A 288,358-nucleotide genomic window follows, 5' to 3' on the forward strand; every position below is an offset into this window, starting at 1 on the left:
TTGATCCTATCTAATCTGCATAAATCCATATTGGTGTCAAAAACAATCCTATTAGGTTTTTTTTTGGTTGAAATGTTTTTGGTAGATTTGAGGTATGATGATCCAAATTAAGGAAAAAATAGATTCTGGATAAGAAATCACAAAAATCACAAAACTGTGATCACAGTGAAAATGGAATTGTTTTTCTCATTTTTAATGAGTTTTAAAAATGTGTTTTTTTTTTTTTTAATTAAAAATAAAATAGCTTGAATGCTGAAAATATACCTCCCCTTAACTTCTATTCAAGCTCGCCAGGTCTTAGTTTGTCATTTGAATCTTTAAGATTACACGTTTTGAAAAACTTTTGCTCCAATTTTCTCAAAGTCAAATTTTGAATCCTTTGCCCCAATGTGCTGATACTTGAAATAAGTATAACTGTATTATCTTGTTAAAGTAGTTGTTCACCCTAAAAATTACATTTTAGTATGATGTAGAGCTTGATATTCTGAGATAATTTGCAGTTGGTCTTGACTTTTTATTTTCTGTGCGCTTTGAATAATTTAGCTTTTTGTTCAGCACATCTCCAAAATGGAATTTCTGGTATCTGGTTGCTAGGGCCCAAATTACCCAAGCACCTAGGCAGTGGTTTGAATAAGAGGCTGGAATATGAATAGCAGAGGGGCTAAATAAAAATATAAGTAATAAAAAGTGATAATAAGAATATAATTGTAGCCTTGCAGAGCAATAGTTTTTGTTTCCTGGGGTCAGCAACCCCCATTTGACATATGAAAAGAGAAAGAAGAAAAAAGTAAATCATTCAAAAACTATAAGAAATAAAAAATGAACATCAACTGAAGAGTCGCTATGAATCAGCCATTCTAGAACATACTAAAAGTTAACTTACAGTAAAGTTGAACCACCCTTTAACCTTTTCGTTATGTAAACTGAGAGGTATTAAATAAGATCGTATTACCAAACATATTGCTTTCAATGAGTATCTGCTTGTTGCAAATCCCGTACAAGAATAACATAATTCTGTAACCCAGCAATCCAAAACTATTTAAGTAACTATTTTGTAAGGTACAGTTATTTTGATCGACCTTATTGGATAGTGATGAGCGAATTTTTTCAACAGGCATTTCGCAGCAAATTTACACATTTCGCCATTTTTGAATTGTTTCCCAAAACTTCCGCAAAAATTTGGTGCATAAAAATTAGTTGCTTATCAAAAAAAGTAATGGTCGCATCATTAGGAGGACGTTTGCCCATAATTCTGCTCAAGTGATTACATTTGTTTTAAATATATTATTTTTACTTTCTTTGGTTATTATCTTTCAATATCTGATTTTTTTTGCCAGTATAGCTGTTTCAAAATGTAACAATTTAATGCCAAAGTAAAGGACATTAATTCTTCTGTTCTCAATGGATGCTTCTTTGCCCTCTGGAAAGAACTACAGATGAAAAAGAAACCAAGAAGTATCTGTATAGTGCCCCATATATTTTCTTTATATTAATCACATCCCCCGTTCTGTCCATAACCGAAATCTTCCATACCCTTTATTAGCATAATTGCTTTTTTCTGAACTCTCTCTTTTATAGTAATGCCTTTTATGAATGAATACTGGAGACCAATACTGCACTAAATATTCTATATAGGGCCTTACTAGTCCTTTGTAAAGGGAAAGAATTAACCTCTCCAGATATCACTTTTTTTTTTTATAAAGGACAGTATGTTGCCAGCCCTTTCTGCTTTTGACTGGCCTAGATCTGTCTCATAAGACTTTATAGCTTGTGCTGATTTCCGTGCAAAGATGCAATATATATAATTATTCTGTATAGTTTTGAGGCAATAGCACTATTCTCCTCAAAGTCATTAATAAATAGACGTGATAAAACAGACCCAATACAGAACACAATGCCACACCATTTAGAACCCTAGTTCTAGACATAAGCAGGATCCAACAGTGAAAATCAAAGTAAGAATCGATAGATTAAATGGCATGGCATTATCATTGGGGTAGACTACAGACAATACAGCACTGGTTCTCAAACAAGATTTTCTGGTATATCCAGTGCATGTTCTGAAATGGCCAAGTCAAAGTCCTGACCTTAATCAAATTGAAATGTTGTGAAAAGACCTAAAGCAAGCGGTTCATGTGAGGAAACCCACCAACACCCAAGAGCTGCAGCTGTTCTATATGGAGGAATGAGATGAAATTCCTCCAAGGCGATGTGCAGGACTGATCAATGGTTACCGCAAATGTTTAGTTGCAGTTATTGCTGCACAAGGGGGTCACATTAAATACTGAGAGCATGATTCACTTACTTGTGCCACACGCAGATATGTTATTGGATCATTTTTTTAAAATAAATTCATGACCAAATATAATAATATTTTTTATATTTGTTTAACTAGGTCTTCTTTGTCTACTTTTAGGACTTGTTTAAAAGTCAGATGATGTTTTAGGTCACATTCATATAAAAATATAGAAAAAAAATTGTGTGTTTAGGATCATTGTCTTCCTACATGACCCACTGAATATTGAGTTCATGGACAGATGTCTTGACATTTTCCTTTAGAATTCTCTCGTATAGTTCAGAATTCATTGTTCAATTCATTGTTCCATCAATGATTGTAAGCTGTCAAGGCCCAAATACAGCAAAACAGGCTCAAACCAGAACACTCTCGGACTGTTAGACACCTAACAGTTGAAGTTATCTTTGATAGTCCACCACTTCTTCTCTATTTGTACACAATCTGTCTGTCTGATGATTGGTGGAGTCCAAGCTCTTTAGAGATAGTCTTGTAACATTTTCCAGTTATATGGGCACCTCCTTTATTCAAGTCATGATACACATCCACAAATGTGTGTGGATCCCTGTTCTTTAAATAAAACAGGGGTCTCTCACTCACACCTGATTGTCATCCCATTGACTGAAAACCGCTTACCTTTTACCCTGGGCTGGTGCTCATGTTAGAAGAAAATTGCACCAGTCCAGGGTAGCTGTGGCGAGTGGCTGCAGCTACCCCGGGCTGATGTGGTTTTTTCCTAATAGGAGCACCAGCCTAGGGTAAAAGGTAAGCGATTAAAGTCACTGTGGGCGCCTAACATTTGGCACCCCTCAGTGATTTTTACCTTTCCTTTTCCTTAAAACAAGCTCAGTATAACAATCCTCTGTAGCATAGCAACCAGCAAAATAAATGCTTATAAAACTGAGAGAAGTGGATGTGCATTTATCAGTTTGGGAAGGTAAAAAGGAAAGGGTATATTTTCCCTTGGGTTTCAGCCTAATTGGCTGGGGTCAGGGACAACAAGTATTTCATTACGGGGGAAACTATTCTCATTTTTGAACAGAGGGTGCATTATTTTCTCAGTGAGTCAAGTGACACAAATTACATTACTGAGCACTGATTATAGGTATGGGACCTGTTATCCAGAGTGCTCGGTACCTGAGGGTTTCTGAACAAGTGGTCTTTCCGTAATTTGGATTAAATAAAAAAAGTATTAAAATAAAAATGTATTTAAACATTAAAAAATAACAATAGGATTGTTTTACCTTCAATAAGGATTAATTACATCTTAGTTGGATGAAGTACACAGTACTCTTTTATATACTTTTATTATTACAAAAAAATTATTAAAAGAAAATAAAATTAAATGCTTAAAATGAAGTCTGTGGGTCATGGCCTTCCTGTAATTTAGAGCTTTCTCAATTGTGGGTTTCTGGATAACGGATCCCATACTCATAACGAATACTTTACAGTAAATAATTATAGCTTTTGTATATTATATATACAGTTAGTATATATTTATATACCACACGCACACACAATATATATATATATATATATATATATATATATATATATTGTAAGAAATAAAAACACTGTTTGGTGTATTTTCCACCAGTGTTAGAGGTGGGAAACAAGTAGCACCAGGTAAAATGCCTGGTTTTGCACTAGTTAATGCTGTTTTTATGCTAGTGCTTATGAAAAGCCAGATAAGTGAGTCCTGGAGTAAATGGAGGGTTAGTAGGATAGGACATTCCGTACTCCGGTTACTATTTTTATTTGACCAACTGTAGGTAGCTGCCTGATTAGGCTGCAGGTGAGCAGCAAATAAAAGAGCTGTGGGATTACACAGAGTGATTCACAGAGAGGATTCACTCTCAGAGCTGGGGGAGCCATAATCAAGTGAGGAGTCAAGTGTTGAATACACAAATGAAGGGTCACCCAGAGAAAGGTCTCTCAGAGCAGGAAGGTTGCCTGGGGGTGCTGCCTGCCACTGCAAGGAGCAGAGGGAGCCGAGACCATGTGTATGAGTGCTGGAATGTCAAGGCTTGTTGAGAAGCCAAAGTGTGCCAGAGCTGGTGAGCTGGTATCCCAGGAGGGGAGAGACAGCAGGGCTGAGTGAGTAGCCCAAGTGGTCATAAGTGTAAGAGTCACTTAGGATGTGTGATGGTCATTAGGGATGGTGAGAAGCCCCGGAAAAAGGTTCCAGAGTGTGAGAGGTAAGAATCCCAAAGAAGAGAAAAATCATGAACTGCTGATGAACTGTTTGTGAAGTTTATTTTGGGAGGAGTGTGCCCCAAATAAACCTGTGTGTTTTTTTGTCAAAAGAAATGGTGTCCCTGTCTCATGATCCTCTGCTACCTGCCTACAATAGTTAATTTCCCCACAAAATTATGTGTACAGGCAGAGAGCATGTCACAATATATATATCCCTTTCATGTCCTTAACTTCAGTCCGCTTCTTTTCCCCTCATAATCCTTGATATAGGGTACCGTGTATTATTTAGGGGAGTAAGTATGGTTGTAAGGATAGTACAAGCTTTCCACATCCTAACATAAAGGTTCACACAGGCTGCATGTTGCAGCCTGGCTCATAGCATTGTAATTTGTCAAATGTCAGCTGCAAATTACATCTTCTAAAAAGAGAAGGCGGGAGAGATAGGGAAAGAGAAAGCAGATTTTGTCAGCTAATATGATACAGAGCGATAGAAATAGCAGCTGATTCCTTGGATTATTGAACCCTGTACTTGATTTGGTGCAAAACAACAGACAAAATCTAGCAAACCCAATCAAAGGGAAAAAGAACTAATGTAAGCATTTGTTAGAGAAGAAAATACCTCTTGTTAAACATAATTTATATGTATTTATATATTGCTATAGTTTAAAGAGAAGACTCGCCCAGCACTATGTTAAAGGAGAAGGAAAGTCATTTTGGCATTTTACTGGCAATAGATTTGCCACATTAGTGCTAGTGCTAGAATGCTAAATGTATTCTGCAGTAAGCTTTACCATACATAAGTAAAGAGCCCTAGAAGTTCCCTCTGTTTGTTTAAGATAGCAGCTGCCATTTTAGCTTGGTCTCAGTAGCTTCCTGCTGCAGCTCTAGTTGTTGGTAGCATAGATCACACATTCTGATGGGAGGAGGACTGGGTTTTATGAATTCTTGTGGGAGGAGAGAGCTGCAAAGAGTCTGAACGATTGAAGGATTTTCTGAGAGAGAAAGTCTCAGAACATATTTACAAAAAAGGAGACAAGAAATCCAGTCGGTGCAGCTTTTCTGTGAGTGGTTATGACTGTATTTACATAGAACTTTCTGATAAAGCTTAATTTTTACCTTTGCTTCTCCTTTAAGGATCCTATTATCCTTAACTTCTGTCAGGTGATCCCTGTGATGCCTTGAAATAGAACAACTATTTGCAAGTTTTAACCTTAGAAATTCAAGTTGTGGGTAAAACTTAGCCCTTTTGAAAAATGTATGATAACGCAGAAGAATCCTTAATGATTAAGATGAGAGTGAGTGTAACACCACTCTTATCAGGCCAGGGATGATTTATGTAGTTAGCCAGCTTGATTGTATTGCAGTATATGAATGGCTATTTTTTAATTAGCTTTATGCACAAAATGTAAAAAATGTCCTAGACTGTAAACTCTCATGAGTTTCTATTGTCTCAATAATATACAACTGTAACTGTAATTCAGTTGTGGCGAAATGTTTGTCTTTATATGTAAACTGTTATGTTTCGTATGTTTTGTATTAATGTTCTTAGGGCTCATACTCACAAGCATTTTTCTGTGTTTCTACCTGCGTTCTCCTGTCTTCCACCACAGGGGAGTGCAGGAAGGGATGCATTTCATACTTCGTATGTGCCTGTACTCACACAGGCACATGTAAGCACCGAATGCAGGTGTAAAGCAACATGCTACATCTCATGCAGTGGAATGCAAGAGAACACCAGTGCAGGGGAACAGAGAAACAAACAATCCTGGTTTTCTGTATGGTTTAGTGAGTGTTTAGTTGGTCTGTGTCTCGTTTGTAACCTTGAGAAAGGTAAAGACTAAAACCTTTGTTATTAAATTTTTTTTTTTAAAAAAGACCTATGAGTGCTTTGCCTTCTATGTTTTATACAGCAAGGCTCCACTTTGTAGCTCCCACCATTCCCAGCTACATTCAGGTGATCATAATGGTCCCCAATATAAAGAGCATTTTAACCTCGAAAGCAAGTTGCAAGTAAAACTTGCATTGTGAAAAATGTATACTGAAGTAGTAAAATTCTCAATGAATCAGATGAAAATGAGTAGAAGACCAGGGACCTAAGTTGCCCTGAAAGCTTGCATTGTATCTGACAAGTTGTTCAATTAACAGTATCACCTAACCTATATTTTCTGTAGTTTTGATCTATGCCTAGCACAACCCCATTCATATAAACTAGGTAACTAAATGCAGACATTTTTCCTTTTATGTGACATATTTATCAAAGAATGTGGTGAGCTCTAGTTTCCTTCCCATTAAAATATGATAAATATGCCCCAATGTGTATCGGATTAGCATCTACTTTTCATTTAAAGCTATATAGTGGAGTGCTAAGGAAATATATAATATAAAATACAAGTTATAACTATTTGTACCCAACAGAATACTGTCTAGGTGTTTATTGCATTCTACTCTGTTTCCCGGTACAGTAGACATTACGTGGTAAAAGATAATGAATTTGTAGAAAATTATTCCTCATGGTAAACAGTGGTATGCAACACTCCTCCTCCAGCTTTTAAATCCTAATGCACTGACGTAGCAAAGCGATTGTTTTGAAATGTCAGTGAGAGGAACCCTTGAACTATGACTTATCTTACACAAGAAGTCAGCACTCTAAATAGATGAAAAGAGAAAAACATTAAAGCATGAGATGCTAAAGCTCAAAACAAAACAAGTTGGATGAAGACATTATCTTAGCAAAGGAAAGTTGCCAACAATTATTATGCTAGTAAGTGATTATACACTAATGGAAATTGTTTGCCAAAGTGCTCTTAGCCATTACATTTTACACCCCAGCAGCAAAGATGTTATTTGCAAAGATGGATTAAGATATAAAAAGATGGACTTCTTTGCTTGGAGTAATGACATTTGTAAAAAAAACAGAAAGCACCTAGCCAGCTTAAGTTCAAGTGCTGGAAATATCATAAGAATGAATGGTCAGATCCTAATAAAGAGGTAAGAAGGTCTATTATCAGTTAAATATAAATTTTAGTTGTGCGCACTTTAAGAATTATTACTCTCCTAAGAGATAGAAGCACCAAAAAGGTTCAGTGAATTATAAATTCAGAGATAACGTGACAGGAGGTGATTTTGTAATGGCAGATTCTGTTAATGCCTATAAGAGGGGCTTGGATGATTTCTTGAACAAGCATAATATCCAAGGCTTTTGTGATACTAAAATCTACAGTTAGTATTGATGTTGGTATTTGTGGTTTATGTATGTGAGTGTATAAATAGGTCTGTATAGGTTTGTGTGTGCTGGGTTTACTTAAAAAGGGTTGACTCTGGTCTTTTTTAAACCCTATGTAACTATATACATTTATCTAAGAAAAATGATGGCAATAAAATAATGGGGCATTCCATATACAGAAAGGCAGCTTCCCAATTTATCTTAAAGGAGTCCTTAAAACATCAGGGCTCATGTACTTCTGCAAGTGCAGTTGCGGTCCCCACTTGTACTTGGTGAAGCCCAGTCTTTCCTGCATTTTGCTCCAAAACTGGTTATTGCCACCTTTGGAATTCCAAAAATGCGCTGGCACAACGTGGCAATTCCAAGCAGGAACCCCCCCCCCCGCGTGTTTATTAGTGCAAATACAAAAAGAAACGTGTTGGGGCACGCCCCCTGTTTGAGGGGGTGCCAATCCCTTTTATCAACATTGACCACCGGGATTTTTGGAAAGGCCAGGGAGTGCGAGTGAATGCTTTCTCATATACTGCCACCTCTGAACCAGGCGGCAGTTCCATACCCCGTGTCAATTGTCAGGAGGTACATGCTGCTCACTGATGAAAAATTGTCGACATGGCTTGTTACAAGGACTCTGTGAAATAACTGGGTAAGTACACAAAGCTGCTGATGCCACTGGGTACTGATTGTTCATGCACCCAAGACTTTTCATGGAGAAGAATGCTCACACAGTTTTAAATTACACAAGGAAATATTAAAAACCGGATTGCCCTACAGTGATGGAAGGCTAGGAGGTGAGTGTCTAAAATTTGTAACGGGACAACTGGGGGAGTTGACAGCACTGATGTATGGCTACTTAAAGATTTCCACTTTTGGGTCAACTGCAAGAATGATCGAATCAGTGCAAAGTAACATGCCAGGATCACTGAATTATCTGGATTAACATACCCCCAATTCTCCACACATGTCCAAATGGTTATTAAATATTGACAAAATTGACCACAATGCCAACTAAATCTGAACAAGAATGCCTGGCTTAACTGCTAGTGGGTGCAGAGGAAGGTTAAATATAACATCTGAAGTTGTCTTCCTTGACAGCAAAAGAGCAATTGGACCAATCGTCAACTTTAAGCTAAGAGTTAATTTGAGCAATATTGTTTTTTTCTTATATGCTAAAAAGGCATCCAACCTTTTCTTGAAACCTTTTAATGTACCTGCTTCTGGGAGAGAATTCCCATTTTTTGTAATCTCAAGGGATGCCCATGTCTCCTCTGAAAGTGCACAAAACATACAGGTGAACAAAGCACAGGGTTGGACTGGGTGGTGCAGGGCCCACCGGGGCTGACGCCCCAGGGGCCCTGCAGGTGCCTCTGCTGGCCGCGTCCCCTACACCCCCCAGCCCCCCCCCCTCCTCCCTGCAGGGGCCCCTGCTGAGCCTTCATTAACCCCCCCACATGGCCCCACACCCAACGTCCTTCCCGATCGTTTATTGCAGTACTGGGGTCAATTTCAGCCAGGGTACTGCGTCCAAAGAGTTTTTATGTTTTCCCTGTGCCTTTATGAGTTTTCTCTGGGTACTTATAAGCTCTCCTGGGACTAATGTAAATTATGTATCTCTAAAACACCACTGCATGGTCCTCTTGTTTATCTATATCTTGTATATCCAACATGGACAGGCTTGCTTCATAAATGTGACTTTACATAACCTTTCTCATCTTATTGGAATTTCTCTGTACTTTTTTTTATTTCTAATGTCCCTTTTGAGCACCAGAAACCTAACTGAATTACAAATTCTAAATAGAGCCTTATCAGTGCTTTGTAAAGGGGTTAACTACCCTCTTCTTCTGTAAAGCTTCAGCCCTTTTACTAAAGGACAAAAAATTGCTGGCCCTTCCTACTAATGTCTGGCACTGCTTGCTACAGATAACACTGGTGTTCACAAATACCCCTAGGTCCACCTTTATCAAGGACATTGTCTAATTAAAGTAACAAGTGTCTGGCATATTTAACCTAAAACATTCAATTCCATCTGCCATTTCATTACCCAACTTGACAGTTCTTCTACATCCTTTTAAAAGGATGACACATATTGGACGGATCTCATTGTCATGCATATTTTTGTCTTGGCAAACACATATTCATAGCTTACAATGCAATTCCCCAAGTCAGAAAATATTTAATGACAATAAAGGACAGGGTAATTATCCTTGACAAAGCTATTGTATGGTCCAATCAAGGATATGCAGTGGAGTTTTGGTCTTGTGTGCTCAAAAGGGATATTACCAAAACAATAAAGGAGAAGGAAAGGTAAAAACTAAGTAAGCTTTATCAGAAAGGTCTATGTAAATACAGCCATAAGCACTCACAGAAATGCTGCCCTGAGTTCCCTGTCAAAAGATTAGTTGTCTCTGTTTTCCTCTGCCAGAGACATGCAGCTTTTTGCTTTCTGCTCTTTCCTGCTCCCCCCTCCCTCAAGAATGCTAAGAACTCACTCCTCTCCTTAGGAATGTGGATCTGAGCCAATCAGCAGGAAGCTGACTCATAGTCTTACTAACTGAGCATGTTCACTTGGTCTGGGTGTCTGTGCAGGAGTGAGGCATTATGGGAACTTTCTTTACACAGCTCAGCGTTTTTCTTCCTGTTTGGCTTCTGATCATCTGAACAGGAGAAATATGGGGAGACTTAAGGGCATATTGAGACAACTGAAGTTATGCCTGCAGCTTGAGATTAACTCTTTATTAGCCTTTCCTTCTCCTTTAAGACTAAAGAAGAGTTACTATGCTCTATGGAAGCTTGGTTATGAAGAAAATATAATTTTTAATATAATTTTTTAATATACAGTGGAGAAAAAGCACTTTAAGGGGTAATATTATTACTGCTTGCATCTCTCACAATACATAATAATAACACTGTTTGTTGTATTTTCCACCTTTGTTAACGATGGGATAGCACCAGGTAAAATGCCTGGTTGTGCAGCACCTAATTCTGCTAATCATGAAAGCAGCTTAGGACAAACCAGATAGGTGAGTCCTAGGGGCTGATTTACTAACCCACGAATCCGACCCGAATTGGAAAAGTTCCGACTTGAAAACGAACATTTTGCGACTTTTTCGTATGTTTTGCGATTTTTTCGGATTCTTTACGAATTTTTCGTTACCAATACGATTTTTGCGTAAAAACGCGAGTTTTTCGTATCCATTACGAAAGTTGCGTAAAAAGTTGCACATTTTTCGTAGCGTTAAGTTTTAACGCTACGAAAAATGCGCAACTTTTCGCGTAAGTTTTAACGCTACGAAAAATGTGCAACTTTTTACGCAACTTTCGTAATGGATACGAAAACTCGCGTTTTTACGCAAAAATCGTATTGGTAACGAAAAATTCGTAAAGAATCCGAAAAAATCGCAAAATACCGATCATTACGAAAAAAACGCAATCGGACTCCATTCGACCCGTTCGTGGGTAAGTAAATCAGCCCCCTAGTGTAAATGGAGGGTTAGTGGCTCAGGTCCTCCATTCCGTACTCCAGTTTAGTTTTTTTTATTTGGCCAGCTGTAAGTAGATGCCTGATGAAATAAAAGGGTGTTGAGTTAGTTGGGGGTTGGTGTTGACTCAGAGAGAGTGGTTTCTCTCCGAGCGGGGCACAGGGCAGGAAGTCTGCCTGCCTGTGTGAGGAACTCCCAGAGGAGCTGGGGGTGCTGCCTGCCACTGCAAGGAGCATAAGAAGTGGTAACCAAGGAATCACCCAGAGAAGTGTTGAAGTCACAAAAAAAGGTTTCTCAGAGCAGGGCACAGGACAGGAAGGTTTTCTGACTGTGTGAGAAACTCCCAGAGGGGCTGGGGGTGCTGCCTGCCACTGCAAGGGCTAGAGGGAGCCGAGACCACTTGTTTGTGGATGTGTGTCCCTAACTGATTTTAGTATCACAATAGCCTTGGATATTATGCTTGCTCAAGAGATCACCCAAGCCCCTCTTAAAGGCATTAACAGAATCTGCCATCACAACATCACTAGGAAGGGCATTGCACAACCTTACTGCCCTCACTGTGAAAAACCACCTACACCGCTTCAAATGGAAGCTCTATTCCTCTAATCTAATGGGCTGGTCTCTGGTGCATTGATCATTTTTATCGGAAAAAAGAACATTCCCTATCTGCCTATAATCCCCTCTAATGTACTTGTACAGAGTAATCATGTCCCCTTGGAAGCGCCTTTTTTTCAGAGAAAAAAACCCCAACCTTGACAGGTGTATGTGTGTATTGTTTCTGTATCACGTTTGGTGTATGCCTAACATTCCTGGTTCAAACATTGTTTGAAGTGCCTGCCATCCTCTAACAGCATGTCTGGCATCTGGAGGCAAAATTTAGCCTCTGGAATGCATGAAAGAGTGGCCAGCAAGGCAGGGTGGGCATTTCAAGGAAAAAGCAGGAAGTTTGCTGATTTGCTTAGTAACCATTTGGCAGCTAATTGCTGGGGATCTAGGCAGACAGGTCCCTAGGGGTTAGCTGTTGAGTGGTCAGGGGGTTGACTTTTTGAAGACTTGGGGTCACATTCATGAATCCCAAATGGGATAAATTCGGATTGGATACGATAATTTCTGAAGATTGCAAATATCACGAATATGCATACGAAACGATCGTAAAATGCAGGAAAACCTTTCCTGATCCTTCTGTGCATGATTTTGGAAGCCTCCCATAGGAATCAATGGCACTGTGCAGCTCCAACCTGGCCCAAGGAAAGTCACGATACCGAAGCTTGAATGAATCCAAAACTTTCGTACTCGGCGCGACAGTACGATTTTGTTGCACAAATTTTGTCGCAAAGTATGAAAAAGTTGTGAAAAATATGAAAAAGTCGCCGAAAATACGCCGATCGAACGCTCGGAGTGTTCTTCGATTAGTGAATGTGCCCCTTTGTGTCAGGACCAGCTGTTGTGATCACACGGTGGAAAATGTGGGTATAAATACTTGTGGCATACAAATGTCAGCAGCAGCAGTGACAGAGAGGGTGTTCTCAGCCCCATCCACAATGATATAGCAGTATGTATTAAAAAAAAAAAAAAAAAATAGTTTTACAGAGGCAAATATATATATACCTGTAAATATATGGAGGTAAATATTGGTGCTAATTACGATTCTGATGTTAAGAGTAAGAGTATAAATAAAGCTGCAGCCGTTTCTTCAAAAAAGCACAAGCGCCTGTATGTGATTATTTCTGGAAATTCATTAAATAACAGTTTGGCCTATGCATGCCACTCCTCAACATGGGTGTTCCTGTCTCCCCTTGGGGCACTGTTACATTGTGGGAGGTGCAGGAGAGGCTTATCCTTGAGTATCCTGACAAACTGGAAGGGGAATATGCATGATGAACATTGGAGTGTTTACTGTTCTACAAAGTTCTGTAATATCTAAGGAAGCAAAGCAGTATAGCACCCCATGTGTATCAAGTTGTCAAAAAAATATCTGCTATGTACTTTCATTATTTCAAGCATGTGGTAAAGAAAATGGTCTGCAAGCCTCACAGGGGTCAAATGTGAATGATGAACAATCTTGGTAAAAGGCTGCACAATATATAAAAATAATATTTGTCCACTCTGTCCTTGCCAGGCCCTGTTTGTCATGCTGTCATATTGTTTTCTGTGCCCCCTTTTCCTGCAGGCATGCCTTTGCATTTGTGTTTGTCACTTTGTACCTATGCTGCCCTCTGGAATCTTTCTCTGGCCACCTGTTCATGTTCTTCATCTGCAAGAGAAGTAAAATCACACTACTTTTCTATTTGTGAGGTAATGCATCTGCCTTGCTCCTTCTTACTGTCTTTATTTTCTGTTGTGACAAATAACTTGTTGCTGTAGTCACTTTGTTTATATTCTGCTGTCATGCAATTGTCTCTTATTCTTATCACTCATTTAATTTCTTTCAAGCTGTGACGTGACAGGTTGCACTCTATTCTTTCAGTACAGGAACTGTCTCTGGCCATGTCGCCTGCTGTCTTTTGCTCAAGGTCCTTTTTTTGCTGTCATAGCAACCTTGTTGTGTCATCATTCAGAATATATATTTTCACCTCGGATTCTCAGAAGCACAGGATTCTTAGAAGCAGAGGACTATGAGTGGTTGCTCACATGGAAGATCATGTGGTCTATTTACCTAATTGCTATTATTATTAACTTATATGTATGGTGACCCTTTCATACACTTTCATACACTTTGAGGTTAGACTGTCGAGGTTGGGGTTGTTTTCTCTGGAAAAGAGGCGCTTGCGAGGGGACATGATTACTCTGTACAAGTACATTAGAGGGGATTATAGGCAGTTGGGGGATGTTCTTTTTTCCCATAAAAACAATCAACGCACCAGAGGTCACCCCTTTAGATTAGAGGAACGGAGCTTCCATTTGAAGCAGCGTAGGTGGTTTTTCACGGTGAGGGCAGTGAGGTTATGGAATGCCCTTCCTAGTGATGTGGTAATGGCAGATTCTGTTAATGCCTTTAAGAGGGGCCTGGATGAGTTCTTGATCAATCAGAATATCCAAGGCTATTGTGATACTAATATCTACAGTTAGTACTAGTGGTTGTATTTATAGTTTATGTATGTGAGTATAGATTGGTAGGTGTGGGTTAGGTGTGCTGGGTTTACTTGGATGGGTTGAACTTGATGGACACAGGTCTTTTTTCAACCCTATGTAACTATGTAACTATGTAACTATGTAACTATGTAACTATGTAACTATGTAACTATGTAACTTTCATAACAGATCTTATAAAAAAAACTCATAGTAAAACTCATGCTTAAATAAAACCATTTTTTAGACATTTCGGGACAGATTTATTAAAGTAAGAATCCGAATCATGAAATTCGATAGTTTCTGATGTTTGCAAAAGATTTCGTATTTAATTTTTGTATTGAAATGATCGTTTGCGAATGGCGATCCGATAGGCACGAAATTTTTGTACCTGAACGATCATAACCGGCACAAAAACCTTTCTGATTTTGAACCTTCACTGCATGATTTTGGAAGCCTCCCATAGGATTCAAATGTTGCCCTGGAGCAGTTTTGGGATGGGGACGGGGTGCAGCAACTCTGTTCTAAATAGATACATTTGTTATCTCAGCCCTACTGAGCCTAATCCATGAGTTTTATTGACAGCTGAATACTAATTTTATGTCCTGTATTTCACGTTTTCCTGGAATTGACCATTTTTTGCGGTCACGTACAAGCAAGCAGCATGTTTTTCTACTGGATTGTATGGGTTCCCCAGAATCTGCGCCATTTTGATGCTGCCCCGTTGGAAACATTAAATCAGGTTTCTGCTGTATTAATTCAGCTGTTAGAACTGATACAATTCTTGCTAACATTTTACATTGTAGCTGTATCAACTAATGTAGCAAATTGTAACAGTTTGCCTGAATTACTGAGCTGTGTGATTGAAACACCAGAGAGAGGTGTCAGAGAGAAACCATTTTATTTAAGTCAATCTATGTCCCTTAGTTTCCATTTGTGTCTGTTCCTATTAATGTTGCAGGACTTGTAGCAAACCAAAAGGCTGAATTTGATGGACATGTATCTTTCTTCAACCTTGTGCTATATTCCTATGTTACTCTATACTATTCCTGTTCCAGATCACTTATATTCCTAAAATCACCCTATTCCTAGAATCAATGTTAAACACTACCCAAATTACCACTCACATACACATGGGGTCACATAACAATACAACTAGTTAATAGTTACAAGAGCTGTCTATACATCTAATTGCCATAAAGCTCCACAGGGCCCTCTTGTCATGACATTAGGAAGGTTAAGAACCACTGATCTAGGGCAATGGTTCCTTAACTTTGGACTGGGCCACTTTGGGGGCATAGATCAGTGGCTGGGGGTCCAGCCTAACACTACTTCAGAGTAAGATATGTAAATAATTAGAATTTGCTCTGCTAATACTCATAGAAGGCAAAGAAATGACAAAGGTAATTTTGTGAAATTTCTACTGAATACTTATATTCTAGATACTCTTGGAATTATAATTAACTGGCAAAGTTTTTATATACTGTGGGCCTCATTTAACAATGAACCCGCCACAAGTGCATAAGTGGCCATTAAAATTGCTCTTGGGGCAGATATACTAAACTGGAGAGCTGATTAACAAAAAGTTCAAATAATTAAAATACATAACTTAATAGAATTTGCAGCTGTTATAGCTCTTTTACAAAGCAAGTGCTAATTGCACAATTTTAATGCAAATCACGTGACCAAAATGCAGTGTTTCAATGTATCAATGAAACTGAATTTTAATAGTTAACTTTTAGTATGATGTAGAGAGTAATATTCTGAGACAATTTGCAAGTGGTCTTTAGTTTTATTATTTGTGGGTTTTTTTTATTATTACTTTACTTTTTCTTCAGCAACTCTCCAGTTTGGAATTTCAGCAGTTATCTGTTTGCTAGGGTTCAAACTACATTTGCAACCAGGCAGTAGTTTGAAAAAAAGACAGGAATATGAATACATGAAGGCCTAAAAAAACATATAAAATTGTAGCCTCACAGAGAAATACCATTTTTGGTAATTAGGGTCAGTGACCCCCATTTAAAAGCTGGAAACAGTCAGAAGAAGAAGGCACATAATTCAAATACAATAAAAAATAAATAATAAAGACAAATGAAAAGCTGGTCATTCTATAACATGCTAAAAGTTAACTTAATGGTCAACCACCTCTTTAAAGGAGAACGAAAGGCTAATAAATAGTTAATCTCAAGCTGCAGGCATACCTTCAGTTGTCTCAATATGCCCTTAAGTCTCCCCATATTTCTCCCGTTCAGATGATCAGAAGCCAAACACGAAGAAAAAACACTGAGCTGTGTAAAGAAAGTTCCCATAATGCCTCACTCCTGCACCAAAACCCGTGTACATGCTCAGTTAGTTAGACTATGAGTCAGCTTCCTGCTGATTGGCTCAGATCCACATTCCTAAGGGGGGGGTGAGTCCTTAGCATTCTTGATGGAGGGGGGAGCAGGAGAGAGCAGGGAGCTGCGTGTCTGGCAGAGGAAAACAGACACAAGTAATCTTTTGACAGAGAAGTCTCTGAGAAGTTTCTGTGAGTGCTTATGGCTGTATTTATATAGACCTTTCTGATAAAGCTTACTTAGTTTTTATCTTTCTTTTTCCTTTAAGACCTCGAGTCTGAGATCTCGGAAAAAGCTATAACAAAACTTTCACTGATCTTCTCACATTCACAATAGATTTTATGGTATAGGTAGCTCCTAGTAATTGAGCTAGATCGGTGACAGTAAAAGTATACACAGTAAAGCACAAGATAGTCAATACTTGGCTGTTGCCCCCGAGAATGTGCTGTTTAAGGCTGTTTTTTTCAGTCTTAGTGATGACTGAGTTCAACTACAACTCTCGTCACATTTCATATGTGTTTTAATCAGTTTCATGCGTGCATATGTTTATAGTACAGTTTTAAATAAAAAAAAATAAATAAAAGTTAAGGAAGGGTAGTCATTAGCAAGTATCAATACAGGTAGATAGGAGAAATTGGATTTGCCAATAACTGTTTTTTTTCTCTTGCAAATATCATATAACAAAATAAATCAAGAGGGAAAAAATATGTTTAGCATAAGTTATACATATACATACCAGTACATTTAGCCCTTTAGCCACCATATTGTGATGTTCTGTGTACTCCGACACGGAACATATGGCAGGAATAAAATAAAGGATATAACAAGCAGGAAGAAGTGTGGGAGGCACAGCTCTTCCATTCAATGGCTGATAACATAGCATTTATGCATGCCCTTGGTTTGTGTATACTAGACAGAGGAGCAGACTTTAGTACATGAAATGACCTTGATTCAATATGGCTTTTAATATTAGATAATATTTTTTTCAATTTGAATCCAAATTTGCAAATACAAATTCAGTGATCAAGTGGCTAAAAAGAACTGCATGCACAGCGCGTGGTGAATAATTTTCAACTTCCAAGTTTTTTGTGACAAAAAGTCACATGATTTTAAGCATTCAGATTCAATTCAGCCAGGACCATGGATTCAGCCAAATCTGAATCCTGCTGAAAAAGGCCAAATCGTGGCCGAATCCCGGACTGAATCCTGGATTCGGTGCATCCCTAGTTTTTACAGTGGGCTGTCTTGTGTTATACATGTTATTATATGTTCAGGAGTTTATTTTCCCTACAGAGTGTGGGTTACTTAAAAGTTTCCTGAATTGTGATAGGAAGGGTAGCAAACAAAAAAGCTGAGGAATGTTTCAGTATAACTTTGAAAAATAATTAAATATATATTCGGAAACCCATTATCCAGAAAGCCCTAAATTACAGGAAGGTCTTCTCCCATAGACTCCATTTTAAACAAATAATTTTTACAAATGGTTTATTTTTTCTCTGTAGTAATAATAAACAGTACCTTGTACTTGATCATGAATCCATATTGGAGGTAAAATAATCCTATTGGGTTTATTTAATGTTTAAATTATTTTTGTAGACTTAATGCATAGTGATCCAAATTAAAGGAAGATCCCTTATGTGGGAAACCCCAGATTTCTTCCTGTAGTATGGAAGACTGAAAATACCTTCTGTGACTTCTAGCACCCAACCCACACTGAGGTAATAAATGCAGTGCTGCCCAACTCATTAGAAGTAGTGGGCCATTTATATCTCATACAGCATGGTGGAGGGCCAGATTGAGTTAAAATGATAATGTCAAATAGTGAAGTCTATAAAGCTTCTGGATGGCCACATATTTCTCATACTTGTTAATCAGAAGATAAAGGTGGTGTTTTCATGGCCTGTTTACTGTGGATATTATAAAATATAGCACTAAGAGTAAGAAAGGAAGATTGGAGTCACAATAACCTTTAAGCTTATTTGACCATCAACCATTATACAGCAAAGGAATGAGACTTGCGCTCAAAGGGAGGGACTTGGCGTCAAAGGAATAAATGGTACAAAAGGTCAAAAGGGTCAAGAAAGGAGGAACATTATAGATAAACATTGTAGCTCTGGAGTACTCTGGATATGAGGTTTTTTTTCCACAACGGAATTATCTGTATAGAGAATGTATTTTCTTCCAGTAGTAATCTTCCTAGGATTAAATATTCCTGTTTTGTGACGTGTGCATATTCTTATACAATATAATTCTAATGCATACAGAGGGACAATCCTATTCTGTAGGTGTTCAGTGAATAAAGGTGCTCCTTTGCTGTCTCTAGGTGCTACATAGTCATTTTGTCTTTAAAGTCACACAGGCTGTAACAATCTGCAAGACTAAGAAAATGATTCATTTCAAAACCTAAGTCACCATTTCTGCTTATAGCATCTGCTATGTTCTCACACATGAATATGATACTTGCTACCTTGATCTCTATGGTTGGCTACATTAGAGTCCTTCACAAGGGCATTTTTCCATCATTATACAACTGTCAGAGAGCGGAACAGCAGCTATGCTCCGCACCATCTATTGCACAGCTCTGCAGTGAGCAAACAAGAAGGCACATCAAGTATTTTTTAAAGAGATCCTTATTTATTATCTGTTATAATATAACCTCACAACCTCACAGCCCTCACTGTTAAAAAAACACCTACTAATCCCCTCTAATGTGCTTGTACAGAGTAATCATGTCCACTTGCAGGCACCTTTTTCTAGAAAAAAAAAACCCAAACCGTGACAGTCTAACCTCATAGTTAAAACTTCCATCCCCTTTACCAGTTTAGTTGCACGTCTCTGCACTCTCTCCAGCTCATTAATATCCTTCTTAAGGACTGGAGCCCAAAACTACACTGCATACTCAAGGTGAGGCCTTACCAGGGACCTATAAAGGGGTAAAATTATATTTTCATCCCTTTTCATCCATAAGGCCCTTTTTTATACAAGACAGCACTTTATTTGCTTTAGTAGCCACAGAATGACACTGCCTAGAATTAGACAACTTGTTATCTACAAAAATCCATAGGTCCTTCTCAATTAAGGATCCCCCCAACACACTACCATTTAGTTTACAATTCACATTTATATTATTTCTACCAAATTGCATAACTTTGCACTTGTCAACATTAAACCTCATTTTCCATTTTGCTGCCCAGTTTTCCAATTTTGTCAAATCGCTCTAGAAAGTGGCAACATCCTCCAAGGAACTATAGTTTTGCATAATTTAGCAACATCTGCAAAAATAGAACCATTACTTTTAATGTCCACCTACAGGTCATTGATAAACAAGTTAAAAAGCAAAGGACCAAAGATTAACCCCTGCAGTACTCCACTAACAACACTGGTCCAAATATTGTGTTCCAGGCCAATATCCCTCAATTTCATCATTACATTTTTGTGTGGTACTGTGTAAAATGCTTTAGCAAAGTCCAAGTAACTGACATGCATTGCCTTTCCAGAGTCGAGGCTCCTGCTCCCCTGTTCATAAAAGGTAATTAAATTAGTCTGTTACGCATAAAACCATGCTGGCACAAACTTATAGTATTGTGATTTGTAATGTATTCATGTAACCTATCCCTTATTACAACTTGTTTCATGACTGATGGTCTGTCTGTCAGGATCAGCCAGGATTCGAACACCACTTGGGGTGTTCCTGGCAGCCTGCATTTGCCTCTGTAGCCACTGGAGGCATTTTGGGCTGTCTCTGTTTGATTCTTCTCTTGTCTGTCTTCTACTTTCTGTCTGCTCCCTTTCCTCCGCCCACCTCATTAACCTCATGCGTTTCCCATCTCCTAATCTTCACCCTTTATAAGCCTTTCCCTGACCACTGACCCTTGCTTGGTCATTAATTGTGCCTCCGTGTTCCTGGTTCCTGTGACTTTTCTTGTTTTTGTGCTGGTTCCAAGCTCCAGTTTTCCCATGTCCTGTTCCTGCTTTCTACCTTGTTCCTGTTCTCTGGTGCCCTTCCTAGTTCTGCATTGATCTCCCGGTTTTGACCTTGGCCTGTCCTCGCCTTCGCTTCTTTGCCGCTTGCCCAGACCTTTTGCCTGTTTTTGGATTCTGCCTCTGCCTGCCGTTCTTTATTCAGTGTGTATTACCATTGTGTGCACTGTTAAGCTTCTAGTTGTTTAAGTTCTTCATTATCATCATGGCCTCTGACACCAGTTCTGTGATCTATGGTTACACTCCGGGTTACCCAGTCTTCAGGCTCCCACCTTCCTGGTACTCCACGGCGTCTCCTCAGGGAGATCGTGACAGAATGACCAAGCCATACAAAATGGAGCCTGTTGGTAACTCCTCCATGTCCTGTGATGTTGAACTACAACTCTCTGCTGCTCCTTGGCTCTCTATCCTCAAGAAATACAAAGGTGAGGAAGATTCTTTTTCTGCCTTTCTGCTATCATGTAAAGACTTAAGTTCTGCTCCATTTTTTGTACAAGCCACTAATTCTTTAAGCAGTAGACTTATAGCCCGATATCTCCTAGAGGGGGATGCTCGTGTATGGGCGGAATGGTGCATTGCAGAAAAGGCCAGTTTTTTGGAGAATCCCTGTGCTTTTTTGTCCTATCTGAAAGCTACTTTTACTGGGGATTTATTCCCAGTTTCCTCTGACTCATTTTATTCAAGTGCCACTGTGACTGCTGGTTCTGTAAAACCTTTCCTGTTTACCCCTCCAGTCCCAAGATATTCACAGCTTGTTAAGTTAAATATATTGAATATCCACCAGCCTACTGTTCCTTTTATGATTTTTGTGATGAGGAACCAGACTGTGAAGATGACTATCCTGATTTTTCTGATTATGAAGATTGGGTAGATTTGGATTCCGATGAGGATGAGATTCAAACTGCCATTAAGCCCATGTCTGTTCATTTACCTTCAGTTCAGTCTGTATCTGTCCCTCTGTCAGCTTTGGCTGTTCCGCAGTCTGACATCAAGCCTGTGACAGTTTTCAAGTCTCTCAGACCTGAACCCCAGTTCGTGAGTCTGTCTATTAAAAAACAGTTTCTTGCTCAAGTTCCTGCAGCCAAGCTTCCAGTCTCTGCTCCAGTGCCAGCTATCTCCCTGTCTGCTCCAGTGCCAGCTATCTCCCTGTCTGCTCCGGTGCCAGCTGCCCAGCTTCCAGTGTCTGCTCCAGTGACGGCTATCTCGCTGTCTGCTCCAAAGCTGGCTATCTCCATGCCTCCTGCTCCAGGACTTGTTCCCCGATGGCTGCCCACTCTTGTGCCGGCTCCCCGAAAGCTCTCCGCTCCTGTGCCAGCTCCCCGAAAGCTGCTGCTGCCTGCTCTAGCACCTGCTGTTAGCCTGCCGGTTCCTGTACCCGCAGTCCAGTCTCCGGTTCCTGTACCCGCAGTCCAGTCTCCGGTTCCTGTACCCGCAGTCCAGTCTCCAGTTCCTGTACCCGCAGTCCAGTCTCAGGTTCCTGTCCCCGCAGTCCAGTCTCCGGTGTCTGCTTTCCAGCCAGTGCCTGCTCCGGTGTCTGCTTTCCAGCCAGTGCCTGCTCCGGTGTCTGCTTTCCAGCCAGTGCCTGCTCCGGTGTCTGCTTTCCAGCCAGTGCCTGCTCCGGTGTCTGCTTTCCAGCCAGTGCCTGCTCCGGTGTCTGCTACCCAGCCAGTGCCTGCTCCGGTGTCTGCTACCCAGCCAGTGCCTGCTCCGGTGCCTGCTACCCAGCCAGTGCCTGCTCCGGTGTCTGCTACCCAGCCAGTGCCTGCTCCGGTGTCTGCTACCCAGCCAGTGCCTGCTCCGGTGTCTGCTACCCAGCCAGTGCCTGCTCCGGTGTCTGCTACCCAGCCAGTGCCTGCTCCGGTGCCTGCTACCCAGCCAGTGCCTGCTCTGGTGTCTGCTACCCAGCCAGTGCCTGCTCTGGTGTCTGCTACCCAACCAGTGCCTGCTCCGGTGTCTGCTACCCAGCCAGTGCCTGCACCCCGATGGCTACCTCCTCCTGTGCCTGCACCCCGACGGCTGCCTCCTCCCGTACCAGCAGTCATGTCTGTACCAGCTCCTTTCCTTGTGCCAGTTCTCCAGCCATCAGTTCCAGCTCCTGTGCCAGCGGTCCTGTCCGTGACAGCTCCTGTGCCAGCGGTCCTGCCCGTGACAGCTCCTGTGCCAGAGGTCCTGCCAGCTCCCGTGCCAGCAATTGTGGATGTTCTCGCTTCAGTGCCAGTGCTTCTGCCACCTGCCTCTGAGGACAAAATTGCTTCCGGGCCTACCTTCCCTGCTACTGGATCTGGTGGTTCTGTTGTCGCAGACTCTGCCAGTCCTGTTGCAGTGAGTGGTGGTCTTGTTGCTTCCCTGGGCATTTCTCTTCCACCTGTAGTGGGTGTGTATGATGGTGCTTCACCTGTAATGGGTGTCTATGATGGTCCTCCACCTGTAATGGGTGTTTTGTGTGGCGTCTCATCTGCTGTGGCTCCCGACCCTGGCATCTCATCCGCTGTGGCTCCCAACCCTGGCATCTCATCCGCTGTGGCTCCTGACCCTGGCGTCTCATCCGCTGTGGCTCCCGACCCTGGCGTCTCATCCGCTGTGGCTCCCGACCCTGGCGTCTCATCCGCTGTGGCTCCCGACCCTGGCGTCTCATCCGCTGTGGCTCTCGATTCTGGCAACCTCTCTGTTCTAAATACTGACCTTGGTGGCCTACCTTGTATTAATGATCCTCTGGCTTTGGCTCCTGACTCTGGCGGCACTCCTGTTCTGGCTCCTGACTCTGGTGACACTCTTGTTCTGACTCCTGGCTTTGGCGACCCTCTAGTTTCGGCTTCTGTTCCTGGCGATCCTCTGGCTTTGGCTTCTGACTCTGGCGACACTCCTGTTCTGGCTCCTGGCTTTGGCGACTCTCTGGCTTCGGCTTCTGTTCCTGGCGACTCTCTGGCTTCGGCTTCTGTTCCTGGCGACCCTTTGGCTTCGGCTTCTGTTCCTGGCGACCCTTTGGCTTCGGCTTCTGTTCCTGACGACCCTCTGGCTTCGACTTCTGACGACCCTCTGATTCCAGCTTCTCATGCTGACGACCCTCTGGCTTTGGCTTCTGTTCCTGACGATCCTCTGGCTTTGGCTTCTAATCCTGGTGACTCCTTTGTTCTGGCTCCACTGATGTCCCAGATGTGGTTCCTAGACTTGATTTTTCTACTATTCTGGCCTCTGTTTTTGATGAACCACCTGAACTGGCGTACACTTTGTTTGGGATTTTTTCTAGTAGTTTTTTCCTTTGGTCCAATTTATGTTTTTCTTTCTGTATTTATGTTATTTTCCAATGTGGTTTTGGGCCAGTATTTTAAATTTTTTGCAAATTTTCTCTTTTTGGTCTCTCTGGACTCTGGACATTTTTTGGACTGCAAGCCTTAAAGACATTTTTTTGTAGGAAAATGTTTAAAATATGTCCACCCGATCCTGGGATCGCCCAGTGGTCGATCCTCAAGGGGGGGGTAATGTCAGGATCAGCCAGGATTCGAACACCACTTGGGGTGTTCCTGGAGGCGTGCATTTGCCTCTGTATTCACTGGAGGCATTTTGGGCTGTCTCTGTTTGATTCTTCTCTTGTCTGTCTTCTATTTTCTGTCTGCTCCCTTTCCTCCGCCCACCTCATTAACCTCATGTGTTTCCCATCTCCTAATCTTCACCCTTTATAAGCCTTTCCCTGACCATTGCCCCTTGCTTGGTCATTAATTGTTTCTTGTGACCCTGCCTCCGTGTTCCTGGTTCCTGTGACTTTTCTTGTTTTCGTGCTGTTTCCAAGCTCCAGTTTTCCCGTGTCCTGTTCCTGCTTTCTACCTTGTTCCTGTTCTCTGGTGCCCTTCCTAGTTCTGCATTGATCTCCCGGTTTTGACCTTGGCCTGTCCTTGACTTCGCTTCTTTGCCGCTTGCCCTGACCTTTTGTCTGTTTTTGGATTCTGCCTCTGCCTGCCGTTCTTTATTCAGTGTGTATTACCATTGTGTGCACTGTTAAGCTTCTAGTTATTTAAGTTCTTCATTATCCTCATGGCCTCTGACACCAGTTCTGTGATCTATGGTTACACTCCGGGTTACCCAGTCTTCAGGCTCCCACCTTCCTCAGGGAGATCGTGACACTGTCCCAGCTTATTAGTCTAAATGGCAAGTGCCTTGCATTCTGCTTCCGTGGTGATGAACAGCTTCTTTAATGATAGCTCTATCTGTTTCACTATTGGGTGCCTAAGAGTTAAAGAATCATCAATGTGTAAAGCAGTCCTCTTAGACAGCCTATCCACAGAAGCATACACTCCTGGGGGATTATTCCAAACATCCTGAAATTTAGGTGGAAATGGATAAAGCCTTTGGAACTTGGCTTTAATGGGCACCCTTCTAAAAATATTTTGCCAGCATTAATAAAATCTTGAGCTTACTTAGAAAATGTGACCTTCTTCTTATTATTAAAAAATACTGAAGGGCTAACTCTCATCCTCTAACACTAAATTTTGCCTTACTACTTTAATCAAGACAGGCCCCTGGATTCTGAAGATAAGTCAGAGAATAAAGCTCTTTCCATCTTCCTAGATTTAAAAGGGACTGCATTATCCCTAGTTGAAGCTTCTCTGCTTCAAAAACTGCCGAGGTAATCCAACGAAGAACATCTGACTCAGGGGACCCCAATCTTTCTTACTCGTGAGCCACAGTCAAATGTAAGAAGACTTGGAGAGCAACAATAGCATCGTAAGAGTTCATGAAGGTGCTACATATGGGCTAAGATTGGCTATTTGGTAGCCTCTATGCACACTATAATCTTACATGAGGGTTTATTTGGTAGCAAATCTTGTTTTTATTCAACCAAAACTTGGCACCAAGTCAGAATTCAAAAAATAACTACCTGCTTTGGGGACACTGAGATCGACTGGATGAGGTCACTGATCTGACTGCTCTGTCTTGGGTCGAGGCATAATTCACTCCTGATCAGAAACTGTGATATAAATGGTCTGAATCCTCTGAGACGTTTCCAAATTTCTATCCAACAGCTATGCTATGCATCCCAGACTTTTACTCTTACTCCTAGCTGTCGGATTGCTGCATTCTTTGCAAGATAGAGGTTAACCAGAAATGAAGCTCACAGGACCTGCTCTGTTTTCTGGGGAGGTCCTCCACAGGGCAGAGTAACTGGAAATAAATATAATTAACCAACTTCCTACATCCAAGGTTCTTTGTGCAGTGCAGCAATACACAAAAACTTGCATGCACCTGCATGTACATTCATCCTAAGGCCCTACAATAAGCCAGATGAACTACAATGCCCAGATATCCAAATTACTCCAGCTTCCATAAGTGGTTCCAGACTGAAAGGGTGCAAGGACTTAGCCGAGAGAACTATAGCCGGCTATTGGTCATAGACCCAGTAAGTAAACAAAAGGGAGGGTTATAGATTTGCTTTCTTCTGTCTACAGCCAGCAGGAATACTTAACCCATTTGTTTCATGCTGCCTGGGATGGCCATGAAAAGCAGATTAACTGCTTTCTTCCTTGATTTTGGGTCAGTTTATTATTTGTCAAAAATGCACTTTTGAAGAGAGTAATATCAAGTACAGTAATGCTCATGTTCCCTAATGTCTAAATATGAAGGGGGTTATCACCAGGGCTACCTTCAGAAATCATTGGGCGCTTAATCCTACCTATGTATGCTCCAGTTATGCCCCAATTTGCCTGTTCTCTGTCCGTTGTTCAGTCAGAACACATGGCTAGAATTGGGCCCCTAAAAGGGCTTCTGCCTGTCCCACCAATGTGTATCAACAACTTAATACCAATAACTTAATAAATTACAATTGCCCTCACACACAGCTAAAGTCTGTGAGTTAATAATGTGAACTAAAACATACAGCAGGAGGCAGCAGAATCATATTACCCTCAACCAGCTATGTACAGCTGCAGTCTTATCTGCAAAAGAAATGCTAATACCAGACCCACCAACACACAAAGTGGGCATTGCAATTTGCACAAGATATCCCTGCTCCATCAACCTTTTATCCACCAATTGTTATTCAATTGTTTACAATGTTTGTCATGAGCTGAAATACAACAGCTTGAGAACTGCAACCTTTTTAATCTCTTATACTAACCTATTATTTATAATATTTCAGACAGCTTTTGATATAACGGAAATATAGCAGCAGGTTCTACTGCTCCCCTTTCTGATTTATTTTTCTGTATACTCACTTTACTTAATTGGCCTTTTTAGTTTCACCTTCATCTGACTGCTTACATTGCTGACCTCTAACACTGCATCGGCTGTTGTAGTTTTTTTAGTACTTAATGGTGAAAGACTATAAGTAAGGAATACATAATTTTAGTGATTTTTAACAGAAATAGTTGTCTGTGTAGGGTCTGTGCTCAAGTAATGTGGATCAGCCTCTTACAGTGGAAAATGGGATTTCTACTTTTTTTTTTAGACATGACCAATTCATAATACAGTAGCATTGCATTTTGAGAAATACAGTGGCACTTATAAGGGATAACAACTGCTGCCATCCTTTAATAAAGATCCTACAGTGCATGATGGGGGCTGCAGCCTTTCTGTACATACATGTCTCAAGATCTATGATGAGTATACAGCAATTAATTAGCAATGTGTCATCAAACACTTAGATAAAAAAAAAACCTATATTTTCTATACCTATCGCATCTATATATTACCAGTGAGTAATGAGCAAAAATAACTTCCTGTGGAAAAAATGATTTTACTTATATACGTATACAATAGAACAGCTATCCGTCTATCACTCATTCTATCTCACATATTATGAACATTTGACATTCACAGTGCGGAGTATTAAAATGTCTACATACAGTGTAAAATGGCCAGCTATACTTATAAATAAATAATGATAATGACACTTAATGGGCTCTGCAGCCTCCCGGTGAACAGTCTCCCATAGTCCTCTGCTTCTTAGAACGTGAGGCGCTCATGAATATTCAGAATGGTCACATGACCACGTTGCTATGACACAAGGACCCAAAAATACACTCGTTAAAAAACTGAACAGCAACAAAGGACCTTGAGAGACAGCAGGACACAGAGACATGGCCAGAGACAGTTTTTGTGCTGAGAGAAAGGAGTGCAGACTGCCATGTCACAGCTTGACATAGCTGAAGTGATGTGGACAGATGTAATACAAAATATAGAGAGTAAATTAAACCAGAGGCAGTCTAATGAAAGCTGAAGATAAACAGTGTGACAAAGGCAAATAATCTTTGTCATAACAGAATATAAAGAGATTAACAAGGAGTAAGGTAAATGTTTAAGAGCACAAACAGAGCAGCAGTAAGATTTGACTGCTCTCATGTGAGAAACAGGTGGTCAGAAAGGAGGGAGAAAAATTGTGTGACAAATGAATGGGATGACAGCAGGAGATGGGGAGAGACCCAGACAACTGTGTGACAGCAGGACAAACAGAGCCTGGCAAAGACCCAGCAAAAAACAAAATGGACAGAATCAAATGGGTATCAGTATTCGTGCCTTACATGTCCGTGCATTTCAAGATGCGTCCGGTTGGACGCTGTATAATATACCATAAATGCATGGAAAACACTTGTGTTTACATACTACAGCTGGGTAAAGTCAACCCAAAGTGTTAAGAAATAGGCTGAATTAATATAACTATACTAACATTGTATTAGTATTTTTTCCTAATAAAAAGTATTTATAAAAAGCCAATATATTCTGCACATTCTTAAAAAATACAGTATAGTATAGTATTTATATGGGAAATTTCTTTTAAAATAATTAGGCAAACTTTAGCACACTGTTGGCTTAAGAACTACAACTCCCAGCATCCCCCAAGGTAGCTAAGCTGGCAAAAGCTGCAACGACTGTAGGCTCACGGGTTGCCTATGCATAAAGTACACTGAGATCTAGTCACAATTTTGCCACAAAATTATTTTCCATTAATAGAAAAAATGATGACATTGCCCAATGTTTACAGTAGCCACATTTGTACCCATGTACCAACAAATGTCCTTTTTTATTTGTGAGTATATTTGTGGAGAGTCTACCATACCTTTCTTCTATTATTTGCTTTTTTAAATATACATAGCGCAGAATCCCTCATTAGCTTTGCCCAGACTAAAAATGGATATGTGTGTATGTGTGTGTAAATCTGAGTGATTATAGGACCCTGTTCCTGCTGGTTCCATCACTGCAGTGCTGTGCGATAGATGCTGGGGGGCTGAGCTGCCGCTCTGCTCTCCTGCTCTCTGGCTGGCAGGTGTATGGGGATGAAGGAGAAAAGCTGACCGTAGATTCCTAACTATTCTGGAAGGGTCTCATGCAGATCACCTTGGAGAAAAATCTAGTAAGTATAAGTCTTTATAATTGGGTATATAATCACAACCTAAAAATAATAGAGATACAGATGTTAACAAGGGGAATTATATAGCAGCTAACGGGGTATATACATATGGAGGTATTTAAACAGGAGTTATGGTGGCAGCATTAATACTATAGACACACACACAGACGCCCACATTTTTATATTAGAGACACAGTTTCACATATAGGTAAAGCTACTAGACTAAGAGGCAATGTAATGCAACCATTTACTTCCAGAAGATGGCTTGTTTCTTAGACTCAACATGGTATGTAAAAAGGGCCCCTTACCATACTATGTTTAACCCCTTTAACCTGTTTCATGTAGGTTGTGTGCATCTGATGACCATTGCTGAGCAGCCGGTATGACACAAATGCTCTTCTATACATCACTAAGCACCTAGAAACTGTGCCATACGCTGCCTCCCTGGATACAGACTGGGAGTGCCTTTACCAACTGTACTGATACTCGGACATCTAGAGGAGTGTCCTTCTGTATGCAGAAGAAGATGTAAGGAATGACAGAAATGATTTCAGATTTCTGAATGGCGTTTTGCAGAATACAAGCAGAAAGGATATTCTGCTACCCACAGTGACATAGTGTGGGCAGGAATGGTCTACACAACAGAGAAATGCTCTGTAGGATATTATAATACTCTTCAGAAAGAAATAACACCCTTTAGGAAAGAATACCTAAAGGGGCAACACTCTGACTTGGCAATACTGTCTCTAATATAGGAGTAATGCTTTGTGGGCCAGACAAACCACTTACTGCAGACCATTGCAGAAGACATAGCTGTTTGTGACAAATATTTGTCCGAAATGTGACCTTTTTCTGGGACAATATCCCCTTTCTCTCCCCTTTATCCCTTTGACCTCCAGTCCATTCCTTTATTCTGTCTATTTTGACCCAAAGTAACCCTTAGCCTACTATCTTAACATTTTTCTTGTCTCACCCTTTTTTTTTATTTGCTCTTTTACATTTTTTTGCAGTTTCATGCAGATTTTCCATTGTTTGCTGTTCCCAATGCCTGTCCTTTTTATTCTCCTGTAATTCTTTCAGGACCCTCCTTTCTTTTTGATGTATGATGGGTGATGGTCCTGTAAGCAGAAGGGTGATGGTGACCTTTAATCCAAATCATCCCCATGGATACCTCCCTTCCCTCTCACACTTGGAACCTTTCCTTCAATTTTTCAGGGGCCTCCTCTCCCACAAACCCCCAGTATGGGGCCCTCTTCCTCATGCTTCTCATGGACCTTCTAGCAGTGGCTGGGAATGTGGCAGTCATGGGGGTCATCATGAAAACTCCATCCCTCAGGAAGTTTGTTCTGGTCTTCCACTTATGTGTGGTGGATCTTCTGGCTGCACTAACCCTTATGCCATTGGCCATGTTGTCAGGGGGTGGGGGCACCTATCTGTATGAAGGCCAAGGTTTGGGGCAGATGGCCTGCCGTGCCTACCTCTTCCTAAGTGTTTGTCTGACCAGCACAGGTATCTTGTCTATTTCTGCCATCAACATAGAGAGATACTACTATGTGGTACATCCAATGAGATACCAAGTCAAAATGACAATGGGATTGGTCAGCTGGGTTTTGGCTGGGGTTTGGGTCAAGGCCCTTCTGACTTCACTTGTCCCTGTACTGGGCTGGAACCCCCCAGCCCCTGGACACTGCAGTCTGCAGGGAGGGGGCAACAGTGTCTTCCGTGCTGGATTTCTTCTGTTTTACTCCTCATTCTATTTTCTATTGCCTCTTACCATCATCATTGTTGTATACTGCAGCATGTTCAAGGTGGCACGGGTGGCTGCCCTGCACCATGGGCCTCTGCCCACCTGGATGGACACATCTCCTCAGCGGCGGCGTTCAGAATCTCTTAGCAGCCGTTCCACTATGGTGACTGGTTCAGGTGGTACTCGTGGGACACCACAGCAGCGTCTACCAGGTGGGGGAGGAGGAGGGAAGGCTGCAGCTGTCTTGGCTGCAGTAGGAGGTCAGTTTTTGCTATGCTGGTTGCCCTATTTTGGCTTTCATCTGTATGCTGCACTGCGCTCTCCCCCTCCACCACCTGGATCGCGTGCAGAGTGGGTTGTCACCTGGATGGGATTCCTTTGCTTTGCATCAAACCCTATTTTCTATGGATGTCTCAACAGGCAAATTCGTTTGGAACTGGGGAGGTGGGTAGGTTGCTTCTTTAAAAGAGGTGGTGCTGGAGAAGATGAACTACGACTGCCCAGCAGGGAAGGCTCCATTGAGGAAAACTTCTTGCAGTTTCTACAAGGGACTGGTTGCCCTCCTGAACCTAGAGCCCCCACCCACAACATCCCTAAAGGGGGACATCCAGCTGTGGACTTTCGGATTCCAGGTCAGATAGCAGAAGAAACCTCTGAGTTCCTAGAGCAACCATGGGATGTGACAGCTGTAAACAGAGATTATATCAGTACTGGTCCATCTCCGAAAACATAAACCATTGCACCTCTTGCCAACTGCTCATGACAATCTCCTGGACAAATGTGTGGAATAATGTAGACCCCCTTCCAATTTTAAGTGTCCTTCCTAATTTTAGAGGACACCAAAATAAATTTTCTACCACTTGCATTGGCTAATAATACTCCCCAACTATATTACAGATTATTGCTTATCACACAAGAGCAATATTCTGTGACACTTTTCAGTCCTATGGGGCTTTATCAATCATTTTTTTTAATGCCAGAGCATGTCATTTAAATAGTGTTGTGTTAAACAAGGTAATTTATGGGTTAATTTAAAGGCAATCTATCACAGGACTTGTATTTACAATGTACCTTTAAATGTCATGCAGTGAAGCATAATAGTAGTCAGTGCCAATGCTATGTCAATTTGTAGAGGGATAAAAGGCTAGTTTACACATGTGGCTTCTTGTGATGCTATTTTGTTACTATAGTATGGTGCTACAGATATGCCACATCAGTGTTTTAATTTGTTTACAATATTCAGTGACTGAATAAAAATAGGATGCCCCTGCTGAGGTTTTGGGTATCTATCCCACTGACTGGTTGTTTTAATTGCCATGTGGCATCCAAAGTATACAAAAATGGTTCTAGCATCAGTCAAGGGAAGGCCCTTCATTTGTATGAACCAGCAATTGTAGCAACAATATATAAATGCTCAGGTAAACTGCTCTTTAAATGAATCAAGCTGCCATAGTTAGTGTCATTTGGTGTTATTTAATGCATTATTTAGTTGTAATATGGTCACCTATGTAAACTAGCTCTTTCACTAACCAGTAAACCCCTCCCTGCAGAGATACAGACCGTGCCTCAGGAAAGTTTCACATTAAATGTTATTGGTCAGCTGCAGATAGATAAAATGACTTTGGGTATGCCACCTGCTCTGCAGGACATTCAGAAATATTTTGACAAACACAAATGCAGTTATAGAAATAACAGGGTCACTACATAACTGATTGTATAAAAAGATACATTGGTGGGTACAACAACAGCTTATAAACAAACAAAAAAGATAAAACAAAACTAGGAAAAATTAAGCTATACCTATTCAAGGTAAGTGGATTGTACCATTTTATAATGATAGATTTCCTTTAACACTCCCATATAACTGGTTCCCTTTTCATTATGCAGGTTTTTTTTTAACTTATCTCAGTGCAATTTGATACAGAATGGACATCATATCTCCATATTAATTTCTTGACTATATGGTGGTGAAGACAAGTGAGCTCCACAAACTTATGATCCCTGTTGCAGCCATAATTAATTAAGAAGTATCACCAAATAAGGTTCATATAATTTAACATTATAACAAAAATATTGCTTTACTGTAACTGCTTATGTTTTTAAGTCTCAGAGTTTTGGCTACTGTCAGATGTGTTTTTACCAAGACAAGCTATTGTACAAATATCCTAAGAAATATCTTCAAAATATTTTGGTAAGATCCATACAATGCAACAAGCATGTTGCATTGCCATATAACCTTTTAGGAAGACAATCACCTATAAACATGCATCTTTACCTCATGGTTTTCTGGTAGGCAATTTCTTGTCATGCATGTGGCAAACAGATTTGGTCTAGTAGACCTTATTGCCCAACCATATGTAACAAGCTATTTTTGACAGAAAATGCAGTTGATTTGTCTGGAATGTAATCAGCCAATACCTCAGGTTGACACATGGGTGAGGTTGCAGCTCTGTCTCCTTTATATAGGTTTGGATGTGGCATTCCAGAACATTTATGAAGACACCTGCAGTCTCATGCTTTTGGCTGCTGAAATGTTCAGTGATTTATATGTGACAGAAAAATATGCACAAATGCACCACCCCACGGTCTTGGGGGGGGCCAGGGAGGGCCCGAACCGGAGTGTCTGCTGTACCTTAGTTCCCCCTCCCCGGGACCCTCTCTTACCTGGGGGAAGTGGGACGGGGAGGAGGCACTGGTCGTGCCGGACCCTCTCAAAATATTTTTCTGCAGGGCGGCCTAGCACAACCAAGTTATGCCACTGCATTCATCCTTATTAAAGGGACACTAACAGCAGAGAAGGAACACCCATTTTAAAATCATTTTCAAAATAACAATGTTACAGTTAACAATGATATTTTGGCACTTTATGTCTGCAGCTCTGTGGATATATAGCTGCAGCTACTGCCATATATGAGCAGCAAGAAATATGTTGGGGTCATTCCAGAATTGCAAGTGCCTCACAGTTAGAAAACTTATCCATTGTTAAGTATAATAATTTAGTATAGGTTTACATGTTGTATTAGTTAAAAACTCTATCTCTTAGTCTGTTTGCTAACTTCACTAAACTTTTGAGAGTGAAAGAGATTAAAAAGCTGCCGTTAAAGTTATTTTCATTTGTATAAAACACAATAAAAATAATTATACAAAAAAAAAAGAAAACTTATCTAGTGATAAACTGAACATTAAAGCCCACCAGGTAGGATAAACATCTCTCTAAAAACTAGAACAAACACAATGCAGTAATAACTGGGGCTTGTGATTTATTATCATTTATTTATATACAGTAGAGCCAACACAATTCTGCAGCAATTAACAGACATTATTTAGCAGTGCCAAACCCAGTTGGTTTTACAATATACAATTTCTACCATGCGCACACACACTCTATAAGGTCTTTTAATTAATATTGCCTGTTTCCTGTGCCATGAGCATTCCTATAGTGGAAATGCTTTACTCATCCACATTCATGGTTGCAATATGCAATTTGCATGTACTGTGTGGCACAGGAAGGCTGTAGCACCCATAATTGTACTGAAATTTTGGGGGGGGGTATAATGTGGCTCTGTGGGTAAAAAACATAGTAATTTTGCACATTGCACAAACTCCAGCCTTCTGCAGTGTTTAGGGGGCTAATCAACAGCAGGGACGATTAGAATTAGCCCCAACTCACGAGGCACTCACGAGGAAACAAAACAAATAAGAAAAAGTAAAAAGCGATAATACATAGAACTTCCTTATATATCAATTATGCTTTGTTTGGTGATACTTCTTTGACTAGGCAGGTATTTCAGGGTGAGGTGAACACCTTATGAATCACCTCAAATCCAACCCCCCCAAAAAGAAACATAATAAAGTAACTAAGATATGTTTTCCTATGGGTTTTTTTCTGTAACTTCCTAGCTTCCCATTTATTTGAGATGAATGTTACCCCATTTTGTATTTTTCCCTATGTCATTTCCTTTCAGTGATTTTCTTGTCTGTTTCAACATCTCTCCATCGTGCCTCTTACAGTTATCTGTAAGATTCCTACCCATTGTGCCTCCCCTCGCCTCTTCTTTCCTTCTTTCTGTGCCTCCTTGGCCTTCCCATGGCCTTTTTGCTTCCTCGACAGGATTTGATGGGAAATTTCAAAGAAATAATTTTTATGTGTAAAGTTGAAACCTGGAGTGAAAATAAATTATTTATTACCTAAACATCTGCATGTCTCCTGTTTCTCCTAAATCATGAATACAAGGTACAGGATAGTTCTAGTCCAATGACAGCATTACTACAGCTTTGACATATGCTATACTCCATAGGCCAGATAGAATACTATCTAGGACAGATAGAAATGTGTAAGTAAGATATTTATCTGTATTAGTATTTTATAATTAGTATAAACATACTGGTTGGTGTATGTGATACAAAAGTTAAATGTAAAAAGAGAAATAAACTATGCATCTGTTTGGAGCCCATGGAACCTTTTAGCAACACACAAAAATATGTATAGCACACCTTTAAACAGACCACATCCAGTGGTGATGGGGTTATAACATTTAACAGATATCACATAGCCATGCTCTTGGGGTGGCACTTGCCTTGTTGGGCAACACCCCAAATTATTCTACTGTACCAGTGTATACTTTACTCTACATTTTAGTAACCCGTAGGAACCAGTTGCAGAATACACAGCAACAAGCTGTTAGAAGAATATGCTCAATTTAACCCTTTAGGTGTTGTAGAATCTACAGAGCTGAGATAGTATCAGCCGTGCCAGCACTGTATATTCTGTGTTACATGTAACTGTATAGGAAACACATTGCCTTACAATGCTTGGTAACACTAGCAGCAAACTCAGCACAGCTCCTTCAAAGCTTTTTTAATAAGTGTTCTACATTGGCCGCTAGTGTACATATGATGTTCAACTTTATCGTATTTACAACATGTAAAGAATCTTGCTGAAACTGAAGTTCTGATTTTATTGTAGCAATGCCATGCTGCCCCCCCCCCCAACAAAAAATTTTTTAAGATGGGGCCTGACACACAACTCCCTGGCCCTTCCTTCATCCGCCTGCCCGCTTGTGTAAACCACTTTGCCATCTAAAAGCCAATGGGAGTGTCCTAGGCAATTTTTTTTAAAAAGATCAATTCTGATCTTTTAATAAATGACCTCTAAATCGACAAAATTACAATGTTAATAAATGGACCTCCCCTTGTCACAGCTATTGCTTGAAAAGTTGTTTTACATAATAAGCATTTATAATATAAAAGAGGTATAATAGGAATGCATATTATATGTTTGGATTCTGGCCTTGTCCTTGCTTTAGATACCTCAAACTTTCTCTCAGCCTCAGCAGTCAGTCTGCACAGATGCAACTCTCCCAGTACAGCACAGTACAGTGAGGTGGCCCCTCACTGCAGTAATAGAGGAAGGGTTTTCACATTGACTTCTCACACATCACAGATCTAGCAATAATTTGGGTTCTATTGGTTCTTAAAACACTTTAATTGTTTATTTGATGAAACGCCACAACATATTTTTGTAAACCTCATATCTGTTACTTTAGGATGGTATTGGTACACATTACAGTCACTTCACATTACTAATATGTTTTCTTGCTTAATGACATGGGCACAGAAAGAATTGTAGTTACAGCCATCATAGTAGTGCTCCTCTTAATATCTCTCTATTCCTAAGTCACTCTTTTGGCAGGTAGCTATGAGCGAATTTTTTTTTGATTACTGACTTTTGTTATATTACTTCAAGAGTAACAACCAGAGAACAAAAAAGATAAACAAATACTTCTTTCAATTTAATTATATTTACATTTACTTGAACCACGGGAATTTTGCAATTAATACATATTGTAAAGTTTTTTATTACATTTTCTGTCGCTGTGCAAAAATATAGTTTTTTGGTGATTAGTGATGAGCGAATCTGTCCTGTTTTGCAAAAGAAAGAAAAATTTGCGTAAACCGAAAAAATATGCATGTAAAAAAATTGTTGAGTGTCAAAACAAAATTGTTGCTTATGTCAGAAAATTATGCACACAACTCTTTTTGTCACACAGCAAATTTTTTATATACTATATTTTTATTTATAAATTTTTGCAGGCGTTTTGCAAAAAAAACCCGCCAATGGTGAAATGTGGAAATTCGTTGCAATAGGATACACCCTGTGGATCACGCCTGTTGGGCAGGGATGTTTTGTTCAATACATATAGGTCTTCAGATCAAAGTGGTATACCCTAACTCACTAACACTGGCAAACTGCTGATAGTGAACTTAAGGATTTTTGTTATGTTCTCGTCAAAATATTGTGCAACAAAAAAACATCTATGTCATAATTTTATCTGTGAACAACACAGATGTCTTACAGATAATTTTCTGATGGCCAAATTCTCAATATCAAAAGCTTATTTAGTTTTCACTTTTCCTTCTCCTTTAATCTGTATGTTCAATGTATACAGCCATTATTATATATCGCTTCGGAATATGTTGGCAATTGAGAAATATGTATTGATAATATCTAGTTTAGGATCTAGCCTTACCCAGTGTTGGACTGAGATAGCAGGGGCCCACCAGAAAACCATGAACCCACTCTGAAAACTTTAATTCATCCTCTCCTCCCTCATACTCTTTATTATCCTAGTCTCTTTTCTCTACATTCTGTACTCTATTCTTCCATCTATCAAGCTTCCTTATTCCCATACAGAAATAGGGAATGACCATGAAATAAGCTAAATAGTTAGAAGCAAAAGGGCCCACTGACATCTGGGCCCACCGGGAGTTTTCCCTGGTATCCTGGTGGGCCAGTCCGACACTGGGCTTACCTCTACTCAGGGTCGGACTGGGGGGGTGAAGGGCTGCCACCCCAGGGGCACTGCAGGTGCTCCCACCGGCCCGTACCCTGCACCCCCTAGGGCCCCTGCTGCACCCACTAACCCCCCCCCCACAGAGCCTCCCTAACCCACCGTAGGAGCCCCCACCAAAGGCCTCTCCTGAGCGCGCCCAAGTTTAACATGTCAGGGGAGGAACACCGTCAACCAGGGGAGCGCCAGCAAGGGTCGGGTCTGGGCTGCCGGGCCCATCAAGGTTTTTCCCAGCAGCCCAGTCTGACCCTGCCTCTACTAAATTGAAAAAAAGCATTTGAACAACTCAACAGAGCTGTTTTGCCATTAACACAGACCGGGTCAGACTGGGCCATCGGGACACTGCCAACCCAGACCCAATCCCTGCCTGCCTTCCCCCTGTTGCTCCCCTGCTGCCCCCCTCCCCTGATTGTGGCAGAATTAGCTATATTGGAGAGGCTGGTGGTGGGGGAGCAGCCATGAAAGACCCAGAGGTGATATGTGGGTGCCTGGGGTAGTAGCCCCAGTGGGCCTTGCACACCACAGTCCGACCCTGAACATGGATTTATGATAACTTAGATAACAGTAAACAAGTAAACAGTTATTTATTATGATAGTAGTAAAACAGCAAATCAATCTATAAACTGAAGGCTGTTTTTTTAATCAGGAGATTTCTGAATAATGGGTTTCTGGATAACAATAGGATTTGTTCCTTTTGCCTCACTAATTATTTTTTCACTGTGGTCTGAATTCTCTTAAATACAGATAGCTAGTTTATTCGCTAAAACACATGTCACAACTGTGAACATACAAAAGTAAGTATATCTTCTTGAAAATTGTTTTACATAGTTTGCAGCCACAAATACAAATTAGTGACCCTTTAAAAACCCTGTAAATAGTTTTGTTGTGCTACAGTTCACATCATGACTGACAGGTGGCACTCTAAACCCAAAACATTTAGTCTGGTTTGCTCACATTCAGCCTAATATAGAGTTTTCTTTTATTAATCAATTATAATTACAGGCATAGACCCAATTGGGGGCATTTACTAACATTTTGCTTTTTTCTGCACTTGTTTTTTCACATATAAACATGATTTTTTCACCATGTATTTTGCATCAAAATTATATTATGCGAAAAATCCAAAAAAATCCAACATCTAAAAGATGTTGCGGTCATGTAAAATTCAATGGCAGCTGTCGGTTTTTGCAGATGCAATTTTTTAAAAATTTTTTTAACCACTTACCTAATATACTAAAAAACATTTAATAAACCCAATTGGATTATTTTGCCATCAATATGGATTAATGCAGCTTAGTTAGGATCAAGTACAATATTATTACAGAGGAAAAGGGAAATCATTTTTAAAAATTAGAATTATAGTATAGTGTAGTGTAGTATATGTGAGATGGCTTTCCTGTACATCAGAGCTTTCATACCTGTACTAATTATAAGACGTATAAAGTATGTATATGAGCAAGCATCACACAGTTGTGATGGTAAACATTATACATGCACATTTAAAATGTATGGAGTGAATACAGTTAGGTCCATAAATATTTGGACAGAGACAATTTTTTTCTAATTTTGGTTCTGTATATTACCACAATGAATTTTAAATGAAACAACTCTGATGCAGTTGAAGTGCAGACTTTCAGCTTTAATTCAGTGTTGTGAACAAAACGATTGCATAAAAATGTGAGGCCACTAAAGAATTTTTTTCTAACACAGATGAAAAAAAAAGTAATTGGACAATTGACTCAAAGGCTATATCATGGGCAGGTGTTGGCAAGTCCGTCATTATGTCATTATCAATTAAGCAGATAAAAGGCCTGGAGTTGATTTGAGGTGTGGTGCTTGCATGTGGAAGATTTTGCTGTGAAGAGACAACATGCGGTCAAAGGAGCTCTCCGTGCAAGCTGCAAAAACAGAAAAAAACCCATCCGCGAAATTGCTACAATATTAGGAGTGGCAAAATCTACAGTTTGGTACATCCTAAGAAAGAAAGCAAGCACTGGTGAACCCTGGACGTCCACGGAAAACAACATTGGTGGATGATCGTAGAATAATTTCCATGGTGAAGAGAAACCCCTTCACAACAGCCAACCAAGTGAACAACTGTCTCCAGGGGGTAGGTGTATGGATATCCAAGTCTACCATAAAGAGAAGACAACATTAAAGTAAATACAGAGGGTGCACTGCAAGATGCAAGCCTTTCATAAGCCTCAAGAATAGAAAGGCTAGCTTGGACTTTGCTAAAGAACATCTAAAAAAGCCAGCACAGTTCTGGAAAAACATTCTTTGGACAGATGAAACCAAGATCAACTTATTGATTTATTTGTTTATTGTTTATTGATGATGCGACACAGGACAGAAGCAGCCTAATGAATTCTGAGGTGTTCAGAGACATACTTTCTGCTCAAATCCAGCTAAATGCAGTCAAATTGATTGGGCCGCGTTTCATGATACAGATGGACAATGACCCAAAACACACAGCCAAAGCAACCCAGGAGTTTAATAAAGCAAAGAAGTGGACAATTCTTTAATGAGCAAGTCAGTCATCTGATCTTAAAGGAGAAGGAAAGGCTAATAAAGAGTTAATCTCAAGCTGCAGGCATACCTTCAGTTGTCTCAATAGTGCCCTTAAGTCGCCACATATTTCACCTGAAGATCAGAAGCCAAACAGGAAAAAAAAATACTGAGCTGGGTAGAGAAGATTCCCATAATACATCGCTCCTGCACTGAGACTACGACCAGATCCATAGCTTACACAAGCGCAAACAGCAGGAGCGTATGGTTGCCATGGCGACACAGCCGACAGGAGACATAACAGCGAGTAGCGGCAGAGGTGACATACAGAGCTAGAACGCTAGAGGTCCACTGAACAGTGTGATGCCCAATATGCATAGATATAGTATGTGGTATGTATGGACCCCAAACCAAAATAGTGCATATGAATTGTCTCGTCAGCCAACTCAGTTTCTGCAAACAAAACCCCCTACTTGCATATTATGTGTTGTAATACCCCCTAACTGTACAGAAACCCCTGAAAACCACATATTTTGGGAAAGTACACATTCTGACAAATCAACATGGGTAAAGACACCTTTCTATACAAAACTACCTAACAACAAAGCTTTCCTAAACTTAGTGAGTTTTGATGAAACTTCTGAAAATCACCTTAAAATGTTGCAATTTGCCATGTTTATCTCACACAATTTTTTACATACAATGGCAAATTACCCCAGACTGTGTATAATGTGTCACAAGACCCCCTAACTGTAGAGACACCCAGAAAACCATATATTTTTGGAAAGTACACATTCTGACAAATCAAACATGGGTAAAGACACCATTCTACACCAAATTACCAAACAAAGCTTTCCTAACCTTAGCTGTTTGATGCCTAATATGCATAGATATACCATGTATGTACCAGTATGTGCTTATGTACTGACCAAATGAAAGTGCATATGAATGTTCCCACTCTGCTGACAGAGCCCCGGACTGCATATTATATGCCGTAACACCCTGTAACTGTACAGACATCCCCAGAAAACCATATATTTTTGAAAAGCACACATTCTGACAAAAATCGAAACAGGTGAAGACATCTTTCTACACCAAACTACCTAACGGCAAAGCTATTCTAAAAGAAAAGCAACAAACAAAAATGCAAGTGTAAAACTGCAATAAAAATCAATTAAATAACAAAATTAATTATTTTACAGTGTGGTTAGTGGTCAGAATACCTGACCCAATGGTCACATAGTGAAATAAATAATTTTTAGAGGAAAAACACAATTATACAATAAGGAACCAAAAAAAATACAAAAAAAGTATGTGTGTCTGTTTGTGTATACTTGTGTGCACACCTCTAAAAAGTGTGTGAATGTGTGCATATGTGTATGGAAGTATAGTAAAGCACCTATCACATATGTACTTGCCAGGAAAAGCGTTAAAGGGCACCTTTTACCCTAAATTTGCTTTCCCCACCAGAGGTGTGACCTAAAAGAGCCTGCACTCCGGCTGCGGGAAACTATACTTTTTAAGAAAAAAAAAAACAGTCCCCAATGATGCCAGGCTGCCTGCAATGGAAGCCCCCCGTGCTGGTGGCCATGTTATTTAGAGCACATGCTCATAATAAGAGAATCCCTGCTGGCTCATTATGTGCATGCAAGTGATGTAGGAGCAGTGGATGCGCCTGACCCGCCGACGTGATATGTACACACATAATGAGCTAACAAGCATAAGTTGTTGCACTTGCTCGTTATGTGCAGGCAAGTACCACAACATGGCTGCCCAAACAGGGAGCTCCCTCCCGGTACGGGCAGCCTAACACCGTAAGGTTTTTATTTCTCAAAACGACTATTGTTTCCCCCAACTGGAGTGCAAGCTCTATTAGCAATTTTAGGGTGATAGGTCTAAAATAAAATAGCTCATTAAGCCAAGTGAGGGCAGTCAGACTCTGTTTCCTGATCCTCTCTGAATAAAGCATGTGCCAAGCATATGAACTGCTGGTTACACACAAACACACTTTCAGTAGTATGTGACTAAGAAACAAACCTCTTAAAGCAGAACAATTTACAGGAACAAAAACACAACAGCATCAACAAACCAATTTTAGAAGTTGCTTACTCTTTTGCAAGTAAACTGACAGCAGACATACTGAACTGCAGATTTGATATAACTATATAACTGTGTGCATATATTTATTTTTTTAGTGCTATAAATTATTATAATAAAGTTACAAACAAACATTGCAATAAATAAAAAAAAAATATATATACCGTTAGAACATTTAAGCCTCATAAAGCTTATATTTTTTGCATGATCCTGGGTTTTGGGGATTTGCAAATCAGGTTCTTTTTGACTTGGGATTTCGCTATGGATTCAGTATTTACCGTATATACTCAAGTATAAGCCGAGTTTTTCAGCACCAAAAATGTGCTAAAAAATGCAGTCTCGGCTTATACTCGCGTATATACGGTACTGAAGATGTCATTCATTCATTGTAGCCACCCCCACCCATGGCCGTACGTTTGTGCGCTGATTGGTTCCTATCCTACAGTGCAGTGCCACCAGGTCCCCTGCACATCCAGAGAATTCAGCCAGCAGGAAGTGGAACAGGTAGACGGGATTAGTAGGGTTTTGGGGAAATTTCTTGATAAATAAATTCACACGTCACTAGCGACAAACTTTATTGGCCAGTTCTCCTAATCACTACACCCTATTATCTTTCACATCTACCTTAGTACTGTAAACTGTACCCTTTGTCATGCAACAGTACAGTAAAATCTCTTAAAATCTTTCAGGTAAGCTTTACCCCAAACTCAGCACTTTCCACTGGGTTTCAGTCCATCACACCTCAATTACAGCAAAAATGTCTGAAGACCTGGTCCCCACTAGTTCTGAAATATTTTAATAAATGTTTAGTGTGCCATTCATATAACCTCTAAACTGTCCCCTTCAATAACTTCAGTGGCAAAATGTATTGGTATAAAATAGCTCTGAAGAGGTGAGCTAAGAGTGCATCCCTACATATTTGAGTGTTATGTGTCTGTTTCCTATTTTCTTTGAATGGAGGAAGATTTGCAGGAAGATTTATTCCCCCTCCCTCTGAGCCATAAATCATTATAGAGGCAGAATATTTCTTTTCTCCAACTGTGCCATTATTCTAACAATTAAGTTAGAGGTTTAATTTTTTTAAATAACTATTACTACTAGTATGCTGCGTGAATGGAGAGATGGGAATGGTGATTACACAAGCAGCAGTAAAGGTTGATAATAATAATGTCCGAAGACTCTTCGGGTCTCACCGCTGGCACGGACCCTGCTTGCACATGTGTAGTTGAAGCGGATTTCTTGCTACCTCCAACCAGGGCCAGATTTGTTGGCCGGGCGCCCCGAGGCCGCCCCCTCTCTGTCGCGCCCCCCTGCGCATGCGCGAATGGCGAACGCCCCCCCCCCTGCGCATGCGCGAACGGCGAACCTCCCCCCGCGCATGCGCGAACTCGCGATTGCGCATGCGCGGCCCTTTTCGATCGCATACGGAGCAGTGGGGGAGAGGTCCCATTGCTCCGTATGGGCAATAAACTTTAATATTTTGGTGCGGCGGCAATTTTTGCCGCCCTAGGCCCGGGCCTTTGTGGCCTTTCCACAAATCCGGGCCTGCATCCAACTGCACATGCGTAAGCAGGTTCATATCGGCAGAGAGAACCGAAGAGTCTTCAGTTGGTAAAAAGATGTCGGCCAGGTACGCTGCTGCGCTACACTGCATTTTTAGCTAGGAAATAGCGATAGGGACAGCGTTTAAACTTAAAAACTTAGTTCTCCTTTAAATTAACAGTGTAAAAAGTGTAAAAATGAAACTGGGTATTTCATAAAATAAAAAATATTTCTTTTTTTTGTAACATATTTTTATTGAATTTTAACAGTGTTGATTGTACAATAACAGTAATAGGAAATAAACATAAATATAATAACAGTGCAGCATGGTAAAGTTATTAAAGATATATGTAAGTTTTCACAGTGGTGTATTCCATGGTCTCAGTTCAAAAAAAGATAAGGAAAAGGTAAGTAGTAAAACACATATTAGGTAATTATATTTCAAAGGTATAATAGGGTTTCAGCCTTCGTTGGCGTACAGTTCCCAGGGTGTCCAAATTTTGAAAAAATGGGGGGTTCTGTTAGTTAGTCTGGCAATACCAGCTTCAAACACCTTATTTGACTCCACTCTTCGTTTGACCTCAGCTAGGGTGGGGGGGCTGGGGTTTTCCAGCATGCGGCTATCGAAATTCGAGCAGCTGTTAAGACATGATTGATCAATGCTTGGTATGATTTGTTGGTTTTTGGGAAGGGTTTGCCTAGCAAAAAGGTTGTTATATCAAGTGGTACGGGGTTTCGTAATAGTTTGCTTAATAGACTTGAGATTTCTGACCATAATGGGGTTATCATTGGGCAAAACCAGAAAATATGCGGGAAAGTACCAATATCCCCACAGTTACTCCAGCACATTGGGGAATGGTCAGGGAACAAGGTATGTAGTTTGGCTGGGGTATGGTACCACAGCATAAGAATCTTATAAATATGCTCTTTTTGTCTTGAGCAAGTTATCATTTTTTTAGCATTTCCCCAGATGAGAGACCAGTCTTCCTCCTATAGAGGTTGAGGAAGGTAGGAGTCCCATTTATTCATATATGGGTGTCTTATAGGTGTGCCAGCCTTGGGTTCAGAGAGAATCTGATAAATTTTGGAAATGAATCCCTTCTGTGGGAGGCCCTTCTTGGCAATTGACTCAAATGGGGTGTTCAGTTTAGCTTTCTCGCTGTAGGGTTTGGCAAAATGTCTCAGTTGGAGATATTCATAAAATTTAAAGGCATTCTGGTTAGATTTTTGCTTGAGTTCTTCATGTGTTTTGACCTCTTTTGTTGAAGGGTTTAGTAGGTCAGCTACGGTCTGGAGTCCTGAGTCGGACCGTTTATTAATAAAATGAGAATGCATTCCAGGCTGGAAATCGGTTGCTTAAAAATAATGTTACAAGTGATTTAGCTGAGATAAAATCATGCTTTTGTCTAAGTCTATACCAGATTGATAACGTGTGTTTAATGGAGGATAAAAGAGTGGCTTTTTCTGTTGTACTATGAGGAATTGCCCAGATGAGATGGTTTAAATGGCCTGTTTCTAGTTGGGTGCTCTCAATGTGACCCCATATTGAGTTAGGTAACCTATCAGTCCATGCTAATAATTGTCTAAGATAAGCCGCTTCATAGTATCTGCTGAATGATGGGACTCCCAATCCTCCCAGCTTGCAGGGCATGGTCAAACTGTTTTTTGAGAGTCTGTGTTTGCGGTGGCCCCAAATAAAGTCATGACATAGAGTTTGCAGGTGTTTGAGAGTTTTGGAATTTTTACAGGGTAACCCTTTTGAAATAAAAAATAACAAAAGTGGTATAAAGGTGATACCCTTATTGGCTAACTAAGATAATCATAGCAATCTTTCAGAACATTTTAATTCCTTTTTCAAGCTGATTACCTTAGAGTTTTGGAAGGAATTGGTATTGGGAGGGTCTCAAAGAGGTATAAGAATTTCGGTAGGATAGTCATTTTTATGGCCGAGATTCTGCCGAACCAGGATAAAGAATATTTGGACCATTTTTGTAATAATGATTTAACCTGTTGTAACAGTGGAATAAAATTATGTCTAAATAAATCTGCATAAATTGGCGTGATGTGTGTCCCTAGGTAAGTAATCGATGCTGATTGCCAGTTATAGTGATAGGAGTTCTGTAAGTGTTGCAGTTGATGTTGCGGGATGTTTAATGGTAGTGCGTGTGTCTTGCTGACATTGACTTTGTAGTTAGAAAATTTACTGTAGGTGTCTAAAATTCTATGTAGGTTTGGAAAGGAGATCAGTGGGTTTATCAATGTCAGCATGACATCATCTGCGAAAAGAGAAATTTTGTAATTTGAGTTTTGGAGATTAACCCCTGAGATATCTGGAGAGTTTCTAATCACTGTTGCAAGGGGCTCTATGCTTAATGCATATAAGAGAGGAGACAGGGGGCAACCTTGTCTGGTGCCATTGGTTATGGTGATGTGTTTGTGGGATTGACCAGGTAGTTTTAACTGGGTGGTTGGGTTTTTATACAACACCTTCAGGGTCTCTAGAAAGGGGCCTGAGAATTGAAGGTGAGACATTAGCGAGAATATGTAGGGCCAACTGAGACGATCAAACGCCTTTTCTGCGTCTAGGCTTAAAAGTACCGCTGGGATTTGTTTTTTTATGTAATATTTCTAGTAAGTTAATAGTTTGCCTAGTATTGTCCCCAGCTTGTCGTCCCTGAATGAACCCTACTTGATCTCTGTTGACTAATTTTGGGAGGATGGGTGCGTGTCTGTTTGCTAGAATCTTGGAGAACAGTTTAAGGTCTGAGTTTAACAATGCAATAGGTCTATAGTTAGAGCATATGCTGGGGTCCTTCCCTTCTTTGGGTATCAGAGTAATATAGGAGCTCAGGGTTGGGCCTGGGATTGGGGTTCCCTGTAGAAATTTGTTGAAAAGTCTGACTAAATATGGGCCAAGGATATGGGAGAAGGCTTTGTAGTATTTATAGAGGAAGCCATCGGGGCCCGGGATTTGCCATTTGGCATATGCTTGAGTACTGTAAGGAGTTCCTCTATTGTGATATTTGCATTCAGGGTTTCGTTATCTTTGTCTGTTAGTTTAGGTTATTTAGCTTCCATAAAGAATTCTATATTTTGTGGGGAATATGTGTTGTTCAGGTGCGTAGTGTGCAAGTTGTAGAGTTGTGTATAGTATTTATGAAAGGTGTCCCCTATCAAGTCCTGACTGTAGGTTAATTGCCCTTTTGGTGTTTTAATTGATGTGATTCTAGATTGTATAGTTTGATCTTTAAATTTCCTAGCCAAAAGGGTGTGTTGTTTGTCCCCTTGTTCATAGAACTTCTGTTTAGTCCATAGAATCGCCTTCTCTATGTGCTGGTGTTTGAGAGAGGATAGTTGTTCTCTAATGTCTAGTATTTGGGTTAGGTGTTGTTATATTGGGATTCTATTGTGTGGAGCTGGGATTGTAGGATGTTATGCTTATTATTGAGGTCTTTTTTCCGGCTAGTTGCCAGGGCTATCAATTGTCCCCTTGCCTTGCCTTGTGAGCTTCCCATAGGGTTGCTAAAGATTGGACTGATCCCTCATTAAGCTGGAAGTAATCTTTAAAGGAGAAGGAAAGACTAATAAAGAGTTAATCCCAAACTGCAGGCATACCTTCAGTTCTCTCAATAGTGCCCTTAAGTCTCCCCATACTTCACCCGTTCAGAAGATCAGAAGCCAAACAGAGAAAAAAAACGCTGGGATGGGTAGAGAAGATTCCCATAATGCATCGTTCCTTCAAGACTTAGCGACTTGTTACTGCAGGCGGCGCATGCACAGAGGGCAGCAGCGTCCGGTTGCCATGGCGACGCAGCATCGCCGAGCTCTGTGACAAGCAGGAGGGGGAAGCGGGGGGGCGGGCAGGTGCTGCAATCGGCGAGGGTTTGTGGCAGGAGCGGGGGTTTGTGGAGCTTGGGGGGGTTTGTGGCAGGAGCGGGGAGGAGCGGGGGGGTTTGTGGAGCTGCAGAATTGTTGTGACAGGAGCAGGGAGCTGGCTTGTGCTTTTCAGCCCATACAGACACACTGGACAAGATGGCGGTGCCGTTCACTGAAACAAGTATGTAAGTTTCAGTATGTGTATCTCTGTAATTCTTTCATTAGGCAAGCCAGGAATATAGAGTTTTTACACAGCAATAGTAGTACTATTGCCTTTCCTTCTCCTTTAAGAGCTTGTTCTATCTGCTGAAAGGTATTGGGTCGTGTTTCGTTAAGACGCCAGTGTGGTTCTCTAGGGGGCAATTTGGCTAAATCTAATCTAAAGCATAGGTGAGAGACAAAAAAATAGTCTATTCTGGAGTGCGTCTTATAGACAGGCAAATAAAAGGTGTATTGGCTAGAGTTTGAGTGGTTAATCCTCCATGTATCAAAAAAGGCTGCCTGTCTGGTAGATTAACTAAATTCTTTAGATAAAGCATGTGCTGATTTATCTAAAGAAGGGGAGGTAGGATCCTTTAGTTGCAAGAAGACTAAATTAAAGTCTCCTCCTATAACCTGAGAGACTGGAGTCTGACCTAGACATTTGTTAAGGATTACTCGTAGAAACCTGAGTTGCCGTTTGCTAGCTGAATAAATATTGCATAGAGCTATTGGGGTATCCATGTATTTCCCCACTAACAGAATATATCTCCCGTTGGGGTCACAATGAGTCTGGTCAACTGTTAAAGGGCAGTCTTTATGGATTAATGTTGCAACTCCAGCTGTTTTGGAAGAAGCTGAAGCGTAGTAGGCCCTTGTATAGTGTTTGGATTGTAGTTTATACGGTTTTTCTTTTTGGAAATGGGTTTCTTGGATAAAGGCTATGTCTGCCTTTAGGTTTCTTATTTCTTTAAGCACCAGATACCATTAAGTAATGGTATTTAAGTCTTTGGCGTTAATTGAAATTATCTTAGCCATGATTTAGTACTGGGATATGAAGCTTTATATGGCGTGGTATATTGGGATTTCGCTATTGGTTTTGAAAGCTTGTGACCAGACACCTTGTGCCCAACCCAGGGGTCAAGATTGAGACCCAGAGATATTAAACAGTATGGTACCATTGTATCACCGTAAAAACAAAGCATAATATATATTATAAAAGTAGATAGCATCAAAAGTAAAACATAGTATATAACGTATCAAAAAATCAACAGGTATTTTACTGTATACAGCCTTCGATATATCTTGAGGGTTGGCTTAAGGAAAACCCTCTTATTAAGTAAATGCAAGGTTGTGAAGGTAAGAAAAAACAAAAACTGAATCCAGTCGCGACAGCCGTCTTTGCGAGTGGGTTCTGAGGGAGACTCCAAACTCCCTTCATGAGGGGTTCTGTGGCAAAACATGGATGGAGTCCAATCCTAAGATAAAAGTCAAAGTTATCAATTTGGGGTTACATTGTGAAGCTCCGCTTCGGCTTCAGTGTGGAGGTTGTAGCAAAATCATGTATCATTCATGGTGGTTGATCTTGGTGGAGAAAGAGAGAGTGCTAGGCCTGGTATTCGGGGGGAACCCGAAATTCTAGACTATTGTGGGCTTAAAGGAGAATGCAAGTCAAAATTGTTTAGTGAAAACGCCAGACTTTTGGCTCACCTAATCAAATATTTACTCAGTCACACTTACTTCACATTTTCTAGAACAGGCAGCCATCTCTAAAAAGGTATTCTCCCTTCCTTTCCCTCCTTGCTTCATACTGCACATGTGTTTCATTCCCACTCCCCCTCCCCTCTGCCAGAACCGCTTCTTATTGGCCTGTGTGCATGTGTAGCTCAGAACAGGAGACAGGATCAAGTTACACACATGCTCAGAGAATAGGAAGGCTGCCACTGGCAGCCTACAGGAAGGACAGAGATATTTCAGTGATGTCACTTTAGTCTTCACACTGCTGTAGGCTGCCAGCACCATATCTCGGAGAAGCAAGCAGGGATCTGGGAATTTAGATATGCAGTAAGTACTTAAAAAGAATGCCTTTAGACTTAATATTAACCTTTCATTGTCCTTTAAGGCAGTCGGTGGTTAATGATCAGCTTGAAGGGAAATCCCCATCTATATGGTATTTTACAGTCTCTCAAGAACTGGGTTACTGGCTTCAGTTCCCTTCTTTTGGCCAGTGTAACTGGGGATACGTCAGAGTAACTTTGTATCCTATGGTTGCGGAACTCTAGAGAGTTTATGGAGCGAGTTTTATAGTTAGTATAGTTTCTTTGCTTTCATAATAGTGGAAACGGACTATAATGTCCCTTGGTGGTTTCGTGGGTGGGGGCCTTGAGGCCAGTGATCTATGTGCCCTGTCCATTTTCCATTGTCAGGGCAAATATGCATAAACAGTTCCATCAGGTATTTAGGGATTTCTGAGACAGTGTCCTCTTCTGGGATTCCCCTGAGACGTAAGTTTTGCCTACGGGATCTGTTCTCTAGATCCTCACATGAGTCTTTAAGCTGCGCTATTTCCTCTCTAAGGCCTGCATTCTCGTGTTCTAGATTTGTTAGCCTCTGGACCATATCATCAGTATATGTTTCCAGCTTGTCGGTACATTCTCCTAGGTCTATTAAATCTCTTTGGATTTCTCTCATGGCAGCTGATATTGCTGTTGTGATTGATTGAGAGATAGTGGTATTCAACTGTGCATGGAATTGTGCCAGTTGCTGTTGTAACATTCGGCTTGTTACTGGGGCCTCGTCTGTAAGGCTTTGTGTGTTAATAATGTGAGAGATATTCTGACCTGAGGAGTCTGATGTCCGCTGGTGTTGTGTCCTCGGGCTGTGGAGAAGGAGCAGATCTCATCTGAGGATAAGCCGAAGACGCGCTAGATTGAGATGCGCCATCTTGGATTTCATCGCGGGCCTCCGTACCGCCGGATTTATGCAGGTAAGGTGAGAAAGTGGTTTTCTGCTCTCAGAGCTTTTTTTCCCCATGGCAGGCGTACCGCGAGTTTCCTCTGTTGTGGGGTGACCCGATGCCTCGATTTTAAGCTTCTGTGTGCTTATTTTTCGGGCGCTTATGGAGTCTGTGGTACGGAGCTCCTATGTTGTGCGTGTGCTCGGCTCCATGACTAGCCTTGCCCCCCAAAAATAGTTAGTTAGGCAAAAATGTAATCTATAAAGCCTGGAGTAGGCAGATGTCTTATATAATATCCAGAACACTACTTCCTGCTTTCAACTCTCTAACCTCTTAAAGTCCCCATACTCTGGCGACGTCGCCAAGCTAGCGGATCTTCTCCCGATATCCCCACCTACAGATGGGCGAAATTGGGAGAATCCAGGGTAATTCGATCGTTTGGCCCCAGGGCATAGGTAAAGTCGGTCCGGGAACCGCATCAACGAGCTGATGCGGTCCCCGATCCGACTAGATTTTCTAACATGCCCGATCGAGATCTGCCCAATTTCAGGCCAGATATCGCACAGGCAGGCCCTTCGGAAGTGGGGGACCTTTAGTCGTGACTTTAGGGGGGCCCCCTGTGATATAACTGTTTGTGAGCAAGCAGGTCAGATTCAAAAGAAAACTGACTGAACTGTTGTTTGCCATATGCCCCCCCCTCAAGTCACTGATTGGTTACTGACTGCTAACAGCTTACAGACATAAGGCAGGTAGCCTCCTTGCCTTTATCCTTCTCAGGGAAGCCTTCCTAAAATTTTCACTACAATGAAATACCTTCTTGTGAAATGTCTGCTCCAATATTTGAGATGGACCACACTACGTTTAGCAGCACATTACTAGAAGCTTACATTTCCCTACTATGGAAAACGGGAAATCTCACCTTTTGACATATGTCTTTGGTCACTCTCAAAGCATTTAAGTTATCTGTACCTCCATACTGCAGTAATGTTACTAGACATGACCTCCTATTAAAATGTTTCCCTTTAGAACACTACCTTCTACATCAAACTCATAATTAAAATCAGTGTCAACCACACTTTATAGGCAAGTAGAACAAAGATCTACAGTACAGTTAAGCCAGGAACAATCACATTTTTCTTCTTGCCCACTGCCATGAAGGGCCCAGCCAACTGACTGCTGCCCTGCTGACCACCCCATGCCCACCCAAAACAGTTTGATTTCTTGAAAATCATAATTACCATACATTCCACTGAGTAATGCATGGCCATCTATACTTTTTTTTTTTAAGGAGTTTCAGTTATGTAGGTGGCAGAGTGAAGCAAGCAGCATTGTGAGGACTGTGAGCAAAGAAAAGATTGTTATATTCTGTTAGTGTAACCATGGGTCAGGTAATGCTTTTATTTAGCTTTTTTCTGTTGTGATCTTACATCTAGCATGTCTGGGGTTAATGTGCTCATTGTTCATTTTCCACAGGGTTCTAACAGGCATGTCTGGGGTTTATATGGTTATTATCAATTGTCTGCAGTGATCTTACTGATATAACTGGGGTTAATATGATTATTATCCATCTTCTACCATCCACCATTTTTAGCACCATATTTTGTTGAGACACCTCTACCTATTCATGTATAGTAACAGGTGGGAGGAAGCAAAAGCTTGGTGGCAGTTGTGCTTTTGTATTTGGTGGGTTCTCTGTGTGGCCCAACGTTCCCCAGTCTAAAACTGATATTTATTATGTGCTTTGGGTAGGGTTGTCTCCCAGTATTATACTGGGCTAGCTAGTAAAAATGATTGGTTGTTATTGATAGGTAAGAAAGATAGATCTATATGGCCAGTATTTTATTTACAGATAATACTGGTGTTAATACCTTGAGTTTAATTGCTTGCTGTCTCTCACTGTATATGTTTTTTTTATCTCACTAACATATCTGTTAATGCAAAATTAAACTATTTTCTAATGTGACTATTTTCTAGGGTTAATGTCACACTAATTATGGTAATTATTGAAAACTGGAGCATTAAATGAACACTAAAAGGCTTGTTGCCCAATCAGTTTTAAATGACATGACAATTTTTGGACCCCAAGTTTTACATTAGCCTTAGGCCCCATATATTGTTAAGACAAACCAGAATAAAAAAAACAAGCGAACTTTTATATTGCAGGAACAAATCAACATAAAACATTGTAATTCTTCGAATATGCTGTTCAGTTTTGGTCTCCAGTGCTCAAACGGGACATTATTGAGTTAGAGAGGGTCCAGAGAAGGGCAACTAAGCTGGTAAAGGGTATGGAAAGTCTCAGTTATGAAGAAAGACTGGCCAAGTTGGGTCTGTTTACACTGGAGAAGAGGCGCTTAAGAGGTGACATGATAACTATGTATAAATATATAAGGGGATCATATAATAACCTTTCTAATGTTTTATTTACCAGTAGGTCCTTCCAATGGACACGAGGGCACCCACTCCGTTTAGAATTAGGGAGGTTCCATTTAAATATTCGGAAAGGATTTTTTAGTGTGAGAGCTGTGAAGTTGTGGAATTCCCTCCCTGAATCAGTTGTACTGGCTGATACATTATATAACTTTAAGAAGGGGCTGGATGGATTCTTAGCAAGTGAGGGAATACAGGGTTATGGGAGATAGCTCTTAGTACAAGTTGATCCAGGGACTGCTCCGATTGCCATCTTGGGAGTCAGGAAGGAATTTTTTCCCCTCTGAGGCAAATTAGAGAGGCTTCAGATGGGGTTTTTTGCCTTCCTCTGGATCAACTAGAAGTTAGGCAGGTTATATATAGGCATTATGGTTGAACGTGATGAACGTATGTCTTTTTTCAACCCAACTTACTATGTTACTATGTAACCGCAGCACTGCGGGTTAAATAAAAAAGCCGATTTGTGCGCACGGCAATTGTGCATTACAGGCTGCTAAGCCTTTCCAGTGTCATTTTTAAGCATATACGTACAATATGCAGAACAAAAGTATATCACCAAACACAAAGAGAGCCGGCTAGGTAGCCTTGTCACTGATAACCAGGCTGAATGCAGCATTGCCTGTTGAGCCAAATAGCTGAAAGGACTAATTCCCCCCCAACACCAATACAGTGACTTGAATCTAGATACATTCCAGACATGTCGTTTGACAAGCAATGTTGTGGAGACTGAACCACCTCCACTTCCTTCTACTGACAGGAAGTGACGCGCAGCTTTGGTCGCCGGCAAAGGAAGTGGGGTGAGGCAGTGGACAAGGGAGAGAATCAGACAGTTTGGTGGGGAGAGGGGGAGATTCTGTGCCGGCTCCACCATGGGCTGCACATTGAGTGCCGAGGATAAGGCGGCTGCCGAGAGAAGTAAAATGATCGACCGGAACCTTCGGGAGGACGGGGAGAAGGCATCCAAGGAGGTGAAACTGCTGCTGCTCGGTGAGGATTGGGAAATAGGTTATGAGTGTCCGGGCGGTAAGACGTAGGGGTGTCCAAGGCAACTAATGGAAAATTATTGAGAGGTGAATCCGCTCTTAGCGGTGTAAATAGGGTCATTGCGCACAGTTAAGAGCCCCTCTTCCAAAGACTTGGACGTCGAATTTAACAGGAAATCGTCTCATCATTAATGTCTAACTTGCCCTGTACTTTATTTGCGTTTGAATGAGAAACTCATGAACTGTATGCTGAGAATCAGAGTTTTCCGGTAGATCGGTAAAGGTTTCCTATTCTCGGTCTGCTATTTTAGTCACTTTAAGCTTTGTTTTAAACGATCTGTCGCCTGAAATAGGAGTTGTCGTCCAGGGGTTTTGCCCACAGTGTTATGAGAGCGGATCCATCTAATGAAACTTGCTCTGTGTAGGAGAGGAGTTATTCCGTAAAGCAGGTAGCTGGGGCTTGTGCAGCTCCTCCCATTTGGTTCCCAAAACATTTCTGGCTACTAAACTTTTTCCTTTGTATAATGGTTTGCCTGTGAGCACTAAGCCTTATTGTATTCTAGTGTATGACAGAATTGTTCCAGTCAGTTCACTTTAATTGTTGATTGTCATGGCCACAGTAGCAGTTTCGTTTATTTTGCCTATTTTTACAAATTTCAATTTTAGAAGGTCCACTATCGCCATGCCATAGGAGTATCCCCCACTGTACTTGTGTAAAGCATTATTAACGTCCTATTATTGTTTATCTAGTTTTCCCATTGCACATAAAGGTAAAATCATAGTTGTAGTCCATCGTCATCTGGGGGCTCTAATAGCCAATTTAATACCATTGCTGTTAACCCAAACTCGGTTTCTTGTTTCTTTACAATGCGTGAACAATTGTATTCTGGGACATCTGGCCAAAGACATCAAAGGTGCCATAAGAGAAAATCCCATCCTTTGTATTGTCAGATATTTGAAGTAAACACTTTTGAGGAACTATATTTAAAAAATTTCTAAGGGTGGCATAGCAAGTTCTGTAGAATTCATAGTTTTGTTATGGATTTTGCTGGTCGCTAGGTTGTAGATACATGTTAGTGTTGTATATTAGCTGTTTCAAAAGATAACATTCCCTGTAATTTTTCCTGTAATCTTTTTGAAACCTCAGCATTTGTCAGCCTATAACGGTGATTGCTATATTACTTGTGCTCACATAGTAATGTAAATTAGGAAGGTGCAGCATGTAGAAATTTCGTTGGGTCTGTCATTCTCACTATTGCTGGGTTACTTAATCTATTTGGACAGATATGTGGCTGATGATAATTTGCCAAAGTCCTTGAAGGGACACACTCATGATTTTTATGTAGGGATTCACTGATTTGGTGCATCCATATTTTTATGGTGTACTTTTTATCTCTAAATTATACTGTTTACATAGCAAATAATTCACTCTACCATTTACAATTTTATTCTTGAACCAACAAATGTATTTTGTTTAGTTGTAATATTGGTGTGTAGGCAGCCATCTCATTGCATTGTGCCTGTGTCTGAGCTTTCAGAATGAGCCAGTGCTACAAATTAGAACGGCTTTCAGGTAACCTATTGTTTCTCCTACTCCCACATAACTGGAGGAATCACTATTCTGTGCTATTCTGATATCTACTGGGAGCTGCTATCTTGCTACCTTCCCATTGTTCTGCTTATCGCCTTCTGTGAGGGGGAAGTGATATCACTTCAACTTGCAGCTCAGCAGTAAAGTGTAACTGAAGTTTAGCAGAGCACAGGTCACATGGTTCTGGCACCATGGAAAATGAAGAACATGGCTGCCCCAGGGGAAATTTCAAAACTGAATTTAAAAAAAAATCAAAAAAAATCTGTGTTTTTGAAAAACAGATTTCAGTGCAGGATTCTGCTAGAGAAGCTCTATTAACTGATGCATTTTGAAAAAAACATGTTTTCCCATGACAGTATTCCTTTATTAAGGGCTAGCCTCCTAAATATGTATACATGCATACATTTTTTATGCAGTATTTGTAAAGGGAAGTATCCTGTAAGAGGAAGTAAGGTTTGCTTAAAAGTGGTCAAGAGTTTAGAAATTGTGTTCTTAGATGCAGATTTGTTGCTAGCAGTTTGTTTTGTTTACAAAAAGTGTTACATGAGGGTTCAACTACAAGTAAAGCATAAATACAATACTTATAACTGGTAACAATTAGACTCCAGTTTTCCTTTGAGCAAGATACCTCTCTAATTTTCCTAAACATTGTTCAGTTCTCTAAACTTTTTTTTTGTGTTCAATCCTTTAACACATTTTAATTGCAGGCCCTATCATTTTAGGCAAAAACTAATATAGTGTTGCAATGCATAGAGGACATTTAGCAGTCCTGCATCGCAAGTGGATATTAGTTGGAAACTTGACAGTTTGCAGATTGCTCTGAAAATAATATATTCTAATATATAGATATATATTCTGTGTTTCATTTATGTTTCCTTTGTTTTTCATGGGAACGCCTACACATTGCTTTGGTTTTCCAAAGTTGCACAAAGTTTCCTCCAGCAGGCAACTTGGAGCGACTTCGGAAAACCAAAGCGTTGCTTAGCTGATTACTGAATCAGTCAATGATAGTCCTGTAATGTTCTAAAACAGTGGTCTCCAACCTTTTTTGCACCACGGACTGGTTTCAAGCAAGACAATTTTTCCGAGGACCAGGGGTGGTGGGTATAATACAGCTCATCATAATACAAAATCAGCAACTAGATGCGCCCAGCCCCTTCTTACTCCCACCTAAGTGGCGACATCCTCTGACACTTAATATGGAGCTTTAAGTACTTTGGTCCTTTTTGCAATCAGTAGAAATCTTCCTGGGTTTCGCATAGTAGTTGTCATGGAGTTGGGATCAAAGGTAATTGGGACCAGTGGTGGCCCAGTTCAGCACAGCCCACGGCCCGGCACTGGTCCCCGGCCCGGTGGTTGGGGACCCCTGTTCTAAAAGAACTCAGCTCTCTGCAATCCTATTTATTCATCTTGAAAATGCCATATACTGATGCCATGTCAACCAATGTGTGGTGCATAAGTAGATGAGGAAATGAAAAGGAGCTGCAGCTGCTGCTGTTTAAAAAATATACTTATTAAAATATATACAAATTAAGTTTATCAATCAAATTCTTTCAGGTTGGTTTATGTGTTGGTCCCTCAGTGAGCATTTCAAATGATGACCCTTACTTAAATAGAAGATGGCTTTGTAATAAAAATCATTAAGTTTGCCCTGGAGCAGTAACCCATAGCAACCAGTCAGAAGGTATCATTTACTGGTCACCTGTTCAAAAGCAAATATCGTATTGGTTGGTTGGTTGAATCCTTAGGGCTGTGACAGACGGGGAGATTAGTCGTCCGTGACAAATCTCCCTTGTCGCGGGCGACTAATCTCCCCGAAATGCCATCGCACCGGCTAGAATGTAAATTGCTGGTGGGATGGCATACTGATTTCCCGAAATTGCGGAAGTTTCCTGTCAAGGCAACTTCAGCGATTTTGGGAAAATTGCGGCACCGCACATGCCATCCCACCAGCGATTTACCTTCAAGCCGGTGGGATAGCATACCGGGGAGATCTCCCGTTTGCCACGGCCCTTAGTCATACAATAGTTAGGTTCAGTCAACTTATCTGTATGCCTTGATTGTCTTAAAATCCAGGGCTGTGGAGTTGGTAGATAAATTCTCTGACTCCGACTCCTCAGTTTTTGATACTTCCGACTCCGACTTCACGACTCCGACTCCTCTGTTTTTAATATGCTAATGTATTTTATACATTCATACAGTCAATGAAAAGCATGCTTCATGGTCACTCACCGTGTTCGCTTATGCACTGCGTGCATTGGGCTTTATTCTTATAGCAGAGAAGTAATTAATTATGATTGTTTGTGAATTGGGACATTTAAACTTGCTTTATTTTTTTTTTTTTTTTTTTTTATTCCCATTTAAATTTAGTAGGAGTCGGTTCATTTTTTGCCGACTCCGACTCTAGGTACCCAAAATTTCATCCGACTCCACAGCCCTGTTAAAATCAGTCTGCATAACCATCATAGATTCTTTTGTATGCCTCAGAAAAGTTACTTCCCAGGAAACTAAGAAATTAAATGGGCAGTGTACTCGCTTGCTCAGCAACTTGTTCTAAATGTACGTTTTTCTATCATTTTAATCCAAGCAATACTGTCTTTATTTATTGGCTTCTTGGAATATTCACATTGCAAAAAATTGTCTGTCATATTTGCGCATTACACACCCATAGTATGCTGCATTAAAATTTCTTTATGCCAAGTTCCTAGCTTATATATTCTGTTGAGACTGCTTTGTCATATAAAACTTTTTAACTTGCTAAGTTTTTAAGTTTTAGTAGAGCTATTGGAGTAATGTAAACTGTATAAATATTTGGCAGGAGAAATGCCTGTAAAATTTCATGCTGAACTATATCTCCCTGTAGCCGTTTCAGCATCATGGAAGAGCCTTTTGCTCAGTACCTTTTTATTCATGATGCTTATGTTAAACGTGCAGTGTAATCATTTTACCAGATAAGCACAAAGGCAGTACATTTTATAACAGAGGTAAACCATCTGAAATATGGGCATGTTTAAAAATTTTAGTCGTTTAACGATAAAATCTGACAGTTGGTGTGACATTTGTCTTTGAACGATTGTTCTCTGCACATGTCATGATTGCCAGCAGCGGAAGTCAACGAACATAAATAAATACCGCTTCCGCCACAACATTGGATCGTACGTAGATGTACGATCGTACGTATTTTACGATAATGATACGATGAAATCTTTTGCAAATTATCGTTGCCCGTGGATGGCATATCGTATGGAAACTTGATCGCCATACGATCGTTTGTCGATATAATCGTTCGTCGCACAACGAGTGAAATCGCCTTGTGTATGGGGACCTTTACCCTCCCATATAGATTGTAAGCTCTACGGGGCAGGGACCTCCATACTCTTGTGTCTTTGACTCTTAACTTATTGCAACTGTATCTTGTATTTATTGTTATATTTTGTATTTATCTATTGTCTTAATAACCCCCTGCTTGTTTTAATGTATTCTACTGTACAGTGCTGCGTACATAAGTAGCGCTTTAGGGCTCTGGCACACAAAGATTAGTCGCCCCGCGACAAATCTCCCTGTTCGCAGGCGACTAATCTCCCCGAAATGCCATCCCACCAGCGCGTATGCCATCCCACCAGTGATTTACATTTTCGCCGGTGGGATGGCATTTTGGGGAGATTGTCGCGGGCGACTAATCTCCCCGTGTGCCAGAGCCCTTATAAGTAAAGATATACATACATGTGCTAAACTAAAATACAAACCAAAAAGCAAAGGGATCACAAGGCTTATTTATTCCTATAAGCGTTAAACCTTTGTACTCTCAATTTTTTTTTTTTTTTTTTTGCATTTTCCCACAGTTTACAGATCTGCCTAAGACTCTTGAAAAATATTCAATTGCTGTATATGTTTGTGCCATTTTGTTTAAATGTGAAATTATCTTGGTATTACAACCAGTCAGTCTTTTTCAAACTATCAGAAATAAGAAGTATATGTTAGAGCACCTAATTATCTGTCCCAAAGGGGAACGCTGTAAGATATTTTTTGTGTGTCACATTGATTTACATTCATCCTGATGAACTATACTATGATGAGGATAGTTCATGCTTGGTTTCCTCCACCCTCTTGCTTGAAGGCCTGAATTTGCTTCTGTGTAATAATGTATATTGGAATTTTTACTCTTGCCCTTTATGTGTTTAACCCAGAAAGCTTCCCTACATGTTTTTCTCAGCCAGTTAAGCAAAATGAAAAGTATGAGCATTTTAATCTCTGCTAACTGGAGCAGAAATGAGCAATAATGGTATTTTAAAATATCTTGCTTGGTCCACCCGTCTCTTGATACATTCATCTATGCCTTATTCTTCACCGTCTTCATGATATGGTGTCATGAACCCAACATACAAGCTCTCTTCTTTCTTTTGTTTCAATTTATATTTATGGTACATTCCCCACTATTCCTATTTGCAATATTCTATGCTTGTGTCCTACAGAGGTGTAGAAGTGCCCATATACACACACAAACTGATATTATCGTGTGAAACAAGGTTTCGTACTATATTTGGTGCATATATAGTGGGTTGACGAGGGGACCGATATTGGCAAAAGCCTTGGATATTGGTCGTCTTGTCGATCACCTAGGGTGGAAAATTTTAAAAGGCATCCGAACATCATAAGTAGCTTAATGCTGAATCATCAGCTTTTAGTGTTAGTGGAGTGGAATAACGATCTTTCCACCAATGGTCGCAGGAAAGATTGCTATTGTAACGTGTATGGCCACCTTAATCATTTGAATTGGTTTCATTGTTTTCTCTGGGGCTGTAAAGGCCATAAACATTCAGATTTTGATATCAGTCGTAGATTTAAATGTAATGATCTAAAACTAAAGCTGGCCATACACGTGGCGATCTAACGATGTTTCGTGCGACCATCAGTCGCACAAAACATCGTCAGATCCGCCACACACAGTCAGGGCTGAAACAGCAGATAAGGAGGTAGAAACAATAGGATTTCTGACGGCAGATTTTGGTCAGGCGCCTTCTATGGCGCCCGATCAAAATTTTCTAACCTGGCCGATCGGCGAGTCATCCGATATCAGCAGCTTCCTGCGATATCGGTCGACTCGCCGACATGCCATACACGCACCGAATATCGTACGAAACGAGGTTTCGTACGATAGTATCGGTGCGTGTATGGCCAGCTTAACATTCAGACTGAAATTGTAGGATAAAGCCCTAAAAATAACAAATATGAGGATGTTCTAAACGTGAAATAGTTAGCAGACCTCATACGAAAGTGACTTTCTGGAAATGCATTATAGGTCCCCCAAGGATATCGTCAGATACACAATACATCTGTAGATTTTGTTATTCTAAATACATCTGCAAGTTATTGTTATTCAACCAAAATGTTCTAACCTTTCCAATGGAATAACAACCAATCAACATGGCACAAAATTGTTGGGACAATAATTCTGAGCTCAGTATAGCCTACTTTGACCTACAGAAAACAATGCTGTCTAAAAGCAGTATCTACTAATCGACTGATCCAGTCTAGCCTTCCTTCTGTATAGGAAGGAGTCAGGCTAGACTCGATCCCCGCATAGTTAAACTTCACTCGATACTTTCTCCTGCATGGCCATATCCCCTGAAACTTTCCCTGCGTCGCCATATCGCCTTTGTTGAAATGACCGGAAGCCAAGTTTTTTTTACAGGTATTTTCTTCTAAAGCATTATAAATAACAAATAGTTTTCAGGATAGGGCAATTATTGGGGGAGGGTAGAATAGATTTTTTAGTTAAAAATTTTTAGCGTTACTTTTCCTTTAAAGTGGCCATACATGTAGGCATTTCGATCTTTTGTGCGACCATTGGAAACAAGGTTTTGTACAATATTATCTGTGCATGTATGTCCGGCTTTAGGCTTATTTGAGTACATAGCAAATATTTCTGTTTAACCCATGCAACGTCTCTTGGTGAGTGGGGGTGGTGGCAGTGCTGTAACAGAATGCCAGTTAAAGGAATACTCTCATGGGAAAACATGTTTTCAAAACGCATCAGTTAATAGGGCTTCCCCAGCAGAATCCTTCATTGAAATCTGTTTTCCAAAAACACATTTTTAATATTTCATTTAAAAATTTCACACGGGGCTAGCCATATTCTTTATTTCTCAGGGGGCCACAGCCATGTGACCTATGCTCTGATAAACTTCAGCCACACTTTACTGCTGAGCTGCAAATTGGAGTGATATCACCCCCTCCCTTTCCCCCCCAACAGCCGATGAGCAGAATAATGGGAGGGTAATAAGATAACAGCTCCCAGTAGATTTCAGAATAGCACCCAATAGTTACCTGAAAGCAGTAAAAAAATACATTTGTTGGTTCAAGAATAAAATTGTAAATGGCAGACTGAATTATTTGCTAAATTAAACAGTATAATTTAGAAAAAAACTACACAATAAAAATCATGATAGTATCCTTTTAAGCTATACTGTACTTCCAGCTTTATAGAGGTGGCTATCAATTTTGAAGTAATAGAAAAATATGTACTGGTGCTGACTAGCCTGTTATTTTAAATGAGTAAGAGAGTGGATCCACTTCTCTCCGCCTGGGTGCAAGTACACCAAGCAGAGGTTGGGCCGAAAATGCCTGCTTTCATGTTTTTCAGGCCGATCTCTGCTCTGCCCCATGTTCCTGCACTCAAGCGGAAGCTGTGGTTTTCAGTGCAGGTAAAGGGTGCTGCTTAAGGGAGCCCATGGCCTAAGACGGAACTTCCAAATAATATGTACAGGTACAGTTATTTTTTTTCAGACAGACATACATGATGGGCTATTGTTGACTCATAGGAACTGTTTCTCAGTTCCCTTAGGGTAGTGTCACATGTTGTAGTTATGCCAGAATCAAAAATGCAATCCGTTGCCTTCCACCTAGCAGTGATGATTTCATTTAGTGTTTTCATCCAAAAATCTGTACCCTGTGTGCATTGACAAGGTCGATACTGTGCCTGCCTGCCTGTCCATTCCAAAGACTGGGTGTAAGGAGCACAATATCTTCATATGCAGGGAGCTTGCCTGAGTGTATGGGGACAGAGTCAAGCGCAGGATATGTTATTTTAACAAAATGAGGCCCCTTCTAATAATGCACTAGAAACTTCTACCTCTTTTGGCTACCCTTAGCTCTAGAACTTCTGATGGAAAAAAGAAATCTTAGCAATGAAATGGAGACCACTTTTTTTGAAGGTTAAATATATTTCTTGTATGTAAACTGCTTATTTCATAAATTGCAAAAAATATAGTAAGTATTTTGAAACAGGGATAGTTTGGACTAGAACTGGGAAATACCATGGTTTGCATGGCTTTATGATGTCACCCATGCAAACTATCATCAGTGTAAGGGCATATGCATTGCTTAGCTTTTCCAAAGTCGCTAAGTTTCCTCCTGCAGTAAACTTTGTGCAACTTTGGTCACAGGAGAAATTAGTCGTCTACGTTTAATGTCAGCTACAGCAGGCGATTAATCTTCCTGAAATACCTTCCCACCAGCAATAAAGAGAATCTCTGGTAGAAAGGCATACACTCCGTTTTGTTTTTTTTTGAAGTCGCACAAGTACATAGTAGTATATGGAGCATATAAAATCACCAACACTAATAAAGTAGCTCTGTGTTGTAAGTTTGTATTTGGGAGTTCACTTTATGTGGGCCAACGCTTATCCTTGTACTGTATTGTCTGTCTTTCTGGAAAAAACAACAAACCTGACAAACTCTGATGATTGACTAAGCCAAATTAACAAACTGTACATTTTTGTTCATTAAATAAAAGATAAGAACATGCCAAGTGTAACATCAGTGCTACTTTGCCTGCTATGTTCTGGTGTCAGGGGTTTTGGATTATTTACACAAGGTATATTTTCTCATTAATATTTGTTAGCACAGCATTTGAAAGATAACTAACTAAAATTACAAGCTTCCCGTCAGTTTTCTACCGCTTTCTACTCTTCTTTTTTTGCAAACTGCTCCAGATCTCCCAGGTTTTCCCAGGTCTTCTCCCAACTGCAGTTTTCAGTGGTATTTAGGTCTGGATTGGGGTCTTCATGGCTCTCCCAACCATAGATTCTCCTCTTTTAGCAACAGTGTGAGTTAAAATTGTTGTATCTTGTATCTTTAGATCAGCTTGAATCTGTTAGGCCAGGGGTGACCAAAAGGTAGCTCACATTAAAGTTTCTGGTAGACCTCAAGGTGGAATGCAGTGGGATGACACTTCATTTTTCCTCCCAGCATACTGGAGCTTTTCAGTGCGGCTGCTCAAGCCATCCATCTTTGTAGTTTCATCCCAGTATAGAAGATTGTCCCCGCTGTATATATTTGCTACTTTATATATGTTTCTGCACGCAGACTACAAAGTGGGCCATGAAGAAGGAAAGTAAATACTACTACAATATTGCTATGTGTATTTGTTCTACATCGATTGATATTTTTTCTTGCTTATTTGTGCCAAATGATAGACGTTGCACTATTTCAACTGTGGTAGATTTCATGACGGAGGCCATGTAGCAAGAGTAGATCACAGGATGACAAAGTCTGGGCACCCCTGTGTTAGGTTGTAAATCAATTTTTTTCTTTTCATTTAAATAGTCACTCGCTGCAATTTGTGATCTCTTTGTATGCAGTAGGCACAGCTGAATTTCACTGTATACAAAAGAAATACGTTTGAATTCCAAGGCATTTCTATTTTCAGTGATAACAGAGCTGGTGCATTTAAGAAATTAAAAAAAGGTGCCAATATTTTTTACCTCTACTTTGCACGCAAAACATTGCTACGTGCGCAAATCGGCCATAATTCTAAGAATACGTAGGGTAGCAAATAATTGTTTGCATAAGTAGTATTCAGTCGGGGCTTCCAAAAATATCTAGCAGAGCAAGTTGGCATTCACCCCAAATCTCACCCTAACTGGTCTGGTGCCCTTAGCAGTCCTGGATTGGCAATAAGTGGACAGAGGGACTGCTGTAAGATGCCATAGACATTTACTATTACTATCCCAGTCCAGACTATGGCCATGCTAGCGGAATTAGCTCCACAGATAGTGTACAATGTGCTAAAAATTAAATTTTTTACCAGTAATTTTTTTTTATTTTAAAAATTAAATTGCTAACATGACCACAAGGTTTCACTTTCAGACAAAAGTATTGTGTCTATGGTTATGAAAAATACATTCTTTACATGATATTTCTGGCATCTTTTTCTGATGAAATTCTATAAATGCTACTCATCTGTTGTCTTGTACAATTAATAATATTTGTATTTTGTATAAAGTTTGTTTCAGTGGAAACCTATACACTTGTAAAATCTACAATAAGCTTGCAGTACTGTTTTAACAGCTGTCCTTTTTTTTTTTAAACATATTTTTGTAGGTGCTGGTGAATCTGGGAAAAGCACTATTGTGAAGCAAATGAAGTAAGTATACATTTCTTAGCTACTGAGAAGTTCTCTTCTAGCCAAGGGTTCAGCAGTTTTATGTCCTTTTGGCTGGTTTGCTATGGTAGCTGGAAGAATTTATTCAATGACTTGCTGGTTATTAAAACAAGATATATCATTTTAAAGAAAGTATTGAGTCACATTATGAGTTTAGAAACCCTGCTTTATAGGAATCAGTACTTCATTTTGTAAAGTACATTAGATAAATAATTTTTAGCATTTGCCTTTTAGCTTTCCACATGGTACTTGTTACCAACAGTGCTATAATTATATATAGATATCAAACAGCATGCTCAGATCATTTAAGTTCTTTTATTTTTTTTCTTTTTAAAAAGCTCTGATGTAGTGTTGGTTTCAATCTTTTCTGCTTCTGAGCCTATAAAATGTTCTTTAAAATAAATTAAATATATATCTCAAAGACTTGATGTGAGATTTAGGGCCATTTTTATAAAGCTATGTAATATTCCTCAGACGGTGTAAATACAATTTGTTGTGGTAAATAATATGGCATAAAGAGCTTTGTTGAAAGCAGTAGTGATCCCTGTTGCTTTTTCACTGGGCAACTCTTTTTATGCAATTTGACACCTGCACCATAAACCAAAATTATCTCCTTTTTAGCAGCAACAAAGTTGCAGTGTTTGGGGTATTTTCATGATACTTTTTACAGATTTTTTTTAATATGACTCTTTGTATTCTTCATTGAAATTATTTTCCCTGTTGCTTTGTTTCTCTCAGCTCTTTTAAAAGGGGACGTATTCTTTTGGGGAAAAAAATTTAAATGTATAGGGTGTTTAATAAATTAGGCCTATGGTAATAACACAACTTCAGACCACCTTTCATTGTTCTTCCCTGGCAGTTTTAGCTGATATTCCCAACTGCCCAGCTTCTCTCTATCCCCACTCAACCCCCAAGTCGCATGCATAGCTGTATTTTATGTGTGGAAGCCGATAGGACAGTGCCTCTGCTTCATATTTGTGCTTATTGACAGTACTAGAATCTACTTGTGCATACACGGAGCAGATTTTAAACAGAATATTCACACTTCTTAAACTTGTTTGTAAAAACGAATTATTTAAAATCAATTTAAAATTATTGAATACTAGGGACATTTTTTGGTGCAATGATAGTTCTCCATTAAAGAAGAAGTAAACCTTTTTTTTTTTTTCTCTCTTTAAAATTACTTTGAACAACACCCAGAATAACATACCTTAGTCCCTGCATTCAGTCTGATCTGGTTTCTGATTTATAAGTTGAAATCTCCAGCTGCTTTCCTCTTCTTCCTGGTACAGTGGAAGCCCCGCCCCCTCTTCTGACACAGAAGCAGCTTTCTGGGAATACCCAGTGAATCAGACAGTCATGAATGGGCACAGAAAAAAATCTGCTGCTGCACACTGGCTCCTGGTTCTCTGCGCATCTCCAGAAAGCTGCTTCTGCATGCACAGAAGGCTCTCCTCTTCGACTACCTTGTAGTCAGAGAGAGAAGAAGATCTTAACAGGAAGAGGGGCCGGTGCTTCACACTGTACCACTGTACAGAAACCAGATCAGACTGAATGCAGGGTGAATGTATGTTATTCTGGGGGTTGTTTAGAGTAATTTTAAAGATAGAAAAAAAATAAGGTTTACTTCTTCTTTAAGGTGTTGACAACTTCAGCCTTGCGTAAGACAGGGGAAGTTGAGCTCATCACAAAACTTTGTACATTAAATGACACTGACATAAGAAACATTGTGTTTCTGCATAATGTAGCAGTGGCCAGGGTGCAACTTTTCCAATATTAAAGGGGAGTATACATTAGTATTTGGCAAAAAGAAAAAAAATATTTTTTTTTATAATGTTACAGAAGAATCAATCTATAATCAACATGACTTGTAAAAAAAAATATGCTAACTTAAACCTTTACTAGGGCTGAGAGCACATAAATATGTATCTGCTCTTTTTATATATAACGTTTTTGTAAAGTAATAAAAACCTGTATAACCTCTTCTAATATACAGTGAGGAACATAAGTATTTGAACACCCTGCAATTTGCAAGTTCTCCCACTTAGAAATCATGGAGGGGTCTGAAATTCACATTGTAGGCGCAAAAATTCAGAAAATCACATTGTATGATTTTTAAAGAATTTATTTGTGTTGCACTGCTGCACATAAGTATTTGAACACCTGGCAATCAGCAATAATTCTGGCTCTCAAAGACCTGTTACTTTGCCTTTAAAAAGTCCACCTCTACCTCACGCATTAATCTAAATTAGTAGCACTTGTCTGAGCTCTTTAAAGACACCTGTCCACCCCACAGTCAGTCAGACTCCAACTACTACCATGGGCAAGACCAAGACCAGAGACAAAATTTTGGACCTCCACAAGGCTGGAAAGGGCTACGGGGCAATTGCCAAGCAGCTTGGTGAAAATAAATCAACTGTTGGAGCAATTGTTAGAAAATGGAAGAGGCTAAAGATGACTCTCAGTCTCCCTAGGACTGGGGATCCATGCAAGATCTCACCTTGTGGGGTATCACTGATGATAAGAGAGGTGAGGAATCAGTCCAGAACTACAAGGGAGGAGCTGGTCACTGTCAGTTGAACACTACACCGTCATGGTTTCAAATCATGCATTGCACAGAAGGTTCCCCTGCTCAAGTCATCACATGTCCAGGCCCGTCTGAAGTTTGCCAATGACCATCTGGATGATCCAGAGGAGGCATGGGAGAAAGTCATGTGGTCAGATGAGACCAAAGTAGAACTTTTTGGTCTAAACTTCACTCGCCGTGTTTGGAGGGATGAGTTGCATCCCAAGCACACCATCCCTACTGTGAAGCATGGGGGTGGTAACATCATGCTATGGGGTTGCTTTTCTGCGAAGGTAACAGGACGACTGTATTAAGGAGAGGATGAATGGGGCCATGTATTGTGATATTTTGAGAAACAACCTCCTTCCCTCAGTCAGAGCATTGAAGATGGGTCATGGCTGGGTCTTCCAACATGACAATGACCCGAAGCACACAGCCAGGATAACAAAGGAGTGACTCTGTAAGAGGCATATCAAGGTTCTGGAGTGGCCTAGCCAGTCTCCAGACCTAAATCCAATAAAAAAATCTTTGGAGGGAGCTGAAACTCACAGTGGGAATGCACCTACAATGGGAATTTCAGACCCCTCCATGATTTCTAAGTGGGAGAACTTGCAAAATCGCAGGGTGTTCAAATACTTATGTTCCTCACTGTATTTTGGTGGATTAAATGAATGCTTTCTTTATGTAAATGATTGTGTCACAGAAAAGTTCCTGACTACTGTACACTGACCTTACTTTGGTTTATATAAGCAGCACTTATGTTAAATTTTGCACTTTGTGTTGTGTTGCACTGATTTTCACAACCACAACCTTTCTCTTCCCATCATTTCCTTTGTCTCTGTTGATTAGAGTCCAAGGCCCCAATCTTATGAGAACAGGGCTAAGTTTTAAACTGCAGGTGCCGCTACATGCTAAATTGTGCCCATAAGTGCACCATTTGTACCAGTTGTGCAGTGCAAGTGTGCTCTGAGAGCTTGCTCCAACTTTGACTTTATCAGCCCAAGCAGTACAAAGTACAGAGTGCAGTACTCATGTCTAAATCCTCACAAGCCTTGAGGAACAGGGCTAAGGATGTGTCTTGCATGCATTCACTTTCACTGGTGCAAAGTTTTTCACCCCATACCAGAGGTACATACATTTGTGCCTGACTGAGGCGTCAATGGGCATGTGCACTGTGGATAAAAATGTCTTAGAAAAACAGTTATATACCATTAGCTATGTTGTATTTCAAGTATAAAGCATGCAAGTAAGCATTTTTTAACATGAGGTGTTCAAAGGACAGATTAATCCTAATATTTTGTAATGATGCAAATTTTAATTCTTTTTAGAATTATACATGAGGATGGATACTCGGAGGAAGAATGCCGGCAGTACAAAGTGGTCGTATACAGTAACACTATTCAGTCAATCATCGCTATAATCCGAGCTATGGGAAGGCTCAGGATTGATTTTGGAGATGTGGCTAGAGCTGTGAGTGATGAACTGTTGATTAAGAAGATGGCATTTAAGATTACAAAAATACATAAACTTTCTCAGCAGTGTTAGGGACCAGGTGTCAGGAGACCCCATAATATGTGAATACCTGTGGATAAATTAGGATAATCTGCCACATTGTAACTGTCAATTTATGTTCTCCCAGCCATATAGCACCCAATGATAGCTAGTTGATTCATGAACAACAAAGTGAAATCTATGTGTGGAGTAATACTTGGATTAACTGGAATTTAATTATTGGTGAGAAGCTACACAGAATACATTTAGCAAACCTTTATTGCCTGTATGTTCACTATACATATTACTCTTGGTCTAATCAGATACAGGCTCTTACTTTTGCTTTTAGTGTTTTGCAACAGATAAAAAAAATAAAACAGCATTTAGAAAATAATATTTTTCAACTTAACAGGATGATGCTCGGCAGCTTTTTGTGTTGGCCAGTAGTGCTGAGGAGGGAGTTATGTCTCCAGAACTTGCAGGTGTAATTCAGAGGCTGTGGGAAGATCCTGGAGTGCAGGCATGTTTCAGCCGCTCTCGTGAATACCAACTTAATGACTCTGCTTCATAGTAAGTAAGAAAGCAAGCAAGTAAGGTAAAAAATACAATTTGAGGAAGATAAAGCAACTTTGACACAGATATGTAGAATGCTACCTATTAAATTATTTTGCAGCTATCTGAATGACATTGAAAGAATTGCGCAAGTCAACTACATTCCTACTCAGCAGGATGTGCTTCGAACACGAGTCAAGACTACGGGAATTGTAGAGACTCATTTTACTTTCAAGGACCTGTATTTCAAGTGAGTTGCAGCTTTTCATAGTTGAATGCTCTCTAACTTTAGCCAAAGTGAGGTAACCTTACCGCCACCAGACCAGATACCAGGGAACTATACATACCGGGCTATAAAAGCCCCTTTAACTAACACTGCCTTGAGCCCCCCCCCCCTCACCTCTCCCTTATCGCATAGTTTCTAATTTCTAAAACTGTCCCTATCGCTAACCCCAAGCTAAAAGAGCAGAGTAGCGCGGTATCTGGCCGACATCTTCCCTGGCGCATCTTCCCTGCAAGTGAACAGTCTCTGGGTCTCGCCGCCATTACGGACCCTGCTTGCGCATGCGCAGTTTAAGTAGATTTCCTGCTACCACCAACTGCTCCAGGGAAGATGTTGGCCAGGTACTCAGCTGCGCTACTCTGCTCTTTTAGATTGGGGCTAGCGATAGGATGTGTCTATGTGGATGAGTTCCTCTCATCCACATGGTACTTTTGCTGATTATATTCTTCTTGTATGCCTGTATTGTTAAAGGAGTAAAGTAAAACCTGTCTTAAACCATAGGGCATCTGCACAAGCCACCCTTTGCAACAGCTCCAGCAGACTCTAAAAATTGTCCCCTGCTCTCTTGCACATTTTTCTGAAATGCAGAATTGTACAACAGGGTTGGCAGGAGCCATGTTTGGCATGTGTCACATATTTTAGAGCTTCTACAAAACCAGGACATGGTCAGCCTTCAGTGCACATGCTCCACCAGGGTCCAGTGCATTAATAAGTAACTACATTGTGCAGTCTAGTCTGTATTTTTTATATAAATTTACTTTCTTTGTCTAATGTATGTTTATTGCCTTTGTATTTTGTTATAGAATGTTTGATGTGGGTGGTCAGAGGTCAGAAAGGAAGAAATGGATCCATTGTTTTGAGGGAGTTACTGCAATCATTTTCTGTGTGGCACTCAGTGATTATGACTTGCTGCTGGCTGAAGATGAGGAAATGGTGAGAGCATTTTTTGTGTGGTTATCATGTTTTTTTTTTTTTTTTTTTTTTAATATCTACTTCTCCTTTCATGTGATTTCCACTAATAAGCAGTGCAAGTTTCTGCTTATAGGAAGGTGAAGTTATTTGTGAGTTTATAGGAGAACCTCTCCCCAAACCACAGCTCCCATCAACTGGTCTCCATTTTCCTTCCTGCACAGTTAATTATTCTCAAAAGTGTCCCTTATTTGTGAACCTGCCATGAAAGAGCAGAGTAGTGCAACAGAGTTCTCAGATGCCATCTTTTGCCTCTTTAGATCCTTCTCCTTACTGACACAAAGCCTGTAAATGCATGCGCAGCTGAAGCTAAGTCCAAAATAAGCATCACCTGATCGTGGACTCCTGGAGGTTTAATGTCAGTAAAGGCAGTAGCTTTAATTTCTCTGTTTGCCCTGTTTGGCTTTTTAAAACAATAGGCAAAGTGTATGTTGCATACACTTCACTGAATTCATGTAAAACAAAAGGGGGTTTACCGCCCTGTATATATGGTATGCTTGTATGTTGCAAAATCTGGGTCTGAAATGTCCATATATCAAAATAATATATCTATGTAGTAAAGTTGCATTGAGTCTGATTATAATCTTATTTTGCCAGAATCGAATGCACGAAAGCATGAAATTGTTTGATAGCATCTGCAACAACAAATGGTTCATAGACACATCAATAATCCTCTTCCTTAACAAAAAGGACCTGTTTGAAGAAAAGATCTCCAGGAGCCCCCTTACTATTTGCTACCCAGAATACTCAGGTAGATATTCTTAAAAGGAACTATCACTTATTATAACACCCACTTTCTGTGTTGTTTCATATAACATGCTTTTTCATAAAGTTCATTTGATATTTTTCCACAGTCTACTTAAGGCTTTTTTTTTCCAAATCTTTTCTGCAACATTACTTTAGGGTCTAACACCTATGAGGAAGCTGCAGCCTACATTCAGTGCCAATTTGAGGACCTGAACCGGAGGAAAGACACAAAGGAGATATACACACATTTCACATGTGCCACCGATACCAAGAACGTTCAGTTTGTGTTTGATGCAGTCACAGATGTCATAATTAAAAGCAATCTAATGGAGTGTGGCCTGTATTAGTCTGGAGGTAAGTATTTTTCAATGTATTTGATGAAGGTGTTTGAACTTTTTTTCTACAAGTATGGAATCCTGTTATGCAGAAAGGTCTGAACTACAGCAAGGCTTTTTCACATAGACTCTATTTTAATGCAATTTTTCTTTTTTTAAAATGATTTACTTTTTCCACTGTAATAATAAAACAGTACCATTTGTTGATACCATTGAAGATATAATTTATAATATAATCAGTTAATACAATTATTGAAGGCAAAACAGTCCCATTGGATTGATTTAATGTTTAAATGAGTTAGTAGACTTAAGGTATGGAAATCCAAACTACGGAAAATTCCCTTATCCAGAAAACGCCAGGTCCCAAGCATTTTGGATAACGGTTCTCATACCTTTTCAAACAACTGGGTTATGCTTTGATAGCAGCAACAGTTGGTTACAGCAAATGAAAGTTTTAAGGCTGAGGGAGCATTCTACTTATTTTGTGACTTCACTTTTTTTTAACAAACTGACATCATAATATGCCCTGTCGCCAAACAGCAATCATATATTGCCTGCTTTTGCTTTCCATTCAGCTTTTCCTGGAGGTTACTGCATTCCTCAGATTTCCCCTCTCTCTCACCATCTATAATTGTGTAGCATGAGCATGGGCATCAGGTCCCCCATTCTGGTGCATACACATTATTTTGGATAATGCAAAGATTGACTCAATAACAGTGTTCACAAAATGGCACCTGTCTGTGCGCACTAGTTGTGGATACCAAAAGAATGAAGAAAAATAAGATTTAAATATTTTTTATAGTGTTGGTAGACAACAACAATAAGAAAAAAATGTGAAATTATTTCTTAGGGTGGCAGGTCCCCTTTTAGAGCAACTTAATCTGTATCACATGGCCATTTGTGTACTTTACAATGCCCTCAGGCTGTTTCAGCACCGTATACTAGTGTAATCCCTTAAAGGAGACGGAAAGGTAAAAACTAAGCTGTATCAGTAAGTGCCAGTGATAGAGAGTCCTCTATCAAAAGAAACACAGGATTTATTGTCTCCTTTTTTGTAAACATGTTGTTCGGTTTCTGACTTCCTCTCTTAGAAAAAGCCTTAATTCCCAGGGTCAGAGTCTGCAGTTCTCTACTCTCTCCCCTTTCCTGCCCCCCCCCCAATAAGAATTCATAAAACTCACTCCCCCCACCTTTAGGAATGTGTAACCTGAGCTATAACAGCTAAGCTGCTAAACAGCTAAACAGAGGGAGCTTCTAGGGCTCTTTACTCAGGTATGGTAAAGATTTCTGCAGAATAAATAGTGTTCTAGGTTGCACTAATGTGGCAAATATATTGGCAATAAAATGCCAAAATGACTTTCCTTCTCCTTTAAATTAATGCTAAGTAAATCAAGAGGCTGTTCTAGAGCAGTGGTGCCCATATTTTTCTAACTGATGGGCCAGATAAAATCAAGTTGATGCAGCTGTGGGCATTGGGAAAATGATTCTTGAAGCACAGTCTTAATATATTGTATATTATTACCTGCTATCTCCATTATAAACAAACTGTGCACTTGTAAAAAGTTAAAAATATATTTTTTGTTTATAATCAAGCTCAAAAATGTATTATTATTATTATTTCTTGAGCTAGCTTTACAAACCCAAGGTCACAATATCCTTTTAACTATAAGGGCACATGCCTCCAAAGGTATCAACAGTATAGATATAAACCTCTTTGGTTTCTTGGATAAACCAGTGCTCAGTCTATGCCAGGCAGAGACTCAGACAATTAGTAAAATATGTATGTTACAGTGATTATTAGTGCTTTGCAAATCTAAACCTAGCACTGGTGTGTGGTAGTAGTCACAGCTAGTTAATCTCTCATGTAGCATGGGGTGGTTAATTTAGCAAGAAGAAGCTTGTTTATTATACTAGGGATGTGGTGTTTGTGGACTGTTTAGTTGTAGTAGAATTTTGTAGTTTTTCAGTCAACACATTTAAGGTTGATTTGGTGAAACGATTTGTCCAGTTTAAAATAAAACAATGCAGAAATTTTGGGGCATGCATGGAACTCAAGATTGCAGGCGATCTGTGCTAACAGAGATTTGCATTTGTTGGGGGGATCTGCTGTTATGGAAGTAAGAGTAGCTGCAGTTCTTAGAATTTTTAAGAGTTTTAAAGGAGAACTGTCACTGTTTTCTTATTTATTCTTTTTTTTTTTTGTATTTTTATCAGCTTGGTGTTGAATGATGAACACCACCCTTCATTTTGTCTGTGTGTGTATCAGTGACAGTTCCTCTTTAACCCTTTCCATGTCGCATGCATGCAGGGTTCCTTTTTTTAATCTATGCTGTGTTTGCTGCCAGTCACTGGTATGGCAAGGAAAAGATTAAATCATACAAGGATTATTTGTAATAATTGTTCCTCTTTTTATGTAAAAGAAAAATAGTGAAATTTGAGGACGCCGGTCAATAAGAAATGCTGCTTAAGCTGGAACTTTTGTTTTTGAAAGAATATGTGTCTTTTCATGCATATCAAAGTTAGGGCAGAGGTGCCATTATAGGGATCCTATGTTTTATTTTTCCATATGTTATTTTCCAAGTAAGTACAGGTATATGACCTCTTCTTGCATACTAATCAATTGACTATCTAAGCAAAATAATTCATGCAATATAAATTGCTGCTTAGGTGCTTTCTATTGCAGCAAATCATGACCTCCCAAGTTTTTAGGTGGCATATTTTTATATTCATGTTTTTGGGGGTTTTGGAGGATGGTCTCAAATACATTTTTTATTTTCATTAGTCTTGTAAGTATGGCTTCCAGGTTACTGTTCAATAAACTTCTCTAACCTCACATGGATTTGCAGTGTGTCCTTCAGTCTTCTCCATGCACAAATCCATTATTTTATCTTTTCAGTAAGTGCTTTTAACTTACTAATGAATGTGTGTGTGCAGAAGTCTGAAGGGCACATTGTGCAGATCCAGTGAGGGTTCAAGAAGGTTATTGATTAGTAGATAGAAAGATAATTCACAGGTTAATCCCCTCTTATAAGTTGTCTGCAAGCTTTTTTTTTTTTTAATTAATGAAGGATGTGGCAAGAGGAGTTCCTCCTTTTGACATCTGATCTTCTACACAGCTTAAACGGGATGTCAATCCTCCCACCCCCTCTGTTTTTTATTACTTGGGGAGAAGAAGAAATAGTATATAAACCTAGGGAGAGGGACATCCAGGGAGAGAGAGCATAGGAATTGTGGGACAAGAAAGTCTGGTATAGGGAATTGGGAAGCAATAGCATGGGAATTATACCCCTTCAAATATGGGTGCGGCTAAAATAGTGAGTGTTAAAACTTGTCAGGCAGCATGCTACATACCAGTGGTCCACATTTTCAGCCACCGAGGGGCTACCTAAAGCTAAAGCGTTATACCACAGTTTATGTGGGTGTCTTCATAAAGTTTAAAACTTTAGTGGGATTGCTACACAAGTTTAATTTTAGCAATCTAATCTACACTAATTTAATTTAATTTTTATGTAACTCAGATATAGCAAAAACAACTTGGGTGATTTTGTAATAGTGATAAAGATCAATTCTGTATAACTTAGGGATTTTGAGTGGATTTTTTTTGTGTTTAAAAAAAAAAAAAAATACAAACAGGAAATGTCAAAACCGCTTTTTACACCTTTACACTCGTTTACCTCAATGTACATGGCCCCTGCAATGTATATAATGCAAATTATATATTTATATATATATATATATATATATATATATATATATATATATATATATATATATATATATATATACACACACACACACAAAATTTATATGTATATGCAGGGAATGTGACTAAAGTGAACCACACATTAATAGATTCAAGAGAAATAGATTTGTTGTATCCCAAGATCACTTTTTTCTAGTAAGATTATTGACCGTCCTTTTTCCTTTACAGATGCTGCAGGGGAGGCTGCATTGTCTCAGTTTGATTTCTGGACCTGTTTGCTTGAGTGAAGAGGAATCACTGCAGTGCAAGCACAAAATATCCCTGTTTTGATTTTCATTGGGAATCCTGTCTTGCACATCCAGCTACCCTAAGGTGACTGACCCTGAGCTGTGAGCCCCTCCTTTTCTATGACATTACCACTATTTCCGCAAACCAAGCATATCTCCCACCTTATGAAATGGACTGTTTTTGAACCTCCATACATGCAGCATCAATTCTTCCCACCTGTACTTGCTGCATCAGAAAAAACATTGCATCTTTTCTTAGGACCCTTCTGTTTTTAACATAGGCCGCAGCCAGACTGTTTCTTCTTCTTTTCTCTGCGGCCAGGATTTGTCCTTGAGCTATGCACTGCTCAGTGATCACAGCACCCATACGGATACTGGACTTTATAACTGTTTCTTGCACTCACCATGATTAGTTACCCTGCTTTGTGCCATTGTTTTATACTAAAACTTCTCCTCAAAATGGAGGAGCAACTTTCATTCACAATAAGCCACGACTGGTTGGCGACTGTTACATTAATTTCATTCTCTTGTTTACTATTGTGCCTCAGCATCTATCTGCTTGTATCTTGCATCCTGAATTTGCTTCAGTCCTTTGCTGCCTCCCTCTCAGTGTACTGCTCTATCACTTGGCTGCTTCTTCAGCCATCACTCTTACTAACACATCTGAAATCTCTGCCCTGTTTTTGCAGTGGGCACTTCCTTCTTGCTCCTGTGAATGCTTTCTTGTCTTGTGCCAAACTCCCATGTGATTGGAGTTTTTGTTTTTTAGTTTTTACGTTTTTTACATTCCTTATTGTGTGCATCGGGCACACATATTTAGTAATATTGGTTCCCACATGGCATTCATTAATCATTCCTCAGCCATTCATTCAAATCAGTGCTACTTTTTACACTCGCACTCCTGTACATTGCTCTGCACTCCAACACTGTCTTGTACACAGTATTAAAATGGTGAGACATGCAGCACGTGTCCTCTCTCTTCTCTCTTTTTGGTTCATTCTTCTCTTTTAAAGAAATATATCTTTGAACGTATTAGTGATTCAAAAATGTTACACCATTTGTATCCCTCCTATAATGTTTCTCACTCTGCATAGGAAATCATGCCAATATATATTGTTGAGCCTTTTTGCTGCTGGATATTCTAATGTGCTGGGAATGCTCTGTTATTTGGGTTAAGGTAAAAGGGTACTATTCAGTACTGATTTATGCTAGACTTTACTGCAAATCTATAATACGTTAATTTGTGCAAAACATTGTTTCTATATATACTCAGCACTTGATTAGCAGAGTATATTCCATGTTTTTTAAAATTACCTAATTACCTACTTTTTAACAACAGTCCAAATTATGAATTGAAGAAGGAAAAAAAAGTATAGAGGCTTGTAACTAGATTTAATGGGTTGACAAGTTTTCAATCACAGTCTGGGCTGTTCTGGCAAGCTGTGCTTAAACAAACGGACATCAACAGAGCCTACACACTAACCCGGCAGAGAAACGTGATGTATAAATGGGTATCATTGCTTACACTTTAAATAGCATTTTGTGGTGGAAGGTCATATAAGATGTGCACTTGCAGAGCAGTCAGCCTTTTGTACCAGTAATGTCTAAGGAGAAAGTCCATATATGTGTGCCTCTATTATTATGCTGGAATCTGCATTTTTCAGTGGGGTGATCTGCTTTTGTTCTGGGTTGACAAGGTTATATTTCGGGTCAAAAGTAATTTTTTTTTCTCTGCACAGGAAGGTATGGGCTTTTCTTTTTTTTTTTTTTTTGGCAGAGACTTCAGAAGAGTCCGCAGTCTTTCAGGGTCTCCTTGATGATGATATCAGTCACCGCATCAAATACAAATTTAACATTCTGTGTATCTGTGGCACAGGTCATGTGGCCATAGATTTCCTTGGAATCTTTTCTCATGTTCAAGTCCAGGAATTGCTGTTTGATGTAATTCCCTGCATCATCAAATGTATTTGGACCTTGGGAAAGAAAAGCACATAGAAATTTGAATACTATTGCTCTGTTAATGATAGTGTGAGACTGGCCCACAGAACAAAGTTGCCCCTAAGAAAATATATATTTCATTTTAATCTTAATAGTAATTGGGCCATTATTATTCTAACTAATTAATATAGGTTTTAGAATAAAATATTTAAATTACAGTGCTATTAAAGATAATTTTTTTATCCCTGGATCCTGCAACAGAAAACTAGTCTAAATATCAATTAAAACAATGTACATTTCAGAGTGATGTATTCAGCTTTCTTTCAAACTAGCAGGGACTTCCTGTCAGTGCTGTATTTGTAGTATTATGTGACATAGAGATGCACTAAATTCAGGATTCCAGAATCCTAAGGCCTACGTCACCCCTGTCACAAAAATGATCCAGCCCACTCTTGTCCTGTACATTTAATGACAGGAATGAATGTGATCCATCTATCATGTACATTGGGTAGCTTTTTTTTTTTGCCCAGAAAATGTCAACATGAGCAGAAACTACAATAAACACAGGATCGGTCTCCCATTTTCTCTTCCAAAATACAGTGTAGCATTGTAAAAATATAGTGTGACATTTTCATTTTGTGTGCAGTTTGGCGATTCTGACTGGTGTACCATAGACATTAGTCAGTTTTATATCCAGGTAGGTTTGAGAATGTTGCTGCCAATCCACCATTTCAGCCACTGTCTGGTGCACTGGCAGAAGAGAAGGTGAAAAGAAGATGCAGCTATTTGTCCTGAATAAACACACCAATAGAAAGTGGCGATACTTTGTATGACCCTTCATTTGTTATTTCTCTGTTAGGCACACAGGCCAATCAGACTGATACCATACTGGAATGGTCTGTAAATGGCCACCTTAACCCACACAAGAAGAATTGCTCACCATCGTAATCTGGAAAACAGATGCTTAGATGAACCTTCTTTATCTTTTGTTCAAAAAGATCTTTTTTGTTTAGGAAAAGGACAATTGAAGTTGCAGCAAAGAATTTGTGATTGCAGATGCTGTTAAACAGGTGAAGGGATTCGTGCATCCGGTTCTGAAAAAGCAAAATAAAACATAAACTTTTTTGTTACCTGTATTTCACAGGAAAAATACATGTATAACACAAGCTTTATTTGTGCCATTTATATCATAGTAATGAAAAAAATGTAATCATGATTATCATCATTGTTTCACTTGATGTGTTTAACTTTCCAACAAAAACTTTGGCTTTTGTACAGTCATAAACTACCCTTACTTAAGGAAACAAATAAAGAACACCCAGCAGTCTGATACACAAAGGCTAACTGGTGGGTTATCAAAGACCATGGTCTTTGATATATGATTGACAGCTGGGATTTTTAAATGCCTTTATATTGGGTATGGATGTGTGAATAAAACAAGTAATTTGGGCTTTATGTTTAATTTTAAAAGGACTTTTATTATACAGATTTTTATGTCTTGGTGTCAGGTCCCCTTTAATAGAATAGCTCTCCTCCATTGTGGGAAGAGAGCAGGGGAAGGGAATGTATGCAGTGACTTACCTTTCAGACTGTACAAGTTAAAGGTCAAATTGACAAAACTAGCATTTTCAATAGTCTGTTGTTGACGCTGTCCAAAGTTTAACTTTTGTCATTTTATTCTATTTGTCTTTAGATTTTTTTTTTTCAGGGGATAGACACGCTTGCCAAAGTAGAAGTTGCTGTTTGCTGGAGGGTATTTGGCATCTGATCACTGATTAAAAGAACTTAAATCTTTCACTGATGCTTAAAATGAATTCTGCTTTCACCCTTGGTATGTCCACATGTTCATTAGATATGTGTGGCAAAATGTTTAACATTACCAACTCAACCTACCACTTCTTCATCTTCCACCAGTACCATGTCATAAGCACTAAGCGCCCCACAGAATATGATGCAGGTGACACCCTCAAAACAGTGGATCCACTTCTTACGTTCTGACCTTTGGCCTCCAACATCAAACATCCTGTTACAAATAAAGGAATTGAGGCATTATGAAATCATGAGGAACAACTGATGAAATGAATCTTGAAAACTTTTGATAAAGATTTTCAGTATGAATAAGCCCAATTTTTTTTTTATTATTACTGGCCCATTTTTTTTTTCTAGGCAATTAAGGTTCAGTTCAAGTCCCCCAGGTTTATTTACAAAATGGGCAAATTTGTACTAGTATAGTACCGTATACTTCCTACATTCAGTTAAACATTGCAAATTATTGATTGGTTGCTATGGGTTTCAGCACAGATTACTACTAATACAGTGATGAGCATATTTAAAAACAACATAATATAGATATATACACACACACACACACACACACACGTGTTATAATAAGTAAATAGGAAGTAGTTCAATTTACATATAACATTAAAACAATAGAAAATATTTAAGGGAGCATTTTTGGTGCCAAAACCAGAGATTTTGAAGTGATTTATTATGCGACAAAAAAACCCCCAAATATTGCTTAGATTTACATTTTCTCTTACAAAAAACTTTTTTCGGTAGGGAGCACATTTAATGTTGCACTGGTAGAAGATTTAGTAAAAGCAGAGAAATGAAAAGATCCTGAAATGGTCTTTAAGAAGGAAGGCTCTAGATATGGGGAAAGGTGCAGCCGTGGCCAGACCAAGATATCTGCCTTACTTATAGTATTTCCATGAGCAGGAAGTTACAGGAAAATCAACATCAGCAACATGAAAACCAACTAATTCTTTAACTTCAGACTCCCGGCCAATAAAGACATGACTGGGCAATGTGGAAAGTGAGGGGTGGGCTGAGAAGGTATAATAAAAGCCTTATCTGAATTAAAACTAGCACTAGTTTTGGCAGAGGATTTAATGGACATGGTCAAAACATGTTCAAGAGCTTTTGAAAAAAAACACAGCCCAAAACTGCAAAATATAATTAAAATGTGTGATGAAGAAAAAGTGCGTTTTCTCTAGGGATCAGTGTACAAAGAAATTGCAACTTCTGATCTTCTGATTCAGACTTCAGTCTTTTTGAGAGAGAGGTTTCAAGAAATAAAATATAAAAGTATATACGGAACGATAAAAGAGTAAACAAGAAAAATCTGACTAGAATGAAGAATTTGCTGAGCTGTTAGATAAACGCTTTCCAGAGCCTTCACAGAACTAGAAGCCAGCGCTCTGGCTGCTCTGCTGCAAGCTTGGGTATATTTTTCCTCTAACACGCAAAGTATTGAGTAAAGGTGGCCATACACGCACCAATATTTTCATACAATGTTCGGTGCGTGTATGGCGGAATACGAAGGTGCCAGAGCAAAGGCAAGCGTTTAGTACTAAATTATCAGAGAGGGGAAGAATTCTTTTATTTCTACCTTCATATCTGACGATTTAGCTCTAAATGTTAGTGGAGGGTACAAACAAACGGCTGCAGGAAAGATCATGATTGTAACATGCATGACCATCATACAATCCTCAGTGACTGGAGTTTATTAAGAAAAGATTGATTCAAAAGTTTTACCACTTGCAGTTGCAGACACAATGCTAAGCTCAGTCTACAAAGCAAACGTATTATACCCAGTATTTTGGATTTTTTTAAGCAGGTCTGGAAAAGCTTAAACTAAATAACTCCACTTATTCTGGATGTTCTGAAGCAACTTTCCTTTTGAGCCTGTTCAACAAGTATAGAATATATCCTTACATGTACTCTTGACAGGTATTGCCTCAGCTAAAAAAGCAAGCGAAATACAAATCCAGTCATCTCAAGAGTCATTCATTCTGACTGATTAGTGCTAAGACCTAATTCAGAGTTCCTACCTCTACCATAGCCCTTTGAAACCTCAGTAAGGCTGATGTCTGGCGGGAGGTCTCCCCAAAATGCCTTTCTACTGGCAACATAGTGGATCGCCAGTGGAAAGGCATACGCAACGCTTTGTTTTTTTTGAAGTTGCACTTCTTGTGTTTCCTCCTGCACGCAAATTCACGTGACTTCGGAAAGATAACCACGACTAATCTCCCCATAGGACAGGAGCCTTACAGTAAGAAGATAGATTCCACCTACTGATTGTAATATTACTGATTGTAAAATATGGAGATAGACTGTTCACTATTATTTCAGGGCAAATAAAGGGACAAACAACTGCTAATTAAGTAGCAGTGGCTAATTACACTGGGGGTGCAGTGTAATCAGTGTTTTATGTAAGGAGGACTGTGGTTGGAGGGGGGTGTGGGCCAAATTTTGCATCAGGACCCCTGGGCTTTAGGTATATAAGTTAAGAATTACAGATGATTATATATATATATACATATGTTAAAAGTGTTTTGAACACCTCCAGGAATAAATATTTTTTTGTGAAAATATGCAGTTCTGTACCTATTCAGACCCACACAGGTCTCTTCACACAAAGCTTTTAAAAAATGTGCAAAATATTTTTTGCTACACCTATTCTATAGCACAACCTGGCTAAAACCAAAAAGTGTGTCAGGAAATGAGGAATGCGCCAATTCCTGCTTCTGGTTTTGACTCTAGTCCGAGCCTATTTCAGCAGGATTCAGATTTGGGTAAATCCAAGCAAAGGCTCAAACTGAATTTGAACCCTTAAAATCATGTTACTTTTCAGTGCACCCCTACAGGAGAACTTACCAAAACCAAAAATATATATAAAATCCACACACAAAAAAAACACAACTTGCAGAGAGTTATATCAAGGTGGTAAATGTGTGTTAAGTGTTAGATTCACTTTAAGCCCTTCTGTATGTTTTATAATTAAAGACTTGGTGGAGGACTCTTTGCTTATGAGGGGATTAACTTGTAGGAGGCATTGCTGGTTGCCTGTACAAAAATCCACAAGGAAAGTCTTGTGGTATTCATGTAGCTACTAAGTGAAAAAGCACTGGTGATTAGAAAATGTAAAGAGCTTTGCTGTAATCCAAAATAAGGTTTAAATATGTAATGGTCTGTGCTGTTCTATAAGCCTTACTAACCTTTCACAGTCCTAATGGAACACAAAGTTTGTGTCAGAGCCCTTACACATGGCTTTTAGCATAGTGGAGTTTATGGGCATTTTTCTAGGCAGTTTTAATATTTTTGACTTCTAGAGAACAATAGTGTGAGTCTCTGGATTGTCATCCAAACTTTTCTTGAAGCTGTCTACTGTATCTGCTAGTACAGATATCGGACCCATTATCCAGAAAGTTCCGAATTACAGGAAGGCCATCTCCATTTTAATCAATTCACATTTTTAAAAATGGTTTTCTTTTTCTCTGTAATAATACAACAGTACATTGTACTTGATCCCAACTAAGATATAATTACTCCTTATTAGAGCCAAAACAATCCTATTGGGTGTAAATACTGTTTAAATATATTTTTTAGTACTTAAGGTAGGAGATCTGAATTGTGGGAAGACCCCTTACTCGCAGGGCCGGATTTCTGATTGGGGTGCCCCCGAGGCCACCTTCAGTAACTGACAGCAGCACAGAGCATGTGCAGTGAATAAGCAGAAAAGAAAATGGGGGGATACTGGGGCCATATTGGAGGCACAGATCTTCCCTGCTAAAGGGCTGTGGTTGCCTTGGGCCAGTACAGAAGCCCAAAACATGTACAATTTTTCTGCCCTACTTCTTTAGTTGAGCTTTAGTTCCCCTTTAATGCACCAGACAACCTAGGTGTTGCAGTACTATCATGGTATGCTGTTTTTTTATCAGGTACCTGAAGTGAAGATCTTTAAAGGAGAACTGAGATTCAATGATTCCTGTTGTTTTAACTCTGGAGCGTAGCACATCCTGCTCATTAGGGATGTAGTTTGAGGCTGTGATCCTGTCCAGCTGGTTCAAGTAGCTTGTGAACAAAATAGGAGGGATTACTACTAAACACCTAAAGGAATATGGTCATCACATAATTACTACTTTTTATAATAAAATCACCCCACACATACTTTTATTGACATGAGTGGAAACTGTCCCCATTTGTGACAGGCAGTTTTGGGCCTAAAAATGAGAAGAGAAATGGTAGGGTATTGGGTGTATTTTCGCTAATGGGAATACTGTGACATATGTATAAGAAACCAACAGAGAAAAAAATACCTAGAACTACTTTGGATGCTTTTTTGTCTAGATATAATGGGATAATGTAATAATGTCAAAAGTTTTCCTATATCTAGTAACTCATAGCATCCTTTCTAATGTGTGTTTTCAACCAGGTGGCCAGTAAATGCTGCCTGCTATGGATCACTAGCAGGGTCAGACTGGGGGGGCCGCACCCCCAAGGTGCCCTTGCCATGCCCCCTAGCCCCCCGCAAGGGCCTCCGCCACCCGCTCAACGTCCTACCCTGAGCGCGAGTAAGTGAAACTTACTTTCAACATGTCAGGGGAGGGACACTGGCAGCCACTGGCAGCCCTGGGATTTTAAAGAAAGTAGAAGAAGCAGAAAGAGAATCGCTCACGCCTAAGTACCCTGGACAGGTGCAGTTTTCTGCTAACAGCAGCACCTCCTGGGGTATCACGTAAGTGCTTAACAATCAGTGAGGATTGCCTAACATTTGGCACCCCCTCAGTGATTGAAGCTTTTGCTTCTCCTCTAAATCTATTTAAAAGTTCAGCAACCCCATAGACAGTGGTGTAACTACCATACAGAAGACACTGTGGCGTCCTGGATCTTGGGGTCTGCTTTATGATAGTCCCCCTCACCTGTGAACCCACCACAAGGCAAGTAATAGATTTTTTGGTCCATAGACTTCTGTCACTTCAGATTTTTTTATGCTGAAACTGTCTAACAAGCTGCTGGTGTGAACAAGGCCCAAAGATTTCTAGTCAGCAGCCAATACATTTCTAATATCCACATTCATATCACTCACTAGGCTGCGGAGTCATTGAGCTGGTATTCTGCGGCTCTTTCAAAGCATGCTTGCACACCGTCATCTTTCCACAGTTTTTTTATCACGTCCACAAGCTCTTGAGGCATTGTACCTTCCTCAATGGAGTCTGCCAGGTGGGAGAGAATGCGTCCATCATCCTATGATGAGGTGAGGAAGACCGGGTAGGAATAGGAGAACAATTAGAAAGGCACTATTTTTCTGATTTAATTGAAACAGAGGACAGATAATGGGAAAGGAAAACCAGCAGATGGCAGTCTCAGTATATTCTGTAGATAGAATACATTTCAGAAATTCTTAGCAGGGAATCTCTCCACAGTAAATACAGCTGGCTGGTTTACTGCACACTGCCATCGTGAGGTACTGGTTGCTAAAATGTTTTGATTTGGGGTTCTTTGTGAAAGAATGTAAAAGCTACCAATAGTTAAAAATGCCAAAGCTGATACTGACCGCTCTACTAGAGTCTCCATAATCAATTCCTAAAGTGGACATAGCACGGATAATGGCCAGGATGGACTGCAGTATATTTCCATATATGATAGCTCTGAATTCAATGCATTCTTGCTCTGAGTACCCATCCTGGTGAATAATTCTTTGGGTAGAAAAAATGATAATACAAAGAAAAAGGCATAATTAAAAAAATAGAAAGATACAATGAAAATATGGGATAACATGACTGATACAATTCTCACCTGAAAACATTTTGATGCAAAACTATTCATTCTCAATGAAATTGCGTTACCTAACACATTGTTAAAAAAATGAAGTACATTTGGACCTTGTGAACCTTAGACAATATATCCATAATTGCATCTCCATTTAAAACATTTTAACTAAATTCACTTGAAAGGAGCTTTGCACATGGGCATGCACACATTGTACTTAGCAATATATCTAATGAGAACAATGATGGACTGGGATGCGAGGGGCCCACCAGAAAACCGTAGACCATAGGCCCACTTTTCAAACTATTTTTCATCCACTTCTTACATAGTCTCTATATTTTTCTTGTTTTTTTTCTTTACATACTATTCTTCTTTATGTTTAGTTGAATTGTTCCCATAAAGATATAGCAAATGACCATGAATTAGGCCAAATGGCTAGCAGCAGGAGGGCCCACTGGGAGTTTACCTGGTATCCCTTTGGGCCAGTCCGACACTGAATGAAAATGTATATTACAGAGGCCATTGCAGGAATACTGCTTAGCCCTTTGGCCCATTCTTCAGTTTTAAGCCTCCTACTAAGTCCTGTTGGACTGTGTTTAATGAAATAGTAATGTTTAGATTTGTACAGTTTTTAAGATATTATCATAGCAAGGGGCACTTACTTCATCTGCTTAACAATTGTGCTTTTGCCAGATTCTCCAGCACCTGCAGAAAGACAAATCAGCAGAGCAAATTGGTATAAATTACTTACTGATGTTTATATATGGGGGAGAATATAAAAAAAAACAAAAATTATAGGTAGTACCCAATACACTTTTATACGAGAGGTCGTTGCAATCTGCTGTTCAGCTCTAATGCTAAAAGAAAAGTATTTTATGATTTTTTTCATAGTCAGTGGAAGAATGAAAAAAATCCCCTACTAAAAAATGACACAAAGCAGCAGAGATTTTAAAATAATGTATATATAAAAAAAGTAAAATTTTTGCTTTCCATCTGTCAGGCTGGAAATTTCAACTGCTATATGGTTGGTTGCTTAATTTTCTCAGCAACCAGGCAACTACTTGAAACTCAGAATCCAAGATGAGTAGTAGAGAGCCTGAAAAGATAGATAGGCAACAGAAAACCGTAACAGCAGTTAACAGTAACACTTAACAGGAACCACTGCTTTTTATTAATATGGCACACGTCAATCTGGACATACATATTAGCTATTTATGATCCATGTTCTAAAGTATACCCCTTAAAGTGATACTGACACTAAAAAATGACTCTTCAAAATATGAATGTACATAAAAAGTTGCCTATAGGTCATGTTAATTGATTTTCGCTGAGAGATTTGCTTTTGTAAATAATTGTTACTTGAAGTTCCTAAACCTGACTGTCCCTTCTCAGCCTGTCAGTTATAGCTTCTAATGCTAACGGCCCTCTGCTGGACAAATATGGCAGCCCTCTTATAGGGGAACATGGGGGATCAGACAGGTAATATAAAAGCATTGGGCAAATACTTTTATGGCAAAAATGAAGGTCATGCAAAGACAATGTTATGATAGATGTAAAAAAAGGTTTAATTTCTGGTGTCAGTATCGCTTTAATGAAAATCATGTCAGCCTATTACTCCATGTGATCAAGCTGGAGCAGAATGGGGCTGCACTTCTAAAGTGATCCTAACAGTCAATGATCTGTATGGCCAATATGGTGGAATGAACCTTGTACATTATTAAGTCCAATCAGTTTTAGAGAAGATTGGGGCTAATATACTAAATAAGTTGCCAATAGCTGTCAATTATTTGAATCTTGTTTTTTCAGTCTTATGATTCACAATTACAGTTAGCAGACAGGCACTATTTTGTTAACACTATTATTAAGGCAAGTTCTGTATCACTCCAAAATCTTGTGTATGTGCTAGAATAGGTAAAACCTGATGCCCATGCACAAGCACTGACTACACACCAAATATAATGGAGAACTAAAAATGAATATGCTAGAAATGCTATATTTTATGTAGCACTGATTATAACTGATGACATAATCAAGTCCTGTTTATAATGATAACTTACAGGATATTCATGGCTCTTTTGTTTTATAAAAGGTTATACATGTGTTGCAGGTGAAATTAAAAAGTAAAATGCTTAGTCTGACTTTAAAAACATTGCCAGCAAAATTATTAAACAGGAGAGATGGCTAGTGTGTTCATGCTATTTATGTTCACTTAAACAAAGAACCATATATTTTATAAATATATTTCTTATATAATCTTGCATTGCTAGGTTTCTTGGCCTAGAATGGTGCACAGACTTGTGCTGTATGCAGTACAATAGGGGCAGCATATAGTGCACACCTGGGACACTACCTAGCTTACACATAATTCAGAATGCTCAAGGTAACTTTGTATTTTTTACCTTTCCTTCTCATTTAATAACTGCTATAAGCAGATGTTATAACCTGCTTATAGCAGTTATTAAATGAGAAGGAAAGGTAAAAATTAAGTAAGCTTTATCAGAAAGGTCTATGTAAATACAACCATAAGCAACCACAGAGTCCTCTATCAAAAGAAACACAGGATTTCTTATCTCCTTTTTTGTAAATGTTCTTGGGTATCCGACTTCCTCTCTTAGAAAAATTCTTCATCCATGGAGTCTGTGCAGTTTCCTTCCCTCTCCTGCTCCCCCCTCCCATAAGAATTCATAAAACTCACTCCCCCCACCCTTAGGAATGTGTAATCTGAGCTACAACGACTAGAGCTGCAAGCAGGAAGCTACTTAAAATGGCAGCTGCTATCTTAAACAAACAGAGAAAGCTTCTAGGGCTCTTTACTCAGGTATTGTAATGTTTTCTGCAGAATGAATATAGTGTTCTAGGTGACACTAATGTGGCGAATCTATTGGTAGTAAAATGCCAAAATGACTTTCCTTCTCCTTTAAGTAGAGGGATTCCATTGCACCTTACACTGCTTCATTCTGCAACTTGAACAACATTTTTAATTTGGATCACCCTGTACAACCATTAATCAGTGAGCCCTGACATCTTTTAAGTCAGCCTATACATATTAAAGATTTCTTTGCAGCAACATAGCTAATTTTGTAATAAATAACATCTGACCACTCTTTAGCTCCAAATGCTGAAATCATTGTACATGTATAGGATCCAGTATATTTAGAACCTGAGATTTTCCAGGGTTTTGCTGTAATTTGATTCCTAATGCTTTAAGGCTACTAATATTGTTTAACATTAAAACCAATTGTATATTTTGCCACCAGTATGTACAAGTGGAGCATGTATAGCTATGCCCTCAGTGTCTCTATAAAGCATATTAACAACTCTTGAATAACACAGGTAAGAACCTGTGTTATTCAAGAGTTGTTAATATGCTTTATAGAGACACTGAGGGCATAGCTATACATGCTCCACTTGTACATACTGGTGGCAAAATATACAAGAAAAGTTGGGGTGTATTTGTTACAGGTATGCATAAATGCATGCTGGTTTAGGTTGGAGTCAAAGGATTCAGGAAAAGGCCAAAGGATTCAGGCAAAGGCCCCTTCTAAAGAAGCTTCCTGGAGCTAAGCTGTACAGTCCCCTCCTGTAGAGGGTTTAGTAACAGCAGCTCGGCAAAGTCCTCTACTAATCCTAATCTGTGCCATCCTAGCACAACTGCATTGCTACTCAGGGACAAGAATAGTGAGTACGCTGCCCCTATTTAAGGCTTTCCATAAGCTGCTCTGTTTATTTTACAACATGCTGGTTTCTACTTTAATAGGAAACGCTGACACCATGTTTGCTTTATCACCTTCACACATCTGCCAGACCAAGTTCACTTTAATTTCTTGTTGCCTCTTTCCTCAAAGTGCTGAAATGCACTGCTTGGAGAGAACAGTACTGTCAGTACATAAAATAACCAATACAGTTGCAAGAAATTCCAAGTTTTGGCTTTCTCATTGCTCTATGCTATGCTACATGACCTGTCAACAGTGAGGATAGGTCAAGTAGAACCAGCATACAAAGGTTTAAAATACAGTCAGAATGAGGGCTAAAGGAAGATGTTAGGGGAAGCACACAAGCTATTTTGCCCACCTGAGGTGGGCAATAGGTATAGGCCATTGGACAGAGGACCGCATCAATGAGCCAATACAGTTCCTGATCCAATGTGGTAAATCAAACCTGCCCTATTGACACCTGCCGACTTTTGCCCAGATATCAATTGGGGGGCCTGCTGGGGGGCCCTATAAACAGGCAGATAAGTTACTGAATTGGTCTAAAGGACTCAAAGCTTGAATCTGCCCATTTATGGCCACCTTAACTGGCTGGGCAAATACTTGAAAATGATCTTATTCGTTAGCATGGCAATGACCTACACACAGGTACACTGGCTTGTCAGCCTTCTTTTATTTGGGAATGTGGCAGTCAGAAATCGCCAGCGCTCGGTCTAACCCACGCTGTAGCGTTGACCAGCTGCTAGAAACACACTATTGTGCCAGCGCTCGGTCTAACCCACAATCTGGAGTTGACCAGCTGCTATAAACGATAAAAAGCCATTAATTATACACGATAAAAAGCCATGAAACAATTATATGATGTGCACACTTTCCGCAAATGTATCCTAAAAATGCCCTGAGTATAATGCAAACATACTTTTCTATCTGTGTAAGCCTTCTTTTTTAGTATAGGCTAATTTTAGTGTTTGCGTAATGAAACAGATAATGTTCTTTGCAGCATCCTCCTTCTCAACTCTGCACTGACATCTCTCATCTCCTGCTAATCACCTTCAGAAAATCATCAAGCTAATGAGCAGCAGCTGCTGGTACAGTTATATTAAAGGATTAACTGCATCGGAGATCAACTCTTTGCTCTAGGACATCCACGCTTTACATCACTATTAACATTTCTTTCACTTTCATGAAAGTGTTGTACATTTTATCTGCCATCCCTATCCCTTTGAATATAATGTACAGGCATTAACTCTAGGTGTCATGGGTACATTTTTTTGATACTAGAGAACAACATGAGAATGTGTTTTCAGGTCTGTACTTGGATTTAAAATACGCCCTGGCATTTCAAGTCCACAGAGTCTTTAAAAGCCTCACCAGCCCAATAAATAGTGACTGTCTATGGCATCTTACAGCAGCCCCTTTGCCATTTGCCAGAGTCCACAGATTGTTTTCCCACTCTAAATGTACATCCCCTCAATTTTCCACAAATTACATAGTAATGATATAGTCACATATTAGTGTCTCTTTGATATAACTACTATGTGACTCTACAAAGAGAATATATTGTCAGAGCACTGGCTAACCATGCTGGGATCAGTGTGGCAGTGGGCAGAAATACCAAAAGTTGGTTATCACTTTACTATTTATTTTATTCTAAAAGAAACCAGAATCTCATTCAAGCATCTTAGAAGAAAGTTACTTATTATATAATTAAATATCCTTGAATATATAAATGTTTATTGCACACATCTGTAATGAATTTTGGAATCAATGAGGGGCTGCTGAGGTTAGCTGTACATTTTAAAGGACTCTCTATTTAAGGGAAAGTGTAAGAAACTCTGTTAAAAGAAACTTCTGTTCCACTGTCAGCAATATTACTGTATACTGTAAATAGTGTAGCAGGAACATGTTCCAATGCTAACTGTAGAAACAAGCTTTACACGATTTGATTTAAGAAGAATGTCCTGTTCATTATGCACATTTTGGTCATCTCTCTTAACTGTTTAAAATAAACAAGTTCATACACACACAGCTACCCTCTCTACTTGCTTATTCGCATCTATCTGCACTGGCATTCAATGTTTGAAATAAACAAGTTCATACACACAGCTACCCCTCTACTTGCTTATTCACATCTATCTGCACTGGCATTCAATGTTTGAAATAAACAAGTTCATACACACAGCTACCCCTCTACTTGCTTATTCACATCTATGGAGCTCTTGGCAATGACCAAAAGTCATTCAGTAGGTGTTTTTAGGATGAGTTGGCAATTTCAACCATACTCCCTATGCTCTACATTGCCACCTATTAAGGTTTTGGGACAGTCTGAGAAAGCTGATTTTCATGTCACTGTCTGGTTTCAAACAGTAAGAATAACCACACAGACCTGCAGAAAATCTTGGCACATTGCAAAGCTTGTGATGCAAGTTTACTCTATATATCAGCATAGAGATTCAGTAACGCTAATGTCCCCCTCTGATACATTTGAATAAACCAATCTTTTTTTCATAACCTTCAATCAATTCTGCCTTTGAGTATTTAAGAGAATAATAATACCCAAGTAAACAGAAGTATGTACCTGAATCATATGCACCAAGCAATGCATAAACATTGTCATCACTGATCCCCCATTGTTCATTTCCCATTCTCACCCAACAGTAGAAGTTTCACAGTCTTGGCATCCATTGCTGCATCTTCTTGTAGTTTCTTCTCTAGCTCCTTTGATCGTTTTGCAAGCTCCTTGTCTTCTGCACTTGCTCCGCTCCCCATTTCTTCTAATGCTCTAGAAATGCTGAGGATCTCAGTGTCCTCGTTACTTTGAATATTAACCTCTTGACCCTCCACCCCTGTACTTGGTATGCTTACGTTTGCTATTTTGGATGTCAAAAGGGTGCTTGTGCACCCTATGAGTTTAGATTCCTGTATACCACTTTCCTGAAAATACCTGAAAACCTTTCCCTTAGCTATCTATGGTTTTTATTAGTTTTTGTAGACAAGTTATCTGCCTTTAGCAAACCCAATGCAGTGCCCCTTGCTTCTGTCTCTCTTTCTCTTCAATCTATTTCTCCTTCATAGGGCTCCACTTTTTAAGTCTGCTTTGTTCTGTCTCACTTGCTAATGTCTCATCTTTCTTTTCAATGCCTTCTGTCTTGATCTGCTCTCTTTAGGATGAGTTTTCAGGATGAAAGCTTTCCAATTATCACCTGACCTATGAAATCCCATTAGGAGTCTTTGAGATTAGAGATGGGTGGGGATTTGAGTAGGACAGGCGTAATAGGGAACATTCACATTTCTTGAGGGACAGGTAGAGAGAGCTTTGTTTGTTCTTTGCATATAGTGTTTGAGTACTGAAATTATTTAATGCAAATATGATTTTGGGACATATATTTACACAATTTATTATCACAGAGTAAGTATTATAATAATAAGAATAGGCCCCTTATCACCAATATAAAAAGGTCAAAATTAAGCTGTGGGAGTTGTAAAAGTGCTTTCAAGAGCATAGCTTTGGGTGGTAGGCATATTAAATTACCAAACACCTAAAAGCTTGCTTTCTTTGTCATATATCTCAAGGTCATTCATCCTTCCCTTACATACCAATTAATAGCCAGTCTTGGTTTGTAGTTATGTATGTGCAGCCACTGTTAATACAGAAAATGGTAGATAAACAGTTGTTTGCAGCAAAGTACCGCAGTGGCTTGTGCTCATTCCACAATGAAGATGATACAGAAAGCATGTTACTGTTGTCGTAAGTATTACCTCATTTGCTATATTGAGGGCTGAGTGTATCTCAAGTGTGATTAAACTGAAAGTGATAAGAAAGCTGATACTTATTTACGCTGTCCGCCTGTATATCAATGCCAGGCACAGGGCATTCTCTGCAATACTATCTCATTTTCTCTCTGGCATACACAATGCCCTGCCCCCTAGCAGTTGCTTTGAGATCCTCTGAGATGTGTTGATTCAATGTGACAGGTAACAACTGTTTCTAATCCTTTAGCTCTGCTGCCACGATCTCCTGACACAGGAATCAGATGCCCAATCTAAGCTCTTTAAAGTGGGGGATTTCAGATTTAATCCTGAATCTATCTGTCCTCCCCAAGTCTTCATACTGCAAAACAGCACCGGGCCACACATACTAAGCTGTGTCCTACAGCCCTTGGCTTTATTCAGTTTCACTGTATTCTACAAAATGCCTTGCAGTACTGCCACTCCCATGCTGTACTTTGCCCTAAACACTAGCCACCCAAACAAGTTTTAAGTAAACCAATATTCTATTTTAAAATAACTTAGTTTGTTCTTTTTCTATAAAAAAAAAAACGACTTACTTCCAAATAACACTGCAGCAAAGAAGAATAATTTAAAGAAAAACCATACCACCAAACAATGTAGGTCTCTATTAAAATAAATTGCATAAACAAGCTCATATGCAAAACCCTGCTTCATCTAAATAAACCATTTTCATAAAAATATATTTTTTTAGTAGTATGTGCTGTTGGGTAATCCTAAACAGAAAATTTCCATTTTAATTATTAAGGTGCACACAAACAAGCCAAGGCACACATACATGCTAGGTCACATCAGCTAATTAATGGACAGAGTTCTGCCTTTTGCTTTCACACTTCTTTCTGTTACAGTTAAAAAGGCATTATTTCTGGTCATGTGATCTCTAAAGGAGTACACAGACCATCACTAAATGGTGGATGAAGGATAAGGATGTAATAAAAATATTAACTGTTAGGCGAGATTCTTTAATAGGTCACTTAACATAATAAACTATCTGCTGGTTAAAAAACCTTGCTTTTTACTTATTCAATGTAGTTATACGTGTATATGTTTAAATTTCGAACACGATTTGTCGCAGTGACGCAATTGTACTCTATGGGCGGAACTGAGTTAATTAAAAGTCACAGCGCCTAATCGCCCCATGTGTCTTCACCCTAAAGGAACACTTCAGTGTAAGAATGAAACTGGGTAAAATGGATAGACTGCACAAAAATATTTGTAATAAAGTTAGTTAGGCAAAAATGTAATCTATAAAGGCTGGAGTGAGCAGATGTCTAACATAATATCCAGAACTGTACTTCCTGCTCTCTAACCTCTTAGTTTGTCAGTGACTTTAAAGGAAGCCACATGGGACACAACCGTTCAGTTAATTTGTGAACACACAGGTCAGATTCAAATGTAAACTAACTGAATAGTTATGGCCCATATGCCCCTCCCCCCCTAAGTAATTGATTGGTTACTGACTGCTAACAGCTTAGAGAGCTGAAAGCAGGAAGTAGAGTTCTGGACATTATATTAGACATCTGCCCACTCCAGCCATTATAGATTAGATTTTTGCTTAACTAACTATATTGAAAACATTTTTTATTTTAAGCAGTCTATCTGTTTTGCCAATTTTTATTTTTTACGCTGAACTGCTCCTTTAAATAAACAGTTCAGTGTAAAAATGAAAAAGGATAAAAAACCCAGAGTCATTTTTACACTGAACTGTTCCTTTAAGCAGTCCTGGAAAGATGCCATTATGTTAGGTACTCTCCAATACAATTGCTAACCTTGGACCCCGGGCTGGCACCCAGCAGTGACTTGTGGCTATCAAGGAAGGTGCTCATGCACAGTGAAATCAGAAATTTACTTCACTTCTCATGCTCAGTATCTGGGATACTGAAAGCACAGCTGGGAGTAAGCTTAAGGGCGAAGACACATGGGGCGATTAGTCACCGCAACTTTTTGAAAAGTCACAGCGACTAATTCGCGCAACAAAATTTCGAACACGATTTGACGCGGCAACACAATTGTACTCTATGGGTGGAACTGAGTTAATTAAAAGTCACAGCGGCTAATCGCCCCGTGTGTCATCACACTAAAGGAACAGTTCAGTGTAAGAATGAAACTGGGTAAAATGGATAGACTGCACAAAAATATTTGTAATATAGTTAGTTAGGCAAAAATGTAATCTATAAAGGCTGGAGTGAGCAGATGTCTAACATAATAGCCAGAACTGTACTTCCTGCTCTCTAACCTCTTAGTTTGTCAGTGACTTTAAGGGAAGCCACATGGGACACAACTGTTCAGTTAATTTGTGAACACACAGGTCAGATTCAAATGTAAACTAACTGAATAGTTATGGCCCATATGCCCCTCCCCCCCTAAGTCATTGATTGGTTACTGACTACTAACAGCTTAGAGAGCTGAAAGCAGGAAGTAGAGTTCTGGCCATTATATTAGACATCTGCCCACTCCAGCCATTATAGATTAGATTTTTGCTTAACTAACTATATTGAAAACATTTTTTATTTTAAGCAGTCTATCTGCCAATTTTTATTTTTTACACTGAACTGCTCCTTTAAATAAACAGTTCAGTGTTAAATAGAAAAAGGGTAAAAAACCCAGAGTCATTTTTACACTGAACTGTTCCTTTAAGATGGTGGTATGGCACTTCTAGGAATATACCTTAGAAGTTGTGTTTTTTAGAGGAGAATTGGCATGGGTTCAAAGGTCTGCAATTTTATTCACTGGCAGGGGTGCCTTATAACTGCCAAGTGAATTTAATTTCCTTGTCACTAAAGTGGGACAACCTGTTCTCATAGAAGGCAAAGGTCCTTAAAATGCGTATATGTGTATTCCCTTTAGAAACAAGGAACAATAAAGCAAAACAAAACTTTTAAGGGGTTATGTAATAAATGAAACTAACTTTGCCCAGGAGCAGTAACCCATAGCAACCAATCAGCCACAAGCATTTACCAGTCACCACTTTAAAAGCAAACATCTTATTGGTTGCTATGGGCTACTGCTCATGTGCAAACTTAGTGCCTTTTATTACAAATGGAGGTTAATGTTGTAACAGAACATTTTGCTAAGGGAATACATGCATTTAAGGAATTTAAGTTAGCTAGAATTAAACCATTTTAAAATTAACTAGGCAACTAGTGTAACACTGAGGCAAGGTTTGCTTATATTTGAAAAGAGGGGCTTTTGAGAAATATAGTACTATTATAATATTGTATACATATTTTGTCTAAATGTAAGTATATTCATCAGTAGACCCTTGGATAGAACGCCATCTATGAGAGATGAGTTTTGTCTTTAGCTGTGGAATGTTTTTTTATGGTGAAACAGTACAGATGTGAATTTTTTTTTCCATAAATTGGATGTACAATCACAAACTATATAAACAAGAGAGGTCTGAAAGCATTATGAGCAACAATGAACTACAAAGTTGCCATTAATCATTCATGTAGCACAATAGTTGATGTAGAGGTTGAACTCAAGATTAATTTTGTTAGGCATTTTATTGCCTTTAATAGGATCGTGTCAGTAACTCCTAAATAAAATCAGCTGTTGTTTGGTTTCTCTGAAGTCTTCTTCACTGTGTAGAGTTTACCATGGTCCAACAGAATGTAAATGAAGCTCTTTTAATGACAGGTACAATCAGGACTGGCATATGAAAACATTTTGAAGACATTACATACAAGTATATTATGGAACACTGCTACAAGCATCATTAAGACATATTGGATGACCATTAGGCCATTACAAAGATCACAGTGTCCCTAAGAAATTGATGACTGGGCAAGAAAAAAGCTACAAAGAGGCCAATGGCATTAAATGAGCAGCAAGGATTTGTGACACTTCAGGTGTATTGAAACAATTTTTTTCATATACAAGTCAGAGCCATGAAAATTATTATGCATGGTTTATTATTATTAGTATTAATACAATTCTTTTTAATTTTGAGGCCTCTACATACATCATAGATGAGTAATTCTTGGCATGGGGGTCATTTATAAAGTTTTCACAGTGCATATTTTATTTGCATATGGTTGTTTTGTGCATGTGCGTGTTTTCCCATAAACGGTTAAATTTTGCACTGCTGTGGCTCTCTTTCCTATTTTTTCAAACCGCTATAAAATGCACATTGTGCGTCAAAATTTGCAAATGGCTCGCAAATGAGATTGAGGTTTGTGTGAGCATGGCCACTGTGCATGTTTGTTGTGTGAGAATATACCGCCAATTTTCACTTTGTGGCTTAATTCGAATGCAGGGCGTGCGCATAAACATAAACTCTTTTTTTAATACAATCGCACTGCATATAAAATTTGCAATTATGTTTGCACATTAAATGCACCAATTTACTCCAGCTTTCTAAATATAAACATGGGCATGGCAAATATGTTCACTGTGGAAAAATTCTGCGCTGCACAAAGTTTATATATAAGCACCACTGATTATAAAACAATTGTGACATATTGCTTATATTTATCATGTCATATATGTAATGTCTTGTCTGCACCCAAGAACATGTGGAACGTAATTTTTCTATAAAAGTTAAATATTTAGCAAATATTGGTAGTTTGAAACTGATTTTGAATTCTTTATAATGTATACTCTACAAATATTATACAGAAGGCTGTCTGTTGTTTGTTTTTACAGGCTCAATTAAGAACGAATGTGAGCAGCAGAAAAATGGTAACAAATATTTTTTAATCACATATATTTTTTAAGCAACAGTTTTTCCCTAGAAGCAGATGCCCACTAAATACAGGAATTAGGATCTGCTCTGGTATATTCACATGCTAATTGTTTTACATAGTGCACGCACCTTCCGGCACACTAATGCAATGTGTCAGTAATGAGATTAGACTAACAGATTGAATATATAGACACAATTTTCTACCATGGAAGTAACACTGCTACAAACAGGTGTTAACATCTGGGTTCCCCTCGGTTTGTGTGGTCTGTACTTTGCAACTTGCACTTAATTCATCATAGCTTTTGATCTGATTGAAAAAACATGGCATCCCCATGTCTGAGAATTTCTTTGTTCAAATATTGTCAAACTGGGGTACCTGGGGCTTACCAAACACATAAGAGCACTTGCCACCACAACCTCTCACAGCTTTCTCTTCCCCCCATTCGTCACTAAACCATATATGGGCAGTGCTAATATTTTTAGTTTCTTTTCAGAGGATCTCTGCAGAAAATGAATAATGAGCATATTAACTCTAGATATGCCAGTAAGATCACTTTGGGTTTCCCCCCAGGTGGTGCTCCTCTTAGGGCAGTGGCAGACAGGGAGATAAGTCGCCCCATGACAAATCTTCGTTGCAGTGGCAACTAATCTCCCCGCAATGCCATCCCACTGGCAAGAATGTAAATTGCCGGTGGGATGGCATACATGTAGCGATGATTTGCCGAAGTCGCCTGAAGTTGCCTTGAGAGGAAGGTTCGGGCAACTTCGGCAAATCGTAGCAATGCATATGCCATCCCACCGCTGGGGTGGCATTGCAAGGAGATAAGTCGTCTGCAGCAATGAAGATTTGTCAGAGGGCGACTAATCTCCCTGCCTGCCACTGCCCTTAAGGAATACTGTAACAAGTTTTTTCAAAAAGCATCAATTAATAGAGCTCCTTTAGGAAACTTCTGCACTGAAATCCATTCAAGACTTTCAAGCACTAATAATTGTTAGAAAAAGTATGTTCTGGTTTTCCCTTTGCCTTTCAAGCCAGCTCATTTTCAAACAGGGCCGGATTTCTACTACCTTGGCCGACTGGCACCCAAGCACCAAGTGTGCTAAAGTTTCTATGCCTCCTCTCCCCAAAGCTCCATATGCGGGCAAAATATTCTGGTGCAGCTGGGCGGCAATGTGCAAAGTAAAAAAAAGAAATTTTTTCCACTTTGCGTGATGCACCTGGGTTTTTGCAAAAATAGACGCAGGTCTTTGAGCTCCATTTGGGAGCAAAGAGAACCTGCTGTATGGATTTTTCTGCTTATCTCTGGCAATATATCTGGCCTCAGTCATTTCCCTGATTCTATCACAAACTCCTAAACTAACTCTATCCTATCATTCTCACTGCTGGTCATATAAGAAACACCAACAGAACCTGGAAAAGGTAGAAAAGATTTAAAGCTCTATGCTTCTGATGGGGAAGCAAAGTTTGGAGCAAAGTTTACTCCTGCTATAATACTTTCTCTTAAAACCTTGTGAAGATACACTTTAAAATGGAGTTTTTAACAGGTGTATCCCTGAAAGTAAGCATGGTTTGCCACACTTTAGAGTTAAGTAGGGTCACATATGATGTAGTTAAAACAAGTTATAACAAAGTTATATTGCAGATGCAAATTCCTGTGAAATTATGCATGCATAACCTTACACTTAGAATTGCTGATTTATGAGTATGCTAATCATTCTTTTTACATTTATTGTGGCATGCTTCACTGTAATAAGTACAGAAAGGAAATATTTACATGAAGAGTATAAAGCGCTTGTTGTTTTGAAATCTGAACAGGTGCAATATGATTTAATATGATTACATGCAAAGGCCTAGCTAAAGTAACAAAACACTAGCATATGACTACAGGCATCATGTTTTTACATCGGTGTGAATGAAAAAGCCAAATTACTTTGTTGGTTTGTTTTTTCCAGGAATAAAATATTGATTTTTTTCATCAGTCATGATAAGGAAACATTTTGCAGCAGACAAGTGAACAGGAAGAACCAGTACCTCTCCCTCTTGAGAGTCCTTAACAGTACTACATGCAAAAAAATGAGGAGGAGAAGACTGTGTAATATCTTGTCATCTTCTATGAGGACAATTTATTTAATTTTTGGGAGCTATGTTGTGTAAGAGTTTAGTTCAGTAACATACTGATCTTTCCTGCTAAACTGACTGATCATTACCAGCATGTTTGCCAGGAATTTTTTTGTTCACATCAGAAGTACAGTATCTCTGTGCTAAACTTTAAAAAAGCATTTTTTAGCTCTCTCTGCACTAGCGATGTGGCCCCCTCTGGACCCGCTCTGGCGCTAAAGTTGTAATTGCGGAGCGGAGAGAAGGGGCGGAATTACCACTGACATGAATATATAAGAGAAAATAATTATACAGAGAACAGTATTTTAACCCACAAAACAATGTCAACACACAATGAACTGATGCCTGATTGCACTGCAAAAAGATGTAAACTGTATTTATGGAGAAATCTGTTAGAACTGTTACTATTACAACACTGTCAAGTTTTGTGGTGGTGCAAACAGAGGTTCATGGTTCTCTTGGTAAAATTTGATCCTGGGCCTACATACATTTCTTAATTCCACACCCTTTGTCCACCTTATCCCTTAACTTAAATAAAGAAATGTGTGTGGTCACCACTTCTCACATAATTAAAAAAAAAGTAAGATATAATGTATGTCCATATAACATATATCTATTTTTGGCCCCAGAGACAAAGGGCAGTATTAAGGTATGGTGCTGGTTTACTGTATACGTGTACGAGAGGTACCCCACCCTCAGCTACGCTGCCAGATTAAGTTAAGATTAATATTTCAAATCACACACAAGCTGTGTTAGCCCTAAGAAATGCCACAAGATAATGGAAATAAAATTGCTGCTTGTATTAAATATATTAGATAGCTTAAACAAAGGTTTGGCAAGTGAGAAAATACAAGATCACTGAAATTAAAAGTAAAGGTAACCCATTGACTTGTATCTTGGTTTTAGGAATAATTTCTTTTTCACCTTTGAGGCAAATTGGAGAAGATTTTTTGCCTTCCTCAAGATCAACTAGCAGTTGGGCAGTTGTATTATGGTTGTCATGAGCTTTATGGACAAAACTAGCAAATAACTGATGATTAAATAACCAATTATCCCCTGCTCCGTGCAGGGAGGAGCAAGAATCCCCAGCTCTCTTTTTTCCAAAAGCCTCTCTTCACTGCACATAAGGCCAAGGGCATGCTAAGTGGATTGACCACTTTCCATTCAGGAGAATTAAAAGAAAGGAGTCCTAGGTTCTTGAAAGAATAAAAATATTACAATTTAGAAATGTAAAGACTTATAAAAATAAGCTATGGATAATGCTAGGGAGGCCTACATAAAATATCTATAAATATGTTAAACAAGTGCAAAGATAAATGAAGAAAGAAGGGGTGGAACCCTTCTTATCATAGGGAGGTCAGTTGGTTGAGATACTAACCTGCTATTTTTCATCTGTCTGCACAACTGAGGAAGCAGCTTCCTTTTAATAGACCCAATTCTAGTAATTAAACTGCTGCTACATAAGATACTAAGGAGGAAATTCCAAAGAGGCTTGAACATGTAAAGGTGAACACTGGTCAGGGACCGAATGGGTAGGCTGGGTACTACACAAGCTTAGCTTTGTGATTGCTGATTTTGATTAATTTTTCAGGATTTATTGAGATCTTGCACTGTGCCAATAGACTGGTGAAATGCTAATATGGTGCCACTATTAAAAAAAATCTTAGTCTGAAAACTAGTAGTAATGTTAGTTTGTCATCAGTTGTAGGAAAGCTTTTGGAAGGGCCAATATGGGATAAGATACAGTGGATATAAAAAGTCTACACACCCCTGGTAAAATGGCAGGTTCCTGTGCTGTACAAAAGATAAATGTGCTGTGCTGAGACAAAGATAAATAATTTCAGAACTTTTTCCACCTTTAATGTGACCTATAAACTATACAAACGGAAATCTTTTAGGTGGAGGGAAGAAAGCAAAAAAAACTAAAATAATGTGGTTGCATAAGTGTGGGGATGTAGCTGTGTTCAAAATTAAGCAATCACATTCAAATTCATATAAATAGGTGTCAGCATACACCTGACATCATTTAAAGTGCCTCTGATTAACCCCAAATAAAGTTCAGCTGCTCTAGTTGGTCTTTCCTGACATTTTTTTAGTTGCATCCCACAGCAAAAGCCATGGTCCACAGAGAGCTTCCAAAGCATCAGAGGAATATCATTGTTAAAAGATATCAGTCAGGAGAAGGGTACAAAAGAACAACCCAAAGCATACATCCAAATCAACAACGGAATGGCTTCACCGGAAGAAGATTAAAGTTTTGGAATGGCCCAGCCAGAGCCCAGACCTGAATCCGATTGAAAATCTTTGGGGTGATCTGAAGAGGGCTGTGCACAGGAGATGCCCTCGCAATCTGACAGTTTTGGAGTGTTTCTGCAAAGAAGAGTGGGCAAATCTTGCAAAGTCAAAATGTGCCAAGACTCATACCCAATCAAAAGGTGCTTCAACAAAGTATTAGTTTAAGGGTGTGCACACTTATGCAACCACATTATTTTAGTTTTTTTGGTTTTCTTCCCTCCACCTAAAAGATTTCAGTTTGTTTTTCAATTGAGTGGTACAGTTTAAAGGTCACATTAAAGGTGGAAAAAGTTCTGAAATGATTTATCTGTGTCTAGTTTTTGTACAGCACAGGAACCTGACATTTTATCAGGGGTGTGTAGACTTTTTATATCCACTGTACTTAAATACATTAAAAATCTCAATACTTATGAGTTTGTGGCAGCATGGTTTTATGTGTAACATAATTGCCTTTTATGAGGAGGTGAGCAAGAGCCTCGATCCTGGGCTGGAAGTTGATGTGATCTACTTATAGTTTGCTAAAGCGTTTGATACAGTACCACACAGAAGGTTAACAGTTAAATTAAGAAACAGAGGCCTGGAACATACAATTTGTGCTTGCTGAAGGATATAGATTATAAAGAGTGTTTACAAATGGAACATTTTCTAATTTCACCAGAGTTGTTAGTAGAGTACTGCAGGGTTATGTCCTTGGCCTTTTGCTTTTTAACATGTTGCATGTTACTTTTTTTGCTGGTGATTTTGCAAAACTTTAAGATCTGACAAAATTGGAAAAGTGGGCAGTAAACTGAAAAACGAGGTTCAATGATGATAAGTGCAAAATTATATAAAATAATATAAATGCAAGTTATACCCTAAATGTTAGTGTGTTGAGGGGTATCCTTAATTGGGAAGGATCTGGGGATGTTTGTAGATAACATGTCATCTAATTTCAAGCAGTGTCATTCTGTGGCAGATGGCATATTCTATTAATGCCTTTAGGAGTGTAATTTCTCAATCCAACATATTATTAAAGGCAATTATGATACAGATACATGTGAAACATACAAGCAGGTTATTTGGCTCATGATAAAATAGACAGTAGAGTGTGTGAATGTTATAGGGACCTTAGAATGTAAAGCCCACTGTAGCAGAAAATTATGTTGCTTTGGAGCCTGGGCTGTGGGGTCAACTATATTGTAGCCCCACTCATCATTGCAATAAAGTTCACTGCCTGCTGCAAATAAACAAGTGGCCAACCAGGGTGGGATGGGGAGGGAAATTCAGAGGGCTGCAGCATGTGCTGGGATCCCTGATGATTTTAATCGGGGATCAGATCAGACGTAGTTATGCCACGTCTTATGATAGTTCCATAAACATTATTATGGTTGTTTTGTTGAATATTGTTTGCTTTATGCCCATATCATTGTGCACAACTCATTGCTTCTAAGCCATAGTTGATGGGCACAAAGCAATGAGCAAGTAAATAGAGTTTCTTTACATTATACATTACACTGGCAATGTGCTAATGCCTTTTATTGTGTTTTTAATGTATTACAGACAGGGGAATATCAGAATTTAAATCCAAAGTTTGCCAGTTTACAGCAACCAAATCCATAAGCATTACTCAAAATTATTTTCTTGGCAGATTGTTTTTCTGCAAAGGCTTTACTATGGCCATTATAACATAATGCATATGCCTCTCCTATATGTGCGCTACCTACACCTGCCTAGTAGGCTGTACTAGTTAATATAGATTTATCATAGTAGGCCAATTTAAGTCACTTTTCTTCAAAACTACCGGTATATAGAAAATCTCTGTACCTGGTTTGACATCTCATGCAAATCTTATGGTTTCCACTGTGCATGTATCACCATTAACCCTTGACAACCACAAGTTGTCTTACACAGCACTCCTGGCAAACATAATAAACAGACATGCCTGCATTAATATTGTTAATGGCAGGCACAAGATGCAGACAGCCTTTGGTTTGAAAAATCAAAAGGTCTGCAGAATCAAAGATAATATTCACTGGATGGTACAGTTGTGAAGCAAAATAACAGACAGAGCTGGAAGGTATAAATTCAATCTGTTTTTATGTGTTGTCATGTGATTTGGAGCCATGCTATCCATAGAAATTTAGGTTCAATTTTGCAAACTGCACAAAGTGATTATAATTTTTTGCCTATAAAACCAAGCTTCTGTGTCCTTGGTTTTATAAGGTCAATTAAATCAGCTACAGCAAATTCAGTCCCATGGTGCTTTTGCAACCCCAATGACCATGAGCTAAACAAAGAAATTCACAAAGCTAGGGGAAGCACATGGATACTGTACAAGGCTGATTATAAAAAGTAAAGTGCTGCTACAATATAACTGTATGACTGTATTCCACGCTTGAGCGCATCCTTGCATGCTCTGCATCAGCTTAAAAATTAATATTCTTACTGCATATTCAACTATAGAACTAAAGCAGGCATGGGAGAATACAGGAAATACAGTTTGATTAACAAACTCGAATGGATTTGTCATAAAAAAAGCTTTAAGCAGAAGGTTAGTTTATTAGTACCTTGGTCTGGCACTGCTTGATATTACCATGTGACAAGTCAAGTTGGCATTCAATTATTGGGAAAGTGCAGATAATGCTGACAATCTAAACTGCCCTAATATTTTAAAAGCACAACCAGATGCATAGCTGAGAGACAGTGGCAGAGGAAACAAGTGTGGGAAATAAGGTACTTACATGTTAAAGGCATTATTTAAAAAAAAATAAATAAAAAAAAAAATTAGTGCAATGTATAGGCAGTTTTACAGGAGGCATTTGCCTAGTGGGCACTTTTCATCTGGTATAACTTCTGACTGTAGCATTTTATTTTGGAAAAAAGTGATCTTTCTAATAAATAGCTGGTACGTTTAGTGGAGACATTTTTTTTCTGTTGTCCCCATTTAGTAATTATAGTTTACACATTTCCATGGCAGTCAATGTGTACATTAGCAAGCACAGGTCATTTCTTCATTGCTTGCCTTACTATATTCACGTTCACCTACTTGATGGAAATTCTGTTAATAATTTCTTGTGGGCTGTGATGGCCCACCAATAAAATCATTGTCCTATTCCCACTGGTTGGCATAAAGCAGCCATGTACATAATATATCATGTATTTGCTACATATTCCATATAGTACAGTCTAAAATGACAATAATGTCATGTTAATCTGGAAAACCTATTTAATGATGATTATAGGTAAAATTCATGTAAAACAGCTACTTGTAGCTTGTAATTATCATAATATATGTAAAACAATAAGCATATATTAGCTTGACTGTCTAGTATGCCTTTTATTGGATTTGTCTGGTATTTGTTATTAGTTGTATGATCTCTGAGCAATTAATACACAGTAGAGTACCTTGCAAAGTAGGAGTTTATGCAAAAGTATTTGTTCTTTGACCAGGTGTGTCTGTAGCTGATTGCAGGGGCATAGTGCCAGATCTATAATCCGAACACATTACACTACAACTGATTTCCATTTACTCCTCTCCTGTGGTAACATTATTCTGGTCTTTACTGCAGTCATGTTGAACACATGGAACACAACAGCTAGTGAAAAGAGAGGTTAGTAGTCATGCTTCCACTCATATTATTCCTCAAATAGACTTTGGTTGTTGCCTACAAACTACTATGTTCGAGAATATGGCGCACACAGACATTTATCCCCTAAAAGGAGGTGATAAAAACATACATTAGTTGGGTACAATTTCAGATATTTTGCCTAGAATAAAAAAATTCTCACAGATGTACCTAAATTAGTTGGTATCTAGTAAGTCTAAAGCAACTGGATTTCCTTGAAAAAGTTTCACCACTCATCAAAGCAACTTCTTCAGTTCAACTGAGTGGTTGGGGTTTAAAAGCCTTTGATGCGTTTCTCACCAGAGTTCCAGAGCAAAGGGTCAGTGAAGCAAGGTCTACACCAAGGGGCATATTTATTATTCTGTGTAAAACGAATTTGGTGAAAAAACGGCGTTTAAAGCTGTGTAAAATAAATGGAGAACATCGCCTTCCAAACTCCAGATTTTCCACTGTTATTTTACTTAAGTTCCGGAGGAAGAAAAAAACGTGTAAAAAAATGACGCCGTTTTTTACACAGCATAATAAATATGCCCCTAAGCATTTAAATTGTTTATGGCCACACTAAGTATTTTAACTGCCAGAAAATAACCCTGTCTGCTTTTCACTGCAGCTAGTTATTGTTTAACAAATACAATCTGTGAAGCACATACAGAAGAGTGGTGTCAGATGGACCACCACTGCTCTTCTACAGGCAGAGGGTAAAAGTGGTCAAAAGACAGAGATTTGGCTCTGCTCAAGTTTAGCCCGAGAGTAGTGTAGGTCAGGAAATAATACTCCTAGAGACTCAATATTTTAAACATGTTAAGTTAGCTATACGTGCTCAGATTTGGGTGAGTAGTTTAGTTGATTTTTGAGATGCAGCTCAATCATCAAGACATGAATGCCAGGTGTAAGGAGCCACCGGCGACTGGTGGGAGTCCCTACCTATGTGTGCTGGTCCCAGGGCTCTTGCAGTTAGATGTGCTCCTGTGCGCAGCCTTCCTGGACGTGTTACAGTACGCACGCGCAGTAACATGGGCACCCCTTGGTGCTGCGTCATGGCGTCAGCGGACGTGCTAACATCAATGACATCCAAACTTTAAAAGTGCTACCTTGTTTGTTTCAGTTGCCCAAGTTGGTTCTTAGTATCTAGTTCCTTGCTAAGCTTTGTTTTTGATTGATTCCCTGGTTTTGACTCCTTCCCTGATTTTTGACTACGATTCTTCACTGCCTGCCACTCACCTTTGCCTGACTCTGACTTTGCTTCTGCTTGATCCCCTCTGTACCACGTTTCCGGAAATAAACTTGGCCATGAGTAGAGTCCCTGTCAATCATGCCGCAGAAAGTCTGGGGCCCCAAAAAGGCGTTGGTGAATACCGGGGTTGGCAGGGCTCTGTCTCACCTAAGAGGTTACAGTACCGGTACAGTTACCGGCTCCTATACATTACAGTCCGTAACACCATGTTGGGGGGGGATGTACTATGTTGGCAAGTGCATGTGAAACTGCTACTCGTTATTTCTTGCAGTTCTTAATGTTCAGGCTGTCATCATGGACAAAGGTAACTTGTATGATAACTTATATCCATACATTCAGCCTGTGAGTGCCACTGTGTGGGGTTACTGTGCTGTGCCAATATGATACATTTATGGTATTGTGATTTAATTGATCATTGTGTGTTTTTATATAAATGACCACACAATCAGGACAAAAAACCCATCTCTATTTTGAAAAATTATTTTATTTGTTTTGTGCTTGTATACTTATACAAGCACAAAACAAATACTATAATTTTTCAAAATAGAGATGGGTTTTTTGTCCTGATTGTGTGGTCATTTATTAGCTATTCCAAGAAATTAGAGATTGTATGCTAGTACTATTACAGCATCTTCCTTTTGTCTTGTGCAAAGCTGTATATAGTATTCATCTCTGCAGTTTAATATTGCTTCAATAAATGTCAGTCTAATTACTCTGCAAACCAGGCTCTCAGCACTCGGTTCTTACAGAAAAATCCCTTTGAATCTGATTGTATTCTGCAGTGCCATCAAATTCAAAAGAAATCACATACTGCTGTGCAGTACTTCACACTGTTGCTTGGAGAGGGGGAGGAGCCTTTCACAAAAATTGTAATAACAGTACTCCCACCATACAGAAAAACACACAGGCACACACACAAGTCACATACACACTAAGCTTTCTCTTCCTCCTCCTTCTGTCACATTATGCTATTCTCATATAGATATTACATGCTCAAACCTAAAAACACACAGAGCACCATCTCTGCAGTTGTTACAGAAAAATCTGCACACTCTTAAAGGCAGATATTTAAACAGACACATACATTCATAGCTATACACAGATAGAACAGACGCTCCATTCTTCTGCAAGGGACCTCTTCCACAAACAAAGCTCAGACTCGGTGTTAAAGGAAAACAGATATACGAATACCCACAAGCAACATGTCAGGAAGCAAATCACCGTTTAAAAAGAGAGCCAGTCTGCAGGCTCCCAGCACAGCAGGTGAGTGAGGGGACTACCAAAGGGGTGGTGGTTGGTGGGGAATAAAAGAAATCTGAGAGGAATTGATGGGGACATTAAAGTAAAAGGGATACAGAAGAATGCACTGTAAAATCAACTGGCTTGTCCTGGTAATTCAGCCATTCTACATTTTTGCTCACTCTAAGCACATAATAAGTAAAATGGCTGAACCATTTGCCAGCAGTCTTTATATGGCTGTACACAGTGGTCTCTCCCTCTTAGGCCAAAGCTCGTAATCTTTCTATTTTTTTTTTTTTATTTGATCTGACATGCAGCCCTCTGGAGAAAACTGTTTACAAGCAAGGAAGGGGATGGACAGATGCTCTGCCAGATGCAGTTATAATGTGCAGTGCCATGCAGGAGCACAGAGATACACAGACACCATTTAATGTTTGAAAAAAACAAACCAAATAAAAAGGAATTCAAAAAAATGATTGTAGTCCTAAAGAGAAACTAGTGATTCTAGAAAAAAAAGATCTCTAAGAGCTTTCAATATACTAGATATTATGAGAATGACTTCCTTTATTATCAAAAAAAAGAAGTTTGTTCAGGCCTCTAAATGTACTTTGTCCTGTGACTGGGCACTGCTTCATATAACAGATAATCGAGGGGGAGGGGTGGACAAAGGGTTTCATAAAGATGGGAGAGAAAATAGTTGCTGAAAGTTAGTAGATTTATTAGATTTATGTGGTTATGTAATAACATATGCTACATGTCGAATCACTTACATCAACCAATCAGTATTTACTGAGCACCTACTTCTTCTGGAAGGTGGTTGTGCTTTTTGGTTTTTTTACCAGCACTGGGTAAATTATATTCTTGGTAAGTCACCCATAGTTGCCAGTAGAACAATGAATGCAACAATTGTATTGGTTGCCATTAATTACTGCCCTGTTGCAATCTGAACAATGTTAGGCAGAATTCCATTTTTAAAAGTAAAGTATACGAGATAATAGGGCTCATTTTTTAACAAGGAACAAATCTACATAAGTGCTGTAACATAATACAACCAATCAGAGTTTTGCAGATATTGCTGATTGTGTGTGGTGTTAAGGTGGCCATACACTTTCAGATTTTAGTCTTCTTCCGACAAATGTTTAGATATTGGTTGAACGTTTAAATGCAATAATCTGAAACTAACATTCAGACTGATTGTAGGATAAACCCCTAAAATACAAATTGGAGGAAGTTCTGAACTTGAAATAGTTGGCAGACACCAATCATACTAAAGTGACATTGTAGGTCCCCCATACACAATACAAGCGCAGATTTTATCATTATCCGACCGAAATTTTCTAATCTGGCCAATCAACTAATAGCCCACACATGGTCCGAAAATTGTATGAAACTAGATGTTGTACGATTTTATCGGTAGATGTATTGCCAGCTTTAGTGTTGTAATGATTTACAGCAATGAAGAGACTCCACCTTAGCCCGAGATGGAAAGTCATTTTGGCATTTTACTGCCAATAGATTTGCCACATTAGTGCCACCTAGAACAATATATTTATTCTGCAGAAACCATTACCATACCTGAGTAAATAGTTTTAGAAACTTTCTCCGTTTGCTCAAGATAGCAGCTGCCATTTTAAGTAGCTTCCTGCCTGCAGCTCTAGCCGTTATAGCTGAGATCACATATTCCTAAGGGAGCGGGGAGGAAGTTCTTAGCATTCTTGTGGGAGGGGGGAGCAGGAGAGGGGAGAGAACTGTGCAGACTCTGGCCATAGGAATTAAGGATGTTTCTGTGAGAGAAAATCAGACTGGAACATCATGTTTACAAAAAAAGAAACAAGAAATCCTGTGTTTCTTTTGATAGAGGACTTATGATAGACTTAGTTTTTACCTTTCCATCTCCTTTAAATCTATCAGGCAGTTTCCCCATTTATACTGTGGCAGCAATTTCTGAGTTGGGTTGGTAGCAAGTCATAATATGAAAATACAACTAGAGATCTGTGCAATTTGAAAACACGCTAGAAAATATGGGGATAGAAAGCCCCTAAGGGTAATGCCACACAGAATGTGGACTGCAAAACACTGAAAAATACTTATGCATTTACAATGGTGTTTGAAAATAGTAATTACATGACCCGCAGGTGTAATTACCATTACTGTCAATGCAAAGAAATTTTTCAGAGTTTTGGCAGCCATCCTTGAAATCATGCTTGGCAGTAAAATGCTCCAGATGCCATTACCCTAACAGTCAGTGGCAAACTAATGATTTTGCATAAATAATTTTGTTTCTTTATAATAAATGATTTTCTATGTGTTCAAGGCCTTATCACATACTCCATAAATGCAATTGTAAAGAGCTGCATAATTTACATGCAATTAGAAATTAAAATGACAATGATATTTAAAGGTTTCATGTAATCCTCAAAGGCAGCACGGATCAGGGATCGCATTGGCTCGTTGATGCAGCCCCTGAACCAGCAGCTCCTATGATCGTTTGGCCCGAAATTGCCCATTTGTAGATGTGCATATCAGCAGAAGATATGATCGCTTGGGCACCTCGCAAAACAAGCAGATGTTACAGTGTATGGCCACCTTTACACTCTGATGCTGCTAACATATGTGCAAATCCTTTTAGGGCAAGGATTAAAGAATGGCAAGGCAATAGAGATAAGTGTACTGACTAAAATAAATGTGGCTCTATACCTTGCTGGTTTTGCCCAATATATATTTTTTTACTTGCAGACATTTACACTGCAGTGAACCTGGGCACTGTTGTCACCCTGGTGCACCAGCAGTGGTTTCTTTCAGCATATTATATGGTTAAAGTTATATTAAAAAGTAAGACCTAATTGTGACCCTTCTATAGTTTCAGGAATATCCAAAACAGTATATAAACATCCACTGGTAATTTCTACTCTACTTGACTCTCACCGGAGGGATCCCTTAGGAAGGGGCAGCACCATCTTCTTGAAAACCAATGCTCTAGAAGCTTATCCACACATTTTTCTGGGCCATAATCACATATTACCTAGATTCTGATGCTTTGAGTGGATTTTCTCTAGAACTTGTTGCTCTTTACTGCCAACACTACACACTAGCAGTCATTTATGACCACAAGTGCAGTGAGAAAAGTATAATTTGAATTTCAATCACCATTTGTTTCCCATAATACAGCATTTTCTCCGGAATTCCAGTGTTGTTGCAGTTGCATGTGGACATTGTGGCTGTGGCAGTTTGCTGGTTGGTGAAATTTTTGGTGTTTGGCACTAGAGTGACGTGTATGCCCAATAATTTAGACGCAAGTGCACTGCACACTATAGTGGCAGGGCCGTAAGGGAACCAAGAAGCTACCACCTGGTCTAGAAGTGGTGGTAGCTTCCGGTTTCTTCTGCAAAAGGAAGGACCAAGGGGCACGCATTTACAGTACCTTTAATGAAAGGGGTTTTACATACAACTGACTGTAGCTGCATTTACGGTTGTACACGACTCCTCCTTTCTAGAATCCCCTGCTTCTGGCAGCAAAACTGCTTATCTTTATTTCCCAATGAAAGCGCAGCATCCTTTAGTTTTGGTAATTGTTTTCATCTGTAGTTCCTAATGTATTTTTCTCTGCATTACATGACTTAAGCTCAAAACCCATGATTTGCTTAAAGTGATACTGACAGCCACTTAAAAAATTTTTTTACACCTGCTGTTGTGTTTTTATTTGTATCAGCTTTAAATTCCTTATAAACTAAATCTGCCAGGTTTCTTTGCTTCATAAAGGTAGCACAAATTACAGACCCACGGAGCAGCCATGTTTGTTCCCCTCTTCCGGGTTTTAATTTAAATGCCTCCCAAGTGAATAAATATGCCCAATCACAAACCTGCAACGCCCCTTCTGCTTTCAGCCGGTGTGACAAGCTCAGCTCCGTTGTCTATGTGTAATGGGGAGGGGGGAGGGAGAGCCCTTAGAAGCAGACAGGTACGGGAACGGTTAAGCTGGGCTGCTATTTAAATTCTTTGTGCGAAGAGCAGAGAGGGGGGGAAGCCCTTTAAAGCAGGCAGGCAACGGAAAGATCAAGCATGCCTGCTATCTGGTTCACAATGAGATGCGAGGAGCAAGGGAGGGGAAACTCTTTGAAGCAAATGGCAAGCTGAATCCTCCCAGTTTATAAAGTAAACCTTTTGACAGATTGAGAAGTTACAGTCGGGTTGCCAGTCGGGTTCAGGATCTTCAGTAGGATTTATGTAGAGAAACAGGACTTTTAGGAAAAAACAGTCAACATGACCTATAGGTAGGTTTGGAATTAGGTTCATATTTTTTAAGAATTTTTGTTGGTGTCAGTATCACTTTGAAACTACTTTAAATATAGCAGAGCAGGGTTAAATAAACATAGTTAGGTGAAGTTCCATATGTATATGGAATGCCATTGGTGTTTATATAAAACTTGACGATGATATGCACTCATCAGTGTACTGATTATTTAAGAAATGTAATCACCAACCTCCTTTTTGTACTTGCTAACACAAGTAAACTCCTCCTCTCCATCTGCTGACTGTGCCTGTAATATAATCAGAATCAAAAAGATGTCTGGTGATTCTGTATTTCAGTGTGAAGTTTGCCTTTCAGAGAATATTTATTGTGCCAAAGGAAAAGGTTGCCAGTCTTATCTAGATTATGTGTTGGCTTAAATAAATACATACACAAAAGGTATACATGTAAATTAGCCCTTGATTAGTAATATAAAGCAGTAAACCTGCAAAAAAAATGTCCTTGCAGCACTAGAGTCTTACATTCAAATCCAGCCAGGGCAAATTTGTATGTTCTTCCTCTTCTTGAATGCATTGCCTTAAGGTTTCCAGTTTTCTTCCACAGATCAAAAACATACAGTACTAACTGGCTGTCTTTTGATACAGCTGACCATTGTGTTTGTGAATGTGCTAGGACCTTAGATTTTAATCTCCACTGCAGCAGTCTTGTGTGAAAAATATATATTTTTCGTGAAGTGATGCAAAATATGCAGGCTATTTATAAAGAATAATAATATATACTAGCCGATTTAATGTGTTTCAAAGTTCCCAACAGTGTACATGGCTCTTCCACAATCAGTATCAAGTTATCATAGCAGTTCATTACAGCAAGCAGAATACATCTTCTCTTATTGTCTTCTTCTTCCACCTTCTCTTGCAACGATAAATTATGCACAATTTTAGGGCTGGGCAATATACCGTTTAATACCGAATACCGGTGTTTTTTTTAAAACTATATTCATTTTTCAGATACCGCAATACTGGGGTGTCAGGGTACTCACCCGTGCGGTGCGCACACGTCCCGTTGTCCGCGGGACGTTGCGCACGCGTGTCCAGGTCACGTACATGTCAAAGCGTGCACGTCCGCGACGTGCTGACGGCGCCGGTTCTGCGCATGCGTGGGGGGTATTTAAAGCTATCAAACGCCTCCTCCTGTGCTATGTTGTCTGCGGCCTTGCCTGGGAAACTAAGCCTGCCTGATTTACCTTACGACTTTCTGTTGCCGATCCTTCGCTTGCCTGACTCTGATTTTCAATACTGCAGTAATTATTCTCTAATTTATTAGGAAATGGGGTTAACACCTAATCATGCATGGAAAAAAAAAATACTGTCAAATACCGTGACACCGATATAATTGTGAAAAATACCGTGATATAAATTTTTGGTCATACCGCCCAGCTCTACACAATTTTTCCTGCACCAATGCAGTTGTAGTTTGCAATTTGTCATGATGATAAGAACACAATAATAAGATATAGACAAAATAAGAATTAGATAGTAGTGCTTGGATTAGCAACATGAAAATTTGAACACTAGCACTACTAAAAACTATTCCTTCTTAATACACTTCATTATGCAATTTTCACAAGTCACCTTTTCACAAGTCACCCTTTGTTTAGTAAATGTTTAGTTGTCACAGATGCTCTCCTATTAGGTACTAAGAATATCATACAAGAGCATATTCAGTTTAGATTCACATCTTATTTTTCATTCTGATAGTTTATATGTCAGGATCAGGCTGAATGTCACCCAAAGAACAATACATGGGACTGTCCCACCTAGTATTACCTCCCTCCCAAGAATAAAGCCAGCAGCTGCTCATGTTCATTCTCCCTCATCCTCATGTATTTCCTCTCCCTTGGAAGCTAATCCTTCCCTTTATCCCCTAATAATGCATGGTTAAACTGTACTCCCACCGCCCTCTAAACTGCACTCTCTCCTACCATTGCTCATCCTGCTCTTACTAGTACAGTAGTAAACACTTTTCCAAGTTCCACAGCCATCTCATCACGTATCCATTACTTTCAGCCAACCCATCAAATATTCCTCCCCTCGCACTGTGCACCACTCCCCCTAACCCTTTTCTTCCTTCCTTCATGCAAAATTGATGCAGGTCTAAAGTCAAACATGTATTTAATCGTGGTTGTGTAGTTTTCGGTGCTAAACTCTCCCAGAGCCCACTGAGTCACTCACTCGCTCCACGGCACACTGCAGACACTTCCTGACATCGAAATCGTTTATCAGACCAAAACACTCTACCTTAACGTGCCGCATCCCTGCTGGTTTATCATTTGTTGCTTGCCCTGTCACTCATACACTGTCTCCCAGCTGGCGAATGTTCCTGAAAACATCTGTCACTTTTCGTTTCTTCCTTGACTTCCTCTTATTTCGTAGTCGGTGTTGTATACAAATCTCTCTCCCATTTCATTGGCTGTCTTTTTCAGTCATTTACTAGTTCTCTCTTGCTAACCCTTTCCTCTTTGTGGCAGCCCCCACCCCCTTGCAGCAGCTTTCCAGCTGATCCTATATGCGGCTCCCCCCTGTAACTCACTACTTGGTATACTCTTGCCGGCTCTTGCCCTGGTTCCTCAGGGACTGCGGCTCGGACGGTTCCACGGACCAGCACAGCAGAGGGGGAGGTAGCTGGCTTCATGCAGCAGACGTGGAGCAGCTGTACGGTCACTGTCAGGCACCGGTAAATAAGAGGGGATGCTCGACGGGTTCGTATGTAATACGTGGAAGGGGTTGTTATAAAGATGATTAAGGGGGACTGGCAATTTGTTAGAAGGGATTCTAGTGAGAGTAGTCTAGAGGGGAAAAGACAGTGCAAGAGATAGTTATGGGCAGTGGGAATAGAAAGCAAAAAAAAATTACATGGATGGAGACATATTGTAGAACAAAAGAATAAAGTAAATGGGAAGGACAGCACAAAATAAGGGATATTTAAACAATGGCTGGGAATGCTGCTTACTATAGAGAAGGGTACACTGCAAAGTATGTTGCCAAGGTGAGAGAAGTATTAGATTAGCCCAGTGGACTAATGAAATATGAATTGTAAAAATCATTGAAGGAAGAGCTGAGGTAATGAATATATTAGTTGGTGTGCAAAAATTACACTAAATTATCCCTTCCCAAGATACCTAATAAGGTGTCAATAACCGGCAGTGTTTTAACAATTGGCCAAACTTGAATTTTTTTTGCAATACAGAAAGAGTCTAGTTTTCTAATTTTTAAGTTGCAAGAAAATTCGATTTTTTTTAAGATAAAAGGGCTATTCAGACTGTGTAAAAAAAAATGACAAAAACAAGTTTACGATATGGAGGAATTTGAGGACTTTAGAAAGGAACAAGGCCTCATTTTATAATATACAAACACAGGACCTGGTATTTAAAATGCTTGGGACCTGAGGATTTTCTGGATAAGGGATCTTTCTGTAATTTGGATCACTATACTTTAAGTATGGTAAAATTTATTTTTAGATAAGATAAACCCAATTGGATTGTTTCACCACCAATATAGATTCATGCAGCATTTTTACCATCAAGTACAAGGTATTTTTTTATTAATTCAGAAAAAAAGGAAATCAACTTTCAGTATTAGAATTATTTGCTTAAAATGGACTTTATGAGAGCTGGCCTTTCCATAATTCGGAGCTTTCTGACTAACAGGTTTTTGGATAAAGAATCCCATACCTCTATAAAGAAAACTTCTAGTATACAAAGCTATGAATGTATGCTTATAAATGGCAATTACATCAGTTACAGTTTGTGCTTCGTGGTGCGATTTCTGTTACAATATATTGAAAACTATGTATTATAAAAAAATAATACACCCACTACTTTGAAATATTAGGATATAAGAAGTCACCTTAGGGTTTTGCGTTCTATATAAAACACTTAGGGGCAGATTTATTAAGACACGAACACTCCGAGCGTATTTTCGTGTCTTGCGCGACTTTTTCAACACCCGCGCAACTTTTTCGTACGCTTGCGTGAAAAAATCGGATCGGTTTTGCCGCTGTTTACAAGTGTTCGGTACGAAAATTTTGTGACTTTCGGATCGCCAATACGATATTATTGTGACTAATACGTTTTTTTCGTAAGCATTATCGTGATATTTGCAATCTTCCGAAATTTTCGTATCCAATCCGAATTTGTTCCATTCGGGATTCCAACTCTCGTTTTCATGAATGTGCCCCTTAGTCTGTAGCCTTCTGCCTTTATTTAGACACAGAACTCCTCTACAACTAATAGCCTAACATTTTTAAGCAGGGAATACCTAATTTCTAGTATAATCTGATTATAAGTTGATCAATTGAAGAATCAACAGAAGAGTAATTACTGGGAATTTAAACTGTCATTACATTTTATGAAGTAATAGGGGCTAAAAGCCTTCTACACATTATCACTAAATTCCCTTTCATGGATCTGTGTTCCAAATACATATTTTCTCTGTAAAGTGCTACATAACATTCCAGGACCATAGAAATAAAGGGCATTATCTACAAAAAATATTCTGTCATTCAAGTCTTTAATAAGTCTTTAATGCCTCACCACCATTTTACTTTTCCCAGGCGTTTCTAGCATTTTTCCTAAGTAAAAAACATATATGAGTCACTGGGGGATTCCTAACATTAATGCACCTCCCCGGTGCATAAGGGTTTCCTTGTCTTTTAGGAGCATATTTATTATGCTGCGTAAAAAACGGCGAGAAAATTCGCCACACATCGCCAGGCTTCGCCGTGTAAAAACGGCGTAAAACCAGCATAAAATTGGTGTAATATTTTACGTGTTTTTTCTTCCACCGGAACTTATGGAAAATAACGGCGTAATATCCGGCGTTCAGACGCCGATCTTTTCCATTTATTTTACACAGCTTTTTACTCTGTTTTTTCGGCGAATTAGTTTTACACAGCATAATAAATATGCCCCTTAATGTACTGTACTTCCTTTATCTACCTCAAGGTTGAAACACAGGCCAAAGCTAGATACACTAGAACCCCCTAGTGATTATGATCACTTACCTGACACCCCGGTGCATAAGGGTTTCCTTGTCTTTTAATGTACTGTGCTTCCTTTATCTACCTTGAGGTGGAAACACAGGCCAAAGCTAGATACAATTGAACCCCCTAGTGATTATAATCACTTACCTGATACCCCAGGCCGGTGTTCCTGTCAGCATAAAACTGTACCAGCCTGGGGTATTTCTGTAGCAGCTCATTCAGTGAAAAAGCTGGCTTTTTGCCTTAAGTTCTGCTTTCACTTTGATGAGAAGCTAAAAAAGTTGGCGACTATGGACCTCTATAGAGATACCCTGGGCGGGTGCAGTTTTTTATAAACAGGAGCACTGTCCCGTGGGATAAGGTAAGCAACTATAACCACTGAGGGAGTGCCTTATATTTTGCCACTCCCCAGTGATTATAGCGTTTGTTCTCCTTTAATAAACAGATATTTCAGTGAAAAACTTGGGAAAACTGAAAGTAGAAAGTTATTGAAGCCCCATGGGATAAATCCAGGATCATTGAATGAGCAAAACCACCTTGTAACATAAACAGAGTAAAGTCATTTGGCATTCATTATTTTATGTGCAATATCAAGAAAATCTGAAAAGCTTCCAGTATCAATACTTACAGACATTAGCAGAGTGCACTTGTTATTTTATTCTTAGAATCACACTGTCACTTAATTTATTTTTTGATTATTAAGTTCACCAATAAAGACAAGATAAGAGAATGTTTTAAGTGGCAGCAACGAGCATCATGTTTCTATCAATATTAATGGGTCATTTAGCTTTTATATACTGTTTTTCTAACTAATGTACTTAGAAGTGAATATAAGTGATTGTTTCCCTATTGTATGCTTTGCTTATTGATTCTGCATTGTCTTCAGAACCAAACGCAGGAGGAGAAATAGCCAAAGCAAGCCAATCTGCTCCTTGACAATAGTGCACTAACAGCAGGTATAGAAACAGCCCTGTGTGCCGTTGGCCTAAGGGGCTGATCTTGTGGCTTTTGTCATTGGAGGCTTGTCATTTGAATGTGACTGAACGTGAAAGAAGCTGCCAGAACAGTGGGCCTTGTTACTGTTCACTATACTATCAAAACTATGTCTAGCATAGGCATTTCATTATATTCAGCACAGTTTAGCAATAATGTTCATATAGAGAGAAAAGTGTAAACCTTCTATAACTACCCAGAGCCGCCATCACTAATCATTGGATCCTATACTACTAAGTTTGCAGGACCCTTCCCTGGGGAGCCTTTTCCTTTTTTTTTAGCCCACTTCTCACTTGAGCCCTCTGGTTTTTGAGTTCTAACATCAAGTAAAATTAGGCCCCAATGAAAAAAAGCCCCTCATCTGCCTGACTATACTCCTGATCCGCCCAAGCCATTCCCCAATTATGCCAAAACACCAAGCCACAATACAAGCAAATCTCATTTCTCCCATGCAAGCTCTGCCCCTTTCGCAAATATTGACTTGCAATTTTCCTCTCAAGCCCCCCCCTTGCCATGTGGCTCCTGCCTGCAGTATCCCCTGTAGCCCACCGATGGTGGCCCTGAACCCACCCACTATATCATTATGGGAAACAATTTGTCAATAGGGATTGAAAATTTGTGTAATTACTTACACTATAATGTTATAATACTTCAATATATAATTCTATGAAAAAGTAAATAAACACAGAACACAAGGAGATAAGGATGTTATTGTGGAATGATGGAGCAAGAGATGCCATTTCAAATAATCTTATTGTATTGACCACAAGCCAATGAACGCATTTTGTAAGCCCAAACATGCTACTTGCGTTTCTGTGTACATGCTCTGTTCTGGCACTTGCCCAGTTTACAGTGATAAATAGTGCACATCACATTGGGGTAAAAGCTGCATATAGGGGAAATGTTTTTTTTGTGGGAAAAACACTCCAATTTGCATTTTAAAAAACTGCACATTACACACTGCACTGTAGTTGTAAATGAGGCTTTATATTTGCGATATACAGACAACCATATGATTGCCATGACTGGACTTCCAATCAGCAGCTTGTTCACTGGTGTCGTGCTTCCCATCCCCCATTACTGACATTTTAAGACAAAAGGTCAGGCAAGTGGAACTAAGCATCAAGCAATATTATTACACTATGATGCTTTACAGAGATTACACAAAGTAATTCAGTTAGTGCCCTGGCAAGAAGCAAACCTAGTATCCCTTGCCCTTAATGGTAAGGTATGAGAATCCTTATCTGGAAAAACCCAAGGTCCTAAGCATTCCAGATAATAGATCTTATACCAGAACCTGTAAACAATTCCAGGCAGAAAGAGAGTAAAAGCCCACCTTTTCTAAAGCACACAAAAACCTTGTGGGCGCTTGAAAATAAAAATATTATCTCTTTTCGCCCATTGATGTTTAATTAGGACTTACCTGGCTTCACGTTTAATTTTTGTAATTTATACATTACAGGCATTTTGTACATTTATGTAGTATGGATTCTAATATTTTTTTTATATTTGACCCACCTGCGTCCAGTCATGAGTGTGTTGATAAAAACGCTTTTGCAGACTTACTGACCCCAGGGTAGTATATTTCTCATATAATTAAAATCTGTTTACTTAATTTATTGATGATCAGAACCTTAAGTGCCATCTAAGATGAATTATTTTCATTCACTTTTTATTGTTTTATATTTTTTTAGAACTTCGAGGGTCACTATTTCACCCCCTGCAATCAGCCAAATCTTTTTCTGGGACACCGCATAGTCTCAAGCAGCTTAATCGAGAACTAAGGACATCTATGGAGGGAAAATACAAGGAGATAGCAGAGGTAGCTAAATATAGAATATCTTTATGTCTTTCTCCAGGCCTATTTTATCTTTGTCTCTCAGTCACACTTGAATTTTTGCTGTTGCCACCTTCCTGTGTTACATCACTTTGTTTTTTCCCTTTTTTTCTGGTTATTGACTTATTCCCAATATTTGTTCCATTTTTACATCCAGGAGCTCTTCAGTCGCTCCCTTGCAGACAGCGATATGCGCTCTGCTCCATATGAATTTCCAGAAGAGAGTCCTATTGAAAAGCTGGAGGAAAGGAGGCAGCGTTTGGAGAGGCAAATTAGCCAGGATATAAAGTAAGGTCATGAAAAATATTATAGAGGTTCTAAAGATAATAGAAGGGGTAATAGGAAGGCTGTCCTAAAATAGCACAGCGAATTGGGTTCCTTTAACAAAAGGATAGAGCCAAAAAAGGTGTATGTTTGGACTGTATCTTACACAATAGCATGCCCATTTTGATTTTTTATCTGATATCTAGTTAGCATTATGATAACCATTTCTGTGGTTCATAGATTTTTAAGGGCTTCTTAGAGGACCTGAATGAGAACTTATCAAGTATAGTGCTTCTAGCTGAGAGGCAAGAAAACTAATAACCTTTGTAAACAGAGACAGCAAAATCTGGTTCAGAATTCAGAAAGTATATACTGATAGACATGGTATTGGGTGTGGTAGGTTAGTGAAGAAGCAGACTATCAGAAGAGTAAACCATCTAAAGAAAAGTAAATTTTTATGGAATGAGCAAGAGACAAAGGAGCAAAGATGTTTACTGAAAGGGAAGCAATACATTTTTTACTGCAATACAAAAATAATTAGTTAGGTTTGTCAATTAATATAATTTACTTTTACTTTCCTTGTCCTGTACTATATCAACCTTCCATATTTTATATCTGGACACCTTTTTTCTCTCTTCCCTCTGGTTTCATTTTAGACTTGAGCCTGATATTTTACTTAGAGCTAAACAGGACTTTCTGAAAATTGACAGCAGTGCAGACTTACAGTGAGTCAATCCTTTCTTTTCTTTAGTGTTGACCCCTGTTTCACTAATATCTCATCTTGCTGTCATTTTCTAATTATCAGTTTATTTATAATATACTCATTTTCACTCACCTTCTTTCTTAGCTTGTGTAATAGCTATAATTTCCTTATTTCTTTCTCTGTCTCTCTCTGCTCCTTTTTCTGTCTTTCTCCCTCTTTTAGGTTGTACAAAGAAGAACATGAGGATTTAGTCGATCATTTTTCAAAGGATGTTCTTTTTGAGCGAGAATATCAAAGAGTAACTATCTCTGGTGATGAAAAGTGTGGGGTAAGTTTGGAACATTTTTAGCTGTATTTTAAGTTTTCTCAACATGTATTCCACTTTGTTGGTTGTTCTACGCAAATTTGCCTAAGCTTAGGGATTGTGCAAAATATATAGTATACATCAAATATTAGTGTTGCAATATAAGGATAATTAAAAAATAATACAAATTATTAGTACATAGCAACTCTTAAACCAGTGCATTTATCATCAGAATTTAAAGACTAGCCCTATAGAATCAGCTTATATGACAGGCATTGTTCCCTCTAAGATGTTAAGATGTACTCTTGGGCGCGCTCCCAAAAATCTTGTGGTGCACATAGTCTTTTGATTGAGAACCCAACATTTTGTATTGATTCTGATCTGTGCACACAAGTTTAAATTGTGTGCACAAAAAAATGTTTTGTGCACATAGCTGAGCAGGAAGTAGAGGAAACATTGATGACAGGCCAACCCTTATTTTTTCCTTTATAATTTGCAATGACCCCTAAGCTTTGCCTATCAACAGCTGCTCAGAGCACACTAAGCATGTGTCACTGACACTTCTAACAAAATCCAAAAATTGGGGTCTCCTTTGACAACTTTGAAGACCTGGATCATTGCTACTATAGATCTGCTTAGTAAGCTTAGTATATAAATATGGCATTTCTTGCCATATTCATTTTTAGGGTTTAGTTTTTCTTCAAGAAACTACAGTGTGCTTATTACTATGAATATGTTCCTTATTCAACTTCTTGTTAGGTCAATATTATGTTATGCTCACTTGCTATTCTTATAAGTTCCACTTGCTGCTCTGATTTGAACAACAGTAGCACCAAAAACATTTTTTTGATTTTGACATGACATTCTATTTTTCTATCCTGTACACAAAACAATCTTTTCTTTAAAAGAAGAAATCATTGTTTTAAATTGCTACATTCTTGCTGTCAGCTATGCTGTTTTCTGCCTTCTTTTTTCTGTTGTCTGAGCAATACTGTATTCCAGAATTCCCATTGAGGCAAAATCACAGATCACCAAGGAGCCATTTAAGGCATGTCTGTAGTGTCTGCAGTGCATGATAGGCCAAATTAAATGTGTTGCCTTGAAATGTCCCAATATTTTAATTTAAATCTTGAACGGTATAATTATACATACTCATGACTTGCTCTAATGCTCTCACACAAAATAGTCTAAGGCCTACGGATCATGTACCATTATGCATGTTATTACCCTAAAATAACTATTTTCTCTTAAATCACAACCCAGCAACTGATAATTTGTTTATAAAGGGAAAGAGAAGTATATAAAAAAGCCCATGCAATTTAGAAAAGTAATTTTTTGATTTAAACAGATCTATATTTTTAAATAGATCTATATTTTTATCTTTCATATTTGACTAGATGTTTTCCTGTAATAAGACAGTACCTTGAATAAATCCATGTTGATGACAAAAGAATTCTGAAACTTTTTTCAGTAGCCTTAAAGGAGAAGGAAAGTCATTTTGGCATTTTACTGCCAATAGATTTCCACAGAACAATACATGTATTCTGCAGAAACCATTACCATACCTGAGTAAACAGCTTTAGAAGCATTCTCCCTTTGCTTAAGAAAGCAGCTGCCATTTTAAGTAGCTTCCTGCCTTCAGTCTAGCCTGTAGCTGAGATCACACATTCCTAAGGGAGGGGGGAGGGAGTTCTTAGCATTCTGGTGGGAGGGGGGGCGTCAGGAGAGGGGAGAGAACTGGGCAGACTTTGGCCACTGGAATTAAGGATGTCTCTGAGAAAGGAAGTCAGACACTGGCACATTATGTTAACAAAAAAGAGACAAGGAATCCTGTGTTTATTTTGATAGAGGACTCAGTGCAGTATAACTGTAAGTGCTTATGGCTGTATTTACATAGACCTTTCTGATAAAGCTTACTTAGTTTTTACCTTTCCTTCTCCTTTAAAGGAACAGTAACACCAAAAAATGAAAGAGAAAAGTAATAAAAATATAACGCACTGTTGCCTTGCACTGGTAAAACTGGTGTATTTACTACAGTAACACTACTATAATTTATATAATAAGCTGCTGTGTAGCCACGGGGGCAGCCATTCAAGCTGGAAAAAAGGAGAAAAGGCACAGGTTATATAGCAGATAACAGATAAGTTATGTAGAATACAATTGTGTTTTATCTCTTATCTGCTATGTGCCTGTGCCTTTTCTCTTTTGAATGGCTGCCTCCATGACTACATAGCAGCTTATTTATATAAATTATATTAGACTTTCTGAAGTAAACACACAACTTTTACCAGTGCAGGGCAGCAACACATTATGTTTTAGTTACTTTCATTTTTTGGTGTTACTGTTCCTTTAAGACATTGTGCTCTAAATTACAAAAAGATCACTTATCTTCAAACCACTGGTTGAAGAGATCTCATTAACCTTCATGACTTTCTAGATTGTAAAGCAATACTAGTATGTTATCTTTTATCCAGAATGCTTGGGATCTGTGTTTTTTTTAGATAAGGCATCTTTCCGTAATTTGGATTTTCATACCATAAGTTTGCTTAAAATCATTTAAACATTAAATAAACCAATAGTATTTTTTGACCACCAATATGAACTCATGCATCTTTGTTAGGCTTAAGTACAAGGTAGAATTATTTTTATAATGGAGTATATAGGAGATGGCCTTACTGTAATTCAGAATTTTCTGGATAACAGGTTTCCAGCCAGAATCCTTAAAAAACTGATAATAAATGAATACATAAATAAATAAATTTTTAACCAAACAGACATATTTGTTAGGTGTTAATGCACTCTTTTTTGTGTATGACTGTTTTTCGCAAATTCTTATATTTGTATTGCCTCAATCCATTAAACAGCAATCTATGAAACGTCAATATTCTTTTTTCATAAGAACAAAAACTTTAATTTAAAGGCATCTAGGGTTTCCACCTTTCCAGTTTTAAATTGAAATGTTTAGTTTTTCTTGGGGCTGTTTGATTAGAAAAAAAATCTGTAACGGCTCCACCATTGTTTTCAACTGTCATTAAAAGAACATAAAATGCACAGAACCCTTACTCACTTCATGATTATTGCATTCTTGTATGCTTTGTGCAGGTATACACAACAGTATATTCCCCTTGTAAGCAAGGAGAGGCATCGCAAAGCAAAACTTTTATGGCTGAATAAAAGTGTTAGTGTCAAGGTTGGTAAGAAAAAACGTGCTTTTAAAGCATTCAGGCTAGCTGGGACAGCAGAAACTTTCATCAGTTACAAGGAAGCAAATAAAGCATGCAAAAAAGCTATCAGGCAAGCTAAAATAGAGATGGAAAGGGATATTTTTTAATTATGTGAATAGTAAAAAAATGAAGCAAGAAGGGGTGGGAACCTTATTATCACGGGGGGGGGGGTAAGTTGGTTGATGAGAACGGGGAAAAAGCAGAAATTTTGAACTCTTATTTTTCATCTGTCTATACATCTGAGGAGCCAGGTAATGAATGCTTCCCTTTTAATATGCCCAGTTCTAGTAATTTAGCTACTGACGTATGGGTTACTTGGGAGGAGATTCAAAAGAGACTTGAACATGTAAAGGTTAACAAAGGTCCAGGACCGGATGGGATTCATCCCAGGGTATTAAACGAGCTGAGCGCTGTGATTGCCAAACCTCTTCACTTAATTTTTCAGGATTCGTTGAGGTCTGGCATGGTTGAGGTCTTCGCAGAAGACTGGCGAATTGCTAATGTGGTGCCGTTATTTAAAAAGGGATCCCGTTCTCAGCCTGAAAACTATAGGCCTGTTAGTCTAACATCGGTAGTAGGAAAACTTTTGGAAGGGGTAATAAGGGATAGGGTACTTGAATACATTGCAGTTCACAATACTTTTAGTTTGTGCCAGCATGGTTTTATGCGTAACAGATCTTGCCAGACTAATTTAGTCGCCTTTTATGAGGAGGTTAGTAGGAACCTCGATGCTGGTATGGCAGTTGATGTCATCTACTTGGATTTTGCTAAAGCGTTTGATACAGTACCTCACAGAAGGTTAATAATCAAATTAAGGAGTATTGACCTAGAACATAATATTTGTAATTGGATAGAGAACTGGCTGAAGGATAGATTACAAAGAGTGGTGGTAAATGGAACAGTTTCTAATTGGCCCAGTCTGGTTAGTGGAGTACCGCAGGGGTCAGTCCTTGGTCCTTTGCTTTTTTACTTTTTTATTAATGACCTGGAGGTGGGCATAGACAGTACTGTTTCTATTTTTGCTGATGACACAAAATTGTGCAAAACTATAAGTTCCATGCAGGATGCTGCCGCTTTGCAGAGCGATTTGACAAAATTGGGAAACTGGGCAGCAAACTGGAAAATGAGGTTCAATGTTGATAAGTGCAAAGTTATGCATTTTGGTAGAAATAATATAAACGCAAACTATCTACTGAATGGTAGTGTGTTGGGGGTTTCCTTAATGGAGAAGGATCTACGGGTTTTTGTAGATAACAAGTTGTCTAATTCCAGGCAGTGTCATTCTGTGGCTACTAAAGCAAATAAAGTGCTGTCTTGTATAAAAAAGGGCATTGACTCAAGGGATGAGAACATAATTTTGCCTCTTTATAGGTCCCTGGTAAGGCCTCACCTTGAGTATGCAGTGCAGTTTTGGGCTCCAGTCCTTAAGAAGGATATTAATGAGCTGGAGAGAGTGCAGAGACGTGCAACTAAACTGGTTAAGGGGATGGAAGATTTAAACTATGAGGTTAGACTGTCGAGGTTGGGGTTGTTTTCTCTGGAAAAGAGGCGCTTGTGAGGGGACATGATTACTCTGTACAAGTACATTAGAGGGGATTATAGGCAGATGGGGGACGTTCTTTTTTCCCATAAAAACAATCAACGCACCAGAGGCCACCCCTTTAGATTAGAGGAACGGAGCTTCCATTTGAAGCAGCATAGGTGGATTTTCATGGTGAGGGCAGTGAGGTTGTGGAATACCCTTCCTAGTGATGTGGTAATGGCAGATTCTGTTAATGCCTTTAAGAGGGGCCTGGATGAGTTCTTGAACAATCAGAATATCCAAGGCTATTGTGATACTAATATCTACAGTTAGTATTAGTGGTTGTATATATAGTTTATGTATGTGAGTGTATAGATTGGTAGGTGTGGGTGTGTGTGCTGGGTTTACTTGGATGGGTTGAACTTGATGGACTCTGGTCTTTTTTCAACCCTATGTAACTATGTAATTATATTATTGTTCCATAACACTAATTTTATGACTTTGGAATACTAAACTATCTCAGACAAATCTGTTATAACCATTTACACCTGTACGAAGTTGTTTTAAGATTTGTTGCATATTTATAACATTTTGCTTTCATTAATAACATTAGATTTAAGAAGATGAAATAAAATGGTGAAATTGCTTTCCTCCAACTTTTTAGGGGGAAAAAGGCTAAACAGTATACATGCTGCAATACCTATTACTTTTCATAGTAAAACATACTGGATTACTAATAACCAATCAGTAATATGGTATGCTGACAGTACAGTACTGACTAGTACCATCTGTATCCATCTGAAATAATTATTGTAGCATGTGCATTTTAATGTCAGACCAGGTTCATGGCGTATATTTTCAAGCAAGCTAAAAAACGATTGCCGAAAATACCGCCATACGCCTCCTACCTGTGCCTGCACCTGAATGAATGGAATACGCTCGGGTGCAGGCACATGTAGCCGATATCCGCATAAAAACGGCTACATGTGCCTGCATCCGAGCGTATTCCATTCATTCGGGTGCAGGCACAGGTAGGAGTTTGGTCTGACATTAGCCTGACATTAGCCTTAATGGTATCCACTTTTAAAAAGGGTGATTTGACAACCCTATCCCTTCAAAACCTAGCACCATTACAAGTCAAGAATGAGTTCAGATATTCATTGTATAAAACAATGCATTTAGCAGTATTCTTCACAGCATATTTCCATTAATAATGGTTATTTTGTAAGTCTAAACAGATTAAAGGAAACCCCTCTGGTAGTAGCAGGATTGTTTTCCTGTGCAGTGAAATTTAAAGTTTGGATTTTTGTTACAAAGTTATTATTATAACTTGCTACACTGTTTGTTGAATCACTTATTTGGGTTAAAATTTACATATGGTTGACACATGAAACTTTTGCTTTACTCTCTAAATAAGGCAACCTCACCTCGTGATTTTTCTTTTGCATAAAAACCCTTTCTTTGTGGCATGGTTGTGTTACACAATATACACAGAAGGGGCTCGCTCTAGTTAAAGAAGCAGAATATGTTAATTGTTACTGTTTGTGTTTTTTTGAGTCTGTATGGTGATGATAAAGAATGCTTTAACTTTGTATTCTATAACAAAAAAGTGCCCATTCATGGACCAATAAGCTACTGATATGCTGTTTGATTTGCATTCTCTTCAGTTACATGAAAAAACCCTTACCCTTTTTGGTTAAGTTAGACAATTGTATTTATTTGAGTTTACATAGAAGGGGTTCAGTTAGTGCCACCAGAACACAATACCGAATTCTTCAAACTATATATTCTGTAAAAAAATAGAATTACAAGAATAAGGCACCAAGGACTTGGCATACAAATACAAGGAAAGGAATTTACATTACTTACATTAGAGAAGAAATAGTAAAAAAAAGGGCCAGATTCATGAAATCACGATTTCGAATCCCGAATGGGATAAATTCGGATTGGATACGATAATTTCTTAAGATCGCAAATATCACGAAAATGCTTATGAAAAAATCGTATTAGTCACGATAATATTGTATTGGCGATCCGAAATTTTCGTACCGAACGATTGTAAACAGCAGGAAAACTTTTCCGACTTTGATCCTTCTGTGCATGATTTTGGAAGCCTCCCATAGGAATCAATGGCACTCTGCAGCTCCAACCTGGCCCAAGGAAAGTCACGATAACAAAGCTTCCTTTTATTTTCTATACATGATCTTCTGTGTTCTCTTAGAAGAATCCTTCAGGGCATGGCACAAGCCTGTTCAGTTTGCTTCCCTCTCCCCCTCCCTTCTCCTTTTTGCCTTTGTCAGTCACTTCTTATTGGTTCCCTGCCCGTTAAATATCACTCTTTCTTCCTCTGCACATTGCCCAAGCTGGCTTCTGAGTAATCATTTCCTGGTAAAACCTGATACTGCTGTTCCCAGTTGTTCTGCCTGTTTCCTGACCTTGATACTTGCCACCTGTCCTGACCTTTGCCTTGCCCTGGCCACGATTTGCCTTCTCCCTGCTGACTGTGCCACAGAAAGTTCCAGGGCCCCAAAAGAGCACTGGTGAAGACCAGGGTTAGCAGAGGTTGCCTTTTTAAAGGAACTGTAACACCAAAAAATGTGTATAAAAAGTGTATAAAAGTAACTAAAATATAATGTGCTGCTGCCCTGCACTGGTAAAAGTTGTGTGTTTACTTCAGAAAGTCTAATATAATTTATATAAATAAGCTGCTATGTAGCCATGGAAGCAGCCATTCAAAGGAGAAAAGGCACAGGCACATAGCAGATAACTTATAAAACACTATTGTATTATACAGAACTTATCTGTTATCTGCTATGTAACCTGTGCCTTTTCTCCTTTTTTCCAGCTTGAATGGCTGCCCCCGTGGCTACACAGCAGCTTATTATATAAATTATAGTAGTGTTACTGTAGCAAACACACCAATTTTACCAGTGCAGGGCAACAGTGCATTATATTTTTATTACTTTAAAGTTCTCTCATTTTTAAGTGTTACTGTTCCTTTAACTGAGGAGTTTGTTTATACCAGCTGTCTTCCAGGGATCTTTATTAACTCGTCATTACATGTGGTCATTTGCAAGAATTGTCAGCGGGGATAGAGAAAGTCAGTTAGGACAGAGCATGACTAAGTGCTTCTGAGCATGCCTGAACCTCCTCATTCATTTACATATCACTAATCATTTGCAAATGAGTGAGGAAGTGACCAGGTATGTGCAGAAGGATTTAACTCCGCACTGACCATGCTGATTTCTCTAGTCCGGCCTAGTCTTGTCAGTGCAGACCCCATGGGGTTAAGTATTCCCTTCCGGAGGCAGGACAGAAGAAGAAGAAAAAAACTTCTCGGCTCCACCTACTCCCTATAAGCCAGTGCTCCTCCCCTTCAGGTTTTTCTTATTCTGTCCTGCTAGGAGGTTAGGACAGAGTGTATTCTCTCTTTTTTTTTTTACCATTATTTGGTTTCTCCCTTTTTCTCTTATTTTTGTTTCCTTTTTACCTGCCCCTTTTTAAAGTCCCAGGTCCTATGCACACCTCAGGTCTGCAGACCTCGCTCCCCACACGCACCCGGGGTAGAATTGGGGCAAAACAGCCATACAAAACGATATGGGGATTGCAACCATCTCACAGAGATTGCTGCACCCCCAAGAACTACACCGCACCAGCACCTGAAGAGGCTCGCAGGATCGCGAGCAGCAACACAAAGGCACTCAACTATTTCGCCAAAATACGCGCCCTTACAGGAAGCGCGGGCCATTAAGAGACGCGCGTGACGTATACAGGATGCGCAAGTCGCGTCACTCACAGCGTGCCCGTTCTTTCACAGCTTTTGCCACTTAGGAACATGCGCACTTCACTGCAACCTCACTACAGCACTGAACGGAGCGCTGACAGCTAAAAGACCTTGACACGGCTTAATAGCATCACAAGGCAATCCTCAGGAGCGCTATAAGGTACTTAGACACTTCTGTTGTACTTCACAGCCCCTTCTGCCACACTACCTAAGGCCCAGTATAACATAGCGTTCTTTACAACTCTGTTTCCACTTCCTCTTAACTAGATGGAGACTGACAATACACTGGACGGACTTAGGAGTCTGCAAACACACATTATGTAAAGGGGAACAGGGAGAATGCAGAGATTGTGCAGAACCAATAATACCTGCACCATTACTATCCCCTCATCAGACTACGGTAATCCTCAGGAGGGCACTAGCCAGATCCCTACCACACACCAGAACTGGACAGGGAAGCCATCCCATCCACATCTGCAAAACCACCACAGCTGTAGGACTTGTTTGACTGGATAAAATCCACCATACAATCTACTATCAGTCAGTCCTCTACACGTCCTAGGAAACGCATGTCTCATGTCCTGCTGGACACTAACTCCTCTGACACAGACATCAGTGAACCAGATAGCGAACCAGAACTGGGCAAGGTGTCAGTGACACTGACTCTGACGATTCAGGAAGAGATCAGCATTACCACTCCATTGCAGGCCCTGACATGGCCAAACGGCTACTACATATTTAGATATGCTAACTACACTGAAAATCAAGGATGAGAGAGCAACTGCATCCAAGGCCGATAAGGTACTGGGGATACAGCCTAAAAAGGCCAGAACCTTCCCTGTTTTCAAATGCATTAATAGATAATGAATGGGCAAAACCAGATCACCGTCTTACCCTGACACAACACTTCCTCACTACTTATCCTATCCCAGAAGAACAACAAAAGCTCTGGGATAAAGCCCCCAGAGTTGATTCGACAGTCGCCCACTTATCCAAAAATACTGCACTACCAACCGAGGAGGTGGCCTTTAAGAAACCCATGGATAAGAAAATGGCGGTTGCCCTCAGAAAGGGTTTCACACACGCCACAGCAATTCTAAGACCAGCAGTGGCATCGGCGGGATTGGCAAGGACAGCAAAATTCTGGTGCCAAGATCTAATCAAGCACCTACCGGCTTCAGCACAGGCACTACAGGAGGCCTTAGATCAAATCAGCGCGTCCTTGGCCTTTCTATCGGACGCAGCAATGGACACGGTGAGATTAGCAGCTAAAACCAGCATGGACACCGGAGACACGCTTTTTGGACCCGATCTAAAACAAATAATATCAGACGTCTCCGGGGGCAAGAGCACCTTTTTACCCTCTGGCAAAAAGGCAAGACCCGAATCCACGAGCAGAACCTATAATAGGCAATGGAACATCCAGGGACGCTCCTTTCGCAACTCATCCTCCCGCTCATCACAGGGTAGCGGAGAAACAAGGAAGAACAGACCGTCATGGCCCCAACAGCACAAACAAAGTAGGAAACCAGGGCCTCCAAAACCCACTTCCGCATGACTGCTCACCGAACTTAAAGAGGGTAGGCGGCTGGCTACTGGAATTTGCACCGATTTGGCAAACCCATGTACACAGAATTCCATTCAACAACCTACCTCCACGTACATTCACCAGGTCATCCACTCCAAAAAACCCAATCAGGCAAATTGCCCTCACAAACATAATAACAGATCTACTGCACAACAACGTCATCTCTCCAGGAACGCTACACAGGGTTCTACTCAAATTTATACCGTGGAAAGAAGGACGGTAACCTTCCACCCAGTCCTGAACCTAAAGCCACTGAACCCGTTTGTTTCTACACAAAAGTTTCGCATGGAATCCCTATGGTCGGTGAGCATGTCCATGACACCACAGTGCTACATGACGACAGTGGACCTACAAGATCCATACCTACACATCCCTATCAAGGAATACTCCCAGAGGTACCTGAGGTTCACCGTCCAGGGAAAACACTATCAATTCAGAACCCTACCATTCGGACTCTGCACAGCGCCCAGAGTCTTCACAAAAGTACTCAGCCCATTCGTAGCACACATCAGGCGCATGGGAATAGCACTCACCCCATACCTGGACGACATCCTGATTCCTTCACACTCCTACAAACAGGCCACAACAGACACACAGATATGCATATCAACCCTATCACAACACGGCTGGGTTGTAAACTACAAAAAGGGTCAACTGACACCAACCCAGCGCATCCAATTCCTAGGAATGTGGCTCGACTCCAAATCTCAGACCATCTCACTGACAAAGGACAAAATTCAAAGAGCTCAACAACAGCAGAGACATGCCTCAAACTCCTGGGCTACATGGCAGCTGCCCTGGAAGCTCTACCATTCGGCTGCTACCACATGAGAGACCTCCAAAACCACTTCCTAAGACACTGGAACAAAGATCACACAAACCTATCCCAAAGAAATGGACCTTACCACCATGAACAGTCTTCACAACGGACGCAAGCCTCACAGGCTGGGGGGGCGGTTTTCCCGCAACACACATGTCAAGGGACGTGGACAGCCGAGGAGGCAAAACTGCCAATCAACGTCCTGGAGATCAGGGCCATCCGGAACGCCATCCTTTATTGGTCACGACATCTCAAGGGCCAGCCACTTTGAGTACAATCGGACAATGCCACAGCCGTAGCCTACCTCAACAAGCAGGAACGTACTCGCAGCAACCAAGCAATGCAGGAAGCATCCCTGATACTCAGTCAGACAGAATCACACGTCCCACAAATATCAGCAGTTTACATACCCGGCGTCCAGAACTGGGAGGCAGATTTTCTCAGTCGACAATGAATAGATCAGGGAGAGTGGGCACTCCATCCAGACACCTTCGACCAGATCGTGGCCAAGTGGGGACACCCGGACATAGATATGCTAGCATCCAGGCGCAACTACAAAGTTCCTACGTACTGCGACCAGGGGGCGTCATACGTGGATGCCTTAGTCATACCCTGGACTTTCAACAAAGTCTATGCTTTTCCTCCACTAGCTCTCTTACCTCTTATAATCCGCAAGATCCAACAAGAACACACAGTAACGATCCTAATTGCCCCAGACTGGCCCAGACGGAGCTGGTATGCGGACCTTGTAACAATGTCGGTAGCCCCACCATGGCGGCTACCCCTCAGACCAGACTTACTGACCCAAGGAACAATCAAGCACGACAATCCAGCAATGCTACATTTAACGGCCTGGCTGTTGAAACCGAACTGTGGCGCTCAAAGGGTTTCTCAACGCCAGCCATCGATATCTTGTTGAAGGCCAGAAAACCAACCACTACGAAGGCGTATTACAGAACCTGGAAAACTTTTATAGAGCACTGTGCCTCGACAGACTCACCATGGAAACAAGCCTCCACCCAGACAATCATAGAATTCCTCGTCAAGGGGTTTCACCTTGGCCTCTCTTTAGCCACCCTCAAATCTCAACTCTCTGCTCTCTGCTCTCTCTCTTCTACTTCAACATCAGTGGGCAAGGGAACCAGATGTAATCCAGCTTCTGCAGGGAGAAGGTAGAACCAGACCACCATACAGGGACCCCACACCACCTTGGGACCTAAGTGCAGTCCTAACAGTCTTACAAGGCCCTCCCTTCGAACCACTAGGCACTTGTGAATTAAAATTTCTTACTTGGAAAATGGCCTTCCTGGTAGCGATCACGTCAGCCAAGCGGGTCTCTGACATAGATGCCCTGTCGCACAAGGAGCCCTGGCTTGTCATACACCAAGACAGAGCAGTTTTCAGAACTGTCCCATCCTTCACACCGAAGGTAGTCTCCCCTTTTCACATAAACGAGGAAATTAACCTTTCCTCTCTATGCCCACATCCCACTAATGCAAAGGAAAAGGCACTTCACAAATTAGACAAAGTACGGGCAATTAAATTCTATTTGGACAGATCCAAACACTACAGGAAAGCGGACGCCTTCCTGGTCACATATGGGGCAAACAAGGGTTCCCCAGCGTCCAAACGCACCATAGCCAGATGGTTGGTCAGTACAATAAATTATGCATACGACCTCAGGAAACAGCCTAAACCATTTAGCATTAAAGCGCACTCTACCAGAGCAGTCAGTATCTCGTGGGTACTATACAATTCCGCAACACCAGAACAAATCTGTAAGGCAGCTACGTGGGCAACATTTTATAGACTCCAGTTCTTCCATTCCGCACCAGCAGCATTTTGCAGGAAAGTTGCAGTGCAACATTAAAGCACACTAGTGACTACACCCACCCTTTAGACAGCTTTAGAACGTCCCCATGGCGTCTGCACTGACAGGTAGGGCCGGACTAGAGAAAGAAGGATTTTAACTTACCGGAAAATCCTTTTCTAGACGGCCCGTACTGTCAGTGTAGTAAGCCCCACCCATAAGTTATTGTTCAGTAAGCTAGGTTATGCTAGTTTCACAAGTATTTAGTTACCACTTCTGGCTCCTTTCTCACTATTACTATCCTCACTCTCTATCTGCTCCTCCTAACTGGCCTATTATAAGAAAAACTGAAGGGGAAAGGAGGAGCACTGGCTTATAGGGAGTAGGTGGAGCCGAGAAGTTTTTTTCTTCTTCTTCTGTCCTGCCTCCGGAAGGGAATACTTAACCCCATGGCATCTGCACTGACAGTACGAGCCGTCTAGAAAAGGATTTTCCGGTAAGTTAAAAATCCTTCTTTCTCTGTACCTGCTGCTGATCCCTACATGTGAATAGTGAAAGAAGGGGTCAGCAACCCCCTCCTTGGGTAACTGAAACAGGAGGATCAGGTAGGTGCATATATTTTAATGATTTATATTCTGCAGACCAAACACTTTTGCTACATATGGACAAATATGCTTTTTTTTTGGTAGGACTTTTCAAAAGGTTGACAACCCCTTTAAATATAATTTAGTTATTGCATGTCCCATCCTAGCTATGGTTTCTACAGTCTGATTCTTTATTTACCAGATATTTTATGTGTTACTAATCATTCTTACTTTTTTCCAGGTGCCATTTACAGATTTGCTGGATGCTGCTAAAAGTGTTGTACGGGCTCTCTTTATTCGTCAGAAGTATATGAACATGTCTATGCAGAGCTTCTGCAGGACCACTGCCAGGCATCTAAAAGAGCTGAGTGAGGGAGCCCTGGACAGTCCTCCTCAGGAAGAAGGCCCAGACACTCCCGTGGCACCAGGTGTGAGCTTAAGCAAAACAAATGTGAAGACTTTTTTTACCACTGACGCAGATGCAAGTGCAAGAGCATCAAGGTCCCCATGCATTTAGCAGTTGTGCTTGGGGTAAATGTCAGTGCAGGTTGAGCTCTGCACCTTCCTCCAAGGAATAATGTAATGGGGAAACATATTTTTTCTCATTTATAGCCCTCCTCAAGTAAAGTTCTTTACTGAAATCCATTTTTAAATTTATTTAAATCTTACATGAGGAGAGCCATTTTCTTACATTACCAAGTCCCCTTAGCCTTGTGAGTATTCCTTGTAAAGGATTATGTCTTATTGTTAACAGTGCTCCTCATACATACTGGCGAAAATTAAAATTTGGAGCATTTTTCCCACATTATCAGCAATTTAGTAAAAACAAGAGTTTTGGTAAATTAACTCCACATTGGGGAAAATTCTCTTAGCATTGGAATTTATGTACGTCACCTTCTCCATGCTAATATCTCACATATATCATTTGTTTGTTGTATAAATTCTCTACCGAATTTTCTCCACTACAATTGTAAAATGTGTAAATTCTTACTGGTGAATTTTCAGAAAGAATTTAAAGTAGGAGAAAATTAGCCATCCTTATATGTTGTGAAAACACAAAGTTACATAGTTACATAGGGTTGAAAAAAGAATCCATCAAGTTCAACCCTTCCAAGTAAACACAGCACACACAAACCTATACTGTCATATCTGCACACTCACATACATAAACCGAATATACAAACATTAATACTAACTGTAGATTTTTGTATCACAATAGCCTTGTATACTATGCTTATTCAAGAACTCATCCTAGCCCCTTTTAAAGACAGAATCTGCCATCACAACATCACTAGGAAGGGCATTCCACAACCTCACTGCCCTTACTGTGAAAAACCACTATAGCTGCTTTCAAATGAAAGTTCTGTTCCTCTAAACTAAAGGGGTTTGCTGGTCGTTTTTGTGGGAAAAAAGTACATCCCCTATCTGCCTACAATCCCCTCTAATGTACCTGTACAGAATCATGTCCCCTTGCAAGCACTTTCCAGAGAAAACAACCCCAACCTTGACAGTCTAACCTCGTAGTTTAAATCTTCCGTCCCCTTTACCAGTTTAGTTTCACGTCTCTGCACTCTCTCCAGCTCATTAATATCCTTCTTAAGGACTGGAGCCCAAAACTGCACTGCATACTCAAGGTGAGGCCTTACCAGAGAGCTATAAACACTTGTAGAATATGTAAATAGTAAATATGCCCCATAAGCCTGTATTGTAACCTGTGCTTACTTTTTTTTAAAGGAGAAAATCAATTAAAAAAATAAACATATCAGGCAAGCCATTTTAATTATTTACTTTTTATCCTCCTCTATTGTGCCCAGTCTTTCTTTACTACTGCCCTACAAATTGATGTCAACAGTACCCAGTGCCACCCACCACAAGTAAACAGAGCTGTGTGCCTGAAATCTGAACAATTGACAGGTTACAGTTTACAGCTTTCCCCGACTTTTCTCTTGAAGTATTCAGATGTAGCTTCTTTGGTTGCAAGCTTTTAGTTTTTATCTTACTGATGCTCTTTGAAGGCCCTATATTAAACTGTATACTTATGCCATTCTTCCGTAGATGCTCCTGTTCACCCTCCTTTTGCAGTGCAGCACCCATATGAAGTGTGTGATCCCAGCATTATGCCCCCTGATTTGGGCTTTGGACTAAAAATGATGAATGGTGTGGTTCATGTTTATACAAAGCGTGATGTCACTGACATGTAAGTCTTAAATTTAGCAGTGGAAGTGATAATAAAACCTGTCTTGCCACTTTCAAACTTTAACAGCGTAAAGAGAAAAGCACCTGTAAAGTGACTTTTGTTTTGTGCTTAGCTATGTCTTTTCCATGTATTTTTACTCTTAGGGGCTGATTTACTAATCCACGAATCCAAATCCCGAGTGGGAAAAAATCGGATTGGAAACGAACATTTTGCGATTTTTCGTAAATTGTCGAGACTTTTTCGTAGCCATTACGATTTGCTCGTAAATTGTCGCGACTTTTTCGTAGCCATTACGACTTGCTTGTAAATTGTCGCGACTTTTTCATAGCCATTACGACTTGCTTGTATACTTTTTCGTATTGAGCGCTCGTCAACGGCGGGCAAACCTTTGCGACTTTGCATGATTTTGGAAGCCCCCCATAGGACTCAATGGCACTCTGCAGCTCCAACCTGTCCCAAGGTAAGTCACGATACTGAAGCTTGAATGAATCCGAAACTTTCGTACTCGGCACAACGGCTACGAAAAAGTTGCTACAATTTACGAGCAAGTAGTAATGGCTATGAAAAAGTCGCAACAATTTACGAGCAAGTCGTAATGGCTACGAAAAAGTTGCGACAATTTACGAGCAAGTCGTAATGGCTACGAAAAAGTCGTGACAATTTACGAAAAAATCGCAAAATACTGATCATTACGAAAAAAACGCACTTGGATGCTTTTCGGACGTTCGTGGATTAGTAAATGTGCCCCTTAATCTCAGTCCATAATGGCAGATGTAACTTCTTGTAATAGGGCCCCAGACTGGGTCATTTAACATGCTCTAGTGAATTTAAAATATAAGTAATAAATAGTTATTATCTAAAATCATATGTCCAATTTGAGTTAATAACTTTAATAACTATGAAACCATGTGGTATTATCTCCAAAAGTGCAGTATGAGGCATTTCTGTTAATAATGAGCTTGCTGCCAGTGTACAGACTAAAATGTGTGTATATCACACCGGTACACACAACATGTTGTGGAGAATACAAAAAACTTTGTATGAACAGACATAATTAAGCACTTTATGTGACTTCTGCCCTCACAGATTAGTGTGTGACAGCCTGCAAAAATAAGAGGGAAAATTGGTACATACAAATAGCAGTGTCTGTTTAAGCAGCCACAGTAATGCATTTAAACAATTGAAACATGAAAATCGTAGGGGTCATTTATGACTGTAAGTACAAATTGCCCCGCAGTCAGTTGCATGGTCTCTTTGCACGTTTGTATAGATGCACATACAGCCATTGCCTTCCTCCTGCACGCTGTTCCAAATCAAGTGCTGCTGCGCCTATTGATGCAGAAGAACCCTAGAGCTACTGCCACCTTTGGACCAGGTAGTAGCTCCAGGGTTCCCTCTAGTGCAGGGGTAGGGAACCTATGGCTCGGGAGCCAGATGTGGCTCTTTTGATGGCTGCATCTGGCTCACTGCCAAATCTTTAATAAAAAAAATAACGGGGGGTGTGGCCTGCGCTCGGCGGATAGAAGGTTTGTTCTAAGCCTTAGAAGATGTCTTCTATCCGCTGAGCGCAGGCCACGCCCTCCTCTGCATCGCATCCGCATTCGGCATCCTTGGCACCCACCTTGCCCTGCAGCATCCGCGGCCAAACATACTGTATGGCTCTCACGGAATTACATTATAAAATATGTGGTGTTTATGGCTCTCTCAGCCAAAAAGGTTCCCGACCCCTGCTCTAGTGATCGGTGTCAATAAGCGCAATGCACATGCAATTGTGTCCTATTTACTGTACATTAAAGCATGAACCCAATTACATTAATTTTGATGCATTGGCCACAATTGTGTCAGATGCAGAACCTCAGCGAGTGCAATGACACTGGAATTCTGGCAAAAAGTGCTGCATTATGGGGAAAAACATGGCAATTGTGCTCAAAATTGCCCTTTGCCCACTGAACTTGTAGTCATTAATGACTTTTCTTTGCTAGTAGGTGAGAAAAAATGAGTTCTCATTTATGTTATTTTGCTAATTTTTATCCTAATGAATGAGGTCATAATAATGCTTTAGGTGCTAATTAATCACAAGTAATTATTTATATAATACTCAATTTATTTCTATTGACGCTGATAAAATGTATTACTTTTATAATATTTCCTTTTGACCTTTTCCTATTGACACATATCTCTTTATCTTTCTACTCCTTAACCCAGTATCTTTTGCATAACATAATACTATTTTTCCCTGTGTTTTATTTTTGTCTGTTTTAGGAACACAGAGCTGGACCTTCCATATCCTGACCTGTCAGAATTTGTGGCTGACATGAATGTCCTTATGGCTCTGATCATAAACGGACCTATGTAAGCTTTGTAGAGGATAGAGTATGGGTTAGATGTGCCTTATTGCAGAAGGGACATCATATGATGAGATGTGAAGATGACTTAATAAAGGGGTGCTATATCCCTATTATCAACATCAGACTAATGTGTGTTTTCCATAAAAGAGCTGTATAATGAGTTTCCACTATCCTCTGTATCTGTGTTTTAGGCAACGCTGGTAAGGAGCAAATTCACCCATTTATGTGTTTGTACATTACTGCGAAATAAAGATATTATGCTGCTAACCAGTTGCATAGAATACAGCAACAGGGATAAAAATAACATATAAGGGACATATACATCTCCACCCATAATTCTTTAAGACAGGGTTAAATCCTCTAATTTTCTGTTAGCCTCTCCTTTTTTGTTTTAGGGCAATAATAGGCATGTAGCTTGAGATGTGATTTCTTCTGTTTGAATTTACATTGCATTTCTTGGCATGCAGAGTGCTATCTTTCATCTACAGCAATGTGAAAACATTCTGTGTACACTTTTTTATGAAATGCTGAGAAAACTGAATCCTATATTGTTGAGGTATCAGTCAAAAAATAATTGGGCCATGGTGTTATGAAATGCCAGTAGCACTGTGTCATAAGTTATTGAGGCCTCTGCATCATACAGTGGATATTAAAAGTCTACACACCCCTGATAAAATGTCAGGTTCCTGTGCTGTACAAAAATGAGACAAAGAAAAATAATTTCAGAACTTTTTCCACCTTTAATGTGACCTATAAACTGTACCACTCAATTGAAAACAAACTGAAATCTTTTAGGTGGAGGGAAGAAAACCAAAAAAACTAAAATAATGTGGTTGCATAAGTGTGCACACCCTTAAACGAATACTTTGTTGAAGCACCTTTTGATTTTATTACAGCACTCAGTCTTTTTGGGTATGAGTCTATCAGCATGGCACATTTTGACTTTGCAAGATTTGCCCACTCTTCTTTGCAGAAACGCTCCAAATCTGTCAGATTGCACAGCCCTCTTCAGATCACCCCACAGATTTTCAATCGGATTCAGGTCTGGGCTCTGGCTGGGCCATCCCAAACTTTAATCTTCTCTTTAATCTACTCTAATTCTTCCGGTGAAGCCATTCCTTTGTTGATTTGGATGTATGCTTTGGGTCGTTGTCATGCTGAAAGATGAAGTTCCTCCTCATGTTCAGCTTTCTAGCAGAAGCCTGAAGGTTTTGTGCCAATATTGACTGGTATTTGGACCTGTTCATAATTCCCTCTATCTTAACTAAGGCCCCAGTTCCAGCTGAAGAAAAACAGCCTCAAAGCATGATGCTGCCACCACCATGCTTCACTGTGGGTATAGTGTTCTTTTGGTGATGTGCAGTATTGTTTTTGCGCCAAACATATTTTTTGGAATTATGGCCAAAAAGTTCAACCTTGGACCATAACACCTTTTCCCACATGCTTTTGGGAGACTTCAGATGTGTTTTTGAAAAAAGTAGCCTGACTTGGATATTTTTCTTCGTAAGAAAAGTCTTTCCCCTTGCCACTCTACCCCATAGCCCAGACATATGAAGAATACGGGAGATTGTTGTCACATGTACCACACAGCCAGTACTTGCCAGATATTCCTGCAGCTCCTTTAATGTTGCTGTAGGCCTCTTGGTAGCCTCCCTGACCAGTTTTCTTCTCGTCTTTTCATCAATTTTGGAGGGACGTCCAGTTCTTGGTAATGTCACTGTTGTGCCATATTTTCTCCACTTGATGATGACTGTCTTCACTGTGTTCCATGGTATATCTAATGCCTTGGAAATTCTTTTGTACCCTTCTCCTGACTGATATCTTTTAACAATGAGATCCCTCTGATGCTTTGGAAGCTCTCTGGGGACCATGGCTTTGGCTGTGGGATGCGACTAAAAAAATGTCAGGAAAGACCAACTAGAGCAGCTGAACTTTATTTGGGGTTAATCAGAGGCACTTTAAATGATGGCAGGTGTATGCTGACTCCTAGTTAACATGATTTTGAATGTGATTGCTTAATTCTGAACACAGCTACATCCCCAGTTAGAAGAGGGTGTGCACACTTATGCAACCACATTATTTTTTTTTTTTTTTTTTTTCTTCCCTCCACCTAAAAGATTTCAGTTTGTTTTTCAATTGAGTTGTACAGTTTATAGGTCACATTAAAGGTGGAAAAAGTTCTGAAATGATTTATCTTTGTCTCATTTTTGTACAGCACAGGAACCTGACATTTTACCAGGGGTGTGTAGACTTTTTATATCCACTGTATATTGCTAAGGTTACTGTATCATAAAATAACAGGGTAATTTATTGTTAGGATCACTAGGTCATAAAACTAGGACTGGGGTCATAGTGTCATGTGTTCATAGCATCATTGTGTCTACTACAGCTTCTTTAGGTCTGTTGAACATATAAGGCATTGAGTGAACCGGAGTCTTGGCTGAAAGAGGGTGTTCTTATCAAAACCAACAGTGCAGAGAACAAAAAGAGACAGACAAATAGCAGTAACAAATAAATTTAAGATCACTGAACTACCCAGACATGGGATAATAATTACAAGCTGCCAAGGTATATTTCCATTTAAAAAAATCCATAAACTGTTGTGGAGTTTTCTCTGTGGATGAAGTGCCCTTTACTCTCCTACCATTCAAAATGTACCGTATGTAATTTTGGCAGAATGTGACATATCTCACCTAGAAATGTAGGCACATATGTTGGCATATCTCACCTAGAAATGTAGGCACACTATGGCTTCCATAGTGACCATATTGCTTCAGAATTTTTTGCAGTTATGAAGCAGATATGAGTTGGAAGAAAATCACTAATTTTTGTGATGTATTGCCATATTTTGTACCAGTGAAAAGAGTGAGTACTATTTCACAAGTGTAGTTTTCAATCAAAATGGTAACTACTTACTTTGGGTTGCTTTTAATTAACATACAGTGGTGTGAAAAACAATTTGCCCCCTTCCTGATTTCTTATTCTTTTGCATGTTTGTCACACTTAAATGTTTCTGCTCATCATCAAACTGTTAACTATTAGTCAAAGATAACATAATTGAACACAAAATGCAGTTTTTAAATGAAGGTTTACGTTATTAAGGGAGAAAAAAAACTCCAAATCTACATGGCCCTGTGTGAAAAAGTGATTGCCCCCCTTGTTAAAAAATAACTTAACTGTGGTTTATCACCCCTGAGTTAAATTTCTGTAGTCACCCCCAGGCCTGATTACTGCCACACCTGTTTCAATCAAGAAATCACTTAAATAGGAGCTACCTGACACAGAGAAGTAGACCAAAAGCACCTCAAAAGCTAGGGTTTGGGACTCCAGCGAACCACAGTGAGAGCCATTATCCACAAATGGCAAAAACATGGAACCTTCCCAGGAGTGGCCGGCCGACCCAAATTACCCCAAGAGCGCAGAGACAACTCATCCGAGAGGCCACAAAAGACCCCAGGACAACATCTAAAGAACTGCCGGCCTCAATTAAGGTCAGTGTTCACGACTCCACCATAAGAAAGAGACTGGGCAAAAACGGCCTGCATGGCAGATTTCCAAGGCGCAAACCACTTTTAAGCAAAAAGAACATTATGGCTCGTCTCAATTTTGCTAAAAAACATCTCAATGATTGCCAAGACTTTTGGGAAAATACCTTGTGGACCGACGAGACAAAAGTTGAACTTTTTGGAAGGTGCGTGTCCCGTTACATCTGGCGTAAAAGTAACACAGCATTTCAGAAAAAGAACATCATACCAACAGTAAAATATGGTGGTGGTAGTGTGATGGTCTGGGGTTGTTTTGCTGCTTCAGGACCTGGAAGGCTTGCTGTGATAGATGGAACCATGAATTCTACTGTCTACCAAAAAATCCTGAAGGAGAATGTCCGGCCATCTGTTCGTCAACTCAAGCTGAAGCGATCTTGGGTGCTGCAGCAGGACAATGACCCAAAACACACCAGCAAATCCACCTCTGAATGGCTGAAGAAAAACAAAATGAAGACTTTGGAGTGGCCTAGTCAAAGTCCTGACCTGAATCCTATTGAGATGTTGTGGCATGACCTTAAAAAGGCGGTTCATGCTAGAAAACCCTCAAATAAAGCTGAATTACAACAATTCTGCAAAGATGAGTGGGCCAAAATTCCTCCAGAGCGCTGTAAAAGACTTGTTGCAAGTTATCGCAAATGCTTGATTGCAGTTATTGCTGCTAAGGGTGGCCCAACCAGTTATTAGGTTCAGGGGGCAATTACTTTTTCACACAGGGCCATGTAGGTTTGGATTTTTTTTCTCCCTAAATAATAAAAACCCTCATTTAAAAACTGTATTTTGTGTTTACTTGTGTTATTTTTGACTAATAGTTAAATGTGTTTGATGATCAGAAACATTTTGTGTGACAAACATGCAAAAGAATAAGAAATCAGGAAGGGGGCAAATAGTTTTTCACACCACTGTAATTGGCATGCATTGAGCAATACTGGACAAGTGGTGGGGCTTCCCACTGATATGAATGGGGTTCACTTCACACAAGTACCAGAGATTACCTAAGGCATAAAGACTCATTTTGTACAGCTTTGTTATCAGCTTCCTTACCTATAAATTATGAATAGGTTAGGATATTTTCTGTTTTTTCTTGTTTCTCTATCTCAGTGCCCCCTTTATTGTTTCATTTCCCTTGCAGTAAGTCATTCTGCTACCGACGGTTGCAGTATTTAAGTTCTCGCTTCCAGATGCACGTTTTGCTCAATGAGATGAAGGAATTGGCTGCTCAGAAGAAAGTTCCACACAGAGATTTTTACAACATAAGAAAGGTGAGCTCAGTCTTTAGTGTAATCTTTGGCCTGAGAGATCCCACTTCTTGCTACTCAAAATCTAGTCATTAACAATATACGGTGGGTTAAATCAAGTTGAGCCAGTGGTTCTGGCTTTCACACAAACATTTAGATTATAATAAAGGCCTGCTGATAGGGCTGTGTCAATGCAGTAATAAGGTCCTCGCCCAGTGGGATTTTTTTAACCACTTGATATGTTGCTAAATTCTGTCAGGTTAGATTAGGCGGGTTTGGTCCCATACACAGGCCAATAAGCGACACACTCCAGGAGGGGCATAGTCAACAGGCAATTTAAGCCTGTGTACGTTCAGCTTAACTACTGTCCTTTTTGTTTAGGTGGATACTCATATTCATGCAGCCTCTTGCATGAATCAGAAGCATTTACTTCGTTTTATCAAACGTGCAATGAAAAAAAATTGTGAGGAGATTGTTCATGTGGAGGGTGGAAAGGAACAGACTCTTCGTCAGGTCTTTGAAAACATGAATTTGACTGCATATGATCTGAGTGTGGATACTTTGGATGTGCATGCGGTGAGTCCATATTAATTAGAAACATATTTTCTTATAGTGAGAATTTCAAGTACATAGCTACACATAAAGGCCCACTTTAAAGGAGAAGGAAAGGTACAATCACTGGGGGGGGGTTGCCAAATATTAGGCACCCCCCAAGTGATTGTAATCACTTACCTGATACCCTGGGCCAGTGCCCCTGTCAGCAGAAAACTGCACTGGCTCAGGGTACCTGGGCACAACTGATCCTCTTCCTCCTGTTTTCTTTCTTCGTGATCCTCGGGCAGACATATTTGGTGACAGAAGAAGGAGGATCACTCGCTCACAGGTACCCCAGTGCAATTTTCTGCTAACAGGAGCAGAAGTGAATCAGGTAAGTGATTACAATAACTGGGGGTGCCTAACATTTTGGCACCCCCCCAGTGATCATACCTTTCCTTCTTCTTTAATAAGTAGTCATTAAATGTGCTTACACACAAATTACTTATTAGATTATTGTAATAAACAAATAATGTACTCAAACAGAACATTCTTTTTATATTCCTTTCTGTATCTGTGCTACAGGATAGAAATACGTTCCATCGCTTTGACAAGTTTAATTCCAAATACAACCCAATCGGAGAGTCTGTCCTAAGGGAAATTTTCATCAAGACGGATAACAGGGTATCTGGAACATATTTTGCACACATTATAAAGGTAATAGCTTTGCTACTCTGCATTATGTTCACTCCTGAATGTTCATTTTCTACTGGTGCAATATACAAAGTGCAAAATTTGGAACAAATTGACATGCTTTTTATCCACAATGAAGTGCGTTTTCCCAGAAAAACAGTGTAAAATTGGGTGTCTACAAAACATTGTTTACGATTGGTCAACATGAGCACAAATTTTGATAAATCACATCAGTGGGCCCTGTACCTTGCTCCTTGCACACAATTCCTTATAAAAGAGTTAAGCACTGCTTTGTCACAAGGTTTAGGTTGTAGGGAGCATGAAGAGATGTAAGTTTTAATGCTAACAAATCTATTTGCTTGCAGGCAAGGGAGAGAAGATGTAACAGTAAAGTGGCCCAGGACACTGATGTTACGACACTGACTTGTGGGTCTTGTTAGGCCCTGTTGACTTGATAAAAATGACAAAATCTGCTGCTACTTCTAGACCCAAAAATGAATTTCACATATTAAATAATGTTTTTTTTTATGGAAAGAATGTTACAAATGTTGTATAACATGAATTTTTGCAGGTACAGGTATGGGATCCCTTATCCGGAAACCTGTTATCCAGAAAGTTCCAAATTACAGAAAGGGCATCTCCTATAGACTACATTATAAGCAAGTAATTCTAATTTTTGAAAATGATTTCCTTTTTCTCTGTAATAATAAAACAGTACCTTGTACTTGATCATAACTAAGATATAATTAATCCTTATTGGACTAAGATATAATTAATCCTTATTGGAGGCAAAACAAGCCTATTGGGTTTATTCAATATTTAAATTATTTTTAGCACACTTAAGTTATGGAGATCCAAATTACAGAAAGATCCCTTATCCGGAAAACCCCAGGTCCCGAGCATTCTGGATAACAGGTCCCATACCTGTATATGTAAAACTAATTTGATTTTTTTCAAACGTGTAAGACCTGAGTATATAAATATATACTTGAGAAGAAAACTCGATGAACTGAGAACTGATGCGATATAGCCTAGGTTATTTTAATTTAATAGCATTTAAAGATTATTTGCTATTTAACTATAATTGCCTGAGAACTTACTGGCTTTTAGCATAATCTTACAAAAGTGGGCACAGCCAAAAGCCCTGTAGTGACTGCATTTTATGCATTATATGATATATTGGGCCAGTTTCAATTCAGTGAGAAAAAGGTTTATCACATGAAAAATGATGGATGAGATTCAATTTGAGGTGCAATTCAATTATCAAAAATATTTCTCACGGTTTGTCATGTAGATTGAGGTACAAACTGTTCAAACTAGTGGAAAGACTGAAGTGGTTATTGTGAAATACTGATTTCATCAACTGCCAACCATTTCTTTATTTCTTCTTTGGTGTTTGACACTGCAATGCCAGGAGGTCCACTCACTTTAATGGCACAGGCGACTAGGCTTTTTTGACGTGTTGGTTGGAAAACTCATGTTTCTTCAGTTATTCTTATTTTTTGTATTCTATTTTTTTCTGGCAATGCTTCCTAACACTTCCAGCATGGAGGTGCAATGCAGTGACTGAAAAGGACAAATGCAAACAGACAATATCCCACCAGCTCCTCAGCATCTCCCTTATGGTGCTTATGGATAAGAAATGCGGGTACTTAACCCGCATAAGTTTTGTTCTCTTAACTATTTGACTGCCAATCTGATGGGGCTATTTCTGAACCTAAAATGATAACCACAAAAATCTCTTTCCAATTCTACCCACACCAGTGTAATCAATTACATTTTATTTGCTCTTCAGGAAGTGATGTCAGACTTGGAAGAAAGCAAATATCAGAACGCAGAACTGCGTCTATCAATTTATGGACGCTCTCGGGGAGAGTGGGATAGTCTTGCTTGCTGGGCTGTTAATCACAAAGTACATTCTAACAATGTTCGCTGGCTTGTGCAAGTTCCACGGCTCTTGTGAGTACTTTTTACACTATATAAGCACATCTACTTCCATATTAGAATAGAGGAAAGTCCGAACATGAATAATGTTGCTTGCAGCTTTCACCCAATAAGTGCACTTTGCAGGACCATCAAACAATCTTTAAGAACAACTCTGTGGGAAAGCTCTTAGGGAAAGCACTAAATTTTCCTGGTGCAGAATTTCTAAAATGTTAAATCTTTCGTTTCAGTGCAAGTGACCAATTGCCTTGTGTGTATATTTTAGAGGGAGAAATATTACCATAGTAACGGATAACACTTTGCCACTAACATGCAAGATGACGTTGTCGTGTAGGTGTGGGATGATGCATAAGTGCGCGATGACCTTACGCGTAAGTGTAGACACAAGAACATGATATAAGAACATATAGGGCCTGATTCACTAAAGTGCGATAAAATTTATTGCACGCTTTTTTGCGTTAAAATAGACGCGATAATTAGCGCACGATTCACCATAGTATTATCGCGTGCGTTAAGTCGCCATATCGCATGCGTTAATTTTTGCGCGACCGCATGCGGTAGTTTTAACGCATGTGTTAATTTTTGTGCTGAAAACAATACGATCGCATGATTCACAAACACTTAGGCGCGCTAAATATCGCATTGGTCTATGAGAAAATTAACACCTACTTCAGGCAGGCGATAAATTATAGAAAAGTACAGTAAATGAGTTTTTGGCAATAAAATATGGACTTAGCAGTGTTATTTATTCAAGTTTGTGTCTTTTTACCAAATTTTACTAAAGTCTTGGCATGTATGGAATTTCGCTACTATAGCGGTAAATATTTAGTCGCCATAATATACAGTACTATAGCGGTAAATATTTAGTCGCCATAATATACAGTACTGTAGCAGTAAATATTTAGTTGCACAAAATACATTACTAGGTATATTTTGGCGGTTTCTTTGTCGCGACTTCGTAATCTCGCGACTTGCGGACATTTTGTAGCGATTTTGTAATCTTGTGACATGTGCGACTTGGGGCCATTTTGTGTCAGTGAGCCTGATCATTCTGATCTGCTACCAGGGGAGAGGCGCTATATTGTCAGCTTTTTCCTACGCTCAGGATATGAAGACCCGCCGCTGGGGCCCTTAGGGGTCCACGAGCTGAAGAGGGCCATCCTGCGCGACCTCCAAGCCGGGTTGCGCAGGGGCTTTGGAATTGATGTGGACCTCCGCCTGCTCCAGCGCATATGGTCTGACCTGAAGCGCAGGAATTCAGATCTGATCGCTGAAATTGCGGAAGGTAATTATTGTACTTTATTATGCTTTTACAGAATACGTTCAGGAAAAGATTTAGCAAGTAATTTGAACTAAAAGAACAAATGTAATAAATGTCAGGGATGACGAAAGTAACATAGTAACATAATAATGCCAGTGAGGAACTGAAACGTTGGTCACAATAAACCTCTGAATATTATTTCACATCTTCGTGACTCCTTGTGAAAATCCTGTGTGTGCCGTCACCCCATGCCTGTCTAGATTTTGTTTTGCCACAGGCACCCAGGTGTTATTGTTCCTCATGGTGTTCAGCTTCCCAGCACTTCGTATTGTATATATATATATATATATATATATATATACACATCTATTTTCAAATACATATGCATAAATAAGTTTAAAGCAGGGGGGAAGCAGCAGGGAGGGGCCCATAGTATGAGTCATTTGGGGAAGGGCCATGAATGTTTTAGGGGGCCCTGGCTAACAATGTCTGTGTGTCCTTTGTATTGTTGTGAGGGGGCCCCGTTATTTATGATGGTGTATGAATGTATATATATATGTATAATATATTACACAAAATAACATCTTGCAATACTATCTCACAGAACTTCAGCTGGCGCCTCATCCCCAGGCACAACCCCAGGCACACCAGGCTCCTGTGGCCCCCGAGGCCCACCAGGCTCCAGCGGCCCCCGAGGCCCCACCAGCAGCGGCCCCAGAGGCCCCAGCACAAGTGGCCCCAGAGGCCCCAGCACAAGCGGCCCCTGAGGCCGAAGAGGCCCACGAGGCCCCGGACACTCCCCCCCTTCATTCCTCCCCCAGTTTCCCCCCAGGCCCCGGACTCCCCCCAGGCCAAGCGCTGGGCACCAGGTTCTCCTGCAAACGAGGGACCATCACGGCGGTCAATGCAGGAGGACCTGGTTAACATCAAGGCCGAGCTGGCCCAGCTCCGGGGGGAAATGGCAGAAATGCGCAGGGACATTACAGAACTCAAGGGCAGCAAGCCCTAAGTTTTCTTTCCCAGTTTTTTCCCTTTAATTGTTAAAATAAAAGTTTTTATTTTTCTACTTTTGAACTGGGTAATGTCTAATTATTTTTCCTTCCTTGATATGGTATTCTATACTTTCATGTAGTTTCTCCTACACTCTTACATTTATCAGTAACAGCATCAATATGCTATATGGGTTAAATTTTTGCAAATATTCTGCCTACAATTCTGTCTTTAGCCCATTTTGCTGAATAGTAAAGCTTGCGTTAATTAGTACGTAGCGTATTTTCTGGCGAGTGTGGCTAAATATTCTTAAATGCCCCCCCCCATTTTATTATCTCTAGCACTTCTTTTTTTTTCTTACTTAGCTTTTTATTGGTTTTTTGGTTTTTTATTTGCAAATAAACATTTATACAGCACCTCTCTAGCACTCTGTGCTCTCCCAGGGCAAAATGTCCCCAGTTTTATGCTGCCGATTGTCGCGTGAGTAATGTCACGACAATTAGCGCTTGCGATAAATAGCATGCATGCGAAAAATACCGCGCACGTTATCTATCGCGACAAAAATATTGCATGAAGTATCGCGCGTAAAATAGCACAAGTGTGCTAATAGTGAATCGTGCGAAAAGTCGCGAAAATTAAGACGCAATAAAATTTTTAACGCACGCTATATATAGCGCACGTTTTATCGCACTTTAGTGAATCGGCCCCATAATATCTTCAAATTCTGCACCATCTTCAAATTTTGCGCTTTCCCACAGAGTTTGTTCTACTTACATGTGTTGCTAAACTATAACTTTGAACTAGTGATGGGCGAAATTATTTGGCAGGCATGGATTTATGGCATATTTTTGCATTTTGGCATTGGTGAATTTTTTTACGAAACAGACAGCAAAATTTGCATCGGAAACATTTGCCATATGAGAAAAAAAAAAAATTTGTTGCTGGACATTTTCACTGTTTCAAAAATTTTTTGCTGTTTTGCGAATCTTTTTAAAGATTTGCAAATTTTTAGGCTAAGTGAAAAATTTTATAGTAAAAAGAAATACATTTCCTGCATATGCTGATCATCTTATCATCATAGCAGTAAGGTGCTACTCCCAAAAGACAGAATTAAACTATCTATATGAATCAAATGCTTTTATAGAGTCATTTAAACTCTGCATTAGTGAAAATACATATAACATTTTCCATAACTAACATTCTTTTTCTGTTGGTGCTGTCATTAACTTGTTTTATGATGCTTCCTGAATTCATCTTTTCTTGTGTGTCACAAGACAGGTTTCCCTATAATTTAATGTCCTTATGTTCACTGCATGTAGTTAGAAAATTTATCAGAATATAAATTATTAGGGTTTTTCTCATTTGGGTGTTAAAAGAACTCAACATATAACAAAATGCTTACCTTAAATTGCTATGATGGGTTTGGATGTATCAGTATAAAACCTGCCTGGTTTTCTCTCAGTTTGATTTCTATTGTCTATCCTCATATGTTTTGCTTTGCAGTGATGTATACCGCAGTAAGAAGCAGATTTCTCACTTTCAGGAGATGCTGGAGAATATTTTCCTGCCACTTTTTGAAGTCACTGTGAACCCAGCAAGTCATCCAGAGCTTCACCTCTTCCTGGAACATGTGAGTACCCTCCAACTGGCCCAAGAAGCCATCTTCTGTCAAGGCAGTATAATGACTGCAGCAGCCACCTTATGTTTTTGTACATATATTTGAATGCTGTTTAACTACATAATCATATTGATTCTTTCTTATGTCAGTAGGTCATTTTTGGCATTATATTTATCTAGAAACAAGACATGCCTCTAGACCCCCCTGGACTAGATCATCCCATGGGTTTAGTTGACATCTTTGCGATAGTTGGCTAGAAATGTGTATGCATTTTTGGGGCTCCTTAATGCTACATGTGGCACCCTAAAGGAATTTATGTCATACTAAACTGATCAAGGGTATGGAATGTTTCCATTATGAAGAAAGGCTGGATATGTTTTGTTTATACAGATGTATAAAGAGACTATACAATAAACAGTGTCTTGTTTTATTTACCAGTATGTCCCTCACACAGACTTGAGGGAATCCAATGAGATTTGAAAAAAAGGAGGCTCTGTCATAATATTTGAATAAGGGTTTTTTTACAGGGAGTGCTCTAAAATTGTGGGTTAGATCCAGGGACTGGTTTGGTTTCCATATTGGGGTCAGGAGGAAATATTTTTGCCCTCAGAGGCAAAATAGAAAACATTCAGATGGGTTTTTGCTTTCTTCTGGATCAACTTACAGCTAAGCAGGTTTCATTAGACTAAAAGGTTGAATTTGGGTATAGTCAACTTCGAAAGAGCTGCTTGCAAATGTTGTAGTAAAGGCGATAATGGCATTTGTACCATTAACAATTTTAGTATTCTTAGAAGGCCACTGGGAAGAAAAACAATGGTCTAACATTAGGAAAGCTGACCCTGTGACTAATGGAAGATATAGTAGTTTAGGGGGACATTGGGCACAATTTCTATATGTTTGTGACACAAGTCATCTTGCTAATATCTGGTAAGCCCAGAAATGTTATTGTTTTGGGTCTCTGTAAATTCTACTTACACTACTAAGGGAAAGTATAGATTAATAGCCTCTTCTTATGTCAAAATAATAAATTAGCATGATATTCAGAATCATACTTTGCATACATGGGCCTATTGAAAATGCGTCTATGTAGCTTGAATTCCATGCACGTGCATAAGACAGGATGCAGCATATTATTTAATATACATATATATTCTATATACATAGTAGAATGAGCAGAAACTTTGCTTGTCTCAATTAGGTGGATGGATTTGACAGCGTTGATGATGAATCCAAGTCAGAACATCACATGTTTAATATGGATAGTCCACTGCCTGAGAACTGGACAGGAGAGGACAACCCTCCATATTCCTATTACTTGTATTACATGTATGCCAATATGACTGTTCTCAATCACATGCGCAGGTAAGCACATTGAATCCATTTTGAGATACTTAATAAGGCTGTGCAAGCTAAAATAACATTTCTGGCTCTATTATTTAGATTTTTTGAATATCTTGTGGTGCCCTGGGCTGCTCTGTGCATACTCAATAGACTGAAGGTTGCCGTACACAAGCAGATTGTGTCCACATGCTGTAAATGATCGTATAATTTACCAGTCCTTCAAACTAATGATTTTTCTATCAACGCAAAAATTATCTTAGGCAATAATAGTAGTGATACCATGAGGTGTCTTCAGCATCACACAGTAATAAAAAAAGGTCAAACTTGATATAATATGTTGACCAATTCATCCCTTCAAATGTGCCAGCTATGCAGCTACATGTACTGTATGTATGTATGTATAACTTTATTTATAAAGCGCCACAAGGGTACGCAGCGCTGTACAGTCTTACATACTTGGATCCTTGTATGACAGGGGTGGGCAAACTTTTTGGCTCCTGGTGAACATTAACTTTTAAAATTTGACAGACGGGCCATCCCCTCCAGCAGGCAGCAGCAGCCAATCCCTCATTTGCTCAATTTGCCCCCAATCTGTATATATATGCCAGCAGGCAGTAGCAGCCAAAAAATCAATCATATTTTGCTCTCAAATCATATGTACCTTTGCCAGCAGCAGCCAGGAATTTCCCCCAAATCTGTCCATCCTGTGCCAGAAGCCAGGTTCCTTTCTCCTGCTCAGTGCTCAGGTTTTCTCCACTTCAACTCTGCAAACAGCGCAACGCGCCAGCACTTCTGTCTCTGCAGTTTGAATGATGCACAGGCATATGCACACACCACTGCCTGCTACACATGCGCACAGCGTGGGCCACATTAAAAAGACCAGCGGGCCGTAGTTTGCCCACCCCTTTTGTATAACATATTCTGGTAGATTTACAAAAGAATGCTATGCTCTGAATTTCTCCATGCAGTGGAAGTATGTAAAGTACACCCCTTTTGTATAACATATTCTGTAGATGTAGATCTCCCGGCCTTAGCTCGCTCTTTCAGGTCCAGTTTCTCCTCCTTTGACGAGATGTCTGACCCTGATACCCTGGTTAGCGAGTACAACAGCATTCTAGCCTCCACAATTGACTTATTTGCACACCTTCAGCCTAAGCGTACTCAGGTTCAAAACCCACGCCCCTGGCAGAATGTGAGCACCAAATTCCTACGCTCCTGTACGAGGTCTGCGGAACATATGTGGAGGAAATCCCGTACGCAAGCAGACTTTATCCATTATAAATTTCTATTGGCCTGCCTCAATTCTGCCCTGTCGAAGGCTAAACAGGAATACTATACACACTTATAAATAACAATAAATCCAACCCATGACGCCTGTTTTCCATATTTAATACCCTTCTGCGTCCCTCGCAGACCCCATTACCTCACTTTATGCACTCTCCCCAGGACTTTGCTGATTTCTTCATGAACAAAGTGGAGTCCATTCGCAATCAGATTCCCCCCTCTACTAATACGAACCAGCTCCTCCTTCCTCAGCCCCCTTCTACAGCTCTTTTGGTCCCGTAACTGTCTCCGAAGTCTCCCGGCTTCTTTTGTCTGCTCCGCTCACCACTTGCTCTCTTGACCCCATGCCTTCTTCTCTGCTCAAACACTTTCCAGCTCTTACTCATATCTTCAACTCTTCTCTGACCTCTGAAAGGGTCCCCTCTTCCTTCAAACAGGCCTGTGTCAAGCCTATCCTAAAAAAGGCCACTCTAGACCAGTCCTGTCTCTCTAACTACCGTCCTGTCTTGCTCCTACCGCTTGCCTCCAAAATCTTAGAGCGTATTGTCTTCTCCCATATTACTAACTTCCTTAACGCCCATAATTTATTAGACCTGCTGCAATCTGGTTTTCGGCCTGCGCACTCTACTGAGACAGTGTTGTGCAGAGTTACAAATGATCTTCAGGTTGCCAAAGCCAAAGGTCACTTCTCTATATTAATCCTTCTAGATCTATCGGCTGCATATGGTGCGTTTGGTACGGTTGACCACTCCCTCCTGATGCAAATTCTGCATTCGATTGGTCTCCGTAGTCAGGCTGCATCCTGGATCTCTTCTTACTTCTCTAACCGTTCATTCACTGTCTCCTATGCTAATAAAACCTCATCTCCAGTTCCTCTTAATGTGGGGGTACCCCAAGGCTCTGTACTTGGGCCGTTGTTATTCTCCCTTTACACGCTGTCCTTGGGAGATCTTATCTGTTCATTTGGCTTTAAATACCATCTGTATGCTGATGATATCCAAATTTATTTGTCGACCCCTTCATTAACAGTTGAAACTGAGACTCAAATCTCTAACTGCCTCCTAACTATCTCTAACTGGATGAACCAACGCCACCTTAAACTGAACCTAACAAAAACTGAACTAATGATCTTTCCGCCTAAGCCTGGTCCTACCCCCCCCTTTTCTATCTCTATTGATGGCACCCTCATCAACCCTGTCGATTCGGCACGTTGTTTGGGGGTGATCTTTGACTCTAGTCTCTCCTTTTCTAACCACATTAACTCCACCGTCACTTTTTCTTACGCAATATTGCCAAAATCCGTCCCTTTCTCTCTACTGCAACAGCTAGGCTGCTCATGCATGCTCTCATTCTGTCACGACTTGACTACTGCAACCTGCTATTAACCGGCCTCCCTAACTCCCATCTTTCCCCCCTACAGTCTATTTTAAATACTGCTGCCAGAATTCTCCTCCTCTCATCCAGGAGAGTTCAGGCCCTTCCCCTGCTAAAGTCCTTATCGTGGCTTCCTATTAAACAAAGAATATCTTACAAACTCCTTCTCTTAACCTTCAAAGCCCTCCATGCCTCTGCTCCTCACTACATCTCTTCCCTTGTGTCTCCGTACGTTCCTGGCCGACTCCTTCGTTCCTCGCAGAGCAATCGTTTGGTTGCACCCCCCACTACTACTGCGGTTTCCCCCCTTAAACCCTTCTGCCTTGCTGCCCCTTACATTTGGAATGCCCTCCCTGATTTCCTCCGGAGAGAATCCTCTCTCAGTCTTTTTAAAACCAAACTAAAAGACTACCTTTTGGAGCACTCACCCAGCACCTGATCTGGGAAATAGCACTTATATTGTACTGTCACCCACTGTGACCTACAGCATTTATATTTGCCTATTTGTATCTGTAAGTTACCCTCCCATATAGATTGTAAGCTCTACGGGGCAGGGACCTCCATCCTCTTGTGTCTTAGACTCTTAACTTATTGCAACTGTAACTGTATCTTGTATTTATTTGTATTTATTGTTATACTTTGTATTTATCTATTATCTTATTAACCCCCTGTTTGTATTAATGTATTCTACTGTACAGCTCTGCGTACATAAGTAGCGCTTTATAAATAAAGATATACATACATACAAAGTACAGCTGCAGTTGCATTGTGCATTCTGTTTCACCAGGCAAAGCAGAGGCACATAGAGGCAACATAAATAAATTAATACTCTTCCTTACATAAATGAATAGGTTAGTAAAGCAAGTGAATGGTGCTATACTTTTTGTTAATACAGTTAACAGTTTTGGTCTACTTTGCAAAGCCTTGGTATAGTTGACCTCTAGAGCTAAAGACATATAAAACAGTGCTTTAAAATTTTAGTTTGTGAACCCTTTTGAATGTAATATTTTTGCATATATATAAGCTAAAATGTGATCTGATTTTCCTAACCAAAATTTAATAAATAAAGTAAAAAACATCATGTCAAAAAGCTTGTTCATTTATTTATTGAGGAATATTATGCAGAATTACAGTTGTGAGCTCTTGGGACAAACTGGGAAGACTTGTTCCTAGCTGGAAAATTTTGAAGATTGTTCAAACAGAGGCAATTAGCATTTTTTTCATTGTCTTTAAATGTATTTGCAGAAGTGATTAGACAAAGTTAATCCCCTCAACATGGTCTTTTTTTATAATAAAAATAAGTTGTAATAAATGTCCACCACTGGAAATTTCGCCTGGCAAAGCCTCCATTGATTAATACTTTTAATGACTTTTTTGCTTGGTTTCAATAGTCACAATTGACGTCTTAAGATTTTTAACTAGGCAAGTTATGATGATTTATATGTTTGTAGGCATGTTTTCGATCCATGAAAATTGCATGTTTCCAAGCTGGGACAAAAGCCATATTTTTCTCTGTCTTTTCATGCAAAAGGCGGCGTGGATTTCATACTTTTGTGCTGCGGCCACACTGTGGGGAAGCAGGACCAATCCATCACTTGGTGTCTGCATACATGCTGTCTCAGAACATCTCACATGGACTTCTATTACGCAAGGTGATTCCCACAACTATTTAACTTATAGATACTGTCATCAGAATAAAAAGCATTTACTTCACTTAAGTGTGAAAACAATGTTTAGTATTAAAGTAGTGTAAAATAGTGTAGCATTGGGGAAAAAATGTTACTTCTTTCTGAATGGCATGTAATTTACAACATACTGCACTGCTTAATACAGATGAAGTGGCTGATTTAGCAATGTTGAGATAAGAAGACTTAGATGAGAAAAAGTAAAGTGTTGCAATGTATAAACCATATAAATATATGAAATGTGAACCTTTCAGGCTAATTGTGCACATTAGATGTTTTGACCACTGCTGCTATCAAAGCAAAACAGCAGTGGGCAATATGCCACTGTCCGCATGTCACTGCTTGAAATGTTATTAAATGTAATGCTCCCTGTCTGATTCACATGGAGATGTAACACCACACCACGGTGTGTCAGTTATGACGCTATTCATTTAATATTATGAGCTATGGCAAGATGGCAAACACAGCAAGGAACTGCTAAAATATATGAGGGTTGATTCACTACAGTGCGATAAGCGTTATCGCATGCTTTTTTTTGGCGTGCACACGAAAAGTAGCGCACGTGCGTTAATTAGCACACGCGACACGTAGCCCGCTGCGTTAATTACTTTTGGGTGAATCGTGCGTTAAGATGCGATAAAATTTTTAACGCATGCTATAAATAGTGCTCGTTTTAACACACTTTAGTGAATCAACCCTATGATCGCTACTGATAATGTCCTTGTATTCATAGTTAGCTTGCTTCCATTGGCTTTAGGCATTTCAATCTCAAATGCGGTGATGGCAACTCGGGGAGATTAGTCGCCCACGAACAGGGAGATTTGCCGCGGGCGACTAATCTCCCCGTGTGCCAGAGCCCTTAAATGAAGTGTAAATGTCTTTTTTCTTTTTGAATCCTTTGGCCTAATTTAACAAAGGGCTCAACAGAAATTTCTTGGGCTGAAAAACACCAGTACAGGTATAGGACCCATTATCCAGAATGCACGGGACCAAGGGTATTCCGGATAAGGGGTCTTTCCGTAATTTGGATCTCAATACCTTAAGTCTACTAAAAAATCAATAAAACATAAATTAAACCCAATAGGATTGTTTTGCATCCAATAAGGATTAATTATATCTTAGTTGGAATCAATTACAAGGTTCTGTTTTATTTCTACATAGAAAAAGGAAATCAGTTTTAAAATTCTGATTTATTTGATTAAAATGGAGTCTATGGGAGACGGGCATTCCGTAATTCGGAGCTTTCTGGATAACGGGTTTCCGGATAAGGGGTCCGATACCTGTACTTCCAAAGTCAGGTGTTTCCATTAAAGTTTATGGGAGGTTTTGACTACTACTTTACAAACTGAAAAATACCTGTGGTAGAGGTAATGTGTTTAGGAGCGCAACCTAACCGCAACACCTGTGTGGTGAATAAAAAACAGCCTGTCTTTGGATACTTACCTAACTGCTAAATCTGGCAATGGAGCTGAGTATGGGGTGTTACTTGGTTCTTCTGCTTTTAATAAATGTGCAGTACAGCAGGAACATCTCTTCATGAGGTCCGTCTCCCAGGTTATCACCCAAGCTAAATGCAGCCCTGGCGATGTGGAATAGTCCTATGTGTGATTACTACTCTATAGGGACATAATTATCGTATATGGAAGATAACTTCTTAACCAAACCTATTATAAAAAATATTTTGCTCTTGCAATATTTAATTGAAGTACTTTTTAGAGAATTTTCTTTTCATTCTTTAGTTGACATACTCAATAAAATGTGTATTTCTTCTGTATTTGCTTCTTTAATTACACTGTCATAACTGGCTTGTTTTCTCTTTGTATCCAGGCGCCTGTATTACAGTATTTGTATTACTTGGCTCAGATTGGCATTGCTATGTCTCCTCTCAGTAACAATAGTTTGTTCCTGAGTTACCATAGGAATCCACTACCTGATTTCTTGTCTCGTGGTCTGATGGTGTCTCTTTCTACTGATGACCCATTGCAGTTCCACTTCACAAAGGTAGGACTGGGAATGGACTTTCTTAAAAGGGATCTGTATGTTTTTAAATAAAAGTTAACAGATAATTTAGAGTATCTATATAAGAGAGAATATATACAAATATGACCTCTCAATTTGCTTATACATATTAATTTTATTAAAGTGGACTTAATTGTGGGATTAAAAAGCTATATCTTTATCTGCCTATTCATTGACTAATACAACTTACTATGTTCTGCATGTCCTTAACATGGCAATATTTAATTTGGGTGTAAAGTAATGGTGCACATTCTTCGCAATTTATATATTTTATATATTTATATGCAAAAGTAACATAGTAAGTTAGGTTGAAAAAAAGACACTTCCATTGAGTTTTTTGATCTACATGAAATTTAGTTTTTAAATATTTTATATATCAAATCATTTATGTGATGTATTTCAAGGATATAATTTTGGTATTGTGTTGCAAAAATTGCCTCAAGGGATAAAAACATAATTTTGCGTTTTTATAGATCCATGGTAATGCCTCACCTTGAGTGTGCACAGCTAAGGAAGGAAAAAAAGGAGCTGAAAAGAGTGCAGAGATGTGCAGGTTATTTTCTCTAGAGAAGATATATTTGCAAATAGACATGATTACTCTTTCAAATATGATAGAGGACATCATTGTCAGATAGCAGAGGTTCTTTTTTTTATATAAAAGCCACCCTCTTAGACCAGGAATGGAATTTTTTCCTAAAGCAAATGGTTCTAATCAGGCAGCTACCTAGAGCTGGCCAACTGAACACATTACATTCACTCCAGTGACTCATTTATCTGGCTTTTCCTAAGCCACTAACAAGAAAACAGAAATACTTGCTGCAAAAAAACAGGCATTTACACTGGTGCTACTTGTATACCATCTTTAACACTGGTGGAAAATACACCAAACAGTGTTCTTGACAAAGGTCTCAAGGAAGACCGAAACGTTGGAATAACAAATGATCTTTATTTCTTTTTCACCATACTTTTAAGTCCTGTGACTTTATATGACAGTCTATATATGTACACTGCTCAAACAAATAAAGGGAACACAAAAATAAGACATCCTAGATCTGAATGAATGAAATATTCTTATTAAATAATTCATTCTTTGCATAGTTGAATGTGCTGACAACAAAATCACACAAAAATTATCAATGGAAATCAAATTTATCAACCCATGGAGGTCTGTATTTGGAGTCACACTCAAAATTAAAGTGGAAAAAAAAGACTACAGGCTGATCCAACTTTGGTGTAATGCCCTTAAAACAAGTCAAAATGATGCTCAGTAGTGTGTGGCCCCCACATGCCTGTATGACCCCCCTACAATGCCTGGGCATGCTCCTGATGAGGTGGCGGATGGTCTCTCTTAGGGCATACCTCCCAACATTTTAAAAATGGAGGGACAAATTTCTTGACCACGCCCACTTTTGTGGCCACACCCCCATTACCACACCCCATTTTTTTTGTTTAAAAAATACTCCTTTTATATAGTTGAAATGGTGGGATCAGACACAAAATGTACTATACCTAAGGAAAACAATATAGCAACTCCTACATATAAAATACAAATATAGAGAGAAGGCAGTCAGTTATAAGTGAGTTATAACTATGTACCAGTTTTGCCCCCCCCATACACAGTGCCCCCAATGGCCCAATAGACAGTACCCCCCATACAGAGTGCCCCCATAGACAGTACCCCCATACACAGTGCCCCCCATAGACAGTACCCCCCATAGAAAGCACCCCCAATTAACACCATAGACAGTGCCCCCAATAGCCCCCGTAGACAATGCCCCCATAGTAAGTGCCTCCAATAGCCCCCATAGACAATGCCCCCATAGTAAGTGCCCCCCATTTCCCCTTATAGACAGTAGCTCCCTTACACAGTAACCCCCCGCCATACACAGCCGCTCCTTCTTCTTCTGCGGCTCTGCTCCTTATGCGGCAGCGACAGGCCCAAATATAAGGTTGCGCCCCATGCACACATACCATGGGGCACAACCTTATAAAAGGGCCTGTCTCTGCCGCACAACTTGCAGAGCAGCAGAAGAAGCTGACATCGCTGGTACAGCTAGCGCTATAAAATCCGGGACAGTTGGGGGGTATGCCTTAGGGATCTCCTCCCAGACCTGGACTAAAGCATCCACCAACTCCTGGACAGTCTGTGGTAAAACGTGGCGTTGATGGATGGAGCGAGACATGATGTCCCAGATGTGCTCAATTGGATTCAGGTCTGGGGAACGGGCGGGCCAATCCATAGCATCAATGCCTTCGTCTTGCAGGAACTGCTGACACACTCCAGCCACATGAGGTCTAGAATTGTCTTGCATTAGTAGGAACCCAGGGCCAACCGCACCAGCATATGGTCTCACAAGGGGTCTGAGGATCTCATCTCGGTACCTAATGGCAGTCAGGCTACCTCTGGCGAGCACATGGAGGGCTGTGCCCCAAAGAAATGCCACCCCACACCATTACTGAACCACTGGCAAACCGATCATGCTGGAGGATGTTGCAGGCAGCAGAACGTTCTCCACGGTGTCTCCAGACTCTGTCACGTCTGTCGCATGTGTTCAGTGTGAACGTGCTTTCATCTGTGAAGAGCACAGGGTCTCATGCTACCACTAGAGTGAAAGCACCGCCAGCATTCAAAAGTGACCAAAACATCAGCCAGAAAGCATAGGAACTGAGAAGTGGTCTGTGGTCACCACCTGCAGAACCACTCCTTTATTGGGGATGTCTTGCTAATTGCCTATAATTTCAACCTGTTGTCTATTCTATTTGCACAACAGCATGTGAAATTGATTGTCAGTCAGTGTTGCTACCTAAGTGGACAGTTTGATTTCACAGAAGTGTGATTGACTTGGAGTTACATTGTGTTGTTTGAGTGTTCCCTTTATTTTTTTGAGCAGTGTATATATATGTATATATACGAACAAAAAAGCATGAGCCGCACTCACAGGTCTTAGTGAACAGATAGAGAAGAATTTATTATAGCATCAAACTAACGTTTCGGCTGCTTCCACAGCCTTTATCAAAGTTCACTTTGATAAAGGCTGTGGAAGCAGCCGAAACGTTAGTTTGATGCTATAATAAATTCTTCTCTATCTGTTCACTAAGACCTGTGAGTGCGGCTCATGCTTTTTTGTTCGTGAAAATTTCGCTAGGACTCTGCACCCAGGCATCCTATATTTTTCATTAGACGTGAGTGCCTGTTGCTCTATACTTTGTTTATATATACAGTGGTGTGAAAAACTATTTGCCCCCTTCCTGATTTCTTATTCTTTTGCATGTTTGTCACACAAAATGTTTCTGATCATCAAACACATTTAACTATTAGTCAAAGATAACACAAGTAAACACAAAATGCAGTTTTTAAATGAGGGTTTTTATTATTTAGGGAGAAAAAAAATCTAAACCTACATGGCCCTGTGTGAAAAAGTAATTGCCCCCTGAACCTAATAACTGGTTGGGCCACCCTTAGCAGCAATAACAGCAATCAAGCGTTTGCGATAACTTGCAACAAGTCTTTTACAGCGCTCTGAAGGAATTTTGGCCCACTCATCTTTGCAGAATTGATGTAATTCAGCTTTATTGGAGGGTTTTCTAGCATGAACCGCCTTTTTAAGGTCATGCCACAACATCTCAATAGGATTCAGGTCAGGACTTTGACTAGGCCACTCCAAAGTCTTCATTTTGTTTTTCTTCAGCCATTCAGAGGTGGATTTGCTGGTGTGTTTTGGGTCATTGTCCTGCTGCAGCACCCAAGATCGCTTCAGCTTGAGTTGACGAACAGATGGCCGGAAATTCTCCTTCAGGATTTTTTGGTAGACAGTAGAATTCATGGTTCCATCTATCACAGCAAGCCTTCCAGGTCCTGAAGCAGCAAAACAACCCCAGACCATCACACTACCACCACCATATTTTACTGTTGGTATGATGTTCTTTTTCTGAAATGCTGTGTTACTTTTACGCCAGATGTAACGGGACACGCACCTTCCAAAAAATTCAACTTTTGTCTCGTCGGTCCACAAGGTATTTTCCCAAAAGTCTTGGCAATCATTGAGATGTTTTTTAGCAAAATTGAGACGAGCCATAATGTTCTTTTTGCTTAAAAATGGTTTGCGCCTTGGAAATCTGCCATGCAGGCCGTTTTTGCCCAGTCTCTTTCTTATGGTGGAGTCGTGAACACTGACCTTAATTGAGGCAAGTGAGGCCTGCAGTTCTTTAGATGTTGTCCTGGGGTCTTTTGTGGCCTCTCGGATGAGTTGTCTCTGCGCTCTTGGGGTAATTTTGGTCGGCCGGCCAGTCCTGGGAAGGTTCACCACTGTTCCATGTTTTTGCCATTTGTGGATAATGGCTCTCACTGTGGTTCGCTGGAGTCCCAAAGCTTTAGAAATGGCTTTATAACCTTTACCAGACTGATAGATCTCAATTACTTTTGTTCTCATTTGTTCCTGAATTTCTTTGGATCTTGGCATGATGTCTAGCTTTTGAGGTGCTTTTGGTCTACTTCTCTGTGTCAGGTAGCTCCTATTTAAGTGATTTCTTGATTGAAACAGGTGTGGCAGTAATCAGGCCTGGGGGTGACTACAGAAATTGATATTGAAATTGAAAATTGAAATTGATAAACCACAGTTAAGTTATTTTTTAACAAGGGGGGCAATCACTTTTTCACACAGGGCCATGTAGATTTGGAGTTTTTTTTCTCCCTTAATAACGTAAACCTTCATTTAAAAACTGCATTTTGTGTTCAATTATGTTATCTTTGACTAACAGTTAACGGTTTTTGATGAGCAGAAACATTTAAGTGTGACAAACATACAAAAGAATAAGAAATCAGGAAGGGGGCAAATAGTTTTTCACACCACTGTATATATATATATGTATAGACAGTGAGTTGGTGCACACCACTAACAATGATTATACCTGGGTACAAGAGCAAATATAGTACAATAAAACAAAAAAGTGTCAGCACTCACAGGATTTAAATTATTTGAAAAAAAGGTACGTTTCATTACAGACCTCCTTTTAGTATATATATATATATATATCAGTCCTGATGGTGTCTGCACTCCAAGGCTTTTAGTATTCTGTGGGGTGCACAGCCAAAATCTGAGTATTTAGCATGAAATAATCCATGGCCGGCACACCCTTAAAATTCAAAAACATTTTTATTGAAAACTCATTGTTTAAAAACCAACGTTTCGGTCCTCATTAGGACCTTTATCAAGGATATATATATATATATATAAAGACAGCTGTGTCTGCAGGGGGATTCCTGGAACTGATAGGGTTAATATTCCCTCTCAATAGGCTAATTAAGAGGCAGCTAAGGGAGGAGTTACCTGGAGAGGTACAAAGTGGTGTGCTCCCACACCTAGGGGTCACTCAGAAAGGGGGTCACTCAGAGTGAAAGGTCTCTCAGAGAAGGGCACAAAGTAGGAAGGCTGCCTGCCTGTGTTAAGAACTCCCAGAAGGGCTGGGGGTGCGGCCTGCCACTGCAAGATGCAGAGGGAGCTGTGACCAGGTGTATGAATGCTAAGAAGAGTCAGCACGGCTTAATGAGAAGCCACAACATCAAGGCTTAGTGAGAAGCCAAAGTGTGCCAGAGGCTGGTGAGCTGTTACCCCAGGAGGGGAGAGTCAGTGAGTGAGTAGCATTTGTGTTCAGGGGTGTGAGAGTCACCATGGTTGTGTGAAACTGGGGATGGTGAGAAACCCTGAAAAGGTTCCAGAGTAGGAAAGTGAGAGCCCAGAGTTTTTAATAAGTTTGTTAAAACTGCTGATGAACTGTGTTCCTATTTTCTTTATGTTGGGAAAAGTTTGCCCCAAATAATCCTGTGTTTTTGCCAGAAGACATTGTGTTCCTGTCTCCAGATCCTCTGCTTACCTGCCTACCATATCTAGTTTCCCCCAAAGTGTACAGGCAGACATGTCACTATATATATATATATATATATATATATATATATTTATATAATCGCAGCCACAGAGAGCACTCACGGAACCAGATCTGTATATATCAATCGACAGGCTTTATTCAGTTCCCATAACAAAACTTTACACATTGGCCGTGCACTCCAGGTCAGCATAAAAAGCCGCAACAGTTAGTATTAAAATCGATCAACCTTTATTTGCACATCAAAAACACAGCTGGAGGTCTTACGCGTTTCGTGACAACACACGCGCCATCACATTGTCATAAGACAAATAGTAGCTTTTACCTAAAGGCAATTTTTTCTCTGACATCATCAGTGACATTTACATCTGCAAACAACAAATGTGCACTGTAAAGTTCATGCAATCAAGAACGCAGGCTTACACAAACTGAACTTAAAAAAAGTCCTGCTTCGATTGAGCACTGCAATGGTTGAGCTGAGCACAGCACAGGTTAGGAGAAGAGCTAGAGCAGAGTTTCTGTGGGAACTAGCAATGCTGTCTCTTCATTGGCTGCTAGACTGGAGGGTGTGTTTCGTAATCTGAGATGATAAGAACTGAGCATGCTCAGTAGCCAACAGCCAAAGTCAATTTCTAAGTGAGGGAGCCGAGTGGGTTAGAGGAGGAGAAGGAACCCTAAGTGATTAAGGGGATGCTGCTGCCTTACTATTAACTGTTGAAAATCCGGAGTGGCAGATTTCATAAGATCTTAGAAAAGTTAATTACCCCAAGAAAAATTCAAGACTTTTGTTTGCCAATGATTTCTTTTTCTCATGCAGGAACCTCTAATGGAAGAATACAGCATTGCAACCCAAGTGTGGAAACTGAGCTCATGTGACATGTGTGAGCTGGCAAGAAACAGCGTGTTAATGAGTGGCTTTCCTCACAAGGTAAATACATTTTACCAAAATTTGACCATACATGCCACAACACCATTCCTCACACTTAAATGAAGCAACAAGGAAACTACTGGGAGTTTGTTCTTAATGAAATACAAGATACAAAATATACAGATTTCTCTTTTAGGCATTCAAGTGAAAAGAAGACTCTGGGAATATAATTCAAAGAAGCCCCCAGAAAAACATGCCATTTTTAGTCTAATTTTGTTTTGAAATCACAAACAGCTCAGGTACAGCTCTTTTAGCTGCTTCCAAGTCTAGCATGAAGCCCCCTTTTGTCTACCGTGCATGATTTCTGCCTCTGCACCAGGCCTGGACTGTTACTCCTTTGACTTTTCTTCCAAAAATAATAATAAATGCTTAATAAAAAAAAAATAATTCTAAGCAACTTTGCAATATCTATTCATTAAACATTTGTAAGTTATATAATTGCTATTAAAAGCAGTGTTTGTCATTTTCTATTCTCTGCCTTGGTGGCTCTGACTTTTGAAACAATGTAAAATAAGCCAGCTGATTAACAGACCTGTCCTGGCTGTAGGAGACTGGCTTTTGCAACATTGTTTAAATATTCAAATCCAGGAGTTAAGCAAATGCAGCTTTTAATAGTAAATACATTTAGAAATAACTTAAAGCATTAAATATTTTTAATTCATAATGGAAAGTCGGTTAGAAAATATTTTTTTTGGGTTGACATGTCCTTTAACCTTTCTTATTCTGTACTTTCTTCCTTATGTCTCTTTTTGTCTTCCTTTATTATGGTTTTCTGCATACTGTCTACCTCTCTCCTCACCTCACCCCACCTCTCCCTTATCCCCTGTGCATTCCTTATGCTTTGACTTTTGTGCTTCTCCACTTTTCATCTTTTTCATCTGGTCTGTAGGACAGACCATGGCTAATTTATAGGCAAGCAAAGCAACACAGAGCTGAGCTGGGGCAGTATGTTACTAATAAGATTATGGCTGTAATTTTGAAGCAATCTTGTTCAGAGACTTTCCTTCTCCTTCAAACGCATCTTTTTTTCATTTCTCTTCTCTGTAGAGAACAAACCACTAGAATGGATGAATCCATCAAACAGAGACAGTTTAATAAGAGACTGGTATTTTTAAACTTGTTTTAAAGCAAAAGTAACACTAAAAAATTTTAAGTAAAAAATCTATTCTACCCTGCCCGAATAATTGCCCTATCCTGCAAACCATTTATTATTTTGAATGCTTTAGTACAAAATACCTGTTAAAACTTGACTTCCGGTCATTTAAAGAAAGGCGATACGGCGATGCAGGGGAAGTATCAGGGGAAGCATCCACTATGCGGCGATCGATTGATGGAGCCTAGCCTGGCTCCTTCAGTATAGGCTAGGCTCGATCAATCGATCGCCACATAGTGGGTGCTTCCCCTGCATCGCCTTTCTTCAAATGACCGAAAGCCAAGTTTTGACAGGTATTTTTTACTAAAGCATTCAAAATTATAAATGGTTTGCAGGATAGGGCAATTATTGGGGCAGGGTAGAATAGATTTTTTACTTAAAAAATTTTAGTGTTACTTTTCCTTTAATGCAAGCTTGCTGTAGTAGGTTTTCGCACAGCAATTGTCAGGACAGCAAAACGTTATTTAAAGGACACAGTAACAGTAACACCAAAAAATTACAAATAATAGTATAAAGTACTGTACTGTTTTAAGCTTTTAAGCTAAGTTGGCTACACAGCAGATTGTTTATTAGTCTTTCTTAAGCAAACACACCAGTTTTACCAGTGCAGGTCAACAGTACTTCATATTTTAATTACTGTAAAATGTTGTCAAAAGGCAGTTTAAAGGTTGCACAACATTTCACACAGCAAAATAATGCAAGAAAACACTACAGACCTTTCGTCAAGTAACAGTGTGTAGAGGACTTTGTGTTCGATTCACAAACATCACTCTCTGTCTTTCTCAATAGTCTCTTCTCTGTCTGTCTCAATAGTCAAACAGGCCAGCCAGGGTTTTAAAGTTTCCTGGTTAGATTGCTGAGACAAATTAGACCCAGCTGGTTATTCTGCAGCTCTTTAATCTACTATACTTACTTACGCCCTTCTGTATGCATTTATGTGTGTTTTGTAATAGCAAACATTCCCCATTTCTTCAATTCTCTCACTGACTCACAAATGCAGATGTTAGTTAAAGCAGGGGTTTCCAACCTTTTTAGCCCCGCGGCCCGGTAGGAGGCACAAAATCTTTTACACGGACCGAGGGGGGCGGGGCGCGGCGCGTAATACATGCGATGCGCTGGGGGGGAAGGGGGCGCTGCGGCCCACTGCCATGCCGTCCGCGGCCCGGAACTGGTCCGCGGCCCGGCGGTTGGGGACCCCTGAGTTAAAGGAAACTATAACTCAAAATGAATACTTTGCCAACAGATGGTTTATATCAAATGAAGTGGCTTATTAAAAAATCATACCAAACTGAAATATTTATATCAATAGATATCGCCCTTTAACATCTTTTACCTTGAGCCACCATTTTGCAATGGTTTGTGTGCTGCCTCAGAGATTACTTGACAGGAATTAATGCAGCTCTAACTGTCACAGGAAGAAGTGTTTGAGTAAAAGGCACAACTTTAATTGGCTGACATGACTTAACATGTACACATAGTTTGTGTGCAATGATCGTAGTACTTAAAATGGGAGTCTTCTATTTAGGGTTACCCAACTGCACATACTGCTAAAAAAAAAGTATATTTTTATCAACTAAAAAAATGAGAAATGCTAGAGTTTTAGTAAATCTGCCCCCAAGTCTACTAAAGGTAATTTAAGCATTAAAGAAACCCAATAGGATTGTTTTGCCTCCACTAAGGATTAATTACATCTTAACTGGGATCAAGTTTCTCGGTAACCTTAAAGTTATGTAATACAGGTATAGGACCTATTATCCGTATTGCTTAGGACCTGGTGTTTTGTGTCTATCTGGTATCTTTCCATAATTTGTATCTCCATACCTTAAGTCTACTAAAACATTATTTAAACATTTATTAAACCCAATAGGATTGTTCTACCTTCATTAAGGATTAGTTATATTATAGTTGGGGTCAACTGAACTGTTTTATTATTACAGAGAAAAAGAACATTTTTAGAAATCTGAATTATGGTAGATGAACTTTTTGGATAATGGGTTTCCAGATAATGGATCACATACCTGTATATTACTTTTTTTTTCAAAATGTGTGTCAGTTTTTTTTTATTTGAGCACTTGCAGACTCTAAACTCTCTACTTTTTCTGCAACAGGTGAAAAGCTATTGGCTTGGACCAAAATACTCACAGGATGGACCTGAAAGCAATGACATTCGCAGGACCAATGTTCCTGACATTCGTGTTGGCTTTCGATATGAGACTCTCTGTGAAGAACTGACACTGATCACGCAAGCTTTGCAGAGTGAGGAGCTTGAACCCATCCCTGAAGAGGCTCTGTTCATGGGGGTTGAGCTTGGTGGGGAAACCAAAGGAGAGTCTAATAGCCAGAGTATGGAGAATGAGAAAAGACGACCCTAAACAAAGCAAATACTTTAAAAGGGGGATGGGAATAGAGAAACTTTAATGACCATAAGCATGGAGAAGCACCAGTAAAAAAGATGAGGCAATGGCCTTTGGAGCATAAGAAAGAAAAAGAAACATAATTTTTTTTACTGTGGTTGTACCTGTAAAAGAAACAGAAAGAAGAGGCAGATAGTCTATATGAGTGGTGAAATGTTGTTTGCAAGTATGTAGCAAATGACTGAAGAAATCATGGAAATGTGTGCTGCTCTAAAGAAAACATAAATATGTTAATGTAACTATAGTTCTGATAAATGTTGGAAGAAAACCTACACAGTAAACAAGAGCTGAAATTAAAATATATGTGAAAGAAGCAGAGGATGGGGAGATTAAACACAGATTGCCTCCTCCACTTGTGAGGAGGTAGGTGCCTAAGCATGAATAATATTGAGAACCCTGCAATATTATGTTTATAAATATATATATATTTTAAAAACTATTAGAATGAGAAATTTATCATATTGTGTAAAACCTCTGGTCAGAAATGTTTAGAGTGTAAAGACAGTGACTATTATGCACAAAAGAGTGAGGCTTTTATGCTTCAGAAAGAAAAATATCTAGTATTACTGTCATTTTTTCTGAAAAGGTAATCAGCTGTAGAGACAGTGTCAGTAAAATAGAGCAAACAGTGTGTAATGGCAAAATGTTGGCACTGGGGCAATTGTTTTTAACTGAAGAAAGCTGGGAAATCAAATAATTTTTAGGCTGGAAAAAAACTCTGTGATCTGTTTATATAGTAGAGGAAAAAGTTGCAATGATTTTGTAAGGTGTAAAATTAAATGTCTCAAGCAATGTCTTATTTTAGCATGTTCTCTGGTATGCTTGCCTGTTCTGTTTTTAGAACATCAGTTGTGTAAACCTCCCTGCTCATGATAACTCACCGGCACACTTGGGGGCATTTTTATTATGTTGTGTAAAAAAACGGCAAGAAAATTTGCCACACATCTCCAAGCTTCGCTATGTAAAATCAGCATAAAACACAGCATAATAAATATGCCCCTAGATCTTGCCACAACTGCAGTGCAATGAACATATCCAGAAAATCCTAATCCACACTATGGGGGATATTTACTAATGGGGGGGTTCTGATTTGGATTTTTTAGCACTGAAAAAAAAGGTTGCAACTTTTTTCGTGATTTACTATGTGACAAAACTGTGCAAATTCTATATCTGAAAATACCCCATCAAAAACCCGTTGATCATGTAGACGTCAATGGCAAATGTCTATTCCCTTCTCTGGAAGACCTTTCTTTGCTTTGAATTGAGGAATTGAGATTTTGGACTTTTGATGCTGGCTTTTGTGTGGCAATTTAAAAATATCAGACATTTATGAAAATTAGTTTATTCAAATGTTTTTTTTTTTTTAGGCTGGGAGAAACTAGAGTTGTAGTAAATCTGCCTCCACAAGTAGGATAAACTGCTTAAAAATCAAGAAATCTTCAACCAAACCATATTTGCCCAAAGTGTACATTGTGGTAAAAAATTTCCCTGTAGTGTGTGCCTAAAACATATAAAAGATTGAAAAGAGCATGTGGATGCCATACTAATCATCTGTTATGTACCTGAAATCCTAGACCTACTACTGTGCCTCTGTACTACGGTGTTATATCACAAAAACAAGTTGGAATAAAACAATTCAATTATGTATTATGTTAGCTATAGTGCATTGTGACATTTAAATCTCTACACAATTCCTCTCACACTTAATCATCCACATGTACTTTGCACTTATGTTGTATATTGACTTGATACACTTTGTTGTAAAAATATACTAGTATTACATATATTGTTTTTCTACCCAAACCAAAAATCAGCAGTGAGGTGACGTTGTTGTGTAATGTCACTGAACATTTTGACAAAAAATGTAAAATATTAAAAAGCCCAACAATACTGGCACAGTTCTTTTAAAAGTTATATTTTGCTGTATAAAACTCCATGGTTGCTTTTTGTTTTTTTGACATCTTGGACCAAAATATTTTGTGTTTTTTTTCTTTTGTGTGCAGACTGTTCTTATTTGGCTGAAAATGAACAAGAATCACAGGGGTTGTACTACAGTATGATATCTGTTATCCAGAATTCTTGGGACCTGGAGTATATTTATGCTAGCTTAGGTTACATGAAATAGAAAATAGTGGTGTTGTTTTTAGGAAAAAAGAGCAACTGAAGAGCAAATGAAGAATTTTTTAAATAGGTTTTCCACCCTAAAATTGTTTTTGCATTATAAAAGTAAATGTGATACTAAGCAGTTTTCCAATATACATGAGACTAAAACTGTATCTGGTTCTTACCAGGTCTTTTAATCATCTTTTGTCAGCTGGCAACATTGTTTCAGGAGTCAGAGCCTGGAAAGCTAAAATGTACACAGTCAGAAAAATAATGCTTTTAATAGCAATTAAATTTACAAATTACGTCAAAATATCAAAACTCCATAATTGATGTATATTGAAAAGTTGCTTAGCATTCAGTTTCTTTCATGGTGCAAAATAGTTTTTTGGGTTTAGTTCTACTGTTGGACACTATAAAAAATGGCAGTGTAATTTTTTGAGACCTTCTGGATAGTTGATACCATACCTGCCCATATGGTTGCCACCTGAAGAGTATTGTATTGGCCTGGTTGGTAAAAATGATGAAGCGGTGGTCCACCTTTAAGTTAACTTTTAGTATGTTATAGCATTGCCAATTATAAGCAACTTTTCATTTGGTTTTCATTGTTTATTTTTTATAGTTTTTGAATTATTTGCCTTTTCGTTGGGATTTACTGACAGCAAAAAAAACTATTGCTCTGTGAGGCTACAATGTTATTGTTATTGTTACTTTGTATTACTTATTTTTGTATTCAGGCCCTCTCCTATTCATTCACTCCCTGGTTGCTAAGGTATTTTGGATTCTAGCAACCAGATAACTGCTGAAACTCCAAACTGGAAAACTGTAGATCAAAAATTTAAATAATTATTAAAAAACGACAAAAAATGAAGACCAATTGCACACTGTCTCAGAATATTGCTCTCTATATCATACTATAAATTAATGCAAAGGTGAATAACCCATTTAATAGGGGAAAAAAGCAAAATATATGAAGGCTGTTTTTTCCAGAAAAGGTGGCAACCCTACCTCAAAAATGCTGCTATATTTTTAAAATCATCAGTTCATTAAGCCTGCATGAGAAATAAAGATTAATTTGAATTGAATTGAAAATGTTACATTTGTATTGCCTGGCTAAACCAAATATTGTTTTATTACCTATGTGTCTAAGCTTGTTGGGGTTTGCAACATACAGCAGCAGAAACAAGAATTTGCAATTAAATATATACAAGTGAAGGCTCTTTATACATCTTCTTACATTCTTCTGTAATCAAGTGTGATATTTCTTCATATCCCAGTAATTGCATGTTTTCCATAATCTTCTTTACCATTTATCATTAATTACTGTACAACTTGGATATGTGCAAAAACATCATAACAAATAATATGTATAAAAATATTGATACAATTTTCTTCTATCATGAATGCAACTCTAGGATGAATTTTTGCCCATTATCTAGCAATGCAAATAGTAATGTGGATGGTAGTTACAGGGACCTGGCCCAGACACTTCAGTTTTCATGTTTCCACTCCCTTACTGAGCCCTTGAAAGAGCATTATCACACTACTGGTAAGCTGTGGTGTTGGGCAAGGAAAGCACAAGCACAGACAGTCAGTTGGTTTATTCATTTTTTTATTTTTTGAATGTCTTTATTCTATTTGTAATTATTTATATAATTGCAAATATCCAACCTAACTGGCCAGGAATTCGTAAATGGCATCCAGTGTCTGGTACATATCACAAATTACTTCAGGTTGGAAGGTGCTGATCCCTCAGTGGACACTGTGCACCAGGTGGAATATATTTTGGAGGGGCCAGGGAGTGCTGGTGCGTTCTTCTCTATGTACACATCACAAAATGGCAATGAGAGGTAGAGGGGGGAAAGGGTTGTTAGAGTGGAGAGGGAGGGTGTTGTAAGAGCTTATAATCTCAAGTTTAAAAGTATCTTGTTCCCTGATATACTTTAACCAGGTAAAAAATTGTTTACTCATCTGGTCCATATCTTTTCACATTTTTGGGGGGTGGGGAACCTCTTTAACGTTGTTATTAAGCAGAGCAGGATATTAAAATTTACCATTTTAAATATAATATTGAGGGAATGTCTGATTTCCATTTGATGGTAAAAACATTTTCAGGATAAACAAAAATTGTATAGTAGCTTTGTCTTATTGAAATGAGGAACTTTATAAATATAAATATTTATAATCATTTAAGTGCAGCAGTACACTGAGTAGATGTACAAAACCTAGACAAAGGAAAGCAAATGATCTGCCCAGTGTACCTGTGTGAACTGTCTCCGGATATCACATCCTTTATCTTCGTGTATACAGTTTGTATTAAGCATTGGCCTTGAAGAGATACCAACACCAGAAATTAAATCTATTTTTTTTTTTATAATTTTGCCTCAAAAATATTTGCCCAGTGCTTTTACATTACTTAAATGATCCCCCATGTTCCTCTGAGGGGGCTGCCATATTTGTGCAGCAGGAGTCCGTTACCATTAGAAGCTGTAACTGACAGGCTGAGAAGGGACAATGCACGCTAATTAACGCAGCACGCTACTTGTCGCACACGCTAATTAACGCATGTGCGCTACTTATCGCGCACATGCCATATTAGCCATACACACCATTACGTTGGTAAAACTACTTTTTTTGAAAATGACCATTTCCCTGCAAACTGGAGGATGCATCACTCTAGGGCCAACACATACTTGAATAAATCACACTGCAAAGTACTTATTAGGGCTGATTCACTAAAGTGCGTTCATTTTTATAGCATGCTTTTTTGAGTTAAAATAGACACAAAAATGAACTCTAGGCATCACTGTAGGGCCAACACATACTTGAATAAATCACACTGCAAAGTCCTCAAAAACTCATGAACTGTACTTTTCTATAATTGCCACCTGCCCCAAGTAGGTGTTAATTTTCACATATACTAATGCAATATTTAGCGTGTCTTAGTGTTTGTGAATCATGCGTTAGTATTATATCTGCACTTTAGTGAATCAACCCTAATATGTAAATTGTGATTGGTGGTTGGTGGGTGTGCTCACTTTTTCTAACCTTGAGTCGAAGTCACCCAGTGAACAGTGGGCACCCTGGCATAAATAGTGTGAGAATGGCAGCATTTTAAATTTAAACCAATAAAATTCAATGGATGAAATCTGATTGGCTGTTCGTGGCCCAACCCACTTTTCCTATTTTTGAACTTCAGTCCCCCAGTGACCATCTTGCAAAGTTTGGGAACCCTGACATAAATAGTGTGAGAAAGGCAGCATTTTAAATAAAAAAAAATCAATAGCTGAAGTATGATTGGCTGTTGGTGGCTCCACCCACTTTTTAAAACCTAAAAATGTAGTCCCCTGACCCTGGTGTTAATACTGTGAGAATGGTAGCAGGTTGAATTTCCCCATTGAAAATTAATAGGTAAAATCTGATTGGCTGTTGGTGGCTCCACCCACTTTTTCTACTCTGAACCGCGGTTACCTGGTGACAAGCTCTGCAAAGTTTGGGGACCTTAGTTTTAATATTTAAAGAACGGCAAAAGTTTAAATTTAAACATATGAAGTCTATAGGTGAAATCTGATTGGCTGTTGTTGCCCCCACCCACTTTTCAAAACTAAAACTGCAGTCCCCTATTGACAAACTGTGAAAAGTTTGGGGACCCTGATGTTAATAAAGTGAGAATGGCAGCAGGTTGAATTTTCCCATTGAAAGTCAGTAGGCAAAATCTGATTGGCTGTTGGTGGCTCCACCCACTTTTTCTAACCTTGAACCGCAGTTACCTGGTGCCTAACCCTGCAAAGTTTGGAGACCTCGGTGTTATTACTGTGAGAATGGCAGCAGGTTAAATTTCTGCCAAGTCAATAGGTAAAATCTGATTGGCTGTTCACAGCTCTGCCCACTTTTGGGCATCCAACAATCATCATATTTTCATTCAGGCTGACCCCATAAGTATGTGGTTCAAGTTTGGGAAGTGTAGTCTCAAGGCAGTAAGATTGGCAGCAGTTTCAATTTCCCCATAAAAGTCAATGGGTGAAATTTGATTGACTGTTGTTGGGCCCTCCCATTTTGGGGTCATCCAACAAATGTTGCTGTTTCATTCAGGGTGACCCCATCATTATGTTATTCAAGTTTGGGGGGGTGTAGCTTCAAAGCTGTAAGTGTGGCAGCAGTTTGAAAATCTTCCCTGTCAAAGTCAATGGGAAAATTGGGGGGTTCGGCGCCACAAAACGACGGGGGGTGGAATCACTTAGAAAAGCACAAGCAACCTCAGGGTGAAGAAGTGTGGAGAGTTTGGGTGTTGTACCTCTAAAATTGCAGGAGGAGTAGCGTTTAGAAAATGGGGGGTGCTAAGAAGAAGAAGAAGCGGAAGAATAAGCTGAAGTTGAAGAACATTATGTTGGGTTTTTCAACCCAGCATAATTACAGTACTTACAAAAGCAGTCCTATCAGCAAAAAAGGTTCAACATGACCTATAGGTAACTTAATACAGGACTTGTTATGCAGAATGCTTGGGACTCGGGGATTTCAAGATAAGGGGTCTTTTAGGATTGTTTTGCCTCTAATAAGGATTTATTATATCTTAGCTGGGATAAAGTACAATGTAATGTTTTATTATTACATATAAAAAGAAAATCATTTTTAAAAATAAGAATTATTTTCTTATAATGGAGTGATGAGAGTGGTAAAAGAGACTGTAAAGTAAATTAATTGGAGAAAGCCTGAGGAAGCTCATATTTGAGCGAAACGCGTAGCAGTAATCTGATTAATTTTCCACATTATAAACATTGTGTGTGAAGTAGAAATCACTAATGCGTTCCACTGTGGAACGCATGGGATATTAACAGGAGGCGCTAATTTGTGTGAAGGAGAGAGGAGGAGAGGTGTCGCAGGTGCAAGCAAGTAACATCGGTACTGGTGGGAAGAAGTGAGTGGAGTGAGACAGTTATCGGTGCGAGAGAAGGTGTGGAGGTTTAAGACGAACACTATTAAGAACGTGCCTGAGCTGGGTGAGATTGTTCAATCTTTCTAATTACAAACTCTACACTACACGGATATAACGACTGGGGGACTACCCATATCAGTCGCTGGTGTATGCTGGAAGTAGTTTGCATTGGTGGTGGTAGGAACGATCACCTAAATAACTATTAATAACAGTGCTATAATAAGTGTGCTAAAGAGGGGCCACCTAAATTATTTATATTTATTACATCTTATTAGGACACATGAAACTATTTCTCTTACTCTAATCAATCATAATACAGTATGCCCCTTTGTAGGAAGGAATACTCTTTTTGGCTAAATTTCATACAGTACAGGTATAGGACCCATTATCCAGAATGCTCGGGACCAAGGGTATTCCGGATAAGGGGTCTTTCCGTAATTTTGATCTCAATACCTTAAGTCTACTAAAAAATCAATAAAACATTAATTAAACCCAATAGGATTGTTTTGCATCCAATAAGGATTAATTATATCTTAGTTGGAATCAATTACAAGGTTCTGTTTTATTTCTACATAGAAAAAGGAAATCAGTTTTAAAATTCTGAATTATTTGATTAAAATGGAGTCTATGGGAGATGGGCATTCCGTAATTCGGAGCTTTCTGGATAATGGGTTTCCGGATAAGGGGTCAGATTCCTGTACTGCATTCCACTTCATACAAGGGTTACCTAGGTTTTCAGAGTGTAGTAAAATAGTGTCATGTTTTGCTAATGAAGCAATATTATTCCATTCAGAAGTTCTGCCTTTCAAGGGTGCACAAACAGAATGACGGACATGGCTTACACTGATTTCAGTCAGATGACAAACTAAAACTGAAGTGATCCTCCTCCATTTCATAAGAATTTAGCTTGTACTTCCAAACCTCTGGAAATAATATATAGCAGCTCAATTGACACATATTCCCCTTTTACACACCAACAACATCTCTCCCTTATGGGTGCATTTAGAAAATAGTATGGCAGCACCCTATACAGCAGAATCCTTGCTTTGGACGCAAATGAAACATAGGCCAAGTATTAACAGCCCCACGTTGAGACACTCACTGGTAATTTGGGATACCTACGCTGCTTTATACAAGTTGCAATCGCCCCATACTCCAGTATTGCCAATATTCAAGCACCCGCAATTTATACCAGGGCAACAAGTATGTTCATTTCAATGGTGGAGCGATCAAAATCTTAAGAGAGTTGGGAATTTGCTTACTGTCAGGGGCCCCTTTACAATTGACTACTTGAAAGAGAACTATAAGCTCCCAAACTCTGAATATTTTCGGGCATCCCAAATACTCCACTTGGTATCACAATGCTGGAAACAGAACACATCTCAATCTACAAAACAAACCTATTTTGAGAAATGGTGCACAGATGGTATCACCCTCCTGAAAGCTATCACAATTATGTATCAACACATTAACTCTCCTAAAGAACTATTAAACCTTCAATACATTAAGTCATGGAACAAAGAATTAAATAAAACCCTTGGAGAACCTGACTGGAAGAAACTATGGGAAAATACACGGAAAAGCTCAAATAACACAATCCTACTGGAAGCAGGTTACAAAGTCCTTTTCAGGTGGTACCTTACTCCTAAGAAACTTGCACATATTTATCCTAATATTAGTGAGAATTGTTTTAGGGGGTGCTCTATACCAGGGACCATGGCCCATATATGGTGGACATGCCCGCAAGCAATTAGATACTGGATACGGGTATATAACATGATATTTGCTGTTTTAAATGTGAATTTACAAAAAGACCCATACGAGGCATTAATGGGAGCACCGGCCCAAGGGGTGACCAATATACAGCAGAAACTAATCAATCAAATATTCTTAGCCGCAAGGCAAGTTTTAGCGAGATCCTGGAAATCCCCTTCCATTAACTATAATTTACTTAAACCCAAGATTGATTGGATATTCACAAATGAAAAGCTAACCAGTATTGCCTTAGATAAATACCCACTGTTTCTTAAGATTTGGCAACCGTGGATTGACTATAGGTTTGGAGGAACCCTTTCTACTTCGACACTATCTGCTTAACAATTTGTAGTGAAAAGTTTCTAATATACTTATGCTTAACATCATGCTCCTCTATTACTAACTACCCCCTTGTTTTTCCCCGTTTTTTGATATTGAATAGCGTATTAGCTTTTATTCGCACAAGAAAACAATATTTGCTACTGTTACCGGTTAGATCAGATATTATATTTGCGATCTGTGACACCATGACATTACTTCCTAAATGTTAACGTTTGTAAAAAACAAAAAAGAATGCAATTTCGTGCTTAAAACGTGAATTATTGTACTGATTGCTATAAAACAATAAAAAATTAATGACAAAAAAAAAAAAAAGAATTTAGCTTGTAGTTGATCAGTAAAAAAGATATTGTAGCCCCAGTTATCTATGACACATTATTTATAAAAATTGGCAATGAGCAAACCTGAGCAGATTCACTTTACCTATGAATTTCCAAAATTCTGGAGATTTTACAAATTCAGGGCAAATGGATGTCAATTGTTTTTGTCATTTCCTTTGACATCCAGGGCAAGCAGGCAATGCAATACCTTTGTTTACCTTTATAAACTGGTTGCTTTTGGTGTAAACCAAAGAAAACAAATAGTTTAAAACCTCAGTTTCCTTGTTTACACAACTTCAATAAAAAGGTCCCACACCCTCCTGATTCATTTCATTTCACTAGTTACATATGTTTTAATTAGGACTGAAAGCCTTCATTACACATAATACTTTAATGCAATCTAATTTAACCCTTTAAGTGCCAGCCGAATTCGTCATTTCGGTTCCCCCCAGTGCCAGACGTTTTTTAAGCATTTTGTACTCATTCACTTTAACAATGTTTTTTGGTAGAAAAACCTCCATGAAACTAGGGAAATTATATATCGTTTTTTTCGTCACTAATTGGGCTTCGACATACATACCAAATTTTATAACTTTTCTGGAGATATGATGTGTATTTTGGGTGAAATATGTAAAAAAAAAATAAAATTATGAAAAATTTCTGTATATTTTGAGTTTTTTTTCCATAGAAAAGTTAATTTTACACACTTTTTTTTGTTGTTTGTAAAAGCCCTGATACTCCCAAGTCCAACGATACCAAATATGTGGTGGTACCCCACAGTTCCTGTCCAGAAGTAACCCCCAAACTAAAGCAATACTTTGTACAATATCACACCAGAACAAAGCAGAAAAGCGCTTGTAACAGTTAATGCAGCATAACTTATATGTAAATCTAAAATATCCCCTCATGTTTGGTATCTTTAGAAACTACAGACCTTCAGGTTTCTAGGTGCAATGTAGTTTTCACTCAAAAGCCAAATACCTTTTGTCAGTGCATTGTGAAATTTGGAACTTTTTATGACATTTTTTTTTTTTTCTAAAACGTAAACTTGGACGCATGATCAAATGTGGATTTGACAAAAAAAAATCTCATAAAAATTTTCTAACAAAGGCATATTTGAAAGACAAACTTCTCCTGAATAAAATGATGCCCCATATGTATGGGTGCACATAAAGACATGGGCACCAAACACTCCAAAGCAGGGGCAATGCACAAGGGCAATTACAGCTAAAAATGTGGGGGCTGCGCTCTATGTGCACTTCCTGCAGTTTTTCAGTGTTAACCCCCCCTACCTGTGAAATAACCCCCACAAACTATATATTTCTGAAAAGTGCACACCTTCAGCTATTCAGAGACACCACTCTTCTCTTTCTACATGTTAAATTGTGGCCGCAGTCCCTTGCAGAAGTCAGCGCTTTGGTCAGAAATCAAGGAAAAACCAGATAAAAAACCTAGATTTCTCCCCAAAATCTCCATGGCAACTACCAAAAACTTACTAAACATCAATCTGCAAGTTCCCCTGAATAAAACGATACCCCATATGTATGGGTGCACATAAAGACGTGGCCACCAAATGCCCCAAAACAGGGGCAATGCATAAGGGCAATTTCAGTTGAAATTTTGGGGGCTGCGCTCTATGTGCACTACCTGCAGTTTTTCAGTGTTAACCCCCCCTAATTGTGAAATAACCCTCACAAACTATATATTTCTGAAAAGTGCACACCTTCAGCTATTCAGAGACGCCACTCTCCTCTTTCTACATGGACAATTGTGGCCGTAGTTCCTTGCAGAAGTCAGCGCTTTGGTCAGAAATCAAGGAAAAAACAGATACAAACCTAGATTTCTCCCCAAAATCTCTATGGCAACTACCAAAAACTTACTAAACATCAATCTGCAAGTTCCCCTGAATAAAACGATACCCCATATGTATGGGTGCACATAAAGACGTGGCCACCAAATGCCCCAAAACAGAGGCAATGCAAAAGGGCAATTTCAGTAGAAATTTTGGGGGCTGCGCTCTATGTGCACTACCTGCAGTTTTTCAGTGTTAACCCCCCCTAATTGTGAAATAACCCTCACAAACTATATATTTCTGAAAAGTGCACACCTTCAGCTATTCAGAGACACCACTCTTCTCTTTCTACATGGAAAATTGTGGCCGCAGTCCCTTGCAGAAGTCAGCGCTTTGGTCAGAAATCAAGGAAAAACCAGATAAAAAACCTAGATTTCTCCCCAAAATCTCCATGGCAACTACCAAAAACTTACTAAACATCAATCTGCAAGTTCCCTTGAATAAAACGATACCCCATATGTATGGGTGCACATAAAGACGTGGCCACCAAATGCCCCAAAACAGGGGCAATGCATAAGGGCAATTTCAGTTGAAATTTTGGGGGCTGCGCTCTATGTGCACTACCTGCAGTTTTTCAGTGTTAATCCCCCCTAATTGTGAAATAACCCTCACAAACTATATATTTCTGAAAAGTGCACACCTTCAGCTATTCAGAGACACCACTCTCCTCTTTCTACATGGAAAATTGTGGCCGTAGTTCCTTGCAGAAGTCAGCGCTTTGGTCAGAAATCAAGGAAAAAACAGATGCAAACCTAGATTTCTCCCCAAAATCTCTATGGCAACTACCAAAAACTTACTAAACATCAATCTGCAAGTTCCCCTGAATAAAACGATACCCCCTATGTATGGGTGCACATAAAGACGCGGCCACCAAATGCCCCAAAACAGGGGCAATGCAAAAGGGCAATTTCAGTTGAAATTTTGGGGGCTGCGCTCTATGTGCACTTCCTGCAGTTTTTCAGTGTTAACCCCCCATACCTGTAAAAAAACCCCCACAAACTATATATTTCTGAAAAGTGCACACCATTAGCTATTCAGAGACGCCACTCTCCTCTTTCTACATGGAAAATTGCGGCCGCAGTCCCTTGCAGAAGTCAGCGCTTTGGTCAGAAATCAAGGAAAAAACAGATACAAACCTAGATTTCTCCCCAAAATCTCCATGGCAACTACCAAAAACTTACTAAACATCAATCTGCAAGTTCCCCTGAATAAAACGATACCCCCTATGTATGGGTGCACATAAAGACGTGGCCACCAAATGCCCCAAAACAGGGGCAATGCAAAAGGGCAATTTCAGTTGAAATTTTGGGGGCTGCGCTCTATGTGCACTTCCTGCAGTTTTTCAGTGTTAACCCCCCATACCTGTAAAAAAACCCCCACAAACTATATATTTCTGAAAAGTGCACACCATTAGCTATTCAGAGACGCCACTCTCCTCTTTCTACATGGAAAATTGCGGCCGCAGTCCCTTGCAGAAGTCAGCGCTTTGGTCAGAAATCAAGGAAAAAACAGATACAAACCTAGATTTCTCCCCAAAATCTCTATGGCAACTACCAAAAACTTACTAAACATCAATCTGCAAGTTCCCCTGAATAAAACGATACCCCCTATGTATGGGTGCACATAAAGACGTGGCCACCAAATGCCCCAAAACAGGGGCAATGCAAAAGGGCAATTTCAGTTGAAATTTTGGGGGCTGCGCTCTATGTGCACTTCCTGCAGTTTTTCAGTGTTAACCCCCCATACCTGTAAAAAAACCCCCACAAACTATATATTTCTGAAAAGTGCACACCATTAGCTATTCAGAGACGCCACTCTCCTCTTTCTACATGGAAAATTGCGGCCGCAGTCCCTTGCAGAAGTCAGCGCTTTGGTCAGAAATCAAGGAAAAAACAGATACAAACCTAGATTTCTCCCCAAAATCTCCATGGCAACTACCAAAAACTTACTAAACATCAATCTGCAAGTTCCCCTGAATAAAACGATACCCCCTATGTATGGGTGCACATAAAGACGTGGCCACCAAATGCCCCAAAACAGGGGCAATGCATAATAATGGGGCTGCAATTTATGTGCACATCTCAAAGTTTTTCAGACAAAATTGCCCCTTAACTGTAAAAAAACCCATATAAACTATACATTGATTAAAAATAGACAACTTCAGCTATTTAGAGACACCATTCTTGGTCTGAAAAAAATATAAAGTTAGATTTCTCCCCAAAATCTCAACGGCAACTATCAAAAAACTTGCTCAGTATCAATTAGCAAGTTACCCTGAATAAAATTACACCCCATATGTCTGGTTGCACATAAGTACATGGCCGCCAAACCTGAAAATGCACTCTATGCACCCCTTGCAGTTTTTTACTTTACCCCCCCCCCCAAATAAACCCCTAAATTGTACTTTACTCACCTATTTCTGTTTTGTGGAGCATCTTTGATTTGAGTTCCATCTTTCCTGTGGTGTTATGATACCAGTTTTTTGCTTCTTCCTACACTACTTTAGAAATGACAAAATCTGCACCACATTTAGAAGGATATTTGCCAAAAAATCCATAGTAATTTGGCCCATAAATGATGCAAATGTCCTTAGAAGTTGCACTAAAGGTTAGGAATTTAGGTGCCAACAATAAAGCTTGGGGCATTAGCATCAGAGATAAAATTATGTGCACCATTACGTGCCGTGCAGCAGTCACCAGTGGCACACCAGTATTACGCAAAGTTTTTATATTTAGAGAGCCACTGCAACTTGTGTAACCTAACCAGAACATACAGTAGATATTCAATTTGTACTACAAGCACAAAAAACCATAATGTATCTGTCATCCTGTGCTCAAGAACCTTTGCAAAAAACTCAAGGCCTACACTTACAGTAGTTAAATGCTGCCCAGAAATGCAAAGTAATATACAAAACTATGCACAGATAACTGCGCTGACAGGCAAGCTTTTGAGGTGCCAGTAAAAGGACTTGTGGCATCAGCTTTAGAGATAAAAACATCTCATTGATTCATCACACACCACAAGTTTTATCATGCGCCCTGTCAGTCACCCAGCACCTCAGTTCGCTATACCAACAGCACAATATAAGTCCTACCCCATAACCAAAGAAACACTGCAACTAGCCTGAATAACCATAGCTCAAACACAAAAATCTGAATGCCCAAGAACAAGTCTAAACAACCACAAGCTACAAGCACACTTTGTTTTTCTGACAACCTGTGCAAAAAACAAAATCACACACCATAAATCCCTACTTTACTAAAAAAAAAACAACACTTTTGCCAATATGACACACCTTACCAAACTTTTCATCACATATATCTATAACCTAGTTATAAGTAAAGTACGGACCTGCCAGAATAGATAAACTCAATAAATAAAAAACAGCGTCACTTTGCCAGCACAGCTAAGTTTGGAGTCCTGAAACCTTGTGCATAAAAACCTAGAACATGCCAAGTTCACTATTCTGATATGCTAAATCCTTATTCCACCAACAAACCCAGAGAACCATAACCTACCTATAAAAACACAAAATTCAAGTCCTCTCATAGTGTACCACAGTATGGTACACTTCAAAACATGGGTGGAAACACAAAGCAGGCTTGCTAGGACACTTGGGACAATAATACCGGACATCTCGCCTAACACCCTTGGAACGGCAAACCTTACATTTTCTCTGGGCATATGTTTTTTTAGGTGTTGGTGGAATTTGTGCTATAAAATGCTTACCCACCATTCGGGCAACATTGTCATTACCTGGCATGTCAGGAACCTCCTCTACATCACCAAACAACAAGGAAGGGAGCAACTGCAGCAAATAATTGTAATAAGACAATCTGGGGCCTGGTACTGCCGCCTTGTAAACGACATAAGAATTATAAAGGGCCATTTGGATCATATAAATTGCTGCTTTTTTGTACCAGGCCCTGGTTTTTCGGGTGGCATTATAATAATGTTGTATTTGGTCGGATTTATCAACACCACCCATATGCTTACTATATTCTTTACTACACAGTGGCTTTGTTTTTGAGGGCCTACCGCCACTTCTGTGTTGGACAATCATGGTCTCATCGTGGATAGTAGTAAGCATAAAAACAACTTTGGTGTCTGAATATTTTATGGCCAAGAGCTCATTGCTTCTTAGAGCATGTACTTCTCCACGCTTCAGTTTCTTATCCAGCAATTCCCTGGGCAGTCCTTTGCGGTTACGGTTGACTGTGCCGCAGGCTGGGGTGTCCAAAGAATTTAGGGCTCTAAATAAAGGGATGCTTGTGTAAAAGTTATCCACGTATAAGTGGTAACCTCGGCCCAGCAGTGGAGTTATGAGCTCCCAAACAATTTTACCACTGGTAGTCAAGTCAGTGGGACAACCGGGGGGGTCCAAATTAGTGTCCTTTCCCTCATACAGCATGAAATAACTAGTGTAGCCCGTGCTGCTTTCACAGAGTTTGTAAAATTTCATCCCATAGCGAGAACGCTTACTTGGGATATATTGGCGAAATTTTAGGCGCCCTTTGAAGAGCAAAAGGGACTCATCAACACAGACATTTTGGGAGGGGGTGTAAACCTCTGCGAAGCGCTGAGACAGGCTATCTATAAGGGGCCTCAATTTATAAAGCCTGTCATAACCGGGCTCATTAGGGGCAACAGCCGTTGTGTTGTCGTTAAAGTGAAGAAACCGCAATAAAATTTGATAACGGTTTCTTGGCATAACGGCTGAAAAAAGAGGGATGGAAAGGACTGTATTGGTATCCCAGTAGGAAGCTAAAGAATTACGTTCTACGAGTCCCATTGCCAATGTAAGAGCCAGGAATCTTTTTATTTCGTTTATATTTGTGGGATACCATGCCTGGGCTCTTGAAAAACCCGGTAAAGGGTTGCTGGCAAGATACTGCTCAGCATACAAATTTGTGTAACGGACCATGTCCTGTAGGATGGCCTCTGTAATATAGAGATTAAAAAAATCTATAATTTCAAAATTAGTGGTGTCCACACTGATGCCAGGGACTGCAGTGAAAGGGGGAATTTCAGGGACATAATTACAGGGAGGCCCCCACGCAGGCTCTCCAACTGCTGCATCAGTGCTACCCTCACCCTCTTCTACTTCCATGGGTACATCTTGGGCACTACCACCAGCCTCTGCCTCTTCAGCAGTAAGCGTGCCACCACTACTAACCTCTGCGCTAACCGTGTCACTATCGTCTATCTCTGATTCCTCAGTAGAGTGGTCAGATGGCACATACTCAGACCCAGAATCGCTAAATTCTTCTGAGCTGGAGTCCATGCAATACCTAGCAGCTTCCTCGGTGCTGTAAAACCGTTTGGCCATTGTGCCAGAAATATACCGACAACTGCAAATCTAGCAATCAGCAGGCAAAGTGAAAACAAGCAAGCAAAAAAAAAAAAAAAAAAGCAGCAAGCAAGACAGCACTTGTAATAGGAGAAGCTAGAAAAGAAAAACCTCACTGTAACCTTTTGATAAACTCAAGCCAGCAAGGGATGACCAGGAGTTAACCTTTGGCAATAGAAACTACTAGAACAATCTGAACTTAGCACCTCTGGATCTTTCTAGAACAACTGAAACCAAATGGAATAAAACCACTAAAAGCAATCAAAGAACAATAATTACAATGAAATCGGTGGTCAGAGCCCTGGATCCACCAATGTCACTGCAAAAGCAACCTTTTAGGGGCACTAAATACACAATAAAGAACAATGCAAAGATAAAACACCATAAAATCAGTAAATTCAAATAAAACCACCCAAACCAACAAAAGAACAATAATTGCAATGAAATCGGTGGTCAGAGCCCTGGATCCACCAATGTCACTGCAAAAGCAACCTTTTAGGGGCACTAAATACACAATAAAGAACAATGCAAAGATAAAACACCATAAAATCAGTAAATTCAAATAAAACCACCCAAACCTACAAAAGAACAATAATTGCAATGAAATCAGTGGTCAGAGCCCTGGATCCACCAATGTCACTGCAAAAGCAACCTTTTAGGGGCACTAAATACACAATAAAGAACAATGCAAAGATAAAACACCATAAAATCAGTAAATTCAAATAAAACCACCCAAACCTACAAAAGAACAATAATTGCAATGAAATCGGTGGTCAGAGCCCTGGATCCACCAATGTCACTACAAAAGCAACCTTTTAGGGGCACTAAATACACAATAAAGAACAATGCAAAGATAAAACACCATAAAATCAGTAAATTCAAATAAAACCACCCAAACCTACAAAAGAACAATAATTGCAATGAAATCGGTGGTCAGAGCCCTGGATCCACCAATGTCACTGCAAAAGCAACCTTTTAGGGGCACTAAATACACAATAAAGAACAATGCAAAGATAAAACACCATAAAATCAGTAAATTCAAATAAAACCACCCAAACCTACAAAAGAACAATAATTGCAATGAAATCGGTGGTCAGAGCCCTGGATCCACCAACGTCATTGCAAAAGCAACCTTTTAGGGGCACTAAATACACAATAAAGAACAATGCAAAGATAAAACACCATAAAATCAGTAAATTCAAATAAAACCACTCAAACCAACAGAAGAACAATTATTGCAATGAAATCAGTGGCCAGAGCCCTGGATCCACCAACGTCACTGCAAAAGCAACCTTTTAGGGGCACTAAATACACAATAAAGAACAATGCAAAGATAAAACACCATAAAATCAGTAAATTCAAATAAAACCACTCAAACCAACAGAGGAACAATTATTGCAATGAAATCAGTGGCCAGAGCCCTGGATCCACCAACGTCACTGCAAATTCAGCACCCAATAGCAATAAAAAAGTTACAGTGCAATAGAATAATTCAAAAACAGAAATCAATTATGAAAATGCCAAAAAAACACTAAAATGCAACCAAATAAATCAGATAATTATAGAGCAAGATCAGAAATAAAGTTTTAGTAAAAAAAAGACTGCCAAAGAAAGCAAAGAAAGAAAGAAAAGAAAAGAAAGAAAGATTTTTTTTTTTTTTTTTTTTTCTAAGTGTAAGTGTGTGTGTAAGTGTCTGTGTGTGCTTGGGAAAGTTGTAAATAAGTGTGTATGTGTGTAAAAGTGTAATAATGACAAAGATAGAAGAAGAAATGGAAAAAAAAAAATAAAAAAAATTTTTAGACAGTTGAGATAGAAATAAGCAAAATAAACAGTGGTTAGAGAGTTGTAGTTCAGCTCACACAATGCAGGCAGGCAATCAGGGCGACCAATCCAGCAGGAAGGCAGCAGGAAGGCAGCAGGGGGGCTCCAGCAGTCACATGTGCTCAGCAGGAGTGAAGAGGCGACGCGGGGGCGGCGACATTTAAAGGGACAGCAGTGGACACGTCATCAATGCGTGTCCACTGCTGTCATTGGCTGAGGGACCGGATCGGTGCGGCTGGGCGACCGGATCCGTAAGTATGTCCTTATTCGCTCGTTGCCTAGGGGGTTGTGAAGGCTTTACAAGCGCTGCGCTGCTTTAAAAGCGAGCGCAGCGCTTGTAAACCCGACAGTGCCATTGGACGTAGATTCTACGTCCCATGGCACTTTGGTCCCTTGGTACCTGGGACGTAGAATCTACGTCCCTTGGCACTTAAAGGGTTAAATGTTTTTTTTTTATTATAGGGAGGATTTCTCTTTTGTTTCCATGTGTACAATGAATTTAATATTCAAAAATAAAAAATTATTGGAGAACTTTGTATAAAGTACTTACAAAAAAAGCTTTAGCTCCTAGTTGTTGCTCTGTGCTGCAACCAAATACAACTGCAAAAATCCAAAAAGTAGGAGAAAAAAGCTTCAGCAATTTTACTGCAAACCATTTATTGTGGGTAGTGGTTACCACTACCCACAATAAATGGTTTGCAGTAAATCTGCTGAAGCTTTTTTCTCCTACTTTTTGGATTTTTGCAATGAATTTAATATTGTTTTGATCAGTTCTATTTTGAATCCTATGTATGTCTCTCCTATACCCTCTAGTTAGGGTCACCAACAAACTTTAGTCTATGAAAGCAGGCCAGAGGCCATGAGAATATTTAACATTTTTAGAAAAAAAAACCCATATCAGTGAATGTTTGAACTGGTTATTAATTGGCCAAATATGCAAATATTCCCCATTCAGTAAAAAGGTTGTTCTTTCTATCAGCCAAACACAAACAAATGACATGCAACAGGCGCACCACTTTAAGTCTGGTTGAGCTGTTTGTTGTGTTATTGCCAGTAAAAGCTGTGTAAGAACCCAGACCAATGCAATTTGGATACCAACAGACTGTGCAGGGTAGCACAGAGAGACAAGGTCAGGCCTGAACCAGCATATTCTGGCAAATGGCAGAGGGGCTGCTGTAAGATGCCATAAGACAGTGGATATTTAGTGGTCTGCTGGAGGCTGTTTGGGCCGCTGTATATTTGAAATGCCAGGGCCTGTTTTGATTCCCAGTCCAGGCCTGGGTGCATGCTGAACAGATTATATGGTTGTTTTAGGAAATCTATTAGCTTCTCCCTTTGAAGCCAGAGCCAAGCCTAGGGATAAGCAGAAGAAGCATGTGCTTGGGTGGGGTGCAATGATGGGGGTGCTAGGCACATATCTCCTCTTTTTGCCTTTCCCTAGTCAGGTCCTGTGGTTGATCTGTCACTGCCCACTCTTCAAATCCGCTATCCCCAGTGATCAGCAAGCATCTGTGCATGCATGCTCGCACTCTCATGGAGGTGGGCGGGCAGTTGGAGCAAGGTGGCCAGCTGGGTTGCCTAGGGCACCCAGCTAGCTGGGCCTGCCACCTTATGAAGCTCACAAATTATGGATATTCTCCATTTTGACCTGTAGGTTACAGCTATATTTTGCTATGCAGGACATACTTCCCTGTTTCTGGATTATTTCTTAGCTTGTGGTTCCTACCATTCCTTTCTTCAGATATCCCTGCAATTATCATGGGAGACTTCAACATCTGATAGGGATACCTCCCCTGCCTCTCCTTTTATCTTTTTTGTCTTCATTTACTGACCCTGAACTTGCTTAAACATACTGCACAATCACCATTCTTTTTGATAATATTGCAGCTATTTCTACATACTCCCATATCATAGATAACACTGGCATGCAAACCACATATAGCCCTGTAAAACCACTCCCATAGACTAGAATGCCGTTGTAAAAAAACTTTAATTAATACGATTAATATAGGATTAATCTTATATCAAAGCAGTGTTACAATCCTTCACTTTTAATGCCCTACTCTGCAACTTATTTACAAAATTAAATATATCTGCCAGGGAATTACAGGAGTAGGTTACTGTCATTTACAGACAGTGTGTCAGACAGCACTGTGCAAAAACCAAGCACAAGCCACTATTTTTTTCGTACTTTACACCCTGCCACACCATCAGTTAAATATGTAACTATGATCCAGTTATCAATTAGCTACTATAAAGCATGCCACACACACGAGGGAAGGGTGGGGGCGGTGCAGGGGCAAGGTGGGTTACCTAGGGTGCCCGGTCGGCTTGATAGCAACGTTTATGAAAAATTAATTGTGCAGGGAAGAAAGCAGTGTTAATTTTGGTATTCCGTGTCAGATTCCAGATTACTTCTGAATACTAGGACATGCCTTATTCTAAGCAGCAACTTAAATGTGTTTACAATATTAATGCAATTCTCATACCCATTAAAAGTTATCCTTCAAATAGCAGAGGAATTATTTGAACAGAAGTCATCCAAAATGCTGGAAAAATTCCTGGAGAAAGGTTATAAGAAGGAGGAATTGGTAAGAGTACGTGAATAAAACAGACGGGTTGCCAAGAAAAGAAGTATTACAGTAGAGAAAAATTGTTTCCACATATGATATTAATTCTGAATTCATTAAGAGTACCATATTAAAGTATTGGAGAATACTTGAAAATGACCAAAAAATTGGTAAATTATTTTCCTCCCAACCAATCTTTTCTTGTAAATGGGGGAAAATATTGAGAACCTAATTAAGCAAAAACATTCTAATACCCAGTTTAATAAGATGACTTCTGGTACATATCCATGTCATAACTGTGGTCATTGTAATAGCATCATCAAAGGTGAAACACTGACACATCCTAGTAAGGGTACACCTACACCACATTAAAGAGATACTGAAAACAAAATTCAAACTTTTTTATCTATCAAAACAATGTCTTTGCATGCTTTTTATACTTTTGCCATAAGTATTTGTCCAATGCTTACATTACCAATCTGATCCCCTATGTTCCTCTATGAGGGGGAGGCCATATTTGTGCAGCAGGAGTCCATTAGCATTAGAAATTATAACTGACAGGCTGAGAATGGACAGTCAGGTTGGCAAAACTGTCAGGTTTAGGAACTTCAAGCAACAATTACTTACAAACGCAGCCCTATCAGCAAGAAATGATCAACATGACCTATAGGTAACTTTTTATGTAGATTCATATTTTTTCGTGTCAGTATCACTTTAAGGGCTTTCACATCTGCAACATCCAAAGGAGTGGTATATTGTATTAAATGCCCATATGGTATGGCCTATGTGGGGGCAAACAAAGCGACCAATTAAAACTCATTTACATCAACACAAATCTGCTATTCGCAACTATCAACCAGTTGATTATAAGTGGAAAAAATGTGAAACTATGTTAGCAAGACATTTTTTTTTAACATAACCACAGTTGTGTTGGCATTTTTACTAAAGGTAACTGAAAAACATGGACAGGACTTTGAACAAAAACTCTTACAACGTGAGAGTTGGATATGGATGTTACAAACACAAACCCCTAGGGGTCTCAAGGAAGAATTTAACTCGACGTGCTATTTGTGAACAGTGTATTATATATACATGTTACTAATATTTTTACCTTCCCTTGAAGATAACCATGAATATGTGATACTGATACATCCAGGGAAAGGTAATATTAATTTATTGTCCTACTCTAATATTAATAAAAATTCTTTATAAAAATCATTTTTATTAAAATAATGCTGGGGCATTATGCACAGTGTATGTATATTTTTTGTCCCTTTATGTGAATGTTAGGTAGTGGTTAATGGACTTCAATACTCAATTGACCATTTTCATTAAAATAATGTTGGGGCATTATGCACAGTATATGTATATTTTTGTCCCTTTATGTGAATTTTAGGTAGTGGTTAATGGACTTCAATACTTTATTTTTGTTGGACTATGGACATTTTATGGACTTGCTATTGAATATTCATCATGTTTATAATTATTAATGTGGGGTGGGTATTTATGGTATTTAACACGTATGGTTGCACTTGGCTGTATTACCTGACGAAGGGGCATGCCCTCGAAATGTTGTGTGGTCATTTGACTGAATAAACTCAAGGGGCTTATCCCCCACTTGCATTACTTTGTGTGCCGGTACCTATTCTTTTCTACACATATATTGGCCTAGAACATAATATTTGTAATTGGATAGAGAACTGGCTGAAGGATAGAGTACAAAGAGTGGTTGTAAATGGAACATTTTCTAATTGGACCAGTGTGATTAGTGGAGTACCGCAGGGGTCAGTCCTTGGGCCTTTGCTTTTTAACTTGGTTATTAATGACCTGGAGGTGGGCATAGACAGTACTGTTTCTATTTTTGCTGATGACACTAAATTGTGCAAAACTATAAGTTCCATGCATGATGCTGCTGCTTTGCAGAGCGATTTGACAAAATTAGATAACTGGGCAGCAAACTGGAAAATGAGGTTCAATGTTGATAAGTGCAAAGTTATGCACTTTGGTAGAAATAATATAAACGCAAACTATCTACTGAATGGTAGTGTGTTGGGGGTTTCCTTAATGGAGAAGGATCTAGGGGTTTTTGTTGATAGCAAGTTGTCTAATGCCAGGCAGTGTCATTCTGTGGCTACTAAAGCAAATAAAGTGCTGTCTTGTATAAAAAAGGGCATTGACTCAAGGGATGAGAACATAATTTTGCCCCTTTATAGGTCCCTGGTAAGGCCTCACCTTGAGTATGCAGTGCAGTTTTGGGCTCCAGTCCTTAAGAAGGATATTAATGAGCTGGAGAGAGTGCAAAGACGTGCAACTAAACTGGTTAAGGGGATGGAAGATTTAAGCTATGAGGTGAGACTGTCGAGGTTGGGGTTGTTTTCTCTGGAAAAGAGGCGCTTGCAAGGGGACATGATTACTCTGTACAAGTACATTAGAGGGGATTATAGGCAGTTGGGGGATGTTCTTTTTTCCCATAAAAACAATCAACGCACCAGAGGTCACCCCTTTAGATTAGAGGAAAGGAGCTTCCATTTGAAGCAGCGTAGGTGGTTTTTCACGGTGAGGGCAGTGAGGTTATGGAATGCCCTTCCTAGTGATGTGGTAATGGCAGATTCTGTTAATGCCTTTAAGAGGGGCCTGGATGAGTTCTTGATCAATCAGAATATCCAAGGCTATTGTGATACTAATATCTACAGTTAGTACTAGTGGTTGTATTTATAATTTATGTATGTGAGTGTATAGATTGGTAGATGTGGGTTAGGTGTGCTGGGTTTACTTGGATGGGTTGAACTTGATGGACACTGGTCTTTTTTCAACCCTATGTAACTTTGTAACTATGTAACTATATATGCTAGGCCCAGGGCCGGATTTCTACTTGGGGCGCCCCAAGGCCGCCCCCATTCGGCACCCCGAGCACACAGCCCATCATGGGATTAAGGGAAAGGATGTAAAAGGGAAATATTTACTTTCTCCTGTTAGGAGAAAACCGCAGCTGCACGCTTGCTGCACCTACCCCTGGCTGGGATTAAAGCCATTTGGGGGTGCCAAAAATTTTGGCACCCTCAAGTGGCTTAGCCTTTCCTTCTCCTTTAAGTGGAAGGAATTAAGGGAATCATTTTTAAAAATTAGAATTATTTTATTAAAATAGTCTATGGGAGATGGCCTTTCCATAATTGGGAGCTTTCTGGATAACAGGTTTCCAGATGATGGATCCTAAATCTGTAATATGAAACATGTAGTTTCCCCCCACCCCAGAAGGCATTGCACATAAGAGCACGAGAGCGCGCACACATGAGGTAGGGGAAAGATGCAGGGGCGCGGTGGCCGACCGGGTTACCTAAGGTGCGTGGTCGGCTTGGCTGCCACTGATAGCAACGTTTATGAAAAATTTATTGTGTGGGGAAGAAAGCAGTGTTAAATTTGGTATTCTGTATCAGAGTCCAGATAGATTACTTCTAAAAACTAGGACATGCCTTATTCCAAGCAGCACTGAATTCAATATCTTCCTTCACTTGATACTTTGCCTCTGTCCATTTGAAGGGGTGATCTGGCAATCTTTTAATACTTAGCTTTATCCTACTGGTGGTTCCACTGATACATATATTTTTCAGATACCTTTAAATAAGTTGTTGTATCTTTAAAAGAAATAAGCTGTTGTCTCTTTAACAGATCTCTTACTGAAACACAGGAAGCTGGGGAGGGGAGAATGGAGAAGGGAGGGTGGCACATTCTTTCTCCTGATTGGCTCTGACCCCGGGTAGCACATGACCAGCTGTAAAGCAGGTTAACTCATCAGACTGTAAAGAAGGATTTGGAAGGAGGACAGAAGCTCAGTAATAGTGTTGGGGTTCAGAATGATACTAGGATACTGGGATATCAGAGGGGTAAGATTCTTTTTAGAGAGTGTTGGGGTTTAAGATGATTCTAGGATACTGGGGTATTAGAGGAGTGAATACATAGGAATTAAAAAATCTACTACAGAGGGTTACAATGAGCTCTATATTTATAATATTTTTTCTTTTCTTTAGTTGGCTCATTCTATCCGTCTCCTGCTTGAATACACAGGCACACAATATGAAGAAAAAAAATATATAACGGGGGATGGTAAGTGCAATGGTTAATGGGAGGGCATGGTATACTGAGTGTATGTTACATTTTGCATTTTGAGTTGTTTCTTAAGCATAGACATTAAAAATCAGGCAAAGCAAGTGGAATGTGTCTTAATTGCTTATTAAGTGAGATTCATGTCAGCTGTATTAACCTGAGCTTTATGTGTATAATAATCCCCCAACTGTAACTGGGTTTGCTCAGTGCCCAAGAGGAAAGTGTTTAAGGTCTTTTTCAGATAGCAGTGTAGTGCAAAGTTCTGTAGTTAGTATTAGGAAGTAGTATACTGTGCAGTTAATTCTTGTATGTATACTTGTGATTTTTACTCTGTGTTGCCTAGTAGAATTCATCTTTCATTGTTTGGAATGCTGTGTTGGGCTGAACATGGGTTAAAACAAATTTAATTTGTGAGAAAAGTGGGTGTGAGGAATGCTGAAGTATATGTGATTATCTGAAATCTGAGTCGTGGGAGTGTAGAACACAACTGCAAGTTCTGTTCTGCTGGCCTGATGCCAGATTAGCCAGTATAAAACCTTAAAATTGGCTAGAGGGTGATAGCTAAAGGAATGAGATTTTGCAAGAAAATATACAATTTTGTATTTACCTCTTAAATGGCCTTGTTTGCATTGCTGTGTGGTATTAAAAAGCAGAAACATGTTTTTCATTCAGAAAGCTTTCTGCAAATCCATGTAACGGGAAAAGCTGTGAACCTGCTCTGAATACAGATCTTGCACTGCCCTACATAGAGTGCCAAAGATCTGCCAGGCACTCTGGGAAGGGATTAATTAATTGTTGGTTGCTGGCAAGGAAAATATTTCGCTTGGCGCCTTTTGAGGTTGAACAAATTTCTTACAAAACATTTTTATACAGTAGGTCTTTAGCCCTCTGAAGATGATTGATGAGCTGCAAAAACATTTTTCTTATACCCAGTGACCAGAACGGGTGTGGGTTATTTGTCTACACTGAGCAAATTTGCACCTGCTGACTGCTGAAACAAGCTGATTGATTGCTATTGTTTACTGCCCAGGTGTCATGTTTCTTTATATAAAATGTAGGAGCTGCTCTGTTTTGAAGTCATCATGATCAGGGAAGGTGAATTAGAAGGGTTAAAAGTCAGTGTGTATGTGCAGGAAGTTCCCTGACAATGAATCATGGGGTTATATTTTTAGTGAAGTTATGGCCGCTTGTTTGTTATATATGACTTATTTTATTACATCAAAACAAACTGGAATATACTCTTGCACAGTCAAATAATTGAGTTTAATTTTCCATAATGCTGTAACAGCACTCTGACAATGAAACTGCTTTAAAAAGCCTTCATATGTAACTTCAAAAATACACTCTTCTATTTTCTAATGCCCGGTCACCTCTACATTAACCCCTGATTGATAGTAATGGAACAGGGTTGGTGTAAAGGTTCCAAGATACCCTTTTTGCATCACAAATCTTAAATTCTTATGCTATTAGGTTTGGTCGGTAACTAAATAAGGGGTTGTAGATGCTTAGTAATTTTGATAGTATGCAAAAACCATACAGGAGCCAAACTGTAGAACCCTGATTTTATGTTTACCAGGAGACCATGTCAAAATAGCATAAAAAAAAACTGTGCGTTTTTTGTTTGTTTTTAATTGTAAATATAGGGGGTTTTGTAAGGTGTTTTTCCCCCCAAATTTTCTTTATGCTGCAAACAGCACAACCATCCTGGACACTTTAAATCACCGACATGCTACAATGGACTTGGTTAAAAAGGTTAAAAGGCAGGCTATCACACAAATAAAAATTGAATACATACAAAATAGCATTTTGTTTAGCAGCCTCCAGTTTTTCAGCAGCTATCTGGTTGCCAGGGTGCAATTTACCACAGCAACCAGACAGTGGTTAATGAGAGACTGGAATAACAATAAAAAGTAAATAGAAAGATTAGCAATAAAAAGTAACAATAACAAGAGTCATTGACACCCATTTGAAAGCTGGAAAGAGTCAGAAGAAGGCAGGATATAATTCACAAACTATAAAAATAAAAAATTAAGACCAAGTGAAAAGTTGTTATGAATTAGATATATACTAAAAGTTAAGTTTAAAATGAACTACCCCTTTGAATACATTTTTTTTGTTCAGTTATGGGCAGTATAGAGTGCAGCAAGCCTAGGAGACTAGAAAAAAAACTAGACTAATGTCTGTATGGAGTTATGTTCAGAACTAAGTAGAAGTGTGTTTAGTGCTTTGTAATAATGGTTTTGCAGTAAAATATCTCCAGTCAAGTGTCAAACACATTTCTCTTTCAGCCCCCAATTATGACAAGACTCAGTGGCTGGATGAAAAAGAGAAGCTGGGACTGGACTTCCCCAATGTAGGCGACCCTGAAAGAGGAATATGGGGGATGGGATTAAACACGTTTATACTCTTTTTATTTAGGATTCTTTCATTCTTGCATTTGAACTTGAGTTATGCATTTGAAATGGACCATAGGCCACCCATTAATAAACTAGAAAGAAATATGGGTAAGAAGTAAAAGCCTGACAAGTACACGTCCCTTTTCCAAATGCTTCATAAGATATCCCTAAGATTTATGACATCATTCTATTTCATAACCGCATTTTTTCACAATGTAATTACCATAACTGCTAATAATATTCCACCGACTCTAATTTTGTTTATTATTTGTGCTCTGTTAGCTAATTTGGTTTGTCAGTTCACTTTTTCTTTTGCTATGCTTTGATATCAGAACACTGACTAATAAAGCCGATTAATAGTTTGTGTAAAATGTTTGGTTCATGCTGTAATATTCTTATTCTGCAGTTACCATACCTCTTGGATGGTGATGTGAAGCTTTCACAAAGTAATGCAATCCTTCGCTATATTGCACGCAAGCACGGACTTTGTAAGCATCCTTTAGCATCTAAGATACCTTTGCTCATTCTATTGTCTCTCTTTATACCATTTCCTTGTTTCTTTAAAAAAAAAATCTTATGTCATATATATTTACCGTATATTCTCAAGTATAAGCCGATGCGAATATAAGCCGAGGTACCTAATTTTACCTAAGAAAACTGGAAAAACCTATTGACTCGAGTATAAGCCTAGGATGGGAAATGCAGCAGCTTCTAAGTTTCAATAATCAAAATAAATTCCAATAAAATTAGGATCTATCAATCTTACTGAACATATATGTGCAGGGAATGAGTATGCGAGCCTGCATATAAATAGCAGCAATGATTTAGGTTTCTACAGTTGTCACAGTAGCTCCCCATCTTGGAAAGTTTCTGCAACACTCACATACTTAGGGGTATATTTATCATGCTGTGTAAAAAGTGGAGTGAAGCAATAACGGTGGTGTTGCCCAGGGCGATCTGATTGGCTGCTATGAACAACATCACCGGTAATGTTTTACTCCAATTTTTACACAGCATGATTAATATACCCCTAAGTGTGCTCTGGGCAGCTGTTGAGAAGCTAAGTTTAGGGGTTGTCGCAAATTGTTAATCAGAAAATAAGGTTGGCCTGTAATATAAGCTGATGTTACAGTGTTACAGCCCCTACAGCATTGCACCCTTCTTTATTTAGGCTTTAGTTCTCCTTTAATAAAAAGGTCAAACTTGATAGACATGTCCTTTTTCAATCTCATCTATTATGCATGTACTATGTATATTTATGCAGATTGTTAAAGCGCTGTGTAAATGTTTTATTCATGTATAAATAACGGTATCCAACATTTTTGTGTTCCTTTTAGGTGGAGAGTCAGAAAAAGAAAAGATGTATGTTGATCTAATAGAAAATCAAACCATGGATTTTCGGATGGGTCTTGTTGTAATTGCTTACAATCCTCAATTTGTGAGTAAATTCTGTGGAATTGTTAAACTATACAAAATAAAATATTGCTGTTTATTTTTATATATATATATATATATATATATATATATATATATATATATATATATATATATATATATATATATATATAATATAGCAAAAAAAGGGAAAGTTGTGCTGCTCAACCACTAAATTTTAAACCATTAGGCGGGGGTGCAATGAGGTTGTGACCACGAAATACATAGAAACAACAACAAGAGATCCTCTGCACTCACCCATTATCAATATATAGAACATTAAGACATTCGGTGCATTTAAGCTACTAAGAAATGCCCTTCCCTTTAAGCAAAACAGGGATTGTTTGTCCATATATTGCAATATACTTCAAGCTGGCCAACTGCGTCAAAGTCATCCCTTTTGACCAGTTCCTACACTGACTTATGCGATTCATTAAGAAAGAAATATATATATATATATATATATATATATATATATATATATATATATATATATATATATAAATTAGAAAGAGTGCCGCGCACACACAGGGACTTGATACAAAAGAAATTATATATATATTTCTTTTGTATCAAGTCCCTGTGTGTGCGCGGCACTCTTTCTAATTTATATATATATATATATATATATATATATATATATATATATATCTATTAGAAAGAGTGCCGCGCACACACAGGGACTTGATACAAAAGAAATTATATATATATTTCTTTTGTATCAAGTCCCTGTGTGTGCGGCACTCTTTCTAATTATATATATGTATATATATTTTTACGCAGGAGTCAAAAAATTTTTGAGAGATGTCCCTGAAGAAAGTTCCAGTGGGAACTGAAACGTCGGACCAATAAATCTTCACTTTATTTTTCTCAAAAATTTTTTGACTCCTGCGTAAAATTCCTGTGAAGTGCCGTCACCCTATGTGTTTATTTGTCCTATTTATTGCACTGGCACCCAGGTAGTATCCGAGTTTTGTGGTGTGCAGCTTCCTGGCTATCTATATTATATTATATAGGAAATAGAAGCCGCACTCACAGGACTTAGTGTGAAAAAATAAAGTTAATTTATTTTAAAGCGTACAGCTAACGTTTCGGCTGCTTCCACAGCCTTTTTCAAAGTGAACAACATGGACTGAACCCCCCTGATTAACCCAATGTGGCGCCAAAAACAGGCTGATGACGTCACTGCAAAGTTAGCCAGGGCCCAGAAAGTGACGGCACTGATTGGGAGTTGCAGTTCAGCTAAACGGAGTGTTTCACTTTCTAATTCTATTCCTCTACGACTTTCTCTTTGTATCTGTCATTTTGCCTTTGAGATATATTTTCACTTTTGATTTAGTATTCCACTTTTTTGATTTAGTATTTGCTTTTTGTTAAAGTTTTGCTTTATTATGTATTTGGTTTGATGTACACTGAGGGGGGTGGGCCCTGGCTAACTTTGCAGTGACGTCATCAGCCTGTTTTTGGCGCCACATTGGGTTTATCAGGGGGGTTCGGTCTATGTTGTTCACTTTGAAAAAGGCTGTGAAAGCAGCCGAAATGTTAGCTGTACGTTTTAAAATAAATTAACTTTATTTTTTCACACTAAGTCCTGTGAGTGCGGCTTCTATTTCCTGCATAATTTGTTATTCCTTTGAATGACCTGAATGCCTGCCGCTGTTGGACTTTAAGGGAAAAATATGTTGATTCAGAATTTCATGGTGTCAACAAATCCCAAAAATTTGAGCATAACAAAGAGCCGGAAGACCAAATAACACTAATTAGGTCAATTGCCAACATGATTGGGTATAAAAAGAGCTTCTCAGAGTTGCAGTGTCTCTCAGAAGCCAAGATGGGTAGAGGATCACCAATTCCCACAATGTTGCGCAGAAAGATAGTGGAGCAATATCAGAAAGGTGTTACCTAGCGAAAAATTGCAAAGATTTTGCATCTATCATCATCAACTGTGCATAACATCATCCGAAGATTCAGAGAATCTGGAACAATTTCTGTGCGTAAGGGTCAAGGCCGTAAAACCATACTGGATGCCCGTGATCTCCGGGCCCTTAAACGACACTGCACCACAAACAGGAATGCTACTGTAAAGGAAATCACAGAATGGGCTCAGGAATACTTCCAGAAACCATTGTCAGTGAACACAATCCACCGTGCCATCCGCCGTTGCCAGCTGAAACTCTACAGTGCAAAGAAGAAGCCATTTCTAAGCAAGATCCACAAGCTCAGGCGTTTTCACTGGGCCAGGGATCATTTAAAATGGAGTGTGGCAAAATGGAAGTATGTTCTGTGGTCAGACGAGTCACGATTCGAAGTTCTTTTTGGTAATCTGGGACGCCATGTCATCCGGACCAAAGAGGACAAGGACAACCCAAGTTGTTATCAACGCTTAGTTCAGAAGCCTACATCTCTGATGGTATGGGGTTGCATGAGTGTGTGTGGCATGGGCAGCATGCATGTCTGGAAAGGCAGCATCAATGCAGAAAAATATATTCAGGTTCTAGAACAACATATGCTCCCGTCCAGACGTCATCTCTTTCAGGGAAGACCCTGCTTTTTTCAACAAGATAATGCCAGACCACATTCTGCATCAATCACATCATCATGGCTGTGTAGGAGAAGGATCCGGGTCCTGAAATGGCCAGTCTGCAGTCCAGATCTTTCACCTATAGAGAACATTTGGCGCATCATAAAGAGGAAGGTGCAACAAAGAAGGCCCAAGACGATTGAACAGTTAGAGGCCTGTATTAGACAAGAATGGGGGAGCATTCCTATTCCTAAACTTGAGAAACTGGTCTCCTTGGTCCCCAGACGTCTGCTGAGTGTTGTAAGAAGAAGGGGAGATGCCACACAGTGGTGAAAATGGCCTTGTCCCAACTTTTTTGGGATTTGTTGACACCATGAAATTCTGAATCAACATATTTATCCCTTAAAATGGTACATTTTCTCAGTTTAAACTTTTGTTCCGTGATTTATGTTCTATTCTGAATAAAATATTAGAAGTTGGCACCTCCACATCATTGCATTCAGTTTTTATTCACAATTTGTTTAGTGTCCCAACTTTTTTGGAATCCGGTTTGTATGTATGTGTATGTGTGTATGTGTGTATGTGTGTATATATATATATATATATATATATATATATATATATATATATATATATATATATATCTCTGTTCCATTGACGGCACTCACCAATCACAGGACACACGCCAGGTGCTCACCAAAAAGTATTCATATCACAGCAGTAGAAAGCACTCACAGCTTAATTTGTTCAAAAGTATCAGAAAGGTTTTATTGCTCCACACTCAAATTGACGCGTTTCGATCCACACGGGACCGTCGTCATATATCTATATATATATAGATATAGATATAGATATAGATAGATATATAGATAGATATATAGATAGATATATATAGATATAGATATAGATAGATATAGATAGATATATAGATATAGATAGATAGATAGATAGATAGATAGATATAGATAGATATAGATATATAGATATAGATAGATATAGATATAGATATAGATAGATATAGATATAGATATAGATAGATATAGATATAGATATAGATATAGATAGATATAGATATAGATATATATAGATATAGATATATATAGATATATATATATAGGCAGGCATGAAATGACGGCACACACAGGATTTTTACACAGAGTCACAAAGTAGCAAAAAAATCAGGGGTTTATTGTGACCAACGTTTCAGTTCCACACAGGAACTTTCGTCAGGGACGACAAACTGAAACGTTGGTCACAATAAACCCCTGATTTTTTTGCTACTTTGTGACTCTGTGTAAAAATCCTGTGTGTGCCATCATTTCATGCCTGCCTGAATAATTATTTTTGCACAGGCACCCAGGTATCATCCTTTCTTATGGTGTGCAGCTTCCCAGCTGTTTGTATTTTTTTTATATATAATATTAAATTATGATGTCTTGATTTTCATTCTTGCAGGAAACACTGAAGGGGCCATATTTAGAAAAGCTGCCTATTGCTTTGAAAAGATTCTCTTGCTTTCTAGGAGACAGATCCTGGTTTGCAGGCGATAAGGTACCACTAAACTTATTGCATGGTGTATTATCTGCTTTCACTGTTCCTATTTATGCCTTTGCTCTTTTATCTCTGTTGTAACTTTTACCTCCTTGTATGAAATTGCTGGTTCTGCCCTGACTTTGCTTGTTCATGACTTTACAATTGTTCCAGATCACTTTTGTCGATTTTGTGGTGTATGATGTCCTGGACCAGCATCAGATTCTAGAACCAACTTGTCTGCAGAATTTTAAGAACTTGCAGGACTTTCTAAAACGATTTGAGGTGAATTATTTACCCGTGGTTATCTGTACTGAAGTGTAAAGTGACGGTTTGTTATTTATAACAAATCTATATATTTCATTATCTGTTATATCCCTTAAAATCTATATCCATTATAGCAGCAGGGAATAATTAAGAGGTATGGACACTTATTAACTAATTACAAAACTAGGTTATTATTTATATAATTCTTATAATGTTGAGCAGACTTGTTATATATTCACCTTTTAGATCTCTCTCTGTTCTTCATTGCTGGTGGTTGGAATCCTCTATTTTATTGCTTGTATTATCCAGGATGTAGCCATCATGGAATAACAGCTTTTTAAAATTTTTAACTTATATGGTGCTGTTCACTACATATATGACCCACACCACCACCCACTGCTTGCCAACCCCTGCCCTTCCCACAACTGATGCTCTGCACTGACATCATGGTTAGCATTTTTTTTTTTGTTTTGTTTACTTGCTTAACCAGCCTTATTCTTACTGTACACTTTAGTCTTCTGAAATTAATCTCCATTTATATAAGCCACCTTTTCTTTACCTCAAAAGGCTCTCCCTGCTATTGATGCTTACATGAAGTCCTCACGCTTTATGAAGATGCCCCTAAACAACCGCATGGCGTCCTGGGGCAACAAATAGGGCACTATACAGATGGAAGACCTCTTCTGTTTTACACCAGAACATGTTCACAAGTCATTATTTCAGCGTTTTATTTTTTCTGTAATCATCAGATCACCTTGTCTCTCCCCTCCCTGGTGTCATTATGGTTGGTAACTTGATTTACAATAAAGCCAACAGAGTGAAAAGAACTGTGCTTTGTTTGAATTGAAAAGAAGTGTTGTGTTGGAATTCTCACGGGGTGGGGAGAAAGATATGGGAAAGTTTGGCAGCCCTTGGCAAAGCACTGAACAAAAGCAGGCAAAATAAACCATTGGTTCAATGCACTCAGAAAGCAGATAGGAGGTGTGAGATGGAAATTTTAGTATAAATGAATGAAAATAAGAAATGAGATGAAAATAAGGTAACAGAAAATTGGTGTAGGGTAGACAGAGGTGCTTGTTATCGATGTGACATTTGTGGAGGGAATAGCTACGTATATCATTCTGCTACTTTAATACCATTTGCATGAACCATCCTTTATGCTGGCTGGGCTGGTAATACGGCCCAGACAGCAAAACCAGTTACCTAGCTATATATTGAGTTTATAACCAACCATTGCTCATAAACCTAAACTCCTAGGCTGTGTGTCTGTGTTGGAGGAAGCCAGGCCTGCATTTGTGGCGAGGCCACAAAGGCACAGGCCTAGGGCGGCAGGACTTCAGGGGTGGTATGCCGCCCAGCTGCCTGTAAATTGGTCCAGAGCACTGGGGAAGTGCAGGTGACCTGCGCGCCAATCCCCAGTGCTCTGAAGAAATTTGTGCATGCGCACAAAGAGAGTAGGGCTGGAGGTAGCAATAAACAGGATTTTTATAAATATTTATATAAACAGAAACAGCTCATAGGCTTTCCAGTGTTGGAACATAGAGCTTATTTCTTAAGTCTTGTAATAGAAGGATCTATACTAAACAAAGCAAATGCTTAAATTGTTTAAATGCAAGCATTTTAATAAAGAGGTTAGATTTTAATAGCTTGCATGGACTTTAAGGAAAACAATTGCTTTTATTATAATAGAAATCCAAACCAAGAAAATTGTAACAAAGTGCTAGACAAGCTTATAATCCATGGTGCATAGAAAGATGGATAGTAGAGGGTTGGCAATGATGGTTATGGATTTGATGAAGACCTCACTCACAAAAACAAGGGATCCCGTTCTCAGTCTGAAAACTATAGGCCTGTTAGTCTGACATCAGTAGTAGGAATGCTTTTAGAAGGGGTAATAAGGGGTAGGGTACTTGAATACATTGCAGTTCACAATACTATAAGTTTGTGTCAGCATGGTTTTATGCGTAATAGATCTTGCCAGACTAATTTAGTCGCCTTTTATGAGGAGGTGAGCAGGAACCTCGATGCTGGAATGCCAGTTAATGTCATCTACTTGGACTTTGCTAAAGCGTTTGATACAGTACCTCTCAGGTTAATGATAACATTTTAGAATATTGGCCTAGAACATAATATTTGTAATTGGATAGAGAACTAGCTGAAGGATAGATTACAAAGAGTGGTCATAAATGGAACATTTTCTAATTGGACCAGTGTTGTTAATGGAGTACCGCAGGGGTCAGTCCTTGGTCCTTTGCTTTTTAACTTGTTTATTAATGACCTGGAGGTGGGCATAGAAAGTACTGTTTCTGTTTGTTGCTGAGAACACTAAATTGTGCAAAACTATAATTTCCATGCAGGATGCTGCCACTTTGCAGTGCGATTTGACAAAATTGGAAAACTGGAAAATGAGGTTCAATGTGGACAAGTGCAAAGTTGTGGACAAGTGCAAAGTTATGCACTTTGGTAGAAATAATATAAACGCAAGCTATCCACTAAATGGTAGTTTGTTGGGGGTATCCTTAATGGAGAAGGATCTGGGGTTTTTGTAGATAACAAGTTGTCTAATTCCAGGCAGTGTCATTCAGTGGCTACTAAAGCAAATAAAGTGCTGTCTTGTATAAAAAAGGGCATTGACTCAAGGGTAAGGCCTCACCTTGAGTATGCAGTGCTGTTTTGGGCTCCAGTCCTTAAGAAGGATATTAATGAGCTGGAGAGAGTGCAGAGACGTGCAAATAAACTGGTAAAGGGAATGGAAGATTTAAACTATGAGGTTAGAACTCTGAAAAAAAGGCGCTTGCGAGGGGACATGATTACTCTGTACAAGTACATTAGAGGGGATTATAGGCAGATGGGGGATGTTCTTTTTTCCTATAAAAACAATCAACGCACCAGAGGCCACCCCTTTAGATTAGAGGAACAGAGCTTCCATTTGAAGCAGTGTAGGTGTTTTTTCACGGTGAGGGCAGTGAGGTTGTGTGTGCTGGGTTTGCTTGGAAGGGTTGAGCGTGATGGATACTGGTCTTTTTTCAACCCTATGTAACTTTGTAAAGGGCAAAGCTTTATTAATATATCTGCACCACTTTCTAAATTTGTATGTCCCTCACTTGCTTCTGTCTCTGCTGCTTTACTGAGGTGTCTACAATGTATGGGAGCAATTGTTTTGTTTAGTTCATAAGCAATATTTTCACATGTAGCGTGTGTGCCAGGAAAATGGCCAGCAGCAGGGGACATGTACAGTAAGTTTGGAAGATGGGGTGATGGATGACCGAAGCAGCGGGGAACCCTGTATCTGTTGTGCAAAATCACCAAGGTCCAGCAATGATTATTTCCATCATGCCACTGCCTTAGATTCTATGTTTTTGGGTTTATTTATTTTATTTCTGAACGGCTAGTGAATAATTAAATATTTATGTACTCATGTTCAACTTTTATTACGTTTTGACCTTTCCACTTAGAAAGCTGAAGCAACTGATTTTTTATTTAGTGCCACTGTACAGTACACTATGGAGCCAGGATGACCCTTGAAACAGCAATATTGTCTGCGCTTAGCTGACCACATATTAACCTTGTATTCTGAAATCACTCTATTTTTGCAAGGAGAGCATATTTTCATGGGACTAGCTAAGTAGAGAGGAATTTTAAAAGTTATAGTTTGCCGGGTGCAGTAACCTTCACCTTTTTTAAAGCATCTTAATGGTTGCTATGGGTTACTGCACCTGGGCAAATTTAGTGCCTTTTATTATATGTGGAGGATAGTGTAAAGTTTTCTCCATCGCTGTGAATTTTCAGTGAAACATGAAGGCATGTGGAATTCTGTAAGTTTATCTGCAGTTTTGAATTTGAGTAGGAGCCATTTAAAGAAACAGGTCTCCCACACTGAAATATTGACATATGGAAAATAATAGCATAACATAGTAGATGAGGTTGAATAATGATGAAGTTGTCAAGTTCAATCTTTTTGCCTAAATAACCCTTCTATTAGCTGAATTATTATTTTTATTTAACAAGCAAAAATAAAGTATTTTTCAGGCCTGTTATCTTTTAGAAAAGCTACACATAAGTTGCGTCCCATAATCCATAATTTTTTACGCCACCTCTGACATTATGAATCGCATAATAGAGCTGTGTTCTGCAAAGCTGGAGACCTGGTGCAATGGCAGAATGTCAAGTATGCTCTCTTTTAGCAGCAATTGTGCAAATGTTTGCCAGGTGATTGCATTCATTTTTATTATCTGTTATTTACTCAGCACTTTACAGAGACTGTTTAACATTAACATCAGTCCCTGCTCCAGAGTTTGCAGTCTTAGGGCTCTGGCACACGGGGAGATTAGTCGCCCGTGACAAATTTCCCTGAAATGCCATACCACCGGCAAAAATCCCCAAAACATTTTCGCCGGTGGGATGGTATTTCGGGGAGATTAGTCACCTGCGACAAGGGAAATTTGTCGCGGGCGACTAGTCTCACCGTGTGCCAGAGCCCTTAAAGTTTAAATTTTGAGGTTACATTTTTGCCCTTCAGACAGATTTGACAGCTCGTATGCCCATGTATGGGGCCCTTGACAAACAAGCAGATCCTATAGCAGGGATCCCCAACCTTTTTTTTACCTGTGAGCAACATTTCAATGAAAAAAGGGTGGGGAGCAACACAAGCACAAAATCTTTCCAAGTAGGTGACCAATAAGGACTTAGATTGGTCAATTAGTAGCCCAATGTGGACTGGCAGACTACTAGAGGTACTGTTTAGCAGTACAGATGGCCTTTATGCCTCCGAAACATGCCTCCAAATAAGAAATTCAAAAATGGGCACCAACTTTGAGGCCACTGGGAGCAACATCAAAGGGGTTGGGGAGCAACATGTTGCTCAGGAGCCACTGGTTGGGGATCACTGTCCTATAGTGTAGGTGCAATTAAGGAAGAAAGAAGATCTGTCGCTTCCTTCACTAATGCAGCACTGACTGCATTAATTAGTGCTTTATTAGTGAAGAGCAGGCAGAGGGAGGCACATAGGCACTCTTGTGGCCTTTGGTGCTCTTACACTTGCACCCCCTGGGGTCAAGAATGACACCTAAGGTGTTCTTATTAAAGTAATGTAACTTAAATATTCACATCAGGAAGCATTTAGGCAATAGCAGTTATACCCTGATATATATATGTAGGGGTTTACCAAAAATGGGCCCTTAGGACAGACACCCCTAGGTAACAGGGACACTGGGATGACTGGGTTCTAAATAGTTAACAGGGTGTATACCTGTAGTTCAGGTTATGGCCACAGGGTGGTGCATAGGCCCATATAAGGGGTTGCAGCCATGTGCTGTGAGGCAGACATTTTGGGGATTGCTCCAGTAAGGAGTACCCCAGGTACAGTTTAGATAGCAGTTCATGTGATAGATCATTCCAGGAGTGATATGTAGGTCACTTAGCTAGAATGGGCGGATATTGCCCCTCCAGGAGTGGTAGTGAGGTTAAGACCTCCCGGCATTACATCGGCCGGAGTGCAGGGCCACAAGTGGCTATGTAGGTGGACAAGGTCACTGCTAGTCCAGGAGGCTGAATCTGAGGGGGCTTAGGCGAGAGTACCGGGGTGGGCCGCCTGTGGCGAGGCTGCCTAGCGTGAGTACCGGGAAGGACCTCAAGAGGGGGTGCCTTCTGGCATGAGTACCGGGGAGATCACCTAGAAGGGGACACTTGGCGTGAGTACCGTGAGTTGCCCAACAGGAAAAGGTTCTCAATGAGTAGTAAGGAGATAAAGCCCTGCACACTGTGATTGATTTGTATATGCCACTCCTGGAGAGGTCCTGCCTGAATAAAGCACTTATCTGATTCATCATATAAACTGTGTAACTGGATCTTTCCTGCACCAAGGATCACCTACCTGCCGGTAAGCAACTACCCCAGGGAGGGGCAAGGTACCGGGGGCTGTGTGTGGATCCCAAGCAGAGGTACTAGTGAAACATTAAGCTCCCAGGGTGTGGGTTATAGTTCCACAAGATCATCCCTGGGTGGAGGCACGCCTTTAAGGGAGAAATCCCTGTTAACCCCCATAGTAAGCGGGGGCTCAGGACTCCTGTAGCGCCAAGAACAAGTAATCAGCAGGTAGCAGCACAGAATAACCAAAAGTGGGCTACATATATATATATATATATTGATGTTTTGGCTGGTTTTAACCGGTTTTCCCCCCTACCACGGCGCATAATACTGTAAACCTGGCGGTAGACATTGTTATGTTGCATTGACAATAGGGTCTTCAAAGATCGTGATCTGACTCCTAGTCATGCATGTAGCTAGCCGCCGACACTTTGATGTCCTAAACCAGCGCTGACAATAAGCGCAGTGTAAGAGTTAGCGCCTGTCTGGAAACTGAAGGGTGTGGAGCGGGAGACCTGTACTGGCGCTCCGAGGAGCGCGTTGTGAGTAACGGTACCTTGTAGTTTATTGAGTCGCTGAGCCGCTAGATCAATATGCATTGGAGCGTATCACCGCTCTTATATTGGCAGTATGCTGCCGTGTGCTGTGCCTCTACTTGTGCCTAAGATCACTAACAGGTACTGGGAGTTGCAGTTCAGCCTTACAGTGATATCAGTGCCCTTTCTGTTTTTCTACCTTTCTTTTTGTCACACACATATGGTGGTCTTTTTTTTTATCTTACACTGGTTCTGATTATTTCTTTTTGTTTGCTTTATTCATATTTACTTGTGTACAGTTTATTTATGTATATACACTCCCACTTTATGACGTCATCAAGCCTTTTGGCGCCACTGTTGGGTTTATTGTTGAGTTTTTTTGATGTGTACTTTAAGACCTGTGAGTGCGGCATATGTTTTCCAGACCTGCATTCTATTTTATACTGCACCCAGGCAAGCTATTACTATTTGGTTATACGAGAGTGCCTGCTTCTATAGGTTCCTATATGTATATATATATCATATACAGTCATGGCCAAAATTGTTGGCACCCCAGAAATTTTTCCAGAAAAAGTATTGCAGCAACACATGTTTTGCTATACACATGTTTATTCCCTTTGTGTGTATTGGAACAGAACAAAAAAGGGAGGAAAAAAAACAAATTGGACATAATGTCACACAAAACTCCAAAAATGGGCTGGACAATATTAATGGCACCCTTTCAAAATTATGGATAAAAAAGATTGTTTCAAACATGTGATGCTCCTTTAAACTCACCTGGGGCAAGTAACAGGTGTGGGCAATATAAAAATCATATGTGAAAGCAGATAAAAAGGAGAGAAGTTCACTATGGGGCACATTTACTTATCCACGAATGCTCTGACCGTTCGCTCCAATCGTATATATCCGCGACTTTTTCGTACCTTGCGCGACTTTTCCGACGCTTGCATGACTTTTTCGTATTTTTAACGTGAAAAAATTGAATCGGTTTTGCCGCTGTTTACAATCGTTTGGTACGAAAATTTTGGGACTTTCGGATCGCCAATACGATATTATTGTGACTATTATGATTTTTTTCGGAAGCATTTTCGTGATATTTGCGTTTCTTCAGAAATTTTCGTTTCCAATCCGAATTTTTGCCATTCGGGATTCGAACTCGTGTTTTGATGAATCTGTCTCTTTGTCTTTGCATTGTGTGTCTGTGTGTGCCACACTAAGCATGGACAACAGAAAGAGGAGAAGAGAACTGTCTGAGGACTTGAGAACCAAAATTGTGGAAAAATATCAACAATCTCAAGGTTACAAGTCCAAGTAGCTAATCTTCCTGGGGGTGGACGGAAGAGAAAAATCGATGAAAGGTTGCAACGCAGGATAGTCCGGATGGTGGATAAGCAGCCCCAAACAAGTTCCAAAGAAATTCAAACTGTCCTGCAGGCTCAGGTAGCATCAGTGTCAGCGCCAACTATCCGTCGACATTTAAATGAAATGAAACGCTATGGCAGGAGACCCAGGAGGACCCCACTGCTGACACAGCTTGTTAATATTGGTATTGTTCCTGTGTGCTTTTTCACTTCACGATCCTACATTCACATGTCACCATGGTGCACCCTATATTTCCTATGGTCATTATCATTATTTAATACAAGTTTGAGCTTTGTTTGACCAGCGCGTTACTATGACTATGCTACTATACTTCTGGGGTCTTCGCGCACTTGCTCACATGATCTGGCAATGTCACCCACTACCTCAGCACTCTGTATTTCTTGCGCTTATGCGCACTCACTTCAAGAGCACTCACTGCCACTGTTGCGTCATCAATCGGCGCATCACCTATAGCATTTGGCTTTGATTATTAATTACTGTGGATTCACATGTTATAGGGGGATGGTACTTAACCTATCACATTATTGAAGGAGGTGGGGGGAACTGTATTTTTACTATCATCTCCTGAGGAAGCGTACCGGATGTACGCGAAACGCGTTGAGCCATTATTTGTGCCTTGTAGAATACTACACACTGTAAGTAGCTTGTTTTAGCAGTATTTATTTTTAATAAACGATGTTATACTATGTGCTGCTTCACCTCAATTTGAACACGCTTAAGTTTGTTTGGCCTGAATACATCACCATCAGGTGAGCATTTAGCATTATTGCACACGTGGGAGAATCCAACTAATTTATTTGTGTCACACATGGTGATTGGATTTGTTTTAACAGACATATAGTTTTTATTTTTACATGGTCTACGTGCGCTCCTACTGATACATCTATACAAATTTTCGAGACCCAGTCAAAGGGGTTGTTCTAAGAAGGAGATGCAGAACTGTTTGTATACATCTTCATTATAGAAAATTCACCACTCTATCTTCAACAACTTCAATTAAGAGCGCTGAGGTCTTTGGGTATTGTATATACCACAACATTAAAAAGCAAGACTACAGTTTGCCAAAATGTACTTGAGTAAGCCACAATCCTTCTGGGAAAACATCTTGTGGACAGATGAGACCAAGATAGAGTTTTTTGGTAAAGCACATCATTCTACTGTTCGAAAACGGAATGAGGCCTACAAGAAAAGAACACAGTACCTACAGTGAAATATGGTGGAGGTTCAATGATGTTTTGGGGTTGTTTTGCTGCCTCTGGCACTGGGTGCCTTGAATGTGTGCAAGGCATCATGAAATCTGAAGATTACCAAAGGATTTTGGGTCGCACTTTATAGCCCAGTGTCTTGGGTCTTCCCAGAAATAGATGGCAACAAAGCGCTGGAGAATTCTGAAGTGGCCAGCAATTAGTCCAGATCTAAATCCCATTGAACATCTGTGGAGAAATCTTAAAATTGCTGTTGGGAAAAGGCCCTTCCAATAAGAGAGACCTGGAGCAGTTTGCAAAGGAAGAGTGGTCCAAAATTCCCGATGAGAGGTGTAAGAAGCTTATTGATGGTTATAGGAAGCGACTGATTTCAGTTATTTTTTCCAAAGGGTGTGCAACCAAATATTAAGTTAAGGGTGCCAATAATTTTGTCCAGCCCATTTTTGGAGTTTTGTGTGAAAACATGTGTATAGCAAAACATGTGTTACTGCAATAATTTTCTGTGAGAAATACTTGATTTTCTGGAAAAAATTTCTGGGGTGCCAACAATTTTGGCCATGACTGTAACATAGTAACATAGTAACATAGTAAGTTGGGTTGAAAAAAGACATACGTCCATCAAGTTCAACCATAATGCCTATACCTAACCTGCCTAACTACAAGTTGATCCAGAGGAAGGCAAAAAACCCCATCTGAAACCTCTCTAATTTGCCTCAGAGGGGAAAAAATTCCTTCCTGACTCCAAGATGGCAATCGGACCAGTCCCTGGATCAACTTGTACTAAGAGCTATCTCCCATAACCGTGTATTCCCTCACTTGCTAAGAATCCATCCAGCCCCTTCTTAAAGCTATATAATGTATCAGCCAGTACGACTCGGGGAGGGAATTCCACAACTTCACAGCTCTCACTGTAAAAAATCCTTTCCGAATATTTAAATGGAACCTCCCTTCTTCTAAACGGAGTGGGTGCCCTCGTGTCCGTTGGAAGGACCTACTGGTAAATAAAACATTAGAGAGGTTATTATATGATCCCCTTATATATTTATACATAGTTATCATGTCACCTCTTAAGCGCCTCTTCTCCAGTGTAAACAGACCCAACTTGGCCAGTCTTTCTTCATAACTGAGACTTTCCATACCCTTTACCAGCTTAGTTGCCCTTCTCTGGACTGTATATATATTGTTTGTAAAAGAACTAGAAAGATAATTGCTTTTAAAAATGCTACATGCAGAATATGACCAACTAGCCAAAACAAAACTAGAGAATCCAAGTGGGGTTTCAACAAATCTTGCTACAAGGTTTATACCTCCAGGCTTCAAAGATGACAAAAATACAACCAATGTGGGAAAATAAAAAGGTATTTCAAATTATCAATGAAAAAGAGAAAACATTTTCTATAGAGACAGGAATATCACAATCACAAATTATTTGTTGTTCATGATATACAGATTTACATTGCATGTATTCATTTATATATTTTTACCCTATCCCACGTAAACGTTTGTTTCGTGCCCTTCTAGATTGCAGAGTAAATTGCCTCCACCAGGTGCGATCCACTCAATTGGTAAGGTTGTCAAACGAGTGGATCATCTCCCGATATTGGGCTAATTTGGTTAATTGATTGAATTAAAACAGCGGATATATGGGCTGTTGGACTGAGGACTGCATCGACAAGCCTTTTGGTCCCCAATCCAATGCTTAGCTTAGTACTTTGGTGATAAAAATGCGAAAAAGGCTATTTTGTTGACTACTGAGAATTTAAAGTTTACTTGGAACTGGAAAAAAAAAATAATAATAATAGTTGATAAGGAATATTTTACATAAACATACACAGGAGAAACAGTGGCATTTTGAGGATATTTATGGTATTTTAAAAATAATTTATTGAAATTATATTGTTTTAAGTCCAAGGATCAATCGAAAAAAAACTGTGACACAAAGATACAGCTTCACTCCACATATTTCTTTTTGGCGGTCCTCACAGATCGAGTGTGAAAATGTATTGCAACTTCTCAACAATCCCATAGTGGTTTCATGTCTGCAAGAATACAGAATGTAATGCATTAGCAATATAGGTATATGAATTATTGAAGCCTACGATTAAGTGTCAGATGGACATGAAACGCGTCAGGCTTTTTGAGATGGACTACCGGTGTGCCCTTCACATGTCTTTTTGGTTTTGATGATTTATGGTTTGTCCGTTCCCTGAAATGGGGATTTTGGGTTTGGAGCACCTGGACCATTTGCTTAACTTTGGTAAGCTTTTTACAGGCTGTGGGTGCCTTTTTGCTAAAAACATATATTTGAGAATTTTTATATGAACTTTTGAAACCTAATACTTATCAAAGGGTCCAGGCTATTTACCATGACTAGCCATGTGTATGTATTAATCTCTACATTCTGACTTGTACATATAGTTTCTACCAATTCCTTTAAGTGCCAAGTGTTTTTACTCTCTACACTATAGTGAACTTGATCACTGTCAGTTAGAGACACTATCATACAAAATTAAGTTTCTATTTGTGCCTAAAAACAAGTTACAGTGTTTACTGTAAAGGGTGCTTTAGCACTTTTGCCATTTAAATGTCAGTACTAGCATATGATTGTATTTTCATGTGGTTGTGCCTCCTTTTTTAGCACAGCATATTTAACACAAGAAGTGTGAGCTCCAGTCCAGAATATACTTGGATGGTCTGTACTGCACGTACAGGCAGATGATCTTACCTCAAGAGATCCTCTCACTGTGCTCAGTTGCAAATATACACGACCCCCTTCCTCGGGACACACAGTTTTCAAGTCTTCACGAGTTAGCTCCAAAAGCTGATCTCCTTGAAGAACTCCAAGACATCTCACAGTGCTGCATGATATACAAAGAGTGTGAGTAGGTGTGTAACTATAGAGGGTACAGTGGTTCAAGCACCAAAAGCACTGGTAACAGATGGAAGTATGAATATACAGAATTTTAAAATTCATCACTGCAGAAGAAAATAACATAAATGTCAATAGACCAGTGTTCTGCCTCACATGTACCACATGTTTTTGTTTAAATGGATTTTTAGTTGGTGTACAATTAAGAAGCTGGTGGTAACTGGGGTCATGGTCTTTTTGTAGGGATAATTTGTAATAGGACCAGTACAAATCTTGACAAACGCGTTTCTATTTATGCAATAGAGTAAACAAATATTACACCTGAATATTTTATTAGAGATTAATGATATGCAGGTTAAGAAAAAGGCCAGCTACTGTATAAATGTAAAATTTGTTTACTTACATATTGGAGAAGCCTTTCTGTTGAAGCCACGCTTTCACCTCCTCTGGACGAGAACTTGGATTTAGTACCACTGAACTTGCAGGAGCCTATATAGGCATATAATATGTGAGCTACATTGCAAATTTCTGTTGTTTAATTTGCTCACTTTTATCAGTAAAGTGATACTGATGTGTTATTATAACTATAAGGAGTGTCAGTATTACTAATAATGCACAGTTGTTCAGTAATTGCCCCTGATGCCATCTCAGCACAGTAGCGCTTACCCTCAACCAAGACTTCCCCAGATTTAATGGCTTTATTTATGAATTCTTGAGTTTGAGAATTCGAGAGTCTTTTTCTTTTTAAAATGTTTACTTTCGAGTTTTCAGGTTTCTTGCACTTAATAAATAACACATTCGAGTTTTTGTACCATAACTGAAAAAAATTCAAATTCAAATGTAATTATGCGTTAGTATTATTTCTATTAGATAATTACCGCAATGCGATGGACATAAGGCTTTGCGATAATTGAGATTTTTGCACATGCGATATGAGTAGTAATGCATGCAAAATTACTTTGATGAATCGGTACTTAATTAACGAACACTTTTTAGAGCATAAAACTATGCACTAAAAGTGTTAACGACCTTTAGTGAATTGGCCCCCAAGTGTCTTTCACGTAGGATATGATACTATCTACCGTATATACTCGAGTATAAGCCGATCCGAATATAAGCGGAGGTACCTCATTTTACCTAAGAAAACTGGAAAAACTTATTGACTCAAGTATAAGCCTAGGGTGGAAAATGCAGCAGCTACTGCTAAATTTCAATGATCAAAATAAATACCAATAAAATTATATTAATTGAGGCATCAGTGGGGCGTATGTTTTTAATTATTTATTTCAAATAAAAACAGTAAACTAGCTCTGTAAGTGGAGAAGAGGGTCAACAAAAACAACATGTTATCAAAAATGATACCTTAAGAGTACTACCCCCTTAGCTCAGTTAAAATCCTTCACAACAATGGTTTATGTAGAATATAAAGTGCAATGTCTAGTGCAGAACAGGACAAATGAGGATGGTAGATAAAGATGAATTTGGGAGTGGGCAAGAGCACTGGAAGGTCTGGTTGTGGTTGGCCTCATGTGCACACAAAGGAGGGACCCACGGCACCTGACTCAATTATAAGCCGAGGGTGACTTTTTCAGCACATTTTGGGTGCTGAAAAACTAGGCTTATACCCGAGTATATACAGTACATTTGTACTCCAGTCTGTGGAAAATACACTCCACCCCTAAGCTAGTGTGACCTAGGGAAATTGCTGCTTCACATCGCTGTGCTGTCTGTCCATATTGCTGGCAAAGTATGTGGTGGAGGAAAGTACTACTGTGCTGGGGTGACATACAGGTAGGTTTGGAGCAAAAAATTGGTGCAGTGCAGCATGAGCAGTAATACTGACATGTTACTTCTACATGCTGGTATCACTTTAAACAACTACAACTTCATCTTTTTTATCTCTCTTAAGTTTCTATTGATACAATTGATACAATTATCTTTGCGTGTTACTTTCGTGTCATTTGTTGTCATATTTTTGTAACCAGGGTTTTAGAGATAAATACACACAATGAATAAACAAATGCACAGTTAAGCACAGATCATGTCTTTTATTGCTGTATCCTTTTTGATCTTAGTCACCAAGGCAAAAGTTCAAAACTTTAATTCTGAAGTAGAGAAACTGATCTGCCTTTTTAAAAGGTATAATTTTATTTGAACTGATGTGTTGCAAATACTGGTTCCAAAAAAATAGGAAAAATTCAAACTAAAATTAATCTTGGAATCCTGTTATATTATATTGAGTTATATTGAGGTTTTCTTTTTAATTTCTGAATGGTTTGACTTGTTATTCTTCAGTTTTCATTCTGGAAGGCTTGCAAGGGTCAGAAACCAAATAATTCCCCCAGTCCTTTTCTTCATAGTACCTGACCATCATCTGTGTTCTCCAGGATGTTGCTTGGAATAAATCCCTGCTGGCCCTGAGAATTCTGCACCATCCACCACTGCCGGCTCTGGTCCAAAACCTGCAAAATAAAGACAGGCAAGAGACTACTATTGCAGGCATATAGGTATACACTGAAAAGGCCTAGTTTATTTTGTTGTTGACTAAACATATTCATATATGACTGTCAATAGTGTTTTATTCCAGTCAATGGATTTAATTTTATGCCATGAATTCAAAAATAAGCACCTACTTTGAGGCCACTGAGAGCAACATCTGTTTGTAAGCAACATTTAGCTCTTGACCCACTGGTTGAGGATCACAACTGCACATCCAGTTATGTGGTATACATTATTACTTGTCCGGGTGGACTGTATGAATATGCTAAAGGAATCGAATCGGTAATCACCATTTGGCAATTAGCAAAGCTTTTAAGGAGGAAAATGCTGTTTAAAATGTTGCCAGACATTTTTTACAATTATGACACGCCCTCCCTGCTTTCAAATGTATGGCTATTGACCACCAGCCCCCCCTCGCACGGGGGAATAGGGATTTGGCCCTGCCCCAGAGGGAGTCCAGATGGATTTATATATTGGACTGTGTGACCCCTCGGGGTCTTGAAGTTCTCTTCTGCTCCCACTGCAGCCCCCTGTACTGACATGCAGTTTGGCAGACACTTTAGGTAGCAGATGTACCCTGTGTAAGATGTTGAACCTTGGTTGCGGTTTATACCCTCACTGATCCACCCTGGACCTGATGCAATTTGCCCCTTGGGGGATGGACACTACCCGTTATGGGTAAAACTAAGTAAGCTTTATCAAAAAGGTCTATGTAAATACAGCCATAAGCATTTACAGAAAAGCTGCACTGTGTCCTCTATCAAAAGAAACACATGATTACTTGTCTTCCTCTCTCAGAAAAATTCTTTATTCCTGGGGCCAGAGTCTGTGCAGCTCTCTCCTCTCTCCTGCTCCCCCCTCCCATAAGAATTCTTAAAACTTACTCCCTCAATCCTTAGGAATGTGTAATCTGAGCCTACAGCCTACAGCAGGAAGCTATGAAGACCAAACTAAAATGGCAGCTGCTATCTAAAACAAACAGAGAAAGCTTCTAGGACTCTTTACTCAGGTATGATAAAGCTTTCTGCAGAATAAATAGAGTGTTCTAGATGGCACTAATGTGGTGAATCTATTGGCAGTAAAATGCCATAATGACTTTCCTTCTCCTTTAATAAAAACCTCACATTTTTTTGATTGATACTTTTGCTGACATCTTTGAATTTTGTTGTGCAAATTCCTGTGCGCCCTGTCATTTTTTTTTATTGCTTATAGCACTGGCACCCAGGTGTTATTCCTAGCTAATGGTGCGCTACCTATTTATGGATTTCACATATATATATGGATATGTAACTATATAATAATAATACTACAAATAATATTAATAACTAATACAAATACATAACTATTCCACTGTTCGTTTTCAAAAAATGTTTAAGAGGCATCAACACTTCTATTTATATTTGACAATATTTGTCTCACCTTCACAATGTCTCCTTTCCTTACTGACAGTTCGCGATTATTTCTCGCTTCAAAGTCATGAAGGACATTCATGAGGAGTGGGTGAAATTGCCTGTATCACAGAAAGAAGGATCTGATAAGCTTATTCAAATCAAGTAAAGTGCTCAGAGGCAACATGGCACATTAAATAAGAGTGATATGGGATTTGATGTTGGTAAAAGTGGGACACTCACCTGTTTCGTAGTGGTGTTTCAGGACTACGTGACATCTAGAATTTCATACAGAAACTTTGTTATAAAAAGTATAAATTACTTTTTGATTTTATTTCTAATAAAATTTGTACCCTTACCCCGTAATAAAAACTCTGCTTGTAGTGATCATACAATTTTGAAAATACAAAAGTAATATGAAGTGAAAACTACATACAGATTTCTAAATTCCATGTACATTTGAAACATTGTTAAAGAGTTTTGGAAGCCCACAAATATATTTTGAAAACATTTAAAAATATTTCCAGGACAAAGATGTCAGCATCCATTCCCCCTTTTCAGTCTGTCTTTTAAAGGCCAAATTGAAAACAGGCTGCCTCAAAACTAAATAAACTAAACAAGAACAGACTGCCAGAGCAATCTCAAACCAAAATAATTTTCATTTTCCTAATTATCTTGCCAACCACAAGCTGACTGGAGGCATGATAATAGTGGACATATGCTCTGCAAGGCTAATCACAGCATAAAAGCATTGTCCATTGCTGTAAGATTAGATTATTGTATATAGATTGATTTATTTATGAATAAATGTATAAATGTTCTTCCCTCTACGTACCTGGGATGAAACATCACTAAAGGGGATATCAGGGATGATCCACCCATCAGAAAAAGTTGGAACATATTGAGGTATATTCTTTCCATTTGGCCATTCAGCTCTAAGAATTATTATTTTGAAAAGATTATTGACGTTCAACATCTTTGTCATACTTGTATACTGAAATTCAGTGAATATTTCTGAAGGAGTACCATTATAATAATGTAACTATTTTTAAGAATGTATTTAACTATCTAACTAATTTAACTATTTCTAAGCACTATTTCTCTTCACCTGCTATTACAAATCTGTTCTTTGCCTCAAGTACTGGTTTTGCACTGTGTTGAGTGTTTTTAGACTGAAATCTAAAAACACTCAACACAGTGACAGGCAGATGTCACTGCCTACAGATATGCAGAGGCATTGACTGGTATTGGCTGTAACCAACAGAAGAGAAAACTCAAGTTTAATGTTAGCCTTTTGTCACTGCAGTTCTGTAGATCTGTTTTACTTTTTCAAGTCTATAAAGTTTCTAAATAGCCTCCTAGTTCAGCATGTTAAACATATTTGTAACTTAAAGGATAACTAAAAACAAATATGGGTAGAAATACCACATTTCTTAAACTGAACTTACTGCTTAAAGTTTAACACAGGGCGGTCTCCATCCTGGCTTTTGTTAGAAGTGTCAGTCAGGGGCGGGCTGATCTTATGCCCTAGGCAACCCGGTCGGCCACCTCGCTCCTGCACTTGCGCTATCGCAACCCTCCCGCGTTTTTTGGCACACATGCGCAGTTCGCGCGGGGGGGTGCGCGATAGTGATAGTTATAATGGAGCATAGACTAGCACAGACTAGGGGTAGCCAAGAGAGGCTCCTGCCTGGCGCCCCCCAATCCTTGCGCCCTAGGCAGTGTCAGTGACACTTGCACTGGTTTCTTAGTAGCAATGTAACAAGAATCTGAAATAATAACTAATTAGCCTTGTATTCTTATATTCAACATATGCAGTATATTGTGAATTTGTTGCTAAGCTTGGATCACTATGAGCAGCCATCTCTCCTCTTTTTGGTGAAAAATTTGCAAAACGCAGCTACCACTCACTGGGCAAATTTTCGCAGCACTTTTGCATAAACATTCACAGCTAATCCATGCCTGGTGAAAGGATTTGCTCATCACTAGCAGTAAATCAGCAGAAAAGAAGATGGGGAGATACTGGGAGCATCTTTGGAGGCACAGATCTTCACTGCTAAAGGGCTGTGAGCCTTGGGCTGGTACAGAAACATATAGTTACATAGTCCATCAAGTTCAACCCTTTCATGGATGAGTTCTTGAACAAACAAAGTATCCAAGGCTATTGTGATCTAAAATCTACAGTTAGTATTGATGTTGGTATATATAGTTTATGTATGTAGTGTAAAGATAGGTCAGTATAGGTTTGTGTGTGCTGGGTTTACTTGGAAGGGCTGAACTTGATGGACTCTGGTCTTTTATCATCCCTATGTAACTATGTAACATGGCTTTAAATCTGACCCCTCCACCCTTTTTAATCCTTCTGTCCCTCCTAACAAAACATAATGTCCAGCATTTCTAGCCTAATTCTTTGTTTTAGTTCTTTATTTCTAATTGTATACTCTACCATTAGTGTCTTATTTGTAACATCTTCTATTACGTTATGTAATTATGCTTACCTGGTCTTCATCCAGGCATCTCCCAGGCTTTCCCAGAATTTTCTTTCTTTGTCTGTCACACAAGAACTCATAATCATCAGTGCCTTCTGTGTAAGCAGTGGAGATAACACAGACTGTGGCAAGTCTTTTTGTGGACACCTGTCTACAATCTACATAAGAAGAATTGAGCAATTTAGAACAGATTTTGCTAAAGAAACAAATTATAATATGGTAACTTATGGTGCAATTATCCTTACCTTGGCCAGGGTTTCCATCATCAAATGGATGAGATCTGGAGCACTTGGTTGTTTCATTTGTTCGTGGACATTCCCCTAGTGAAAGCATTTAATTGTATAAATTCAGTTAATCTCTGTTCATTTGTGGTGGAAATGGAACATATATATAGATTGAAAGTAAGCATTTCTATTCTTTTCAGGCAGATCTGGACATTTGTATAAAAGGTTTTCTGTTTGTGCAAATGTGAACTCATAACAGTGAATCTAATTGCAAATCTATAACTCTGTAACGGATACAATACTGCAGTTTCAAAGCACATTTCAATTTCTATCAATTTCAACAGTTTGAGAAAGTAAAGAGCAATCTTGTCTTTTAACTTAAAGAAGAAGGTAAGGTAAAAACTAAGTAAGCTTTATCAGAAAGGTCTATGTAAATACAGCCACATGTCTTTTTATTGTGTATACATGATCTTCTGTTTTAGACTTCCTGCTCTCAGAAAAATCCTTCAGGGCATGGCATGAGTCTGCTCAGTTTGCTCCTCTCTCCCCCTCCCATCTCTGCTGTATAATCTGCACTTAGCTGTTCTAGGAGCAGTGTGAAGGTAGGAAAGTGAAACAGACCAAGCTAAAATTGCAACTGCTATCTTAAACAAACAGATGGAGCTTCTATGGCTGTTAACTCAGGTATGGTAAAGGATTTTGCAGAATAAATATAGCATCCTAGCTTGCACATCATGATTTATCTAATGGGAATAAAGCAACTTTATTTTTCCAGTTTATTGAAAGATTTGAGATTTTCAGCCTCATTGAAGTAAATGGAACAATGTAATTCTCGCTGACATGCAAAGTTTTTTAAAAATGTGAATACGACTATTATCTGGTTCAAGTCCTTTCTTAAATAAGCTAGCATTTGAGGAAGAAAAAGTAAAAAGTTGCTTGTGTTTTGCCATTGAGTGTTTTTTTCACGCTCTCTTTTTTTTTTTTTGACCCTGAACTTCACACTCTAGGTCTAATTCTCGCCTAGCCAATTTCATCTTGAATAACATACCATGTCTTAGTCCCTGTAGCATTATCATACCCATATGTGTGTGTCTGTGCATGAAATACAAATTATGTTTATGTTTAACTTTTGTTTGTGTGCAAAATTCTAAATATTTTAGAACCAACTTAGCTTCTTTGGAATCAGCTGAAAAAAGGGACTGCAATGTTCTAAAGCTTGATGTGATTATCAACTTAGTCAGCCAATAAAGACTCCATTATTTTTTGTTTCATATAAACAAAAGTTCTACCCTACACCTTAACATAACATAAAATATTGCATGTCTTTGGGAGGCTTTTGTCACTTCTTTGACAGAGTTTTCTTGCATAGAGGTAGGAACTTACCATTAGAATAAAGGCATATTTAGCTTTCTGCAGACAATCTACAAATTCTGATTCAGGAAGCTTTGCTGTAGAAAGAATGTGAAGAGCAGGTCAGTGCATCATGATGTTCTTTATATTGCTTTTTTATTATTTGTCATCTGTATTTCTGTTTTTAAATCTGCTCACCTTTCTTTTTCTTCTTATCAATATTCAGTTTTCCAACAAATAACTCAATGTCTCCAAGAAGATGATTCAAAATTTCCTATGGGTAGGACAGATTAATGGCATAAAAAGCAGAACTTTAGATAGTCAGTGCAACACCTTGCCTGCTTCATTCAGTACGTGTGATCCAGTTCATATCTGTATATGCAATTAAATAAATGCTACCTCAATTTACTTTCAAGGTAGCATAATTAAAAAAATCATCCTTTAATAGATTAGCTTAAAAATACTCATAAAACAGTCAAAGGACAAAAAATAAAGTCTGTAAATGTCCCTGAAAATGTTAGTAAAGTGGAGTTGATCCGGAGTTTGGAAAAGTTATGATTGCTTTTTTTTTTGTAACTTATATTTTTATTGTTTTTTCTTTTTTTTGCAAGCGAATACATTTATATGAACATAGGAAAGAGTAGAAATATAGAGAAAAGGGGAAGAGAGAGGGAAAGGGATATAGTAGTTTCATAAATGCATCAAGAGTTATATATGCAATTCTCAGTTCTTAGTTCTACCGGAGAGAGTTGGGTTAGGGCGGGGTGGTGTCAGTCGCTGTCCCTGTTGGGGCGGTTATGTGTCCTTGCCTTCTCTGCGTAAGTGGTCGAAGCTCCCAGGCGGTCCAAACCTTTAGGTATGCTGGAGTCGTGTTGCGGAGGTAGGCGATTCTGGATTCAAAGTTCCTGTTGCTTTCGATTCGCTGATAGAGCTCTTCCCATGTTGGGAGGGTTGGTGTTTTCCACTTAGATGCGATGGATATGCGGACTGCAGTTAGTATGTGGTTGAAAAGTTTTTGTTGTGGTTTGGTAAGGCCGGTCAGGGGCCTGCCCAATAGAAGGGTGGTTATGGTTTTTGGGATTGTTTGGTGCATGAGGGATGACAGAAGATCTTGGACCTTGTCCCAGAGAGGTTGCAGAAGGGGGCAAAACCAAAATATATGCGGGACATCTCCGGGGGCTTCTCCACATCTCCAGCATGTCTGTGGATGTTCCGGGTATATTTTGTTCAGTCTCGTTGGGGTGAGGTACCAAAACATCAATATTTTATACAAGTTCTCTTTTTGTTTAGTACATGTTACACTTGTCTTAGCATTCCCCCAAATGAGATCCCAATCCTCCATTGTAATTTCTGACCCTATCGCTTTCTCCCATTTCAGCATATAGGGGTGTTTATAACCTTGTTCAAGAAATGGGTCACTAATCAGAGCGTGTATTCTGGATATTAGGCCTTTTTGAGGAAGACCTCTATGGGCTAGGGATTCAAATTGGGTATGTGAGTTACTTTGAGAGTACCTTATGAATGGTTCTAAGAAGTGCCTTAGCTGGAAATACACATACCAGTGGAGTCGGAGGTTTGGAATTTTTTGCTGGAGGGTTTCAAGGGGTAGGATAGACGTTGATGTAGGGTTGAGCAGGTCTCTGACCACAAATAGGGAGATTCTCTCCCTGGGTCGGGTGGGTAAAGCTGTAGCCAGGGGCAGGAACATCGGGTTACCTAGGACTGCAGTCAGGGGAGAGTACGGGGAGCTAAGTTTATACTTTAGTTTAGCCTTTTTCCATACTTTAAGTGTGAGTGCAGTCGCTTTCAGCATATTGACCCTTGGTAGTGTACATGTTTGGCTAGGCCAGAACCACGCATTGGGGTGATATGGGTTGAATTGTTCATTTTCTATTTTCACCCATGGCATTTCAGGGGACCAGCGGGACCAGGCTAAGATTTGTCGGATATGAGATGCCTCATAGTATTTATAAAGGGTTGGAAGCCCCAAGCTCCCTTGATTGTTTGATGTGTTGAGTACCTTTTTGCTGATCCTGTGGTGCTTATACCCCCACACAAAATTATTGAAGGCAGTATGTATTTCTTTGAAATATTTTAATGGGATTTCTACAGGTAGCGTTTCGAAGAGGTACAGGAATTTGGGGAGTATATTCATTTTTATGGAGGCTATTTTGCCAAACCAGGATATACCTTGTACGTTCCATTTATGGAGACTTGCCCTAGTCGTGCTAGCTAGTGGAATGAAGTTTTCGGTGTATAGATCTTCATATTTGGGGGTGATTTTAGTTCCCAGGTATGTAATATAGTCCGTTTTCCATCTATATTTGTATTTAGTTCGGAGGGATTGGGCTGCTGAGTCTGTTATGTGTATGGTCAGTGCCTCTGTCTTTGTGACATTTACCTTATAGCCTGATAGTGTACCATATTGTTCTAGTAGGTTATGAAGTGCCGCTAGAGAGGTATGTGGGGAAGTAATGGTCAGGATTACGTCGTCCGCATATAATGCGATCTTAAATACTTCTGTTCCTATGGTGACCCCTTTGATTTGTGGATCATTCCTTATGTTAGCGGCTAGTGGCTCTATGCCTAGCGCATAGAGTAGGGGGGAGAGGGGGCATCCCTGCCTGGTTCCATTAGATATCTTTATAGGGGTATTGGTTTTTCCAGGTAGTTTGAGGTAGGTGCTGGGTGCCGTGTAGAGGGCCTTAAGTGCTGTTAAGTATGGGCCGTGTAGCTTCAAGTGTTGTAGCAAGGTGAACATATAGGGCCAGTCCAGTCGGTCAAAGGCCTTTTCTGCGTCTAAACTCAGTATGACGGCTGGGTGTCCTTGGCGCTGTAATATTTCTACTGTATTTATTAGCCGTCTCGTGTTGTCACCTGCCTGACGCCCTTGTATAAAGCCGACTTGATCGGGGTTAATTAGTCTTGGGAGTAGTGGGGCCAGTCTGTTTGCTAATATTTTGGAAAAAATTTTTAGGTCTGAATTTAGAAGGGCTATTGGCCTATAATTGGCACAGAGTGTGTGGTCTTTCCCTTCTTTTGGGATAAGAGACAGGTATGATGTGAGATCTGAAGGGGGTATGGGTTCTCCCTGTAGATATTGGTTGTAGAGTTTAGCTAAATACGGGGATAGAATGTGTTGATATAGTTTGTAATACTGATATGGGAACCCGTCTGGGCCTGGCGTTTTGCCATTTGGAAGCTGTTTAATAGTGGCTGTAATTTCTTCTAGTGTTATCTCTTGGTTTAGTAGTTCTAAGTCTCTTTCCTGAAATTTAGGCAGGTTAGCTGTTCTGAAGAAGTTCTCTAGGTCAGTTGAGGATGGAGTACCATCCTTTTTGATATTATATAGTTCTGTATAATAGTTGTAAAATTGTTCTGCAATTAAGTCCGGGTTGTAAACTGGTTGGCCTGAGTTGTTTTTGATTACTTTTATTGTGGCCGCTAGTTTTTGGTCTTTTAGCTTTCTGGCTAATATCGTATGTTGCTTGTCCCCATGTTCGTAAAATTTTTGCCTAGTCCAGACTAATGCTTTTTCGACTTCCTTTAGTTGTAAGTTTTTTAGTTCTGCTCGGAGAGAGACCATCTCTTTGAGCAGGATGTCTGAGTTATTTTGGTTATATTGGGTTTCTAGTGTTTTTAGTTGGTTCAGTAGTGTATGTAGTTGCTGTTTCTGTGCTTTCTTTTTCCCTGACGTTATCGCAATGAGGGTGCCCCTTATGGTAGCCTTGTGGGCTTCCCAGAGGGTGGGAAGAGATGTTACTGTGCCTTCGTTTAGTGTGAAGTATTCTTTTATAGCCTGCTCTATTGCTTTGTATGAGTCTTGTTCATGTAGGAGGGTCTCATTTAATCTCCAATGCGATGTCCTTTTTGGACAGCTCATTAGATTAAGTGTCAGTTGTATTGGAGCATGATCAGACCATGTTATTGGTGCAATCTCTGCTGAATATTGTATTCTGAGGCAGGGTTGGGACACTAAGAAGTAGTCTAGGCGTGTGTGTATCTTGTGTACCGTGGAATAAAAGGTGTACTGTTTGGCCCTTGGGTGATCTATACGCCAGATATCGTATAGAGAGGCCTTATTAAATAGGTGTCGCGTCTCTCGGGAGGTCGTATGGGCACTGGTGTCTGGAGAGGGATGCGATCTATCTTCTAGCTGTGATAGGGGGGTATTAAAATCCCCTCCTATTATTACATAGGGTGTGGAGTGAGTGGCTACTTTGTTAAGGACTTTTTTGATAAATTTAGTTTGTCCTTTATTTGGGGCATATATATTTGCTATGAGTAAAGGTTGGTCAGCTAGGGTGCCTTCTAGTATGAGGTAATGACCTTTAGGGTCGCTGGTTTCCTTTGTTACTTGTAGTGGGCAATCTTTATGTATGACTATGGCAACCCCGGCCTTTTTTGTGTCAGAAGATGCATAATAACCTGTGGGGTAATACTTAGAGTACAATTTGCCTGGGGAAAGCCTGGAGAAGTGGGTCTCCTGCAGTAGCGCGATATCCGCTTTTAAATTCCTGAGTTCTTTGATAGCAAGGTATCGTTTTGTAATTGAGTTCAAGCCTTTACAATTTAGAGATATAAAGTTTACCATATTTATGGAACTGGTTTGCGCTCTGCAGGGGGCCCACCTCAGCCGAGGTGAGGCAACCAAAGTTAAGACATATTATAGCATAATTTAACCGGTAGATATGACATTGTAAATATAACATTTGTAAAGAGAGAGGTAGAGAGTAGAGAAATACATAGTAAAACAACTTGTAAATAACCATATTGAAATCAAACTGTGCAATATATGCCTTGAGTTTGGCAAATATCAGCGTAGGATAGTATAAGTTCAATGGTAATTGAACTAAGTAGGAGGCTTCCAGCTCTCCAGTGGGGGGTGTAGAGTGTACCGTAAAAACAGGGGTACAGATTATGGTAGAAATCAAACCAGCAGCGAGGAAGTTGTTGTCTCCTGTTCTCGCAGGTTTGCGCGGGTGTTTCAGGGAAGGCGATCCATGTTTTATGTGTACTTGGGCTTGAGGTCAAGACCAACGGAGTAGGTTTCTGTGGGCATCTCAGGTGATTTGGGCTAAAGATCCGGGTGGTGCCGTTGGGCTGGGGGTTAGCCTTTGGGGTGGATGGGTCTCAGGTACCTTGTGCCATTGTGGGCTCATCCTTCCTTTAGATGTGGGTTGCTTAAGTGGGCTATTCTGCTTTGAGCCTGTGAGGCCGAGTGCTTGTAGTAGTTGTTGGCGTCTTTCCAGGCTATGTAAGGTGTAGCTTTGGCCGCGGTGCTGCACTATTAGTCTGAAAGGGTAGCCCCATCGGTAGGGGATGTTGTTATCCCTGAGTAGCTGTGTAAGCGGTCTAAACTCTCTCCTCTTAGCTAAGGTGGTCGGGGAGAGGTCTGCAAATATTTGGAGTTTGTGGTTCAGGTATTCCAATGTGGATTTTGTTCTGGCATTTGTCAGTACAGCTTCCTTCTGTATATAGTAATGGAAGCAGACCACGATGTCCCTGGGGGGTTTAGTCGGGGGTGGTCTCGGGCCCAGTGAGCGATGGGCTCTATCAAATTCCCATTTGTCTGGTGGGCAGTCCGGGCAAATTTTAGTAAACAGTCCCTTTAAGTATTGCGGGATTTCCGCTGCCTCTAATTCTTCTGGGACCCCCCTGATACGAAGATTTTGCCTTCGGGACCTATTTTCGAGGTCCTCGCAGGTATTTTTAAGTTGGGAAATTTCTTCCCTAAGCGCCATGCTTTCATCCTCTAAGTTAGCATGTCTTTGTATTACTTCGTCAGTGAGGTATTCTAGCTTGTCAGTACGATCCCCCAGCTCTCTAATTTCTTTATGTATATCTTTAATTGCTGAGGCGACAGCGTCAGAAACAGCTTTAGAGAGTGTGGCTGTTAGGCCTTCCTTGAGCAAGGAGAGCTGATGGGCCAATGTCTGTGCTGTTACTGGGGAGTTATCTGGTGTGTTTGGGCTCATATAGAGTGTGTCCCCTTCAAGTGACTGACCTGTTCCCGGTTGTACTGCTGGGTCGTCCTCGCTGTATAGAGAGGCTGGGGAATGCGGTGAAGGTTGCAGTTCTGGAAGCGTTTCAAGAGTCACGCTATCGCCGCCATCTTGGCTCTCTGCACGCTTCCTTCCCGGAGTCTTATGCAGGTACGGGGACATTGTAGTCCGCTGCTCGTTAGGTTTCCGTTTGCCCATCATTCGGTTGCTGGCGCCTTCCGTCACGGTTAACCTCCCAATCTAATGGAATGTAAGTGCTGATGCTTGTGTTTGGGGGTTTTTTACTGTCCTGCTAGACGGAGCTCTCAGGCGTTGCGTGCTCTCACCATCGCAGCTGGCCACGCCCCTCGTTATGATTGCTTTTGTACTTCCTTAGGAAACTATAATCACAGCAGAGATTTTATCTTCACCCATTCAGACCATTTACAAGACTGCTCAGTTCTGAGACCTTAACAGGATATCATGTTAAGGTTATAAGTTTTAAAATATAAATATAATAGAAAGGAAAAGGTATAATAAAAAGGACAATATTGGGATCCCCCCAGCAGCAGCAGCTTTTGACCTGCTATTTCTATTGTTGTTGTTATAATGTTTTGTCTTAATGTTGATAAATGAGTCACACTGACTTTTCTTTCAACCAACTCACTCTGGACTTACTCTAAACTACTGTTTAAAGGGCCATTATCATCAGAAGTAAAAGTGTTTACTGGTACTTGAAAATAAAATTATCAGTTATATTAATTAATTATCAATAATAAATATTATATCAATTATAATCAGTGTTTAGTGATGTTATTTCATGTCACATGACTCACTAAAACTCGTGTGTAACAAAAATAATGTGCCCCCTGGTGTAAAATATGAGGAGTCAGAGTCACCTCTGAGTTTTGTGACAACTTGGTCTGAGGCCTCTTGCCTATATACGGTCACAGAATTCTTGGTGTCATCTCATGAAAATATTTACAGCATCATATAAGATCATTCTTGTGTTGTGTTGATTGCTGCAGTACTTCTGAGAGAGAAAAAATGTACCCTTTACCCCCAAGTCAATTTCCATTAATTTGAATATGAAATGCACTTTTGCACTGCCAGAAAGCATTTACGTAAATTGTAGATGTGAGTGCTTTGGAGTATTCCTTGCCAGCATTTGCTGTTTAAAAGAAAGTGATCAATATTGGCCACAACAGTTCTTAGTGGCTCTAATCATATGATATGCTTTGAGCCTTAAACTAATATGTTACAGTGATATCTCTTTATTTGGGATAATAATTACTGCAAACATCACTAAACATTAGAGTTCAATTTTCAAGGCAAATCTCAATTCCTACTGAATAATTAGCTCCATGCTTTTACATTATATTAGACCCAGTGACTTCACAGGACACAATGCAAACACTCACAATGTCACGTTCTGTCTCTGACTTTGAATTGACAGGGGCTGCTTGGAAGGATGGAGGAGGCTTGGTGCTTGGAGGAGGATGGACTGGTTCAGAGAGCTCAAATCTCCTCTGCTGAATAGGGGATTCTAAAATACAATAAATTACTGAGATATATATACAGTATATTAACTAATACATGCAAAATAGAAAAATATCAGGTCTTCACAGATACAGACTGAAAAAACATTAAATCCTGAAACTAAAAGCATTTGTTGGACTCTCCATTTCATAAAACAGATACAATTTGCACTAGCATACTTTTATATTATAAATAAACTGTATTTCCACGCACCACGGGGGGAGTATTTTGGTTGCCTTTCCATTCTGGGACTGTCCCAGCCTCCACTGGATTGTGGTGATTGACTCCTTTCTAAAAAATTATTTTGAGGGTGAGAGTTCTCCAAGTTATACCTAAGAGGAAAAAGATATATTAACTGTCACGGAACCTACACAGCATACATAATATAGCTATTATAAGTGTTTTTAATGCACCAACATATTCCACAGTGCTTTATAATAAAAATATGGTGGTTACAAAACACCTGTAGGTATCCTTGCTTTCTTTGTTTAATCTGAATTGCTTTAATGCCTTTTCTAGGTTTGCATGAAGAACATCAGCCTAAATGGTAGAGGAAGATAAAAAAAATTGAGTAAAACATATGTTCTCTATCTTCTGTTATATTATTGTAGTGACCTCACTCACCGGCTGTTCATCACATTGGAAGAAGAAGATGCTTGTTTTCTGTTGAGTCTGAACTTTAATGGTGAGAAGGGAATTGTATGTAGAGCCCCCCAACACAGAACTGCAGTTATCAACATTTTGCAGAGGTAATTGCTCTAGACTGTCCTATAATGGAAACAAGTACAAAGTACAAGTCAAATTAACTAAACTGAGCATAAAAATAGCATAAATAGCATATACAGTTATATTTGAGTGACATGACCTAAACTACAAGTTGATCCAATATGGAAATGCAGTTTTTGTAACTTTCACATTATTCATAAATGTTTAAAGATCCCAGACATTCTCAGAAGTTACAATATTAGTGTCATTTAGTAAGGTTTAGTGGCAAAAAGTCGGATGACAATAAGAAATATGACTTCATCCATAAATAATTTATTATTTATTTTTTATGCAATTAACTCTTGTTCCATACTTGTTCCATACATTGTTTTTTGTTATTTTATGGCAATATTAGTGATTACAGGCTATTAGTGGGGTTTTTTTTGCATACAGTGTTAAACGTTACATTCTTGGATAAGGTTTTACCTTGGTTTCTGGGTCTTTCAGTAATATTTCTCCATTTTCCAATTGTAGAATCAGTCCTTGACCCCATATTCTTCCCTGTGCCTCAAGGAAACTAAGATGTTTCAAACAGTCCTCAACATTGCGAAGTTCTTTGTCCAAGTCACAAGTCAAGAGGTGCTGAAGACAGAAAAACCCAAATATGTAGCATTTCTTTATTGTCCTAACAAATTTATCTCTGAAACATCTGCTTTTTTAAACTAAGCTATGACTATAACGTAGTCACCCATATGGTTTTGTAACTTTGTGTTGTGTGCTAACTACTGCTTTATACATGGACAGTATTTTGTTATTATCAGTTCCTTTTCCTTTTGTCTGTTGATCTTGTACTACAATACACCTATAGGGATTACTCGGTTTAAATCATTTCCCAAGAGGCTATCACTGGTATCAGGAAGTATATAATATAAACCAGAGATAGATGATAGATACCCACATTGCACAAAAAAATCTATACTTTCAAGGGGACTTTAAGATTTTGAATGTACATTTATTTGGGAGACTATTGTTCAGCTGCGTCCCCAACACATACAATGCCCTAAAAAAACACAAGAGAGAAAATAGACCTAAGATGTTTTTAGGGCTTTGTATGTGTATGAATATTCACTTTGACAAAGGCTGGGGACCCAGTGAAACATGACCTTGCTAGCTTCTAGATGGTGTAATTCTATATTAGTGTTTTATGTGATTTTTACACTTAATAAATAAGAAAACATTTGTTTTTCCAAGTAATTAGTTAAACACAATTTTTAGCACTAAAAAGTATGATTTGGGGAAACAAAAAAAAAAACAGGAAAATGAATGAATATGGCCTATACACTTATGGACTGCACCCAGGCTCTATAACACCACAGTATGTGATTCAAGAACCGCAACTAAATTGTTCTTGTTGTACTTTGCTTCATACAGGAAAGTACCTGGTCTGGTCCAGCTTTATGTTTTTGGTCTGTACAGAATATGAGAAAATCAGTGATGTTCTTTAGATTGTACAGTTTATGACCCTGTTCAACTGTTTGTGTCCCTTTTAAAAATCATATTCCCTTGGCTATAAAACTCTACCCACTACTTGTTTGTTATTTACAGGATTATAATATAAGAGACTGTGGGTGGTGATTATCAAGGTCGTGACCAGGCAGCATAAGATGATGGTAGTTTAGGTAGTTTAAGACTAAAGCGAGCAACTGAGCCGAGAGTACATTTGTATAAGATAGGAAGCAGCAAAATATTTGTGCATTTAACTTTTAATATATTAATTAGACAAACAAATTATAATGTATAGATCAATGTATGGCAGCACTTAAAGGAACTGTTCAGTGTAAAAATGAAACTGGTTAAAATGGATAGACTGCTGCTTTCAGCTCTCTATCCTCTTAGTTTGTTGGTGACTTTAGGGGGGACGACATGGGACATAAATGTTAGTTAGTTTGTGAGCACGCAGGGCAGAATCAAATGCAAACTAACTGAAGTTATGTCCCATATGGGCCCGCCTCAAGTCACTGATTGGTTACTGACTGCTAACAGCTTAGAGATCTGAAAGCAGGAAGTAGTGCTTTGGCCATTATGTTAGATATCTGCTCACTCTAGCCTTTATAGATTGCATTTTTGCCTTACTAACTATATTGAAAACATTTCTTATTTTGCGCCGTCTACCTATTTTACGCAGTTTCATTTTTACACTGAACTATTTCTTTAAGACAAAAATGCTTTATACAGATTTACCATATCAGTACATAAAATTATCAAAAGACACCTTCTTTTTTATTCCCTTGGATAACTACTGTTTCATTCATTTATTAATTTATATTCAACATATTTTATACCTCTACTCTGTGCTGAAAGTTGGTGACCGCTGTAGATAATGATTGGGCGTACTGTTTCCTTTGTTCTGCACAAGATTAGAAAAAACATAATTACAAGAAAACTCAGATCTTACACTTTTAATTTCAAAATTGTCATAAATGTATTGTGTTGACATGGGCAATAAAAGTTGCATGCTGTACTACTACACTGCTGTCCACTATAAGAGAAGGAAACTACTCAGACAAGTATTTCACCCTGAAAGAGAGATTAAAAAACAATGGAGCAACCCCAATAGGGATATCAGAATTAGGGGCAGATTTATCAAAATGTGAGTTTAGAGCTTAAAGGAGAAGGAAAGGCTAATAAAGAGTTAATCTAAAGCTGCAGGCATACCTTCAGTTGTCTCAATAGTGCCCTTAAGTCTCCCCATATTTCACCTGTTCGGAAGATCTGAAGCCAAACAGGAAGAAAAAACGCTGAGCTGTGTAAAGAAAGTTCCCATAATGCCTCACTCCTGCACAGACACCCGGACCAAGAGAACATGCTCAGTTAGTTAGACTATGAGTCAGCTTCCTGCTGATTGGCTCAGATCCACATTCCTAAGGGGGGGGAGAGTGAGCTCTTAGCATTCTTGAGGAAGGGGGGAGCAGGAAGCTGAAAGCTGTGTGTCTCTGGCAGAGGAACACAGACACAGCTAATCTTTTTACAGAGTAGTTAGTGCAGCAGTTCTGTGAGTGCTTATGGCTGTATTTACATAGACCTTTCTGATAAAGCTTACTTAGTTTTTACCTTTCCTTCTCCTTTAATACATAAAAACTCACACATGTTCTATTCATTCCTATGGGATTTTTAGAAGTGTGTTTATCAATGAGTGAACTCATCATTTGATAATTTCACATCCAAAAATCCCTTAGGAATGAATAGAATGTGTGTGAGTTTTTATGTATTACGCTCTAAACTCACATTTTGATAAATCTGCCCCTTAGTGTGACAAAATATCAGACTATCAATGTTAGGGGTCCAAAGTTTGTTCTCTAAGGGGCACATTTACTAACCCACGAATGGGCCGAATGCGTCCGATTGCGTTTTTTTCGTAATGATCGGTAATTTTGCGTTTTTTTCGGTGTCTTTACGATTTTTGCGTAAAAACGCGAGTTTTTCGGCGTCTTTACGATTTTTGCGTAAAAACGCGAGTTTTTCGGCGTCATTACGAAAGTTGCGCAAAGTCGCAATTTTTTCGTAGCGTTAAAACTTGCGCGAAACGTCGCGCCTTTTAAGTTTTAACGCTACGAAAAAGGCGCGACTTTGCGCACAAGTGTTAACGCTACGAAAAAATCGCGACTTTGCGCAACTTTCGTAAAGATGCCGAAAAACTCGCGTTTTTACGAAAAAATCGTAAAGACGCCGAAAAACTTGCGTTTTTACGCAAAAATCATAAAGACGCCGGAAAAGTCGCAAAAAATACGAAAAAGTCGCAAAATGTTCGTTTCCAATCGGAATTTTTCCAATTCGGATTCGAAATCGTGTCTTAGTAAATCAGCCCCTAAGAGTAAGCCGCAAGGGAACATTTACATGATTTTACAAAAGTATCAGAAGCTTTACCTTCTCCAGTACCTATGCTATTTGAGTATGCACAGTGCAAGATATACTGTGGAATATGTTTAGTGATTAAATTCAGTGATGGATAAAATGTATGCCCTTATTGTCCAAACAAATGTGCAACCCAATGTTTTTTTCTAATTACTAACCTTGGCATAATATAATATAAATGTTTTACCTTGAAGCTGCAAAAGCTAATTGAGAATAGACTTAAAGGAACAGTAACACTAAAAAATAAAAATGTTTTAAAATAATTAAAATACAATGTACTGTTGCCCTGCACTGGTAAAAGTTGCGTGTTTGCTTCAGAAAAACTACTATAGTTAATAGAAATAGCTGCTGTGTAGCCATGGGGGCAGCCATTTAAATTGAAAAAAGGAGAAAAGGCACAGGTTACATAAGAAGATACCAGATAAACTGTGTAGAATACAATGGGAATCTATGCTACTTATCTGTTATCTGCTTAGTAACCTGTGCCTTTTCTCCTTTTTTCAATTTAAATGGCTGCCCCCATGGCTACACAGCAGGATATTTATGAAGAAAACACACAACTTTTACCAGTGCAGAGCAATAGTATATTATATATTAATTATTTTTATACACTTTAATTTTTTGGTGTTACTGTTCCTTTAACGTAATGAACTCATACTTGTTTTTACATTCTTCATGGTCTATGTTGTGATCATATGAACTTTTTTGAGACTCTTAAAATAGTTCACTGTTGGGCCATTTCACCAATATTATTGAGAAGCATCACCAGCTGAGGATCATTTTAATTGGCTGTAGTTGGGTGCCTGTGGCCTGAAGTTTTATTCCAGGTCAGGGGGACAGAGCAACTAACTGCTAAACTTCCTGAATCCAAGGTACTGACCCATATGATTATTGATGAAAGAGACAGATCTTTAAGGGAAAGGTACTTTGCAAAAGGTAGTATTACCTATATGTTTCCTAGAATTTTACTTGATGATACTGTATAACAGTAAGTTATTAAACCTCCACCGAAGATTTAAATTACTGTGTTAGCTGCTTGTTATCTTTTTCTTCTGTGTATTGTATTTGTTATTGGGGTCTCCCCATGCTATGTTCATTAAGCCCATTTTTAGAGTTTTATCTCCAAACTACAGTTAAGATTTTCCATGTTAACATGATAACAAGTAGGAAAATGCCCTAAGATATATGTAGTGTAACTGACCTTAGAAGGTCTACAGAGGCAGTATTAGATCATTTGAAACATGTGTGCTATGTGCTGAATTGGAATAGATAAGGTCCTTACGGTAGATATTCTTGGCAGTTGGTCTACTTATGCTTCTGGATCTGGTCAAGCCTTCACGCTGTGCCAGTACACCACTGTAAAAGGAGAGAGCTGATAATCCATCCACTTTGTATTTTTGCTCACACTTCTCTTGATGTTTTTACACTATAACCACAAACTGCTGAAGACTGATAAAGCCACTAGATTTAATATTAAACAACACTGAAAAAAATACCATCCTTCCAATGTCTTTCTTCACTATAAAGACTATTGGCAACAATTTACTGGTTGAGCTTAGAAAACACTGGCCATGTCACAAACTGCAGATGACTACTTTAGAATAATGCACAAATTGGTTCTTTACTGCAATCAAAGTGAGATTAGGTATGTTTGGCCCTTACAAAATACCTTACTAAAAACATATATTCTATATCTGCATTAAAATCAGCTTATGCTGAAAGGTAATAAAAACTTACTCAATTCCATCCATGTAATTATCCATCTTCAATATGAAAAATGCTGAAATTTGAAAAGAGAAATATAATTAGACATACTTTACATGAGAAAGTAACCACAGGGCAGATTTACTAAAACTCTAAGGGGCAGTGTCAGCAACACGCCACTCTCAGACGCACATGACACTGGGATGGGGCAACAAGGGGTTCCACTCCTTTCACACAGGTTAGACTAACATCAGGCACCCCCAAACACGCCACCGCCCCAAATAACTATTTGCTGCCACCATTTATCATTAACAGGCAATAGAAACCTAATACACAAATATATCACACAAGCTTTCTTACTGTAGTTAGGGTTAGTTTCCACTAAGTCAACAGCACTCTAGCAGCCAAAGGGTTAAATTACAAACACACTCTCCTGCTAGTAGTCAACTAATTAATGGGCATTTACGCAGAACTTGCTCCCCTACTCAATACACACACAGCCAAGCCGTTAATATATCACTTGTAAACAAGGTACGTGAGTCTTTAGAGCCAAAGGACAGAACTTATTAAATTTTATATTTAATATTACAAGGGTAAACAGTGCATTTAAAAAGTTTTTTACAGAAAGAGACATATACATACAAACAGTAAATAAAATAAAAGGGAATAAAACACAGAGAAACCCTATGTACGTTACCAAGTTATCTTTTGTGTCCTCCTGAAAGAGTATGGAAATCCTGAGCCCACCCCCCAACAGATTGGGACCTCAAAAATGAGCTCAAGAATACCTGGGTCTGTTGCCTTTTTATTACCAGCGGGGACCCTCAATCATTACTGTATGCATGAGGAGGGAGTGTCCAGGAACTTGTCCCTTCTAGACCCCCAGTAGAGGGCTGCACTTCTCATGCCAGATTCTAGTCATATACTATTGCTACTTGCCAGTATCCAATATTATTATGAAAATATGGGCTTGCGTTAACCCATATGTGGGCGATCATAATGATACCAAACATGAGGGGTGTCTCCTGTTCCAGTCCCCCAGAAACTATCCCTCCTAACTGGTGGGTATAGGAAGTCCCTGTTTGGTATCATTGGGAAGCATGGGACCTCCTCATAACCAATATATGATTTATGAGGATGTAAACCTTAAAGCAAAGGAGATATGGATTCCTTTCCCTATCTCCATATTTCCTGTATAGCTGTTCCCTCCTGCTAATCTTTAGGTCCACAGTTGCCTTGCTGTGATCAACAGATCAAAGAAGCCAATGGCCCCAGTTCCTGCCCCAAATAGCCTGGGTCCGAATTGTCTGATAAGTTTGACCTTCCACAGTCCCTTGTTGTGTATTGAATTAATTAATGGTGTCTTGTGGACACAAAGCCAAAGTTTAACCCTTTACAATGCCAGGGCAATGCTGCTGACATGACAGGCAGATTTACTAAGCTATTTTGAGATAAAATAGTTTTTTTTCCGGAAATTTTCCCTGAAAAATAGTAACACATAATACATGATTTATTAACATTAACATAGGCAAAAAAAAATCATCACGTTTGGTCTGTCGAGTACCATTGAGTCCTATGAAGGCTTAGAATAGTAGAGGAATAGAATGTTTAGTGACAGTCTGTCCTTGACACATTTTCAAGGGGAAGTTAATCCCATAATTGCTTTCTATTTCACACAGTTTCAAGGGGAAATTAATCCCATTATTGTTTTCTATGTCACACAATTTGAAGGGGAAGTTAATCCCATAATTGTTTGCACACTTTGTTTCAAGGGGAATTAATTATCACTGTTTTTTATTTTACATATTTTTAAGGGGAAGTTAATCCAATCATTGTTTTCTATTTCCCCCAGTTTCAAGTGAAACTTAAACACATTATTGTTTTCAAAGAATGAGTGCCAATGCTCCTAAAATGGCTGCTGGAGCCATTCCTGTTTTGGAAAAATAAAGAGGATTCATAGAAACAAGTGTCCATATAAACTCAAATTTTTCGAGTTTTAACAATACTTTCAGCTCGAAAAATTCATGATTTTCGAACATAAACTCGAAAATTTTGCACAACCAATAGCATTATTGTGGCATTTAATAAATACAACAATGATTGAGTTTAATTGAAATTTATACCATGTTGAGTTTATGTGACTCTGAAGGCAAGAAAAAACTAAAACTACTAAAAAGTCTAAACTGAAAAAGGGAAAGAGTTGCATATTTTTGCACCAAAGTCTCAATCTGTCCATATTGCCTGTACTTTTAAAAAAGTAATCATGTCCCCTCACAAGAACCTTTTTTCCAAAGAAAACAGCCCCAAACTTGACATTCTTTCCTCAAAGTTAATTTTCCATCCCCTTTACCAGTTTAGTTGCACATCTCTGCACTCTCTCCAGCTCATTAATATCCTTCTTAAGGACTGGAACCCAAAACTGCACTGCATACTCATGTTTGGGCCTTACCAAGGATCTATAAAGAGGCAAAATTATGGTTTCATCTTTTAAGTTAAAGGAACTCTTCAGAGTGAATATTAAACTGTGTAAATCGATAGACTGCACAAAATAAAAAATATTTTCAATATAGTTAGTTAGGCATAAATTCAAACTATAAAATCTGGAGTGAGCCAATGTTTAACACGATACCCAGAACAGTGATTCCTCCTTTACAGCTTTCTAAACTGTTACTAGTCAGTAACCAACCATATATACCAACATCAATACTAACTGTACATATTAGTATCACAATAGCCTTGGGTACTTTGTTTGTTCAAGAACTCATTCAGGCCCCTCTTAAAGGCATTAACAGAATCTGCCATTACATCATCACTTAGAAGGGCATTGCACAACCTTACTGCCCTCACTGTGAAAAACCACCTACACTGCGTATGGGATATAACTGGTTTTGAATGTGTACGGATATGTGATCTGTGTGCTCAGTATCAAAAGCACACTAAGGGGCCAATTTATTATGCTGTGTAAAAAACACTGACAAAATTTGACACACATCGCCAGGCTTCGCTGCGTAAAAAACAGCGTAATTTTTTTGCTCATTTTTTTTCTTCCGCCGCAAATATTATTGTAGAATCTGGCGTTTGAACGGCAAATTTCGACATTTATTTTACACATCTTTTTATACCTTTGGCAAATTTCATTTTACACAGCAGTGATGTCCCATGTGCCCCCCCCCCCCCCCGTCCAAGGCTCTGACTAACTAAAAGGTTAGAGAGCTGAAAGCAGGAAGTCGTTTCTGGATATTATGTTAGACAGCCACTCATTCCAGCCTTTAAAGATTACAGTTTTGCATAACTAACTATATTAGAAAAAAAATGCCTATTTACCCAGTTTTAATTTTACCTTGAACTGTACTTTTTTTTATTTTTTTTCCCGTTTTAAACCTTTTTTTGAAGATTTCACAATATATACAGAGATACAGGTTTGTTGAAAAAAATATTTAACAGCATGGTTTTGTAAAATTAACTGGTGTTTGGTAACAAATTTTGTGTCTTGCATCTCTTAATTGATGAGGTATTTAAGAGTAGGCTGGAATCTTTCCTTTTTGGATTCCAGGCCTATTCGGTTTCTTCTTACTTTTCAGTATGTAAAGTAGAAAATATTAAGTTCAGTAACATCAGTAAGCATTGGTTATTAAATTATGCATTTGAATCACTAGAAATCTTCCCATAAGGTGGTACAAATTTCTTCTAAAAGTGTAACAAATATAAAACAGCTCATACCTTATAGAGCATAACAAACTTACAAACTTAACAAAGTGGTGCCTCCTTTTCAATCTCCTCCCAAGTTTTTCTGGTGGCATAAATAATTCCAGTTGACACAATTTATTTTTATCACACGGTCATAATCCAATTATAAAATGTTCCATTTACCACCAACCTTTGTAACCTTTTCTTCAGCCAGTTCTCTAAGTACAGTTATTATATTCCAGGGCAATATTCCTTAATCAGTTACCTTCTATGTGGTACTGTATCAAATGCTTTAGCAAAATATAAACAGATCACACCCTCTTGTCTAGGTTTCTGCTCACCTCCTCATAAAATGCAAGTAAATTTGTTTTGCCTCAAATAAGGATTAATCATATCTTAGTTGGGATCAAGTACAAGGTACTGGTTTATTATTATAGAGAAAAAGGATTATTTGATTAAAATGAAGTTTATGAGAAATGGCCATTCTGTAATTTGGAGCTTTCTGGATAATTGGTTTTGGATAACAGATACTATACCTGTACTCCTTTATTTAAGTAGGGGTGGAGTAGGTTAGCCCAACATGCTTTGTTTTGCAGTTCTGCAGATGTTGGGACCTGGGATTTTCTATATAAGGGTTATTTTCATATTTGAATCACCATATTGTGAAGCTAAATATTTACACTTTAAACACAAATCACAGTACAGGTATGAGACCTGTTTTTCAAAATGCTTGGGACCTGGGGTTTTCTGGATAAGGGATCTTTCCATAATTTGGATCTCCATACCTTAAGTCTGCTAAATAAAGATTAATTATATTTGAGTTAGAATCAAGTACAAGGTACTGTTTTATTATTACAGAGAAAAAGGAAATATTTTTTAAAAATGTAAATTATTTCCTTAAAATTGAGTCTATGGGCGTTAACTTTTCTGTAAGTCAGAAAATTTGACACCATCCTACAAAAGCTTCTGTGGAGTTTAGCTCTAAGGGGCGTAGATACACAGGGTGAGTAGTTGCCGCAACTTAAAAAACTAGTGGCGGTGGCTAATCGTGGTGATTTAACTGCCATAGATATTAATCTATGGCAGTTAAATCACCATAAGTTGCCACGACTAATTGCGCATAGTTTGCAGTGTGCCGATTAGTCACTGCAACTTTTAAGAGTTGTGGCTACTAATTGCCCAGTTTGTCTTTGCCCTTAGAATATAAATTATATGCTGGTTATCCAGTATTGGACTGCAGTGTTTGGAGCTCACCTAGGGCTGTCACCCAAGCGCCCACCACCCCAGCTGTGGAAGCACTCACTCCCATCGTAAATCCCATACCACCCTCCAACTGCATACCTCCTTTTAAATCTAACATAAACTGATCCCCCCTCCCCCTGTCCCCTGGGTAGGTAGTGGGCCTGGGGATGTGGGGCCACAAGGGCCAGGGCCCTGGCGACAACACTCTAGGTTTTATCATAGACTGTACAGAGAGATTGCATAAGCTAAAGCAATGTACTGGATGTGAATATTCCCCTGTACTATACACAATTATTTCAGGGTGTAGTGGCTCTTGTAACTGCTGATTTGTTACTAATTAAGGCTTTGCTTGTCACAATTATTAAGGGCTGCCATCTTGTTTAGCAACAAATACATTTGTCCTGCCTCTAAGGTTCTACCAGACTTGCCATGCAGAATATATTTAAATCTGCTAAGTTTCATGTAGTAAAAGGAATTGATATATGGTGTTATGGTTACATTAATTGTGTTTTAATATTGCACAGCAGTATGGACAGGTCCTGTTTTTCCATAGTTATAACATAAAGGTGGAGAACTTGAAGCTGCTCTTATAAGCTCTGATGATGACACAGCCTCCCACCTACCACATTAAACACACTGCTAGTGACTGTCATTGATATGACTATCTGCTGCTCTGATTATTGGTCTGATAGGGGTTCATCTTTTATTGTACCCTGTCTAACTGGGAAATTTGGCACAGACTTTGAATTATGGTAATTTTTGGAGAACACCCCCATACCTAGTTTTTGATGCAAACAGCATGCAGTTTTACTTAGATAACTCACCTAAAAAAAGTCCCAAAACATATTACATAGTAAGTTAGGTTGAAAAAAGCTGTATGTCCATCACGTTCAACCATAATGCCTACATATATAACCTTCCTAACTTCTAGTTGATCCAGAGGAAGGCAAAAAAACCCCATCTGAAGCCTCTCTAATTTACCACAGAGGGAAAAAATCCTTCCTGACTCCAAGATGGCAATCGGACCAGTCCCTGGATCAACTTGCACTAAGAGCTATCTCCCATAACCCTGTATTCCCTCACTTGCTAAGAAGCCATCCAGCCCCTTCTTAAAGCTTTATAATGTATCAGCCAGTATGACTAATTTGGGGAGGGAATTCCACAACTTCACAGCTCTCACTGTAAAGAAACCTTTCCGAATATTTAAATGGAACCTCCCTTCTTCTAAACGGAGTGGGTGCCCTCGTGTCCGTTGGAAGGACCTACTGGTAAATAAAACATTAGAGAGGTTATTATATGATCTCCTTATATATTTATACATAGTTATCATGTCACCTCTTAAGCACCTCTTCTCCAGTGTAAACAGACCCAACTTGGCCAGTCTTTCTTCATAACTGATATTACACTAATATAAAATAAATGTGTTGTATTCTTTGTACTTCCTTACCTTACTTTCATTCTTATTGGGGCATCATACATAAGTTGTGGTGTCCGCAGCCACACTGGAATTCGGGGGACAGGGGGAATGATGCATTGTGGGCAAACAAAAAACATGGGTATTGCATCTTGTACTATGCACTCGCATCATCAATAAGGCCCCTAATTTCCTGGAATTCATATTGATTATTGGAATTTATTGCATTCTGGGAAGCAGTTTCCTTGTCTATGGGATGAAAATAAACCTACACTCTGAAAAGAACTGTTGTAATTGTAGGAGGGTAAGGGGAAACTTCAGGCAGTGCACATAAGGTTTGGACAGCTGAGAGCTGTTCCTGTTTATAGTTAGGAATTGTTTCCTATTTCAAGGTCAAATAATTTCCCTGGCAGCTCAGTGTTTGGCATGGGGGTGTAAGAATTCTCTAGTCGATTAAAAAAGGAAAGTAATCATGTGCTGTGCCTTTTTTGTGGTCCCACACTTAATGGAGGGGGTTGTTGGTACCAAAAGAGCCTAAGGTGGAGGTAGACCGCAGTAGAAGAAGAGATTGTGAGGGCAGTTTCTGCAATACTTGCTCTAGGAGTGAAAAGCAGCATCAAAGTATTTAGTAAAACAGCCAGAGACCAGGGAAAATGTTACTTCAAAAAACAAAACACCTATAGACCCCAATTTTTTGAGGGTGTAGTGACTCTTAAATCTCTTAAAGGAGAAGGAAAGGCTAATAAAGAGTTAATCTCAAGCTGCAGGCATACCTTCAGTTGTCTCAATAGTGCCCTTAAGTCTCCCCATATTTCTCCCGTTCAGATAATCAGAAGCCTAATAGGAAAAAAACGCTGAGCTCTGTAAAGAAAGTTCCCATAAAGCCTGCACTCCATCACTCCTGCACCAAGACCAAGACCGGTGTACATGCTCAGTTTGTAAGACTATAAGGAAGCTTCCTGCTGATTGGCTCAGATCACACATTCCTAATGGGGGGCAGGGAGTTCTTAGCATTCTTGTGGGGGGGAGCAGGAGAGGGGAGAGCTGCGTGTCTCTGGCAGAGGAAAACAAACAGACAAGAAATCCTGTATCTTTTGAAAGAGAAGTCAGTGTAGCGTTTCTGTGAGTGCTTATGGCTGTATTTACATTGAGCTTTCTGATAAAGCTTACTTAGTTTTTACCTTTCTTTCTCCTTTAAATTCTAATTATTTTTCATATGAATGCAAAGAATTTTGAAGGCAAAATCAGTTTTATCATTTCACTATACAATAATCCCAGTTCAGTCAAGCAATTACTGTCATCTCAGCTTCAGTTAAATTTAAGTGGTTGCTACATATCCAAGCCAAAGTCCAACTGTAACTGCTGATGTGTTACTAATTAAGGCTTTGCTTTCACAATTATTAAGGGCTGCTATCTTGTTTGTTTAGCAACAAATAAGTTTGTTGCGTGTTGAACAAAATTTTGGACTGAAAAAGGTACTGCGATAAACAGTTTTTATGGAAAAAAGTTGCTGCAAAAAATGCTTATAGTAGGAGATTCCTGGATTAAAGGAACAGTAACACCAAAAAATGAAAGAGCTTTAAAGTAATACAAATATAATGCACTGTTGCCCTGCACTGGTAAAACTGGTGTGTTTGCTACAGTAACACTACTATAATTTAAATAATAAGCTGCTGTGTAGCCATGGGGGCAGCCATTGAAGCTGGAGAAAAGGAGAAAAGGCACAGGTTACATAGCAGATAACAGATAAGTTCTGTAGAATACAATAGTGTTTTATCTGTTATCTGCTATGTGCCTGTGCCTTTTATCCTTTAAATGGCTGCCTCCATGGCTACATAGCAGCTTATTTATATAAATTATAGTAGACTTTCTAAAGTAAACACACAACTTTTACCAGTGCAGGGCAGCAGCACATTATATTTTAGTTACTTTTATACACTTTCATTTTTTGGTGTTACTGTTCCTTTAAGGCACCATAATGAGCACTAGTACTAGCTATGGGGTATGAGAATATTATGACCGTCTGAAAATACCATGGAATGAAAGTGTCTGAAGTAACCATGTGAATTGTGCCACCTAAGAGACTGTGTAACATCCAGCAAATAGAGTTTAATTTTTTTTAAGAACCACTAACACACAAGTTTTTGGATAGATCAGTTTCTGAAAGAAAAGAGTCCCATATAACATGTGTTGTCAGTGTCGGACTGGGACCTCAGGGGCCCACCAGAAAACCTTAGACCATAGGCCCACTCTCCGAACTATTTTTCCTCCTTTCCTCGCCCAACCTATGTTTATTTACATGCTAGCATCTATTCTTCCATCTATTTCTCCTCTTTGCTCCCATTCAGAAATAGGGAATGACCATGAAATAGGCCAAATGGTCAGGAGCAGGAGGGCCCACTGACACCTGGGCCCACCGGGAGTTTTCCTGGTATCCTGGTGGGCCAGTCCGACACTGTGTGTTGTACTGGGTGCTGCAACTGACCACATCTGTATTGGGTAAGAACAAGATAGATACCATAGATTAGACTATCCATTAAATAGTGTTACATAATATAACAGTGTCAGTGGTTGTAACATCACCAAGTCACTTGATATACTGTATATATTTATTTATTTATTAAAAGCTACTATATACACAGTGCTGTACATTTCATCCTCCAGCATTTTGTTATCCAGTAATAAGTACCCATTAAACACAATGTTTAATTACATTTCCTACATTAAAAAGTGAAACATTCTTTATTTCATAACTCATATTAGTAGTAGTTATATACATGTGTTTTCATAATACATGAAAGAATTCTTCAGTATTTAAAAGCAGCTGAAGTTAATAATAAACCTGGAGATCCAGGAAATAAAACACAAGCCTTCTCTGGACTAAAGTACATTTCTTTACTAATCACTGAAGCAATAAACTTCTCAGACTAGTAAACAATTGCAGAGGTCAGTGCAGAATGACATGGTATACAAAAAGATGCTGTAACCAGAACAATGGGTTTACTGTTATAGCCAGGGAATTTTTACCATTAATATTAATTAGGCTCTAGAAAAGTCTTATGTATAGAAAATGCTCAGCGCCGGATTTGTGACGCGGGCGCCCCGAGGCCACCCCCTCCGGCCTCCCCCTGTGCGCATGCGTGAATCGCCAACCCCGCCCCCCCCCACACAGCGAGCGCATGCGCGAACACTCCCTCCGCGTCAGCTGCGCATGCGCAAACATTTCATCTCCCATACGGAGCAGTGGGGAGAGGTCCCCATTGCTCCGTATAGGAGCAAAATTAAAAAATTTAATTGCGGCGGGGCGTCATGCCGCCCCTAAACTTTTGCCGCCCTAGGCCTGGGCCTTTGTGGCCTCTCCACAAATCCGGGCCTGAAAATGCTTATGTATAATAATTATCATTTTTCATTTTGATCATTATGGCTTTCTTGGGTCAGATATACAGGAGCTATAGTAATATAATGACAGGGGCATAGTTTGTGCCAAGTAACCTTTGGAGCTTTTACTGATCTTCTGCTTCTGCATTCATAACATTTTTAATTATGGCGGATGCCACTGCATTAGTTCTCCCACCCATCTAGCACAGATGACACTGATATGAACATCATATTTGGTGTAGTATGAGCTGAGAAAGTGATTACAGTGAAGGCAGAGATTCTACTACCATCTAAATCCAGTAGCAGCAGTGTAGAAAAAGTGAAGCTGAGATTATGTGCAATGCTGTGAAAGCAGCCTATATGTGTTTTGCTATACCTAGTCAGGGGTAAGGAGGACGTTTGTGGAAACAGTAGATATAGAGGTATAAATAGTTTAGTGTTCATCTGTCATGGGCTTATTTATCAATTTGAATTTGTCTAAATCAAATAAATGCGCATATCAAATGCCCGCTTATTTATCAATCAAGAAAACTTGTTTGGATAAAAAACTTGAATACCACAAATTATTTATTAGATTATTGCTGACATTTTTGAACCAATTTGAAGATAATTTTCAGATAGCGATTGGTATTTTTGTATGCCTTCATACAAAAGATATATATAAAATATAGATTACCAAATATTTTAACATTATTACCAAATATTATTCTAGTTTTATTAGATACTAAGGGGCCGATTCACTTAAGTCCGAAAAAACAAGTGCTATTTATAGCATGCATTAAAAATATTATCACTTATTATTTTTTGCGATCGATTCACTAAAAGGACACTTGTCTGAATTAAGAAGTGATGTTCTTGTCGTTATTTATCTGGCGATTACATATTTTTAAGCGTTATTTTAAATCATGCAATATATTTATGCGTCATTTCATAGCACGTGATATTAGCGCACGCTATTAAGTTATGAAAATTACCATTTCCCTGAAAACTGGAGGATGCATCACTCTAGGAAGATCACATACTTGAAAAAATCCGACTGCAAACTCCATCTTGTCACCACAATCACCAGCTGCAATTTTGCTTAGTAACGCCTACTCCTGGGAGGGTTAAGTTTCACAGTAATTATCACCATATTTTATGCTTTTAAGGCTTCATATGTGTTTGTGAATCATGCGTTAGTATTATTTCTATTTGATAATTACCACAATAAGATGTAAATAACGCATTGCGATAATGCGATTTTTAATGCATGCAAAATTACGTTGATGAAGCGGTACTTATTTATCGCATGCTTTTTAATGCAAAAAACTATGCGATAAGCATTAACGACCTTTAGTGAATCTGCCCCTAAAGGTTATATTTTACATCTGTAGAATATCTCTAACTTCCCTATAGAAATTCTTCAGATTTCTTCCTGACTGGTGGCACTGAACTTTGAGCTTTGTGAGTCATTTACATTTATTATATGAGCTATAAAGATAAACAGAAAGCTAGATACATTTTCACTGGCTTAAAGGAAACCCAACAGCGGGATGTAATCTTTATTTATGTCAGTTAAATTAAAGCATCAAAATATGTGAATTCCCTTCTGTGACTCAACAGGTTACACACATAGGGGCAGATTTATCAAAATGTGAGTTTAGAGCTTAATACCCATGTTATATTTTTAGAAGCTTTTTTTTTTTTATCAAATTGTGAGTTCTAAATGTCACCCATTTATAATAACCATAAATTCTAGTGCAGGCACAGGTAGAAGCAAATGGCGCATATTCTTGGCAAGTGTTTTTTAGCTTGCCGAAAATATACGCCATATGCATAGTGGGGCATTAGCCTAAATTCACATAAAGGCAAATTTGTTCATGCAGAGGCATACATTTTGTCATTGTAAATGTTTTTTCCATTACAGCCTTATTACGTTCCCCCCATTAACTTAAATTAAGCAATGTGAACAGGTAACCCTTTACTAACCAAATAAATCACTTATACTACATAACCAGTATTAAACTGTATAAAGAAAAAATCTGTAATTTTTCAGCCTGAGGTACATGTAGACTTTGCCATATTTAAGGGTTTATTTATATATTTCCTTAACTAAGAAAAAAAAGAATTAGGTCCAAAAATTGCTTCTCTGTAGCACATATCAGTTATAAGTGGCATTTCATTCCTACACTAAATGCCTATACCGAACATACTTTAGCCAGGACACCAAACTGTCTAAACTGTTAAATATAAAGTAAAAACTCTATTGCTATAGCTTTAAAGTAAATAAGGTTTCCAAACATGTTTAGAGAAACAAATAAAGGACAATCACTGTAATAAAATGATTACAAAGCAGAGTAGTATTTATGCCAAAGGCAATACCACTTATTACAGTACCCTGCAAGCCTAGCCACACACAACTCCCCCACCCCCAACTATCACAATATCCCCCTCATTTGCTTACATCACTATACTGCCCAGTCTGTCAATCTGACTAGAACTGAATTCGAACCGTGCCACTGTGAATTTGTACAAAATCCCAGCTTAGTCCTTAGCTTGTTCTTTCCTTGCAGTATACAACAAATTTACTGTTCAACCAAGTTTTTAGAAGCATTTACTATATTATGCTGTCTTGTTTGTCTTAAAAAATGTTTTAATAAATCCTGAATTCTTCCTTTTTATTTTGCTAAGTGCTTTGAATCCCATGTGTTCTGGTCTACCATAATGTCACATCTGAAAAATAGCTATGCCAGAAAATAAATAAATGAATAAACAATCATGGGCGAAACTGTGATTTTGACAACTTCTAATCACCAGCTGAGAACTTAGAACACATTATAATTATTACTATTAGTATATTTATATAGTGCTGCCACATTTATACAGTGCTTTACAAAGGTTATACATCATTCATATCAGTGCCTGATGCAGTGCACCTTACAATCTATGGTCCCTATAACATGCATACATTTTTTTTACCTTTTGTGTACCACTGCTACAGGAATAAAAAATAGGGATTCTCAGAGTATTAATCATGACTGCCGTACATTGAATACTACAGCATACATATAGATACCTATTAAGATACTTATATAGGTATCTATGCCTAGATCGAGACAGGTATACCTATTGTGAAACGGGAGATATATTTCCCCTGTGTTCATCTCCTTCTCCCTTATGTGTAGCGGTCCTGAGTGGGTTAATTCCCCAAGGAAGTCTCACCTGGGGCGTAATTAGCAAGCTGGATGTTCTAGCAGCCAGAGAGAGTGAGGGGCTCAGACTGACTAAGGCTGATGCCACACCAGGCGTAGGGCTGATTTTTTCGGCAAGCGGAAAAACGCTTGCCGAAAATTCAGCCCTACGCCTGCTACTTGTGCCTGCGCCCGAATGAATGGGATACGCTCGGGTGCAGGCACATGTAGCCGATATACGCACGAAAACGCGAGAGAATGCAAAGTCTCGCGTTTTCATGCGTATATCGGCTACATGTGCCTGCACCCGAGCGTATCCCATTCATTCGGGCGCAGGCACAAGTAGCAGGCGTAGGGCTGAATTTTCGGCAAGCGTTTTTCCGCTTGCCGAAAAAATCAGCCCTACGCCTGGTGTGGCATCAGCCTTAGACTTGGGAGGGAGGGTTTGTGCCTGTGTAGGATAACCTCAGGCCTGAATTTGTGGCAAGGCCGCAAAGGCCCAGGCTTAGGGCAGCACAAATTGTGAGTTTAAGGCTAATGTCAGACCAGGCGTATGGCGTATATTTTCGAAAGCTGAAAAACGCTTGCTGAAAATATCGGCATACGCTGCCTATCTGTGCCTGCACCCAAATGAATGGAATACCCGCGGGTGCAGGCGCATGAAGCCGATATCCGCATAAAAACGCAAGAGAATCCGCTTGTGCGTATGCGTATGTGCATATGGTGTTCGTGAATACGCACACGGGGGGGGGGGGGAATTGCTGAATGGGGGTGGCTTCAGGGCACCTGGATAAGAAATCCGGTGCTGGATAACCTGGAGTGCTGCTGTTTTTTTCCCCAACAAAAAGGACTCTCTGAAGGTACTGAGAGGGAAAGCACCTTGTGTATTAGTTAGAGCCCAAGTGTGGCAAGGGTTTTGTTTTGTTTTACTGTATATACTCGAGTATAAGCCTAGTTTTTCAGCACCCAAAATGTGCTGAAAAAAGTCACCCTCGGCTTATACTCGAGTCAGGTGCCATGGGTCCCTCTAGACTAGCACCCTCTCTCCTTTGTGTGCAAATTAAGCCACCTGCAACCAGACCCTCCAGTGCCCTGGCCTAGGCTCCCACTAGCAATACTTATTTCCCCTTACATCTCCTCCAGGACTGGGTCTGCTGCCAGTTTGCCAATGTGCAATGAGCGTGGGGTAGTACTCATATTGTTTTTGTTGACCCTCTTCTCCGCTTACAGAGCTAGTTTACCATTTTTCTTTGAAATAAATATTGAATAACATATACCCCACTGATGCCTCAATTAATGTAATTTTATTGGTATTTATTTTGATTATTAAAACTTAGCAGTAGCTGCTGCATTTCCCACCCTAGGCTTATGCTTGAGTCAATATGTTTTTCCAGTTTTCTTAGGTAAAATTAGGTACCTCGGCTTATATACGGATCGGCTTATACTCAAGTATATACGGTATTTTGTTTATGCTCCTGTCTAAAAACAGAGTCTAATACTGTACGTAATAAACAGACTTTACTTACGCAAAAGAACTGTCTGTATGTCTGATCTCGCTCACACTATATAGTTATCTTAGGTTAATCAGACATGTGGCACAGTGCCTATCTGCTGCCATCCACTTGGGCATTCTATTGCCCACAGGGAAATCATGCTTTTTGCAGACAACATATCACCTGAAAATACTTAATATTCAGGTATTTTTAATTGCTTTGTTGTCACAAGGAGGGGCTTCTTGTGGAAGCCAAAGCTCCAAATGTGCCATTGGCCCTTATCCTGACAAGCAAAATTTTCCCCAAAAATGTTTCAAGATCCCAATCATGAACTAGTTTCACCTGAGGACTGAGCATATAGACTGGGTCATAAGAGTAGTACCAATGTTCCCTTAGAGAAGAATATGATGTGGTGTTCTTACTCAATTATGTTATGTATAAGCCAGGAGAAAACCAGCTAATCTGCCTGGGCTGCAGTGACCAGTTCCTCAATTACCTTGGGTTCCCTCCCTCACCTTGTACCTTCCTGTTCTTTCCAAAGAAAGTATACAACACCCATTATGGAAAACAGAATGACTTCAAGTCCCTGAATCCATTACTTTACAATGCAACAAGGTAAAGGAGGGGTTGCATCACACTTTTAGTCTATGGGGGTTGGGAAATGGTTCCTAAAGGAACAGTCATAAATCCATTCTACCCTCCCCCAATAACACTTCTACCCAGGACAAAGTTCATTATCTTTAATGTTTTATACATATATAATGCCATAAAATCCCTCTTCTGGTTGTGTACTGTGTATTAAAAAAGGCAATGTGGCGATATGCACTTATATACGCACTCCAATCTCCTGCTAGCTGACTTTCTTTTTAAAACCAGAAGTTTTTATGGCATTATTTAAGTATAAAACATTAAACATAATGAACTTGTCCAGGATAGAAGTGTTATTGGGGGAGGGTAGATTGGATTTTTTGCTTATACATTTTTAGTGTTACTGTTCCTTTAAGAGTAGTAGGCTTCCTTTCTGCCTGTGGAATGAGGTATGTCTTTGTAAAAAAGAGCATAAATATTTTGTTTTGAAAGTTCAGATAGTGTTTATGCACCTTTTCTACATAAGCCTGACTGAATGAGGTCATTTAAAAATAAATAAATAAATAATTGGTCAAAATATGCAGTATGTAATTAAGTCAAACTGTAATTTGGAAAATGCTAAATATTGTGAAGTCTGCATCAAGGAAATATGAATACTTATTTACAATATTCTTTAAAGTGTCTCAAGCTTCCTCTATAAATATAGCCTCCCCTTAAAGAGAAATATTATACTATAAAATATAGTACATGCCATAAAATAGATGTTTCTTACCTTCTTACTTGGTCTAAAAATTACGTCCTTGAATGCCAGAAGTCCATCCACTTTACCTAATGTCAGAAATGTTTAATATATAAATTAGGGCAATAATTGTAAAGCCAAGGCAGCTGTCTTTGAATTCAGGCACTGTTTGTTAGTGAGCACCAACTGGTCTGAGTATCTTCCATAAGACACTCCCTCTGTCCTTTGCCCAGGCAAATTAGCTACCCCACCCCTAACTACCACACCAGGCTAATGTACTGTGCCAATTTCATTCCTCATTCTCCTTCCCCATAGAGGCTGTGTCCCTGCTCATCTGCCGTCTGTTACTCTTGTGCATAGTTCTGTTTAATACATTGTTATTTATGTTAATACAGCTGAGATGTCATTTAATAATGCAACTGAGGAATTCTATGATGCATGACTCTGCTATTTACACTGAACAGCTATAATGATGCTGTTGTTTGAACAATACAGGGTTATAGAACTTACTGCAAATGTTTACATTTGTAGATAATAATGATGAACTACTGTGCTACACTATTCTACCATTGTATTAATTTATATAGTTACTTTCCATTTCATTAGAGACAGGTATTTTCTCCAGTTGCAGTGCATCCAAGCTCACTTCATAATACACTGATATTTTTAACAGTTCAAGCCAAAAATCATATAAAAAAACCTTCTGAAAAATGCACCATACTGTGTGAGCAAATAGAGCTAGCTAGAGCAGTAACAGAAATCCCACAAATCATATTATTCAGAAACACTAAATACTAATAGATTCCTATCATCAAGAAATATTGACTGCTCCCCAGCCAATACATTAGTCTGTATTTCTGTACTGTAAAACTTGTATGACGGTAAGTTGTTGATGATCGAATCTGTCCCGTTTCACTTGGATGAAAAATTCTCAAAACTACTGAAAAATTTGCGAAAGCGGCTATTGAGCGAATTTTCGCTGAAGCTTCACAAAACAATTCACCAATTGTAAAATGCAGACATTCGTTACAAATCTATGTTTGGCGACAAAATTCGCTCATCATCACTAATGGATAAGTAGTTCTCCAGTGCTAATGAATGCCACAATCCCATTGGTAAGGTAAGTAGGCAGTGTTATATGCAGCATTGCTTATCACAAAATAAGGTTTAAATAATAAGTTATACCAGATGAAAGTCTAATGGTGGACACCCTGCCAAAATCTGATGGCTCAGAAAGATTAAAGCAGGGGGGCGTGGCTACCAGCCTGATGGGGATGTTCACAATTGATCTGATTTTTCCATTTTACTTGCTTTTTTTTCTGTGCCGTGATATAAAGATATATTTAATCGCTTTGTTGTATGCAGGAAGGGCTTCTTGTGGAAGACAAAGCTCCCTATGTGCCATTGGCCCTTATGCTGACAAGCAAAATTTTCACCCAAAATGTTTTGAGATCCAAATAATGAACCAGTTTCTAGCATATAGACTGGTTCATAAGAGTAGTACCAATGTTCCCATAAAGAAGAATATGATGTGGTGTTATGTTAGCTATAAGCCAAGGGAAAACCAGCTAAGCAACAAAATTCAGTGGAGGAAGAAGATGCAGAACATGTTGGAAAATTATGAAAATATGAAAAATGGGGGGTGTGTTCTGGATGCTGTCAAAGAAGGCTGCTTAACTGAATCACTTCTCTGTTCTAACCCACCATTAGCCTACAATCGGTCACCAACACCTCACAACACATCCCTCAACACCTAATAACAGTGGGGAACCAGCGGCAGCATGATTTCTGATCCTCAGGTGGCCACAGACCATGCACACTGACTGCAGCCTTCAGGTCTCACACCTCAACCACACACCTGACCACGCAGTGACTTACCTCAGTGCAAAAGCAACAAAAAGCAACCCCAGACTCGCTAGCCAAACGGGGCACCCCTCGTGCAGATAAGCGTGACTGGAAGTGCTGGAGCACCTTAGGCCCAGCTGCAGAGACCCGATCCAGGAAAGACTGTGCGCTGCACTGCAAGAGCATTGGCCCCTACTCAGGCTGGGCCCAGCACGTATCCTCTCAGGTACCCAGGGCAGCCAAAAACCATGAACATTGACCGCGGCCCGCAGGATCCAGACCCCAACTGCATGCCCACCAGCACTGTGACGCACTGCGGTGGGAATCATATCCAACAACCGCAATACAATGCAAGAAAGCCCAGTGTGTGGCTAACCACAGGGGGCACACTTTGCACATAAATAAAGCTGCTGCTTCAGATTTTAAGGAAACTATAAACAAAAAAGCACAATGCACAGACTATAAGCTCCCCCCCAACAAACAAGAGACAACTAATAACTAATCAACCCCTTCCTTACCTGCTCCTGCCTTTTTTCCCTCTTTTCTCTCCCAAAAAAAAGAATCTCTGCAAAACTACTGTACCTAGACCTGTACCAATCCTGCCCCAAAACAACTACCCACAATTATATACCACTCCCGCTACCCACAGAGCACCCCCCCCCAAATCCAAGCAAGCTCGACCTGGATAGCCAGTACAGATCCCAATACACCACTCCAACGCCATGCAAAATGACTGAAGGGGGACAGAAACAAACAAACACCACATCTGAAGGAGCAACAGACTTCTTTAAAAGCAGAACATCAACCAACAAAGCCACAAAACAAACTTCATCACCTACGAAACAGGACTCAGATGCCCCATGTACAAGAAAAGACATACAAGAACTAAATATGGAAATAAAAATTCAGGACCTACAGGTGCAACTTAGAGAATTAAAAGAAGACCTGGCAAACTGCACCAGAAGAAACAATCTCTGACCGGGACATACCTGAAACAGCCCAAATACTTTAAAACGCTACTACCTGATGTCGGGGAGCAACTTCTACTACTAAACAGAGCCCACAGGGTTTGAGCTTGACCAAAACCAAATCTACCCACTAGAGACATAGTGAGATTCCACTATTACCACATCAAGGAAGCCATACTAAAGGCATCCAGAACAGCCCAACTGGAACAAGAGGAGATCACCCCGAAAATATATGCAGACCTAGCCTCCTCCACCTTGCAAAAGTGAAGAGATCTCAAATCACTAACAGATGTCCTTTGCCAAAAGAACATACCATACAGATGGGGTTTCCCATTTAAACTCATCTATCAATAAAAAGGACTTACCTTCACGGTCATATACCCAAATGACATCGAGGATGCAATGAGCTATCTCCAGGGTGAACCCAACACCCCCCCAGAGAGAACACCTATAAGATCCGAACCAAATGAACATATTGCACCCAAGAACTGAAAACTGAAAGTAAAGCCTCCAACCCAGCGAAGAGAAACTTGTAAAGCAACATAGTAACATAGTAACTAGTAAAAAGACATACGTCCATCACGTTCAACCATAATGACTATATATAACCTGCCTAACTACTAGGGGAAAAAGTTCCTTCCTGACTCCAAGATGGCAATCGGACCAGTCCCTGGATCAACTTGTACTAAGAGCTACCTCCCATAACCCTGTATTCCCTCACTTGCTAAGAAGCCATCCAACCCCTTCTTAAAGCTATATAATGTATCAGCCAGCACGACTGATTCAGGGAGGGAATTCCACAACTTCACAGCTCTCACTGTAAAAAATCCTTTCCGAATATTTAAACGGAACCTCCCTTCTTCTAAACGGAGTGGGTGCCCTCGTGTCTGTTGGAAGGATCTACTGGTAAATAAAGCATTAGAGAGGTTATTATATGATCCCCTTATATATTTATACATAGTTATCATGTCACCTCTTAAGCGCCTCTTATCCAGTGTAAACACACCCAACTTGGCCAGTCTTTCTTCAAAACTGAGACTTTCCATACCCTTTACCAACTTAGTTGCCCTTCTCTGGACCCTCTCTAATTCAATAATGTCCCGTTTAAGCACTGGAGACCAAAACTGAACAGCATATTCTAGATGGGGCCTTACCAGTGCTCTGTAAAGTGGAAGAATAACCCCCTCCTCCCGTGAATCTATACCCCTTTTAATACAGCTCAAAACCTTGTTTGCCCTTGCAGCTGCTGCCTGGCATTGCTTGCTACAGAAGGGTATAAGTGGCTTGCATATTTTTACATCCCAGGTGCATGACCTTACATTTATCCACATAAAATCTCATCTACCACTTAGCCGCCCAGATTGCCAGTTGGTCAAGATCCTGCTGCAAGGATGTCACATTCTGGATAGAATTGACTGGGCTGCAGAGTTTTGTGTCATCTGCAAACACTGATACATTACTTATAATACCCTCCCCCAAGTCATTTATGAACAAGTTAAACAAAATGGACCCAGTACAGAACCCTGAGGGACCCCACTGAGAACCTTATTCCAAGTAGAGAATGTGCCATTAACAACCACCCTCTGTACCCGATCCTGTAGCCAGTTTTCTATCCATGTGCAAATGACTTCACCAATAGACCTTAGTTTAGAAAGCAGTCGTTTGTGGGGAACAGTATAAAATGCTTTGGCAAAATCCAAATAGATTATATCTACTGCATCCCCACTGTCCAGCTTCTTACTTACCTCATCATAAAAAGCAATTAAATTGGTCTGACATGACCTGTCCTTCATAAAGCAATACTAATTACTGCTCATAATGCCATTCTCAAGTACATAATTTTGTATGTGATCCCTTAGCAGGCCTTCAAATAGCTTGCCACCACGGATGTCAAACTTACAGGCCTATAATTGCCAGGCTGAGATCTTACTCCCTTTTTAAATATAGGAATGACATTCGCCTTCTTCCAATCCCTAGGTACCATACGTGTAAATCTGACCCTAGCTCTCTCAGTACCCAAGGGTGTATTCCATCTGGCCCAGGTGCCTTGTTTAAATTTATCTTGTTTAACCCTTTAAGCACCATATCCTGTGTCAACCACTGTGTAGTTGGAGCTGAGGCAACTGAGTGCAGCTATTGGGTGGGACTTGGCACTCTGGCTCCTCTACTGTATACACAGAAGAAAAGAACTGGTTAAGCACATCTGCATTTCTGTATCCGCTGTAACCATATTGTTACTATAACTCAATGGGGCCACACCCTCAACCTGCATCTTTTTACTATTAATATACTTAAAAAACTTTTTGGGGTTAGCCTTGGCCTCTGCCACAATGCGCTCCTCATTTTCTATCTTAGCCTTCCGGATTGCTGTTTTACAACACTTGTTATAGTGTTTATATTCATTAAACACAGCTACTGTCCCCTCTGACTTATATTTCTTAAAAGTTTTCCTTTTTTTCCCTATGAACTTTTTTACCTCAGAGATTAACTTTTTTACCTCAGAGCCACCTCTCAAATACAGTTACAAAGTTAATTTGCGGTCTATGTTATTAAGGTTAAAGTAATAGAGATTAATGCCAAAAAAGGTACCTTTCTAAAAAGAAAATGTTAAATGATCTAACTTTAAAAGATTACCTCATATCCTCTGACGAAGGCAGTTTATTATACAATTCATTGGCGGGGAAATGGGCAGGCCATTTATTTAGGCACCACACCATGACCCCCCCATTGATAACTTTCCCAGTGATGAGCAATTGAAGTGCACCCTCCTTGGAAACTTTAATTTGTCTCCCATCTTGAGAGACTTTGAAGGTTCCTCTTGCCAACCTATTACGCGACTCTACCCAATTCTCTAACTTTTCTTTACTTTACTTTTACAATTCTCCTCTTTACTTTTGTACAGAGTTTGTAAAAGTGTTCTAAAACAGAAGCTAGTTTTTCACTATGTTATCCTCACTTACAGTCCCTTCTCTCCATCTTTTACCTTTGGAATTTGAGCTTCTCCCTCTCTTAACCTCCACAATGTCCCCCCCTTACTTCAGGAAGAGTCAAAAGGGAAAAATCTATGGGTTTTTTCAGACTATGGTAGTAGAAAATAAGGAGATGAGCGGGAGGGTGGGGGTGGGGGCAACTATTGTAGGGGATTGCCTTGGGTGCCTGCAACCTTATGCCTGGTACTGCAACCATCAAAAGGTTTGGAGATGATTTCTAATAATGTTTAGCATTTAATTACCTTAAAGTCAAATAATTCATCTTATAAAAGAGCCAATGCATCCAAAAAGCTTTTGGTAATTGTATATTTATTCACATAGTAAATTAATCACATCTTTATATTACAAGGGTGATTAATGTTCATATATTATGTAGCTAGTACTGTAGTACCCTTAATCAAATCAGATGAAAAAAAAAATGCTCCAAAGTGCATTGAAATATCGTGTACATGTGCATGCGCACTTGGCATTGAGATACGTTATAGAATAATCAAATCGTTCCCTCTAGTGATATGTTCTTGGAACTGCCATAGCAGTAATTTCAGTAAGAGCATGTTAGGATTAAAATTAGGATGCTTTGTTTTTGATGGGGGTGAGTAGAATACTGTTGATTGATATTTCTTTACATCCCATTTAAAATGTAAACTGGCAGTGGTATAGTCATGGGAGAAGCGCAGGTCTTTCTTCCCCATTCTGATCCTATTTATCTTATTAATGTACCAATGGAGTCTTAGGGTTCTATGACCATACTAATTCACTGTTGGGGGAGTGTTCTGTTAACCCCTTTTAAGTGACAGACTTAAAAAAGTGTTAATATGTTCTTATCCTTATCTAGCTAAACACTAATTTAAATAGGCAAATAATTTACTAAAGAGTTTATGTCTCATTTACGCCTGCAATTGCCATTTATAGTGCAAGCACCATGTTTTTTCCCACAATGTAGCATTTTCTCCCAGAATTACAGTTTCACTGCCGACACAAATGGACAATTCTCTTGACCCAATTGCACTGTGCCTACTGTAATTGTGTCAGATTCACTAAAATGGACACAACTTTGTTTGTAGCTGTCATTTCCAGTGTTCGGTGTGCGAAGTATATGTTCGCCCTATTCTTTAGGTTCGACTAAACAGGAGCTATTGATTAGTCTAAAGGTGGCGATAGCAACTGGGTTCCGCAACATCAATCAGCACAGCAGAACCCAATATGTAGCAGAAAGCAGGAAGGACTGAGTGGTGCCAAATGCAGTTATAAGGAGGAGCAAAGAGAGCATTTTGATGCAAGTATCTTTAATGAAAGTGGTTTTACACATAGCTGACTGTGGGGAAAAGTGCAAGTTGCCTACTCCTCCATATTTACACATCTCAAGCAAACTATAAAGCATAAAAATACACACACCTTTTGCACATATCACATCCCTCACCAGAACATGCAAAAATACAGCCCTTCCTCTGCCCCTCCTCTACTAAAACACTGGTCCAGGCCTATACTCTCCAGAATAGAAATCTGTAACATATTTCTAGCTGGTCTCCCTGAATCACATCTCCACCAACAGAATTCAGTCCTCATGGCTGCTGCCTGCATGGTCTCACCTGCATCTAAATCTCTCCCCTCCACCTCAATATTAAAATCTGTCTATCTGCTGAATTATGTTGCATTATGAAAGCTCCCACACTAACACTTTTCTCTAAGCTCCTTAAAACTAGATAAAGCACTTCACAAGCCTTCCCCTGCAGCATACCCTTATCCTATGCTCTTATACCCCACCACCTTTTTTCTGTTTGTTCTCCTCTTCCTCATAGATTGTAAGCTCATCCAAACTATGTATTGAAAGCTCTTAACTCATAAGCACTGATCTATGCATTGTTACTGTATAACTTAAAATAACTATAACCCTATTTGAGTTCACACCTTGTAAAGCACTGCATACAATTGTGGTGCTATTTAAAAATAATAAAAAAACACAAATACAAGAGTATTGTAAAAATCATACCTATATTGGCTAACAATAAAAATACATTGCAAGCTTTCGGAGCTCTAAGGCCCCTTCGTCAGGAAAAATACAAATTAATATATAAATTAGGAAGTTGCAGATAGATAGAGATAACTTGTGAAGAAAAGTAATTAATGTGAATTAGGATAGGCTGTACATAGTCACAGGGGCGATTCTGGACATATCGCCGCCTGAGGCGGCTCCTGGATGCCGCCCCCCCCGCGCTCCCCAGCGCTTACCTTCTGAGCGCAGGAGCGGGTCCGGGGGTGGTGAGATCGCTAGTGCAGAGAGCGCAATTGCGCTCTCTGCACTAGAAGAGCCGAATTTCCGGTTTAAAAACCGGAAATTCGGCTCTTAAAGTTACCAGGAGCGGCTTTTTGCCGCCCCTGGTAACTGGGGCGCTTCTGCCGCCTGAGGCGAGTTTCTCAACTCGCCTAATGGCAGAGGCGCCCCTGCATAGTCAAGGGGTCTGGATTCAGTCAGGTCAGATATTGTGACATGAAACCTGACCCCAAATTAAGGCCCTGTCGTAATGTGTTGAATAACTCCATACATTTGAATTCATAGATCTTTCTTTCTTGTTCAGTTTCAAAGTTCCCTTTTAGAATTAACACCTTCATGTCCTGAAGCCTCTGGTTTTGATTGCAGAAGTGTTGTCCCACTGGTGTATCGCACGCTTTGGTATTGATCATGTACACCACATTGGAGGAAGCACATGAATAGCAGTCCCGAATGGTGTAGCCTTTTTGTGTATTGGTGCTATTTAAACAAATACATACGTAAGTACATACATATATATCATTTAAGGTTAAAGTGTAAACTAGTCACATTATAAATTAGAGAGATGGCCTTGAGTTCTTTGGTCATAAAAATCTGACATGACATAATTATTTTTAATAATGCATACCATTCAGCAATATATGTGACACACACTCAACACCACTACCAATTATAACAGGAACATAACTCATTTATAATACATTATTATGCATTAAATAGGAAATAATTTAACCCTGTTATAAAATATAAAGATATGAATAATGAGAAGTTACATGACAATGACATTTCATGGAATGCCATGTTCACTTATGACATTTTACAACAGGGTGTACATCATTTTTTCTATACAACTTTATTGATAAGATAAGAGGCCACCCCTTTGGTTATCCAGTGCAACCATTTTAAGATGATATTCCTTTAGTTGAACTGATAATATTTGTTCATCATTCATTCATCATAGAATACTTTAGGGATTCTGTCTGGCTGTTTATTAAGTAAAATCCCATACCCCATATCAACCATATCCCAAAGGCAAAACACACATCATCTTTTAATGCACATGTTTTTTTTTATATATTTTATTGGAAAATATAGGCATCTACAGTAAGGGACAAGATGGGGCACTTGTCCCCTCCTGGAGTTTTCCACTCAAACAGGGTAAGAACATGCGTCCCAGGTAGGGTTGCCACCTCTGCCAGCTAAGAAAGCTGGGCAGGGGCAACGTCATGGGGGTGGGGAGGAGGCATGGCCGTGATGTAGTGGGGCGGGGGTGTGGTATCATGGGGGGGTCAGTGTTACTGAGTCCTGCCTGGTTTTCCTAATTAGGGAAACTGGGCAGGAGGTTTGGACCCAGGCTGTCCGGGTCAAAACCGGACAGGTGGCAACCCTAGTCCCAGGTCCCCATAATGGTGTTTAGATCTCAGCTTCTGCTGATTGTGAGTCTTTCCTGATAATACTGCATATCTCTGGCGGCAGCTGCAGCCTGAAACTTGTTATATTGTATCTTCTCTGAGCTGCAGCCTGGTCACATGATGATGTGTGTGTGTGCGTGAGAGAGGCTGTGTTAGAATATGGCTCTGCTTCAGTTGGGGGGTAAAGTAGCCCAATGACCCGTAGTAAAACGTAGGGAAGCAGGGGCATGACAGATACGTTGGACAGACTTAGCCACTCCCAGTTGCAGGTGATTGGTTAATTCGTAAGGGGTATAAAATGCTGGTAACTGTTCCCGCTTCTCAATCCATTTTAGTCAGCATAGTAAAACGCCCACCCTCCCTCCCTATAGAAGTGGAGGTAGCGGAGTGTCGTTGGCGGGGTCATTAAGTTGGAGGAAAACAATGGTTGGGTTAGGAGGGGAGTTTTATAGTTAATTGGGGCTGGCATGCTTGGAACCTCAGGGGTAAGAAAGTGGATTAGGAGGTGAGTTTTGTTGGGTAGTTGGTTCCGGGCTAGAAGGGCAGCTGGCAGCGCCAGTTGCGCTGCGCAGTTATTGGATTGTTACAGTGTTTGGTTATTTAAAAGTTGGTTTGTTTGTTATACAAACATTTGTGTTATGTTGAGATGTTGTTTCACATTTGTTATTTATGTTATGTTTTAAATTAAAACTTTGATTGTTGTTAATAAATTTTCTGCGGCCATTTTTATCCCAAGAATTGGTGTCTGTGTGTTTATTGGGGATGGTAAGTAAAGAGGTAAAAGGGGGGTGTTGGTTAGGAGAAGGGCGGGTCAAGATCCGACGTTACTCATGTCATGTGAAATCTGCTTGCATGTGTGTATGTGTGTAGTACTGCTTCTTCAATCCTAATAAGTCTCTAAATGTAAACATTTATTAAATAATAAATAAATAATAATAAATACTTATATATATAGCCTAAACAGCCCCATTAAATTGTCGTTGAACTACTTTGACAATATTGACTTTTTAGACTTTAACATATTCAGGGATCATATAGACCTATACCAACCTATCTATACACTCGCATAAATAAACTATATATACCAACATCAATACTAATTGTGGATTTCAGTATCACAATAACCTCTGATATTATTCTTTTCCAAGGAATCATACAAGGCTTTCTTAAAGGCATTAACAGAATCTGCCATCACAATATCACAAGGAAAGGCATTCCACAACCTCACTGCCCTCACTGTGAAAATCCACTTACGTTGCTTCAAATGAAAGTTCTGTTCCTTCAATCTAAAGGGATGGCTTCTGGTGCGCTGATCCTTTTTATGGGAAAATAAACTAACTATCTGTCTATAATCCCCTCTACAGCGTATTTACGTTCCCTCGCCTGCGCCTTTTTTCCAGAGAAAACAACCCCAAACTTTACAGTCTAACCTCATAGTTTAAATATTTTTTTCTTTTCAAATTCACTTTCTATTGAATTTAACAGATACACCAACAGACATTTAAATAGAGAAACTAGAATTTCTGCTTTTTCCCTGTTCTCATCAACCAACTGACCCCCCTGTAATAATAAGGGTCCCACCCCTTCTTGCTTAATTTTTTTACTATTTACATATTTCAAAAATCATTTTGGATTCCTTTTACTCCTAGCTGCAATACCTTTTTCCATCCCTAATTTAGCTTGTCTGAAAGCTCTTTTGCATGCTTTATTTGCTTCCTTTTACCCATAGGCAGACCCCAATGTGCCCAAACCTGCTTGGCACATTAAAAAAAAAACAAAAAACCTCACTCCGTTTCTGCACTGTCCTGGAAATCTTCTTTTCCTGCAAGCTCCGGTTCAGCTGTGCTCTGATTGGATCTTACTTCTTGTGGATTCTCCAATCAGAGCACAGCTTTTTTGACAGACAGTAAAATTGACCAATCAAAGCACAGATGCAGTCAGGGCTCGGGAGATATTACAAACTGAAGGTACAATACAGTTCTAAAGGCTGAATCACTAGCTGACATTAAATTGTTTTTTGCCTGACCTGACATCTGTAATAATTTATAATCTATCCCCTACCCTAACAGATGGATGGTAAGTTAACTCTTTCCACCTGAAAAAGCTCATTGTGCTTTTATATATTTGTTGTTGTTTTTTGCACTTACTATTTTTTTTTTGTCATAGTTTTGTTTATTTCTAGTTAGTTACAGTGGAGCCAATGTTGTGTATCAGTGCCGGTGTTATAGTGCCAGGGCCTGAATATCTGCCATCAGTACCCACTGCTTCTCACTGTATATAATGTTCTGGTTTTGTAAATACAGACTGCGTCTCACTGTATATAATGTGCTGGTTTTGTAAATACAGACTGCGTCTCACTGTATATAATGTGCTGGTTTTGTAAATACAGACTGCGTCCCACTGTATATAACGTGCTGGTTTTGTAACTACAGATTGCATCTCACTGTATATAATGTGCTGGTTTTATAAATACAGACTGCGTCTCACTGTATATAATGTGCCTGGGGTGTCAGTATCCACTGCCTTTCTTGCTATAAAACTAACGTGAACACATCTAAAGGGGTGGTTCACTTTTAAGTTAACTTTTAGTATGTTATAAAATGGCTTATTTCTAGCAACTTTGCAATTGGTCTTCCTAATTCATTTCTTTTATAGTTCTTGAATAATTTGTCTTTCTCTTCTGCCTCTTTCCAGATTTCAAATGGGGGCCAAAAATTATTGCTCTTCGAGGCTACAATTTTATTATAATAATCATTTTTTATTACTTATTTTTCCATGTAGGCCCCTTAACTATTCATATTCCCATCTCTTGTTTAAACCACTACCTGGTTGCTAGGGTAAATAAGACCCTACTAACCAGATAAAATTACCAAACGGAGAGCTGCTGAACAAAAAGCTAAATAACTGAAAAACCATTAAAAATAAAACTGATTTTAAAGGTGAACTACCCCTTTAAGCTAACTGATCACAAACACAAATGTTTGCAGATCCCCTCACAGAAGTGCACGTATGAATACTTTTACATCCTAAGCATTTTAGGGTAAAAAAAAAAGCAGTGGGAACGGCAAGAGGTAGTTGGGAGGTTAATTTTTTACACCAGCAGCAAATCCACTAAGTCTCACATTAGCTTTAGGTCAGTCTATTTATTTAGCCTCCCCAAACAAAAAAGTCACCCTCCGCCTATGCTTGTACCTGATGAAAGTTTTTGCTGTCCCAGCTAATTTTAATGCTTTAAAAGCACATTTTTTTCTTACCAACCTCGACACCAACAAAGTTTTGCAATGTCTTTCCTTACTTACAATGGGAATATTCTGACATGTATAATTTTTAAGCAACAAAAGATAAAAGGAAAGAAAATTTCTGTGTTGATCACTCAGAGGAAGCCAGCATTGGTGAAACCCATTACCGGTGAGGAGAGACGCCGAAGGATAGTGCACCTGGACAAGCCCTGCGAGTCAGACAAAGCTGCAGACCGCAAAAAGGGCAGATAAGCAAGGAAGGATCCGGTGCTGGAAATAATAAGTAAGAAGTCAAGAAGTGAAGAGTTATAGTTCCGCAAGAGAAACCTTGCAATATGCTCCAAGAAGGATATTTGGAAAAGGATACGGTTACTTAATTTTCTACACTTGTCTACATTTGTAGACACTGCATTTAGCATATAGTATGTCACTAAATGGTGGTCACTAAATAATGTTAAATACACACTAGAGGATATAATAGCACAAGTTGTTTGCTGTATTATGCTGTTGTCTTTTTTTTTCCTTTCTTTTTCCCCATAAGACCTATTTCCAACAAGTCTAAAGCAGAAGAGGGCACTCCAGAGCTGTTATTTATCTTTCTGTGTTTAACCCTGTGAAAAGCCTTTCCCAGTTAATATATTGCAGAGATGCCCTTACACTGGCAAAGGTAGCTCATCTAAAATGTACTTGTTATTAAAGGGTTAGAAACTTATCAGGTATGATCCAGTTTCTTGCCAACTCAGTAAATCATTAAGCGTAATAGCTATCATGTTCCAAAAGATACTTAACTTTGATAATCTGCATAACCTTTGAACTTTCAGCAGTGCTGATGCATAATAACTGCATCATCATCAGCCCTGTCATAATTATGTAAATTGAACCATGACAGTCCACATACACTAGTTCTGTACCTGGTATTGCCAGGAAAATCTTTAAATTAATGGGATAATTTGCTAAAAAATGCATTCTGCCTTGCAAAATATTTGTGCTACAGAGAAGTTCTCTGCTGCTATGGAATGTTGCCATGTCATTGGTTGCATAGTTGGGTGGTCCTTCACTCAGAATTGGTAAATTGATCAAGTTTGAAAGCATATAGCTTGCATGACCTAGCCCAGTACTATTGAAAACTCCTACTCCCTTTACCATAATGCCAATCAGATTGGTAAGTTAGGAGGTGTGTGATTTTGAGTTAAACGCATAGCAGGCTGGAGTTCAGATCGGGGAACTGTCTTGAAAATTAAAATATAATATAGGCTTCATCTTATTCTCTCTTAAGCAGGAGTCAGAGTCAAATTTTTGATGGACAGGCCTAATATGTTCTTTAGGTATGGGTTGCACCGTTTGCCTAGAAGGTTGCACTCTTTGAAAATAACCATCTTGTCTCTCTATGTGCAGGATGTATGTCAGTTGTTTAGTTTTGTATGTGCTGGAAGTGGTTATCTGAGATACAGTAGCTCTAATACATTTGCCAGGAAACTAAGCCCCCTAAAAATGTATTAGACCTTTCAATCAAAATTTGACCCCAACTTCTGCATGAGAGAGAAGAAGAGAGAAAGAGTCTGAAAAGGGGATAGCGAAGAATAATTTAATACATCATTTAATACATATATCAAGTTATATTTCATAGCAGTTGATCACAAATAGTAGAAGAGTTACAACTTATAAGAAATAGCAGCTTTTTAGTCCATGCCGCAACAGTTTTCTAATCAAACTAGCAATTAATCAGAATTAGCCGCAGTTGTAAGCCCAAGCAATAATTAATCAAAAGAAGCAGCAATTGCAATTTGTAGTGTTTAGCATCCCAACAGTGTACTGTATGTGGTATGATGGTAATAATCCTCTGAGGCAGTCTTTGAATGTCTGCAGTTAAAAGGTTAATTTATGATGTTAATAGTAACTCTTTTCTTTTATTTAGTGCAGCCACTTTCTCCAGAGGTATCATGCGCTGGGATCTGAAACAACTGCCCACAGCAACCGTACTTATTCTCTTCCTTGTAAATAAAAGGATGATTCCTGAAAAGTTTCTCAGTGTCTGAGAATTTAAGATAACAGGTCTCATAACAGCAATGCTTTTATATATTTTGTGACCTGCTTGTAAGACGTACTATAGATTGTTTTATGTAAATGTTATTATTTCTAGATTTTTCATAAGGTGGCGCTGTTGGGTAGGGAAAGTCCCAAGGAGAGGCTTCATAAGGGAAAGAGCAGAGAACTCCTTTATCTTTGGCTGAAAGGAGGAACAAGTGAATGACACCAGGGAGCCTGAGGTCTGACACAGATCTATATGCAACATTGCTGAAGAGGCTACTATATAGTTTGAGCATTGTTTAAGATGAGGATGAGTAGGACTGGGATTGGGTAGATGCCACAGGACTCTTTGATATCTTATCCTCATCATAAACAATACTCAAACTATATATTAGCCTCCCCCGCAATGTCGCATATAGATCTGTGTCTTAGCAGAGCTGATATAAGATTGGTAACTTTATTTAATAGACATGATATTTATGTCAGCTTTCGCCATACATAGATTCGCCGTGAAATTCTGCATTTGCCATTGTTTTCTTGAAACTTCTGTAATAATTTGGCACAACCAAATTTCACCACGTTAGGAAAAAGTTGCGGTAGCGTCAATTGTGGCTGCATCAAATAAATTGCAGTCAAGTAAAAAAAAGTTGTGTTTGTGTCAAAATAAGTCATGCGGTAGCCACATTTTACAAATTTGTCACCATTTTGAAATTTTTTCAGCAGTTTTTTTTTTGTTTTTTTTTGGCAAAACTGGACAGATTTGCTCATTACTATCCCTAAATTTAAAGCCTGGATACAGGTGCTACCCACAGACTGATGCCCATTCATGGGTTAAGATCCTGGTAAATGGTAGGCTGTCCGCAAGCACATCTATGGAGGGAGGTACTCGTCAATGTTGCACCCTCTGCCCAATTTTTGTTTTGACCATCAACCCTCTGACCATTCAGGTTAGGATGAATCCGGAAATATAGGGCTTATGATACAGGAATGTAAATGAAAAATATAACTTTATGCCGATGACATGTTGTACTTAGCAAATCAACATCAGGCCCTGGACAACCTCCTGAAGGGGGTCTCTGAATTTGGCCAATATTCAGGGCTTAAAATTAATCAGTCTAAGTCAGTCAGCTTTCCTATAGAGCCCATCTGCATGGGTACACCTGACATTATCTTGCAGCACCAGGTACGAACATTTAAATCTAAACCCTGTAGTGCAAGTGCATTAATAAAATAATGATAATTATCATATAATAAATAAAAAAAAAAATTCTTAAGTTTGCATATGTTCTCCAAAACTCCTCTGTTACTCCCCCCCCCCCAGGCACAGTAGTTTACTGGAAGAGAGAAAATAATTAGGGGTATTCTCTGGGCAGGGGAGCATTCACATTTTCACTGTAAAGATGGAGGCGGTCTGGATCAGTCTTAGACAATACTTTCTTGCTGCTCAGCTTGTATATGCCCACTGGTGGCTGACCCCCAATCCAAATAAACTAGCAGTGGTCCTTAAAGTTGCTGCAGTAGGCTCTTGAAGCCCTCACCAAACTACCCGGCTGAGGAGTTCCCCTCACTATGCCACTACTCCATTTATGACCAGGGTTATAAAAGCCTTCCCAAAATCTTCGAAGTTAGTCCGGGGCTCCTCAACAACACTTGAGACCTACCTATATAGACATGACCTGACTAAATCTCTGCCCTGACTATACATTATCCTGTCTACATCGCGCCCTACTCCCTTAGAAAAAATCAGGATTAAATGGCAAAGAGTTATCCCAGAGCAAGATGAGATGATGCGGAACAATGCTCTCAAACTGATCCAAGAACTGTCCCTGTATCTAATGCCCTGTCATTTAGCAAAAATTTATGAAAATGTGTCTGATCAATACCCTAAATGCAGGGACGACATAGGTTCTTTGTTTCATGTTTCCTTGTCTTGCCCGGTAATTCAAATATTTTGGAGTGAGATTCTTCAGTACATAAACAAGAAGTTCACTCTTTCTCCTCCTACTTTTGACCTTGTATTCTACCTTTTATCACTGTTCCACCTGCTTCTTTTTCAATTCTGTTAATACCATTTTTTCTTTTGGCAAACTTTCTTTACATCTTTATTTTCTTCACTATCTCAAATCCTTTTTTAAATCCCCTGATTTTAAGTTTTCCTGCATTTTACACCATTGTTTTGTGGTCCCAATAATTTATAACACATAATAAACTTTCCTGATTTTAAATTTTCCCTGATTTTAGATCTTTTTTTTCTGGTTCGCTGAAAAACTTAAAATGTGGGTTCTACTGTATGTATAGTTTTGATTCTGCATATCATATGAGTACAATGTCGCCCACCAAAAGACTTGAACATGGACTGTAGGGGGCAGTGATGCTAAATCTAGCAGTCCTAAAGCTCTTGTTCTGGGAAATCATCTGCAGGAAATTTCTACAGAAACTGGCACACGTTGTACAAATGATGTGTATTAAGCTATCTTGGCTTTAATTCCTTAGTAGTTCTTAACATTTTTTATATCCCTTCTGACTTTCCTTCTGTAGGCAGAAGGTCCCATTCATGAACTCACCAATATGCATATTTTCTCTTAGAGGAAAGTCTGAATAATACAAAGGAAATACAAATAAGGCAACAGTGAAGTGGAATGTGTAATTAATGTAGGCAGTGAAAAAGGAACTGAGAAATTAGTTCATCTTAAGTGATAAAAAAAGTATCTTTGATACAATCATATCTTATCTGTCTTGGCTGCTGGAGGCATAAAGAATTTTTAAAGGGGACCTTAGGGAACCCTAAGAAATAATTCCAAATGTATTTCTTACAATCTACAATATCTTACTTCTTACTTTATCTACAATAAAGATTAATCTTCCAGATCTTACAAATACATCTTCAAGTTCTGTAGATCCATTTAGATTTAAATAAACCCTTAAGCCTTGCAATGAGTAAGCTCCATGTCATAGTGTCTGGGGACAAATATTTTTTATGTTCTCAGACCTCTGCTGATTATATTCTATAGTTATAGAAAGTATGCCTTTGTTTGCTTAAAAGTAATACAGAAAAACAACAAAATATTTAACTGAATGAAAAAAGAAAGATATCTTGCGGTGCCCCTTTGCTCCCCCCAGCCCTCACTCTTGTACCAGATAAAGTGAGTACTTATCAGTCTGAATAAAAGGCAGTTGTAATTGTTACCAGTTTCCTATAGGCAATCCCTGGTGGCTATTTACCAGCCTGGATTTAAACCTTTTTGCATTCTCTTACTTCTGATTTGTCTCCAGCCCTCTGATATTCAAGCACTATTATGTAGAGAAGAGGGTTTGGAATTGCCCAGTTGGAGTGGCGTATTGAACCCAGGGGGTCCATATTTTCTGAAATTACTTTGTCTATTGTTTAGTATATGATTTTTTAATTTACCAAGATCCAATTTATTTTGGATCAGAGGGGAAAAATTCCTTCCTGACTCCAAGATGGCAACCGGACCAGTCCCTGGATCAAGTTATACTAAGAGCTATCTCCCATAACCCTGCATTCCCTCACTAAGTGCCACAGGACATAGATTCTACTTCCTGCAGCACTTCCGGGTTTGGGAGCGGAGGAGCAGCTTTTAAGACTGTAAGACTAATTTGCCCAAGCCAAAATACTGAGGCCAAACTGAGGTTCTGACTGCAGATATCACTAGAAAAAAAACATTGATTTTATTCTTTGTTACTTGTCTTTGCACATGGAAATTTTATCTGCTGTATTTCAATTTGGCTTCCTGTGTACACCACATAGTTTGGTAAATCTATGCATATTGGGCATCAAACTGTTCAGACCCCTGGCATTCTTATTTAGAATGTTTTATGTTGATACGTTACGAAATGTGGGGGTACATAATGGGGCAAAATGCAAGCTTTGTGACAATTTTCAGGAATGTCATAAAAACTTTTCTGTTTAGCATAGCTTTGTAGTTTGCAGTAGAAAGATGTATTTACCCATTTTTGTTTTGTCAGAATGTGTACTTTCGGAAAATGTATGGTTTTCTAGGGTCTCCATACTGTTAGGGGGTCTTATGGTACATAATACACATACCAGTAGTTTATATTGCAGCGTATACACTTTGTATGCACTAACTTCCTTTTGGGGTCTCTAAATGCCAGAAACTTTAGTAATCCTATGCACAATGGGCATCAAACTGTTTGGTGGACCCTGGGCTTTCATATTTAGAATGTGTTTTCTTGGCACCTAATGTTAAGTGGAAGATAAGGCGCTTGAAAATGGAAGGTTTGATGCGATTTTCAGGTATTTCATCAAAACCGGAAATTTTGGGAAAGCATTGCGACTCTCTAGTTTAGAGTAAAATGACATGGGTACCCATTTTGAATTCACCCAAATGTGTACTTTCCAAAAATATATGGTTTTGGGGGTCAATGTATTTTTTTGTGTTTTTACCCCACAAAAATGCAGTAAATGTGTTGAATTTTCAGTAGCTAAAGAGATCTTGGGGGCAATTTGCATGCACTAACTTCCTTTTGGGGTCTCTAAATGCTAGATACAGTGCTGATCCTATGCACAATGAGCATCAAACTGTTCAGCGGACCCTTGGCTTTCATATCTAAGATGTGTTTTCTTGGTACCTAATGTTAAGTGGGCGATAAGGTACTTGAAAGTGGAAGGTTTGATGCGATTTTCAGGTATATTATCAAAACCGCCAATTTTGGGAAAGTATTGTGACTCTGTAGTTTGGAGTAGAAAGACATGGATAACCATTTTGAATTCACCCGAATGTGTACTTTCCAAAAATATATGGTTTTGGGGGATCAATGTGTTTTTTTTGTGTTTTTACCCCACAGAAAATGCAGTAAATATGTTGAATTTTCAGTGGCTAAAGAGACCTCTGGGGCAATTTGTATGTACTAACTTCCTTTTGGGGTCCATATACTTTAGTAATTTTATGCACAAACTGTTCAGTGGACCCTTGGATTTCATATTTAGGATGTGTTTTCTTGGTACCTAATGCTATGTGGGAGATATGATGCTTGAAAGTGGAAGCTTTGAGGCGGTTTTTTTGAATTTTGATAATTGTTTATAGAAACTGCTAAATTCAGGAAAGCATTGCTGTTTGGTACTTAGGAGTTGGAAGACATAGTTACCCATTTCGGATTCGGCAGTGTTCCAGAAGTGAAAATACACAAAAACTCGGACTTGGAAAGCTCAGGTTCTCCTGAAAAATACAATATATAGTTTGCCTACCTAAACTTGAACACCCCCCCCAGTAAATGCCCATAAAATGAGAGAGCACAGAATGTTTACAAAACATCTGGCACTGAGGGGGACCGTAATGTGAAATTCTGCAGGCACTTAAAGGGTTAAAAGAAGTCAAATTCACAAAAGCCTTACTCCTTTTTGTAATTATGATGGGTTTTGTACACTTTGAAATTAGATTGAGGAATTTGACGTTTTTTGGAGTTATTTACTCCATTCTGCTGGAGTAAAAATAAAAATGAGTGAGATGGCTTTAAACTGACAACATTAATTTACTTCAACTTTCTTATGAAATAGAGTGCAGAGGGAAAAAATATATAATTTGTTATTTAATCCTTTCAGTGCCTCTTTTGCTCTTTTGGTACTTGTATTACCAGTTTTTCAACATTTTGTTCTCTTTCACTTTTTCGGGGCACCCTGAACTTTCAAAATGTGAAAGAAATTTTGTGTAATTACACTTCTGTAAAACAATAAAGGCTTCTAAATATGAAAGAAGCTATTTTCCAAATATAAAAACATAAACATATTTTATTTTTTGCATGAAAAAACAACTGATCTGAAAAATATGTATATTATGTATTTTATGTATATTGTAACACATGTTATTTTTTTGCAGCGGCAGACAATTCTTTAAATCCTTATTGGAAGAAAAACAATTCTATTGGTTTTAATTTTATGATACTAGTCTCTTTTCTTAGCATACTATACTCTATTCTTACATCTATTCAACCTCTATGTTGCCATACAGAAATACCGTAAAATAGGCCAAATGATCAATTGCAGGAGGCCCTCCCAGAAACCTGGGCCAATTGGGAGTTTTCCTGGTATCACCGAGGGCCAATGAACTTTGTGCAGTGGACAATGCTTAGGTGCAGTTACAGGAGCCAATATATAAATGCAGTAAATTATAGACAACTCTTAAAAGGGTATTGCCAGCACAAAATGCTGTAAAATGGCTTAGCACCATGTTACTCACCAAACAGCATCATGGAGATCAGACTTGACTGACATCACATCTAGCTGCCAGTGCTCCAAGTCAGACCAAGCACTTGCACAGTTCATTCATCTGAAATTCTGAGCATGAGCACCTAGAATACAGACTTCTGAATCTAAAGTACAATGATGAGAAAAGCACATGGTCCCAGTTTCCTAGGTGAAAGCTGAAAGTTTTAGCTGACTTTTAGCAAATCTGCTCTTTGCTGACTTGAAAGACAAGTAGCTCACGTGATTTAATATTTATAAATATTACCGTGCACAAGAGCTTATTACTTAATGGCCATGTATATTTTAACATGTGTGGCTAGAACAAACTGGCCTAGAGAATGACATTGACAGAGCAAAAGTACCTGTATAAGATCTACCTGAATATCTTTCTTTTCATTGTACATTGTATAATATTTTTAAATAAAAGAAACAAAAAGTTTAGTGCCTCAGACTTTTGCTTTTCTTTTCTCAAGAAGACTTAAAGCTGTTTATACTCATAATTAACAAAGTATTATATTCTGTTCTCTGGTTCAATGTCCTTCCTGTTCACTCCATGTAAAAGAAACATTGTTTTTCCTGTTAGCCTGGGAACTTATTCGGTTTTATGTCCAAATGCATCTTAATCATCTCTTTCAAGTTAAATCTTTCCGTATGAGATTTAATGGAAGAGAAGCACAAAACATGTATATAAGAGTGTCCCACAGTTCCTTTTAACAGCTGATGTAATATCTTTTTGGCTAAACATGGGAGTAAGCCTATGAAGTACAGGGAGAGAGGGGAGTAAGATATTGAGGTTAGGGAAGAAATAGTTTTGTGAAAGCACCAAAAAATGCTTGAATCAGCAGGGTGAAATTGGATTAAAGACTTCTATATAACTATATATATTATATTATATATTATATATATTATATATTATATTATTGTATATTTCTTTTCACCATCCTATCTACCAATATATACAGTATATCCCCTTACAGCCTAACAACTAATGTGTCAAAAAGGGCATCACATGATTAATATTTTCCATTTGCAATGCCAAAGTCAGTGTTTCCTCTATTTTCTTGTGGGCTGTGAGTGGAGAGATGAGTGTGACTGAATTGGTTATATATATGTGTATCAGATAGTTGCTTCCTGCATGGTCTTTATTTACAGAGGAATTGCCATAAATATAAACATGTGACCAAACTGAATTTTTTTTTAAAAAGGAAAGAAAGTATTTTTATTTTAAGGTGTAAATGGCCTAATTATGTGCTCCTAAAATGTTGTTTCTTGCTGCAAATAACACCTTCTGCATGGCAGCTCCAAGTCACAGAAACACGCTGGAAGCAAATAAATTGTTAGAACATAAAAATTCCATCTCACATCTTGAGCGAATTACAGTATCTGAAGTAGCAAAACAATAGTTAAGTCAAGGATACCACAAATCATGAATTAAAATTAAAAACAATAATGACTATGGAAACAGATTTACTAAACATATGCTACAGTATATGTACAGTATATTAACAAGTTTATTTCATTAGAAAAAAAATATTTGTATAGCCTTTTTGTACTAATCTTTAACCTGTGTATTCTTGTCTTGACCCTTTTTGTACTTTGTATCAGGCTTTTGCCCCTGTATTAAGTGGGTTAAAATAAAAAAAGATAATTAGTGGTTAGTAATTCCCCTTTAGGATATAAATATGTAACCTGAACTGTTGTATTCATTCTGGGCTTATTTGTCTTTTGTGGCTTTGTTCCTACATTTTTTCCTGACCAATCCTACCCTGATTCACAACAGATGTATCTCTGACACAATAACGACCACATTCTACAATGTTGTTGTTTTTGTTAAAGTTTTACCTCTTCTCCACCGCAGTTTTTGAGGACCAGGGTCAGCAGGGGTTTCACGTCAGTAGGGTCAACCACAATGAGTTGAATATACCTAAGACTGTGGTCTGTCCACATACGAAAGTAAATAGAAAAAGGAATATAAATGCCTGGAAATCAGACAAAATTGAGGTGAGCCAACAAAATAATCTCTTGAATCCCACCTATAGACATACTGAAAATTCATACACCCATTCTGTGCATTGCATGATCAGTTACTCCCCCTGAAACTCCCTCATTAAAGGAACAGTAACACCAAAAAATGAAAGAGCTTTAAAGTAATAAAAATATAATGCACTGATGCCCTGCACTGGTAAAACTGGTGTGTTTGCTACAGTAACACTACTATAATTTATATAATAAGCTGCTGTGTAGCCACGGGGGCAGCCATTCAAGCTGGAAAAAAGGAGAAAAGGCACAGGTTACATAGCAGATAACAGATAAGTTCTGTAGAATACAATAGTGTTTTATCTGTTATCTGCTATGTGCCTGTGCCTTTTCTCCTTTGAATGGCTGCCTCCATGGCTACATAGCAGCTTATTTATATAAACTATAGTAGACTTTCTGAAGTAAACACACAACTTTTACCAGTGCAGGGCAACAGTACATTATATTTTAGTTACTTTTATACACTTTGATTTTTTGGTGTTACTGTTCCTTTAAGGTATTTCCTGCCAAATCATAAAACAGAAAATCTGGATTTATTTGTGTCTCTGTAAGCACAACCGCATTAATCAAAAGCAGTAGTGATTTGTGGCTCATACACAAAGTTTTCTAAATGCATTCTTTAAAGGAGAAGGAAAGGCTAATAAAGAGTTAATCTCAAGCTGCAGGCATACCTTTAGTTCTCTCAATAGTGCCCTTAAGTCTCCCCATATTTCACCTGTTCGGATGATCAGAAGCCAAACAGGAAGAAAAAACACTGAGCTGTGTAAAGAAAGTACCAATAATGCCTCACTCCTGCACCAAGACAGAGACCAAGTGTACATGCTCAGTTAGTTAGACTATGAGTCAGCTTCCTGCTGATTGGCTCAGATTCACATTCCTAAGGGGGGGGGGGAGTGAGTTCGTACCCTTGAGGGAGGGGGGAGCAGCAGAGAGCAGCAGAGAGCAGAGAGCTGTGTGTCTCTGGCACAGGAATTACAGACACAAAGAATCTTTTGACAGAGACCTCAGTGCAGCATTTCTGTGAGTGCTGTATGGCTGTATATACATAGACCTTTCTGATAAAGCTTACTTAGTTTTTACCTTTCTTTTTCCTTTAATCTTCATATACCATTCAAGTTACTAAGTGGCTTAAATAGAAGATGCTTTGCCCCCACAGCAAAAACATTTAGGGATTTCTTAGGAATAAAATATTTTCCCTTAGAAACTTCCCCCAGCTGTTTCAGGGTCTGGCACTGGAACCAATGTAGAACAGTATCTGGTAGTTGTTGCATAGACAAAAAAAATGCAAGAACAATGTAACAATATTTTAAAAAAATTACATTAGGGCTTATGTAGCCATTGCAAGTTGTGTGTTTTTGATTTTTTTATATATATTTTATATGATATACAGTATGTTGTTGTCTCAGGGTCATTAAGAGGTGAAAGTTTAAGAAACAATATTTAACTGCTTTTTATTATCTTACTCTCATGTAAAGAAAAAACACATATGGTTTTTGCAATTAAAACAATAGGCGGATGTACAGCATAAGCCCTATTCATTGAGCTCATGTTTAACAAGGGGGTGTACTGCCCCTGTACTGTAAGTTTAGTAGGCGCATTAACTATTTTTTTTATTATAAATGTAAAAATTTATCTTCTTTTGACTTGCTTGTGTAACTAGACACCATTTCCACTTGATGGTGTATTTATAGTTTGTGACCAAAGGAAATGTTATATTTGATTTGCATATTATATAGATAATAGTATGCTTTGTTATGTAAATTTATGAGCTGAATATATTTGTTTATCTTCCACCTTTAGTAAAAATATTTTAGTTATGGGACCAGTCAGTGAGTAAGATGTATATATAGCTACCCACCTGTCACTCACTGATTAATAATAATCACTAAATATAATTTTCCTGGAAAAATGAATGAAGCTGTTGATAATAATAACACACATTTCTTGCATAGGCTTCCTCCTAATACTTTTGTTTCCTCTAACACTCAAAAAATATCCAGGGTCAGGTTAACTGGCTGTTAATGATATTGATCATGGTCTATGTATGTGCATGTAAGGAACCTTTACATGTCTATATGCGCTTCTGAGGAAGGGAATTATGTGAATGATATTAAGTAAAATAAATAATAATAGACAAAGGATTATTAAAGAAATTATTTTTCACTGATGCTTAGGATGCATTAACAATGATCTGTCCATAACTCAGCAGAAGCAGGAATCTTTTGTAGGTCCCTTGGGTCCTGAGCTGGAAATAGTCAGCATTCCTCAGCCCTAGGACAGATGACCACTCTCTGATTCGGTGGAGAAACATTCTTTTTCCATGCACATTACCAGGGATTGTCACTCAAACAAATGCTTCTCATTAACCCACTGATTAACTTGTAACTACATGCCTTATTATAATATTATTACAAGGCATTTTATTTATGTATTTGCAACCACAGTATTGAATTCACCAGGGCTGTTGCAGTGTTAATGAACCTGTGGGTGTAATATTTTGGTTTACCCCATTTTAATGGCATCACTTGAATTCAAGTATATAGCCTTAGTCCTTAGTATCTAGGAATGGGTTTGTGAAGTAGACAGGTACATGGTAGAGCACTGGATACAGTAACAAGGAAACACTTAGAAGTAAGCAGAAAAATATATGACATAATTTTAGACATAAAAACATGCATTGATACAGTACAGTACAACAATGCATTGATACAGTTTCATGCTTGATGCTTGTTGGCGCAGGGAACATGCTATTAGATGGTTTTTATATAGTACAGGCTGGGTTATGTAATTGATTTACTTACCCAATACCAGCCAAAGGTCCTTGCACTGGCATATTGTGACAAATAATACTGTGTCCCCTAAAAATCCTATATTTTAATCCTTAAATATGTAACCCCTTTTGGACACTTAGGGGCAGATTTACTAATCCACGAATCCGAATCCCGAAAGGGAAAAAATCGTATTGGAAACGAAAATTTTGCAATGTTTTCGGAGCAGATTTTTCGTATTTGTCGCAACTTTTTTGTCGCAGTCACGACTTTATCGTATTTTACACGACTTTTTCGTCGCCGGTGCGATTTTTTCGCAACAGCCAAGAAAAAGTAACGGAAAATATGCGAAAAAGTCGCGGGACATACGAAAAAAGTCGCGACAGTGACGAAAAAGTCACAAAAATACCAATCATTACGAAAAAACGCATTCGGACTGTTCGTGGATTAGTAAATCTCCCCTTTAGTGTATGTAAAATATAATTATGCTTTTTATTCTATGGTTCATTATAAATTTGAAAACAAATAAAGAATTGGGTCAAGACCCCCACTTAAGTATTTTACATTATTTGTATTATATACAGAGGTGGAAAAGAAAATTGAACTGAGAAAGTTCCCAGAGGAAGCAGTTAAATTTATAAAAGATTTAAGACACCATGCTCCATGCAGTGGACAAAGTACACAAGAAGGGCCACAACTGACCACTTTTTTGCACTTTTCCCACTTCGTGGGGACTGTGCTTTGACTTGTATGTGCCCTGTGTTAGGCAGCACTCAAAGAGAGTCAGGCAGGGGGAGGCATGTAGGTATGGAGGGGCATCTCAAGAAGCACAGATCTTCCCTGCTAAAGGACCATGGACCCATTGGTCTATTTTCAAAAAATAATGTGAAAAATTTCTAGCCTATTTCTTTGTATATAGTATATTGGTGCCATGTGAATAAAGAAACTCCATACCCAACTTAATGGATGCAATTAATTCTTTAAAAATTATTTATTTGTACAATTACTGTGTTGCAAATGTTATTATAATTATGTGATAAAATAGCAAAATGGAATTTTCCTCTATTGGGGAAAAAGAGGATAATTGGCTTTGGAGTTGGGTCGTTGACATATTTTTAGCATAGTATCAAAAAAGCCACCTTTCAAAAGACACTGTGCCAGGGAAATCTATTATATTAGTATATAGTCAACCTGCTATATATCCTTTTTCTACAAGTTGCACCTTGTAACTACCTTTAGAATTTGTCATTAAGCTATCCAATAACTCTTTCTATAATATTCCTTATCCAGCAATACTTTAGCCCCAGCTTCCTCTGCCTTTCTGATAAGATTCACATCAGATTTCCTTGTGTCGTCTACTCTGCTATTGCTAAATTAGGATAAGATTTTGTTTCTTTGCATCCTTCCTGGAAAGTTTACCTTTTGCTACTGAACCCACCCCTTCTAACCCTGAAATTGCACCAATCTGCACCAAACAATGCAGATACCCATAAAAACATTGTGAGGCTGTAATAGAAATGCTAGTGTCTTATTCCAACTAGTTACCAGAACTAAAAGTTGTTTAATTATTTCTGGTGGAAATGTTTGAGCGGAGTGAAACTAAAAAGGTCTAGACAAGTTTTGCAATATCAGATAGCTGTTACGTAGGGTTTTAGTAATGATTGGTGCACCCTTAGAGAACTGGATATAGAATACCTGTCATAACTTAAGGTATCTCAACAGCATTCATTTTGCAGTCCAAATTCCTTTTGCAAGCTTGAACTCCACAAGCCACATCAGATCACCCATATTAAGCAAGCTGTAGCCCAGGGCCCTGCATGTGGCAGGGACCTGAAGTGATGAAATACATGATTGCCTTACAATGGTGCCCACTTGGACTGCCTAGTAGTCTTGAATTAAAGACACTTCACAGCCCTTTGAAAGACCAGAGTCACGATTTTTATACAAGGAGTCATAGGGGGAGATTTAGTAATCCACGAATGGTCCGAAGGCGTCCGAATGTGTTTTTTCGTAATGATTGGTATTTTTTGTGACTTTTTCATCGCCATTGCGACTTTTTCGTATGTCCCGCGATTTTTTCGGCGCCGTCACAACTTTTTCGTATATTTTCTGCGACTTTTTCGTCGCCGCCGCGAAAAAATCGGATTGGTTTTTCCGCCGTTTACTATTGCTCAATACAAAAAAATCGCGACGTCGCCGAAAAAGTTGCACAAAATACAAAAAAGTCGCTACAAATATGAAAAATCACGACGGCGACGAAAAAATCGCAAAATTTTCATTTCCAATACGTTTTTTTCCCTTTCGGGATTCGGATTTGTGGATTAGTAAATCTGCCCCTTAGTGTTTATTTAAGAACAGCCTCTATGTAAAATACTGGGCAAGGCCTCAGATGATTAAGAAGATTACACCTGCTTCAAGGACCACGCTTGATTACTTGGGTAAGATTTAACCACCACCAGGCATAGACCAGTTGACTGTCATAGATGGATACTAAGACGTTAGGAAGTACCGCCTCCATTTATTTACAGGAGTCTGGAGTGCCTGTATGATGATCATTGTATGTAAGCTGCCACTACATAAGCCGAAAACACGGCAAGTTGAGATCTGGCTAACTACATCCTGCATACCCACCATCGTAACTGATAATTGATTCCTTGTAGTCTCCTGTGGCTATTACTACCAGTAGGGGTTTATTTTGGATGCATGTAGATGAAGGAAATCTGTCAGTCATGGATATCTAAGGAAAATACCATCTTTAATATCATGCATACAACTACTGTGGAGTAAGTGGGATAAGGGTTCTATTCTATTGTAAATACAATACTAGGTAAAATATATTGATTCACTGAAGTTAAGACTCTAGGAGCTCTACACTCTATAAAAAAGATGTAGCTAATCCAAAGCTTTTTCTACATATGGATAAAAGAGAATCGAAACAATATACAAACAAACTACACTAGGAGGCTGAAAGAAATTCTGTGCCATTCAAAGCATGTATTTCATATCTTTTGTCAAATTAGCCATAAATATTCATGCTAAGAACCTTTATGAGCCATTTTGGCTCAGGGGGTTTCTGTAGTGCCAGTGCTACTGTTCTGTGGTCATGTGGTCTGCACGATATTTTTATTTTCTGTGGTCTGTTAGGACATGATTCATTCATTTACAACAACCATCCATATATTTCCTTCTATCAGAATTGTCTTTTCCAACCATAACTTATTTTTACTCTTTAAAAATGATACTATTAGTTTACTATAGTATACTATACTAATATTTTCTTGTAGTCAGTCTAGTGATTCATCCTGAGTCATCATGGTATTACAGCCAGGTTCAACTTAAGAAACATCAGTCCTAATTGTAGTCAAAACCCTGCACCTAAAAATTGTTTCACATAGTAAATAAATATATGTTCAAAATACATATATTAAAAGAATAGCATAGCCCACTAAATATCAACTGTCAACATCTCTGACTCCATTCTAAAGCCTTGGGTACAATTCAGTTCGCAATAATACATGTTTTTAAAAACGCAATATAGAAAGGAACATACAGGATATCATCAGTTACTACAAAACATTAACCACTTACTAATTTTTGTAGATAAGTCATCCATGCCACAACCTGAGGGAAAAAAGGCACCCTCTCTATTCTCAAGTTAAATGTTACCCTACATCTAAGTGGAGGGGCAAATTCTAAAACTATATATTTCAAATCAGAATCAGTGTGACCTGTATCCACAGAATGTTTGGAGTCCAGCAGTTTAACATTGTCTTTTCATAATGGCTCTCTGTAGTTATGTTGTGCATGTTTTTATAAGAAGTGTATACAAAAAGATATAAGTGGAATGAAACATTTTAAAACTGATTTGCTTGATGTAAAGGTGGCCATACACAGGCCAATAAAAGCAGAAGGACAGAGTTGGCAGCTTATTAGCCTATGTATGGTGCCTGAACGATAAATATCTGATCAAAAATTGGACAAATATAGATTGAGGGCCAAAAGATCAGATCAGCCTGATATTGCCTAGATCAAGGAGAAAACTCTTATAATGTACTTAAGACATTAATTGAGTTCAGTCTTGTAACTAGGCTAGAGAGGAATCTGATGTAATAGCATGCAAAACTCAGGAAAGATTTGCAACACATATTAATATGTTCACATAGACTTGACCTTTTTGTAATGAAATTTGTGGTTTAACCTGGAAATGATGTTTGGTTGAAAACAAAAAAAAAGTAGTCATCTGATGGGGTTCTGACACAGTGTTGGAAAAAATTCATTGCAGTCTCCATATGCACGCTTGGTTCCTGTCACGTACATTTGCAAAGATTTGCTAAGCTCTGGGTAACAGATATTCATTCACCGTGTGTTCTTGATGAGGGACCGAAACATTGGAAAGCACGGTGAATGAATAAATAGAAGAGTTGTTGTGAAATGGTGTGCTGGTCCTGTTTATAGGTATATATATATATATAAATAAAATAGTCCATAGGGTGCACACCATTTGCAGCAACAAAACCTGGGTGCTAGTACAAAAAATGCACTGGAACAAGGACAGCACTCCTAGGATTTAAAGAATTGTGAGCAAAATATAAATGCAAAAATAGAAAGGTTTATTACTCAACGTTTCGGTCTCACACAGAAACCTTCATCTGGAGTTTCTGTGTGAGACCGAAACGTTGAGTAATAAACCTTTCTATTTTTGCATTTATATTTTGCTCACAATTCTTTAAATCCTAGGAGTGCTGTCCTTGTTCCAGTATATATATAAATAAATATATATATATCAGGACCCATACAAAGTGATTTCATGGGGTCCAAAAAAAGTGCGCAGGGGGAACTGGGCCTCTGAAATTCTTTCCTTGTTTAGTGCTTGTTTAGACCCTTCACAAATGATCAGATTTTATCAGTTAACTAATCCTACACTGACATGTTAACACTGACATTTAAATGTTATATTGTTAGTTTAATGCTTTATGCAAAGCTTTTGAAAAGACCTAAATTTAGTGATACATGCTTAAGGAAACACTCTTTTGGGGCTGCTTTTCCTCAGCAGTGACTGGGCGTCTTTGTAAAATAGCAAGACAAATAGATTTATTTATTTAAAATCAGCCCTGGCATTTCAAGTACACAGAGGCCCAAACAGCCACTGTCTGTGGTACCGAACAGCAGCCCCAAAGTTTGGGGATTAAATAAACATTTAAACAGCATGTTTCATTTTTTAATGCTTTCATAAAAAAATATATTATATTTAGCGTCAGTTATTAAAAGTAGCACATACAACAAAATGTCAGTGTGTGATATAATATCCAGTAAAATTTTTAAAAAAATGGTCAAGGGTGTAAATATGTATGAAAGGTTAAATATGAACATTTATTTGGTTTCCAACAGTTACAGAGTTTCTCATCATTACCTCATGATAAGCTTATTATTCATATACATGATGAGCCAGTGCTGCTTTGTCAGCTGCTGTGTTTATTTTTAAAAAAGTCACATACATTTTCCAGAGAAGTAGGCAGTGTGCTTTAAAGGAGAATGCAAGTCAAAATTTAAAAAGCATACTGCCCAATAGTCCTCCTATTGTTTAGTAAAAACGCCACACTTTTGGCTCACCTAATCAAATATTTACTCAGTCACACTTACTTCACATTTTCTAGAACAGGCAGCCATCTCTAAAAAGGTATTCTCCCTTCCTTTCCCTCCTTGCTTCATACTGCACATGTGTTTCATTCCCTCCCCCCCCTCTGCCAGATCCGCTTCTGATTGGCTGGTGGGCATGTGTAGCTCAGAACAGGAGACAGGATCAAGTTACACACATGCTCAGAGAATAGGAAGGCTGCCGCTGGCAGCCTACAGGAAGGGAAGAGAGATTTCAGTGATGTCACTGTAGTCTTCACACTGTTGTAATTTTTCAAAAGGACAACAAGCATTCCGGACTCGAAGGGATCTTGTAAAAAACTTAAACTTTATTCCATCATGGTTAAAAACAAAGGCCTGACGCGTTTCGTGCGCTCAGGGCACTTAATCATAGGCTAATCTTAACAAAAGTTAGAAAGTTTAAATAATGGAAGCATAATGACGTAGGAGTCACATGGGAAGTGAAAACCACGCCTCCTCCCTTATGTTAAAAATCACTGACATGCGGAATAAGCAATGGAAAATACAATTCATTAGATCCCTTTTTAAGCATATAATTAAACAATAAATCAAAGTCATAAGACTATATATTATATGAACAAACATACAGTTATTCCATATATTTACAATTAATATTGCTCCATTGATTTTACCTAGTTGGTAAACATAGAAATGTCAATGTAAAAATCTTAGAATAAATAAATAAATAAATGAATACATGATTGAGGTGAATAATAATTTAGTACTATAAATTTTATCAATGGCTAAAGTAATGCAAATACTTATATGGCTAATCAGAATGTGCTGGATTTAGACATAGCAGCTAATGTCAAATACCGAATTTAGACCATTTGGATATCGAGTGTTGAGGACAAAAATCCATTTTATTTCCAAGCGCAACAGTTTAGAGAGCCTATCTGAGTCCCTTTCATCTGGTAAGGCCCTATCTATTACTTGTATCTGCAACTTGGAAACATCAGAAACGCAACATTGTATAAAATGTCTTGCAATCGGACTACTTTCATTTTTGGAGACTATATGTCTGATATGTTCTCGCATCCTGTTCTTAAGAGGACGAATTGTACAACCAACATATTGAAGATAACAATTTGAACAGGTTAAAAGGTATACCACAAATTTTGTGTTACAATTGGCATAAAAGGGCATCTCAAAGATTTTACCAGTAACTGTACTTTGAAAATTAGTAGATTGTTTAATATAGACACAGGTAATACATTTTCTCGCTCCGCAAGTATAGGTACCTTTTACTCTTAACCATGTCATTTTGTCTTTTTTAGGTTGTGAACTCCACAACGTTGGGGAGAGAATATTCCCCAAAGTTGGGGCCTTTCGTGCTACTACTCTACATCCACCATGCAACAATGTAGCTAAATCTGGGTCATTATATAGTACGGGAATAAGAGTGTTAACAATATGTTTGATCTTATAAAATTGACTACTGAAGCTGGTGACAAAAGTTGGAATAATTTTTTCTATTCCAGTAACATTCAGATTTATTCGATCATTATTATTAAAATTATCATGTTTCATCTTAATAAAATCCTTATTGTTAACTGACTTCTTTGTGTCCTTACTGTTCATGATTTTATCTCTCACCTTGTTGGTATTAGTGAGTAGATCTGTTCTTTCAGTACGCAGAGCTTTTATAAAGGCTAGTAATAAGGAATGATGGGTATAGCCTCTTTCCAAAAATCTATCCCGCAATGATAGGGATTGTTCCAAGAAAGCTTTATCGGTATTACAATTTCTCCGGAGACGGATAAATTGTCCCAAAGGGATACCTTTAAATAAATGGTTCGGATGGAATGAGCCAGTTGTTACAAATTCAAAATCAGCTATCGGAGCTCCAAAAAGCTCTCACCAAATTCCACTCGGCAGATGAATACAAAGATTTATGTAATGACTTAAAATTAAAAGTCAAGAGAGCGGAGGATATGATTTTGTTGCGCAAAATTAAGAAACTAAACAGGGATAAAACTGATTATGATGAAGGGCGGGTGTACTTACCAATCTCGAAAGAGATGAGAGGCCAAAAATCTGATAACTCTCGACCTTATGCGCATCATGAAAAGAAAATAAAAACAAAAACAAAAACTATCTTGAAAAAACCACAGTTAAATAAATCAGTCAGATTTTCTAGTACGGAAGATGAATCCTATGTCACAAACGATAGTGCCTCTGTGTGTTCCCCGCTTTCTGCCTCTTCCTCTTTTTCTTCACAGCGCGATCGGGAGAGAAGGGCTATTGAGACATTCAATGCCGTGGAGCCAAGTCGCAAGTTCCCTTTAAGATCCAATGACCGCAGAGCAAAGCAAACTCCCCCTTCCGATTTTAACAATGATGTGCGTAGGTCAGCACGCTCCAAGCGCCAAGGAGCGACTAATCAGCACATGGAACGGAGAGACACTTTGGATGACTATGAACAGCAATCTTTTTTAGGAAGAGACGATCATCCGATATATCGTCTAAGGGAACGGAAAAGGGACAAGAGACCTATGTTCTGAACTTGTCTAGTAAATCTCTGACAGCAGCACAATCTTCATTATTAGCAAAAGGTTTGTCATTTTCTCCTACCAGAAATTTTGATGTCTTGGAAACATTAATAGACATAAATAGATTTGTACGGAAGCTCACCCTAAAAAAGTATTTCAAGAATGAAATTATCAATCATAATGAAGGTGATATAGAGTTGCAAGCTTCACAATCCGTCCATATAATTGAGAAAAGCAATACTGGTTCCCTTGAGACATCTGAAATTAGTAAACTAAATACTACAGATACAAATCTCTTATTCAAGGATGAGCAATGCTTGCAAAATTTAATTTCCCTACAGTTTGAATCCGGCTCCGACTGCGGTCGGGTTGGGATCAGTCCTACCACACTTAAAGAAAAATTGCGATTCACTTCTGACTTCTATCCTATACACTGCAGGGGTGAAGTGATTGATAGATTCCAAGAGTTAGTTGAGAACAAATTGTTGGTGCTGCAAGCAGAAACAAAAGGTAAATATCCTCGTTCCAATCTAACTGCTAAAGAACGCGATGCTTTACGATCTCTACGTGATGATCACTCACTAGTGATAAAGAATGCCGATAAAGGGGGTATGGTGGTGGTCTTAGACAGTGCGACCTATAAAACAGAGGCTATGCGACAACTTCTTGACGTTTCCACATACCAGCCCTTATCCAATAACCCTTCACAAGCATATAAGGAGATTCTAGTGGGTCTTATAGACCTGGGATTTACCAGAGGTATTTTTTCAGCACAAATTAGGGATTATCTGTTACCGAAACATCCTAGGATACCTATTTTTCACCATTTACCGAAGGTACATAAAAAAGAACGCCCTCCCATAGGGAGACCAATAGTTTCAGGGATAGGCTCGCTGAATGAGAGGCTTTCAGAACTTATTGACCTGTATCTTCAACCCCTCGTTCAACGTCTGACTTCATTTGTACAAGACACCAAACATGTTTTACAGATCGTAGACTTGATTGAATGGGACGACACTTTTGCTTGGGCCACTATTGACGTTGCGTCACTTTATTCCTGCATCCCTCATGATAGGGGATTAATTGCTGTCTCCTATCATCTTGAGAGATACAGTACATACGATGTCGCCACACAGAACTTTATTTTAAATGCAATAGACTTTTTACTTACGCACAATTTCTTTAAATTTGATGGCACGTTTTATCTCCAGAAATGTGGGACGTCGATGGGTGCAAAATTTGCACCCACCTACGCCAACCTATATATGGGTTGGTGGGAGGAGTCCCACATCTATGGAGACACTTCAGGTTATGCACATAAGATCGTCTTATATAAAAGATATGTTGACGATCTCTTATTAATTTGGTGTGGGACAGAAGGGGAATTCACTCACTTTGTAGATAAGATAAACATTAATGATCTTAATTTAAAATTCACTTATGAGTTTCACAAACAAACTATTTCGTTTTTAGATTTATCTTTAACCATTAGGAACACTAGAATAGACACCTCCATTTTTAGAAAAACCTGCTCTGGGAATTCCCTTTTGAGGGCGGACTCATGCCATCCGAACCATTTATTTAAAGGTATCCCTTTGGGACAATTTATCCGTCTCCGGAGAAATTGTAATACCGATAAAGCTTTCTTGGAACAATCCCTATCATTGCGGGATAGATTTTTGGAAAGAGGCTATACCCATCATTCCTTATTACTAGCCTTTATAAAAGCTCTGCGTACTGAAAGAACAGATCTACTCACTAATACCAACAAGGTGAGAGATAAAATCATGAACAGTAAGGACACAAAGAAGTCAGTTAACAATAAGGATTTTATTAAGATGAAACATGATAATTTTAATAATAATGATCGAATAAATCTGAATGTTACTGGAATAGAAAAAATTATTCCAACTTTTGTCACCAGCTTCAGTAGTCAATTTTATAAGATCAAACATATTGTTAACACTCTTATTCCCGTACTATATAATGACCCAGATTTAGCTACATTGTTGCATGGTGGATGTAGAGTAGTAGCACGAAAGGCCCCAACTTTGGGGAATATTCTCTCCCCAACGTTGTGGAGTTCACAACCTAAAAAAGACAAAATGACATGGTTAAGAGTAAAAGGTACCTATACTTGCGGAGCGAGAAAATGTATTACCTGTGTCTATATTAAACAATCTACTAATTTTCAAAGTACAGTTACTGGTAAAATCTTTGAGATGCCCTTTTATGCCAATTGTAACACAAAATTTGTGGTATACCTTTTAACCTGTTCAAATTGTTATCTTCAATATGTTGGTTGTACAATTCGTCCTCTTAAGAACAGGATGCGAGAACATATCAGACATATAGTCTCCAAAAATGAAAGTAGTCCGATTGCAAGACATTTTATACAATGTTGCGTTTCTGATGTTTCCAAGTTGCAGATACAAGTAATAGATAGGGCCTTACCAGATGAAAGGGACTCAGATAGGCTCTCTAAACTGTTGCGCTTGGAAATAAAATGGATTTTTGTCCTCAACACTCGATATCCAAATGGTCTAAATTCGGTATTTGACATTAGCTGCTATGTCTAAATCCAGCACAT

General features: G+C 39.1%; 6 protein-coding genes across 11 annotated transcripts; 4 read left to right on the forward strand and 2 right to left on the reverse strand.

Moving 5' to 3' along the window:
- The first annotated feature begins 27,647 nt into the window (after positions 1 to 27,647).
- Positions 27,648 to 34,852, forward strand: gpr61 (G protein-coupled receptor 61). Its single transcript, XM_004910663.4, has 2 exons — positions 27,648 to 28,915; positions 29,258 to 34,852. Exon 2 carries the CDS (start codon positions 30,076 to 30,078, stop codon positions 31,390 to 31,392), a length of 1,317 nt encoding a protein of 438 aa, XP_004910720.1. The 5' UTR covers positions 27,648 to 28,915; positions 29,258 to 30,075; the 3' UTR covers positions 31,393 to 34,852.
- Positions 34,853 to 53,743: 18,891 nt separating this feature from the next.
- Positions 53,744 to 76,812, forward strand: gnai3 (G protein subunit alpha i3). The gene is made up of 9 exons (NM_001011471.1): positions 53,744 to 53,885; positions 64,856 to 64,898; positions 68,811 to 68,952; positions 69,386 to 69,543; positions 69,647 to 69,775; positions 70,612 to 70,741; positions 71,375 to 71,528; positions 71,681 to 71,878; positions 75,791 to 76,812. The coding sequence occupies exons 1-8, from the start codon at positions 53,768 to 53,770 to the stop codon at positions 71,869 to 71,871; spliced, it is 1,065 nt and encodes a 354-aa protein (NP_001011471.1). The 5' UTR covers positions 53,744 to 53,767; the 3' UTR covers positions 71,872 to 71,878; positions 75,791 to 76,812.
- On the reverse strand, positions 76,611 to 114,653 carry gnat2 (guanine nucleotide binding protein (G protein), alpha transducing activity polypeptide 2). Of its 2 annotated transcripts, none has more exons than XM_012957458.2 (8): positions 114,569 to 114,653; positions 86,007 to 86,049; positions 85,130 to 85,271; positions 84,662 to 84,819; positions 83,518 to 83,646; positions 79,681 to 79,810; positions 78,728 to 78,881; positions 76,611 to 77,822 (listed from the first exon to the last, which is right to left on the reverse strand). In XM_012957458.2, the coding sequence occupies exons 2-8, from the start codon at positions 86,009 to 86,011 to the stop codon at positions 77,632 to 77,634; spliced, it is 909 nt and encodes a 302-aa protein (XP_012812912.1). In that variant the 5' UTR covers positions 86,012 to 86,049; positions 114,569 to 114,653; the 3' UTR covers positions 76,611 to 77,631.
- On the forward strand, positions 107,675 to 171,101 carry ampd2 (adenosine monophosphate deaminase 2). Of its 4 annotated transcripts, none has more exons than XM_002932984.4 (18): positions 107,675 to 108,046; positions 119,999 to 120,126; positions 120,299 to 120,429; positions 121,062 to 121,130; positions 121,331 to 121,436; positions 134,986 to 135,172; positions 136,800 to 136,941; positions 139,204 to 139,293; positions 143,964 to 144,093; positions 144,451 to 144,645; positions 145,189 to 145,320; positions 147,092 to 147,255; positions 150,995 to 151,121; positions 152,308 to 152,471; positions 156,640 to 156,760; positions 158,621 to 158,794; positions 165,510 to 165,620; positions 168,882 to 171,101. In XM_002932984.4, the coding sequence occupies exons 1-18, from the start codon at positions 107,986 to 107,988 to the stop codon at positions 169,143 to 169,145; spliced, it is 2,496 nt and encodes an 831-aa protein (XP_002933030.2). In that variant the 5' UTR covers positions 107,675 to 107,985; the 3' UTR covers positions 169,146 to 171,101. The 4 variants fall into 4 exon arrangements, with proteins under 4 accessions (XP_002933030.2, XP_031752723.1, XP_031752724.1 ...); XM_031896863.1 differs by lacking the exon at positions 107,675 to 108,046 and adding an exon at positions 114,822 to 115,029 and having other exon boundaries at positions 168,882 to 171,080; XM_004910662.3 differs by lacking the exon at positions 107,675 to 108,046 and adding an exon at positions 114,915 to 115,004.
- A 22,919-nt stretch (positions 171,102 to 194,020) lies between these two features.
- Positions 194,021 to 203,306, forward strand: gstm1 (glutathione S-transferase mu 1). Its single transcript, NM_001004964.1, has 8 exons — positions 194,021 to 194,111; positions 194,256 to 194,331; positions 196,620 to 196,684; positions 197,134 to 197,215; positions 198,065 to 198,165; positions 202,138 to 202,233; positions 202,387 to 202,497; positions 203,047 to 203,306. The coding sequence occupies exons 1-8, from the start codon at positions 194,082 to 194,084 to the stop codon at positions 203,134 to 203,136; spliced, it is 651 nt and encodes a 216-aa protein (NP_001004964.1). The 5' UTR covers positions 194,021 to 194,081; the 3' UTR covers positions 203,137 to 203,306.
- A 10,008-nt stretch (positions 203,307 to 213,314) lies between these two features.
- eps8l3 (EPS8-like 3) lies at positions 213,315 to 252,040 on the reverse strand. 2 transcript variants are annotated; one of them, NM_001015709.1, is given in 21 exon segments: positions 213,315 to 213,507; positions 214,194 to 214,326; positions 214,741 to 214,826; positions 216,701 to 216,799; positions 218,256 to 218,346; positions 218,468 to 218,502; positions 219,060 to 219,159; positions 220,723 to 220,871; positions 220,959 to 221,033; positions 222,321 to 222,385; positions 222,486 to 222,561; positions 229,693 to 229,817; positions 230,024 to 230,142; positions 230,274 to 230,350; positions 230,435 to 230,578; positions 231,002 to 231,117; positions 231,120 to 231,157; positions 232,858 to 232,922; positions 235,710 to 235,783; positions 236,165 to 236,207; positions 251,876 to 251,996. In NM_001015709.1, coding segments are annotated over 17 exon segments (1,497 nt in total). In that variant the 5' UTR covers positions 231,121 to 231,157; positions 232,858 to 232,922; positions 235,710 to 235,783; positions 236,165 to 236,207; positions 251,876 to 251,996; the 3' UTR covers positions 213,315 to 213,501.
- Positions 252,041 to 288,358: the final 36,318 nt, after the last annotated feature.

This window comes from Xenopus tropicalis, chromosome 2, assembly GCF_000004195.4.
Source record: "Xenopus tropicalis strain Nigerian chromosome 2, UCB_Xtro_10.0, whole genome shotgun sequence".
Taxonomy (NCBI): domain Eukaryota; kingdom Metazoa; phylum Chordata; class Amphibia; order Anura; family Pipidae; genus Xenopus; species Xenopus tropicalis.

Coding starts and splice junctions, on each gene's coding strand:
- gpr61 (XM_004910663.4), top strand. CDS start 30,076: ATGGATACCTCCCTTCCCTCTCACACTTGGAACCTTTCCTTCAATTTT.
- gnai3 (NM_001011471.1), top strand. CDS start 53,768: ATGGGCTGCACATTGAGTGCCGAGGATAAGGCGGCTGCCGAGAGAAGT. Junction 69,776..70,611: donor TTCAAGGACCTGTATTTCAA/GTGAGTTGCAGC, acceptor ATTTTGTTATAG/AATGTTTGATGTGGGTGGTC. Junction 71,529..71,680: donor TTGCTACCCAGAATACTCAG/GTAGATATTCTT, acceptor ACATTACTTTAG/GGTCTAACACCTATGAGGAA.
- gnat2 (XM_012957458.2), bottom strand. Junction 79,811..83,517: donor TTTAAAGATCTTCACTTCAG/GTACCTGATAAA, acceptor TATTTGTAACAG/GATGTTTGATGTTGGAGGCC. Junction 77,823..78,727: donor CTGTTTTCCAGATTACGATG/GTGAGCAATTCT, acceptor TTCTTTCCCAAG/GTCCAAATACATTTGATGAT.
- ampd2 (XM_031896863.1), top strand. CDS start 114,837: ATGCGGCTCCCCCCTGTAACTCACTACTTGGTATACTCTTGCCGGCTC. Junction 121,437..134,985: donor CTGGTGATGAAAAGTGTGGG/GTAAGTTTGGAA, acceptor ACTTTTTTCCAG/GTGCCATTTACAGATTTGCT. Junction 144,094..144,450: donor ATTTTTACAACATAAGAAAG/GTGAGCTCAGTC, acceptor CTTTTTGTTTAG/GTGGATACTCATATTCATGC.
- gstm1 (NM_001004964.1), top strand. CDS start 194,082: ATGATACTAGGATACTGGGATATCAGAGGG. Junction 196,685..197,133: donor TGGGACTGGACTTCCCCAAT/GTAGGCGACCCT, acceptor CTTATTCTGCAG/TTACCATACCTCTTGGATGG. Junction 197,216..198,064: donor TGCACGCAAGCACGGACTTT/GTAAGCATCCTT, acceptor TGTTCCTTTTAG/GTGGAGAGTCAGAAAAAGAA.
- eps8l3 (XM_012961578.3), bottom strand. CDS start 236,190: ATGGATAATTACATGGATGGAATTGA. Junction 221,034..222,320: donor AATATGCCTTTATTCTAATG/GTAAGTTCCTAC, acceptor TGCTTTCACTAG/GGGAATGTCCACGAACAAAT. Junction 214,327..214,740: donor CAGAAAGGCTTCTCCAATAT/GTAAGTAAACAA, acceptor TATATCATGCAG/CACTGTGAGATGTCTTGGAG.